This window comes from Dryobates pubescens, chromosome Z (genome assembly GCF_014839835.1).
Source record: "Dryobates pubescens isolate bDryPub1 chromosome Z, bDryPub1.pri, whole genome shotgun sequence".
Taxonomy (NCBI): domain Eukaryota; kingdom Metazoa; phylum Chordata; class Aves; order Piciformes; family Picidae; genus Dryobates; species Dryobates pubescens.
The window spans coordinates 139,029,217-139,316,122 of record NC_071657.1 but is presented as its reverse complement, the minus strand read 5'-3'; the positions used below and the strand labels follow the sequence as shown (position 1 = coordinate 139,316,122).

Sequence of the window (286,906 nt, the reverse complement as noted above, 5' to 3'; positions counted from 1 at the left end):
TCTGTCGCTCCAGGGAAGCTAATCTCAGCACTAATTGAGCCAACCACTCCTGCTGAAAGTGAATGGCAGTGGGATAGGGACAGGGTGAGGCAAAGCAGCCACTCCTAGCCTGAGAAAAACAGTGGAGCCTTTGTTTTGGGGGTAAAGCACAGATCAATGCTGGGTGCAAGGCTCAGGATGGGAGTGATAATGGGAGTCGAGGAAAGAGGGAGGAAGGGTGGAGGGATAGCTGTGGACATAGTTGCTCAGCAGCTGAGCTACAGAAGCAGCCTGCAGGAACAGAGACTTACCACAGGATCATGCGATCAGGGGAGATCCATACTGCTGTTCTCCTTGTTGGGAAGGTGGGAGTTTCACTTTCTTAGGGTGGAACGAAGAGGCACAGTGTTACCCCAGGGTCACTGAATGGATGGAGGCACTCATGCAGTCAGACAGTATGAAAAAGCCAATTTGAAGAGGCATTTCCAAATGAGAGGTGCTGGCTATTAGCTGCCTTATCAAGGAAGCACTACAATACAGTAAGTGAAGGTTTATTTGCCATCCTGCTCTTCTAGAAAACAAGCCAGAGGCAATTTCTCCAGAAAGCATCAATTCCCTACAGCTCTTTAAATCCACTGATGGAGGTTTCATTCCCTGCACATTCCAACAGTTCTCTCCTCTTGCAGCAGAGTGGATGGGATCTAATTTCTAATCCAAGCACCCCAACAACAGTTTAAGTCCAGCATTTTGCATCCAATTCCCCATGAGCAGGAAATGGAGCCCTGAGGACCCATTTTGAAACTAAATGGGTACTTCTGCTCTCCCTTACAGAAACCTTCATCACACTGGAACTAGCTCCCCTCCCAACGAGACTTGTCAAGGTGATGATGGGGAAAGACCAGGTGGGACAGCCCTCACCTAGCTACACTTGAGAAGAGAAAGCACAAGGAGAGTATCATGCAGGTAGCATCTAAATGGTCAGTCACCTCCTGGCCCTTCTTCCTGGGCTTGTTGAAGGCCTCATCTCGGTACCAGAAGACCAGGGACGATTTACCAAGTTCAACAGAAGGTCTCTGCACAGAGCTGTGAGAACATCCTTGCTGTGAGCATTGTGCTTACCACAGGTCACCCAGCAGCAACACAGACCTCCAGCTTCCCTGAGTGATTATGTTTAGACTGCTGATAGTACAACGATGGGAGAACTGCAGCCATCAAAACAGCCCTGGTGGGGACACCGAACCTCAGCAGTAAAACATGCCTCAATACAGAGTTAGCACTTGCTCAGACAAACTTGGTTCAGAGTAAGCTCTGGCTTGGTGGCAGTGATGATGGAGAAGTTGACTTTCTAATGGGGCGGTGAATGAACCATGGAGTGCTGATTCAACCAAGGTTCAAGCTGCCTGGCCCACAGACTCACACCACCACCACCAGTACAACCAGCCAGGGAATGAACCAGGCCAACCAGAGTCCTGTAAAGTGTGCCTCAGCTGTCTCCCTACACGAGAATCAAAAGGCCAGGCACCTGATGTGTGGCTATCCAATGCACACAGCCTGGGAGACAAACCAGAGGAGCAGGAGCTCTGTGTCCAGTCAGAAGGTTCTGCTAGCACAGGAAGAACTGAGACATGGTGGAGCAGCTCACACGGCTGGAAGATCATGGTAGATGCTACAGGCTCTTTTGTAATAGAATCATAGAATAGAATCATAGAATCAGTCAGGGTTGGAAGGGACCACAAGGATCATCTAGTTCCAGCCCCCCTGCCATGGGCAGGGACAGCCCACACTAGATCAGGCTGGCCAGAGCCTCATCCAGCCTGGACTTAAACACCTCTGGTCTACCAACACTGTTGGGTCCTGGGCCATGGGAACGATTCAGGTTGGCACAGACATGGACCTGCTGTCAGTGGAGGAAGAGTTGGTGTGTGGATTATCACTGGAGCTTGATCCTTACAGGTCAATGGGCCCAGATGCCATCCACCTGAGGCTGTTAGGAGAGCAGGCTGGTGTTGCTGCAAGGCTGCTCTCCATAGTCTTTGAGAAGTCATGGGGATCAAGGGACATCCCTGATGACTGGAAGAAGGCTAATGTCACCCCCCTCTATGAGAAAGGTTACAAGGAGGATCCAGGTTGTTACAGACCCATTAGCCTCACTTCAGTCCCTGGGAAAGTTATGAAACAAATCCTCCTGGGGACTGTCACAAGTCTGCTGATGCACTTGATTGGGAAGAGCCAATGTGGATTCAGCAGGGGCAAATTGTGCCTGGCAACCCTGATCTCTCTCTGCACCAAGGTAACTTGCCTGGTTGATGCAGGGCATAAGGCGGACATTGCCTACCTGGACTTCTCCAAGGCTGCTGACACGGTCCCCCCAGGCTTCTCCTACAGAAACTGACACCTTATGGCCTGGACAAGTGGTCTGTGTGGTGGGTGGGGAAGGGGCTGAGAGGCCATAAGCCAGAGGGTGCTAGTAAATAGTTCTTTCTCAGCCTGGCAGGCAGCCACAAGCAGGGTCCTGGCACATCTCATTCAGACTATACTATAACCTAGAGAGGTTAGACAAGGTGAGCCTTGAGCTCCCTCCCACCCTGGCACTCTGTGATTCTCTGCTTCTGTGCACTTCAGCACAAGCAGCCAACGCTTCACAGGACCTTCCAAGGCAAATGCAGAGGTCTTCTGAGCCAATTTAGTCAAATCTGGTTTTATCTTTCTGCTAAAACAAACCCAAACTGAACCCTTCTTGGGAAGGACAGAGGGAAAACAAACAACAAACAGAGAACAAAACAAAAGCAACAACAAACCCAAACCAACCAAGCAAAAAAACCCCCTCCAAACAAACAAACAAAACCCACCCCAAACCCCAAACCCAGAGGAGCAGCATTCCAGCAGCGACACAGAAGCGAGCTGCAGCTGCCTCAGCAATGCGCGGAGGAAGAGGCAGCACCTAATAAATTCCATGGCTAAGTTCTCCAGTCGTATCATTAGAGATAAGACAGAGTTCTTTGCATATCATTAATGGTGGACAAAATTCCAAATCAGAGGCTGGCTTCATCAAAGGCATAGCAGGTAGATAGATTTCCATATAATGAATGTATTTCTAGTCATTAAATTCTGCAAGGAGAGGAATAATGAGCAGGGGAAGTGCTCATTATCAGATACTGATATTTATAGAAACCCACTACACTGGGGGGGAAATACAGCCCAAATTCATATTTATGAAGGACTGTTTTCCTATAAATGGAGAAAAACTTTGGGGTTTTTATCACGAGTTCTTTGTTCAATTATCCACTCCTGCATTTTAATCAACTCAAAGCCACTCTGTTTGTTAACAAGCCGGCAACAGAAGCGCTCCTCTCCTCGCCCCGCCGAGGAGCTGGCTCCCTCGTTGGCTGGCTGCTGCTGCCGGCACAGCACGCACGCAGCCTCTCCTGTGTTTACTCTTTGGTGCTCATGGAAGTGCTTTTTAGCTCATCCAAAGAGAAAGCAGCTGGGACACTAATAAATGTAGCCTAGGGAGAAATTCTTCCAGGCGCCAGAAGGGCTTTGACCAGACCAGGCTGGAATTTTTCACTATCCTTTCTCCTAGGGGAAAAAACCCCCACCAACAAGCATGTGATTGAAAGTGACCTTTAGGTAACTGTTATCATCCAAAGTGAAAACAAGATTATTCAATTAATACTTTATGGAGTACAAAAATGTTGGCCCCCACCATGGGATTTAAAAGCTGGTATTCAACACAGAGAGGTTTAATATTCATGCGAGCAAGTCCTGTGGGTGCCGAGTAAAACACGAGCCCTGGTATTTAATGAGATTCCCTAGCTGGAGAATGTGGCTGTGGCTAAACCCCTTCTCCTTCACAGGAAATCTAATATTTGATTTAGGTTAATGATGCCTCTCCTCAAATTAATCTTGTGCCTTTAATTATTCAAATCTTCAGCGTTACTGAAACCCTCCTAATTATTCCCATTGCTCGGCGGCATTAGCAGAAATGATACTTACATTGGAAAGGGCTTTAATGGGGGCCACATTATCCTGACGTTCATCTGACTGTGTGAAACTTCACCTCTGAGACAAAGAGGGTTGACTGCAGCCAACATCTCCTTCATTAAAATGATCATCTTTGCATTTTCACCGGTGACTTACTCGGGAGCCAGGCAGACCCCTCCTATTAAATGCTGCCCCTGTCCTTCCAAGTGGTGAATCCCACCCCTCCTATTACCTCCTCATTTATGCTTTTAAAAGTTTGATGATGCCAATATTCTTTTATGGCCTGCTCAGTTTATCAGCTGGCAAGGCTTGATGCTCTCTGCCTGGCGAATGGCTGTGAGAAGTGAAGGCTGCTGTTTATTTCAGGTCAATAGAAGAACAGGTGGGGCTGCAGCGCTGAGTGCTGTGTTTGCTCTGTCACTGAAAGAGATCAGAACATCCTGTGCAAACACAACTTGCAAGTACAATAGGAGGAGACACAGAAAGGGAAGAGAGGGAAGTATCCTGGAAGAGCTCCTATTGCTTTGTGCTTCACAGGTACAACTACCTGAAGGGAGGTTGTAGACAGGCAGAGGTTGGTCTCTTCTCCCAGGCAGCCAGCACCAGAACAAGAGGACACAGTCTCAGGCTGCACCAGGGGAGGTTCAGGCTGGATGTTAGGAAGAAGTTCTACACAGAGAGAGTGATTGCACATTGGAATGGGCTGCCTGGGGAGGTGGTGGAGTCACCATCACTGGAGGTGTTCAGGAGGAGACTTGATGGGGTGCTTGGTGCCATGGGTTAGTTGTGTGGATGGGTTGGACTGGTTGATGGGTTGGACGCGATGATCTTGAAGGTCTCTTCCAACCTGGTCTGGTCTATTCTATTCTGTTCTATTCTATTCTATTCTATTCTATTCTATTCTATTCTATTCTATTAGATGGTGTTGGGTGGTAGGCTGGACTGGATGATCTCAAAGGTCTTCTCCAACCTGGTTAATTCTGTCTTCTGTAAGATGGGAACTGTCTATCCTGCTTGCAATTTGGCAGCTCGGAAATCGCTATGTCTGGGGCTTGGCCATTACTCAGCCACAGCTTCCACTCCACCTTCTTTCTTTCCCATTTACCTACTAATTGCCCCTTGGACAACATCCACTCTTCAGCCTCCTACATGCTTAAATCACATTTGAGACAAGCTGGTGAATGCATTTCAGCCCTCCTAAGCAAGTGCCCTGTTAATGTCAAGCTGAACAGAGGCAGCGTGGGGTTTTCTGTTCCCTAGGTTCACTCTCCAGAGGGGAGCCCTAGTGGGAGTATCAGCTGGCATCATTCTGGTGGCATCTTTGATAGCTGCATCATTCCATGCATCTCCTCAGGATCTGGCATTCTGCAGATGAATTAGAAACACCTCAGTAGCTGACAAAAGGAGCAATACCCTCCTCTACATCATAACCTCTTTCTGGAATAGATTAAATCCCTTCTTGAATAGACCCAATCAAGATAACTTTCTTGGGGAGCATTGCCTGGGGTACTCATGTTTCTCATGGTAAGGTACAGGGAGCTAAATACATCAGGGCTGGACCTCTATCTGACATTCACAGATGCTGGTTATGTAGCTGAAATCCACTGGAATCAGGGTAATTCAGCAAGGTTCTGAGCTCCATCAGTCCATTTTCCAGAGCATTCCATTTGTCTGGGGGTAGCTGCAAGGCAGCTCTGGTTTGCATTGTTTGTTTGATTTCAGGACAGAGCAGACCTTGTTGACAAGCAAAAGTTGCCTGTTCCGAATCCATTTATTAATGGCACATTAAACACTGCCTTGGAAAACATTCAGAGCTGATGTGACTGAGCAAAGGGCAGTGCTCAGAACTCCCTTGGGACTGCCAGGCACAAATATCCTCAGTGCAGCTGAAACAGCAGCGCTGCTGCCACGGAGCCAGGCGTGGTGCCTGGCAGCCGGCCCCAGCGAGAGCCCAGGAGATCAGGCGTGAGCCCTTTCCTGGAGCACTCTCACCTTGGAGTTTGCTACAACCCACTTATTGATCCCTGGTCTCTAACAATATGGTGACACCTGACCTGCCACACACTTAAAGCTACCCTTCATGGAGTTCTTAGATGCGGGCTATCGATTGGACAGGCTGCAACAACAGCCCTCCCTGTCCTGTCAATACATATGTATGGGCTCCTAAGAGACTTATTGATCCTTTAAACTCTAATAAATCTTGCATGCTTATGAACTCTTTCAAACATACACTATTGACCCCTTTGTCTCCACCTTGTGTATGTGAATTATTCTTAGGGAAGCTTTAAAGCATTCATTATTGGCACTTAAATGCATGGCTGCAGAACCTCTGGAGATCTTTGGTCAGCACAGCTGCCTTGAATGCACACTGAGAGGCTCTCAGTTGGGCCTCCTGTTAATTTTCCTGCAGGAATCTCAAGTACAGGGCAACTCCTCTCTGCTTCAGGTTTGTGTTACATAGAATATACATAGAATACATAGAATAAACCAGGTTGGAAGAGACCTTCAAGATCATCATGTCCAACCCATCAACCAATCCAACACCACCCAAACAACTAACCCACGGCACCAAGCACCCCATCAAGTCTCCTCCTGAACACCTCCAGTGATGGCGACTCCACCACCTCCCCAGGCAGCCCATTCCAATGGGCAATCACTCTTTCTGTATAGAACTTCTTCCTAACATCCAGCCTGAACCTCCCCAGTGGTTCAGTGCAGTGCCACAGACAGGCGTTCAGTGGAGCCCAGCACGCTCAGAATCACTCAGACATGGTCACTGCCTGTGGCACACTGGGGTGGGTTGAAACTCCCCCAACACAGAATCGCCAGAGCAGCTCAGTTGGAGGCAAATGAAGCTCTACTTCCAAGCAAAGCTGCCATCTCAAATATGGGATGCAATGAATAGGTACAAAATATGCAATATTTACAGGCATGTGCCACTTATGAACAACACCAGGAACACCAGGAAATCAGAGAAGAGGCTGTTAGTGCTTAACCCCAACAAGAGCACAGCCAAGGTCAGCACAGCCAAGGTCAGCACAGCCAGCAGAAGCCCCAGCCAGAGCAAAGGAAGCACAAAGAGGGAAAGTGGCTTTACAAAGCAAACCTTCTGTTGGTTTTCAGGCCAATGGGATTCGCTGCATCTTAGAATTCATTCCCCTTTCACATCCAATTGAAGTTTGTTGGCATTCTACTACTTTCTGTTCAAGACCTGTGGAAGATTGTCTAGGCACAGCCCAAAACTACCATACACACTACCAGCTCTTCCTTCGCAGGCTCATGCCTGGTTGGACTGCTAGATCAGCCAGGGACAGCTGTGTACACACGTGGGCTGGTGGCAAGCACTCAAACCTGCAGGCATCTTCCCTCAGCAAGGAGGCTTAGGTAGGGCTCATCCCTTTAGGGCACCATGTGGACTCTACTCTGTAGACTTGTCCTGGTTTGGAGCAGAGCAGGTCCTCTATTGCCCCAGAAGGATGATGCTCACACAAGTGGATTGGATAGTGATGGGAAGTTTACCTGGAAAAGCAACTGCTATGGGTGACAGGCTGGGCTTGATGATCTCTGGGAAGCATCTCCTGTGGGAGCAGAGAGGGAAGAGAGGAAGAGAATGCCTTTGCAATGAGACTTGTAGGGTGGAGGGTTTATGGGCAGCAATAGGCTGTTTCCTGTGCCCACCTACAGGGCTGGGCACTCTGGACACTGGAGGTGTAACCCTGTGGCTTCAGTTTAGAAGGCACCCAGCCTAAGCTGCCACATGACTGCCTTGGTTTCTTATCCCCACAGCTAGGCCAGGACTTGCAAAGCCACTCAGCCAGAGCATAGCTTTGGGTGCAGAAGGCTAAAGAATGGCACTTCTGTGACAAGGGTGCTTAAGAGAATGGCTGTTATCCAGCAGATGGCAAACATTATGGCTTCACCTTGCGGGGGCTTTCAGCACTACTTTTTTCAGCCCAGATTTGCTCCAAGTGGATATTACTGGAATCAAGCAGCAGCAGCAGCCCACAAGCCAGTTCTTTTCAAATGATTTCCTATGTATCCAAACTCCATGCCAGTTTCCAAAAGGCAATCCCTGAGCATTAGGCTCCATCTGATTTCCCCTCTCACAATGGCTTCTGGATGGGGGAAGAAGAAACACAGAAACCCAACCACAGGACCTTCCCTGAAGTTCACAGGGTTTGCACAGGGTGTCAGCCCTGGCAGCTTTGGTTTGAGGAAGGGGAACCCAACAAAGCAAAACCTTTCAATAATGCCTGTGTGTGTTCAGTGGAATGCTCCATTCTTTGCTTTGGGGAAGTTAAGCTGGTCCTGAGCACCAGAACACTGAAGCCAGAGATGTGCTGCATGATTACTTTCTGAATGAAACAGTTTCAGTATCTCCAAAACTGATTTTTGTCAGGCCCAAAGCATTTCTTTGTTGCAGCCTTATTTCATGGGAAAAGTCACATTGTTGTTCTGGGTTTGGACACTTTCCTCTCTCTAATGGGGTATGGAAGTTAGCTCTCACAAATGGTTTTCCAGTGCATCACAAATCTCCTTCCCAACATGCAGCAGGCTGGTCATGCAGTAGGTGTCTAGCAGAGGGCACAGTGTTCCTTTTTTCCTCTCACCCTCACACTCACAAATGGGTGCAACCACCATGACTATACCCATTCACCTTTTTGCACACATGATCCTCATCACAGGCTCACAGGATGTTAGGGGTTGGAAGGGACCTCTGGAGATCTTCCAGTCCATCCCCTCTGCCAGAGCAGGACCAGAGAATCCAGCACAGGTCACACAGGAACACATCCAAACAGGGCTGGAAAGGCTCCAGAGAAGGAGACTCCACAACCTCTCTGGGCAGCCTGCTCCAGGGCTCTGGCACCCTCACAGTCAAGAAGTTCCTCCTCATGTTGAGGTGGAACCTCCTGTGCTGGAGTTTCCATCCATTGCCCCTTGTCCTATCCCAGGGCACAAGTGAGCAGAGCCTGTCCCTGTCCCTTCCTTCCTGACCCCCAGCCCTCAGCTATTGATAGACATTGATCAGATCCCTCTCAGCCTTCTCCTCTCCAGACTATTCTTAATGAATTAAAGGCTCTCCCACCCAGCTTCACACATTCAAGGAATTAGTCAGCACAGAAGTGGGTTGGTGAAGGTAGCAGCTGAGCAGCATCTTAAGAGCCACCCAACCCTTAACTCTTCCTCTTGCTGTCCATGGAGCACACATCCTTTGTTCAGCCCTACCCGTGGGAAACTCCCTGAACTAACACATGCTGTCCTGAGCTCTCACTTGGGACTGAAGGACAAAGCTCTTCCTTTCAAAGCTGGAACAGTGTGCAAAAGGCAGGGCAGCAGGCAGCCAGGCTCACTTTGCATTAAGCACTTGTCAATACCCTCACTCAGAACATGGCAGCCCCGAGACTGCTTGTTCCCTTTTCTGCCTGAAGCGTTTCAAAACCTCCGAGGAGAACATCTTGCACATCGTGCCAGCACCCTGCAGGCTTGCCAAAGGGAGGACACTCTTCATTTGAAATCTCCCCAGCACTTCTTCCACCTTGCACTGACCTCAGAGCCTCCTTTGGGATGGTTTGTGCCTCTACTTGAACGGATTTATCCACAGGCCGTTTATTGCAAACGCCATGAAATGTCCTTGGGTTAGCTCCCACATGAGACTCCTGCTCCTTAGGGTACGTCAAGAGCTTCACTGTATGGTTCAGGAATCTAAATACCCCCAGCCCCAGCAAAGTGGCCACCTCTAAGCAATCAGAGACATCCAAAGATGCTGATTGCCCACTCCCTGGAGGAGACTGCATCCCCTTGGGAGGAGAAGGACTTCACAGAATCACAGAATCAAACAGTTGGAAAAGACCTCAGAGATCATCAAGTCCAACCTATGACCTAATACCCAACACCTCCTGACAGCTAAACCATGGCTCCAAGGGCCACATCCAAGCCTTTTGTGAACACCTCCAGGGATGGTGACTCCACCACCTCCTGGGCAGCACATCCCAATGGCCAATCTCTCTGTCTGGGAAGAACTTTCTCCTCACCGCCAGCCTAAACCTCCCCTGGCACAGCTTGAGACTGTGTCCTCTTGTTCTGGTGCTGCTTGCCTGGGAGAAGAGACCAACCCCCACCTGGCTACAACCTCCCTTCAGGGAGCTGCAGAGAGCAAGAAGGTCTCCCCTGAGCCTCTTCTGCAGGCTAAGCAACCCCAGCTCCCTCAGCCTCTCCTCACAGGGCTGTGCTCCAGACCCCTCCCCAGCCTTGTTGCCCTTCTCTGGACACCTTCAAGTGTCTCAATGTCCTTCTTAAATTGAGGAGCCCAGAACTGGACACAGGACTCAAGGACTTGCTCCATCTGTCCCAGAACCAATCTGATTCTAGGGAACCCACTTAATAAACCACACTTGTTCTGGATAAAAAGGCCTTGGTTTGAAGGAAGCTGGGAACTGCATTTCATGTAGGAATGAATCCAGAAGGCAAGTCTGGAAAAGAAACACAGAGTCCTCCATGTGATGTGCACAGGAGACCTTGATGTCCTTCCAGATGCAGGTAAATTCTTCCTGTCAAACACTGAGGCATCCAAGTGTTTGCAGGGTAAAGCAACATGCAGGCAGAAGACTTTGGGATGCAGTTTTAGAGGCATCTAAGTCTTCTACATACCTGTTGAAATAGTTCAGTCTGCCTTTGCTCTCTTAGCAAGAGTGTCAGAGACAAGTGGTATCAATTCTGTTGTCCATGCTCACTCCTTCCATTGACACTTGAGGCCACAGCCAAAGCAAAGGAAACCAAACCAAAGCAAATCAAACCAAGCCAAAGCAAAGGAAACCAAACCAAAGCAAAACAAACCAAGCCAAAGCAAAGGAAACCAAACCAAAGCAAATCAAACCAAGCCAAAGCAAATCAAACCAAACCAAAGCAAACCAAACCAAGCCAAAGCAAATACACTAAAGCAAACCAAACCAAACCAAACCAAACCATACCAAACCATCAAGGAAGTCTGGGTGAGAGCAATCAGAAGGGTCTCAAAAGAGAGAGCTGGCAATCTGCATGAAAAAACTCTTCCTTTTCCATCTTGCAGGTGAAAAATCACAGGGCCAAAGCTTTCATGGAGGGAAGTTATTACCCCCACATAGAGAAAACTAATCTGGGAGAGAGATGTCCCAGGACCAGAGACTGCAGTTTGTGCTGGGATGCTGGCAGTGCAGCTCCATCCTCAGCAGCACCAAGAGTTTGTGCCAGTACCAACAATGGGGAACTCGTGGGAAAGTCTAGCCCTGTGCACTGCTGACTCAGAGGGCCCTGGGCAGAGAGGAGCTATGGCTTCTTCAGCCACCCCTGCACCAGTGACATCTGAAAAGCAATGGGAAAGGCAATGGAGCTAAGGGGGGTGTGGGGTGTGTAGAAAACCAAACCCCAAGCGCTTGTAGGAGGCTCTGCAGCACATTCACAGTGCTGGGCAGACAGTTCCATGCCTCTGCACGTGGGATCCCAAGTCACTGCTCCAGCTAACTTGCATGTTCAACTCAAATGCCTCCAAACTATTACCTCCTTCCCTGTTACTTTTCAGCAGACAGCAGTGTACTGCAACCCCCTAATTGTGTACACAAGGAAGAACAATCTATCTGTAGGGCACTTTCTGGGGATTAATGGCCAGCTGGGAAGAATCTGATGGCCTGAGGTGCAGTCAGAGGCTATTAAACAGACTTGCTCATTTAACCACTTGAACGCTGCCTAGCATATGGTGTCCGTGGGGCTTCCCACTGCACCAGACAAATGGCTCAGAGTCAACCAAGAGTTGGGGACAGGGTTTAAAGAAAGGCTGCTGCATCTCCCTCAGCAGCACTGAAGCTGTGATAGAGCAGAGTAAAGAGCCATGAAAACAGCCTGTGCCATGCTCATTATTGCTGTTATAAAATTACAGAGCAGGGTAGGGGAATAAGTAAGTAGAGTAGAGCACCATTACACTGCAGTAAATAGGGAATAATACCATTAAAGACAACACAGTTTCACTATCCTGAGATCAGAATCACCCATTGCTGGATTGCTTGGCTGATATTACATTGCTGTCATTTGTAGGATGTGTGCCCAGCTGCCACAGCCACAGCCCCTGGTGCTCTGGGATCTGTGCACAGAATAAAAGCCCAGCCCTTGCCCCAGAGGTTTTACACTACAGCTTTACCAATGCACTGTTGAACACCTCTAAATAATCAATTCACTGTCATCTACAGCAGCCTTTTCACTATACCTGAATTATCTTATAGCATCCCACCCAGAGCTGATAATCATCATTACCTTTTAGAGTAAAATGCAACCAGCAGTAAGTTTGCTTCATGGAGCTTTGAATAGCTGCAGTGTTAAACAGCTTATTAAAGAACAAATTGCCAGCAGAAAATTGTGTTCCCCACTACTGCTTATCTTAGGGGGGGAGGGGGGGAAAGGAAAACAACCAACCACAAAAAGAACAAAACAGCTGTGAAATAGCAGAAAAGAACAAAACCCCTATGAAACAGCAAAAAAAAAGAACAAAATCCCTCTGAAATAGCAAAGAACAAAATCCCTCTGAAACAGCAAAGCAGAACAAAGTCACTATGAAACAGCAATGCATAAAGAAGGGAAGATTCACTGTCCTAATGCCTGAGTTCAGGGGGGGAGGGGGAATAAAAGACATGTAATTAAACTTCTCATGTGCCTGTTGCAACAGAGCTGAAGTTAGCACAGGAGACAAAAGACTAGATTTTTGATCCCATCATTTCAAATCCTCACTGAACTCAGCCTCATTGCTCTGGGTTTGCACAGGTGGTAGCTTAAGGTACGGTCAAGTCGGAGCTCCGATTGTTCTCTGGGCTCAACACTTACCTGACCCTAACTCAGCCTCAGAGCAAATGTCCATGGGCAGGATGTTGACCTCTGTAAATGACAGGGAAGCTGAGAGAGCACAGTGGTGTTGCCTTTACAAGCTGGAAGCAAAACTGCAGGGTTTCCTGTGGCATGATCCTAATCATTTTCCCTAAGGACCTTATTTAACCCATTGCCTCCACGAGCCCACTGCATTTTAGCACCTCAGTGCCAAAGGCATTCTCACAAACAAAATACAGTATTGCTGGCTTTGCTGTGCTTGAGCCTCAGCAGAACTGGTATCAATTTCAGGCTCAGCTCTGACAGAACAGCTTAATTCTATGGTTATACAGCCAGAAAGCTCCTGGTGTCTCCTATGGGTCTTAGCTCCTTTGATTTCACAGGTCATAATAGCAAGGACCTCAATGTGACTGTATGCTCTGCAGCCATACACAGAGCTCCAACCCAGGCCTGGGATGGTATGAAAAGGTCAAAAGAGAAGAAAAGATGTTCACATTCCTCCTGTTGTAGCAAGGCAGGGACCTGCCAGGCCATTGTCTCTGCACCTGTGCCCTGGGCTGTGATGAAGACAAGCTCTGCTCATCCCCTCACTGCCTGCCTTGAATGAATGATGCTCACTGGCCTGCAGATGTCAAAGGTGGTCTCCTGCAACGAACTTCTTCAAAGCTTTGCCTTTCAGCAAGAGCCTTTGTGGCCAAGCAGGCATTCAGTGTTGTGTCCTCACTACAGGCTATGCCTGACCTGCTACCATAAAGCCTTCCATTTCCTCTGTGTGGGCACCGTGAGCATCCTGAGAGCTGTTCCTTCTTTCAGGCTCTTCAATGCTTTGGGGAGATGTGATAAAAGTGAATTATTAAATTAATCCTATTCCAGGGGGATCTCTTTTATCTCCTCAGAGCTGTATTATGTTTGAGGCAAGCAGCTGCTGCCAGGAGATGGACACTTGGGCTCTCTGACCTGGTGCTTACATACTGAAGGAACTGCTAGAGTTTATACAGCTCCAGGCTCTCCTAGTGATTTTGTCCTGTGGTATTTGAGACAGCTATGGTTTGTGCTGGGATCAGTGCTGGGACCAGGCTTGTTTAACACCTTTGTTGGTGCCATGGACAGTGGCACTGAGTGCACCCTCAGCAGGTTTGCTGATGGCACCAAGCTGGGGTGCAGCAGACAGCTGGAGGGAAGGGATCCATCCAGAGGGACCTGGGCAGGCTGCAGAGCTGAGCCCATGACACCCTCATGAGGTTCAACAAGACCAAGGGCAAGGTCCTGCAGCTGGGGCAGGGCAATCCCAGGCACTGATACAGGCTGGGCAGGGACTGGCTGGAGAGCAGCCCTGAAGAAAGACCTTGGGGGTGCTGGGGGAGGAGAAGCTCAACAGGAGCCAGCAGTGAGCACTGGCAGCCCAGAGAGCCAAGCAGAGCCTGGGCTGCAGCAAGAGAAGTGTGGCCAGCAGGGCCAGGGAGAGGATTCTGCCCCTCTGCTCCACTCTGCTGAGACCACAGCTGGAGCTCTGGGTCCAGATCTGGAGCCTCTGTGCCAGGAAGGATCTGGAGGTGGTGGCAGCCTCCTGACTGGAGGTGTTTGCAGCCAGGCTGGATGTGGCTGTGAGCAACCTGCTGTAGTGTGAGGTGTCCCTGGCCATAGCAGGGGGATTGAAGCTGGCTGATCCTTGAGGCCCCTTCCAACCCTGACAATTCCATGGTTCTATGCTTGTTAAAACTCACAGGACTGGAGTTACTGCAGGGGAATTGAGATACTTAGCAGAGTGGAAAATGGAAAGCAGCTCTCACCCAAGAAAAAGAAAGGAGGAGAAATATTGTGTGGTTTTGTTTTGCCAGTTTGTTTTCTCTTTGTGGGTTGTTGTTGGGTTTTTTCCCTCTCTAATTTTCCTAATGAACCTAGACCAGCTGTCTGAGCACTACAGAGGCTCGAAGAAAATTGCTGTTTCCCTACTCTGTGCTGACTTGATGCTGTGTTTTAAGTCTAGCCAGTGTGGGAAATGGTAATTGAAATCACCATAAATTAATCTCTGTTTTCAGGCAACACAGAGAAAAATTAGTGTGGGGTACAAAAGAGAGTAGAAGAGACTCATGAAAAATGTGCAGGTGTGTGCACTAAGTGACCACTATCCTTCTCTTCTGTCAGGAGGAAGATTCATTAGCAAACAAAATTTACATTCTTAAATGAATTCTCATGGCTTTATTGTGCTTCCTTAGCCATCACAGCCATAGATCCTGATGCCACAGCTACTTACACATATGCTTAATTTTACTCACAGGGATGGTTCTGAGAGGCTTTAATGAGGCCAGTCTCAGATTATGCTTTTCCTGCAGAAGAATATACAACAGTGTGCTGGAGCTTGTGAGACAGAGCCCACAATTATAGCCCAGTTCTTTGATTCACACAGAATCACAGAGCCAAGCAGGCTGGGAAAGACCTTTGAGATCATCCAGTCCAACCTATCCCCCAACACCATCTCTTCAACTAAACCATGGCACCAAGTGCCTCAACAGGTCTGTTTTTAAACACCTACAGGGAGGGTGACTCCACCACCTCCCTGGGCAGCACATTCCAATGGCCAATCTCTCTTGCTGGGAAGAATTTCTTCCTAGCATCCAGCCCAAACCTCCCCTGGCACAGCTTGAGACTGTGTCCTCTCCTTTGGTTCCCTGGGAGAAGAGATCGACCCCCACCTGGCTGCAACCTCCTTCCAGGTAGCTGTAGAGAGCACTCAAGGTAGTTGCAGATTCACTCAAGCAGGGAAGATGCTTTCAGCCAACCTCACCTGACCCAAAAAGCCCAACCACCAAAAAAGAAAGAGGCCTGCTCAGGAAGATGAGAACACAGGGAAAGGAGACAGAGCTTTCATTGCTGCCCTCTGCATGGCACACAGCAAACATGCTGCAGAAAGCACTGATGGAGAATCATTTGTGATGCACACACTGCCATCTCTGCCTGCCATCTGCTGCTGCTTCTCCCTGCCCCATACCCATCTGGCACAATCAAAGAATCATGGAACTGGCAAGGTTGGAAGGGACCTCAAGGATCAGCCAGCTCCAACCCCCTGCCATGGGCAGGGACACCTCACACTACAGCAGGTTGCTCACAGCCACCTCCAGCCTGGCTGCAAACACCTCCAGGGGTGAGGCTTCCACCACCTCCCTGGGCAGCCTGTGCCAGGCTCTCACCACCCCCATGGGGAACAACTTCTTCCTGACATCCAATCTCAATCTCCCCATTGCTCCATGCCCCCCAGTCCTATCCCTCCCTGACACCCTCAGAAGTCCCTCCCCAGCTTTCTTGGAGCCCCCTGCAGATGCTGGAAGGCCACAATGAGGTCTCCTGGGAGCCTTCTCCTCTCCAGGAGGTTGTGGCTGTCCATGGTTTCAGCATCAGAGGCTTTTAGCTTTGCAGATCTGCCCTGTGATTTCCTCTGATGAAATCCAGTGGAAATGTGAGATGAACTCAGGCACAGAAGTAAACTCCATGCATAAATTAACTTGATTCATCATAATAAGGCTGACAGAGAACTGCTAAAATTGGCCTCCTCCAACCAGCAATTAAAGATTTATGCAGTGCACAAACACACTTATTAAAGCATTATGCAAAGTATTCACATGCTGCTGATTATCATGATAGATTGCATTACAAATGTTGGGGCTGGAACACCCACCACAGACACAGAGACTGCTTTGGTTAATCTCATTGCTGGACTTGTATGGATTAGCCTCCTGCCATGCTTTTATTTGCAACTGTTAAGGCTCAATTTCCATATCAAAACTTCAATTTCTCCTGAGCACAGCAATTAGCTGTGAAGCACAGAGGACAGTCACAGCCCTCCCTTTTGCTGTCTCCTTCCTTCACATCTGTATCTGAACAGCACCAGCAAACAATAAGTTAAATCTTTTATCCATGCATGTGGATGGTGTAGCTTTTCATGAGGCACATGCAGTAGCTTAAGGCAAATTCAGACTGGATCAGAACAAGAGGACGCAGTCTCAAGCTGTGCCAGGGGAGGTCTAGGCTGGAGGTGAGGAGAAAGTTCTTCCCAGCAAGAGAGATTGGCCACTGGGATGTGCTGCCCAGGGAGGTGGTGGAGTCCCCATCCCTGGAGGTGTTCAGAAAAGGCTTGGATGTGGCCCTTGGAGCCATGCTTTAGTTGTCAGGAAGTGCTGGGTGACAGCTTGGACTTGATGATCTCTGAGGGCTTTTCCAACCTCATTGATTCTATGATTCTGTGGATCTGAAGTAGGACACTCCAGGTGAAATGGGTATGTTGAATCAATAAATGGTTGAAGACATTTTATCAATGGAGAAGATGAGGGAAAGAATGAAGTCAGAAAGGAAGGAAAAGAGAAACGTTAACAACATCATTGTTGTGGTCCTGCCTTCACCATTATGAAGCAGCCTGGCTGTCTTCTCCTCAGGGTGGGTGGACTCAGTGTTTTGTTGTTGGATTCCATTCCTGGGACACAGAGAGTGCTCCTCCTCATCAGGAGGAGCAACACAGAAGGGACCTGGTGCTTCTTTCAGTCACTCTTGCTCTCACAAACTGTCTCCCATGCTGCACAAGTGTTAGCAGCTTGTCACTGGGCTAAGCACTTGAAGAATATGCCTGGCTTAGGTCACCCTCAGCTGGCTCTTCCCAGCTGTGCTGTTTGGGATGCAGAGGAGTAAGGAGGTGCAGGAGAGCAGCTCTCACTCACTCAGGGCAGCCAAGGAGACACAGTGCCTTGCTGGGGCTCTCTGCATGCAGGCCTCAAACTCCAAACACAGAACAATGTATGATGAACCAAAAAAAGAGCTCATGATCAATGAGCTAATCCCAGTGCAAGAGCAGAGAGGATCTCATTAGGCTGTGCACACACCACAGATTTGCACTCAGCTGGGTAGCATCCATAGGGGGCTGGGACTTGTCAGTGGATGGTGAATGGTTGTTTTTCTTAGCTCGGGGCCATCTCTCTGCTCAGTGTTTTGTGGCACTGCCTCTGAAGTGCTAACAATTAATGCCCACTGGTTCTTTCCTTTCCACTAGCACTTCTCAGTCTGGGAAAGACAGGGACTGGGAGCCAGAAACACTTGCTGTTTGTGGCTTCCATTAGCACTCTGATCATCTGCTAGGATTCAGCACAACTGAAGGTCTCAGGCTGCACTTCTTAGTACAGCAAATTTCACATCATAGTCTGCAAGCACTGCTCTGGTACCAGCCCTGCTTTAAAACAGACCCAGTACAAGTGCCACAAGAAAGCTTTGTGTCTCTGCTCATTTACACACAGAATCACAGAATTAGCCAGGGTGGAAAGACCCTCAAGATCATCCAGTCCAACCCAACCCCATCTCATCAGCTAACCCATGCCTCCGACTGCCTCATCCAGGCTCTTTTTAAGCACCTCCAGGGAGGGGGACTCCACCACCTCCCTGGGCAGCACATCCCAAAGGCCAATCTCTGTCTGGGAAGAACTTTCTCCTCACCTCTAGCCTAAACCTCCCCTGGCACAGCTTGAGACTGTGTCCTCTTGTTCTGGTGCTGGTTGCCTGGGAGAAGAGACCAACCCCCACCTGGCTACAGCCTCCCTTCAGGGAGTTGGAGAGAGCAAGAAGGTCTCCCCTGAGCCTCCTCTTCTGCAGGCTAAGCAACCCCAGCTCCCTCAGCCTCTCCTCACAGGGCTGTGCTCCAGACCCCTCCCCAGCTTTGTTGCCCTTCTCTGGACACCTTCCAGCATCTCAACATCTTTCCTAACCTGAGGAGCCCAGAACTGGACACAGGACTCCAGGTGTGGCCTAACCAGTGCTGAGCACAGGGCACAATGACCTCCCTGCTCCTGCTGGCCACACTGTTCCTGATGCAGGCCAGGATGCCCTTGGCCTTCTTGGCCCCCTGGGCACACTGCTGGCTCATGTTCAGCTGCCCCAGGTCCCTCTCTGCCTGGCTGCTCTCAGCCACTCTGTCCCCTGTAGTGCTGCCTGGGGTAAACTCATTTCTCCTCTGTTACCTATTCTCCTGCATTGCTTTCACAACCTCTGCTTCCAGGAACAATACATTAATTTATTGTTAAACTGGAGGGCTTTTGTTAGCTTGTTTGGTTTCTTTAACCTCTTTCTAGTGGATCACCATTTCTTTCCTGGACTGGGAAAAAAACCAGGTGTGGGAGTTTGCCCTGTGCATCTCACAGATAGAAGTCATCAGTTAGAGCACAGCAGCTTTAAAGCAGAGTAAATTGCGTGAGAGAGGAGCACACAAAAAGGCAGGAGCAGATCCTCCCCACAAAGAGTTGGACCCACTTAGGTAGCAAATAAAGCAGCAGAACTGCAGCAAGGAAAACATTCTGGATGCAAATTTCTTCTGAGGACCACAGCAGGCAAAATTGCCACACAGCTTATTTAGAGCTGGGTTTAGAGTTGGCTTTGTTGCTGTCACTTGTGTTTCATTTCCTGCTAATTGCATCAGCTATTGAATTTATACTGGTAGCACATGGAAGAGTAATAAAAACTAACTGGATTTCATCGAGGAAATACAAGAGAACTTCTAGTCTGCATCATATCACCACTGCCCAGATTTGTTTTGTATAGATCAGGGGAGGTATTGCTGAGGGCCAGGGGCTTGGAACCAGTGCAGTGCTTTGATTTTGTTTTCAGAAAGGCTGATTTGGGATGCAAATGGAAACCACATCAACCTACCACACATCCCTGTGCAAGCTGATTTGTCTTCTGAAAAGTGAGCAGAGTCCTGCACCTGGGGAGGAAGAGTAAACTGCAGCAGGACAGGCTGGGAGGGGATCTGCTGGAGAGCAGCCCCATGGGAAAGGGCCTGGGAGTGCTGGGGGGCAACAAGTTCTGCATGGGACAGCAATGTGCCCTGGGGGCCCAAAAAGCCAACTACTGTGTCCAGTTTTGGGCTCCCCAGCTCAAGAGAGACAGAGACCTGCTGGAGAGAGGCCAAGGGAGAGCCAGGAGGATGCTGAGGGGACTTGAGCATCTCCCCTGGGAAGAGAGACTGAGAGCCCTGGGGCTGTTGAGTCTGGAGAGGAGAAGGCTGAGAGGGATCTGATCAATGCCTATCAACAGCTGAGGGCTGGGGGTCAAGTGGAGGGGGCCAAGCTCTTGTGGGTGGTGCACAGCAATAAGCCAAGGAGCAATGGAGACAAACTTGACCAGAGAAGGTTTCAGCTCAGCATGAGGAGAAACTTCTTTGGTGTGAGGGTGTTGGAGCCCTGGAGCAGGCTGCCCAGAGAGGTTGTGGAGTCTCCTCCTCTGGAGCCTTTCCAACCCCACCTGGATGCATTCCTGTGTGGACTGCCCTGGGTGATGTTGCTCTGGCAGGGGTTGGACTGGATGATCTCTGGAGGTCCCTTCCCACCTCTAACCTTCTGTGATTCAACACAAATACCATTCTTGTCAGTATTTTTTAAAGCCCTCACAGGAAGAGGTGAATTCTCCTAAACTCCCTGGTTTCCCCTTCTCCCTGCATGGGAGAGCTTTCTCAGAGGCTTTCCTTTTGGCAGCCTCTGGCTTTCTGTCATTTTGCACCTTTCCAGAGCTCTTCAGAATGCCTCTTGTTCCTTGCATGATTGTTGCTGTTGGGCTTTGGCACTGCAGTTGCAGCTGGTGCCACCGAAGGTCAGCGCCCTGCCCTCCTCTCCTTGCAGGAAGCAGTGCTCCGCTCCGGAGGCAGCCGAGGCGCTCTCCCCCAGGGGAAGCCAGGCAGCCAAGGCTCTTGTCCATGCTTACAGCTGTCAGGTCTGTGGCAGCACCAAGAGACTCTCTCTTCTCCACCTGCTGATGCTGTACTTTATCAAAGTTCAAGTACTAGTTTGTGTTTGTTATGACCTCCTGGGTCAGCCACAAGGTTTAAAGGAAGAAGGTCAAAGGCAATGGAGTCTCACTGCCCACACGGCTCCATCACCTCCTGCTGTTTCCAAGGGCACGCTGGTTAACACCTTGACCTTTGCCTGATGGTGAAATAACAGGAGGTTATTTCAGAGGACACTAGAAAGGGGCAAGGGAAGAGACCTGGCACTAGAGAAGAGCAAGTTCTGTGAAATGCAGGGGAGGCTGAGGAACTGGGGAGGGGGATCTGTGCCTGCAGGAGGCAGACAGAGTTTCTTCTATCTGTTCTAAGCATTCCTTCATCGTTTACAGTTCATCTGTCTTTTATTCTGCCAGAAGTGTTTGATAGCAGCACCGAGCTCTCAATTAGCTGTGCAAAATGAGAGATTATCTTCTCATCTCATCTCTAATCTCGGGCATCCTGTACATTCCAAAGGCAGCAAGCAGCAGTGCCTGCAGTGAGCTCCTGACGCGGTGGCAGCCCTTAATGGGCCATGCCCACTGCTAGACCCAGCTCTGATTTCTTCCCTGCCATCACGTGCAGCAGCAAAGGGACAGGTAGGTCATTCTTGCTCTGTTAATGAAGCCAAAGCCAGCTCACTAAATTACATGGAGCTGTTCCTGCCAGCTGGGTTTAGGTGTCTTTAAATACCCAGTGGAAAGCAGCTTGCCTTGCTATAGCCAGCACCTGACCTGCTGCCACATCTGGGGAGCAGCTTGCCTTGCTATAGCCAGCACCTAACCTGCTGCCACATCTGGGGAGCAGCTTGCCTTGCTATAGCCAGCACCTGACCTGCTGCCACATCTGGGGAGCAGCTTGCCTTGCTATAGCCAGCACCTAACCTGCTGCCACATCTGGGGAGCAGCTTGCCTTGCTGTAGCCAGCACCTGACCTGCTCCCACATCTGGGGAGCAGCTTGCCTTGCTGTAGCCAGCACCTGACCTGCTGCCACATCTGGGGAGCAGCTTGCCTTGCTATAGCCAGCACCTGACCTGCTGCCACATCTGGGGAGCAGCTTGCCTTGCTATAGCCAGCACCTGACCTGCTCCCACATCTGGGGAGTAGCTTGCCTTGCTATAGCCAGCACCTAACCTGCTGCCACATCTGGGGAGCAGCTTGCCTTGCTGTAGCCAGCACCTGACCTGCTGCCACATCTGGGGAGCAGCTTGCCTTGCTATAGCCAGCACCTGACCTGCTCCCACATCTGGGGAACAGCTTGCCTTGCTATAGCCAGCACCTGACCTGCTCCCACATCTGGGGAACAGCTTGCCTTGCTATAGCCAGCACCTGACCTGCTGCCACATCTGGGGAGCAGCTTGCCTTGCTATAGCCAGCACCTGACCTGCTGTCACATCTGGGAGCATATGCTCTTATAAAGTTATTCTTTTTGCATCTCAGACTGAAAAGTTGTTCTCATTCCCCAAAAGGGGGTGGAAAAACCCCATAATCAAAGCATTCTCATCACTTTGCAGAACAAATCTAACCTCACTAACACCTATTTCATTCCTGGAGAGTAAGAGATGATTTGTGAGACCTTCAATCAGCAGCCTTCCTGGACACACAATTCATTGCTCTACTTTGAAGGGCCTCTGGGCAGAGAGGGAAAGTGGAAGAAGCTGAAGGGTCTCTGTGGTCGAAAACAACTGAAGAGACATCTGCTGAAGACACAACAATGCTAGGAGCTCCTTCCAAGCCTGCAGTAGGAGCACACTCAAGTGAAAAATTTGTCTCAGACAAACAGAACTCCAGTCCTGACTGGCTGAATTGTCAGGTGAACAGGAGCTTCAGGTGAAAGCATGACTCAAGAGCAGGTCCAACAAGGATGAGAGCTGAGCCCTGCAGCTGGGCAGGAAGAATAACCTGCAGCAGGACAGGCTGGGAGGGGATCTGCTGGAGAGCAGCCCCAGGGAGAAGGACCTGGGAGTGCTGGGGGACAACAAGTTCTGCATAGGACAGCAATGTGCCCTGGGGGCCAAGAAGGCCAAGGGGGTCCTGGGGTGCATCCAGAGGAGTGTGTCCAGCAGATCCAGGGAGGTTCTCCTCCCCCTCTGCTCTGCCCTGCTGAGACCTCACCTGGAATATTGCCTCCAGCTCTGGGCTCCCCAGCTCAGGAGGGACAGGGATCTGCTGGAGAGAGTCCAAGGGAGGGCTGCAAGGATGCTGAAGGGACTGCAGCACTGCCTGGGGAGGAGAGGCTGAGAGCCCTGGGGCTGCTGAGTCTGGAGAGGAGAAGGCTGAGAGGGGATCTGATCAATGTCTATCAATAGCTGAGGGCTGGGGATCAGGAAGGAAGGGACAGGGACAGCCTCTGCTCACTGTGCCCTGGGGTAGGACAAGGAGCAATGGATATAAACTGTAACTCAGGAGGTTCCAGCTCAACATGAAGAGGAACTTCTTGACTGTGAGGGTCCCAGAGCCCTGGAGCAGGCTGCCCAGAGAGGTTGTGGAGTCTCCTTCTGTGGAGCCTTCCCAGCCCTGTCTGGATGTGTTCCTGTGTGACCTGTGCTGGGTTCTATGCTCCTGCTCTGGCAGGGGGTTGGACTGGAAGGTCTCCAGAGGTCCCTTCCAACCTCTAACATCCTGGGATCCTGTGAATCAAATGCACACCACCTTAGATCTGGACACCCCAGCTGAGTTACTTCAGGGGTATATCTTTCCATGAATTCACAGATCAGTGCTCTTATCTGATTCATCCTTGTGGAAAACAAGTGATCTTTCTCTATTAATATTACAACAGGAATGTTTCCCATCCAGTTGCCTCACTTCTGCAAGGTAATAATTCATCTTTCATCCTTTTAGTGCCATCATGAAACTCTAGCAGTTGGGCATGTAGTTTCAGGTTTATAATGACATCCCAAAAGGATTTATCTCCAAGATAAGAAGTTATCTTTCTCCAAGAGGAAAAACACTTTCACAGAGGTCAGCACCTAAAATAGTGGGACTGGCACATCAAGCTCCAACACTGCTTTTTAGCTGCATCTATTAGGCCATAGCATAGCAGTGACACCTGGATTCTCCTATGCAGTGCAGTTATCTGTTGGCAGAGGTTTTTTCCCTTCCTTCCATTCTTCCTTCCTCCCTTCAGCTACCTCCCCTCCCTGCTGCTATTTCTTGCCTGTAACATTTGCTGCTCGTGGCAGAATGACAAAACCCTCTCAGGAATCCAGTCTGACCAAGGCTCTGTTTAGCAGCTTGTAGGAACAGAGGAAACAAAAGGAGAAGGGTTAGGATCTGCGTTTGTGCTTCAGAAGCAGGGGAGTTCACCAGTGGAACAAGACCAGTTGCTGTCTCCCTGGAGCTGCACTTCATCCAGGACTAAAATTAAAAAGTATGGTAGGAAGGTTAAACTTCACATATGGGGAAAGGCTGCAGGAAGCCATGACAAGAGAGTTTGTGTTATGAAGACAGATTGCAGGAGCTGAAGTGCTGCCAGTGATGCTGATTTCTTGACAACTAATTTTCTAAGAACTTGAAAATCCACATTATCATTGATGGGCTTGTCAGCAGTGGTGTGGCTTGGGAGGGCTCAGGAGGGTTAATGGGCTGAGCTAGAAAATGCCTTAAGCAGTTCATTTCCAAGGTAGACTCTGGAAAGCTTAACCAATTCCCTACCTCCAACTGCTAATGTGCAGCTCATATCCAATAGATGACTCTGCTCCTTGCCCATTGTCCTTCACCCATTCTGGCCACACCGATCCCGGGGAGCCTCCTGGCCGGGACACAGCCTCAGGCAGTGCTCTACAAACGCCAGAGTCATTTTGCTCATTTGTTGAAGTTGCTGTCTCAAAAGTCCAGAACAAGTGAAGCTGTCAGCATTGAGTAATGGCATGAGGGAGTCCCAGCAGCTTTGGTGGGCTCCACTCTTTCACCTAAGACACTTTCTCTCTGCTAATAAAGTATTTGCCAACATAAGGAAAGACTCCAACGTGAAAACTTCATCTCCCCTGTCAAAACAAGGACACTGCACACTAGCCAGTGAAATGCTGAAGAGCAGTGCTCAGCTCCCTGGCAGCCCTCCAGGGCACACTTCTGATTAACAAACCCCAGAGAGCACAGAGTAACAGTGCAGCTTTGCACCACAACTGAACCTATTCCCAAGGCCGATTGCTTCACTTCAGCCCTTCCAACCACAGCATCCCTGGAGGTGTTCAGGAGGGGATTGGATGTGGCACTTGGTGCCATGGTTTAGTAGTCATGAGGTCTTGGGTGACAGCTTGGACTTGATGATCTTTGAGGCCTTTTTCAATCTTATTGATTCTATGATTCTAAGTGGGCCATGGAGAACTGGGTGACCATGTCCTTATCAAGCAGCAAAGAGCTGTGGGTGACACCCAGCTTGCATATTACTGCTGCAGCCACTTCATATATACTTGTGGTACAAACAGAATTTCTCCTTCTGCTCTGGGCTCCTTTGGGAACTCTTCCATCATTTTCTCTGCCCTACCTTCCCCATAGGTGGATGTCCACAGCTGGAGCTGCTCTATGAGCAGTACTGAGTTGTTACAAACAATTCTGTCATCAGCCAGGGAAATAGAGAGACAGAAAACTGTTTCCAGTGTTGTCCCTTGACTGTATATGGTCACAGGATCACAGAAGCATTCAGGTGGGAAAAGAGTCCCAGGATCACCAAGTCCAACCCAGAACCCTGCTCTGCAAGGTTCAGCCCTAAACCAGAGCCCCAAGCACCACAGCCAAACCACCTTTACACACATGGTGATGCTCAGAGCCTCACAATAGGTCCCTGCAGCCCTGAAGCAGCACTCCAAGCAATGAGAGGTGAACCTTCTCCTCAGCCTTACCTTCGATTCAATACAAGGGCCATGAACTCTCCACTGGTTAGGGCTATGGGGGTGAGGATCCACAGCAGTGAGCTTCCCTTGCCAAGTAGTCAGTGGGCAGGAAACTCAGGTCTCAGCTTTTGTTTGGCAATCTCAGTTATTGAGGAGGTCAGGCAGGGGGTTGGACTTGATAATCTTCAGACCTCCCAATCCCTCCCATTCTGAGACACTGCAGAATGGGGGAGACTCAGGCAATGAAGAGGCACAAGGTCACCCTACACCAGCCACAGCTTCAGCCCCCTCCTTCCTCACAAACACACCAGCTTTGGGCAGCTGCACAGCTCTCCAGTTAAAACAACAATGGGGTAGAGCTTGCTGGAAACTGAGATGTCTCTCAGGCTGCTGCTGGGGAGCCAGCATCATTAGGGCTCCCTAAGAAAGCCTGGGAGCAGGACAACTGTGAGACTCTTAGGAGCACACTGGCCAAGAAGGATTGACCTTGGTTATGCTGTAGTACTCTTTCAGCTAGAGCTGCAGAGGGTTTCTGGGTGCAGTTTCGAGGTGACACTGTTGGTATTGACAAGGATGCTTTGTCAGCTCACACTTTTGAATGGCTGCTGAGGGGTCTGGAACACAAGTCCTACAGGGAGCAGTTGAGGGAGCTGGGGTTGTTCAGCCTGGTGAAGAGGAGGCTGAGGAGGGAGACCTTCTGGCTCTGCACATCTCCCTGAAAGGAGGATGTAACAAGGTGAGGGCCAGGATCTTCTTCCAGGTAGCTAGCAACAGGACAAGAGAAAATGGCCTCAAGTTGCACCAGGGGAGGTTTAAGTTGGATATTAGGAGGATATTTCTTCTCTGAAGGGGATCATCAAGCACTGGAACAGGATGCCCAGGGAAGTGGAGCTCCTATTACAGGAAGGATCTGGAGGGTCTGGAAGGTGTCCAGAGAAGGGCCACGAGTATGAGCAGAGGGCTGGAGCTGCTCTGCTCTGAGGACAGACTGAGGGAGTTGGGGTTGTGCAGGCTGGAGAGGAGAAGGCTCCCAGGAGACCTCATTGTGGCCTTCCAGGATCTGCAGGGGGCTACAGGAAAGCTGGGGAGGAACTTTAGACGGTGTGAGGGAGGGGGGATGGAGCAAAACTAGAAATGGGGAGATTCAGATAGGATGCCAGGAAGAAGTTGTTCCCCATGAGGGTGGTGAGAGCCTGGCACAGGCTGCCCAGGGAGGTGGTGGAAGCCTCATCCTCATCCCTGGAGGTGTTTGCAGCCAGGCTGGAGGTGGCTGTGAGCAACCTGCTGTGGTGTGAGGTGTCCCTGCCCATGGCAGGGGGTTGGGACTGGCTGAGCCTTGAGGTCCCTTCCAACCCTGCCAGCTCTGATTGTATGAAGTGTGGAGCCACCATCCCTGGAACGTTTGGATGAGGAGCTTAGGGACGTGGCCGAACAGATGTGCACAGGGAGGTGTTTGGGTATGGCTGGACTTGATGATCTTTCCAACAGGAGATGATTCTGTGATTCTATTTCATCCCCTACAAATCTCAAGTGTGGAAGACAAACCTTAAAATCTGAAGGAACCAAGACTGTGAGCAGAGAGACATGTGAGAGGTTGGGGGTTCAATAAATCAGGCTGTTTCTACTCTTGTTATTACTGCAACTCATTAGCAGCAAGAATGCTGCCTTTCGACAGTGCTGTTGGCAAAGAACAATGGAAACACCTCTCCACAACAGACAGATGAGTTTTGTGTCTCTGCTGGTACATTGCCTGCACTTGCACTCATAGTTACTGCACATCATCTATATTGACCACTTAAGGAAAAGATTAACTGCATGATGAATTCACCTCCTCACCACAGGACAGCATTCTGCCTGTTCCCAGAGTGCCTGAATTAATTGCACATCCTGGGGGAAATGATATTGTTTTTCACATTTACTGTACCTCTTGCATACAGATCAATAAACATTTCAGTAATGTATCTGATTGCTGGTTGGGACTGCTGGGACTTGAGCCACTGGGATAAATATGAAATATAGGCACCATAACAACAACCAAAATGTAAGGAAAGGCTGGGAGACTTGGAAGAAGGGAAGGGCTGTGAGGCCATTCAGGGAGACCTGGACAGGCTGAGGGCTGGGCACAGAGGAACCTACTGAGGCTCAGCAAGGATGAGAGCAGAGCCCTGCAGCTGGGCAGGAAGAATAACCTGCAGCAGGACAGGCTGGGAGGGGATCTGCTGGAGAGCAGCCCCAGGGAGAAGGAGCTGGCAGTGCTGGGGGGCAACAAGTTCTGCATGGGACAGCAATGTGCCCTGGGGGCCAAGAAGGCCAAGGGGGTCCTGGGCTGCATCCAGAGGAGTGTGTCCAGCAGAGCCAGGGAGGTTCTCCTCCCCCTCTGCTCTGCCCTGCTGAGACCTCACCTGGAATATTGCATCCAGCTCTGGGCTCCCCAGTTCAGGAGGGACAGGGATCTGCTGGAGAGAGTCCAAGGGAGAGCTGTGAGGATGATTAGGGAACTTGAGCACCTTCCGTATGGAGAGAGATTTGAGAGCCCTGGGGCTGTTTAATCTGGAGAGGAGAAGACTGAGAGGGGATCTGATCAATGTCAGGGCTGGAGGTCAAGAAGAAGGGGACAGGCTCTGCTCACTGTGCCCTGGGATAGGACAAGGGGCATTGATGGAAACTGCAGCACAGGAGGTTCCACCTCAACATGAGGAGAAACTTCTTTCCAGTGAGGGTCCCAGAGCCCTGGAGCAGGCTGCCCAGAGAGGTTGTGGAGTCTCCTTCTCTGGAGCCTTTCAGCCCTGTCTGGATGTGTTCCTGTGTGACCTGTGCTGGATTCTATGCTCCTGCTCTGGCAGGGAGCTTGGTTCAACCCCGGACATCCTGGGATCCTGTGAGAGTAAATGCCAGAAGATATCAAAACCAGTGTCATCTAAAAGGGACAAAGCTAAATGGTTTAGCATTGCTGTAATTCCAGTTCAGAAAAGGCTACCAGCAGCTACTGCTGGGGGTAGAAGATGGTTAATTAATCGACGCTAGCTAGCAGTGATCTCAGAGGTTCACCTGCGGGCCAGCCTTGTTCCCACTCAAGCCAGTGACAGCAAGATCAAGCTTTGATGAGGTTCCTAGTATCAGGGTGATGTTTGCTCTGTTCCAAGGAAGCAAATTATCAAGGCCACAGCATAAGCCTGTGCTATTCTCAGAGCTAGCAGGGATTATTTGCATTACTGCACTGTTAATTACTGCCACCTAAAAGACCCTCATCAAAACAATGCTGTTGTTGTAAATGGGGGTTTTGACTAATTGACTAGCCTCAGGTAGCTCTGTTGCCATGGAAATTCATTACTTTAACAAAATAAAACATTCTAAGAGCAGAAAACCTCTCTCAGATATCTGCATGTCCCGGTTTCCCACCAGCCACCGTCCTCACTGGGCACAATGTGGCTGAGCAGCAAGGCAGACTCCAGCTGCAGTGCCTGTGGGCAACAGGGCAGAGCCCAGGCTGAGTGGGTCAGCAGAGGACTGGGCACCTGAGCCACTGCACCATCAGTTTCCAGGAGGCACTGCAGGGACAACGTTTTCCCAGGCCTTGGCTGTTGGCAGTGGTGCTGGGTGGGTGGGGGAAGGAGGAGGTTTTGTTTGTTTGCTTCACACTAGATATTGAATTTTCTAAAGGAGCACATTGATCAGGGAAAATAAATATAATGTTATGATGGCAACTGTAATTTCCTGTTTAGCAGAGCATTTATCTAGCAGGGGTTTGCCTGGCAGGGCTTCTCAGCCACCCATTCCTCTGCTGCAAGACAGTCCACAAGGTCACTGCTCCGAATTCCACAATACTTAGGCTGTTTTCACTTCCAGCTTAACTCTGGAACCATTTGTTCCTGATTTTAAACAGCTTTTCCCCTTCTCTGCTCCTTGCCTTCATCCTGAAGTAGTTACAGAAACATCCCCTGCTGAGCTGTTTAAACATCCAGAACCTTTCAGTCTCCCTAGCAAAGGTTTTTCCACTCCTCTAATCATCCCAATAGCTCTTCCCTGGATCTGTCCCGGTCCGAGTTTATTCCTTGTACAGATTTCCTAGACAAGACAATGCCTAAACTGGCATATGGCAGCAATTGATAGTTGTCTTGGGACCAGCTGCTTCCCTTGGCACCCTATCCTTTGAGCTTTCTCTCCAACTCACACAGCCCCTGCTCAGGCACAAGCTTTCTGACTGCTCCCTTAGTAACACACCTCCTGATCTCTGTCAGGGCTGTGCATCATTCAGTTCCTGCTAAACCATACCTCAGAGTCACGAATTTCCTCATGTGTCACAGCTCCTCTGTATGAAGGATGTCTCTGAACTTCACACCATCAACAAATTTCATCACCAACTGACAGTTCTGGTGGCAAGGGCACTTGTGAGAAAGAAATAGAACTTCATTCCAGAAAGAGCTTTTGAATTGCCCCACTGGAAATTCCCTACCAAGCTGACAGGTTTTCTGCCAGAGCAGGTTGTTCTCATCTCCTCTGAGCCAGGGTCATTTCATGAGTTGCCCTTCTAGTGGTAAACTCCATCGTCACAGAACCACAGAGTCGTCAGGGCTGGAAGGGACCTCAAGGCTCAGCCAGTTCCAACTCCCCTGCCATGGCCAGGGACACCTCACACCAGATCATAGAACCAACCAGGTTGGAAGGGACCTCCAAGATCATCCAGTCCAACCTATCACCCAGCCGTATCCCAACAACTAGACCCTGTCACTCAGTGCCTCATCCAGGCTTTTCTTAAACACCTCCAAGGACAACTCCACCACCTGCCTGGGCAGCACATTCCAATCAGGTTGCTCACAGCCACCTCCAGCCTGGCTGCAAACACCTCCAGGCAGGAGGCTTCCACCACCTCCCTGGGCAACCTGTGCCAGGCTCTCACCACCCTCATGGGGAACAACTTCTTCCTCACAGCCAATCTCAATCTCCCCATTTCTAGTTATGCTCCATCCCCCCCAGTCCTATCCCTCCCTGACACCCTCAAAAGTCCCTCCCCAGCTTTCTTGCAGCCCCCTGCAGATCCTGGAAGGCCACAATTAGGTCTCCATGGAGCTTTCTCTTCTCCAACCTCGTAACTCCTAACTCCCCAAGTGCCACTATATTGTTTCCTGAAGTCCAGAGATGTGCTCTGCTGCATTGCTCTGCCATGTGCTCTGCCTACCCTTACAGGACTGGCTGGGTCTGCCAGCAACTGTTGTGATTTGATGCAATTTTGTTACCATATCATTTACTGACTATTTTTTGGGGGAATGAAGTTAATGTATTCTTCCCCCCACACCTCTTTTCCTGCTGAGTGCTTGGGGGAGACCAAGGTAAATCCGTTAGTACCACTACAGTCAATGTTTTCCCTTCTCCAGTGGCTCAACCTTCATTCATTATTCAGTGTTTCTTAGTGAAAGGAGGATTGGTAAAGGATTGTGCCAGTCTAATTAAATAGAATTGGACCTTATAATCTTGTTCTGCTTTGGAATCTAAGTTTAGAAGTGAGGCTGACATTTGGAAGTACTTTAGGCAGGAAACAAAAAGGACAATAAGAAGTTAAAATCCAGCTCTGTTTCCCGGTTGGAAACATTCCTTGGTTAGTGGCGTGCTCTCAAGCCCTGGAGATCAGATCTCTTCACCTCCTCTCATGGAATGGTGGCACACTGGAACTAGTTGCTCAGGGAGGTGGTTGAGGCTCCTTCCCTGGAGATATTCAAGCTGAGGCTTGATGAGGCCCTGGGCAGCCTGGGCTAGTTGAGGATGTCCCTGCTGACTGCAGGGAGGTTGGACTGGCTGAGCTTTGGAGGTCCCTTCCAGCCTGGACCATTCTGTGATTCTATGAATGTCTGATTTAGGTTAAGACAAACAGACATTGTGGCCAGTGACATAAGACTGGTGTTTGGGTGGTTCTGCTTTAGAAAAGCATTTTCAACCCTGAGGGGTTCAAGATGTCCCAGGGGCCCTGAACTACTTTATCTTCTTTGGCTGCCTCAGTGACTTATCCTCATTTAGTTGTTCTGCTTGTGCTGAGCATCTGAGCTCCCCAAGTCTCACCTTGCTAATTGTCAGAGCAGTACTGATAGAAATGAATTCTGACAACTGTAGTTGCATGGCTGTGAGTCCTTCAGCTGGGAAATACAGATGGAGAGCCTTCTGAAAAGGAGAAATGGAAATCCATGCTGCACTCAGCTCTGCAGTGAAAGAGCTGCAGGGCCTCGGGGTTGAATATATTTTCTGTGCATACTTTTAACCATCTCAAAGATTCTCCTTGTGTAGGTCAGTCTGTACTTCCACAAATGTGAGTGAGGCCTTCTGGTGAGTTGTTTGTGTGGGTTTGTTATCACTCACATGAAGGTTCAGAATTTTGAGTGGGTCACAGAATCAGCCACGTTGGAAGAGACCTCCAAGATCATCAAGTCCAACTGCTGCTCTTATACCACAGAGAAAGATTGCATTTAAATAGAATCTTTATGACAGTCTGACTAAATACACTCCTATGACCACATACACATAAATACACTCTTATACCACATACCACAGAGTGCTAGGGGCTGGGAGGGACCTCCAAAGCTCAGCCAGTCCAACCCCTGCCAGAGCAGGAGCACCCAGAGCAGGTCACACAGGAACACATCCAGGCAGGTCTGGAATAGCTCCAGAGAGGGAGACTCCACAACCCCCCTGGGCAGCCTGCTCCAGGGCTCTGTCACCCTCACAGGCAAAACATTTGCCTCCTGTTCCCATGGCACTTCCTCTGCCTCAGCTTCCACCACTGCCCCTTGTGCTGGCATTGGGCATCCCCCAGCAGAGCCTGGCTCCAGCCTCTGGGCACTCACCCTGCACAGCTTGATCAGCAGCAATGAGGTCACCTCTCAGGCTGCTCCTCTCCAAGCCACAGAGCCCTCAGCTCCCTCAGGCTCTCCTCACGAGGAAGATCTTCCACTCCTTTGATCATCTTTGTATGGACCTAAGTTAAACAGCAACAGAAAGTCATAGCTCTGACTCAGTAGTTCTACTGACAAAACCTTTTTCTTAGGCACCAGATACCCTGCAGAATTTGAGGCCAGTTTCTCAGGAGCGAGGGAGCTCAGTGTTGGATGTGTTACACAACTGTGCCAGGCCTTGGGCACCGCCAGGCGTTAGTCTGAACAGACTCTGCTCCTTAGAGCAGATGGGATTATGGACTACAGACTTGTGCAGCTGTACAAACAAATTAGTTTGTCCTCGAATTTTATTAGCCATAAAATACTTTCAAAGATGAAATATGAAAATATTAGGTATCACAGAATCACAGAACATGAGAGGCTGGAAGGGACCTCCAGAGCTCACCCAGCCCAACCCCCTGCCAGAGCAGCAGCACCCAGGGCAGGCCACACAGGAATGCATCCAGGATGGAAAGGCTCCAGAGAAGGAGACTCCACAACCTCTCTGGGCAGCCTGCTCCAGGGCTCCAACACCCTCATACCAAAGAAGTTTCTCCTCATGCTGAGCTGAAACCTTCTCTGGTCAAGTTTGTCTCCATTGCTCCTTGGCTTATTGCTGTGCACCACCCAAAAGTGCTTGGTCTCCTCCACTTGACCCCCAGCTATTCATAGACATTGATCAGATCCCTCTCAGCCTTCTCTTCTCCAGACTCAACAGCCCCAGGGCTCTCAGTCTCTCTTCCCAGGGGAGATGCTCAAGTCCCCTAAGCATCCTCCTGGCTCTCCACTGGACTCTGTCCAGCAGGTCCCTAGGTAGCCCTCGTAACCAGCAGCACTGTTGACAGGCCACATCCTCAGCCAATCAGTTACACCACAACCTTTTTCTTCTCTACTCCATGCACGCAGCAAAGCCAGCAGGAATGTGATGATCTTGTACACACACCTAGCAAAAAGGCAGTTCCACAGCCACGCATTAATTAGCATTCCTAGAGAGTGCCCCATGGCAGAAATCAAGTGATGAGGTGTATAGAAATGAGGCAGAGATTTGAGCAGTCCATTATTCCTCTTTGCAGAGAGGACTGCCAGGAAGGGTTGTAGTGCTGAATATCAGTGCTGCAGTATATCAGCAGGGATATGAAATATCTAGGTCCTGCAGGTTTGAGCTGGTTTTGAGGGGAAGTATTTTGCATTTCTAAAAGTTAATGAATTCATTCCAGACAGGAAGTTTGGAAGGAGAAGTTTAGGTCTACAATTAATAGCAGAAATTTAGGTAGGGGGGAAAAAGGGGAAGGAAATTTATTTTGCATTTGCTTCCAAGAGGAAGAGGGCAGAACTGTTTCAGAAGCCTTGAGGCCTCACAAGGATTTTAGACAGCCCCATTTTGGTCACACCTGAGCAGGGCAAACAACTATTTAAGCAAAGATATTCCAGGTGGCCTTTGCACAGTGCTGCTGCTGGACCAAGATGGGAAAGAAGCTAACAAAAAATCAACCCCAAACCACATAAATTCCTTACACCAACCGGAACTCAGGGAAGCAGAAACCCTCCCTGGGATGGTCAGAGAGAGATAGGAGTCGCAGAGAACACCCCAAGGATCAATGGCTCTGAGCTGTGCCAGAATGACGTTCAAGAGTACTCATTGAGTACCTGCATTTCCATCCTTTTCACTTGGAGACCACAGGCTGTTAGTTTCACCCTGCTGCCATTCAAGCTGTCAAGTAGGAAATCAAGCCCTTGGTCATTTAGTACTCCCTAAGTCAAAAGCATTGATCAAAAGGAAGTACAGCTCTGAAAACTGAGATTAGCACAGAGTAAGACGAGGTCAAGGATGCTGTCCCCTCAGTGTCACTGAAAAATGGCTGATGTGTATAGACCAAATGGAAACTGAGGGAATATGCAGTGCCCAGGGTCCAATAAGCCAGGGGCGGCACTGATTGCACAATGACTGACTGAGAGTCCTCAGGAATTATCATTCATTCACCTCAAGTCTTGCCTCTCAACACAGAGCCATGCTTGCAGCAGAGGGTCTTATAAAGGGTGGCCCTTAAACAGACAGAGACTACACAAAACATAGAGCACTAAAAATAGATTCATACAGAACCATAAAATGTTAGGGGCTGGAAGGGTCTCTTCCAACCTTAGTTATACTGTGAGACTGTGAGACTGTGAATACTGTAAAAGAAACTTCAGTCCAAGTGCTGCTATTGACTCTGGTTTCCCTGAACACAGAGTCACAGAGTGTCAGGGGCTGGGAGGGACCTCCAAGGCTCAGCCAGTCCAACCCCTGCCAGAGCAGGAGCACCCAGAGCAGGTCACACAGGAACACATCCAGGCAGGGCTGGAATAGCTCCAGAGAGGGAGACTCCACAGCCCCCCTGGGCAGCCTGCTCCAGGGCTCTGCCACCCTCACAGGGAAAACATTTCCCTCCTGTTTCCATGGCACTTCCTCTGCCTCAGCTTCCACCACTGCCCCTTGGGCTGGCATTGGGCATCCCCCAGCAGAGCCTGGCTGGGCACTCACCCTGCACATCCTTATCACCAGCAATGAGGTCACCTCTCAGGCTGCTCCTCTCCAAGCTCCAGAGCCCTCAGCTCCCTCAGGCTCTCCTCATGAGGAAGATCTTCCACAGCCTTCAGCATCTTTGTGGCTCCGTGCTGGACTCTTTCAAGCACTTCCCTGAGGTCCTTCTTGAGCTGAGGGGCCCAGAACTGGACACAATACTCCAGATGTGGCCTCACTGCACCTCGAGCAGTCCAGCCAAATCACTGCTTTCCTGTGCTGCTGGTGGTGATCAATGGACTGCTTCAAATGTAAAAGAAACTATCTACAAAAATCAAAGTAAAAGGAAAGGAGAACAGATGAGGAGTGATGTCTGAGGGAAAATACAGATCCAAAGGGTTGAAGGAGGAGATGGTTTGGCAATTACAGGAGATCACCTGTGCCTGCACACCTCACATTGCCAATTCACTATTTTCTTGCTGCCATAAATCAGCCTGGATTTATTTATTAGGAATTTTAATTATGCATTTAGAGCCCTTTGGTCACAGATGGATTTTATGTTTCTATTGTGTGGCTCTTCCTGATAGATTTTCCATATGAAATAGCCTATTGGTCATGAACCAAGTAGAAAAGATCTATTAAAACAGAGAAATCAATGTCCTCTCGATGTGTGCATTCTGCCTTGTAATTGCTATTTACAAGCTAGTGATTATTCTCTAAAAGTGAGGGGAAAAGCCAGCCCACAAAACACAATCATGAAAACCACGAGGTGCTTCAGAATTGTGTGCACTGCTGCAGTGGAGCACTTAGCAGCCTGCACTGGAAGCCTGGGGCTTCAGAGTGCCTTCCCCTACTGCTGTGGGTTTTTTCCTCACGGTCTTTTGTTCTTCAGCCACAAAAAACTCCACAACCCAACACTTCTAAATGTGTTTCCCCTCCCCCCCCCCCCCCGGTTAAGCAAATATTAACTTGTCAGCTTGCACTTAAATTTCACCAAGCATTTTGCTGCTGCACTTAATTCCAGAGAGCAGCTTTGATGATTAAAAAGTGTGTCTCCTGGAAAAGGAGGATTACAAACGCAGAGCGACGGACTCCGGCGGCGAATAATGAGGAGCTAATAAAAGGTATTAAACAAGAGGGATGCCAAAAATGTGCTTCAGCTGTCAGCAACATAAAAGCCACACTGCCTTCTGTTCCTCTGCTCCACACAGCAGCCTGTAGCCAGCAGCAAAGCTGGGCCATATCATCTTCAGCCACAGGCACGGCGCTCGGTTTCATCTCTTTAAGTCAATAGTGAATCTCTAATGAGTGCTAAAGGTTTGTGTAAAGGGGGCAGAAACAATCAAGTGGAGTTGTGACTGACAAATGCCTTCTGCTGTGATGCCACTGAGAAGGTAAGAGATTCTGATTCTTAAATGAGCATTTCCAGAGCAGGGCCACGAGGATGAGCAGAGGGCTGGAGCTGCTCTGCTCTGAGGACAGACTCAGGGAGTTGGGGTTGTGCAGGCTGGAGAAGAGAAGGTTCCAAGGAGACCTAATTGTGGCCTTCCAGGATCTGAAGGGGGCTACAAGAAGGCTGGGGAGGAACTTTTGAGGGTGTCAGGGAGGGATAGGACTGGGGGGATGGAGCAAAACTAGAAATGGGGAGATTGAGATTGGATGTGAGGAAGAAGTTGCTCCCCATGAGGGTGGTGAGAGCCTGGCACAGGCTGCCCAGGGAGGTGGTGGAAGCCTCATCCCTGGAGGTGTTTGCAGCCAGGCTGGAGGTGGCTGTGAGCAACCTGCTGCAGTGTGAGGTGTCCCTGCCCATGGCAGGGGGTTGGGACTGGCTGAGCCTTGAGGTCCCTTCCAGCCCTGACAGTTCTGATTCTATGATTCTGTGTCCACATGTTCCCATGTTCATAGAATTGTAGAATACTTTCAGTTGGAAAAGACCTTTAAGATCATTGAGTTCAACCCTCAGCCTAACACCACCATGGCCATTAAACCATGTCCCAAAGTGCCATGTCTAAACAATTTTCTAGCACCTCCAGGGACAGCAATTCCACCACAGACTCAGAATCACAGAATACAGCTGGTTGGAAGAGACTTCCAAGCTCATCCAATCCAGCCCTCGAGCCAGCACTGAAGGGTCAACACCTAACCATGCCCCAAGCAGCAGGTCCACAGCTGCCTCTAGGAATGTTTCTAACATGGTATCCACCACACCAACTGGCAACCCAACTATTTATTTTCAGGAGAACAACAGTTTACAGGCTGTGCATTGATGTGTGCTTCACACCACAACCCAGCAGTTAGAGCAGCCATGCAGGGGAATCTGGGGTAAGCTCCCTTCAGTGTAGGATGGGAAATGAATCTGTATCTCCAGGGTGTTTCATAGTCACTGGACTGTCAGCCATTCTGTGTGGTGGGCCATCAGGAGCTGATGCACCTTGCAGAGGCAAGGAAAAGTTGTATTTAGTCAAAGAGGCAGACAAAAAGTGCTTTACAAATGCCCCAAAGCTTCATCCGCTTTACAGTGCTCACAGCTCTTCATGCAAGCAGCACCATCACCCTTTCTGATGGCTCACTGGGGTCATCCCGTGGGGTGCCATTAGGCCTCATTCCCAGCCCTTTTCCAGGCATCCTCCTGGAAGCCACAGTTTGGATCATTTTGTCTCAGCCCAGTCACTGCTCTCCCCTGCCCTCCCTCTCTCTGTCTGGGAAAAGGATGGCTCATGGACACCTGCAGCAGGCAGCACTCCTCTGACCTCCTTCACTAAGCTGCCCCAAATCTGTTCTGCATTAGAACTGACCTGCCTTGGAACTCAGGGCTTTACAAGCTCTGCCTGTAAAGGTCCTGCACACCCTGCTACAATGTCATAGCTCAGACATTCTTTGCCACTGGATATATGTTGGAAGGAAATGTGCTACCAGAAATACTACTAAAGCTACCAGTTCTGTCAGCTTGCCTTGTACTTTACAGCTCTGACCTCCAATGAAATCTTACTCATAATTAATAGGGCAGAGAAAATAGCTGAAGTAATATCAGCACCTATTTATGTTACACAGCTTAGAAGCATCTCAGATATATTTACTTTGAATCACCTCAGATATATTTATTGTTATAACAAAGCCATAGAATTCTTTCAGACTCTGGTAATGGCAGAGAGAGAGCCTTGTGTAAGAGCTTCAGACCCAAGTGATGTTTTTCAGCTCAGCAGAAACCATTCACAGATGTCAGCAGTGAATGGAATGCATCTCAGTGGCTCTCCCAGAATGAGCTGCTGTGACAGAGCATTTGTTTAAGCAGCAGCACAACTTGGTAATATTGCATGGAACAAGGACACGAAATGAAGAGTGATCTCCAGCTCCAGCTTCGGGGAAGAAGATTGATGCAAACCAGTTGTGCAAATTAAAGCTGAGCTAATGGGATCTACACTGCACTGTCCAAGGAGCAGCTTTGGACTAGGATCAAACCCTAGCAGAAATCTAGAGGCAGCAGTCTGGTAGGTGGGTAGAATTTAAAGCCTGTAAAGGACTCAGGGAGAATACAGAGGCAATGGGATCCGTGTGGATCTCAGTGCTGCCAGGGACAGACAGGGAGAAGCACTGCTCTGTTGAATTACACAGCAGTGTCTCTAGAGCAGATCTCTAGAGCAGGGGCCTAAGTATAACTCTGATGTCTATGTGAGAAGCTGAATCAGATCTCTACTGTGATCAGACTTCCGCTTCTGTCAGAATTGCTTTCCCCAGAGGCAGCAGCAAGCAGAGTACAGAATCTCTCTTGGCATTTGCTGCAGCTATTGGCTTGAACAGGACCAACAGGAGGTCGAAGTGAGGCTGTGAATGTTCTCTCTATGAAATATCACACAATCACAGGAACACTCAGGCTGGAAAAGAGCCTCAGGGTCACCAAGGCCAACCCAGAACCCTACTCTGCAAGGCTCACCCCTGAACCACAGCCCCAAGCACCACAGCCAAACCCCCTGCAAACACAGACAGGCTTGGGGACTCCACCACCTCCCTGCCCAGCACATTCCAAGCCCTGACCACTCTTGCCTGAAAAAAAGCTTTCCTCATGTCCAGTCTGAACCTCCTCTTGTTCTGTCACTAATGAGCTGGGAGCAGAGCCCAGCAGCAACCTCTCCACAACCTTCTTGCAGGGAGCTGTAGAGAGCCAGGAGGTCTCCCCTCAGCCTCCTTACAAATGATGGAGAAAATCTACTGTCCTATCAGTAGAAGCTCAGAGCCCAAGACCATCACAATCTCTTCCTGCCTGATGTAGCCTCAGTGCCAGCCCAGCCCCTGAAGGCTGACAGCATCTCCATCTAGTCTGGCACAGCTTCTCCAGGATTTCTTGCACTTATTTCTGGCACTTCTGGAGCTCCTGAAGTATCAAGAAAAGATCATCCTGGCCAATTCTGAATCACCTTTGAAACCTGAGGGAATCGTTTCTCCTTCTGAGCCCTCAGGACTGCCACAGAGCTTCCTCAGGAAGAAAGGTTCACCTTCCTACCTTCCTTCCTTCCTTCCTTCCTTCCTTCCTTCCTTCCTTCCTTCCTTCCTTCCTTCCTTCCTTCCTTCCTTCCTTCCTTCCTTCCTTCCTTCCTTCCTTTTTCTTTCTCCTTCTTTCTTTCTTCCTTTCTTCCTTTCTTCCTTTCTTCCTTTCTCTCTCTCTTTCTCTCTCTCTCTCTCTCTCTCTTTCTCCCTTTCTTTCTGGCAAGATCATACCCCAAGGAAGAAAATAAGGAACTCTTCTGAAGTTTGTCAGTAATTACCATACAAAAAAAGAAACTGCTTAGACTAATAAGCTCCAACAATCACTCATTGATCTGGCAGTGTCAGAGCATGTATGAAAACTTTGATGTTTGCAACTTGAAAGTCTTCAGTGAGGGAATCTCTCAGGAAATATTGATCAGGTGTATGTATAATTTAAGTCACAGCTTCAAAAGCTTCTGGCTCTCCTGAAATCGCTTCAGAACAGGAGTATTTATGAGACAGCTGAATTATTCCTACAGTGCAAATGGACAAAATGAAAACAAGAGGGAAAGGTGAAGCAGAGAGAGAAGGGAACAGGGTGGATAATAGAAGATATTAATTGTAATCTAATGATGATATCATGATCTATTAATCAATACAACAGAGTCATAGAATCACAGAATTGGCAGGATTGGATGGGACCTCAAGGATCAGCCAGTTCCAACCCCCCCAGCCATGGGCAGGGAAACCTCACACTACAGCTCACAGCCACCTCCAGCCTGGCTGCAAAAGCCTCCAGGGATGAGGCTGCCACCACCTCCCTGGTGGTAGTTCCCATCCCTGAATACACTGACTTACATCAGAGTCTTTTACTGTGGCCTTGTTGCCTTCACCTTGCTCCCCAACTCAGCACCACTCTGCATGTCTGCCAGAGCCTGGCGTGATCCTGCTCTTCACACTTGCATTCGTAGGACCTCTAAAGAGCAGCACCAGAAACCACAGCAGTAGAGCTGCTTGACTAGCTAGAGACATCAGACAGAGAACAAAATAAGACATAAGGCAAAACCTGTCCTGCCCTGTCAAAGAGATGATAAAAAGAACACAAATTAGAGGGCTGTTAGTGTCTTGACATACGAAGGGAAGAGGTGCAAAGGAAACCTGTATTCAACCAAATGACCACTGGAATGTAGATGTCTGACGAGCAGCAATTACCTGGAAGCAACTGATGGACTGACTACGTGCTCCAAATATGCAACACATTGCTTCAGTCACGAAAAGGACAGCTTTGGGGGTGTTTTTGTCAAAGCTGAGAGATTTCCCACTCCAAGGAACTAAGTCAAATTTTCTCTCTGTTGCACTCAAAGAAATTTCTTCCCAAAGAAAGGTCTGAGCACCTCTATGATTAATAGCAAATGTTGCTAATGACTACACCACAGCTACAGGCTGGGGTCAGAGTGGCTGGAGAGCAGCCAGGCAGAGAGGGGCCTGGGGGTGCTGGTTGACAGCAGCTGAACATGAGCCAGCAGTGTGCCCAGAGGGCCAAGAAGGCCAATGGCATCCTGGCCTGCATCAGGAACAGTGTGGCCAGCAGGAGCAGGGAGGTCATTCTGCCCCTGTACACTGCACTGGTTAGGCCACACCTCGAGTCCTTTGTCCAGTTCTGGGCCCCTCAGTTTAGGAAGGAGGTTGACTTGCTGGAACAAGTCCAGAGAAGGGCAACAAAGTTGGTGAGGGGTTTGGAACACAGCCCTGTGAGGAGAGGCTGAGGGAGCTGGGGTTGCTTAGCCTGGAGAAGAGGAGACTCAGGGGTGACCTTATTGCTCCCTACAATGACCTTAAGGGAGGTTGTAGCCAGGCAGAGGTTGGGCTCTTCTCCCAGGCAGCCAGCACCAGAACAAGAGGACACAGTCTCAGGCTGCGCCAGGGGAGGTTTAGGCTGGAGGTTAGGAGGAAGTTCTACACAGAGAGAGTGATTGCACATTGGAATGGGCTGCCTGGGGAGGTGGTGGAGTCTCCATCACTGGAGGTGTTCAGGAGGAGACTTGATGGGGTGCTTGGTGCTGTGGGTTAGTTGCTTGGGCGGAGTTGGATTGGTTGATGGGTTGGACGCGGTGATCTTGAAGGTCTCTTCCAACCTGGTTTATTCTGTTCTATTCTAGTCTAGTCTAGTCTATTGTATTCTATTAAATGGTTGCCTCTTGTCCATTCTAATCAACCCACAGCACATGCAGCGCTGTGCAGGGCATCAGGCACTTGCACTGCTCAGTGGCCAAGGAAAACAGCCACTTACCTTGTTTGCTAGAGCTGTGGCTATGCTCCCAGCCTGGGGAACTCTAACAAACATTCAGTTTTTTCTTTTTCAATATATTTTGTTCCTGGTCAAAGCTGACCATGAGCCTGCAAAGGAAGGGGAGGTTAGCACGGGCGTAGTGCCTACGTGTCAGGGAAGCACTGTCTGTGAAGGCTCCTATAAAGAGCTCTAGGGCTGATATTAGGTCTGGAGTGAAAATACCTTGCCCTGACAGATTCAGAGCACACAATCTGTTGAGCCTGTCCAAAGGAAGCAGGAGCTGGGACTTGGTTCTAGCACGGAACGGCTCTGACGGGGAGTGAGTTCCAAACACCTTTACAGTCTGCAGAAGGAATGCACCAGGGACCCATCTTTGGAGACTGCAGCTAACCAAAGGAACATCTGAAAATCCAGCAGGTATTCTGCCTTGTGCCTACCTTTCATGCCTGAGCCTCTTGACAAATTGCCACCATATTTGCTACCGAAGCAGATTTATTATCTCAGGTGTTGTGTCTCAGAAATTGCCAAATCTCTGCAAGCTGCCAGAGAAAGGCTGTGCAGAATCTCCCCTATAGGGAAAGATGCACTCAGCTCCCATTGGACACCCAAGAATCCCGAGTGGAAGAGCTCCTATCCGCAGCCTAACGGTAATGGAAAGCTTCCGTGACAGCTAACATTCCACTAGACGCTGGAGAATCCGAGTTTGAGGTATAAACACTTCAGAGCACCAAGATGCTTCTATTCCTTACAGAGCTAACAGCTCCAAACGAGGGCAATTAAAGTCTGGAGCAAAACAAGAAGGGAGGAAATGCACCACCTTCACTGATCACTGCTTCCAGTAGAGGCACAGCAGGTTGTGCTTCCCTTGCGCAGGAGGTGAAATCTTTTCTCCCAGACCAACTCAGAGGTACACAGAAGAGGAGTGGAACCAAGAGGCATCACAACTGCAGAGTCATTATATCACTCTGAGAAAAGGGCCAGAAAGCAATGGAACAATGGCTCAGTGCTCACCCTAAAGAGCAAGGACACGGGTGGGAAGCCAGGAGTGCACTGTTAGTCATACACAGCTCAGGTACTACTCTCTTGCCAAAGGCATCATGAGCATGTGGAAACAGGCAGGAGCTGAGCAGTGTGTGTGTGGCAGAGTCGCTGTTCTGTTGTGCTCAGGACTTAACCACAAATAAAGCCACAAATGAACAAAAGGCTGCTTTGTATAAGTGTTGGGTTATGCACTCACCACAAGGGCATCTTTCCACATCTCTCTTGCTCCTCATTTAAAGAAAGGATCTGAACCTGACCTGGATTTTTGTATCTCAAACCACGGTCCTAGCCCTTAAGTTTCAAAGACCTATTCCCCTCTTAACTCTCCTCTTGTCTGGCAAAAACTGTATTTAACTGTTTCATGCAACTGCAATCATGTCATCCATGAAAATCACAGAGGAGATCCTGTTCTTGAGAGTGAGAGTGCAGAGGAGGGCAAGGAAGCTGGAGAAGAAATCTGATGAGGAGCAACTGAAGGAGCTGGGGATGGTTAGTGGGAAAGAGAGGAGGCTGAGGGGAGACCTCCTGGCTCTCTACAGCTCCCTGCAAGGAGGTTGTGGAGAGGTTGGTGCTGGGCTCTGCTCCCAGGTCATTAGTGACAGAAGAAGAGGGAATGGCCTCAAGCTGCCTCTGGGGAGGTTCAGACTGGACATTAGGAAACGTTTTTCCAGGGCAAGAGTGGTGAGGGCTTGGAATGTGCTGGGCAGGGAGGTGGTGGAGTCCCCAAGCCTGGCTGTGTTTGCAGGGGGTTTGGCTGTGGTGCTTGGGGCTGTGGTTTAGGGGTGAGCCTTGCAGAGCAGGGTTCTGGGTTGGCCTTGGTGATCCTGAGGTGATCTGTTCCAGGCTGAATGTTTCTGTGGTTCTGTCTCAGCTTCCAAACTTGTCTCATGCTGCTCAGCTGAACACTCCAGCTGCTGGCTTCAATAGGCTGCTGACTCCAGTGCCTCACCTCACCCATGAGAGTCTGACCCAGCTCTGAAGAGTGCCTGCAGATGATGAGACAAGTAATGTCTGATTGCAGGCCTGCACCAGGACGTGCAGGTGTGGGTCTGGCTGTGAGACTGTGTACACAGCACCGCCAGAGCCTGGGCTGCACACGCCAGGTTACCTGAGAGCGAGGACAGCACCCAGGAACACAGTGCTGCTTAAGTCTCATCCCTGGCTAAGAGGCCCATAGAGGCTGTCAGAGCTATGAATCACACAGCTTCTCCTGGCTTCACATATCAGCACTCATCCTCCAGTGCTGCACTGCTTCACCTGACATTTCCTGTCCAATTAATTCTCCCCTGCAATAGCTGCGTTGTTTCTGAGACACGGCTCTCCAAGAGGCAGCCTCCTCATCTCTTCAGGTGCTCTGCATTCACAGCTGTGAGATTTTTTGGCTCAGCACTCTGCTGCACTGAAATACATCCCACGTGAATGAGCCAAATTTACTAGGCAATCCAAGCTGCCCTGGGGAGGCATTTAATCCCCATCGTTATCTGTCTATAAAGTGCCTCATCCATGCATTGTATGAACTCTGATCATAAATATGTTTTAAGATCATTGAAGGTAATACTGAACAGCATCCAGCCTCATCTGAATGCCATCACTAGCTCTTGAAAACCCTTTGGTCCTCCATTCCCTTAAGCAGTTGCTGTTTGAGGTTTGCTAGCTAGTGAATTCTTAATCTGTTTAATCTGTGCTTGAATGACAACCTGAAGCGACCATTGATAACGAGAACATTGGACAGGGCTAAGTTAGAGCCCTTGTGCAGTGCTATTAGGGTTGGGCAATTGCTTTCCTCTATCAGACAAACTGAATTTGTCTCAGAGTGGCCTCAGTGCCATTATATTCCTAGGTTTTATAGAAGTTCCTTTCTCATTGTTATTAGGATCACAGAATCAGAGAATCACAGACTGTCAGAGCTTGGAAGAGCCCTCCAGAGATCATCCAGTCTGACCCCCCTGCCAGAGCAGCATCCCCCAGGGCAGATCACACAGGAATGCATCCAGGTGGGGCTGGAAAGGCTCCAGAGGAGACTCCACAACCTCTCTGGGCAGCCTGCTCCAGGGCTCTGGCACAGAGGTTCTTTTAGGTAAGAACCTAAATGCAACATAAATGTGCTGAGTGGACAATAGTCTTCTTTCCAAACACTCATAGCAGTAGTTTCATACCTGCTGACCTGCAAGAGCAATGCTTTCTTTACAGCCCTCTTAGTTCACCTTTCAACATGGTTCACTTACAGTTTAGCAGGTCACTCACCAACAGTTAGGGGATGTTGCCATTAGAGAACTGCATAATACTGGAATAAAAACCCTGGGCTGCTATGAAGAAAAAAATGGACATTTTTAAGCCTAAAGTGTTTCCTGATTTGTAGTAGAGACTATTCAGCATTAATATCCTTGGTTGTCTTCCTTTGACAACATCAGCAAAACTAGAGATGGGGAGATTCAGATTGGATGTGAGAAAGAAGTTGTTCCCCATGAGGGTGGTGAGAGCCTGGCACATGCTGCCCAGGGAGGTGGTGGAAGCCTCATCCCTGGAGGTGTTTGCAGCCAGGCTGGAGGTGGCTGTGAGCAACCTGCTGTGGTGTGAGGTGTCCCTGCCCATGGCAGGGGGGTTGGGACTGGCTGAGCCTCGAGGTCCCTTGCAGCCCTGACAGTTCTGTGACTCTATGATTCTGTATTTGAATAAGTTTGGCTCACAAACCAGTAGGCTACCAAATACTAGTTCCATGTTTCCCACCCACCTCATGGTGTAAAAAGTGAATAGAATAAACCAGAGAAAGCAAGGAAGAAACAGGAGGGTTACAAGTGTGAACTCTTGCACTTTGCTGGTCCTGTGCCCTCAAGCAAAGTGGTCTCCTCCAACGGGAGAGCTGCCTGAATGCACAATCTGGGGACAGATGCAGCCACTCAGGCTCTAAAGGGCCTTACTGTAATAAAACATGGTGGAGGTTGCCATTTCAAAGGAACTACAGGAGGAAGAAAGCCTGAAAAGTCTTAGGAACTTTGTTTGTGTTTTGGCTTTGCTTCTGTTTCAGAGTCTTCCTCATGCCCAAATGAACCTGCTTGGTTCACCACAAAGAATGTTTCCAAAGCATGATCTGGTGTCCCAATGCCAACACTTTCTCTCCTCTCTCCTAAAGGTGTCCAACAAAAGCTTTTCTAACATTTCCATGGTCACTAATGGCCAGGAGGTTCCTGGTATAGCTTTAAATCTTTGACTGAGAAGAGATCAGCAACCATTGCACAGCACTCAGCAGAGCATGATTGGAAGGATCTGATGAAGGTTAGATGTGATCCAAGTTTCCCCCTTTGGTGTAATCAAAGTCCTATCTCAAGGCTTTGTCTCAGCTCTTATATGAAAGACAGCAACAATCTATTTCCACCCAGGCTGGTAGCAGGATTGCAGCCAGAAGACCAGAACATTTGAGGCTTTCTTCCTCCTCTGATTGGGAGGCAGAAGTCTGCTTCACAGACTACTGATTTCTCTGCAAGAGTGGTTCCATTAATACCTGTCTTTCCTTAAAAGGTTGCACCCACCCCAGACAAGAGCAAAATCAAACACAGAAGGAAATAACACTGAAGCTCCATCTGGGTGAATATTCCTCTCTCGGAGAACGAAAGAGAGCAGCAGAAGCAATAGTTTCTTGCCAGCAGTTTGACACACTACAAACCAAGTGGTTCTGGAAGAAATATAATATTAGCTACCCAAGCATGCACTCAGCCTCGTGTGTGCATTCATCTGCACTGCTTAAAGCACAGTGCAGAAATGCAAGCACAGCTCTTTGGGAACTGCCAGTACCCCTGGGCAAGGATGGGCCCAGGAAAGTATGCTCCAAAGCTCACTCCACATTCTCCTCCTGACCACTGGCTTCACACAGCCTTGTGACCCCCCCAAAGCATTGCACACCAATCCAGAGGAAGCCTTGGGTGCAAAAATGTTCAAAGAAAGGAGAGTCCTACTGCATGCAGTCACCAGACCTTGCAGCTTTCTGAGGCACGAATGTGGCCACAAACACAGCAAGGGAAAAGGACAATGAAATTAAGAGACTGGGGAGGTGCTTTCTGAAGAGAAAGAAATCCTCTAATGTCACCTGCATAACTTTGTATTGATTTGTAAGTTATCTCCAGCAACATACATGAAGTAACATTAAGTGGGCTTCTGTAGAGCCATTGACTCAGTTCCCCCCAGCACCCTTCTCTCTGAATTGGAGCAGGATGGATTTGGTTTGGTGGATAAGGAATTGGTTAGAGGATCACATCCAGAGGCTCAATAGTGGCCCATATCTCAGTGTCCAGATGAAGATTGGTGACAGATGTGTCCCTCAAGGCTCTGTGTCACTGCTGAATGTATTAAACAGCACTGGTTCCAGTCCTTTGTGGCTGCTGCTGTCTCCAGGCTTCCTTCAGAAGCCAGAGCCAAGGTACGTAAGGAAAGGATAGGCCTGGAGTGGCACAAAGCTGCAACTTGTCACACTGTCCATTCCAGTTGTGACCAAAAGCAAAGCTCCTGGAGGCTGTGATCCTCAAGTGGCCTGAAGGTCACTGGAGATCAGGCTGATCAGAAGGAGCTTCACCAGGAAGATCTCTCTTCTTGTGGAGCAACATGAGCAGCGATAGGGAATGCCTGGCACAGGCTGTGTGAGGCTGCCGTGAGCTGTGGGCAGCGTTTCACACCCTCCTCACAAACAATGGCAGCAAGTCGAAGGGGACAAAGAGCCAGGGCTATCACACTCGTGTTGTGCATTTAGGCAAGACTCCTGCTGTGTGGTTCCCACTGTGAGGTTAGATTATTGACAGACTTCTTCCTTTCAGTCTGATGCTCATTGGCACCATTGACCCAAAAGTTAATGGAGTTTTGTTCATAACAAGATGTGTCCTTGTGGCCAAGAGGGACACCAGGGCTAAGGAGATTCTGCTCCCCCCCTGCTCTGCCCTGCTCAGACCACTCCTGCAATCCTGGGTCCAGTTCTGGGCTCCCCAGTTCAAGAGAGACAGAGACCTGCTGGAGAGAGGCCAAGGCAGAGCCAGGAGGATGCTTAGGGGACTTGAGCATCTCCCCTGGGAAGAGAGACTGAGAGCCCTGGGGCTGTTGAGTCTGGAGAAGAGAAGGCTGAGAGGGATCTGATCAATGTCTCTCAAGAGCTGAGGGCTGGGGGTCAAGGGGAGGGGGCCAAGCTCTTGTGGGTGGTGCACAGCAATAAGCCAAGGAGCAATGGAGACAAACTTGAGCAGAGAAGGTTTCAGCTCAGCATGAGGAGAAACTTCTTTGGTGTGAGGGTGTTGGAGCCCTGGAGCAGGCTGCCCAGAGAGGTTGTGGAGTCTCCTTCTGTGGAGCCTTTCCAACCCCACCTGGATGCATTCCTGTGAGGACTGCCCTGGGTGCTGCTGCTCTGGCAGGGGGTTGGGCTGGATGATCTCTGGAGGTCCCTTCCCACCTCTAACCTTCTGTGATTCTGTGATTCAACACAAATACCATTTTTGTCAGTATGTTATTAAAGGCTTCAGGGAAAGAGATGAGTTCTCCTCAGGCTCACTGGTTCTCCTTTCCCCCTTCTCCCTGCCTGTGAAAGCCTTCTCAGAGACTCTCCTTTTAGCAACTTTTCTATTAGGCTATGGAGTCACATTAGAATGCTTTATAGACAAGTCTTGCTTGGTTAGCTCTGTTGCAGCAGCCTGTCTTTGCTCTGGGAATAAAAAATACATATTAAGCCACCTGAGTCCCAGGATGTGTAACTATATTATTCATGGCTCTTGTTTAGCACCTGACCTTCTAAAAAGATAGTTGATTTTGTTGTTCCAAATAAGTATAAATAATTCAGGGAAGTGTTTTTCTAAGCAGGTTATTATCTATAAAGATGGAGCTTTTAAGACAGCCTTTACTATGAAATATGTATAGCTGCCACATTTATTATTAAGAGGCACCCAAAACTGTTAGCCTGGTACCTTAAGACCAGGGGGAAAATGAGAAGAAAAGACAAAACCCCACCAAACCCAAACCAACCACAAATGAGAGTCCTGCTATGGAATGCTGTATCAGGAGAGATGTGTGAAAGCAGACTGGGTTGTGGTGGTTTTTTCCCCCCCTTAAATGTATCTCCCTTCCCTTCGTGGAAATTTAAGCAAACCTCAGTGTAAGAGCTTCAGAATGCTCTGTCTCATTGTGCCAGGCTCAGGGATAGCAGGAGAAAATAATAACTTGTCTCACAGGGAGGGGAAAATGATGTCTCACTGGAAGGGAAAATGAGCATATTTGCCATGGAAAGGACAATCTGCTACTGCAGCCCTTTGATGCAGTGCAGATCCTGATGGCCACGGTGTCAGGACTAATTAGGCCAGAGGGCAGCGTAAATGCCAAAAGAAAAAGTTGCTGTACATCTGTTCTAATTCATCTCATGGATGTTCCTTCAGTCAGTACAGGAAGAATGTGGCTTGGGCCATCTGTGACCCAGTTAGAGAGAGCAGGACAGCTCGATGCCTTGTGGGTGCCAGGACAGGAGCTGTGGCAACAAGGTCAAGGGATGGTCTAAGGATTACTGGAGAGTTTCTGCTCGGTGTTTGCAAACCTCTGACTGCAGAGGGGAGGGAGAGACTCTCAGGTGACCTCACAGAATCACAGAAACATTCAGGGTGGAAAAGAGCCTCAGGATCACCAAGTCCAATCCAGAGCCCTTCTCTACAAGGCTCACCCCTAGACCACAGCCCCAAGCACCACAGCCAAGCCCCCTGCAAACACAGCCAGGCTTGGGGGCTCCACCACCTCCCTGCCCAGCACATTCCAATGCCTGACCACTCTTGCCTGAAAAAAGCTTTCCTGATGTCCAGACCTCAGTGACCCAGAAAGGGAATCTAAAAGCTGGATCTTCTCAGAGAGTCCTCTCCAGAATCATCTTCAGCCTGTTAGCAAAAGAAGGGACATATTGACAACGGCCACTTACTGATGCAGAAACAATGTCAAGAATGTCACTTAGGATCCCAATGGGAAGAGGAAAAAGTGTCCTCTTACATCAGCTTTAAACAGGTCTTAAAACACCCAACAGAAAAGAAGGAAAGATGGCAGAAGGCTCTTTTAAAAACTTCCACAGGAGTCTGATGTTGACCTGTACTCTCAGTGTGAATTTTGGACACATGAGGAAGGGCTGCCTCACAGCAAGGTGCATGAACAAGGAGCAAAAGCCACATGTGTATGAGCAAGTGAAAAGAAGAGAGCAGGCCAGAGGAGCTAGCAGAAACTCCTGTGTGGTTTTCAAACCTTGGGTCATGCAGAACCTGCAGGACAGTGCTTAGGAACACAATAAAACCGCAGATAACCTGGATATAGTCTTCACATGCAGCTGCCTCACCAGGGCCAAAAGTCAGTCAGGTAGAGCCAGCAACGGTTTGTGGTTTTGTCTGCTACTGCCTAATGGCAATACTGACAGTCAGCCACAGCCAAAACAAACAAAGAGGGATTGGAAAACAACGAGTTAAAAAACAAACAAGCAGATAAAAACCCTGCTGAAGAGCTGAGGAAGTGCTGTGTAAACAGCCAACTGGAGAGGAGCTTGTAATAAGCAATAATGACCATCAGCATGGCAGTGCAGATTTCTATTGAATAAGCTAAGGGATCAGGTCCTGGGATTTTGGCTTTCCCCCTCATGCTAGGAAAGAATTGAGAGAGCTGTAATTAACAATCATGCTTCTGCAGGGATTAACTGAAGAGCAAATAAAAAGGTACAGGGATGGAAAGGAATTAGCCAACAGTGCTGCAATGTCAACAGGGAAAAGCAAGGTACTCAGCTTTGGTAAAAAAAGAGAGGAAAAAAGGAGAAAAATAGAGGGAGATGTTTTAATGAGGTATCACAGAGTCACAGAAACATTCAGCCTGGAGCAGACCCAAAGGGATCACCCAGGGCAACCCAGAGCCCTGCTCTGCAAGGCTCACCCCTGAACCACAGCCCCAAGCACCACAGCCAAACCCCCTGCAAGCACAGCCAGGCTTGGGGACTCCACCACCTCCCTGCCCAGCACATTCCAAGCCCTCACCACTCTTGCCTGAAAAAAGCTTTCCTGATGTCCAGTCTGAACCTCCCCAGGGGCAGCTTGAGGCCATTCCCTCTTCTTCTGTCACTAATGACCTGGGAGCAGAGCCCAGCACCAACCTCTCCACAACCTCCTTGCAGGGAGCTGTAGAGAGCCAGGAGGTCTCCCCTCAGCCTCCTCTCTTTCCCACTAACCATCCCCAGCTCCTTCAGTTGCTCCTCATCAGGTTTCTTCTCCAGGCCCTTCCCAGCTTCCTTGCCCTCCTCTGCCCTGGCTCCAGCACCTCCACATCTCTCTTGTCCTGAGGTGCCCCAAACTGGACCCAGCACTGGAGGTGTGTCCTGCCCGGAGCAGAGTACAAGTATCCACTTGAATGAGTGTACATACAAAGGAAAAACCTTAAAAAGCCTAAAAGATATTGATAAGGGCGGGGAAGAGCAGAAGGAAGTTCAAGGATGTGCCACAGGCAGAAGCTCTGAAAGTGAAGAACAGCCTCTCCAGGAGCTGCTGAGCCCTTTGTCTACAAAAGGCTCGAAGGAAAACACTAACAATGCAATCTGATGGCCTTAACAAGCTTTGATTACAGGTAGCTAAGCTAAACGATACACATCTAGAGGTCATTTCCACCACTTATTTTGTGTAGCCCTTCACTTAATTGCATTAATGGCAAGTTTGAACTCTCATTCAAAAGCACATGGAGGCAGATTGAACTCAAATTGTTGCAGGGGGCTTTTGCTTCACTGTTAATTTGCTTTACTAGTGCCACTGAGCAAAACCATTACCAAAAGGTCCTACTGAAAGAAAGAATTTGGAATCATGCCTTTGATCTTTTCACAGGCTCAAAGGTAAGAAATAATCACAGAATTGTCAGGGCTGGAAGGGACCCAGAGGATCAGCCAGTCCCAGCCCCCCTGCCATGGGCAGGGACACCTCACACTGCAGCAGGTTGCTCACAGCCACATCCAGCCTGGCTGCAAACACCTGAGGACACAGTCTCAAGCTGTGCCAGGGGAGGTTTAGACTCGAGGTGAGGAGAAAGTTCTTCACTGAGCGAGTCGTTCGTCATTGGGATGTGCTGCCCAGGGAGGTGGTGGAGTCACCGTCCCTGGGGGTGTTCAAGAGGGGATTGGATGTGGCCCTTGGTGCCATGGTCTGGTCATGAGGTCTGTGGTGACAGGTTGGACTCGATGATCTTTGAGGTCTCTTCCAACCTCGGTGATACTGTGAGGCTTCCACCACCTCCCTGGGCAGCCTGTGCCAGGCTCTCACCACCCTCATGAGGAAGAAATTCTTCCTCACATCCAGTCTCAATCTCCCCATTTCTAGTTTTGCTCCATCCCCCCAGTTCTATCCCTCCCTGACACCCTCAGAAGTCCCTTCCCAGCTTTCTTGTAGCCCCCTTCAGATCCTGGAAGGCCACAATTAGGTCTCCTTGGTGCTTCCCCTCTCCAGCCTGCACAACCCCAACTCCCTCAGTCTGTCCTCAGAGCAGAGCAGCTCCAGCCCTCTGCTCCTTCTCATGGCCCTTAATCCTGACTTTTTTCCCCCCATTCAGGTCCTCCCTTGGCTGAGCCTCAACAGCTCTGAATTCTACCTTATCACTTTCTTCCTGGTCTCTGCTATGCATCAATAGTTATAACGGAGAGAGGCTGAGAGAAAGTTGAGATGTAGCAGCAACTCAGCAATTAAATTGCACAACTGGTCTTTGTTCTGCTCTTCCCTGGTGGATACAATGCTGATCATTAATCTACATGTTGATTATAGCCCCACAACGATATTGATCTGTGTTTCACAGTCCTATGACTGAAGAAACATGCAGTTGCCATGGGCAGCTACAGTACAGCACACACTAGGAGCTGATACTGAAATGTTTCACTCCAGAAAAAGGGGAGGGGAGCAGTGGTTTTTAAACTGATTTGAGCTTCTGTGCTTTTGCCAGGGCAATGTTTTATTATTCCCTTCAGCGGCTATTAACACAAAGACAAATGAAACAAACTGAGAGAAAAAGAAAACAAAGCCACAGCAAACACAAAACAAACCCTGAGGATCTCACCTGGGGAAATCTCACAACCAGTATTCTGGGGTTGTTGGACCAATTTTAGGTCCTTACCAGAGCTTGTTCCTCTTGCTCAGATACATCTGTGTGGGCCAGTCCAAGGAAGGTTATTAATTTCCATTTATTGCCTAAGATGTGTCAGTGAATGCATTTATTTTCCTCTTGCATCCAAGGTCCATATTCTGACTTGTTGCATGCATTTGCTTTAATGTAACACTTGTGTGGGTTCACTTTTGTTCATTTAAAGAATGCTGCACAGAACCACAGAGTGCTAGGGGCTGGGAGGGACCTCCAAAGCTCAGCCAGTCCAACCCCTGCCAGAGCAGCAGCACCCAGAGCAGGTCACACAGGAACACATCCAGGCAGGGCTGGAATAGCTCCAGAGAGGGAGACTCCACAACCCCCCTGGGCAGCCTGCTCCAGGGCTCTGGCACCCTCACAGGAAAACATTTCCCTCCTGTTCCCATGGCACTTCCTCTGCCTCAGCTTCCACCACTGCCCCTTGTGCTGGCATTGGGCATCCCCCAGCAGAGCCTGGCTCCAGCCTCTGGGCACTCCCCCTGCACATCTTTATCAGCAGCAATGAGGTCACCTCTCAGGCTGCTCCTCTCCAAGCTCCAGAGCCCTCAGCTCCCTCAGGCTCTTCTCATGAGGAAGATCTTCCACTGCCTTCGTCACTGCATACATAGATGGAATAGTCCATCTACAGATTCACCCATTCTAGTATCAGGCAATCATCCTGTCAGCTGTTTTCTGCCTGAAACAATACCAAAACATACAGTGCCAGAGGTAAAAGGCTGGATGTTAGGAAGAAGCTCTTCATAGAAAGAGTAATTGGCCATTGGGATGTGCTGCCCAGGGAGGTGGTGGAGTCCCCATCCCTGGAGGTGTTTAGGAAGAGACTGGATGGAGTGCTTGGTGCCATGGTTTAGTTGATGACAAGTGTTGGGTGACAGGTTGGACTTGATGATCTCAAAGGCCTTTTCCAACCTGGTTAATTCTATTCTATTCTATTCTATTCTATTCTATTCTATTCTATTCTATTCTATTCTATTCTATTCTATTCTATTCTATTCTATTCTATTCTATTCTATTCTATTCTATTCTATTCTATTCTATAAGCTCAGAGCTGGAGGAGGCCCTTACATCCCACCCTGAAGAAAACCCAAAGAATGATGTAGGAGGACAACCTATAAAAAGAGCTAGAGAAGGTGTTAGAGAAGATAAGGAGGAGAGGGGAAGATGAATCCTACTGCTAAGGCTGCCTGGAAAGAAACAACAAATGAATCTGTGATGTGAGAATATGTAACAGGGAAAGGAAGTCAGTGTGCACCTCAGGAGCTCCACGGTGTCCCTTTGAGAGATGGGCTACCCTGGCAGCCACTTTCTGCTAGTGAGGCAGAGAAAACACTCCTTGACTACATTTCTCTTGTGATGAAAAGAGAGTCACTGCAAAGAAGAAAGAAAAGTTGCTGAAAGGAGAACAGAAGGAAGAAAAATGACTAGAGAGAAGAAAGGGACTGATGGGGGGTGAGATGGAAAGGGAAGCATGAGATGAATAGAAGCAGCAAAGCACAAAAAACAAAGGAGGGGAAGCAACATTAACCAGAAGGTGGAAAGTTTGTCTGCAATATCCATCTTTAAGAATGAAGAGCCACAAACAGATGCACTACAGAGTCAGTCTGATTACCAGGAGGCTATCTGCAACAGCCTCCTAGCCCAGCCCTGGAACATTAATGTATTTACATCCTCAGCATTTTTCTGCCATTTGAAAGCCTTTTCTCTGCCCTGAATCACAAAGAAGATAAGAAGTCTTCTCAATGCTTTCTTTGCAAACTGTTGCCAGCACTGATACAGTCAATAACCACCAAGTTACAAAGGCAGATGTGAAAACCTCGGGGTTGAGCTCTTGGTTTCAGTGATTTTGTGCAGAGGTTTGTGTAAGGCTATCACACAGGTCCAGGAGTGCCCTGCCAGGGCAGCTTTCATACTATGTGAGCCTTCTGTTAGTCTCTTTCTTGCAAAGATTATTTGTTCTCTTCTGTTGGTATGATTCCAATTCATATGGACCTCAATCACTTCAAATATGCACTGGGTCAGTAACTGTGAGAGAGCTCTGCCCCTCTTGCAATGAAGCTAATAGCTGAGGTGGTTTAAGACCATCTTCATCACTGCTTAACCTGACACTTCACCAGGGATTACCAATCAGGCCTGATTAAAAGTGAACCCATAACTTGGCCTCTGGAGCTCCTGGCTTGACATCTTAATACCAATCACCTCTGGCAGAGAGACAGAGCAGGAAACTGTGAGCAGCAGATTCTCCAACTTCCAGAGCTGGATCTGTTGGAAATTTCCTACCTGAGTTGTTCATTCTCACCCCAGGGGTAACAGACCCCTAAGGAGGGACAATCCCAAGTCACATCAATTTCCATTGCTCACAGTATCACAGTACATCAGAGGTTGGAACCACAGAATGGTAGGGGCTGGAAGGGACCTTGAGAGATCATCCAGTCCAACCCCTGCCAGAGCAGCAGCACCTAGAGCAGATCACACAGGAACACATCCAGGCAGGGCTTGAAGGCAGAGACCTTGAGAGATCATCCAGTCCAACCCCTGCCAGAGCAGCAGCACCTAGAGCAGATCACACAGGAACACATCCAGGCAGGGCTTGAAGGCAGAGACCTTGAGAGATCATCCAGTCCAACCCCTGCCAGAGCAGCAGCACCTAGAGCAGATCACACAGGAACACATCCAGGCAGGGCTTGAAGGCAGAGACCTTGAGAGATCATCCAGTCCAACCCCAATAGGAATAAAATAAATTAAATTAAAATGAAATAGTAATGATAATGATAATGATAATGATAATAATACTACAACCCAAACAAACAAACAGGCACCCAAAACCAAACCAGCAGAGACTCTTAAACCAAAACATGAGGCAAAGCAATGGGAATGCCTGGGTGCAGTTCAGCGGCTCAGTGTCCTGTCTTTTACAAGATCCACTTCTCTTTTTTCAGCCAGCACTTGCTGTGGTCACTGCAAATGTTCCCCAAACGGTCGTGTGTCAAGAGAGCTCCAGATCTCTGCTGTGTTTACAGCCCCGTGAGGCAGTGGGGCTCGCTTTGTGCTTTGCGGCCAGCCCCCAGCGCACGCCGGCCCCTCCGGCACACCGGCAGAGAGCTCCAGGCGAGCCAGAGACCTCTGCCTGACGATGTTTGTGCCAGCAAACGTCTGGCTGTACTTGTTTTTCGTTCACCGACTGCTGGATTCGTTGGAAGCCTCCACCCCAGTGTATGGCCAGCAGCACTACAGCTTCCAGCTCCGTCCGGGTTTCAGGGGGTTTAGCCTGGAGGAGCTGCCTGGGAAGCCCCTCCTGGCCAGTGCCTTTTCTGGTGCGTCGAGAGCTGTAGCTCGGAGCACCACAGTTTGCCCAGACCCCGCAGGGGCTCTCTGGTGCCAGAAACTGCTCAGGCTTCTACCCACCACTCTCACACATCCACTTGGGCTCCCTGCCAGTAACAGGTTGGACTGGATGATCCTCGAGGTCTCTTCCAGCCTTAGTGATACTGTGATTCTGTGATACTGTGTAACTGCCTCTTTCTGGATTTCCTGGGATGGTGATGTCCACACCTGAGCTTTCTGCTTCTCTTTTCCATTTGGCTCAGCCAGATCTTGCCTTCTGTTAATTTTCCTTTGTTTTATGTCACATCTTTGTGATGTTTTGCTCAGAGGCAACTTCTGCCATGGCTGTCTGTATTCAGACACTCGTTTGTCTGCCTGGTATCTTGGTTTAAGAGTCTCCACTTGCTTTGGGTTTTGGTTTGGTTGGTTTGGGGTTTTTTTGGTCGTTGTTTTTCTTTTGTAGTATTGTATTATTTCATGTTAGATAATTACTTTATGTTATTTTATCTTATGTTCTGCTATTTTGATCCTATTACCTCTGTTCTTTTACTGTTACTGCCATCTCCATCACCCTGACCTTACTCTTCAGACTGCCTCTCTCACCCTCTAGATCAACAGTTCCCCCTGGCTTTGATCCTAAATTACCTCTTTCATGTGATGCTCGCTCACATGGCATTCAGAGTTCAGATTTCTTTAGCATAATTTTGCAAGCCTCAGAGAAGCTCTTGAGGGAAGAAAGGCCACCTGGACTTGATTAAAGTCCAAAGGGTTGGACAAGCACACTGCATCTTGTCTGCTCCTGCACAGATCAGCCCTGCGCTGCCGTCCCTGCTCTTCCAGCTTGGCAGAAGTGCCCTGCCAAAGATCTTCCTGCTGCTGGCAAGCCTCTGACTCCTTCTTCCAGCAGCAACCTGCAGGGTAAGGCACCGTGGAGCGTCAGAAGGGTTGGCAGAGTCTGGCTGTCTGCATGCAAACACCTGTGGTGCTTTGCCTTGGCTGCTTCCTTGCTCCGGTCGGATGCAGCTTCCACTTGTCTGTGTTTAATCCTAGCTGTTCTCTGCGCTTTGCATTTGCTCACACAGCCTCTCCGTGGTGCTGCACTTCATCCACCCTTTTCTTTACTGTTTTAAACCCTTTCTGAGAAGCCCAGCCAGCCTTACCCTCGGCAGGTTGGTTCACCATCTGTTCAACGTGGAAAACATCAGGGTAAATAAAATTTGGGTAAGGAGGCTCGAAGGAAGCAGGCCAGCTCTTCCTAAAACGTTGGAGGTGACAATGCATCTTAATCATCCCATTTGCAGTGCACTGAGCACAGCCTTGGCTTTGAAAGCTCTGCCAGTCCTTCATTTTGGACCCTTGCTGTCCTTCCAGTTTAGACTACAGCAGATGCGAGCTGGATTGAAAGCCTTCAGGAGGGAGGGAGGGAGGAAGGAGAGTTAACTCCAAGGCATTTACATAAAAGCTTTACATAAAAGCTGGTATTACATGTTTTTCCACATCAAAACACAAAGAGTGGGCACTGAAATGACCTAAATATCTTCCATACAAATAGGTGCCCTAGGGCTAGCGGATTTTAATCTCAGATGTGAGCTGCACGTGGTTGTCTGGCTCAGAGAATCTGATGCTCTTAATGCTTGCACATCTGAAGGGCTCCTTTTTTGTTGTTTTACTATTGCTATTATTCTTCATTTTCCTGGGGTGCAGAAGCACCTGGGGATTTGAAACTAGACCTCCATTTGCAGGCTAAAGGAAGCAGATCTTGGTTTATCCACAACTGCCTTTCATTTGCTTACATTTTAAAGGGTGTTCTGGTCCTGGGATTCTGAGGATTAAGTTCATCCCTTAATAATTCTGGTGGCCAGGTGTTTATCTGCCAGTCTGTGACACGCTGAAAGTGATGCAGTTTCTGTGGGAATGTTTTAAGAAAGCAATCAATGTGTGCCCATGACAAACACACTGCCTGGCTCCCCTCGCACTGGGGAAGCCACTCAGGGGAAGTTAATTGCCTCGACTCGGCAGTGCAGAGAGCAGCATTAATAAATGGGGTGTACTGGCTTGTAGAAAGGACAGATGTGAGTTTTCTGCCTCACTGTACGATGAATTAATTCTCTCTTTTCCACTTTCTCTCCATTTATATATATCACAGTGGCCACTGAAGAGCTGCATTTGCAGTCACGTCGGCCAGAGCCGCATCCTGCCCACCTCTGGCTCTCCCTGGCCATAGCCTTACTCTCCAGACCTCAAGCCTGACTCAGGTCAGTCTGGCCATATGCTCAGGTCTGAGATGTAGGTGAGGTCTCATCTGGAGGTGGAAATAGCTCAGCAGCTTGAAAGGGAGAGGTTTGCAAGCTAGCCCACTCCCCATTTCACCTGCCGTGATCCACAGGCACTTTCTCTCTCCCCCTCCCTGTTCTCTGTGTTGTTGGGGACCACAATTTCTGAACTCTGTTGCAGTCCATACCAAGAATCCTTCCTGCAGAGGAAAGGCAGGACAGAGGAAGCAGTCAAAATGGGGTTTGGAAAGCTGGGTGGTGCTTCAGCCAAGAGTGGTTTCTTCTGGCAAAGAAACTGCACGACCATCAGCGGTGCAAACATGGAGCGGGCAGGGCTGCTGGCTTCCCACCTGGCTGAGGACAAGCTGGCTCTCAGAGCCCTCTGGCTGCCAGCTTTCTGCCCACCAGAGCTTGTGCTGTCCCTTATGTGGTTGAAAGATTAGGTCAGCTGGGGTAGCCCATGGTGAAGGAGGGAGCTGGCATGCCTGGCAGATTTACCATGTGTGGTGGGTTGAAGTCACCCCCAACATACAATTGCCAGACCAGCTCAGAGGCAAACTGCAATCTAGACACAGGGAATGCAATGGACATGGGCAGCGTGTACAACGTGTGCAAGGAGAGGCTGGGGGAGCTGGGGTTGCTTAGCCTGCAGAAGAGGAGGCTCAGGGGAGACCTTCTTGCTCCCTGAAGGGAGGTTGTAGCCAGGTGGGGGTTGGTCTCTTCTCCCAGGCACCCAGCACCAGAACAAGAGGACACAGTCTCAAGCTGTGCCAGGGGAGGTTTAGGCTGGAGGTGAGGAGAAAGTTCTTCCCAGCAAGAGAGATTGGCCCTTGGGATGTGCTGCCCAGGGAGGTGGTGGAGTCCCCATCCCTGGAGGTGTTCAAGACAGGCTTGGATGTGGCCCTTGGAGCCATGGTTTAGCTGTCAGGAGGTGTTAGGGAATTAGGTGATAGGTTGGACTTGATGATCTCTGAGGTCTTTTCCAGCCTGGCTGATTCTGTGCTTCTGTGGCAACTCGAATGCTCCCCTATCTGAAAGCATGCTCAATCCATGCAAGAGAGCACTGCAGCGAGCACAATGCTTTAACCAAATGCTGGAGCCTGTGTCAAAAATGTACAGACATTTATGTAAGAGCACTGGACTTCTGCTCCAGGCCTGTCTTGTCTAATGCAAGGTGGAATATTTCCTTTAAATCAAGAATACAGCCCTCCTCTCACTGCCTCCTCTCTTCCTCTTTGCCACCACAGCTCCAGCACCACTCCTGCCATGATTCCTGATGCCAGAGGGCTTGAGCTCACACCTCCTGAGGCGATCCAGTCAAAGAGCTGCGGTCATAATTCCTCATTCTACAGGGAAAACGTGATCCTATCTCAAGGAGCATCCCTCTTATCCTCTCATTAACACAAAAAGGATGCACACACTAATAGAATTACAGACACTGCCTGATCTGCATTGCTTCCTTTCCCTCTCACATATCCTTTGGGGAAAGTGCTGTCTTATTCTGTATCTTTGTGTACACAGCAGATCTTTTTGGTTTTCCATTTACAATGAGATCACAGATCCCAGGGTGTTAGGGGTTGGAAGGGACCCAAAGAGATCTTCCAACCCAACCCCCTGCCAGAGCAGGACCATAGAATCCAGCACAGGTCACACAGAACACATCCAGACAGGGCTGGAAAGGCTCCAGAGAAGGAGACTCCACAACCTCTCTGGGCAGCCTGCTCCAGGGCTCTGGGACCCTCACAGTGAAGAAGTTCTTCCTCTTGTTGAGGTGGAACCTCCTGTGCTGCAGCTTACATCCATTGCTCCTTGTCCTACTCCAGGGCACATATGAGCAGAGCCTGTCCCCTCCCTCCTGACCCCAGCCCTCAGCTATTGATAGACATTGATCAGATCCCCTCTAAGTCTTCTCCTCTCCAGACTCAACAGCCCCAGGTCCCTCAGCCTCTCCTCCCCAGGCAGTGCTGCAATCCCCTCATCATCCTGGTAGCCCTCCACTGGAGCCTCTCCAGCAGATCCCTGTCTGGAGCTAATGTTTTGCTTTGACATTTCATTTGGAGTGCTTGCTGTCTTTGCTGTCCATTTTTAACCCCTTGGCTGAGTAGCCCCTGTCCATTCTAGAGCCCCGGCCTGACACGTGCACGTGTACAAGCTTATATACCAGGAGAGAGACTTTATCCTTGCTGTACATTGATACAGAAAGGAGTAAATATTGACATTCCAGCAATCCCCAAAGCCCTCAGTGAGGACTGGCAGGAGGTTGTGGCTCTCACTATACAGACAAGGACATTTAATTGCATCATAGAGGGAAGAAACAAGAGAGTGCTCCTCCCTCCCTAGGCACTGTGTGCACTGGAGCTGGGCAAGGGCAGCAGTGGGGCTTTCCTGCTCAGGGGTGCAATCCTACCCCATATCCTCAGGATGTGAGCAGTTACAGTGCACAGAATCCACAGTGCTGTGTTAAAATGAAGGCAAAGAGGCAAGCAAGCAGCTCTGCCCAAGCCTGCAGCATGCTGGCTGCAGTATGGCACTCTGCAATTGGATGGGGTCTTGAGCAAATATTTCTGCATAAATCACAGGGTCCCAGGATGTGAAGGGTTGAAAGGGACCTCTGGAGATCCCCTAGTCATCCTTGCAGCCCTCCTGTGGACTCTCTCCAGCAGATCCCTCTCCCTCTCATCCAGTCCAGACCTGGATGCAATATTCCAGGTGAGGTCTCAGCAGGGCAGAGCAGAGGGGGAGGAGAACCTCCCTGAACCTGCTGGGCACACTCCTCTGCATGCCCCCCAGGACCCCCTTGGCCTTCTTGGCCCCCAGGGCACATTGCTTCCCGTGCAGAACTTGCTGTCCCTTTCTCTTACTCTGAGGATATCATCTCTCATCACAGTTGTAAGCTTTGGTTTAGTTTCTGAGCCATCCACTGCAATTGTTAGCACAAGTAGCAGCATCTTTGTGCCTCTGTTTTGCCTTTGCAAAAATTCCAGAGCTGTTGTAGGCAGCCTTGACTGTGGATGAGCCTAAGCCATCAGACAGTTTACCTCCACAGCTGCTTCCCAGGCCCTGCTTTCCTGATCTGATGTCCATTAGATGATCCTTCAGCTTCACAGAGTCACAGGAACATTCAGGCTGCAAAAGACTGAGAACCCTGCTCTGCAAGGCTCACCCCTAAACCACAGCCCCCACAGCCAAACCCCCTGCAAGCACAGCCAGGCTTGGGGACTCCACCACCTCCCTGCCCAGCACATTCCAAGCCCTCACCACTCTGCCTGAAAAAAAGCTTTCCTCATGTCCAGTCTGAACCTCCCCAGGGGCAGCTTGAGGCCATTCCCTCTTCTTCTGTCACTAATGACCTGGGAGCAGAGCCCAGCACCAACCTCTCCACAACCTCCTTGCAGGGAGCTGTAGAGAGCCAGGAGGTCTCCCCTCAGCCTCCTCTCTTTCCCACTAACCATCCCCAGCTCCTTCAGTTGCTCCTCATCAGATTTCTTCTCCAGGCCCTTCCCAGCTTCCTTGCCCTCCTCTGCCCTGGCTCCAGCACCTCCACATCTCTCTTGTCCTGAGGTGCCCAAACCTGGACCCAGCACTGGAGGTGTGGCCTGCCCAGAGCTGAGTGCCAGGGGACAATCCCCTCCCTGCTGCTGCTGGACACAGCATTGCTGACCCCAGCCAGGAGGCCTTTGGCTTTCTTGGCCCCCTGGGCACACTGCTGGCTCCTGTTCAGCTGCTTGTCCATCAGCACCCCCAGGTCCCTTTCTGCCAGCAGCTTTCCAGCCACACTGCCCCAAGCCTGGAGCCTTGCTTGGGGTTGTTGTGCCCCAAGTGCAGGACCTGGCACTTGGCCTTGTTGAACCTCAACCTGGTAATGTTGGCCATGGATCCAATCTATCCAAGACAGCTGCCACCCCAAAGGCTGTCAATAATTGCTGGCAGTTTCTGGGCTTGCCTCCACCCATCAGTGGTCATGCATGGTATGAGAAGGCCACTCACAATGGCTGGATCCCATCCTGGTAGGAGCTGCATGAGCATCAGGAGGAGCTGAAGTCCCTAAGCACAACAAAAGCACCATCTGATAAGGAGAGGCAGAGAAATGCCAGGGGGAGAAGCAGAGGCTCAGTGAGATTATTTTATTCAAAAGGAACAGCCAGCCCATTAGTGGGGAAAATGGAGGCAGAGCTGAGTGTCTCACCTTGATCCAGTGTCCTATCCTGTGCCTGATGCAATTTTCAGTGCATTCATAGCTTAAATGAGTAAATATATTCCATTAAGATGAGTAGCTCAAAGATATGCCAGGTGTTAGTGAAGAAAGTAAGGTTGCCATGGCAAATGCACAGACTTTGCTCTGCACTAAACAAATAAAAGGCAGGTAATTTGTTGTGTATATTGCTGTTTCCTGGAGATTCAGGAGCAGAGACCATCTCATGCCTGACTATTCCAAAATAAAGGCAGGCCCTGCTTGTGTTGCTGCTCAGAGTGACCAGCAGTTGACCAAAGGGTCATTAGTGTGTCGTGTGGCTCGTGCTGAGCGCTTAGCTGAGAGGAGATGGGGCTCAGGGGGGCTGATATGGAAACTGGGAATCATTCAATATGTGGAGTTATTAAATTAAGGTCACTTAGGTAAATCCACAACGTTGGAGCAGTCTGACCATAGATGTCAGCTCCCTGTTTTCAGATCTGGGTAACACCATCCAATTCCCAGGGAGTTTCCGTCCACAGCTGTGGCACAGGCACAACAAGCATGCAGTCTGTTGTCTTTGCTGTTATGAGACATCAAGCTGAGATTCAATAATGCCCTGTAAACTTGACAGATCATGTCTGATATTCATCTCCCCTCACCTGCTTCACAGAACCACAGACTCATTGAGGCTGGAACAGCGCTCTGAGCTCGTCCAGCCCAGCCTGTGACCTAACCCCACCACACCAACCAGCCCATGGCACTGAGTGCCACATCCAATCTGGCCTTGAACACCTCCAGGGACAGCAACTCCACCACCTCCCTGGGCAGCCCATCCCAGTCTCTCATTCCCCTTCCCATCAGGAAGTGCTTCCTGACATCCAACCTAACCCTCCTCTGGCACAGCTTCAGGCCATGCTCTCTTGTCCTGGCACAAGAGCCTGACCCCCACCTGACTGCAGCTTCCCTTCAGGGACTTGTAGAGAGTGATAAGGTCCCCCCTGAGCCTCCTCTTCTCCAGGCTGAACACCCCCAGCTCCCTCAGCCTCTCCTCATCACTCTCCCTCCAGTCCCTTCCCCAGGCTGGTTGCTCTGCTCTGGACCTGCTGCAGCACCTCAAGATCTCTCTTGCAGGGAGGGCCCAGAGCTGCACACAGTGCTCCAGGTGAGGCCTCCCCAGTGCACCATGGCACATTCCAGCATGAGTTCTGCTCCTTACAGTATTTCATCACTCTCTCTTAACTCTTGCTTTGCCATCTTAGCTTGCAAGACAATCCTTGTGTGTGGTGCCTGTGAGGAAGTGCTCTCAAAGATTGCTCTTGCAGGCAGGTAGCTTTGCTTTGGGGAACTGGCTCTGTCTGCTAATGCACATCCCTGGGAACGCTTAATAACTGCAGTCACAGCATTTGCCATGGAGCAGCAGCAGTGTTCATTGGTATTGTAATAGGATAGGATAGGATAGGATAGGATAGGATAGAATAGAATAGAATAGAATAGAATAGAATAGAATAGAATAGAATAGAATAGAATAGAATAGAATAGAATAGAATAGAATAGAATAGAATAGAAAGAATACACCAGGTTGCAAGAGACCTTTGAGATCATCCAGTCCAACCTAGTGCCCAGCACCATTTAATCAACTAAACCATGGCACCAAGCACCCCATCCAGGCTCTTCCTAAACACCTCCAGTGATGGGGACTCCACCACCTCCCTGGGCAGCACATTCCAGTGGCCAATCGCTCTTTCTGGGAAGAATTTCTACCTAACATCCAGCCTAAACCTCCCCTGGCACAGCTTGAGACTGTGTCCTCTTGTTCTGGTGCTGCTTGCCTGGGAGAAGAGACCCTCCTGCCTACAACCTCCCTTCAGGGAGTTGTAGAGAGCAATAAGGTCTCCCCTGAGTCTCCTCCTCTCCAGGCTAAGCAACCCCAGCTCCCTCAGCCTCTCCTCACAGGGCTGTGCTCCAAACCCCTCCCCAGCTTTGTTGCCCTTGCATGGAGTCCTCAAGGAGGACTTGAGTCTTTCATAGAGGCTCTGGAACAAGAAATATTCAATTAAGGGCTTCAAAATGACCATAGGATGAAGTTGGACTACATCAGACCAGAAACATGAGCTGAAGATTGTGCCCATCGTGTGAGAACTGCCTGTGAGCAGCATCAGAAGTCTCTTGGTTCAGAGGCAGCAAAAGTATCAGCTTATTCGGGCTACTGTGAAAGCTTAAAGCTATCTATAACAACACTTGCATGGCAACAGTGGCAGCACACTCTTTGATAGGAAGCCAGAAAGAGTTCTTAAATGAAGGAATTATCATAATTTTGGTAGTGCTTTGAAGTGTTTCTCTGATCAGGCAGCGCTGCTCTTCCCCTGAGATCGCTGCCCACTGAAATGATCGCTGCTCTGCAAGGATCCCCTGGCTTGGAGCAGGGCACCACGAGTCTGGAAGAGGTGCTCAGCTCTTGGATTTCTTTGTCCTCATCTTTCTGCAGGGAGGATGTGCAAAGCTTTGGTAGGCCTCTCCCCACGTCACACTGGTCTCTTTCTCAGGCTGCTGTAGAGACCAGCTCCTGGGGTCAGCAGCAACAGAAACGGAGCAACAGAAGTGTCAAAAATACTCTGAAAAAGGTAACTGATATTTTCTGCAGCAGAAATAGACCTCAGTCACCTTTTTCACCAGAGTATTTGGCAAGCTCCATGGTTGTCCTAAGGTTGGGAAGCCAGGGCAGAGGCGGAGCCAGCAGCCAGCCCACCTCCCCGTGGTGCCCTGTGGCAATGAGACATCATCCTGGATGTCTGTGCACCCAGCCAGGGGCTCACCAGCCACCAGCATGGCCCAACAGCAGCAACTTCTGGGAGGAGAGAGGCAGCGGAGGACTCGGGGAAGGCAGCCCAAAGAAGCTGCTGTTTATGTCAGCAGCAGCCACAGCCTGCCCTGTGCCTCTCTGAGGCTGCTGGGCACAAGCTCCCCTGCAACACAGCCCAGCTGCAGGCTAAAGCCTCCTCTTCCAGCCCTGTGCCAGCAGCCACGAATCACAGCAGCAGTGCTTTATCCCTTCCCTGAATGCTTTAACTGTTCCAGAAAGACTGCTCAGGGTCCTCTCCATCTTCTTGTTAAACTCCAAGGAAAATGCCCACGTTGGAAGGCACCCAGGAGGGCTGGGCACCCGAGTTAGTTAAAGAGTGCCGCAGTCAGCACAGCCCCACATCCATCTTGTGTGCTCCTTTTTTGCTAGGGTTGCCTTCTCCAAGGCCACTGCCTCTGCCAGTGAGCAGGCATCCGAATTCATTTCATTTTCTCCAGTGATTTCTGCTGCACATTTTTAGGAACTATATTCCTGGTGGTTCGAGCTCTGGTTTGAGTGTTGTAGATCACAGCTCCTTCACAGCAAACCTTTGGCAACACTGATGCTAAATACTGGATTGTTATAAAAGTAAGGAGGGAGAATGTAATTGCAAACACAAGCAGGATGTTGTTGAATTCGTTCACTCCACGCCTGTCAGGCCAGTAAGAAATCTCCAGGGTAGTAGCTATTCCTCCATCCATCAATTTTCACATCTTCCTTCAGCTCTGGAGGCAGAGCCAGCAGCATTAGCATCACCAGATAAAGGCGTCACGACGGTGATGGATGGAGCTCCAGAAACACATACTGGGGATATGACTGATTCCAGAGATTTACATAAATTAAGTGAAGAGGTCTAGTGGAGACAGTGTCTTGATGTCCCTCACCAAAGGAATCCCACAAAGCTGTGCAGTCATTTATCAGATGATATGGTAATTAAAGCAGTGTCAGCACGGCCTCTTGGCAGCCTCCGCTGAAGAGACAGAGTGTGAATCTTTGCAGAGCTGCTGTTCTGGCAGCCAGGGCTGCCTGTGTGGAGGCTGAACGAGGCTGGGAGGCAGAACAGCTCTCTCTTGTAGTTTTTCCCCTCTAAGATTTCAGGCACAAAAGCCCTACAGGTGAGGTCAGGCTGCCGCTCAACTGTGTTAATCAGTGAGACTGGGACACCCCAGAAGTGTGCGCTGAGGACGGGGAAGCAGCGGCAGCAGCTCAGCCACCTTGGCGCGGAGCAGCCCTGAAACTGACAAGCTGCTTACACGGGGGAGGTGGAAATGCAACTGCTTCAGGCCAGGCTGTGGGCCACGGTACTGCACTGTGTTGGCACCTGTGCATCAGAACTCTTGGCATGCCATGAAACACTCCAGAGACAAGGTCTGTCCCTCTTGCACTGGAGGGGTTTCCTTTGCAGAATGTTCTGCATGAAGAAAGTTCATCCAGAGCAAGGGCAGGGTCCTGCACCTGGGCTGGAACAATCCTCACTGTCAATACAGGCTGGGGGAGGAGGGGATAGAAAGCAGCCCTGAGGAGGAGGACCTGGGGGTGCTGATGGATGAGCAGCTGGACAGGAGCAGGCAGTGTGAGCTTGCAGCATAGAAGGCCAGTGGCATTCTGGGCTGCATCCAAAGATGTGTGGCCAACAGAGCCAGAGAGGTGATTCCGACACTGTGCTCTGCTCTGGAGAATCATCACCTAGGATGGATCCCATCTGGTCCCATGGACTTATGAGGATCCAAGTGTCTCAGCAGGTCCCTTACTGCTTCCTCCTGGATTACAGAGGAACTATACTGGTCCCTGGCTCCATCTGCCAGCTCAGGAGGCCAGTTGTCCTGAAGGGCACCTGTCCCACTGTTGAATATTGAGACAAAGAAGGCATTAAGTACCTCTGCCTTTTCCTCACCTTTCATTACTATATTCCCCCTCTGCACACAGTAAAGAGTGGAGGTCGTCCTTGCCTCTTCTTTTGCCATTCATATGGTAATAGAAACATTTTTTATTCTCCTTTAGAGAGAGACCTCACCTGGAGTGCTGTGTGCAGCCCTGGAGCCCTCAATATAGGAAGGGCATGGCCCTGATGGAGAGGGTCCAGAGGAGGGACACAAAAATGCTCGGGGGGTTGGAGCAGCTCTGCTACAAGGACAGGCTGAGGGAGCTGGGGGTGTTCAGCCTGGAGAAGAGAAGGCTCTGGAGAGACCTAATAGCAGCCTGCCAGTACCTGAAGGGGCTACAAGAAGGCTGCAGAGAGACTGTTTGCAAAGGCCTGCAGGGACAGGACCAAGGACAACGGCTTCCCACTAGAGCAGAGCAGATTGAGCTTGGATGTGAGGAACAACTTCTGCACCTTGAGGGTGGTGGAACACTGGCACAGGTTGCCCAGGGAGGTGGTTGAGGCTCCTTCCCTGGAGATATTCAAGGTGAGACTGGACAGGGCTCTGGGCAGCCTGATCTAGCTGGGGATGTCCCTGCTGAGTGCAGAGGGGGCTGGACTGGATGAGCCTTCTGGCCCAGACCGTTCTATGATTCTGTGAACATAAAGAGGTTGTGGAGGTGCTGAATTTCTGTGCCAGGGTCAGTATTAGTCATGGCTGGGGAACAGCTGCATTAGTGCAGCCCTGCCAACACAGGAGCACATCTGCTCGCAGGGCCCTGCAGAAATAAAGCAATGGCAGTAAGTTACCACCTACTTGCACATTATAGTAGGTAAAAACAACACAGCTTTTCACTCACAGCTTCTACCAAAGGCTCTTTGAAACGTCCCCATCTACCAACACTCAGGCCTAGCAATATCCCTTGAGGGCAAAGGATTACTATGCAAAGACTAAATGGCTTGTGTTCTGCTAAGGATTAATGATTTGCCTAAAGACAGAGAGCAGATCAGTGGCTTTCATTTATAACTGATCTGGCCTGACTGAAAGGGAAGGCTCCTGAAATCTCATGGAGCTCCCACTGCAGTCCCCAGGACCCTCTGGAGACACAGCCAGAGCAGGCTCAGAGCCCAGCAGTCTGAGTCTCAGTTCTCCATCTAGGAGAAAGCAGTCTCCCTTTTTCTTGCCTAAGGTCCCGTGTGTGGGATGAGCTCTGCATTGTGCATTTGACAGGCAAAAGCCAAGCTCAGACTCCAGTAGGAGCACTCTGAAGTGCTGATGTTTGTTTGTGTGCGCTGCTGACTCTGCTCCAAATTGGGTTCCAGCAATCCACTGCTAATATTTTTTACTTTCTATAGAACTCTTTGCTGGCTAATTTTGTAAGTGTGTCTGATCAGGCTCATTTAATTCATCATTTTCATTTGAGTCATTAATCTCTGCCTCTCCTTGGAAAGATAATCTGCATTTAATGGCTCTGTTACGTAACAGGCAGCAGGCGCAGCCCCTCCTGCAGGCGCTCGGGGGGCAGCTCTGTAATGTGACTCGGGATTTAGCCAGGCATCCAAAGCTCATCTTTAACAAGACCGAAGTGCTTTCAGTTACCAACGGGGTGAGGTCCTGAGCATGCTGTAATTTGTTTCTGGGAGTGTCTGAGGATTAGAAATCAGTCACAGAATGTTGGAGGCTGGAAGGGACCTCCAGAGCTCATCCAGTCCAACCCCACTGCCAGAGCAGCAGCACCCAGGGCAGTCCACACAGGAATGCATCCAGGTGGGGCTGGAAAGGCTCCAGAGAAGGAGACTCCACAACGCCATCATCGGAGGTGTTCAGGAGGAGACTTGATGGGGTGCTTGGTGCCGTGGGTTAGTTGTTTGGGTGGTGTTGGATTGGATGATGGGTTGGATGCGATGATCTTGAAGGTCTCTTCCAACCTGGTTTATTCTATGTATTCTATGTATTCTGTTCTCTCTGAGCAGCCTGTTCCCAGGGCTCTGGCACCCTCACTGCAAAGAAGTCTTGTGAGAGTTTTCCAAGGTACAGCTGCAGTCCCCAGGAGAATAGCTCAAGGCAGGAATAAATTAGAATTAAATTCTATGCTTTGTATTTTCTTGCAAATGGTTGCTCACCCTACAGTCTTCCCTTCTGACAGTCACTGTGCTAAGATGGGTGATGGGCAGATGCCAGGCCCTGGCAGGGGTACAGCAAGCCCAAACCTCCCATTTCCTATTCTCCTTGCAAGCTTCCAGTGGGAACAGCAAGGTCTTTGTGAGTGGGATCGGCTGGGAGCCGCAATGCATTGCCAGTGGCACGTATCTAGCTACACACCTTTTAGCTAGGTGTTCTTCAGACCTCTGCTAAAGACAGAAACTGACAGCAGCTGGAGAATTATCAAGACACAGCAGGGCAGTAAATCTGCCCCACTCTTGACTTCAGTCCAGTCTTTGTCATGTTTTCCAGGTTGCACACTCTGTGGAAGCACAGAGAGGGGACCTGCAAGAACTCATCTGGAGCTGGCATTCTTTTTCCTAACTTCAGCTCATATGACTCAGACTGAAGGATTCACCCTGTCCCTTCTAGGGCACTTGTGACAGCTGATCCATGGCACCTCTTCCTTTCCCTCCCTGTTGCCTCTAAAGGCACAGGTTATCATGGCTGGGGTAGGAATCCAAATCTTAAACACATACAGGATCCAAATGATCCAAGGTGACATTGCAGAGAGTCTTCTTACAGACACACTAGGAGTCCTCTTGGCTTCAGCTATAATCCTAGAACCCTCCTCTCCTTTACTGTGTTTATGTTACTCATGGACTGTCTCAGTCAATGCTTTCACTTCAGATTTTCTGAGTTCCCTTACACCTATCCAGTGTGCATTTACATACAGACACTTTCTGTTTTCATCATCTCTTTGCCAAGCACTTTGTTTTATTAACAAGCCCAGACACCTAATTACAACAGCCCAGCACCCCTGAACCCTGGTTTAGCTCCCATCTCGAATCCTTCCTTATTTCTGGCAGTCTTTCTGCACATGAAAACAGCAGCTCCAGCTGCAGCCAAGCCAGCTTGCTAAGCAAAGATTATAGCTCAGTGCCAGTGTGCACTGCAGCCTCATCTCACAGTGGCACTGCCTTGCTTTGCTAAGGGAATCCATTGCAGACCTGCACTCTGCTCTGCTGAATCCTCTGGACTATTTTCAGTGCTGCTGTTGAGGTTTCTCCATTCTGCTGTGCTTGTGAACAATTTTTCTCAGGAGAATTAGCCTTTATTTAGAGGTGGAATCTTATTTCCTGCCCATTATTCCATTCTTAGGCAGGGCCTCATAAATTTTGCCCATCCTTGCTGCTGTTGACAAGTCCCTCACTGTAAATTTCATTAAGAGGCTGTTGTGGGTTTTTTTTCCCCCCTTCCTTCCTGAGAAATTATTTAAGAAGATATTAAAAGCTGAGCAAACCCAGGCCCTGACTGGGTGTCTCACCCAGGCCTTACAGATGGCCACTTCTCATTATCTGCTGTTGACAGTTCTTCAGCTAACTTGAGTCCATGTGAACATGTTTGTGCCCTCAGCAATCTGAGTTAATTTTTGACAGCTCCTGTCAGATGCTCTATTACATCCAAATAAATGATAGCTGCTGCCCTGAATCAATCCAGGGATGGCTCAGTCCTATCAAGAGAGGAATCACTGAGTTAGTCTTGCAAGGCCTGCATTTAGTAGGTTCACACTACCTAATGCTGGTGCTTTCATTATCCTCCAGAAGGCCAGAAATTCCTTTTTTAAACCCAACACTTCTTTAGCCCTCCTAGTGACCAAAGTTAGACTTAATGGGCAATACTCTGCCTGCCTAAGTTGGCACCAGCACTGTCTGCCGCCACCTTCAGTCTCCTGATGCCCAGTAGCAGGCAGTGATCATTTTAACCAATTCCTTCATTTCTGTTCTGTCATTTGCCTACTATGTTTCTAATGAGAGTTTGGAATGTGTGTGGGAGCTCTGAAGCCTGAAGGTGCTTCCTGCTCGGTCAGAGGAAAGAGTTCATCTCTGTCGATAATTTCCAGATGGCTGAAGCTGTGCACTCTGCTGCTACGTTTCCATGCTTCTCTCTCACTCTCTCACCGAGTACTCAGTTGTCTGTCTGGTGCTCTTTCCTTGTCCCAGATTAAAGTGCTGTGTTAATCCAGTGCAGTCCAGTGCCTCAGCTCAACTCCAGTCAGATGCTCAGCCAGCAGCACTTTTTGTTCTACAGATTGCCAGCTGCCTTCATGGAGAAGAAACTCGCTGCACCACCGTATGTTTGCCACTACACTGTGCTTAGATCTGTTTTCATGATGTAAGACATTACAAAGTGAAAAGAGCCAGACAATACAAAGGATTTTTTTACACCAGAGAACATCTCCCCTGCCATGGCATCAAAGAGTCAGGAAAAAATGATATTAGTCATGAATAAAACAAACTGGAGCCTTGCTCAGGGGCTGCTTCTTCCCTCTCTTCCCTTGGAGTAGTGAGGAGCTATGCTGCGTTTAGCCAAAAGCACTACTCCATCTCTGTTCCTGAGTAGTGTCACCAGGGAGCAGTCAAACCCTAAATGCTAATTAAGTGAACAGAAGCTAATATCCCACATGTGGTGTGGGGGAAAAACATGGGAATGTCTGGGTTTACATCAGAATGCAAGAAAGAATCAATTCATCAGCTTTGCAGCAATTACCTGCTATTAGAGGATTGTCACCTGTCAGAACAGACAGTGCCTACCCACAAACATGTTTTGATTAGGAGCTATTGTTTCCCATCTAACACAAGTGACAGAGGGAAAAGGGAAATACAAGGGAAAAGAAAAATAGGAAAAGGGAAAGACAGGAAAAAGAGGAAAAAGGAAAAAGAGGAAAAGGAAAAAGAGAATAAAGAAAAGAGAATAAAGAAAAAAATGAGTAAAGAAAGAAAGGAAAAGAGAAAATACAGAAGAAGGGGGGAAGGAAAAAGGGGGGAAAAAAGGAAAAAGGGGGGGAAAAAAGGAAAAAGGGGGGAAAAAAAGGAAAAAGGAGGAAAAAAAGGGGGAGGGTGGGGGAAGGGGTTAGAAAAATCCCTGCTGAGACTCTTTTGTTCTGCTGGTAACCACTTTTTTTGTTTACATTCAAGCTCTGCCCAGCTCCCTAAGCTGGGCTTCAATTACTGCTTTAACTTTACAGCCAGTGGAGTCAGTTTTTCCCAAGCAGTTCATCATTCACTTCAGTTTGTGCCTTGCAATCTCCTGTGCACAGAGAATATCTCACCCTACTGCTGAAGTTCATTCTATTCCCTTCTTCTATCCACCTTACTGCATTAGTTGAATATTTTATGATGTGATTTATTGTGGGTTTTTTTTTCCCCCTCCATATTCACTGAGGGATCCTTGACAAGCAGCCCAGATGCAGACATCTATCTAGTAGACAACTAAACTTAGCAAGCCTGACACCCACTGTGGGACTCAGGCTCTTTGGAAGCAGTGCACTGCACCACTCTGTCTCACCTGTTCCGATCTCTCCAGCTTTGCTGAAGCAGGACTGGATAATGCATTGCTGCCAGGACACAGGGAAGTCCCAGCCCTGCTGTGCTTCCAGACTGTTGGCTCCCATTCTCCTGTCACCAGCTCTGACACAAACTGGAAGCTGCTAGCACGGTGCAGAGACAGTTGAGTGCTTGCTTGCGAGGAAGAGAGACTTGTCTTGCCCTGCCAAAAGTGAGCCAGCTCTGTTTACTGGCGTTCACCCACCCAGCTGTACTTACCTTGCTGGAGTTTGTGGAGTCAGTCCTCCTTCTTCACTCAGCTTTTCAAAGGTAGCACAGTTGGCACTTTGAGCCTTTGTGCTCTCTCAGGTCTGTATCTGGCTGGCAGAGGCTGCAAGGTCAGCGTACGGAGGAAGGAAGCAGTAGACTTAGAACCACAGAATTGCCAGGGGGGGAAGGGACCTCAAGGCTCAGCCAGTTCCAACCCCACTGCCATGGCCAGGGACACCTCACACTACAGCAGGTTGCTCACAGCCACCTCCAGCCTGGCTGCAAACACCTCCAGGGATGAGGCTTCCACCACCTCCCTGGGCAGCCTGTGCCAGGCTCTCACCACCCTTTTCCTATCATCCAGCCTGAGTCCACCACTTCCTAGTTCTCACAGCCACATCCAGCCTGGCTGCAAACACCTCCAGGCAGGAGGCTTCCACCACCTCCCTGGGCAGCCTGTGCCAGGCTCTCACCACCCTCATGGGGAGCAACTTCTTCCTCACAGCCAATCTCAATCTCCCCATTTCTAGTTTTGCTCCATCCCCCCCAGTCCTATCCCTCCCTGACACCCTCAAAAGTCCCTCCCCAGCTTTCTTGGAGCCCCCTTAAGATACTGGAAGGCCACAATTAGGTCTCCTGTGTCTTTCCATCTCCTGAGCGAATCACTTAGGCACTTCAAATGTGCAGCACTGCTTTCTACCCTCTCACAAGTGCCATTGTTGACCACAAGCTTTCGAAAGCCCCATTGCACCTGCACCCCTCATTGTAAACCTCTGACCTTCACTTCCCCATGTATTATATGTGCAATTTGAAGTGCTTAGCCTCCACAGAAATTCCATGCAGCAGCATCCATTCAATATTTGCCCATTTTAGTTCAGCATCACTGTGCACACAAACCCAGGAAAATGCCCTTGGAATTCTGGTACTGGGCAAGGTCCCAGAAGAGTGAATTGTGTGAAGGGAGATGCAGAGCCAGCTCTTGTGAGCCATGGTCCTGATATTTTGTCCTTAGTTTTTTAGCCATCTGACTATTTTTCTTCCCAGGCTGAACTATGAGTTACTGGAAAGTACTCTCAGTGACAAGGAGATTTAACCAGGACAAAAACACTCCTAAGAAGTCAACCATTTATCTACTGCTGAATTCCCTGAACTGATCTCTGTTCAAGCCAGAGCTTCTCCCAGCAGTGTCTGAATTTCAGTGTGGTACAAGCACTCTGCATACATGGCCTGGCCTATGGCTTGCACTCTGGAAGCTGAAGGGCAAAGCCTGCAGCTTCACAGCACACCTGGAGAAATCCTGAGCCACAGGCTCCTGCCCTGCTGGCCCAGAGCACTCATCACAAGTCACTGTGGAAGGCTTCCCCTTTTACTGCTTCTCAAACCCACCACAGTTAGTGGTGACCAACGTCATTAGAAATGACTTGTCTTAGAGAGGTAACCACCTTAGTTAGACCTAGCTTGTCTTACAGTGGTAACCACCTTAGTTAGACCTAGCTTGTCTTAGAGAGGTAACCACCTTAGTTAGACCTAGCTTGTCTTACAGTGGTAACCACCTTAGTTAGACCTAGCTTGTCTTACAGTGGTAACCACCTTAGTTAGACCTAGCTTGTCTTGCAGTGGTAACCATCTTAATCAGGCCTAGCTTGTCTTACAGTGGTAACCACCTTAATTAGACCCAACTTTTCTTACAGTGGTAACCATCTTAATCAGACATAGAATACATAGAATACATAGAATAAACCAGGTTGGAAGAGACCTTCAAGATCATCGCATCCAACCCCTCAACCAATCCAACACCACCTAAACAGCTAACCCACGGCACCAAGCACCCCATCAAGTCTCCTCCTGAACACCTCCAGTGATGGTGACTCCACCACCTCCCCAGGCAGCCCATTCCAAGGGGCAATCACTCTTTCTGTATAGAACTTCTTCCTAACATCTAGCTTGTCTTACAGCGGTAACCACCTTAATCAGACCTAGCTTGTCTTACAGTGGTAACCATCTTAATCAGACCTAGCTTGTCTTACAGTGGTAACCACCTTAATCAGACCTAGCTTGTCTTACAGCGGTAACCATCTTAATCAGACCTAGCTTGTCTTACAGCGGTAACCATCTTAATCAGACCTAGCTTGTCTTACAGCGGTAACCATCTTAATCAGACCTAGCTTGTCTTACAGCGGTAACCACCTTGATTAGACCTAGCTTGTCTTACAGCGGTAACCATCTTAATCAGACCTAGCTTGTCTTACAGCGGTAACCACCTTAATCAGACCTAGCTTGTCTTACAGCGGTAACCATCTTAATCAGACCTAGCTTGTCTTACAGCGGTAACCATCTTAATCAGACCTAGCTTGTCTTACAGCGGTAACCACCTTAATCAGACCTAGCTTGTCTTACAGCGGTAACCACCTTGATTAGACCTAGCTTGTCTTACAGCGGTAACCACCTTGATTAGACCTAGCTTGTCTTACAGTGGTAACCACCTTAATCAGACCTAGCTTGTCTTACAGCGGTAACCATCTTAATCAGACCTAGCTTGTCTTACAGCGGTAACCATCTTAATCAGACCTAGCTTGTCTTACAGTGGTAACCACCTTAATCAGACCTAGCTTGTCTTACAGCGGTAACCATCTTAATCAGACCTAGCTTGTCTTACAGTGGTAACCACCTTAGTTAGACCTAGCTTGTCTTACAGTGGTAACCACCTTGATTAGACCTAGTTTGTCTTACAGTGGTAACCACCTTAGTTAGACCTAGCTTGTCTTACAGTGGTAACCACCTTAATCAGACCTAGCTTGTCTTACAGCGGTAACCATCTTAATCAGACCTAGCTTGTCTTACAGCGGTAACCACCTTAATCAGACCTAGCTTGTCTTACAGCGGTAACCATCTTAATCAGACCTAGCTTGTCTTACAGCGGTAACCATCTTAATCAGACCTAGCTTGTCTTACAGTGGTAACCACCTTAATCAGACCTAGCTTGTCTTACAGTGGTAACCACCTTAATCAGACCTAGCTTGTCTTACAGTGGTAACCACCTTAATCAGACCTAGCTTGTCTTACAGCGGTAACCACCTTAATCAGACCTAGCTTGTCTTACAGCGGTAACCATCTTAATCAGACCTAGCTTGTCTTACAGCGGTAACCATCTTAATCAGACCTAGTTTGTCTTACAGTGGTAACCACCTTAGTTAGACCTAGCTTGTCTTACAGTGGTAACCACCTTGATTAGACCTAGCTTGTCTTACAGCGGTAACCACCTTGATTAGACCTAGCTTGTCTTACAGCGGTAACCACCTTGATTAGACCTAGCTTGTCTTACAGCGGTAACCACCTTGATTAGACCTAGCTTGTCTTACAGTGGTAACCACCTTAATCAGACCTAGCTTGTCTTACAGCGGTAACCATCTTAATCAGACCTAGCTTGTCTTACAGCGGTAACCATCTTAATCAGACCTAGCTTGTCTTACAGTGGTAACCACCTTAATCAGACCTAGCTTGTCTTACAGCGGTAACCATCTTAATCAGACCTAGCTTGTCTTACAGTGGTAACCACCTTAGTTAGACCTAGCTTGTCTTACAGTGGTAACCACCTTGATTAGACCTAGTTTGTCTTACAGTGGTAACCACCTTAGTTAGACCTAGCTTGTCTTACAGTGGTAACCACCTTAATCAGACCTAGCTTGTCTTACAGCGGTAACCATCTTAATCAGACCTAGCTTGTCTTACAGCGGTAACCACCTTAATCAGACCTAGCTTGTCTTACAGCGGTAACCATCTTAATCAGACCTAGCTTGTCTTACAGCGGTAACCATCTTAATCAGACCTAGCTTGTCTTACAGTGGTAACCACCTTAATCAGACCTAGCTTGTCTTACAGTGGTAACCACCTTAATCAGACCTAGCTTGTCTTACAGTGGTAACCACCTTAATCAGACCTAGCTTGTCTTACAGCGGTAACCACCTTAATCAGACCTAGCTTGTCTTACAGCGGTAACCATCTTAATCAGACCTAGCTTGTCTTACAGCGGTAACCATCTTAATCAGACCTAGTTTGTCTTACAGTGGTAACCACCTTAGTTAGACCTAGCTTGTCTTACAGTGGTAACCACCTTGATTAGACCTAGTTTGTCTTACAGTGGTAACCACCTTAGTTAGACCTAGCTTGTCTTACAGTGGTAACCACCTTAATCAGACCTAGCTTGTCTTACAGCGGTAACCATCTTAATCAGACCTAGCTTGTCTTACAGCGGTAACCACCTTAATCAGACCTAGCTTGTCTTACAGTGGTAACCACCTTAGTTAGACCTAGCTTGTCTTACAGTGGTAACCACCTTGATTAGACCTAGTTTATCTTACAGTGGTAACCACCTTAGTTAGACCTAGCTTGTCTTACAGTGGTAACCACCTTGATTAGACCTAGTTTATCTTACAGTGGTAACCACCTTAGTTAGACCTAGCTTGTCTTACAGCGGTAACCACCTTAATCAGACCTAGCTTGTCTTACAGCGGTAACCATCTTAATCAGACCTAGCTTGTCTTACAGTGGTAACCACCTTGATTAGACCTAGCTTGTCTTACAGCGGTAACCACCTTAATCAGACCTAGCTTGTCTTACAGCGGTAACCATCTTAATCAGACCTAGCTTGTCTTACAGCGGTAACCATCTTAATCAGACCTAGCTTGTCTTACAGTGGTAACCACCTTGATTAGACCTAGCTTGTCTTACAGTGGTAACCACCTTAGTTAGACCTAGCTTGTCTTACAGTGGTAACCACCTTGATTAGACCTAGTTTGTCTTACAGTGGTAACCACCTTAGTTAGACCTAGCTTGTCTTACAGTGGTAACCACCTTGATTAGACCTAGCTTGTCTTACAGCGGTAACCATCTTAATCAGACCTAGCTTGTCTTACAGCGGTAACCACCTTAATCAGACCTAGCTTGTCTTACAGTGGTAACCACCTTGATTAGACCTAGCTTGTCTTACAGCGGTAACCACCTTGATTAGACCTAGCTTGTCTTGCAGTGGTAACCATCTTAATCAGGCCTAGCTCCTGCTGCAGTAGATGGCAGCTACAGGAGGGGTGGTTTTCAATGCATGTCTTTCATTCATCTTTCAGTGCTGGACAGTGAATGCTTTTTACCACAAGCCCCTGACCTCTCTCCTCTCACACTGTTTCCACTGGAGGTGACTGTAATTGCTTGGCCTTAAACTGAAGCTGTCAGTGCGAAATAATCCTCTGTGCATTTTGAGTGTCTTTTAATTCCGCTTTTTTAGCCCAAAGTGCCTTCTCTGTAACTACAGCCCCAGTTCTGGCCTGTGCCCTGGCTCACCTGCTCCCCCTTCTTTGGTTGGGGTTTCCTCTGCTTGTCCTTTATCATTGCACAGACCTTCAGAACACAATCAAGGACACCCTTCCCTCTCCTGAAAGTGCCTCTGCCTTCCAAGTTGTTTTCCTTTGGAGTAATTTATCTGCCCCTGGGCTACTTGCCTCCTTGAGGTAGCCTGCTTTGGATGCTAGCAAGCACTTTGAAAGGGAGAGCCCTGCTCTGATTTCCACTTGCACCAATGGAGTCACACACTGGCTTTGTGCTAAGCAGCATCATTACTCTAACTTCCAAGGCACTGTATTTGAAATGTGTCAGTCAGGTAAATAACTGTGTGGGATGGGGGAAGAAAAAGGAGTTACATCTCTGAGCAGAAACAACAGCCACTTTTGGTATTAACAATGAAATGTTAATGGATCTAAAAGTGCACCTCTGAAAAATATTACCATCTATTCAAATCATCTTTCTGAGCTATTTCACCTTTGTTTTAAGGGGCAGGCTCACGTTTGTGCTTGTGCTTATTGCAACCTCTTGACAGTTTTATTGCTGAGAAGTTCAAGGAACATCTCATAATTGTGCCAGGAACATGCATCTATCACCGGCAGCGGTGCCGTGGCAAATGAATTGCTGTAATAGACGTGCCATGTAATAGCAGCTGATTATCCTCCCTCTCTTCCTCCTCCTCCTTTTGCTTCACTTTCTGCCATCAGCAGGTCAGAGCTGATGGTAAGCAGAACAGACAAAAGCAGCTCCTGAGTAAGCTCAAGAAGCAAACAGCTGTTTGCTAGGAGTGATGCTACAGCAGTGCAAGGAGTAATTAACATCATGTTCAATAGACTGCAAACCCAAAGGGCTCTACCAGGGCTCGAGCCCTGGGGCTGCTGCTCTGCCCTGAGCAGTTTAGCAGACAGTGAGGTTGCTTTGCTGGGCCAGGGGCAAGCAGATCAAGGCCACTTAATTCCTTCTCCCTTGGTTTAGTGGCCCTCTAATTACTGCTGAGAGACATGGGGATACGAAGGCAAAACCATACCAAATACACCCAGCCTCTGCCTGCTGCTCTTACAGCTGCTGTGGCCTGAAAAGAACAGCAGCACCGTGACAGAAGGGGGGAGAAGTGTACCTGAGGATCAACACTGACCACAGCCCTGCTGGTGCAATTCTCATTCACTTGCTTACCGTGAGTTCAGGTTTATCCTGGGGTACATCAAGAAGTGTGACCAGCAGGGCTGGGGAGGTTCTTCTTCCCCTCTGCTCTGCCCTGCTCAGACCACTCCTGCAATCCTGGGTCCAGTTCTGGGCTCCCCAGTTCAAGAGAGGCAGAGACCTGCTGGAGAGAGGCCAAGGGAGAGCCAGGAGGATGCTTAGGGGACTTGAGCATCTCCCCTGGGAAGAGAGACTGAGAGCCCTGGGGCTGTTGAGTCTGGAGAGGAGAAGGCTGAGAGGGATCTGATCAATGTCTCTCAATAGCTGAGGGCTGGGGGTCAAGGGGAGGGGGCCAAGCTCTTGCGGGTGGTGCACAGCAATAAGCCAAGGAGCAATGGAGACAAACTTGACCAGAGAAGGTTTCAGCTCAGCATGAGGAGAAACTTCTTTGGTGTGAGGGTGTTGGAGCCCTGGAGCAGGCTGCCCAGAGAGGTTGTGGAGTCTCCTTCTCTGGAGCCTTTCCAACCCCAGCTGGATGCATTCCTGTGTGGACTGCCCTGGGTGCTGCTGCTCTGGCAGGGGCTTGGACTGGATGATCTCTGGAGGTTCCTTCCCACCTCTAATGTACTGCACTGTACTGTGGCTCAGGACAAATTGGCACAGACAGACAGGACAGCAGGGGCTAGATTCAGCGCAGAGGAACTTCTGCAGTTTGACATCAGCCTCAAGATGCAAACAACCACTAGCAGGGGGCCACCTTTTAGCCATTCAGCAGTTCTGTTTACTTTAATCAGACACTGGGCACAGTAGATGTGACTGCTAACTCAGAGACTAAGTTTCAACATAATGAGGCTTTAATTTCCCAAGCACATCCTCGTTATTTCACATCGTTTCAGCCTTACCTTCATTGCACTTCCCTGACAGCTATCTCTGTGCTCATTTGCACATCCCTTCCACAACGCAGCCCTGGTCATCTAAACAGCTGCTCTCAAAACTGTCTGTCTAGCATGGGGTTTATGTGCTTGATTCTCAGACAAGGCAGGAGGATCACTTGCTCACTGGATCTTTGCTTTCCATTCCTGAGGCCCTTGCAGTATGCAGGAGTCAGGGTGCCTCTGACAGCAGTGGAGCCCTGCGTGGTGGCTTCTATGCTGAAGCAGCTTAAAGGAAGCTAGATAATTTTGTTCTAGGAAGAGGGGGAAGCAGGGAGTTAGTCAGCAAAAGCAGATTTTCTGTTATTAAGATAGCAAATATCCCTCTGATAATTTACAAAGCAAAGGCTCTAACTCCCTCCCTCCTACTCCCTCCAGCTCAGCTGCAGAGCTTTCAAAGCAAATGGCTGCCTTTAAAGTTCTGCTCTTACAGGAGACACTGAGCTGAGAGCAAATAAACAGCTCTCTGTTTGGTCTTGTATGAAAATGTTCAACTTGAAAGCAGCTCAGCCTCCGACTGAAGTGCTGCTGATGGCAGTGGCCGCTCCGGGGAAGAAACAAGCATGTTCCTTTTGATGTCTGATTAGGAGATGCACTGCCACTGGGATTTCAGAGGGAAGGGCCATTGTTCCCTCCTCACGTCCTGCCTCTCGGAGGGATGCATCCGAGGTGGCCATGCATTCAGTCTCAGCTATTTCACTGCTCCTGAAGAGGTGCATGTGGCTGGAAAAGGGACACACATGACCCCTTTTAGGGGAGGTACATCCTAGCCTTTCACAGTTCATCCTACATACCAATATTCCCTCTTACTATGAAAGCTTCCCACTGGGCTCCCAAGCTACCTTCTCAGGCTTCCTGAACACCTGCTCCAGAGCTGACCTCAGGAAAAGGAGCTGTGCTGGGTATGCTGAATACACCTCGTGGATGGTCAGAACACCAGTCCCAGCATCACAGAGTGAGGTGCTTCACGTGGGATGCTATAAACACGCTCACTGCGGCCCCAGCTCTGCCTCCCTGTGCTCAAAGCACCAATGCTGCCTGCTGTGCTGTGCAAAATCAGGCCTGCAAACATGCCCTTCAGTTTTCCAAGCAGATTAAGATGTGCACTACAGAACAAAACATCTTTATTGTTACAGAAGAAAAACTTAGTAAGAGGAAGAAAAGAAGAAGCAGAAGAAAAAAGCCATTCTGGCACTGAAAGGTATGCTTTGAAAAACACAGGCTTGGCTTTTACACCCAGGGATGTCAATGTCAAAGCTCCAACTGACTTCAGTGGGAACATGATTGTATCCAATGGGTAAATAATTGCACGTATTTCACATCTCATTGTTACTGAAAACTGCTTCTCAAAAAAGGCAAAATAATAGCCTGAATTCAAGGACTCTATTAAGAAGTCATCTGAACTGCATTCCAGTTGAAATCACTGGTACCAATGAAAGGATCCTTTTGCCTACTCAAAAAACCCCACATGGGTACAAAAGCACAAAAGACAGACAGACTTTGCTCCCTGTCCCAGCCCCAGTCCTGCTGGCCTTGAGGAGGTCTTGCAGAGTATTGCCAAGCCCAGATGTTGCATTTTCTGTGGCTCTCTTCCCTTCTGCTCGCCCCAGCGCTTTTTAATCTGCTTTGAAAAATTCCTCATGTCAGAAGCTGACTTTCTCCTGCCTGATTTGCCCTGTAAAAGCTGGGTGTATCTGGCTGGCACTATTAAACTCTTATCTCAGCTGAAATGGGAACATAATCAAAAGCCTGGGTGTTATTCATCTTAGCCATGTCTCCACATCAGAAAATTAAGACAGTGATGAATTGCACATTGCTATACAAAATTTTATTATCAGAGACAAAATCCAAATTTGTTCTGCTGAAAATACAGAAGATAAAAGCTGCTCAGGAAAGGGAAGGGGGAAAGAGAAAAGAAAGGAAAAGAAAGGAAAAGAAAAGAAAAGAAAAGAAAAGAAAAGAAAAGAAAAGAAAAGAAAAGAAAAGAAAAGAAAAGAAAAGAAAAGAAAAGAAAAGAAAAGAAAAGAAAAGAAAAGAAAAGAAAAGAAAAGAGAAACAAAGAGAAAACAAAGGGAAGGTTTGGGAAGGGAAGGTTTGGGAAGGGAAGGTTTGGGAAGAGAAGAAGAGAAGAGAAGAGAGAAGAGAGGAGAAGAGAGGAGAAGAGAAGAGAGGAGAAGAGAGGAGAAGAGAGGAAGAGAAGAGAAGAGAAGAGAAGAGAAGAGAAGAGAAGAGAAGAGAAGAGAAGAGAAGAGAAGAGAAGAGAAGAGAAGAGAAGAGAAGAGAAGAGAAGAGAAGAGAAAAGAGAAGAGAAAAGAGAAGAGAAGAGAAGAGAAGAGAAGAGAAGAGAAGAGAAGAGAAGAGAAGAGAAGAGAAGAGAAGAGAAGAGAAGAGAAGAGAAGAGAAGAGAAGAGAAGAGAAGAGAAGAGAAATCCATTCAGTCAGTCAGTCCTTGGCTAGACAGAGTGGCATCAAAATGTGATGTTGAACACAGAGTTCCCACTATTTCTGGAGCAATTTTTAGAGGCCTATCATAGACAACCCAGCCCACCCCCACTTTTCTGGTAAGCTGCAACCGAAACTCCTCTAGCTCTTTCTTGTTTGGGCTACTGGTTTGATTTGCTGATTAGCTCCAGATTCATTGATTCACAGTCTAAGAACAACTCTGCTTTTATTCTCAGGTCCTCAGCTGCTTGCAAGACTTAAAGGAAAACCTGAGGAGATTTGGCATTTGTAGGGATACTGAGAATCAGTTAGCAGCTCCTCCCTGTGTGCAAAACGCAGGCTTGGCTACAAGAGGGGGACGAGAACCAGGCCCCCGAGAGAGCACGCTGGGGTTTGCAATGCAGCAATCACACAGCGCCACAGCCTGCACCTGAAACATGGCTAGAAACAGGTTTCAGCCTAAGTGGCTTTCCATAACCCCAGTTTCAGCCAGGTTTGACCCAGAATTTGAAGCAGTCCATTAATCCCATGGGAATTAGTGGGGATGCTTCCACGCCTCTGTATGTGGCTGAGTGGTGGCCAAGCCAGCCTCACATCTGCCATCTCCCACTGCTTTGCTGACTTCATACTTTTCACAGAGTCACAGAGTTGTCAGGCTTGGAAGGGACCCCAAGGCTCAGCCAGTCCCAACCCCCTGCCATGGGCAGGGACACCTCACACTGCAGCAGGTTGCTCACAGCCACATCCAGCCTGGCTGCAAACACCTCCAGGGATGAGGCTTCCACCACCTCCCTGGGCAACCTGTGCCAGGCTCTCACCACCCTCATGGGGAACAACTTCTTCCTCACATCCAATCTGAATCTCCCCATTTCTAGTTTTGCTCCATCCCCCCCAGTCCTGTCCCTCCCTGACACCCTCAAAAGTCCCTCCCCAGCTTTCTTGGAGCCCCCTTCAGATCCTGGAAGGCCACAATGAGGTCTCCTCAGAGCCTTCTCCTCTCCAGCCTGCACAACCCCAACTCCCTCAGTCTGTGCTCACAGCAGAGCAGCTCCAGCCCTCTGCTCCTCCTCGTGGCCCTTCCCTGGACTTTTGAGTAAGATCTGCAAGAATGAAAGCTTTGTCAGAGTGGTCCCTGCACATCTGTGTGGCACAGTGACAGGATGCAATGGTCTGCAGGGGTCTGCATTACCCTGACATGAAAACAGCTCTGATCTTGCACTCATTTGGGAGTCACATCTGAAGTGAGCAGGCTCCACCTCTTATTTGACAGAGAGCTGAATCCCAGAGAGTGCAGATGTGAGAAGTGATGGGAAAACACATTTCCTTCTAATTCCAGCATTCAGAATTAACCCAAGGTCGAGACAGGAGTAGTAGAGGGTCTCATCCATTGCACCCAGCAGTAACAGCTGCAGGACTCCTCAGGGTGTCAGAAGGTCTCACGTGTGGAATCCCTTGGGGAAAACAATGCCATTTCTTGTCAAGCCTTTATTTTCAGCAGTCTAATCCACTTGTGTCCCTGATGTGTCTGCAGTGGCACAGCTCATTAGTTTTCATGGAACTGGTTTGTGTTCATCTGCTGCAAAACCAGAGCAACTGGACACCTCTCAGAAAAGCATCAGACAGGGAGCTACAGTCTCTGTTTTTATAAGGCTATAGAGGGCTCAGCCACACCAAAGCTCAGTGTCCCTCGAACATACAAACCACACAGCAGTGACATGTACACAGATAACAAAGCTGTCTTTGTACAGGGTTCTTATACAGTAATTACAACCATGTTCCCCACAGGAACTGACACAAGCTGTGACACAGTGTGTGACGCCCGGGCAGGTCTCTCTCTGCTGAAACCTACTGTTGGCAGGCAAGAGAAACAAAAGGGGAGAGCAGTACCAATGCTCTTCACAGCAGAGTCTTCTGCAGCTCTCCAAGCAGGTTATAAAGCTTGATGACATCGGAGCTCATTGCAAGATACTGTTCTAGGGAAAAACCCCAAAAGCCCCCAAACCCAAAGTCATTTATCAGCCAGTATGTGCTAGTGAAACACAACCACAGAGATCAGCCTGCACAGCGCCTCAGAGGGCTGCTGCTGAAGCACAGGGTCAGATCCTCGGCTGCAGTTCGCACGGCTCACGTCAAGGGATCTACCTCACCGCGCAGCAGCAGCTCCGCAGCCGCGCACCTGGCACCAGCTTGGCCACAGCCTGTCTCCAGATCACACAAACGAACATCTCAGGGGGACTGAAATGTATCCCAGGGAACTGAGCCTGCATCCTGGCTCTCAGCCTTGCCCACCGACTGGAGGCTACCCTGATCAGGCAGATCCAAGCAATCCTGCCCAGCTGAGGCACTGGCTGAAGCCTCCCAGCTGTCTGCTGCAGCACAATCCCCTCTGCTGATCACCTCTGTGCTCTCTGCCAACACTGCTTTGACATCCTTAGCAAGGGGTGCAGATGAAAAGGTAAAGCCTTCAGAAACACTCTTTGGCAGTGTTGCACTGCAGCAGTTACACACCAGCCAAACTCAAAAGCATAAACATGAAGCCTCCTGAGAAAGGACATTGGGTCTGACCCACAGCACCGCTCATGACCTTGATTCTCCCTAAACCCAGCCCCAGGACGCCAGCTCCACACAGCTGGCCTGAAACCTGACCTCAAGAGGGTTACCATTTAGGGGTATTCTGACATCAGCATCAGTGTGGACACAAGATACCACAGTATCACAGTACCACAGTGCATTAGGGGTTGGAAGGGACCTCCAGACATCATCAGGTCCAACCTCCCTGCCAGAGCAGGAAGACGGAGCTCGGTTTAACCACCCCCTTAAACAGACTTTATGTTACAGGTTTGCTCCCACCAGGGCACTGGGCCTTACCTGGGTGAAAAATCCTTACCCAGGGCAGTGCCTTTCTCCCCTTCCCTCTCAAGGATGACTAAACGACTCCCACCAGCACAGGCTGCTCGCTCAAGCCACAGTGATCTCGCTGGGGTTTGGTATTGGTTCTAAACCAGGCAGCAGCTTTTGCAGCCCTGTGGGAAACCAAGTGGCTGCTTTGTTACTGTGCTGCATGCCAAAAGGTAGCTGCACAGCACTAGTGCCATAGGAGCCACCTGAAATGCTATCAGGTACAGTGACAACCACTGCTGCTTTTAATCCTTCCAAAGCCTTTGCTACAACAAGGCCTGAGAAACTCCTGGCACATTTTCAGTGTTAGCAAAAATGCCCTAAGGGAAAAGGTTGTGTTCCTGTGCACTGGGAAGCGCAGGGTGGGTGGGTGGTTGTTTGGGGCCATTTGAAATGACTTCTGAAGAACTTGCATGTTAACATACTAGATCTTCACAAAGGCTCCAGTCCACAGCTGGGGTGAGCACAGCTCACATCCTCAGGTTTTGCTGTGCAGTGCTGGCTCCCCTATGCTGCCTGCTCTCACAAGGGAGTAACTCCAACCTCTGAACATCACCCACAAACCACAGCAGCCAAAGGAGCCCTCTGTCCCTCCCCTGTAGCTGAGGGGAATCCCAGTGAAGCACCTCTGCACTTCAGTAGATCCCAGCTGCCCGTCTCACCCTGGTAGGTTGGCAGCAGAGTTCTCCAGCTGCTCCATCCCAAACTGGGCAAGCAGCTGCTATTCAGAGGAGGCTGCTCAGAAGCAGGATGGGCCCTTTACACCTTCATGCTCACACTGACACTCTGGCTATAAACCCTGCTTAGGACAGGCAGCCTGATATGGTGAGTGCTCCTGAGAGGCGTGCTGGCAGGTTGATTATAGACACAGCTTTCAAAGCCACATCCCTTCTACCCAGAGAGGCAGATGCACATCCAACCCACAATCTGCCTTCAGTCACCCCAGTCTTGACTATGATCATGTGGAAAACCAGGACCTGATTATGCAGGTATCTGACCACAGGCAGCCTCAGCCACAAACACTGGCTTGACCTGCATCCATCCAAACCAGCAGGCTTGGTGGCAGTCCATGGCAGAACTGGTCACATGAATAGCTAGCTATCTGTATCTCTACATATCTGTGCATGGGTATAGAAGCACACAGGTGTACACACAGATGTATCTCTGCACACATACAGACACAGGTATGGAGATACACATTTCTACTCTAATTCTGCTAGGGCTCTAATGAGTGTTGTTGGCTACCTCTGCCATGAAAGCTGCCTCCTCCATCAGTGGAGATATTTCCTTGGGCACTACAAAGCTCAGTGGAAGATCCACAAAAGCCCTCCTCAGTTTCCAACACAGCATCACAACTCTTGCTATAGCATCACAGAATCAATAAGGTTGGGAAAGACCTCAAAGACCATCAGGTGCTATGGACACTGAAGAGATAATGAAAACTCATAAATGTGGAGGTACTTGAGGACAGATGAAGTTTTTTCCTTCCAAGTCAATGTCCAAGCACACCCAGCAAGAGCAGAGGTGACATTTCATTTCAGAAGTGTGTCCACACTGCTCTGCCCCAGTCACAACCAGCAGCCACTGTGGTTGGGACAAATATTAGCAGAGGATACATGAAGAGCTCTGCCAGCTGCAAAGCAGCAGGATGAGATTGTTGCCCTGGACAAGGTTGTACACATGCAACAGGTATGTCCACGCTGGATCCACATTGCCATAGGATCACAGAATCAACCAGGTTGGAGAAGACCTCAGAGATCAGCAAGTCCAACCTATGACCTAATACCTAACACCTCCTGACAACCAAACCATGGCTCCAAGAGCCACATCCAAGCCTTTTCTGAACACCTCCCGGGATGGGGACTCCACCACCTCCCTGGGCAGCACATCCCAAGGGCCAATCTCTCTGTCATGGGAAGAATTTCTTCCTAACCTCCAGCCTAAACCTCCCCTGGCACAGCTTGAGACTGTGTCCTCTTGTTCTGGTGCTGCTTGCTAGAGAGAAGAGACCAACCCCCACCTGGCTACAACCTCCCTTCAGGTAGTTGCAGAGAGCAAGAAGGTCTCCCCTGAGCCTCCTCTTCTGCAGGCTAAGCAACCCCAGCTCCCTCAGCCTCTCCTCACAGGGCTGTGCTCCAGACCCCTCCCCAGCTTTGTTGCCCTTCTCTGGACACCTTCCAGCAGCTCAACAGCTTTCCTAACCTGAGGGGCCCAGAACTGGACAGAGGACTCAAGGTGTAGCCTAACCAGTGCTGAGTCCAGGGCACAATGACTTCCCTGCTCCTGCTGGCCACACTGCTCCTGATGCAGGCCAGGATGCCCATGGCCTTCTTGGCTGCCTGGGCACACTGCTGGCTCATGTTCATCATGTTTGCAGCATCTCCTCTCATGAGAAAGGACCACATTAAATCCTGGATTCAAAAACAACGACAAGTCTGGATTCCAGGCCTCCTAATCACAATCTGGACCACAAAAACCAGGCCTAACTTTGCATAAGGACACAGGAAGAAGAGGACTGGTCAATGAGAAAGGAAATGAGCAAGATAAAGAGGTCTTCCTGAAGAGCCTGTATTCAAGTTTTCCATGAGGTATCAACTGCTCTTTGACACACAGCAGTGTGGAAGGTATTAAAGAAAAGCTTCTCAAGACATATAATTAAATCCAAGGGGTGTGGGGTGTGAAACACTGCAGCAAAAGAAGTTATGGGTTTGTTGCATTTAATGCTTTTCAGTTTAGTGCTGATTGGCTGAGAACCAGCAAAACACAAAATACAAACCCAGAAGAATGGGGAATTGTGATGGCAAGGTCACAGAATCACACAGAGGACCAACCAGGGTGGAAGAGACCTCCGAGACCATCAAGCCCAACCCACCACCCAGCTCAGCCTGAGCCACGGCAGCAATACCAACAGCACTGGGACACAACAGTGCCAAGTGATACAGCAATAGGTCTGTGCAAGAGGTACACTTAGGGCTTGATCACTGTTGTAGACCATTTGTCAAGGCCACTAAAACATTAACTTACATCCAACAGCAGCTGGATGTGCCCAGAACTTCCAATGAGCAGCACAGGAACCTCCTGTGCACTGAGTGGAACACAGGGGTCGAAACAAACTTTTGACCTTGGAACAGATTGTTAGCCTGCCCTTTAGCAAGTGGGGAGACCAGAAACTTCTGTGTGTGTGCTGCAGATATGTGCCTGAACCTATGGTGCTGAAAAAGGAAAGCCATCAAAGCCAGCCCTGAGTGAAACTGCAAAGGGACAGCCCATTGCTCACGCTTCTTCCCCCTGAAACCCTCCAAGCAAGTCACGGCTCGGAGCTTGGCTTTCTGCACACTCTTTGGATGTCTTAATTTTGGCCTTCATTACAGGGTGGTGATTCCATTAGCTAAGCCTGGGCTTGCTTCTCTGTAGTAACAGATCCACACGTGGCTTTGCTCAGGAGAAATTACAAACGTGAGGCTGCAGCCCGGCACTGAGGTTGAGTTTGGTCAACCACACAAAGTAAGACTTTGCACTCTGAAATGCCTTTCATCAGAGGATATTCAAGTGCTTTGCTAACATTAGTCAAGCCTCACAACACCCCTGTGAGGTAGGTAAAAGACATAGGAGGAGGATTTCACTCTGCTTTGGACAGGGTAATGTCTCTGGGCGTTAGGTGCAGTAGCACTGCAGTGTAGCAGAAGAGTTTAGGATTTACTGTAAGGCAAAGTTAACAGCACAGGAGCACAGGGTTCCCTCTTCTTTAGTTCACATGTGGTCAAGCTAACATGTGGTGCTACACAGCCCCAAACAGCGGAGCAGATTCCCACACAAGGTGTACCCAGCCCCCAGGCAGCACCCTCGGCACAGTGAAAGACACAAAAGGACTGGGTCTAGATGGGTACCACAGCTTAGTTATGGGAGAAGCAGGCTTCCAAGGGGTTGAGAGCCCAGAGAAAGAAGTGTCTCCACACAGCCCTGGTAACACCTGAAGATGCTCAGTGTGTCTTTCTTTTTGCACCAATCTTTCAGTTCACAGCTGCTGGGGACGAGCAACTGCAGCTGTAAAGCCTGTTGGTGACTGCCACCCCTTGTGCAGGAGACACCGAGACCAAGTGGCTGCTCTCTGCTTTGGCTGGCCACATACAGAGGGCCGTAACGTGGTCAGCTGGCTGTCACAGGCACAGACATACATCTCCAGTCCCCCTCTGCAGCTGCTGCAACCTGTCTCCTGAGAACCTCTGCAGTTTGGTGGAGGCTTTTTCTGCAGAGTGTAGACATGGGAGAGCATTTGCCCCCCACCACTTCCATCCTCAAGACTGAGCACCGGTGGTGCACACTCACTGTGCAGGCAGCAGCTGCACTGGGTCACTGATGCTTCAGATGAAGGATTGAGGAAAAAAAAAGAAGCAAAACATATGGTGGAGAAAAGCATCACTCTTCTACAGCAGCAGATGGGAAATACAAGGGAACAGAAAGAAAAGAGTGTTCTTGCTATCAGCCAGCACTCATCACCACTCACATCCTCCCCTTACCCCTGGTTCACGTTCCTGAGCTGACATCATTGCTCCATCCCACGTCTGCACGAGCACATCCCATATTTGCAAGGCATTGTCCACACAGAGAGCGTGACCTGCCTAACAGACTCAGTTGCTCCAGGGGCTGGTCTGCCCTCAGCCCTCTGAGGTCACTGCAAGCAAGGTACTGTCCCTTTTTGCTAGTTTCCATCTGAATTGTCTGTTTATTCATAGTATTTGTGCATCATCAGCTGCATCATTTAGTGCTGTACAGGTTAGGTGACCCGTGGTGAGCATCACTGGCCTGTCAAGCAGCCAGGGAGAGGTGCTTCATGGATTCCCTGCAACCAATGCATTGTTCCCCTCCAGCACTGCCTATGTTCACAGTTAGAGCTACTCTGCTCCACAGATCAGAGCTGAATAAATACCTGTGATAACAATGCACGGATGATATCCTCCTTGGTTTCTCCTCCTCCACCCCCTTCCTCACCCCTTTGTCTTTCCCCTCTCCCTCTGTGCTGTGGGAATATGGAGACCGCAGACAAAACCAGCAACTCAAAACAGGAGCTGGCATCTCTGCAAGCAGTAAGAGACAGTCTGAGTGCCAGCCCAATGGGAAGCTAGCAGGAGAGAGCAGCTGACTTCACAACTCATCCTGCCCCAAGCTGGAAGCCCTCTGCAGTCCTTCCTCCTGGCTGCCACGCTGTTCACGGCAACGCTGATTGTCGTAGGTAGTCTTTGTGCTTTGTATAATGCCCATATTGGATGCAGCTGGAACTCACATACAAAATGTGGCTGTTATGCACAAGCATGCTAGAATACAGGCAGGGACGGCACGAGCATGCACAGAACCGTCTGTGAAGGTTGGTTTCTGTTTGTCAGTTTGTTTCTCTTCAACATTTACATGCACCACTTAATAGCATGGTTGGTTGTGTACACTGAGGACTGGGTCTCACAAGCATTCATGACCTTCTCTTCTGAGAAGCTTCTTGACAGCTCTGCAAGAGTGCAGTGTAAAAAAAAGCCCCAAATCAAAAGGAAAACCCCCCTCATCCATCCCTGCAATCCGAGCTGCTCTCCAGGATTCTCCTCTGCAACACTTCTGAAAAGGCCTCCTCCTCCCCTTGCAGAGCATCCTGGGCAATGGTTGGCTGGACAGACAGACTAATGTGTCAAGGATTTCCTCAGCCACTGGAAGAGTTCTTCCTTGTAAAGCCTCTGCCACCGCACGTTGGCTTCCACTGTCTCCACGGCACGGGAGAAAGAGGCAGCAGCTCCCCCTTCGTAACTCTTCATGAAGTTCTTCAGCTGCAAGTGCAAGGCAACAGGTCAAACGTGCAGGGACTGAGGAAGCCCAGCATTCTTAGGTGAGAGATGGAATGGAATGGAATGGAATGGAATGGAATGGAATAGAATAAACCAGGTTGGAAGAGACCTTTGAGATCATTGTGTCCAACCTGTCACCCACCACCATCTCATCAACTAAACCATGGCACCAAGCACCCCATCCAGTCTCTTCCTAAACACCTCCAGGGATGGTGACTCCCCCACCTCCCTGGGCAGCACATCCCAATGGCCAGTCTCTCTTGCCGGGAAGAACTTCTTCCTAACATCCAGCCTAATTTCCAGGGCACACAAACAAGGCAGGCATTTAGGGCCAGCTTTCACAGCCACTGGAGAAGTAAATGCAGTATGGTGTAGGATGATTTAATAGGAACTAGAAGACAAGAGTAGAATGCCAATTAAATGTGATGCAACTGCTCCAGAGTGCACTGGAAGATATGGACATGGCAGTGCCAGATCACACCAGTACCATTAACTCCTTCTCTCCCACAGCCCAGCTGCTGTGCTGCGTAAGCAGCTCTGCCGCTCTCAACCCTTACTTATTTCAACCTAAGAAGCCAAACTGGGAGCACTGGAAGCGCTTCTGTCTCAGGTTGAAATGCAAACACCAACAGAAGGCAGCCCTGATGACATTTGGTTTTATCAAGCTTCACAAAACCCCTATTTTGTTCTATTTGCAGAACCCTTCTGGAGCTGTTTAGGAAAGGAAGGGAAACAGTATGAAAAGCAGAGCAAAATAAGAGGTGGGCACTCACTTGATGGCCTGTGAATGGGTGAGATTCCTTCCCCTATGAGCAAACTTTGATCCCCATTCAGCAGACTGAAAGGGTCCCTGCTCTGTTCTTTTGTACACTCAAATCACAGCGCTGTCACCTGGGTGATTACAGCTGATCCACTGGTGTGCTGCGAATTACTGCTCTCCTCAAGCCACAATTGCAGGGCTGAGCTGCACAGCAGGCTGCAGGTTATGTTGGCTGGTATAAAATTAGCTGCTTTCAGCAGCACTTATCCATAACTAGTTAATTTCTGTTTCCTGGTGGCACCAAACTCACCACTGAAATCTAACCTCTAGCAACACCTCTCTGTGCATGGGCTGGAGCAGGAAAAGGCTGATCCTGCAAACCCCTCATTCCCATCACAGCTGTAAGCATGGCAAGGACCTGGGAAGCATCAAACCCAGACTCAACCTGACCCTTTTTATGCTAACGTGTTCACAAGGCCTGCTTCTTCGGGGGGAACTATAAACAGGCATCCTGCCAATACTGTCATGGAGGTGGACACCAAGACTACAGAAGGCTTTCTTGTTGCATGGCAGATACTCAGATTTGCCAGCATCTTCCTTCCCACTTGGGCAGCTTTGAGGAAACCAGCTGTAGCTCTTCCCTGAGTTCCTGTGGCCACTGAGCTTGAGTGTAGACAAATGGCTGGGGACAAAGCATGACAGCACAATCAGAGTTCACTTAATGGTGACCATGCTGCAGGATCCATCTGGGGTAATGACCAGCCAGGCAGTGTGTAACACAGCCACACAACTCCCTCAGCCAGGGTAGAAGCTGCATTAAAAGGAGAAGTCTTTGCAACCTACCGAGGAAGCACTCAGCATTTAGGCTAAAATGCACTGTCCTGTCCATTTGGCCACAGCTTTTCTAACACAGAAATACTGCAGGCAAAGGAGAGACAGAGGAGGCACTGGCAGCTTCTGCTTTCAACCCTGGGCTCATCTAGGGCTGTGGATAGCAAGATCCCATCTTCAGTCAAGATAAAAAGAACAAACCCACACACCCAGCCAGGCACAGAGAAGTGCCTGCACTACCCTCCTCCTGACACCACCTCTACTCATCCAGCTGCAGCCCTGGCCTGTGACTCCAGCTCAACAGCCAGGGTGCCCAGACAGCTACTGACACCCCAGAGCTCCTGCCCCGCTCCCTGCTCATGGGCACCTCCCAGGTGCCAAAATCCATTCAGGACTTACCTCTCTTAGCTCTTCTCCAGTATTGAGGAATTCTGTGACTCCACTGATAAGCTTTGAATTCATAAATAATGCTTCTCCATACCTGCAAGGGCAACAGGAAAATGTATGGAGAGTTAGTGCAAGTAGCAGGCCAGCTGAAAAGTAGAAAGTAGGCTTCTGTAAGCAAGGCAGAAGACAAAGGACATCCAAGGTTCTGGGTGTGCAAGGCAAAAGCACTGGAACAACCAGTCACTGAGTTCCATGCTAAACACCTGGACTGAGACCTTCTAGGCTGAGCCATTTGTAACTGCATTTGGCTGCTACTTAGCAGAAAGTGCTTCACTGCAGCCACAGGGGAGAGCTCTAGAGGAGGAGAGGACCAGACCACAACCCCACCTCATGCTTAACAAAACAGTTTTCCTGTAGTGACACCAGTCAGCAAAAAATAGAGGCACCAAAGAAGGAGCAGAGGACTAAGCATGGAACAGGTTGCCCAGAGAGGTGGCTGGGGCTCCAGCCATGGAAATATTCAAAGTGAGGTTGGACAGGGCTCTGGGCAACCTGATCCAGTTGAGGGTGTCCCTGCTGACTGCAGAGGGGGTTGGGCTGGATGAGCTTTGGAGGTCCAATCCAGCCCAGGCCATGCTATGACTGTGAGGAACCCTCCAGCTGTAGCATCAAACCAGAGTCTCTTTTTCCAGGCTGCAGCCCTCCTGGCGCTTTGTGTTTGGCCACCTCATCTCCATTACAAATAGCCTCTCCACAAGTGAACTGAATCAAATCTTCTTGTTCCAGCACCTGGTAATTACAATAAATAATACTGATGGAGAATAATGCTGCTAAAGACTCCCCTGGGCCATGATGCAGCATCTTCAAAGAACCCAACCTGGAATGATAATTTGAAAGCTGAGGCAAGGAATATTTCAAGGGTAGGCTCCTCAGCAGTCAGCAGCAATGACCTTCCCCAGGTAGCTGCTCTGGAACTGGCCATTCCAGTCCTGCTGCTCTGCTGGCTTTTCCACAGGGTTTTCTGATAGGGTCCAGCTGAAGCATCTCTATCACTTATCAGATCAACCAGATTGCTTCTGAAGTTGTGCATTTCATGTTGGAACAGTTTGGGCTTGGTCTGGATTGGGGTTTTTTCAGAGTCTCTAGCATGAAGATCATCATTCCACTGGAAAATGAGAGCAAGACTCTTGCTGAGGTCAGATGGCTTTCAGCACAGTGACAGGCACTTGACAAATGCTTGTCCTTATCTTTATCTGTACCTACACCCTAAGCTGTATCTCACTAATCTGAACATGGCTGGTTTAAGATAGGGAACACAGCTCTCCTGTCAGATGAGTAACACCAACAGACTTCACTGCAATTCATTTTGTCTGAGGAAACAATTCCCTTTGTAGCCCACTTCTACAAATGGACTTAGAGAAGGAACTCAAAAATCAAAGTGAAATGAACTAACTCACTCACAGCTTTTAGTTCTGCCTCCACTAATCCTAAATTAGTTACCCACAGATGTCCAGGTACTGGAAGCCACAGCCCTTTCATCCAGTCCCAACCCCCTCCCCTGGGCAGGGACACCTCACACTGCAGCAGGTTGCTCACAGCCACATCCACCCTGGCTGCAAACACCTCCAGGCAGGAGGCTTCCACCACCTCCCTGGGCAGCCTGTGCCAGGCTCTCACCACCCTCATGGGGAACAACTTCTTCCTCACAGCCAATCTCAATCTCCCCATTTCTAGTTTTGCTCCATCCCCCCCAGTCCTATCCCTCCCTGACACCCTCAGAAGTCCCTCCCCAGCTTTCTTGAGCCTGTGTGAGGGGAAACATGCTTAGAGGTATCAAAAATCTTACTCCCTGACCACCAGTAACTGAATTTCTCATGGGCACTTCAGCAAGTACAGCTCTCTTGTCCCCAGACTTCAGGCACATTGACACCTGCAGAGATTTCTGCCTCCTGCAGGCAGTGTGGATGTCATGCTCCTTGAAGCATGTTTAGGCTTTCTAACAAAGCTCTTCAATATTACAGTCTGAGCTTAGCCTGATAATTGACTGCTTGGGAAACTGGAAGCTGCTTTGAAGGGGTCTTTTGACAAGGTCACCAACCCACTTCACAGAAGAGACCTCATTAAAAAAACCCAAAAAGCAGAGATTTTCCTTTTCTTGCAGCCTGCACTGCAGCTACAGTGCAGACAAGAAGTGGCAGAGTCCCTCTGCCTGCAAATGTATGAACAGCTCAAGAATGACCTTCATGAATATCCATGCTGGTTCCTGACCACTCTGCACACTTAACCTGCCACTGACAGCAGCTTCTGAATGGGCTCTGCTGGCAGCAGCTCTAGCAAAGACAGCTTGCAAAGCCCCCAGCAGAAGAGAAACACAACAATACACAGAAAAGGGGTTTGGTCTTGCAAGTATCCTTCTGTAGACCCTTACCAGGAAAGACAACAGCACTGCAGAAGCAGGACCTCCCTGGAAACATGCTGGAGGCACAGGGTCTCCACCTGCTCCTTTACTTCTGGGGCTGTGAAGCACCACCACCTCACATTTGTGCAGGCTTTGTACTGGTGTGAACTCCCCTGGAGAGGCAGCACAGCTCCTGTGCCAAGGGCTGCTCATGTACTGACCACTTCCCAAATGCTGATGAAAGAGTCAGCACTGAGAAGGAGAGAAGGATGAAAGGCAGCTCTTGGATGAAGTGTCCAGGCACAGACAGGTGCACACACATTGGAAATGGTTTAGGAGCCAAGGAAGTGCATGCTCAGCTCACAGCAATGCAGGAACACTGCTGCCAGTCCTACTCTGCAGGGCTTCAGCAGCCTTAGCCCCACAGAGCTCCTACAAAAGCCTTGTCAGGCGCTGCATGGACCTTCAAGGCCTGGTCGATGTGCTGGTGTTGGGACACAGGTTGGACTTGATGATCTCAGAGGTCTACTCCAGCCTCAATAAATCTGTGCTTCTGTGGCTCAGTCTCTGAGACACCTTTGCAAATGGGTTGTAAGTGATTTTGAAGCCTTCACACACTACCAGTATCTCCTGGACAGTACAAATCCAAGCACACTGTAAAAATACAAAGGGATGACACAGCTTTGCTGCTCTAGCTCTGGGACTTGCTGTCTTTGGAAGGTAGAGGAAACAGCATTACAGCAGCATTTAAAAACCTCAGCTACTTTGGGTCACTGTCTCAAATGTCCCCTGGCACTCAGCTCTGGGCAGGCCACTCCTCCAGTGCTGGGTCCAGTTTGGGCACCTCAGGACAAGAGAGATGTGGAGGTGCTGGAGCCAGGGCAGAGGAGGGCAAGGAAGCTGGGAAGAGCCTGGAGAAGAAATCTGATGGAGAGCTACTGAAGGAGCTGGGGATGGTTAGTGGGAAAGAGAGGAGGCTGAGGGGAGACCTCCTGGCTCTCTACAGCTCCCTGCAAGGAGGTTGTGGAGAGGTTGGTGCTGGGCTCTGCTCCCAGGTCATTAGTGACAGAAGAAGAGGGAATGGCCTCAAGCTGCCCCTGGGGAGGTTCAGACTGGACATCAGGAAAGCTTTTTTTCAGGCAAGAGTGGTCAGGGCTTGGAATGTGCTGGGCAGGGAGGTGGTGGAGTCCCCAAGCCTGGCTGTGTTTGCAGGGGGTTTGGCTGTGGTGCTTGGGGCTGTGGTTTAGGGGTGAGCCTTGCAGAGCAGGGCTCTGGGTTGGCCTTGGTGACCCTGAGGCTCTTTTCCACCCTGAATGTTTCTGTGGTTCTCTGATACTGCCTTCTCACCACAGTCCCCAAGCCTGGCTGTGCTTGCAGGGGGTTTGGATGTGCTGCTTGGTCTTTTCCAAGCTGAATGTTTCTGTGACTCTGTAAGTTCTATAATAAATGCAAAGAAAACCACCCTTGAGATATCTCCTTGCTATTGTTTCACACCAAGGATTTGGATTTTTAAACAAAATAAACCAAACTCAAATCATTCTAATTGTGGAAAGAAAAGCTGCCCTGTTCCAGAGAGTACTTCAGCTACCACTCCACAACAGAGCTTGTATTTAAAAATGTACCAGCAAACTTCAATCAGAACCCTAATTTTGCATGTCACTGCTTCACTGAACATTGAGGGGTAAGTATTAAACTAATTCCACCTCTCCAAGTCTCTCCTAAAAGGTTTTAACATCTAATTAGCAAACAAAGTTCTTTTCAATGTGTATCACCTAGGCACAGCTTGCATGAGCTCTGCCATCCCACTGCACTGCACGCTTTGGTGACTGATGGGAACCCAGCTGCAGATCCCTTTCACAACAGTGCAACTGCTACAGCCCCTTTGGTGGCTCTGGATTATGTTTGGAGATCAAATTCAGTGCAGATGACAAAGTCAGTGCTGGGCAAGAAGACAGACTGTTATTTTCTCATTTACCAGAAGGGCAGTAACAGGTTTTTAATGAGACCTTGCTCCATGCCAGGAGCTTAGGTGCCACAGAGATGCACTCTGAGGAAGTGAGGGAAATCACATTCAGATTTCACAGAGTCACAGAAACATTCAGGGTGGAAAAGAGCCTCAGGATCACCAAGGCCAACCCAGAGCCCTGCTCTGCAAGGCTCACCCCTAAACCACAGCCCCAAGCACCACAGCCAACCCCCCTGCAAGCACAGCCAGGCTTGGGGACTCCACCACCTCCCTGCCCAGCACATTCCAAGCCCTCACCACTCTTGCCTGAAAAAAAGCTTTCCTGATGTCCAGTCTGAAGCTCCCCAGGGGCAGCTTGAGGCCATTGCCTCTTGTTCTGTCACTACTGACCTGGGAGAAGCTCATCTGTTTAAATGAAAGCACACAAGCCTTTGGCACAAGGCATGGTTTGCTGAGTCTTGCCCATGAGTCTGCACCACCCAAGCCTGCTGCTGTCCAGACTCTCTGGTGGTAGCTGTGTTGCCAGATGAATGTCCTTGCTAGAGCAGGACACAACTTCTTGATGTGCCTTGGTAGCAGTACAGCTTTTGACACATTTACACCTCCCCTCTCCATAAATCCCTGGAGGAACCTCAACATTTATTTGCTCTCCAGAGCATAACTAACTGCACTGGGGTGCATAATAGCAATAGAAGTGGCTCTGCTGTAGCCTTGCTGTGTGCAAGTCCAGCTCCTGCAGTAATCCTATCAGAAGCAGAGGGTTCTTAATTTTAATACTCTTCAAGCACTCTTAAAGCTTGCTGGAAATTGATTTCCAAAAGTGTGCTCCTGCCATATAAACTTCCCAAACCAATTCCAGCTCAAACCTATTTTCCCAGCTGAGTTCCTTCTACAGTCCCAGTGTGCTGTGAAATATTACCCACAAGCACATGAATCACTTTTTGAAGCTTTAGGGTAGAGGCACAGCCTCTGAGCTTCCCTGACTCTTGATGCTGTGAAGCCTACAGTAACTCTGTGCCTGTACTGATGAGGCACTGGGATGCAGTTGCTTCAGTACAGCATCCTCAGTGTTTCAGATGATGTGTGGGGCAGTGGCTGACTCCTCACGAGACCAAAGTGGAACAGACCTCCAATACATTTCCTGCCAACACCATGGGGATGGCCTGGTGGGGAGTGTCTGAAGCTCATGGACACCTGCCTTTGAGAACTTGAGCCTCATCCAAGCTATGGTTCCCTGAGTGTCAGAGGAGCTGCTCTGAAATCTTCCAGAGCCTCAGAGGCTGTCCCTAAAGAGCTAAAGGCATTTTTCATGCATTCAATTAACATCAAAAGGATTTTACACTGTTGGCTGGGCTGGAGTTGGAGCAGGTGGCAGGAGACAGAGAAGGAGGCAGCCCTCTTTTCTCCAGACTGACCAGCCCTCATGGGGAAGAACTCCTTCCTGACATCCAGCCTGAACCTCCCCATTTCATACCAGCATCCTTTTGGAAGGGAAATGCTTGGTGGCTTGTCCCACAGTTGCAACAATGCTGTTGAAAAGAATCTTTTCCTATCAGACCTAAACCCCATTGAAATTCCTTTGGGGACCGCTGCTTTTTTATCTGTGTAGATGGAGAACTGCAGCACTTGACATACAGAGAGGATTCATTATCATAGCCACAGACACAATGCACTAATAGATTCACAGATGATGGCTAAGAGGGAAATGTTTCTACGCATGTGTGTCCCAGTCCATGAATCAATGCATTGATGAATCATATCTATGGGCTTCACACTTGCAGACGTCTCTCTATGGCTGAAAAGAGGATGGGCTATATTCAGGAGCCTGCATGAACAACTACACACACAGTACTGGCACAAATAACAACACTGTCAAAACAAAATAACTGAGGACAAATTCAGGCTTCTCATCCTTACCTAGAATTTAGTATTTTCCATTTCTCTCTGAAAAACTTCCAGGCAAGGTCCCTGCCGTGTGGGTTCCGAGCCACGTGGATGATCACATCAATGGCATCCTGATCCAGGACAACCTCAGAGTTGAGAGACAGGTTCAGGAGCCTGGGGGGACAAACAAGGGGGAAATTGCTGTTTAGTGTCACCAGCACAGAGTCATGCTGTGGGTTTAAGGCTGGATGTCTCAACCAGAGAGTACAGCCCTAGACTGGGGATGCTGGGAAGTGTAATCTTTGGTTATTCCTCTCTCTTCCACCCCATCCTGCCTGCATCTCCCCTCCACAGACAGCACAGGCTCTCCCTCTCTTCCCTCTCTCTTCCATCCCATCCTGCCTGCATCTCCCCTCCACAGACAGAGCACAGGCTCTCCCTCTCTTCCCTCTCTCTTCCATCCCATCCTGCCTGCATCTCCCCTCCACAGACAGAGCACAGGCTCTCCCTCTCTTCCCTCTCTCTTCCACCCCATCCTGCCTGCATCTCCCCTCCACAAACAGAGCACAGGCTCTCCCTCTCTTCCCTCTCTCTTCCATCCCATCCTGCCTGCATCTCCCCTCCACAAACAGAGCACAGGCTCTCCCTCTCTTCCCTCTCTCTTCCATCCCATCCTGCCTGCATCCCCTCCACAGACAGCACAGGCTCTCCCTCTCTTCCACCCTATCCTGCCTGCATCCCCTCCACAGACAGCACAGGCTCTCCCTCTCTTCCACCCTATCCTGCCTGCATCCCCTCCACAGACAGCACAGGCTCTCCCTCTCTTCCCTCTCTCTTCCACCCTATCCTGCCTGCATCTCCCCTCCACAGACAGCACAGGCTCTCCCTCTCTTCCCTCTCTCTTCCATCCCATCCTGCCTGCATCTCCCCTCCACAAACAGAGCACAGGCTCTCCCTCTCTTCCCTCTCTCTTCCACCCTATCCTGCCTGCATCCCCTCCACAGACAGCACAGGCTCTCCCTCTCTTCCCTCTCTCTTCCATCCCATCCTGCCTGCATCTCCCCTCCACAGACAGACAGCACAGGCTCTCCCTCTCTTCCCTCTCTCTTCCACCCCATCCTGCCTGCATCCCCTCCACAGACAGAGCACAGGCTCTCCCTCTCTTCCCTCTCACTGCCCCATGGTGTAAGTTCCAAGTGGCTTCAGTGGCTTCTTGCTATGATTGCAAAGACACCTCTGTGAATCACAACAAACCTTGGTATGCAACTCCTGCAGGGAAAGCTGAGTGAAACTTCACCTGTGCATTGTAAGGAAATCACTAAGACCTGATTGGTCAATACAGGTAAATACAGAACACAGAATCAGCCAGGTTGGAAAAGACCTCAGAGGTCATCCAACCTATCACCCAGCACCATCTCATCAACCAAACCATGGCACCAATGCCTCATCCAGGCTCTTCCTAAACACCTCCAGTGATGGTGACTCCACCACCTCCCTGGGCAGCACATCCCAAAGGCCAATCTCTCTGTCTGGGAAGAATTTCTTCCTAACCTCCAGCCTAAACCTCCCCTGGCACAGCTTGAGACTGTGTCCTCTTGTTCTGGTGCTGCTTGCTAGAGAGAAGAGACCAACCCCCACCTGGCTACAGCCTCCCTTCAGGGAGTTGCAGAGAGCAAGAAGGTCTCCCCTGAGCCTCCTCTTCTCCAGGCTAAGCAACCCCAGCTCCCTCAGCCTCTCCTCACAGGGCTGTGCTCCAAACCCCTCCCCAGCTTTGTTGCCCTTCTCTGGACACCTTCCAGCAGCTCAACATCTTTCCTAACCTGAGGGGCCCAGAACTGGACACAGGACTCCAGGTGTGGCCTAAGCAGTGCTGAGCAGAGGGAGGACAGAGCTAACACAAAGCAATGGCAATTACTCCAGGATTTCAAACATTTCCAGTGACCACAGGAAACTGAGAGAGAGGGAATGTGTGTGACTGCACACAGCAGTGCAGCAGCACAAGGCTGTTGTTTAAACAGACAGCAGGGCTGTGCTTGAAGAGCAAAGTTCTTCCATTTAGACCAAAGCTCAAGTGGTGATTCACAGAGAGAGGAGGGTGGATTTGCAACAGCCACATCTCGAGAGGTGAACCTTTCTGTACCTGTTGAGCAAGTTTCTGTCATCACTGCAAGTTAAGGCTTCCAACAATATTTTCTTCTCAGACACAGCGGTGGTAGAATGGAACTTCATCCAAATGAACTCCCAGACATCCTCATCCATCAGTGAGACCCCTGTGCAGTAGACAATGTCTCTCACATTGAGTGGGATCCTACAAGAGAAACCAGAACAGTCCTGTGGTGAATGATCATCCTCCTGACCCTGGAAAGCAAAGGAGGATTTGTGAGGCTCCAAAACTGCAGTGCAGCACTCATCTTCTCTTTTTCATTAATACACGTTTTCACCTCTTTGCAGGCACTAAAATACCCCAGGCCATCCCACTGCATTTCCTAGTGGACAACACATGCTTGCCATCCTTCTCACAATGCTGCCACACCGTCAGGAGACTACAAATGATGGTCATGAGTTCATCAGCAGGTCACACGCCACACCGCCTGCAGGACGGGCAACAGAAGCTCTCCCCATTAGCACAGGGACTCATCTCTGTGTTGCTGGGCTCTAAGCCAAATCTCTTCTTCTCCTTAGTAAAGAGGGGTTAGGGCAGGACTTGATCAGCCAGAAACTCCTCCCAGCTTCTGCTCTGTAGTGCTCCATCTTCATAGAGTAACATACAAAGAGTGATAGGACTGGGGGGATGGAGCAAAACCAGGAGTGGGGAGATTCAGACTGGATGTGAGGAAGAAGTTGTTCCCCAGGAGGGTGGTCAGAGCCTGGCACAGGCTGCCCAGGGAGGTGGTGGAAGCCTCCTGCCTGGAGGTGTTTGCAGCCAGGCTGGATGTGGCTGTGAGCAACCTGCTGTGGTGTGAGGTGTCCCTGGCCATGGCAGGGGGTTGGGACTGGCTGAGCCTTGGGGTCCCTTCCAGCCCTGACAGCTCTGTGACTCTGTCTTCCCAACCCCTAGAAGTTCTAATTATTGAGAAATTTTGGGCATAGTTGTTGCTGCATTTTGCAGTGTTACTGAGGCTGTGCCAGCTGATGCCAACCACTGCTTCTGAAGGGATTTCACTAAGTAAAGGCTTGTTACAAGAGTTGAGTAGAATCTTGCACACAAGTCAGGCTGATCCTTGAGGCCCCTTCCACCCCTGACAGTTCTGTGGCTCTGTGATGTGCTGAGTCAATGCTGCTTACAAATGGTGTCTTCAGGAGCAAAGAAAATAGAAAGACCTGCTCATTTTCCCCCAGCATATTCATCCCATTACAAACCTGCTATACCCCAGGACAGTTCTGAATGTGACTACTGCCCAAGGAACAGGAACTCAGGCTACAGTTAGATGGAAGTTTCCTGAAGGCAAACTCAGGCCTTGTGTAGGCTGTGCACATGAACAGTGGTCTTCTGCAGTGACCCCACGCCACCGAGGCTCCCCGTGCAAGCAGAGAAGCCGAAACAATTGTGAGCTGCAGGGCACCCCTGCAGCTAAAGCCAGACCCTTCTCAGGGGAATGCATTCCTGGTCTGCAGGACCATGGCTTCTTTAGCAAAACTACACCAAAATGCAGGTCTCTAGTTACTAATAGTTGGGTCAAAACACCTCTGGAGCTTCCTATCCTCTTTGGAGCATCTAGAACCACAGACAGCCGCTGCCAGCATTGAGCAGTAACTCAGTGGCACAAAGAAAGGGATTACCTCTGCACATTTTGATATCAAATCCTACACACCACAGAGAGAAAAGATTGCATCAGTACTTGAAGGCTCTCACCAACGTCTCACACCATAGAATGGGCTATCCCAGTGTGCTGGTTTAGCACAGCCTCTTCCCATCTACACAGGAGTGAGGGGAAAGTTAACACACACACACACACACACACAACCCCTCCAGGTTGAAGTAAAGAGTTGAGTGTTGGCTGAATAAATGAGATGATAATAGAAATCATCATCATCATCACAATTGCCTCAGCCTAGTAGCAGAAAAAGCACAGAAGAGAGCAGCAGCAAGCAGAAGCAAGCAAGCTAAAAACCCAAGGCAGGGAGCTACCTCCCCATCCCTCCCTGTCCTGCTCTCACCTCAGTGGAAGAGCCAACACCCCAAACTCTGGAACTCCAAACCAGCAACTGGACCAGGAAGCCTCTCATGTTAGAATCTGAACTTCAGGCCCCATCATACTCTGCTCACAGAATCACCAAGGTTGGAATAGACCTCAAAGATCATCAAGTCCAACCTGCCACCACAGACCTCATGACTAAACCATGGCTCCAAGAGCCACATCCAAGCCTTTTTTGAACACCTCCAGGGATGGTGACTCCACCACCTCCCTGGGCAGCACATCCCAATGGCCAACTCTCTTTCTGTGAAGAACTTTCTCCTCACCTCCAGCCTAAACTTCCCCTGCCACAGCTTGAGACTGTGTCCTCTTGTTCTGGTGCTGGCTGCCTGGGAGAAGAGACCAACCCCCTCCTGGCTACAACCTCCCTTCAGGTAGTGTTGCTCCAGGCAGCACTTCATTTGGAGGCTGGCCTGAGGCAGGAGGGTTTTGAGTAACAGCAGCAAATGTTCCACTTAAGCCACGATGCCCAGCCAGGAATGAGGAAGTTCTTTTACTGCCATGTATTTGTTCACCAGGAAAAATCCAACCAACCAACCCAAACACTCAACCAAACAAACGAATTCCCACCCCAAACCTTTCTTCCACTAAAGAATGCTATGAATGCTTTTGCCAAGACACTTCAGCTGATCTCTTTGATGTGTCTGTGGCACTGGAAGATGAACCCAGAGCGGCTTTTCAGCATTACAAAGGTTTGCCTCCTTCTCAGGACTTCAGAAGGAGGGAGGCAGGGTAAGAAACCATGGATTGATGACTGGGAAGGGTTACAAAGCCCTGCTCCCTCTGGGGGGTTAGCAGGTGGCAGCAGCCTGATGGTTTCTTGAGAAAAAGAATAAAAGAATCCTTAGCTAGATTAAGGGAAAAAATAGGGGGGGAAAGTGCAGTCCTCCTGCTGCTGGCTGAGGAACTTGAGGGACTGAATGGCTGCTGCCTTCTGTGATGCTTTTCCTGAATGATGGAGAAGTGCTGAGGTTGAGAGTTTATTCCTGTCCTCTGGAGAGTGCAGGCATCAGCTCAGGAGGAGCAGCTGCAGGTTTGGACTCACACAGGCACAGGAACTTTGCTTCTGCTGCGCTGATGTGGCTCAGGACAGTGCTGCTGCTCGGAGAGGTTTCAGCAGAGTCCCACGATGCAGAGGCACAAAGGGCTGGGCTGCCTTGCCTGCTGCTGAGCCACGCTGCACTTCATGTAGACAAACCCACACTCATTCAGAGGGAAACTCGACAGAGCAAAACTGCAAGGGCAGGCAAGAGAAATGGAGTCCATTGTAAAGATCTAGGAAGATGTTTCCTCCAACTGTGTCCAGCACCTGCCTCCTAACACCAACTCAGAGGTGCAATGTCTCAGCTCTGCCATCAGCTGCTTCCATCTCCTCAGAGCAGAGTGGTGCTACAATGCATGGTTCAACCTGGCAAGGTTCAGGAGCTTTCTCTTTCTTCTCTTCCCAGTACCAAATCTGTGTGAGCAGATGCCTGCACTGAGCCGTGCCAGCCAGGCAGCATTGCTATACTATCATAGAGTCATAGAATGGTCAGGGTTGGAAGGACCTCAAGGATCAGCCAGTCCCAACCCCCCTGCCATGGCCAGGGACACCTCACACCACAGCAGGTTGCTCACAGCCACATCCAGCCTGGCTGCAAACACCTCCAGGCAGGAGGCTTCCACCACCTCCCTGGGCAGCCTGTGCCAGGCTCTGACCACCCTCCTGGGGAACAACTTCTTCCTAACATCCAATCTCAATCTACTCCCTTCTGGTTTTGCTCCATCCCCCCCAGTCCTATCCCTCCCTGACACCCTACAGCTTTGACCACACAGCTCAAGCAATGACACAGATGAGGCATCCAAAGGAGTACCTGTTCTACACTTTCTCCCCCCTTGATGCTTCCTGTCACCTTCTTAGACTCCTTCTCTCAGTGTTCAGATGCCCTGACAAGCTGGGCACTGAAAAAAGCTCAGATTTACCCAGAACCAGTAGGTTTTGACTTAGGTATGGCTTTTGCAGTCCCTGTGGAACTACCATGCCAAAACCAAGGACACCAGAAAACTCTCACACTGGCCAGAGCCATTAAAAGCAGTGAGGTTTAAGGTTTAAACCTGCACAGCAGCAAACAAAACTGCCCCTTTCAGCTTCCCATCCTGTGGAGTTTGGATTCTCAAAGACTGAGTTCATGTTACACAAATGTGAGTTTGGTTGACATTTACAGAGCTACCCATGTGTGCTGGCTGCTGAATTTCCATTCCACTGTAATGGAATTTCTACTTCTGACTTGAAAGTCTGTCATTAAGCCCTTGTTGCCATATTTCAAACATTAATGAATGTCAAGGGTTTATTTCTTTTCCCCCATGTAACCTTTCCTTCAAAGAGTGCTTGCAACGAGAACTGCATCCAGCCCCTGTCAGAAAAATGAAACACAGGGAATCAAGACACACTGAAAACAAGGGAGCAGGTGCTGAGGTGCTGCCTCTGCGCTGGCTTCTGTTGACTCAGGATGAGGATTGAAGCTTTCTGAAGAGCTGCAACTCTCTGAAAGGTTCAGCTCAGCAATTGCAGCGACACAAACAAGCAGCCATGTGCACACACACTGCACAGAAGGGGAAAGCGATGTCAGCTCTCGTTGTGTCTTCATTTTTGATCCCCCTGGCTCTCTGTCCTTAAAGCACAACTTCCTTCCCAGCTCATGTCTATTTGTTTTGCCTCAGTTTGGGATTCACACACTGACACAAGCCTCAAGAACATCTACTAAACCAAAAGGGCCAGGGGATGCTACCCTGACCATAGAACCAAGCCACCTGCTGCTCCAAATCCGGAATATGACCAATAAAGTACAGCACCACAGACAGGTAGGGGTTAGAAGGGACCTCTGAAGATCATCCAGTCCAACTCCCCCAGCCCCAGCTACAGCAGGATCACCTACAGTAAATCACACAGCAACATGTCCAGGTGGTCAGCCTGCTCCAGGGCTCTGCCACCCTCACAGGGAAAACATTTGCCTCCTGTTTCCATGGCACTTCCTCTGCCTCAGCTTCCCCCACTGCCCCTTGTGCTGGCATTGGGCATCCCCCAGCAGAGCCTGGCTCCAGCCTCTGGGCACTCACCCTGCACATCTTTAGCAACAGCAATGAGGTCACCTCTCAGGCTGCTCCTCTCCAAGCTCCAGAGCCCTCAGCTCCCTCAGGCTCTCCTCATGAGGAAGATCTTCCACTCCCTTGATTATTTTCATGGCTCTGTGCTGAACTCTCTCAAGCACTTCCCTGAGGTCCTTCTTGAGCTGGGAACTGGACACACTATTCCAGATGTGGCCTCAGCAGGGCAGAGCAGAGGGGGAAGAGAACCTCTCTCAACCTACTAACCCCAGCCCTTCTAATCCACTCCAGAATGGCCTTGGCTTTCTTCACCACAAAGAGCACATCACATGCTAAGTGCCAACACTCCTGATTTTAGTAGCAGTGCAGCCAGGGCCTCCAGGGTGCTCTGGGAAGGAAGGAGGCCTTGTCCTGGCATGCCTGTAGCCTGCATCTCACCTGCTGCCACCCAGTCAGTACCAGTACGCTGGCAGTGCCGCAGCAGATCTACTCAATACGGTCCAAGCAGCTGCTCCAGGGGAGGGTTCAGCTCTCTATCTACAAGTTAGGTCATTAAGAGAACATGGAGGAAAAAGCCAGCCCCTGCAAAGCAAGACATGAAAACAGATCCTGCTGTTAAAAGGCTTAGCTCCAGAAAGTACAGAGCTCTGAAAAGCAGCACAGGACAACTGTTCAGCAGAATGGGAACAGCCCCAAAGGTAGTTTCTCTCTAACTACTGCTGCAACAGAGAGCCCTCTAATTGAATTTTCCCCATTGGTGGGGATTTTTGCTTTCTCTCTCTCCTGCAGCTATTGTGGGTCTGCACTGCACCATTATCTAACCAGGCAAAGCCTCCCAGCCTGCAGACATTTCAATTTTATAGCTTCATGGCAAAATATGGCCCCAAAATGGCAGTTCCCAGGCACTAGATCAGCCTGTGGAATGTTGGTCCCTAACCCTAACCACAGAATCAGCCAGGTTGGAAGATCATCAAGTCCAACCTATCACCCAACCCTAACTAATCAGCCAGACCACGGCACTGAGTGCCTCACCCAGGCTTTGCTTAAACAATTTCAGCTACAAAATGCTACACTTGAGATGCTAAATCCACTTGTGGAGACCCCTGACAACAGTCCTGTAGCCATCAGGTGCCTTCAGGCACTAGCATGGTGTGCTTCTGAGACTAGACCAGGTTGTAAACTGATACTAACTGAGTCAGGTGGCCAAAACTGCTGTTGCTTCAGCACCACGTAGGAAGTAACCCTGCAGAACACATCCCCTCGGCACACTGAGCCTCCTCTGGGCCTTCAGGGCTGCTCTCCTTTCTCAAGAGCTCATGGAATCACAGAATCACAGAACTGGCAGGGCTGGAAGGGACCTCAAGGCTCAGCCAGTTCCAACCCCCCTGCCATGGCCAGGGACACCTCACACTGCAGCAGGTTGCTCACAGCCACATCCAGCCTGGCTGCAAACACCTCCAGGGATGAGGCTTCCACCACCTCCCTGGGCAGCCTGTGCCAGGCTCTCACCACCCTCATGGGGAACAACTTCTTCCTAACAGCCAATCTGAGTCTACCCATTTCTAGTTTTGCTCCATCCCCCCCAGTCCTATCCCTCCCTGACAGCCTCAAAAGTCCCTCCCCAGCTTTCTTGGAGCCCCCTTCACATACTGGAAGGCCACAATGAGGTCTCCTTAGAGCCTTCTCTTCTCCAGCCTACACAATCCCAACTCCCTCAGTCTGTCCTCACAGCAGAGCAGCTCCAGCCCTCTGCTCCTCCTCGTGGCCCTTCTCTGGACACCTTCCAGCACCTCCAGATCCTTCCTGGCACAGAGGCTCCAGAACTGGACCTAGAGCTCCAGCAGAGCGGAGCAGAGGAGCAGAATCCCCTCCCTGGCCCTGCTGGCTGTGGTTCTCCTGCTGCAGCCCAGGCTGTGACTGCTCAGATGATTGATGGACACTTCAGAAGAATCAAGATAAAGATTAACTTTTTGAAAGCATCACTTTTAAATGGCTTTTATTTGAATACTGATCCAATTTATTGAACTTTATTTTCCTTGCTTAAAAGATGGGATGGTGAGAGTGAAATATGGAGCTGGCAGAGCTCATGTTTAAAAAATGAAACACTTGGGGGGGGCAAAAAATGTTAAAAATTAAAGAGTCAGGAAAAAAAATTAATTAAAATCGTGCTGTGCCTTGGCAGGGCTTTAATGCTTCTCTTTTGTCACCAGAGTGAATAATAAAGCTCCACAATGAGCTAAGAATAATCTCCCAAGTTATAATTAATTGCTGCACACTTGCTCCTATTTAAAGTGTGTCCTAACAATTGGAGATCCACTCATAGGATTGGACCCTAATTATTTATCTTCTGGGCAAACTGTGTTCTAATTTTTGTTCTAATGTAATTGCACACAGTTTAGACAGCCCTGTGATGAAGTGACAAACCTCAGTGCAGCTTAGGGTACTGTGTGACAAAGGAAATTCATCACAAACAGACTTCAGTTTTGCAACTATTTCACAGTGGATGGCAGCCTGTTTGTCTGGGTGGCTGGATTCATGGCCTGCTTTAACAGGTTAGGAGGCTCAGATAAGAAGCAACAAGGGAGGACTGGTGCTCTGTTGGCAGAACTCTACCACAGAGTCTGTTATAGAATGGTCAGGGTTGGAAGGGACCTCAAGGATCATCCAGTTCCAACCCCCCTGCCATGGGCAAAAGAAAGCTGGGGAGGGACTTTTGAGGGTGTCAGGGAGGGATAGGACTGGGGGGGATGGAGCAAAACTAGAAATGGGGAGATTGAGATTGGATGTGAGGAAGAAGTTGTTCCCCATGAGGGTGGTGAGAGCCTGGCACAGGCTGCCCAGGGAGGTGGTGGAAGCCTCCTGCCTGGAGGTGGATGTGGCTGTGAGCAACCTGCTGTGGTGTGAGGTGTCCCTGCCCATGGCAGGGGAGTTGGGACTGGCTGAGCCTTGAGGTCCCTTCCAGCCCTGACAGTTCTGTGATTCTGTGACTCTAAACCTTCTCCCTTCTCAGAAATTTCCCTGAGCCTGTCTTCCAGAGCACTAACTTCTTGATTAACTCAGGCACTCAGCAGTGGGTTTCCCCTCCTTAAACAGTTTTACTGACTTGAGTGCAAGATTCTACTCAACTCTTGTAACAAGCCTTTACTTAGTGAAGTCCCTTCAGAAGCATTGGTTGGCATCAGCTGGCACAGCCTCAGTAACACTGCAAAATGCAGCAACAACTATGCCCAAAATTTTTCAGTAATTAGAACTTCTAGGGGTTGGGAAGACAGAGTCACAGAGCTGTCAGGGCTGGAAGGGACCCCAAGGCTCAGCCAGTCCCAACCCCCCTGCCATGGCCAGGGACACCTCACACTACAGCAGGTTGCTCACAGCCACATCCAGCCTGGCTGCAAACACCTCCAGGCAGGAGGCTTCCACCACCTCCCTGGGCAGCCTGTGCCAGGCTCTCACCACCCTCATGGGCAACAACTTCTTCTCTTACTGCTTTACCTTTATCAGACATTCATGTGTGGAAACCCAAAGCCAAACCAAACCACACTCTAATTTTCCCATGTTTGCTGCTAATGGTTTCCATCAGCAGCTGATGTGCATCTAGGTTGTGACCAAAGCTACTGCCACTTCCAACCCAGGAGCACAAATAATTAACCTGCTGGCCACATTCCCCACAGAATTCATCCAGGTGGTGAAAGTTCAGTGGATTCATAGATGGTTGCAAGAGTATAGCCCCAGTGTGTGCCTGTGTGAAACCAAACAGCACCAGGATGTGCCTCAAGAATTGGAGACAGAAATAAGGGAGGAGGAAAAGAGAGAAAGGAAAAAAAATGCTTTCTTTGGACAAAGGTTTGATTTTCTATCACCTAAACCAGGCTGCATTGATATTATCTCAGTCAATGACTGGTAAGTTGTTATTTACTGCTCCCTCAGATCATTTATAGACCTGTTACAGTATGCTGTACAGTCTGAGAGTGTGATTTGTTCTTCTGGTGGCATTTCAATTGAATAGCTGAAGGCACATCCATGTAAGCACAATGCCACTTGAAGCAGGAGGATGGACATGAACCCAGGGCTGCTTGCAGAGGAAACAGATTCTGCATAACCAAGGATCACAGAGTCACAGAATTGTCAGGGCTGGAAGGGGCCTCAAGGCTCAGCCAGCTCCAGCCCCCAGGGTGGCCAGGGACACCTCACACTACAGCAGGTTGCTCACAGCCACATCCACCTCCAGGCAGGAGGCTTCCACCACCTCCCTGGGCAGCCTGTGCCAGGCTCTCACCACCCTCATGGGGAACAACTTCTTCCTGACATCCAATCTCAATCTACCCATTTCTAGTTTTGCTCCATCCCCCCCAGTCCTATCCCTCCCTGACAGCCTCAAAAGTCCCTCCCCAGCTTTCTTGGAGCCCCCTGCAGATCCTGGAAGGCCACAATGAGCTCTCCTCAGAGCCTTCTCCTCTCCAGCCTGCACAACCCCAACTCCCTCAGTCTGTCCTCACAGCAGAGCAGCTCCAGCCCTCTGCTCATCCTCGTGGCCCTTCTCTGGACACCTTCCAGCACCTCCAGATCCTTCCTGGCACAGAGGCTCCAGAACTGGACCCAGAGCTCCAGGTGGAGAATTTGCTCTCCTTAAAGCAGGAAAAGAACCAAAAGAGAGAACCCACACCCTTCTAATTCCTGTGCTCACAGAGGGAGGCTGAATGGACACTCAGAATTGTGAACAAGAAAAGAGAAACAAACCTCCAACCCCCACCCCCCAGTAAATACATAGAGAAGATTAGGAAGAAGCTAAGTGTTGAACATGAGCTCTAGAGATCAAATTGCACTGTGAGCTTAACTCTGCTGATCACAGATTAGCAGATGGTTATCAACACAACATTGAGCATGACAGGTCCAAGGACAAGAGGCACCAAATCCACACACATCAGAATGAAATCCTCACTTTACACAGCTGTAAGGTAGCAGCATATTGGATTTTCCCTCTTTCCCCCCCCAGCTGGTACCTGCCAGGCAGTATTCAAAGTAAACAAAGCTGAGCAGAGTGCTTGTGGCAGAAGAGCAACAGTGAAAGCAGTCAAAACTGCATTAAAGCTGAATCCAACCCCAGAGTGATGCTCACAAAGCCCAGATAAATCAAACACACTCACTGTCAATTTTCTAGGGGTACTGAGGTAATTAATCAAGGCACTTAGTTTGCATTTAGGAGACAACAAACAATAAATAGCCATGGTTTCATGTCTAAGGAAGGAAAGAGCAACCTGAAGTGGCTATGAGTAGCTAGGGGCCTGCCAGGCAGTCCTGCAACATCTTAAAGAAGCATCACTGCTTAATTGTGTGATGCAGCACTGCCAGCTTGCACTGCTCCCTGCTGCATACTAGCCAAAGAGCAGCATCACCTCAGCTCTAGTAACACAAACACAGCACAAGGATCCCAGGATGCTAGGGGTTGGAAGGGACCGCTGGAGATCTTCCACTCCAACCCCCTGCCAGAGCAGGACCATGGAATCCAGCACAGGTCACAAAGGAACACATCCAGACAGGGATGGGAAGGCTCCAGACAAGGAGACTCCACAACCTCTCTGGGCAGCCTGCTCCAGGGCTCTGGGACCCTCACAGTCAAGAAGTTCCTCCTCATGTTGAGGTGGAACCTCCTGTGCTGGCGTATCCATCCATTGCCCCTTGTCCTATCCCAGGGCACAGTGAGCAGAGGCTGTCCCTGTCCCTTCCTTCCTGACCCCCAGCCCTCAGCTATTGATAGACATTGATCAGATCCCTCTCAGTCTTCTCCTCTCCAGACTCAACAGCCCCAGGGCTCTCAGCCTCTCCTCCCCAGGCAGTGCTGCAGTCCCTTCAGCATCCTTGGAGCCCACTGTTGGACTCTCTCCAGCAGATCCCTGTCCCTCCTGAGCTGGGGAGCCCAGAGCTGGAGGCAATATTCCATGGGGGGCCTCACCAGGGCAGAGCAGAGGGGGAGCACTCATTTTTCCACAGAGGGCACAATCAGCTCTCTCAATTCAAAGTACCTCTCTGCCACGTTCACTCTATCCTGTTTCAGCTTTGCCTGAAGCAAAAACATCTTCATGGCAACCTGTAGCTCATGGGTGGCAGCAGGAGCTGGAAGCAAACCACACTTGCACCCACCGAGAGGCTGCGAGATCACGCCTACGCCTGTGGAGCAGCTCTGCTCTCAGCCATCAGTCACACCTTACCTGCTGCTACAGCATCTCCTGGCAGGGGGGCACAGCCTGCAGCTCTGCACACCCCCCTCCTGCAGCTCAGGAAATCCTCTGTTCACTCGGTGCACCCAAGGCAGGCAGCCTGCCCACGGTGACCCTCTGGGAAAGCCCCTTCCCTTCCCTCAGCGCGGAGAGGCAGCGCAGGGCAAAGGGGTTAATGAGGCTGACTCTGGAGCCCAGGCAGGCATTGTATGGTAATTCTGTTAATTTTTTAGGCTGAACCACACTACTGTTATAGCTAAGGACTGTGAATAATGTATTTCTTCACACATGAAAGGGCTTCACAGGGATGAGCTCAGTTAAATGAAGGCAGAAGAAAACATCTTAATTTCCAGCCAACAGCAGCTTCTCTCCTCTGCTGTTCACTGAATCCCAGTAACCCTTGCCCCCCTCAGACTGGGAGGGAAATGTTTCTACTTCACATTAGCACTGGAAGTGTCTGGGGTCTCCACTGCTCCAGAACAGAGCAGCACATATCCCAGCTAAACAGAGGGAACGTGTTTGGATCAGCTGTCCAGCCAGATGTCCATGCAGACTTTCAAGCAACACATGCAGGAGCCATCAGACCTCTACACAAGAGCAAAGTGGCTTAAAAGCACTGATGAGGCAGACTGTGAGACAGGCCTTGCAGTCCAGGCTCAGAACAACTATTTGTCTTTTAACAAATGCAAGGATGCAAACATTGCATTGATTCCTTGACCACTGCAGCTGGATGCCTCCTTACAGCCTCCTCTGCAGGGTTTGCTTGGCTCCTTGTAGAGACAGACTTCTGGCTTTAGGCTTCTGCTCCTTCCTTTAGTGTTGTGTTTTGCCTTGCAAAAGTGGCAACAGCACTGCAAGCCCTTTGCATGCTGACTAATTCTGGCAGGGCTGGCCCTCAGGCCTCCCTCTCACCTTTAGGCTGCAGAACTATATTGCTGCTTCTGCTAATGGAGCAAATCCCAGGGGCTGAGCTTCACCCAGAGGATGAAGCCCTGCCTGGATGTCACAGAGTCACAGAATCAATCAGGTTGGAAAAGACCTCAGAGATCATCAAGTCCAACCTATTCCCTAATACCTAACACCTCCTGACAACTAAATCATGGCTCCAAGTGCCACATCCAAGCCTTTTTTGAACACCTCCAGGGATGGTGACTCCACCACCTCCTGGGCAGCACATCCCAGTGGCCAATTCCTCTTTCTGGGAAGAACTTTCTCCTCACCTTGTGTTCCTGTGTGACCTGCTGTAGGTGCTCCTGCTCTGGCAGGGGGCTGGGACTGGATGAGCTCTCCAGGTCCCTCCCAGCCCCTAACACTCTGTGATTCTGTGACTCTGCTCTGCGACCCAGGCAGCTGAAACTGCAGCACTGCAACAGCCAAGGCACTGCAGCAATTCCAGCCTGCAAGTCTCCTCGCTGCCTTCCCCTGCGGTGCCTGGAGGCAAGTGCTGCAGGTGCATGCGTTGGGGATTGGACTAATTCCCTAAGGAAACCTGCAGTGCTACAGTCTGAAGGCTTCTTTCACACAGTGCTGGCAACACCAAGAGAATCCCCAGCTTTGTGCTGTGAATGACCATTATTTTACTTGGTGGCAAATTGCTTGCAGAGTAAAGAACATGTAATTACAAACAGTAACTGATTATTATGATTATTTCTATCCCCTACAGAGCAGAGTAGATGGTAATTAATTTCTGGACCTACCAGACAAAATACACTCACTAAGATCCAAAGCAACTGCAGGCTTCTGCTTGATAAAACAGAGTTAGATGGCACTGCATTTGTTTACCACCCAACATTTCATCCATAATTAAATGCCACAAGTTAAACAGGAGAAAAAAACCACTTCAGAACAACTTCTGCAAAGCCACAGATCACCAGCACAGCTACAGAGCCCAGGAGTTCAGCTTTCACACAGCATCATTCACTTCCCATGCCCTGCTCTGCTGTATTTAAACTTCAACTGCAGTTAGCTGCCAGGGAACCCAAAGCCTCCTTTACACCATTTACAACCTTTGGATTTATGTGTTACTTAATACCACCAATTAATTTAATCCTACCCTAATTTTGTGTTGATTGCAATCTTGGGAAGCAGACCTAATTCCAGAGCCTCATTTGGAGTCTGCTGCTTTGAGGAAGTTATGCTGCTTCCAGCATGCTCTGCTCCACTCTGCTGAGACCCCACCTGGAGCTCTGGGTCCAGTTCTGGAGCCTCTGTGCCAGGAAGGATCTGGAGGTGCTGGAAGGTGTCCAGAGAAGGGCCACAAGGATGGGCAGAGGGCTGGAGCTGCTCTGCTGTGAGGACAGACTGAGGGAGCTGGGGTTGTGCAGTCTGGAGAAGAGAAGGCTCCCAGGAGACCTTCTTGTGGCCTTCCAGTATCTGAGGTGGGCTACAAGAAAGCTGGGGAGGGACTTTTGAGGGTGTCAGGGAGGGATAGGACTGGGGGGGATGGAGCAGAACTAGAAATGGGGAGATTGAGATTGGATGTGAGGAAGAAGTTTTTCCCCATGAGGGTGGTGAGAGCCTGGCACAGGCTGCCCAGGGAGGTGGTGGAAGCCTCCTGCCTGGAGGTGTTTGCAGCCAGGCTGGATGTGGCTGTGAGCAACCTGCTGTGGTGTGAGGTGTCCCTGGCCATGGCAGGGGGTTGGGACTGGCTGAGCCTTGAGGTCCCTTCCAGCCCTGACAATTCTGTGACTCTCTGAATGAGCTCATTGCATGCAACATCTGATCTTCAGGGTAAGGTTTTGAGGAGTGGGTAGGTGGAAAGGTTGCAAATTAGCTTTTATTTTTACTCTCACAGTCAAACTCAAACTATGCCTGTGTAGAAAAAGCTCTCTCAGCCCTCTGGAACTCTGTGCTCCAGATATGCAGCCCCTCCGAGATCAGGCACTCTGCAAGGCATCAATGTCTCTGTTCTGTTTGAGACGAGGGAAGGACATCTGCAAGAACCTGTACAGCAGTTTTTCAGAAGAGGGAACTTTCCCCCTTGCTCACAAGGAGTGGAAGAGGCAAGAACACAGATGGGTTTGGTACCTGCCAGCAGCTTGCCTTAGGGCTGCCAGGGAAGCCTGCAGGAAGACGAGCAGCATGAGCTTAGAATCACTGAATTGTCAGGGCTGGAAGGGACCTCAAGGATCAGCCAGTTCCAACCCCTTTCTTGGTGAGGGGAGAGGGTCTGAGGGATGCCTACAGATCCTGAGGTGGATGTATGCAGCAAACTCACAAAGTGCTGCTCAGGACATCAGGCTGAGCAGACCACCTGACTGATGAGACAGGACACAGACAGGCACCTGCTGCATGTGCTCTCTGCACGTATCTTGCACTTACCAGCTTGCCCTTTGCATTTGAGCTACCTATTGTCTCTGCAGTGCTGAAAGAGGCAGAAGCATGACTCAAACACCATGGTAATGAGATTCTGAATGCAGAATTACCATCATTTCCTTGCTGGAAAACCAGGGAAAACAGCCCCTGGCTTATTTTCAGGTTTCAGACTGCATTGGTTTCAAGTGAGCAAAGGTGGCAGAGGTGCCTGTGCCACTGCAGGGATCTGAGTGTTCCTGAGGACTGCTGGTACTGTGGAACACAACCTGGTTTTATGTCCACCAAGCTGCTACTGCTAGTAGCCTTTGCAATGCCATTTCAGTGAAAGGAGACAGCAAATGAGTCTGCTCACGGGGTAGCTGCCTTCAGCACCTGAGACTGCTCTGAGAATAGCAGCTGGTACCTTCTGGGGTGAGGGACTGAGCAAATCCTATCATCTTAAAATCACACAGAATCACAGAGGTATTGAGGCTGGAACAGACCTCTGAGATCCCCAAGCCCAGCCTATGGCCTATCACCACCACGTCAGCTAAACCATGGCACCGAGTGCCACATCCAATCTGGCCTTAAAGACCTCCAGGGACAGCAACTCCACCACCTCCCAGTGCCTGATCAGCCTTTCTGTGAGGAAATGCTGCCTAACATCCAACCTAACCCTCCCCTGGCACAGCTTCAGGCCATGCCCTCTCGTCCTGTCACAAGCTGCCTGGGAGCAGAGCCTGGCCCCCACCTGACTGCAGCTTCCTCTTCTGAACCAAATCAAACCATGTTTGTCTTTTGCAGCCCTTCCCAGCTGACTCTCAGGCTGCACTCTGCAGTGCCACAATTTGTTGCAGCTCTTTTTCAGCAGGGTGCAGCTCTTTTGGAGCAAGGCACTGCTCTCACCTCGTAGCTGCTCTCTTCCTCTGACCTGCTGGGATGCTTTTGCCATCACACTTGTCCTAGGCTGGCAACTGCAACCCTGTGCCCCCAGGAATGGCCCAAGAGGAAGGCCAAGATGAGCCTTCAGATGGCTCCTGAAGTGTGTTCTTTTCTCCTCTTGCTATTGGTCCCCAAACATCCAGCTTTTGTCATTTTTCAGCTTCTTCCCTGCTGTTGGGAGGGCTGGTGACAGAGGGTAAGAGAAAGCTTGGCAGGCTGACACTTTGGTACCACTGCTGTGCGCCTCAATGGATGGCACTAGGTTTGATTAACTAATTCTGCAAATGAATATCTAAGCAAATGACTTCTGCAGATTATTTCCAATGATGCTTCCTCTCTAATCTCCTCTCTGAACAGCTTCATCCTGACTGTTGCTGCTGCTGCTAAGAATCCCTATAAAAACCCCAGGGTAGGTATTTCAGAGTAAGTATCATCTTGCACAAGGAAACCCTCCCCCTCACACACATCTGATTTAAAGGCACAAAGTCACAGTTCCAAGGCACTGTTTGGTTTTTGGAGAGGTTTTTAAGTCATATAGAAATGCAGTGTCCATTCATGCTCCTCTCACAGCTGGCTTTAAAAGACACTTGGGTGCTTGTGTAGCTGGGGATGCCTGTAGAGATGACACAGACAGACAGATTCTGGTGGTAAGCAAACACCTGGCTGGCCCAAGATGTCTCTGAAAAATGCTCCATGCAGTATGTCCACAGAGGTCCTCCTGCAGAGCTGGTACAAGGCTGGCACTTAAAACACAGCATTTATTTTCCCTCTTCTCTTTTCCTGTGTTACTTGAAAGCAAAACCTTTCCCCTTAAATCAACCTCTCAGCTGGTGCACTGAGGCAAAGCCTTCCACACCACACTCCACAGTTAGTTAGGAAACCCAACCTTCCCTCTCAAGAAGCTGTGGTCTTAACCCACGCTCTGTACTTATCTCCTTGGCCACAGATCACCACACACTTCAATACCTGCATCTCTTCAGGAATTTAACATTCCTTAGGTGCCTGCCTTTGAAAGACAAATTCCATACCAGAGCCATCCAGAGCCTGTGTTCCCTTCCCTCAGCTGAATAAACCTGTCTGGTCAGCCCAGCTCACACACCTCCTGCCAAACCATGACCTGCTAACACTCAACAGCTCAGCTATCATATCCCCTCTGTGAAACCCTACAGGAGCTTTGCCATGGATTCCTGAATCATATTCACAGGATCCCAGGATGTTAAAGGTAGGAAGGGACCTCTGGAGAACTTCCAGTCCAACCCCCCTGCCAGAGCAGGACCACAGAATCCAGCACAGGGCACACAGGAACACATCCAGACAGGGCTGGAAAGGCTGCAGAGAAGGAGACTCCACAACCTCTCTGGGCAGCCTGCTCCAGGGCTCTGGGACCCTCACAGTGCACAAGTTCCTCCTCATGTTGAGCTGGAACCTCCTGTTCCTGGAGTTTATATTCACTGCCCCTTGTCCTATCACAAAGTGTAACTGAGCAGAGCCTGTCCCCTCCCCTTGACCCCCAGCCCTCAGCTATTGATCAAATTGATCAAATCCTCTCTCAGTCTTCTCCTCTCCAGACTGAACAGCCCCAGGGCTCTCAGCCTCTCCTCCCCAGGCAGTGCTGCAGTCCCTTCAGCATCCTTGCAGCCCTCCCTTGGACTCTCTCCAGCAGATCCCTGTCCCTCTTAACTTCCAAGTCTTCACCCATAATACTTCCTAACATTTCTCTCACATACAATTGTTCAGTCTCCTTTCTCCCCTCTCAGTTCTTCTCTTCCTAACTTCTCTCACTTCTTTAGCCACTGAACACATTCTGCTCACAAGCCCCAACATAGGCTCCATGCTTGCCTGCCACAGTGGTGTTCACTCATCTTTACTCCTTTCAAGCCCTTCTTAAAACACATCTTGCCACCTTCTAGCATAAAATGATGTGAGAGCAATTTATCAGCAGTGGGCAGAACCTACATGGGAGTGCCCTCCACCCACTCCCACATGCAGTCAAGCAGCTCACGTCGAAGCCCTGCAGATGTTTGTAGCTAACAGACACCCCGTGCCTCCTGCAGGCTGGGGCACTGCAGACAGGGATGGGCAGGAGAAGCAGAGCATGCCAGCTGTATGGCTCCTGAGCAGGAGGAAGGGGAGACAGACACACTTCAGCCTCACTCACCGGTTCCTGTTGCTGGAAATCCAGTCTGAGATCAAGGTTGCAGCCTGCTGGTGACAGTGCTTGTTCCCAAAGCTGCAGGCCAGCATGATGACCTCCCGGCGCAGCTCCCTGTCCGCAGCGAGGGAGGCAAGAGAGCTGCATTAATTGGGGTGGTGACAAAGTGCTGCTTAGTGCCACCCTGACAGCAGCTGGGGCTTGGGAGGCATGGCAGAGAGGATCCAGCTGCACAGAGCTCAGTGACTTTAATGCCCACAGCTGCTGCAACGAATAAAGAGAGGTTGTGGACCAGACCCAGCCCCCAGTTACACTGATGGACTCTGCCTGACCCCTGTGGCCATGCAAGTGCTTAAGTGCCCAGTGCATGCACATGCTAGACTAAGGCTTAGGGAACCATGCTTTCCCAACTCTGAGGCTGAGGAATTAACCTCTCAGCATCCTGCTGCTCTCCCCCTAACCCAAAATCTAGGCAAGAAGGACTTGCTGAAGATGGCAGCACACTTGAAGAGAGGGTCTCACTATACCAACACCCCCTGAACAGACAAAGAGAAAAGAGATGGAGCAGTACTCATGCTGGTAGGAAGCTTGCACCAGTGATTTGTTTGAGTTATTGGTTGGCCATCCAAGCTTGAGATACATCGATGCAACTTGTCTTAAAATATACTCCTGAGAGGAAAGGGAAAGAGATATTTCATGTTAACATTGATTATTCTGTTTTAAATGGAACTACTGCTGACTGCTGAGCCTATGCCTCCCTGCTGGCCCTCAGATGATGCCTGCCTCCCCAAAGGCTGGGATTTGCATTTTGTAAAGCAACTCTACAGCAGCAGCAGATTGCTTCCACTGCTGTAGTGAGAAGTGCTCTGCAGCCCAGCTATGTGGTTAGATGCCTAGTGTAAGACAACTCAGCCTATACACCCATGGATCCTAAAGGTTCCTCACACGCTCTTTTCACAATACACAGGTCAGAAGTTGCACAAGTGACAACAGTTTTGTTCCTACTCTATGGCAAGTCTTGACCACATCTTCATAGAATCACAGAATTGGCAGGGCTCAGTGTGATGTCTCTGACCTCAGCATGGACAGGAAGGCTAATCATAGAACCACAGAACTGTCAGGGCTGGAAGGGAGCTCAAGGCTCAGCCAGTCCCAACCCCCTGCCATGGGCAGGGACACCTCACACTACAGCAGGTTGCTCACAGCCACATCCAGCCTGGCTGCAAACACCTCCAGGCAGGAGGCTTCCACCACCTCCTTGGGCAACCTGTGCCAGGCTCTCACCACCCTCATGGGGAACAACTTCTTCCTCACATTCAATCTGAATCTCCCCATTTCTAGTTTTGCTCCATCCCCCCCAGGCCTGTCACTCCCTGACACCCTCACAAGTCCCTCCCCAGCTTTCCTGTAGCCCATGGCAGATACTGGAAGGCCACAATTAGGTCTCCTGGGAGCCTTCTCTTCTTGAGCCTGCACAACCCCAGCTCCCTCAGTCTGTCCTCATGGCAGAGCAGCTCCAGCCCTCTGCTCCTCCTCTTGTGTGTCACTTTGTACAGAATATTGTTTTATTATCCATAGTGATGGCAAAAAAACAACCCCCAAATTAAAACAATTCCTTAACTATATCGAGCTGAATTCAGAATAACCTGGCTGCAAATAAGCTTTGTGCATTGACTGACCTATGCTTGAAGTTCAGCCTCTTGGTGTGCCCTAAAGAACAGAGCAAGTCCAAGGCACATTTGCTTGTGCTTTTCTTGGCAGGAGACACATTCCCACGTTCTGACCAGCTGTTCAGCAAACCACTGCTGTTGTGGTCAGCCTCATCCTTTGCCAGTGGAATTCACTCACTTGAAAGAGAACTGAGATATAAAGGACTGCACAGGAGAGCATCTGCCTTGGTACTGGGGATGCATAGGCATGGATGCAAGATGGCAACACAAAATGAGGTTCATGGGGCAACTTTCTCTATCAGATTCTGACTCTGGGACTGAGAAGAGTTTATTATTTCCTCTGCTGTCACCTCTGCTTTCAAAGCTTTCACCAGCAGTGATAAAACACAACCCAGCCATGTATTTTACTGGGTTTACTTATCAAAGTTGTGTTTAAAAGTGAAAGAGCTATGTCAGATTTGTCATCTTTCTGGCCAGTTAGTAGCAGACTAAACCTGCAAATTAATCACACAGGATCACAGAACTATTGAGGCTGGGACACAGCTCTGAGCTCATGTCAGCTGGTAGTTCTGTGTTTGTGTCTACCTATGTATGTGATTCTCCCCCTCTGCTCTGCCCTGCTCAGACCACTTCTGGGCTCCCCAGTTCAAGAGAGACAGAGACCTGCTGGGGAGAGGCCAAGGGAGAGCCAGGAGGATGCTGAGGGAACTTGAGCATCTCCTCTGTGAAGAGACTGAGAGCCCTGGGGCTGTTGAGTCTGGAGAGGAGAAGGCTGAGAGGGATCTGATCAATGTCTCTCAAGAGCTGAGGGCTGGGGGTCAAGGGGAGGGGGCCAAGCTCTTGTGGGTGGTGCACAGCAATAAGCCAAGGAGCAATGGAGACAAACTTGAGCAGAGAAGGTTTCAGCTCAGCATGAGGAGAAACTTCTTTGGTGTGAGGGTGTTGGAGCCCTGGAGCAGGCTGCCCAGAGAGGTTGTGGAGTCTCCTGCTCTGGAGCCTTTCCAACCCCAGCTGGATGCATTCCTGTGTGGACTGCCCTGGGTGCTGCTGCTCTGGCAGGGGGCTGGACTGGATGATCTCTGGAGGTCCCTTCCCACCTCTAATGTACTGTGAGGCTCTGTGATGTATGCCCAGCTACAGCCATGCTCTCAGCACGTGTGTCTGTGGACACACACAAGAGCAAACGTGTTCAGGAAGCCAAAGGCACCTGTGAGCCTCTCAGGCTTTGCTGAGTTCCTCCACCTGCAGGCTGTACAGCCAGCTGGCCACTGAGACCATGCAGACTGCACAACATTCAGAGTGAATCAAAAGCACCCCAAGAGTTCACCATTGCCCCTGCCTGCGATCAGATCTTGTGTGCTTCAGGGACCAAGGTTCAGCACAGCTCTGATGGTGGGGTTTTAATTTCAGGTAGAATCCTCAGCTGCTCCTCATGCCTATCTTCATTATCTCCTGCGAGCTGCTCCTGCTGTCCCTTCGGACCCAATTATGAATGGGCTTTTGATTCAATGATGATCTAATCCTTGTTAATTAATGTAACTGCACTGAATCCTGCCACGCTGCTGTGCATGAAGTAATGACAACAGATCTTGCCTTGGGTTGCAGGCCTCCTGCTCAGCTCTGCCTGCAGCTGGGGTCCTCGCTGAGCTTGGGCATCCAGCTAAGCACTGCCATGAGGCTCCTCAAAAGGCAAGGTCTGGAAGTGCATTCATCTGGCTCTTCTGAAGTGAAATTCCTCATTTGTAGTAATAATATTTTAAAGGAGGGATAATTGCCTTCCCTTTTGCTAATCACATATGCCTCAAACAACAGCTATCACCCTTCAAATGCAAATTAGCCAAAGCTTGACAACTGCTATGTTTAAATAGAGAATAATTAGGAAGGGAGTTAATGTCCCCAGGTCACTTACACTACCTGACTGGGGAACAGCTCAGTCGTTGGCAAGCAAAGGAAAGAGAGGGAGAGGAAGAAAGGGAGGGAGGAAATGAGGGAGAACACAAGGGAGGGAGGCAGGGAGGGAGGAAATGAAGGAGGGAATAAATGAAGGAGGAAATGAAGGGGGGAGGGAAGGAAGACATGAGGAAGAGAGGGAGGAAATGAAGGAGGGAGAGAGGGAGGCAATGAAGGAGGAAGGGAAGGAGGGAAGAAGCAAGCAAGGAGGGCTGTGGGAGGTGTTTGGTGGGGGGTGAGCAGGACAGGAAGAAGGAGAGGAAGACTTTCTCTCTCACATTGAAGATGTTGTAGCTTTCTGTGCGGTCCAGCAATTTATCTAGTGGGTAAAGCGCTCGGCTGGCAGCGTGCCAGGGCAGAAAATCCTTCTCCTCTGAGAGGTATCTGATAATCTCCAAAGGAATACTCTGAGGTAAATAACCAGCTCTGCAAAATAAAAGAAGTTAGCATTAAATTAGTTTTGCAGGAGACAGGGGATGAGGCAGAAGTGACTTCTGTGTTTCCAAAGGAGAGTAAGCAGCAGAAGCCCCAAGCCAAGCTCACACTGTACAGTCTGCCTGACCAAACCCAGCAGCTGAGAGTCTCTCCTAACACAAATGCAGGCACACTTGCTGGGGGAAGGCAGGCATGAACACATGTGGAAGGACACTAGGCAAGCCATCCTTACTTTATGAAGTGGCTATAAAAGAGATGAGCAACCAAGTGACGAACTTTAAGCAAAACACCAAGCCAATGGGAAGCTGTTTTGCTGATCTGTGGGACAGAGAGCTGTCTGCATAAGATAAGCTATCTTGTTTTACCTGCTAAGACAGCAATCTTCACTGGCTTGATGACTGCACTCAAGGAGTGATGGTTACTGGCTCCATGGAGACCAGTGACAAGTGGTGCTCCCCAGGGGTCTGTGCTGGGACCAGTGCTGCTCAGCATCGCTGCTGGCAGCATGCTGGAGGGGAGGGATGCTACCCAGGGGCACCTTGAGGCACCTGAGTCAGAGGTGGGCCAATGCCAAGCTCATGAACGTCAACAAAGTCAAGTACCAGATCCTATACCTGGTCCAAGGCAACCCCAAGCACAAGTACAGGTGGGGCAGAGAGTGGATAGAGAGCAGTCCAGAGGAGAAGGGGGTGCTGGCTGATGAGAAGCTCCATGTGAGCTGGCAATGTGCACCTGCAGCCCAGGAAGCCAACCACATCCTGGGATACATCAGAGGTGTGACCAGCAGGATGAGGGAGGTGATTCTCCCCCTCTTCTCTGCTCTCATGAGGCCCCACCAGGAGTATTTTGCCTAGCTCTGGAGTCCCCAAAACAATGAGGCCCTGGGACTGTCAGAGCAGGGGCAGAGGCAGGCAATGAAGACGGTCAGAGGGCTGGAGCACCCCTCCTATGAAGACAGGCTGAAAGACTTAGGGTTGTCCAGCCTGGAGAAGAGAAACCTCTGGGCAGATTCATAGCAGCCTTCCAGTATTTGAAGGTGGCCTACAGGATAGCTGGAGAGGGACTTTTTCCAAAGGCATGTAGTGATAGGAAGAGAGGTAGTGGCTTCAAGCTGGTGGAAGCCAGGTTTAGATTAGATGTTAGGAAGAAATTCTTCCCCACAGGGGTGGTGAGGCCTGAGGCACTGGAACAGGCTGCCCAGAGAAGGTCTGGAGGCTCCAACCCTGAGAGTGTTCAAAGTCAGGGTAGATCTAGTAGGAGGTGTCCCTGCCCATGGCAGGAGGGTTGGTATTTGAGGTTCCTTCCACCCCAAATCATTCCATGGTTCTGTAAAATCAACAACCCAAGGCACTTCCCTTCAGAGAAGGTTTCTCCTGGCCCTGGGCACTTGGGAACAACAAGGGATGAAGTATTTTTAGTTTCAATTATCCTCCCCACTCTTTCCCCCCTCTCCTCTAAAGCTGCTTTGCTTTCTATCCACCTTAAGCCACTTCAGAACAGCACATTTGATTAGCCTGAAGTGGCAGCCAGCGACATCACTTTGGTTAAGGATGTTCTAACACTTCCCCCATCAGCTCTGGGGGGTTTCAGGTGTTTATAAACAACCAGCTCCAATTTTGTTCCATTCTTTCACACTCACAAAGGAGCTCTCCCTGCAGGGGAAGGGCTTTCAGGGGGAGCTCAGGAAGGCTGTTAGAAGGGACGGCTCTCCAGGCCAAGTGCAATACAGATGCAAGCATCTGAAAGCTGCCTTTTCAGGCTGAGTGCAGGGAACATCAAGCTTCAGAGCTGGCTCTCATTGTCTCTCTTTTTTCTCCAGAACAGCACTTGCTCCTAACCATCCAGGCTGCAGAAACAAAGCCTAGCCCTGTGGGTGTGAACCTTCCAGAAACACACGGCTCTATTCTTCTCCCGATGCATGTTTAAAACCCAGAGGAGTTCTCTACCTGCCTAGAGAGCAGATAATTATTCTGTTTTCATTAAACACTTGAAGTCAGCAGGTTAGATTCCACCAGCTTCCATTTAGCACAGGCTACATTACGACACGTCTTCACACACTATTTTTCCTCCTTGCTGGTTGCAAATATTTCCCTTAATTTCCATCACTGTCTGGGGGAGAGATGCATGCACACAGCAAACAAAGAGAATCACACACTCCCTATGGAAATGAACCAAAACACAGACTGGCATAAGCAGTTTTGTCACTTGTAACATGCATAGGAAAGGACTTTGCTGCAAGGTGGGAAAGCAGCTCTGGCACAGCCCGAAGCCCTGGGGTCCTTGCAGGGTGCACCACACACAGGCAGGACACTCTGGTGGAAGAGTTACAGCCTGGGCTCTGCTCCCAGCTCATTAGAGGGAATGGCCTCAAGCTGCCCCTGGGGAGCTTCAGACTGGACATGAGGAAAGCTTTTTTGAGGGCAAGAGTGGTCAGGGCTTGAAATGTGCTGCCCAGGGAGGTGATGGAGTCCCCAAGCCTGGCTGTGTTTGCAGGGGGTTTGGCTGTGGTGCTTGGAGCTGTGGTTTAGGAGTGAGCCTTGCAGAGCAGGGCTCTGGGCTGGACTTGGTGATCCCTTTGGATCTTTTCCAAGCTGAATGTTTCTGTGATTGTGTTCTCTTCATGTTCTCAGGAAAGAAATGAGTTGGTGTAACAGCTTTCAAAAGCATCTGTCTCATGTGCTCATGATGATCAGCTTTCCAGGATGCTTCATGTCATCCTTGTCCACACTTTGTCAGCAAGGCTCTGCTCTGGTACAGGTGATCCTCCTTTGTCAGGGGGGTTGGACTAGATGATCTCTCGAGGCCCCTTCCAGCCCCTAACATTCAGTGATTCAGTGATTCTCAGCTGCAGTCACAGCATATACTCAAGCATGAAAAAACAAAAGGACAAAAAATCCCTTGGGGACCTCCCTGTTTTGCTCAGGACCTGAGCAGACAGAAAAATGAGAGCAGTGCAGTGGTAGTAGATGGTGTTCAATGCATCTGAAGAGAGAGGAAGTTCACAGAATCACAGAATCAACCAGGTTGGAAAAGACCTCAGAGATCATCAAGTCCAACCTATGACCTAATTCCTAACACCTCCTGACAACTAAACCATGGCTCCAGTGCCACATCCAAGCCTTTTCTGAACACCTCCCGGGATGGGGACTCCACCACCTCCCTGGGCAGCACATTCCAATGGCCAATCTCTCTTGCTGGGAAGAACTTTCTCCAGCCTAAACCTCCCCTGGCACAGCTTGAGACTGTGTCCTCTTGTTCTGGTGCTGGTTGCCTGGGAGAAGAGACCAACCCCCACCTGGCTACAACCTCCCTTCAGGGAGTTGCAGGAGCAAGAAGGTCTCCCCTGAGCCTCCTCTTCTGCAGGCTAAGCAACCCCAGCTCCCTCAGCCTCTCCTCCCAGGGCTGTGCTCCAGACCCCTCCCCAGCCTTGTTGCCCTTCTCTGGACACCTTCAAGTCTCTCAGTGTCCTTCTTGAATTGAGGAGCCCAGAACTGGACACAGGACTCAAGGTGTGGCCTGACCAGTGCTGAGCACAGAGCAGAATGACCTCCCTGCTCCTGCTGGCCACACACCACTTTCTGTGTCAGTCTTATTTCTGAAGCAGTAGAATATCATTAAGATGAGTTCCAGGTCTTAACACTTTGCCAAGAAGTGCAACCATCATTAACAGATTCAGCAGCAAGCTGCAGTGACTGCAGCTAAGCATCTCAGAGATAACGCTGGGAAAGAGGTGGAACGAACTTGAATTGCATACGTGTAATTAGTTCCTAATGGGATTTGTGATTGTTGTTACTGACAACTTGATTGACATGAGGAAGCATGGAGTGAGGATCAAGAGCAGCAGCTCTGGGAAGCATGCTGCTTCAGGAATAAACAGACTGATGTTTACTCCAGCTGCACTAACAGGCGCCCAGGATCGTGCTTGGGAAGTCCAATCTCTCTGCTGAGCGCAAAAGGCAAATCAGCACTGCAGAACCAACAGATTAGCTCCTTGTAAGCCTAACTTCCCCACAAAGACACATGAGAAAGGAGCTCAGGGAAATCTACCTCACACCCCTTAGCTCTGAGCCTTCCTAATCAGTTTCAGCATCATGGCTCTTGGCTGATGATACTGATGCTGGTAACCACAGAAACTGTGGCTCTCACCACTCTCCGCTTCTCACTTCCAGACTGATCAGCCCATTCACTCCTGCCCGCCTCTCCTCCATTCCCTCACTTTACCTACTCTTTCCCTCAGGGTGTATTCCTTCTCCACTTTCCCTGCTGCTTCCCTGAGGCTATAGATCTTCTCCACTTTCCCTCAGGATACGTTCCTTCTCCATTTCCCTATCGCTTCCCTCAGGGCATGCTCCTTCTCCACTTTCCTGGTGTTTCCCTCAGGGTATATTCCTGCTCACAAAACCACACTCTGGCAACAGCTGAGGGGTTTTTTCCTGTTTACCCTTGACCTTCCTTCTCTCTTTGAGTATGGTTCTTGAAGAACTTACAGGCAGTATCATCCAGCTCCAGCCCCCACATCAACAGAATCAGTCCCAAAAGGAGGAGTGGGGTTGAGGGGAGGCCTGGTGGGTGGCATCATTACATAAATGACAACAAATTCATCACCTCAGATGATGCTTTTGAGAGCCACTGCTTATGGCTGCTAGGATCACTGCTAGAATCTCTGTCAGCACACATTGGGCTGATGTGCTTCCAGCACAGCTGCAGGCTGGACCTCTGGGGAACTTGAGCAGAGACATAACTAAAATCTCTTAGAGTGGCAGTTAAGATAGAAGCAATTCCTGGGAGAAAGAGCCAGGAGGATGCTTAGGGGACTTGAGCATCTCCCCTGGGAAGAGAGACTGAGAGCCCTGGGGCTGTTGAGTCTGGAGAAGAGAAGGCTGAGAGGGATCTGATCAATGTCTCTCAAGAGCTGAGGGCTGGGGGTCAAGTGGAGGGGGCCAAGCTCTTGTGGGTGGTGCACAGCAATAAGCCAAGGAGCAATGGAGACAAACTTGACCAGAGAAGGTTTCAGCTCAGCATGAGGAGAAACTTCTTTGGTGTGAGGGTGTTGGAGCCCTGGAGCAGGCTGCCCAGAGAGGTTGTGGAGTCTCCTTCTGTGGAGCCTTTCCAACCCCAGCTGGATGCCTTCCTGTGTGGACTGCCCTGGGTGCTGCTGCTCTGGCAGGGGCTTGGACTGGGTGAGCTGATGTTCTGTTATTCTGTGAATGCAGAAGTGCCTCAGGAGCTCTGCCTTGGCAGAATGAGCTTTATATTCTACACTACTTCATTGCAGGGATGCCTACAGAAAACCAGGATATGCTTCCCCCCTCAGCCCCTAAGCTGAATTTACTGTGAGCCTCTTATAAATTCACTGCACTCCCAGACTGCTGGCCATTAAACAGGTACTTTCAAGAGGCAGTGCTGAGACCATTTAGAATACATAGAATAAACCAGGTTGGAAGAGACCTTACCATCTTGTTTAGAATTCTGGTATATAGCAGGTATGATATAACACAGCAAATGGAGTCACCATCACTGGAGGTGTTCAGGAGGAGACTTGACAGGGTGCTTGATTGCATGGTTTAGTTGGTTGGGTGGTGTGGGATGATAGGTTGGACTCTATGATCTTGAAGGTCTCTTCCAACCTGGTCTATTCTATTCTGTCCTATCTTATCCTATCCTATCCTATCCTATCCTATCCTATCCTATCCTATCCTATCCTATCCTATCCTAAATGCACACTGCAGCTTAGAAAGCTTGAGGAACATTTTCATTCACAAAAAACCCCCAACAAAACAAGAAGGAAAGAGGTTGGGAAGGGCAATGCCACATACTGAGGCTGATAGTTTTTGGCATTCATAGTTAGGAAGACAAGATATAAGGAAAAGCTCTCTCCCTAAATCATGAAATAGATAAACAGTGAGCCATAAAATGGATAAAAAGTCCTAAAATCCAGATCACAGACCTGGGAGAATTTTCCTGAGCCAATCAGGTCAGAAACGAACCAGAGCAGAGTGAGTGAGCGGTGAGCTATGCTCTGGCACCTGCACAGAGCACAGAAGCTGGTCTCCTGAGCTTCCTGTTTCACTGCACTAATGTCCTTTCAGGCTACACTAAAGCCTTGTCCAGCACTTGGTGTGATTTCAGCACTTGGGGAAATTCTTCCTAGGCCGGGGGCAATGTGGCTGGAAAGCTGCAGGCAGAAAGGGACCTGGGGGTGCTGGTGGACAAGCAGCTGAACAGGAGCCAGCAGTGTGCCCAGGGGGCCAGGAAAGCCAAAGGCCTCCTGGCTGGGGTCAGCAATGCTGTGTCCAGCAGCAGCAGGGAGGGGATTGTCCCCTGGCACTCAGCTCTGGGCAGGCCACACCTCCAGTGCTGGGTCCAGTTTGGGGCACCTCAGGACAAGAGAGATGTGGAGGTGCTGGAGCCAGGGCAGAGGAGGGCAAGGAAGCTGGGAAGGGCCTGGAGAAGAAACCTGATGAGGAGCAACTGAAGGAGCTGGGGATGGTTAGTGGGAAAGAGAGGAGGCTGAGGGGAAACCTCCTGGCTCTCTACAGCTCCCTGCAAGGAGGTTGTGGAGAGGCTGCTGCTGGGTTCTGCTCCCAGGTCAGTAGTGACAGAAGAAGAGGGAATGGCCTCAAGCTGCCCCTGGGGAGGTTCAGACTGGACATGAGGAAAGCTTTTTTTCAGGCAAGAGTGGTGAGGGCTTGGAATGTGCTGGGCAGGGAGGTGGTGGAGTCCCCAAGCCTGGCTGTGTTTGCAGGGGGGTTGGCTGTGGTGCTTGGGGCTGTGGTTTAGGGCTGAGCCTTGCAGAGCAGGGCTCTGGGTTGGCCTTGGTGATCCCTTTGGGTCTTCTCCAGCCTGAGTGTTTCTGTGATTCTGAGGCTTCTCTTTCCCAGGGGATACTGCACCCAGCAAGGTGCATTGGCTCACTTGCCAGTGGCAAACACCAGCCAAGGTGTGCTGGCAGGTCTCTAGGATTCTCCTTCACTAATCTGGGAGCAGGAGGCTCAAAAATGGTTACACAGGATCTGGTCAGCAAACCAAGATGTTTACATCCACCCAAGCAGCAAGGAACGGTCAAAAACCCCTGAGTGCCACAGGACTTGTGGCAAACTCACACCTCCAGCTGGCTGCCAGCTGCTCATTGAGATCACTTGGGCCATTTCTGGAGCAGGACAGTCAGGAGGGTGAGGGGAGCAGGCAGAATGCAGAGGGAAACTGCTCTGATGGTCTCTGGAAAGTGAGAGAAAGGTCTCACAATTGTCATGATTGTAACAGTAAGCCAAGCAGCAGCTGCAATGCTCCCATCAAAGGGGAGAGTGGGAAACAACTTCTGTGTCATAGAATTGTCTGGAAATATTTATTCAGAGGCACTGCAGAGTGGAACATAAGTTAAGTACATCCTCTCCACGAGCAGCCTGATTGATCACCCTCTCCCCCAGCAATGTCACAGGAAGGTCAGGAGCAGAAGTACCTATTTTCCTTGTGTCTTTTCAGCCATCAATTATGCTGCCAGCCCCAAAGTCCAGCAAATTGCTAGCAGATAATGCCTGCCAAAGCCCAAACGCTGGAGAGCCAGCCCTGGAAGACAAGATTCCTTTCCAGCTTAGCCCTCTCACAGGAGAACTAAGTACTGTCTTTTGCTCAGGGAATAATTGATTGTGTGCACACAGAAACCAGGCAACAAACAGAAACAGCACAGAAATGCCCAATCTGCTGTCTGGCCTGAGGCAGTCACACTGTTTCTTCAGGTAGCTCTCCAGCAGCCACCTGAGCGAGCATCTATCTACAGCCACAAGGAATCTGAAGAGGAACCTGGGATGCTCTTGGCAAGCATCTTAACAGAGAAGAGGCAAATCAGACAGTGCTGATGGGAGGGTTTTAATAATAATAATAATAAACCAGGTTGGAAGAGACCTTCAAGATCACCGCGTCCAACCCATCAACCAATCCAACACCACCCAAACAACTAACCCATGGCACCAAGCACCCCATCAAGTCTCCTCCTGAACACCTCCAGTGATGGAGACTCCACCACCTCCCCAGGCAGCCCATTCCAATGGGCAATCACTCTCTCTGTATAGAACTTCTTCCTAACATCCAACCTGAACCTCCCCTGGTGCAGCCTGAGACTGTGTCCTCTTGTTCTGGTGCTGGGTGCCTGGGAGAAGAGACCAACCCCCACCTGTCTACAACCTCCCTTCAGGTAGTTGGAGAGAGCAAGAAGGTCTCCCCTGAATCTCCTCTTCTCCAGGCTAAGCAACCCCAGCTCCCTCAGCCTCTCCTCATAGAGCTGTGTTCCAAACCCCTCACCAATGCCAGGCTGGAGGTGGCTGTGAGCAACCTGCTGTAGTGTGAGGTGTCCCTGCCCATGGCAGGGGACTTGGAACTGGCTGAGCCTTGAGGTCCCTTCCAAGCCTGACAATTCTATGGTTCCATAAGCACACAGAGATTGAGGTAAAGCACTTCTCAAGTGCTGCTTAAAAACTTCACCTGTACTGGAGTCTGGAACGCAAAGGCTGGCAGCCTCCTGCACAACTCATCCAGTCTCTCCCCTACCCGAAGCAGATTCACAGCACTGCCATTGCTGGCAGAAATCTGCCTGGGCTTGCTTCTATAGGCCTCCAGTGATAGATATCCTAGGAGCAATAGAATTTCAGTACCCCTGCGAGGTATGGTAATCAGAATACTGCCACTCTGGTCTTCTGCCCTGTAAACATTCACTAAAGAGCACCAACAGAGCCATTTCATGTCCTGGAATGAACTGCTGTTTATGCAGCTTCAGGACAAACTACAAAAAGCAGGAGTCTCTCTTTGTGCACTCCAGATCAGAGGGGGTTGATTGGCATCACTGCTCACACAGACAGGAGCCCAGACTTGAAAGAAGCCTTCACAAGGCATCTCTAAGCCAGCCTTCTCCACACTGAGTCATTTCAAACACAAGACTACAAAAGCAGAACTTAACCCCAAGCCCCACATGTGAGATGCTTCATTGTTTTATCACTTTGTATATAACTGTCCTTAGGCACCAGGTGATCAGATGTCAGCCACTGCAGCCACTGCCATGCATGGCAAACTCAGCACATGTTAGAAGCACAGCACCACATGAGCTTTGTGTTGTCCTCTCTGCTCCTGATTTCACAGCTGCCTGCTGAACTGGAGACCAGAGGAACAGAAACACAGAGCAGCAAAGATGATAATTTTAGTTATTAGACAACTCTAGACAACCACTCTGCTCCAACAGGCTTCTCATGCCTAAAGAAGCTGCTGATGGGCTGTGGTGAAAAGGCAGTATCAGAGAACCACAGAAGCATTCAGCTTGGAAAGGACCCAAAGGGATCACCAAGTCCAACCCAGAACATTCCAAGCCCTCACCACTCTTGCCCTGAATAAAAGCTTTCCTCATGTCCAGTCTGAACCTCCCCAGGGGCAGCTTGAGGCCATTCCCTCTTCTTCTGTCACTACTGACCTGGGAGCAGAGCCCAGCACCAACCTCTCCACAACCTCCTTGCAGGGAGCTGTAGAGAGCCAGGAGGTCTCCCCTCAGCCTCCTCTCTTTCCCACTAACCATCCCCAGCTCCTTCAGCTGCTCTCCATCAGATTTCTTCTCCAGGCCCTTCCCAGCTTCCTTGCCCTCCTCTGCCCTGGCTCCAGCACCTCCACATCTCTCTTGTCCTGAGGTGCCCCAAACTGGGCACAGCACTGGAGGTGTGGCCTGCCCAGAGCTGAGTGCCAGGGGACAATCCCCTCCCTGCTGCTGCTGGACACAGCATTGCTGAGCCCAGCCAGGATGCAAAATACTCCATTTTTGCAAGGGTGAAGGTGGAAAAAGACCTTTGAAATGTTTGGGTTTTTTATAGATAGCTAGATAGAGATACAGATATAGATAGATAGAGATATAGAGATAGATATAGAGATAGGATGATAGGTTGGATGATAGGTTGGACATGATGATCTCAAAGGTCTCTTCCAACCTGGTTTATTCTATTCTATTCTATTCTATAGATATAGACATAGATATAGAGATAGAGACAGAGATTGATGTAGTAGCTTATGACACTGCATAACACTACAAGCATCCCCCCTTAGCCAGGTACTATTCTGCTTGTGCTGAAGAAAGGTCCTGTGGTGGTGGCTGCTGCAGAGCGAAGAGGCGATCGACGAGCAGCAGCAGACAGGTCTCAAACTGGTAAGGAAATATCCCTTGCAGAATTCACACTCAAATTCTCAGAGTGATCCAAAATAATCTTTGCATTAAATGAGCTTTTAATGAGTCAGACCCAGGCAGCAGCTCCAGATCATGTTATGAAACAGCCGTGTGTGCCGAGCTGCGCTCTGACCTTGATTTGTTCTTTACATCGAGCTGCTGAACTTATGGCCAGATCCCAGAGCGTTCGCTCTCCCCTTAGGGACTGAGCACCAAATGGCAGTGTAATTGCCAAGGGAGAATGATGGCTGTGTTCTGAATGACTTCTCTCATAAATCCAGCACCAGTCACACAGACCCTGTCACCAGCAGGGCAGGGCTGCTGCCGAGCGATCAGAGCCCCACGTGCGGGTGCGCCGTGAATCCCCCCGGCCCACCGCCCCCCACAGCCACCTCAAGCCACGGCTTTCAATCAGAATGAGCAAAGCCAAGCTGGCAGCACGCTGCCCTGTGCTGTGGAGACAATGGCAATGAGGTGATTTACTTGCTGCTGGCTTGAAGCTCAGCCTGCCTCGTCTGCTCCTTAGGAAATATGGAAAACACAATTAGCTTTTCAGCTGGCACATGGTGAAGGGGGCGGGAGGAGAGAAGCGTAGCTCTTCGGAGCACTGCAGCCCAGGGTAACTTCTCCTCTCTTTCTGTGCGTGTGCAAGATGTCAATGGCTGCACTACACTCATCACCACACACAGGGAGAGGAATGGGGGAATGGAGCAGAAAGAGAAATGAGACTGGACGTGAGGAAGTTCTTCACCATGAGGGTGACAAACAACAAAGAAAATTTGGAAGTACTAACTCTCCATGCTACAAATTCGAAAGCACTAAAGCTTTCAGGCTGTCAGGGAGGGACAGGACTGGGGGGATGGAACAAAACTGGAAGTGGGGAGATTCAGGTTGGATGTGAGGAAGAAGTTGTTCCCCATGAGGGTGGTGAGAGCCTGGCACAGGCTGTCCAGGGAGGTGGTGGAAGCCTCCTGTCTGGAGATGTTTGCAGCCAGGCTGGAGGTGGCTGTGAGCAACCTGCTGCAGTGTGAGGTGTCCCTGGCCATGGCAGGGGGTTGGGACTGGCTGAGCCTTGAGGTCCCTTCCAGCCCTGACAGTTCTGTGACTCTATGAACATGTTAGGACTCTTACTCACTGGTTCACTCATTTACCTCCAAAGTGTAGGTTAGAATATTTCAGAGAAACCTGCTGCCCATTGCCATTCACATTTTCACTTTAGTTGTGTTTTTTTCTGTTAATATCTTGGGCCTACCATTCATTGGACCTACCAAGGTCTACACATGGACTCAGGGTAGCCTTTCCCACAGTGCTCTAAAGGTAGCTTTTTGGTAGCTCTGTACAGACAGGTATGCTGGACCCTGTCAGGTAAAAAAATCTTTGAGCAAGGCAACCCACATGAGATGAAAACAACCTCTTCTGATCACAGGTTCCACCTCCAGGCTGATGCCTGCCACTGCTGTTCAACAATGCAGGCTGGAAAAAAGAACATTTTCTCATAGGAAAATAAAGGGCAACCTTCCAAATAGGCTCTGAGATCTTTAGTATCAAAGTATACATTGCCCTGGGGGCCAAGAAGGCCAAGGGGTCCTGGGGTGCATGCAGAGGAGTGTGTCCAGCAGAGCCAGGGAGGTTCTCCTCCCCCTTTGCTCTGCCCTGCTGAGACCTCACCTGGAATATTGCCTCCAGCTCTGGGCTCCCCAGCTCAGGAGGGACAGGGATCTGCTGGAGAGAGTCCAAGGAAGGCTACAGGGATGCTGAAGGGACTGCAGCACTGCCTGGGGAGGACAGGCTGAGAGCCCTGGGGCTGCTTAGTCTGGAAAGGAGAAGGCTGAGAGGGATCTGATCAATGCCTATCAATAGCTGAGGGCTGGGGGTCAGGAAGGAAGGGACAGGGACAGCCTCTGCTCACTGTGCCCTGGGATAGGACAAGGGTCAATGGACGGAAACTGCAGCACAGGAGGTTCCACCTCAACATGAGGAAGAACTTGACTGTGAGGGTCCCAGAGTCCTGGAGCAGGCTGCCCAGAGAGGTTGTAGAGTCTCCTCTGGAGCCTTCCCATCCCTGTCTGGATGTGTTCTGTGTGACCTGTGCTGGATTCTATGCTCCTGCTCTGGCAGGGGGTTGGACTGGAAGCATTCCAGAGATCCCTTTCAAACCCTTACCACCCTGTCATCCCCTGATCCTGTGAACCCTGTGGATGATATATTCTCCTCATTGCCCCAATTCTTCTCCTACTGACATCACTGCTCTGGCAGGGAGGTTGGAGTGGAAGATCTTTGGAGGTCCCTTCCAGCCCCTGACTTCCTGGGATCCTGTATCTACCTCATGCTCCACTCCCAGGGTCAGACTGACTGGACCACGTAAGGACTCTGCTCTTCCAAGGAATCAGGAGTGACTTCTTGGAGGCACTGTAATGGCCTTGGACTTCCACCTGAACATGACAGGGATGCACACCTGCTGTTGGATAAATACTCCAGCAACATTTGGCTTAAATGCTCATTTTGAGCACTAAACTTAATCAGCATTCAACCCCTCCTGTAGCAAAGGATTCATTGAGGCTGACAGTTTGCAGTGAAGCCTGCTTACTATTATTATGTTTTCTTACACACAAAATATTTGAGGACTCTTCAAGTGACATTCAACTCCACACAAGAGCAATTGAAGCATCTTACAAAGGATAGTTCAAATTCAGTGCAATTATCAGAGCATCATCTGGCTGAAATTATCTTGCACAGGTTTAAAGCTACCACATAGAATCACAGCATCACAGAGCTGTTAGGGCTGGAAGGGACCTCAAGGATCATCCAGTTCCAACCCTCCTGGAAGTGGGCTCCCCAGCTCAAGAGAGACAGAGACCTGCTGGAGAGAGGCCAAGGCAGAGCCAGGAGGATGCTTAGGGGACTTGAGCATCTCCCCTGTGAAGAGAGACTGAGAGCCCTGGGGCTGCTGAGTCTGGAGAAGAGAAGGCTGAGAGGGATCTGATCAATGCCTCTCAATAGCTGAGGGCTGGGGGTCAAGGGGAGGGGGCCAAGCTCTTGTGGGTGGTGCACAGCAATAAGCCAAGGAGCAATGGAGACAAACTTGAGCAGAGAAGGTTTCAGCTCAGCATGAGGAGAAACTTCTTTGGTGTGAGGGTGTTGGAGCCCTGGAGCAGGCTGCCCAGAGAGGTTGTGGAGTCTCCTTCTGTGGAGCCTTTCCAACCCCAGCTGGATGCCTTCCTGTGTGGACTGCCCTGGGTGCTGCTGCTCTGGCAGGGGCTTGGACTGGGTGATCTCTGGAGGTCCCTTCCAACCTCTAATGCTGTATGATTCTGTGTTCTAGGATCATGCTTTTTGTCACAATGAAACCCAGAGTTCTGGGAATTCTGCCACTGAGACACTGCAAGAAGTCTGACTGCATCTCAGGAGCTAACAGATGTCCATTGCAGATGACACAGTTACTCAGAGTGTTAGAGTAGAATACATAGAATAAACCAGGTTGGAAGAGACCTTCAAGATCACCGCGTCCAACCCATCAACCAATCAAACACCACCCAAACAACTAACCCACGGCACCAAGCACCCCATCAAGCCTTCTCCTGAACACCTCCAGGGATGGTGACTCCACCACCTCCCCAGGCAGCCCATTCCAATGTGCAATCACTCTCTCTGTGTAGAACTTTTTCCTAACATCCAGCCTGAACCTCCCCTGGCGCAGCCTGAGACTGTGTCCTCTGTGTTGGTGGGTTTCTTCTTGCTGATGCTGTTGGGCAGGGTAGAATGAAACAGCTCTTCCATTCCTGAAGTTGTTAGCAGGCACTAGCGTCTCTGAGAGCATCTTTGAGCAAACCCAAAGTGGAGCTGATTTAGTTTCCTGCAGAACACTTTCCATCTCTCTCTTTCTCCCTCTGCTAATGCTTATAATTTGCATTGAAGTCACTCAAGTGAAATGTGTTTAAAAGCCTGAAACTTCACATGGAAGGCACAGAAGCCTGCTCTTGGAAACACACAGGAGCTGTGCTTGGTTTGCCAGAGGAGCTACAGAGTTTGAGCTGATTCCTGTAAAACAAGTCCCTGTCAACAGATCCAGCACAGGAGGCTCTGAAATGCTCAGAAACTCTCACCTGCTCCCTTGTCTCCCCTCGACAGAGAGAGAAAACCCTTTGCAAGTGATTTCACTTACATCACCCAGGAAGTCTGGAGCAGAAGCAGCAGCTCAGCTTTCTCTGGTGCCTCACGGCACCAGGGCAGAGCCTTGCTTCCACCTTGGTCCTTCCTCTCATGTCTTGCTTCATTTCCAGGCAGAGGAAGGCACACTTCTGGATAAACAGGAAGGAGCTAAGTAACACAGCCTTGATTCCTAAGACCTCTCTTAAACTCTGGCCAGCAAAAGGACCTCAGTCCACAGCTTAAAAAACCCCAACTTTGTAAAATCACCAAATGAAGTGCAAAAAAGAACCCCTAAACCCCCCCCCCCCCAACAACAAAACCCCCCACACCTTGACAGTGCAATCTGCACTTTGAAATCCAACTCTCCCCCTGGCAGGGTGTTCTGCCAAGTGCATAAAGCACAGACTGACAAAGCCCAGGCTGCCTCTGGACAGCAGACCTGGCCCACAGCAACTGGATAACCCCCAGGAATGAGGATGATCTCTGAGCAGCAATGGCATGCTCAGGTCAACTCAACAGGCAAATCACTCAGCAGCCTAAGAGGTTTTGATCATGCTGAGGAGGCATCAAGCATGGTCCTTTCTAGCTACAAAACTTGGCTCTTGCCTTTTAGCCACATCTTGATGCTGGAAAGGAGGAGGCAAGGAGAGCAGCACCTCCAGCCTCTCAGGGTGGCTTGTGGCTCTCACCTCAAGCAAGGTAGCAGCAGGGCCTTTTGCTCTCTGTACTGATCTTGCCAGGCCCTCAGAAAGGGCTCTGGGACAAGAGTAAGGAGGAACAGGAGCTGCTTATTGCAAGAGGACAGGTGAGAAAGGTGGGGAGAAGGGCTGACCAGGCAGCTGAGGGGAAGTAAAAGGTGTTTGTAGGTGAGAGGAAGGCCCAGGAAATGTGCATGCAAGGTAGGAGAGGAGAGGTCCCCCCAGAATGGCACAGGTTGTGAGGCAGACAAAGGCTGCCTCCTGCCCCACCAGCACATGGACTCCTGAAGCCAGATCCACACTCTCAGCTCCATTTCCAGCGCTCAAAGCTAGTCAGAAGCCTTCAGCAAGCTCCACTTATGCCATTCTCCTGCTCCTGTTAGCCTCAGACTCCAAGGGAATTGCTTTCTTGAAGTGCAATTCAGACTTGATTCTGCTAATCTCCCCAGATGTCTCAGCCTGCTCCCCTCCCTTGTCAGCACCCAGCAGCCTCTGGCAAGCTGCACTGCAACACCTGTACGTCCACACCAAGCTGACTTTGGAGGCCAGCTTGGACTGTTACAGAGCCAGACCAGGGGCTGAAAAGAGAAGGAGATAAGAATAATTACATAACTAGAATGCTTTCAGTCCCTTGAAGTCACTCCTGCTTTCCTGACAGTTTGTTCTGGCTAAGAAGAGAGTTAATGCAGAAGTACCACGGGCAAGTCTCCTGGGCACCTGGATTAACAGCATCACTCAGTCACACAGCAGAGATGTAAGCTAGACAAAGACCTACCCCCTGCACTAAACTTGGATCTGCAGTGTCCCTTTTGTACCTGCTGAAGAGTGTTCTCCAGCCTCTGCCCTTGCAGGTTGTTCTGGCCTTTCAGGGTGTCAGGGAGTGAGAGGACTTGGGGTGGGGATGGAGCAAAGCTAGAAATGGGGAGATTGAGATTGGATGTTAGGAAGAAGTTGTTCCCCAGGAGGGTGGTGAGAGCCTGGCACAGGCTGCCCAGGGAGGTGGTGGAAGCCTCATCCCTGGAGGCTGGATGGGACTCCAGACAACCTGATCCAGTGGAAGCTGTCCCTGCCCATGGCAGGGGGCTTGGAACTGGATGATCCTTGAGGCCCCTTCCAACCCTGACAATTCTGTGACTCTGTGCCCTACCCCCTGCACTCAACTCAGATCTACAGGGTCCCTTTTGTACCTACTGAAGAGTGCTCTCCAGCCTCTTCCCTGAGCCTTCCCAGGTTGTTGTGTCCTCCAGGATGCTCTTGCAGCGCTGCCTGGGCCCTGGGACGTGCTGTACAACTTGGTTTACTGCTCTCAGCTAGGCACCAGGCTCAGCTGCATGCATGACACACACCACACAAGCAGGACTGATTATTTCAGTGTGCTTACTCTCAAGCATCACTTGGGCCCTCCTTGCAGGAACATATGCAAATGTTAGCTGCAATGTGCATCTCCACATAAAGCAGACAGCAAGGCTGTGGCATCTCACAGAGCATATGGACTGACACACAGCATATGGAATGAATGACAGCTACCTTAAAATATCTGCAGCTTTCCACTTGATCTAAAAAAGAACAAAAGGCACAGCTGCTCTGGGCCACCCAGAGAGTATTTATGTCAAAGGAAAGCTTTTGCAACGAGCTACAGCTCAATCAATTGCTGGAGAGCCATCACCAAAACCTGCCTGACAGCGAGGGAGAGCTCCTGTGGCACCTGCTGGAACAGCTCAGAAGAGATCTCATTTATTAAAATAGCAAATCCATGCCACTATTAATCCTGCCTGAGACAGACTATTAATCTCATGTTCACTGCCTCAAGCCCCTCCTCAAAGGCACTAATTAACACCCCCACCGGCTGCCTCTGCCTTCAACCATCAGCAAATACAATCAGGACTAATGATGAAGGATGGAGTTAAACTGCAGTTCATTCATTTAAGTGGACCCTCTGTGATTGTTTATGAAGACCCAAGCCAAACAAGGTCAATCACCCTGCCCGTGGCTGTTGAAGTTTGGAAACATTTTGAAGTACATTAATTGGGCTAGATGAGAACTGCTGCCTTTGCTAACTGGGCTGGAGGAGAGCTTCTGCCTTTGTTAACTGGGCTGGAGGAGAGCTTCTGCCTTTGTTAACTGGGCTGGAGGAGAGCTTCTGCCTTTGCTAACTGGGCTGGAGGAGAGCTTCTGCCTTTGCTAACTGGGCTGGAGGAGAGCTTCTGCCTTTGTTAACTGGGCTGGAGGAGAGCTTCTGCCTTTGTTAACTGGGCTGGAGGAGAGCTTCTGCCTTTGTTAACTGGGCTGGAGGAGAGCTTCTGCCTTTGCTAACTGGGCTGGAGGAGAGCTTCTGCCTTTGTTAACTGGGCTGGAGGAGAGCTTCTGCCTTTGTTAACTGGGCTGGAGGAGAGCTTCTGCCTTTGCTAACTGGGCTGGAGGAGAGCTTCTGCCTTTGTTAACTGGGCTGGAGGAGAGCTTCTGCCTTTGTTAACTGGGCTGGAGGAGAGCTTCTGCCTTTGTTAACTGGGCTGGAGGAGAGCTTCTGCCTTTGCTAACTGGGCTGGAGGAGAACTGCTGCCTTTGTTAACTGGGCTGGAGGAGAGCTTCTGCCTTTGCTAACTGGGCTGGAGGAGAGCTTCTGCCTTTGCTAACTGGGCTGGAGGAGAGCTTCTGCCTTTGTTAACTGGGCTGGAGGAGAGCTTCTGCCTTTGTTAACTGGGCTGGAGGAGAGCTTCTGCCTTTGTTAACTGGGCTGGAGGAGAGCTTCTGCCTTTGCTAACTGGGCTGGAGGAGAGCTTCTGCCTTTGTTAACTGGGCTGGAGGAGAGCTTCTGCCTTTGCTAACTGGGCTGGAGGAGAGCTTCTGCCTTTGCTAACTGGGCTGGAGGAGAGCTTCTGCCTTTGTTAACTGGGCTGGAGGAGAGCTTCTGCCTTTGCTAACTGGGCTGGAGGAGAGCTTCTGCCTTTGCTAACTGGGCTGGAGGAGAGCTTCTGCCTTTGCTAACTGGGCTGGAGGAGAGCTTCTGCCTTTGCTAACTGGGCTGGAGGAGAGCTTCTGCCTTTGCTAACTGGGCTGGAGGAGAGCTTCTGCCTTTGCTAACTGGGCTGGAGGAGAGCTTCTGCCTTTGTTAACTGGGCTGGAGGAGAGCTTCTGCCTTTGTTAACTGGGCTGGAGGAGAGCTTCTGCCTTTGTTAACTGGGCTGGAGGAGAGCTTCTGCCTTTGTTAACTGGGCTGGAGGAGAGCTTCTGCCTTTGTCACCTGCTTATTATCCAGCCCCAACATTTTCAGTGGGCCCTCAAACATCCTGACTTCTCCTGACTTTACCCTGAACAGGGCTGGAAGTAACACAGCCAGGCACAACGTGGAGCCAATTAGCCCAGCTATATTGCAATTCTTGACATGCCATAATCAATGAAATTTTAACCTCTGGAGAAGGGAAAGCACAATGAAGATCACTTCAGCTCAACACATCAGTTTTGTTATGCACATATTGGCTGAGGGGAGACCTCCTGGCTCTCTACAGCTCCCTGCAAGGAGGTTGTGGAGAGGTTGGTGCTGGGCTCTGCTCCCAGGTCAGTAGTGACAGAAGAAGAGGGAATGGCCTCAAGCTGCCCCTGGGGAGGTTCAGACTGGACATGAGGAAAGCTTTTTTCAGGGCAAGAGTGGTGAGGGCTTGGAATGTGCTGGGCAGGGAGGTGGTGGAGTCCCCAAGCCTGGCTGTGTTTGCAGGGGGTTTGGCTGTGGTGCTTGGGGCTGTGGTTTAGGGGTGAGCCTTGCAGAGCAGGGCTCTGGGCTGGCCTGGGTGATCCTGAGGCTCTTTCCCAACCTGAATGTTTCTGTGACTCTGTGATATTTTGACTGGAAACATTCTTCCAGTTTAGTAGTAATAATGCTGGGTTTGATATGACAGAGTATAAAGCAGGGGCTGAGTTACAAGGTAACTCTCCAGCAATAGGATCAATTAATCATTCTCAAAGGGTAGTGCTGCCACAGGGAAGTGAATGGAGGAGTTCTGCCTGAGTGGCAATACTCCAGGAATTCCCTCAGTGGGCAAGGGCAGTCTTGGCTTTGGTTAGCTGGCTCTGGGTGTCCCAAGGCCAAGATTTTCCAGACCCTCAAGGATGTACTTGGTTAACTGACACACACTGAAAATAAACTTCTCTTCAACCTGCTGAGAAGGTGACCTGGGTTAAGAATTAGCTTCATTGGCTCTTTTACCTCTGGAATCAACCTTGGAGTGAAATGCTCCAGCTGCTAGAGATGGATTTGTGCTGGGAGAGAATCTGGATTTATACCTTGAGAGACAGCTCAGTGCTGCCCTTTCCCTACCCTCAGAGTTGGGTTTTCTAGAGTCAGCAGACTCACAGCTTGCTAAAAAGCAAGCCAAGAATGGATAACCAGCATGAAAATATCACTCTGCCTGCACCAGGGCCCTGGTTTGGGGCTGGTGAATGACATTGTGAAAGAGAAGCACTGTCAGCACGGCCACCTGCAGCAGGAAGTCATTAGTTCACAGATGATGATGATGATGATGAAGGTTGCTGTGGGTTTTGTTGTTATTTCTGCCACACCTGCCTGTATTTGTGAAGTCCACAGGGGCAAGCTTGCCTGGCCAAAAAAACCTCCTCATTCCTCACCTAATTATAGAACTGTATAGAACTTCCTCCTAACATCCAACCTAAACCTCCCCTGGCGCAGCCTGAGACTGTGTCCTCTTGTTCTGGTGCTGGCTGCCTGAGAGAAGAGACCAACCTCTGCCTGCCTACAGCCTCCCTTCAGGGAGTTGGAGAGAGCAATGAGGTCTCCCCTGAGCCTCCTCTTCTGCAGGCTAAGCAACCCCAGCTCCCTCAGCCTCTCCTCACAGGGCTGTGCTCCAGACCCCTCCCCAGCCTCCTTGCCCTTCTCTGGACACCTTCAAGTCTCTCAGTGTCCTGCTTAAACTGAAGAAATCCCATATAAAACACCTCCAGAAGAGAAAGGATCTTCAAGGGGAAGGCAAGAGGGATTGCCAGGGTGCTGCTCTTGCTCAGGAATTTGGGGCAGGTATTTCTGCCAAGGTCCTCAGGGTGTGTGCCTGCACACAGCTGAGAGCAGCAGTACACTGAACCCCCTGCAAAACAACCCAGCTTGTGAGGATTCAAACGCAGCAGGCGAGCTGCAGCCTTCTTCTGTTGTTATAATCCAATTCAAAGCTGCTTGACTAATTTTATGGAACCAAAATGCAGCAAGAAGAAAGCAGAGGGAATACACTCCCATTAATAACAGGGGCAGAACTTTATGAAATTAAAGTTAAGAGACCTTAAAAATAGTCCTTGGATGCATCAGCTCCTTGATGCTGTTTATTTTTGAGGCATCATTATGCTGGACAATAAAAGGGCAAGAAATATTTTGGAGGAATGAAATGAAACACACCATTGGAAATGTTTAATACTAAAATTACCTTGCCACTTAAAGCTAAAATTACATTTAAAAACAAAATAAAAGGGAGTGCTCCAAAATCATCTACAGGAACTTTTCACTGCTTTTTTTTCCCCCCTCTTTTTTCTCCCAATCTAATTAGTAAATTATACAAAAGACAAGACCTGCACTTGCTCCACAAACCAAATCAATTGGCAGGAAAACTACCCAGAAATATCTCCTTAGGATATATCAGGTTAGGAGAATGGAAAACCTGAGCCACAGAACCACAGAAACAGTCAGGGTGGAAAAGAGCCTCAGGGTCACCAAGGCCAACCCAGAGCCCTGCTCTGCAAGGCTCAGCCCTAAACCACAGCCCCAAGCACCACAGCCAAACCCCCTGCAAGCACAGCCAGGCTTGGGGACTCCACCACCTCCCTGCCCAGCACATTCCAAGCCCTCACCACTCTTGCCTGAAAAAAAGCTTTCCTCATGTCCAGTCTGAACCTCCCCAGGGGCAGCCTGAGGCCATTCCCTCTTCTTCTGTCACTACTGACCTGGGAGCAGAGCCCAGCACCAACCTCTGCACAACCTCCTTGCAGGGAGCTGCAGAGAGCCAGGAGGTCTCCCCTCAGCCTCCTCTCTTTCCCACTAACCATCCCCAGCTCCTTCAGTTGCTCTTCATCAGATTTCTTCTCCAGGCCCTTCCCAGCTTCCTTGCCCTCCTCTGCCCTGGCTCCAGCACCTCCACATCTCTCTTGTCCTGAGGTGCCCAACACTGGGCACAGCACTGGAGGTGTGGCCTGCCCAGAGCTGAGTGCCAGGGGACAATCCCCTCCCTGCTGCTGCTGGACACAGCATTGCTGAGCCCAGCCAGGAGGCCTTTGGCTTTCTTGGCCCCCTGGGCACACTGCTGGCTCCTGTTCAGCTGCTTGTCCATCAGCACCCCCAGCTCCCTTTCTGGCAGCAGCTCTCCAGCCACACTGCCCCAAGCCTGGAACCTTGCTTGGGGTTGTTGTGCCCCGAGTGCAGGACCTGGCACTTGGACTTGCTGAAGCTCCTCCTGGTAATGCTGGCCATGGATCCAATCTATCCAAGTCCCTCTGCAGAGCCTCCCTACCCTGGGGTGCAGATCAACTCTCCACCTCACTTGGTGTCATCTGAGAACTTACTGCTGTCACACTGTGTCTTCATCAGTGTCATCAATCAAGATGTGAAACAGAAGTGTTCCCAACTCTGAGCCCTGAGGAACACCACTTGTGACCAGCTGCCAGCTGCCTTTAACTCCACTGAGCAGCACTCTTTGGGCCTGTTTGCCCAGCCAGTGCTTTACCCAGCAGAGCACTGCTCAGCGAAGCCACCAGCACCCAGTCTGTCCCAGAGAATCCTGTGGGCAGCAGTGGCAAAGGCTTTCCCAATGTCCAGGCAGACAAGATCCTCTCCCTCATCCAAGAGTCAAACCCTTCTGGTGTGGAAGGGACACTGGCATGTGCAGCCCAGCAGGCAGTACCTGGTGAGGCTGTCAGCAGGATGGGGTGTTTTGCAGAAGCAGAGCCAGGACAAGGAGCTGTCAGTGGAGGAATTGCTTTGAAAAGGACCAGCATGAATTCAAGAAATTACACTTTCATTTTTCTACTAATTTATCACTGAAAGGGATAGCAAGGGATTAAACCAACAGTCTGCAGTACACAGCTCTCTCTCTCAAAATGTGACTGTTGATGGCTGGAGGTAATAAAATAACACATCAGTGCAACTGGAGACCAGCACTGGGGACTGAATTGCCCATAAAGACATCCAGCCTTCTCAGAAGCCAGGACTAGACTATCAATTACAACCTCTGTGCCCGGTCAGTGAGGTGATTCCCCTTCTCTCCTGTCACTCTGAGACAATCCTAAGTGTTTAATCCTCCCATCAAGTAACATTACAGGGGCAGGAAGGCCACACCTTGGGTCCTGTGTCCAGTTCTGGGCCCCTCAGTTTAGGAAAGATGTTGAGATGCTCAAACATGTCCAGAGAAGGGCAACAAGGCTGGGGAGGGGTCTGGAGCACAGCCCTGTGAGGAGAGGCTGAGGGAGCTGGGGTTGCTTAGCCTGCAGAAGAGGAGGCTCAGGGGAGACCTTCTTGCTCTCTACAGCTCCCTGAAGGGAGATTGTAGCCAGGTGGGGGTTGGTCTCTTCTCCCAGGCAAGCAGCACCAGAACAAGAGGACACAGTCTCAAGCTGTGCCAGGAGAGGTTTAGGCTGGAGGTGAGGAAGAAATTCTTCCCAGCAATAGAGACTGGCCATTGGGATGTGCTGCCCAGGGAGGTGGTGGAGTCCCCAAGCCTGGCTGTGTTTGCAGGGGGTTTGGCTGTGGTGCATGGGGCTCTGGTTCAGGGGTGAGCCTTGCAGAGCAGGGTTCTGGGTTGGACTTGGTGATCCTGAGGCTCTTTTCCAACCTGAATGTCTCTGTGATTCTGTAAGGGCTTATGATTAATTTATGCCTTGTGGTCAGCATAGGGCTGGCAGCAGGAGCAAAGTGCCAGGGCACCCTACTGTGTTTTGCTGCAGAGATGCTGGAACAGCACTGAGCCATGATTTCTGTGTGACAATGTGCCTGAGTCTCAAACACCTCCAGTGACTGTCTCCAGTGAATTGCACCTCAGCACTGATGGCTCTTGCAGGGCCCTGCTCAGGTATGGCCAGAAGTGGCCAAGCAAACACAAAAGCCATCAGTATCAGAAATTCTCTCCACGCTGCCTTTGACACCGCAGTGTTGGACCGGTGCCACGTTCCCAGGGGACTCAAGAATGAAAAACTCTTCCACCACTTTCCTCTCACTTTACACTTTCATTACCAGCACTGGGCTCCCAGTTGGGAACAGTTCCACGGGCTCAATCAGGAAAGAAAGCGTTGCCTGAGCACCGCTGCATGCCAGACACACTAACGCTGGTCAGAGCAAAGCAAACCACCACATGTTGCATGAACTCCAGGAATGCTCAACAGGCCTTAGCTTCTTCCATGCTACACGAGAAGTGTCGTGCAGAGAAAGGGTCTGCTTGAGCAGACTGCATGAAAAACAAATGCACACTGGAAAAAATGATGGAACAGCACAAGCCAGGGGGAGGGAAAATGACTGAGGCTTGGAGGTGCCTCCCGTCACAAATTACATGCAGTACAAGGGTCAGGTACAGAGGAAACAGAGGAGGTTGGGCATTAGGGAGAAAGAGCTGAAAAAACCCTCATTCATTAGAGAAAGAGGGGTGGGGGGGAAGAGATTATTTATCTCCAAAGTGTTATATTGAACTTCATGCAACATTGATCAGACCTCTCCAGGCTGGGAAATACCCTGCGGCAGTTATCGATCGAGAGCAGCGAACGCGCTGCAGGCCCACGGCCATGTGCCACATGGAAAGGGGAAAGAAAAGGGAAGCAAAAAGAACTAGAGTGTATTTAAAATACATTTAACTTCCAAACACTCCAGTGCTGCCTTCAAGATGGGATGAGTTACTGCAGCAGTGGGTATGAGCAGGGATTATCTCCAGGAAAACATACCTGGCCAGGTTGAAGGCATCATCGATCAGGCCTGCTCGATTGCTGACTGAGATAACCTGCGGGGGAGCAAGCGCACAAACGAAAGCATTTAGGGGGATGAAACGGCCAAGCTTCACCAACCAAGGCAGATCTCAGGGACAAGGAGCTTACCTCGTGGTTCCTTGTTAGCTGATTAATTAGCAGCCTCCAATTCCTCACGTCGTAATTGACTCTAAAGTAGCCGGTCTGGTTGATGTTCCCCAGCAGCCAATCCGCCTCTTCCAAAGCAGGAATTCTGTGCTGCTCTGGAAACAAACAACAAGACGGGAAGGGGACTTGGTTTTCCATTTTAAAATGCTGAAGACATAGCTGCTAAACTCTATCCTTCTCTAAACATCCATCAAGGCAATAAAATCAACTCCAAGACTAACAAACCCCTTGTGGTTGATTAATAGTCGCTCCCTTCCTCTGGTCTAATGCAGGCAGACACCAGCTGACATTCCTGTGGGGTACCTTTCAGCCACACACAGCTCCAGGGGTGGCTCTTTGCTGGCAAATAGCATTTCCTGTTTCAAGTACAAGGTACCTATTTTAAGTGTAAGTACCTCTTTTAAGTCTGGTACCTTGATATTCTAGCCGTGCCAAAAGGGTTTCCTACAGCCATAACTCAAATAATCCAGTCGGGGAGGGAGGAGAAAGGGCAGTGGCCAGACAGGTTTAGCTGGCTTGCTAATGCCTCTTCCAGGACGAGTATTATTAAGTATAAGGTTCCTATTTTAAGTAGAAAGTACCTATTTTAAGTAGAAAGTACCTATTTTAAGTCTGGTACCTTGATTCTAGCCATGCTAAAAAGGGTTTTCTATAACCATAACTCAAATAATGCATTTAGGGAGGGAGGAGAAAGGGCAGTGGCCAGACAGGTTTAGCTGGCTTGCTAATGCCTCTTCCAGGACAAGTGTTATTAAGTATAAGGTTCCTATTTGAAGTGTAAGTACCTATTCTAAGTAGCTATTTTAAGGTACCTATTTTAAGTCTGGTACTTGATTCCAGCCATGCTAAAAGGCTTTCTACAGCCACAACTCAAATAATCCAATGGAGGTCCTACAGAGAGAGAAACTGAACCAAGAGTTATAAAAGAGGAAAGATTCTTGAGGGTTTCTACATGTGGTTGATGAAGCTTCTTACACTGGATTTCAGATTCAACTACTTCCAGCTGCTAACCAGCAAGAGGCTCCCCTTTGGAGCTAGAAACATGAAGCTGGTGTCAACAAAGCAGCTCTTCCTCTTTCCTCTCTTTTTAAGCAATCACTTTGTGCTGACAGTCTAAATCCATTCTGGTATCTGTGCAGTCAGGCAACAACAAACAAAAGCCTCCCTGAACTCAGAACAGGTACTTGGAATCACAGAACTGCTTCAGATAGAAAAGACCTCTAAGACCATGGAATCCAACTGTCAGCCTACCACCAGCATGGCCATCACAGAATCAAGCAGGCTGGAAGAGACCTCCAATCACCCAACCCTATCTGATCAACAAAACCAGTCCTGAAGTGCCATGGCCACAGGGTTCTTGAACCCCTGCAGGGATGGTGACTCCACCACCTCCCAGGGCAGCCTGTGCCACTGCCTGACCATTCTTTCTGTAAAGAATTTTTTCTAATGTCCAATCCAAACCTCCCCTGGCCCAGTTTCAGGCCATTTCTTCTCATCCTATGACCTAATACTAGGGGGGGGGATATTGATGGGGACCTGATACTAATGATAGGGGGAAGAGACTGACCCCCACCTCACTACAACCTCCTTTCAGGTAGTTGTAGAGAGCAATGAGGTCTCCTCTCAGCTTCCTCTTCTCCAGACCAAACCACCCCAGTGTCTTTGGCTATTCCTCAGGACAGACTTGGTCTCTAGACCCTTCCCCAGCTTTGTTGCCCTTCTCTGGACACACTCCAGCACCTCAACATCTATCTTGTAGTAAGGAGCCTGTCACTGAGCACAGTATTCAAGGTGCAGCCTCACCAGGCTTCCCCCCTCCTGCTGGCTGCACTGCTCCTGATGCCAGCCAGGATGCTCTTGACCTTCTTGGCCACCTTAGCACACCGCTGGCTCCTGTTCAGGCGGCTGTCAACCAGCACCCCCAGGTCCTTCTCTGCCAGACAACTTTCCAGCCACTCTGTCCCAGGCCTGTAGCACTGCATAGGGTCTGTGGACTCCCAGTGTAGAAAGAATCTCATCATGGGATGAAGCCTCAGACACCAACGTGCCTTGAAGGAGCCTTCAATCTAGTAAACTATTCTGACAAAACTTATTGTGAGCCACAGCTGAGTGAAAATTCAGCCTCTTTTTTCCCCTCCTGTAACAGAATTATTTGCAGCCTGTTGGCAAAAGGAGCAGGCTGCTCAGGCAGGTTTTAAAACGACAAAGGAATATATAAAATTGGGTTTAAAAGTAATTCCATCAGGGAATTGCTTGGTGTGCTTGAAGTCCCTGAAGGTAATGAAAGGGGGGGGGGAAAGAGTTAACAACATGGTCTCAACAATTCACAGAGACTAGCTAGCAGCCAGACTTACTGAGGAAATGCCTTTTAGCCTCACTTGTGGGGGGAAAAACCCAGAAGTGATTTCTGAGGAAAGAGTAGGTGACTAAGACTAGAGATAAAAGTTATGCTCCTCCAGTGGCAAATCTCTCCAGCAAGCCTCCCAGTCACTGTCATCTGAAGGAGCACAAAGATCAGCAAGGCTCTAATCCTGAAACCACCTCATTATGTGCTTAACTTGGAATGCAGGGAGTTGCAATAGACACACAAATGCAGCTAATAAGCTGCAGGAGTGAAAAGGAGAAGTCCTCCTCTGCCTAGGTGCTTCTGGCTACACTAACAATCTCCTTCCACATACACTTTAGAAATGCCATGCCCAGAATGCCTCAGTTGTTGCCTATTTGATGGTTACTGCTCTTTAAGGGCTTGCCTGAGCTACACCAGTTCAGTGCAATCAGATAGAAACAGTGGAGGAAAATAAACAGAGAGCCCAGGGTTTAGTTCAAATATTGATTGCAGCCACTTAGTTCTCTCTGATGAATCATCAAGCAGACATCCTCTGTGGCAGCCAACACAGCCTTCAGAAATGGGAATCAGTGAGCAAACCAGCACTGAGCCCCAGAACTCTGGGGGCTCTCCAGGCATCCACACTGTCAGAGCTCCTAAGCTGCCTTTGCCACGCAGTCTGATTCAGGACAAAGGTCTAACACCGAGTCCTCCTCTCCACAGTGGGCTGCCTGCTCAACAGGGGGCTGCACAGCTCAGTCATAAGCGAGGTCTTTTCCAACCTCACTGATTCCATGATTCCAAACTCTCTTAGGCTGCCCTGCTGAAGATGGTCCTCTGCTTAAATCCTGTTTTCCCTGGCCCTGAAGTCAGCACCTCTCTGTTTCTCCAGCCTGCTTACAGAAGACATTGACAAACCCAGGTGCAGTATAAATCACCAAACCTTACAGCAAGAAGAGCATCGCTGCAGAAACACAGCCACAGGTTGCACCAACTGGCAGCACCACAATAAAGGCACTTTCTTGGGGCAGGTTGGGATGAAATCCCTGCTGTGAAACATGGAGGGAAGGAATTTGGAGCTGGATCTACTCCATCTTACTTAGTTTATCCAGAGTGCTGCTGTGAATGAACACAGCCTCTCACCCCTAATTCTCACATAGGTTCCTTAGCAACCTGAAGAGCAGCTGCAAAAAGCCTCACTTCTGTACCTAGGAGAGGCTGCTGAGGGAAATGAGGACTTTCAGAGTCTCTCTGGGCCTTCAGGGCTGTACTGCCACGTGGAGTCAGGAGCAGGCTGCTCAAGCCTGGCACAAAATCCTGCCACCCTCATGCAGTACTGCCTTCCACCCAGGCTTTTCTTTTGCATGCTAACCTTTAAATGCCACCAACACTGAAAGTAATTACTTGCAGCTGCCTAATGCCTGCACCCCTGCCATACCCAAGTGTGCCCAACAGGCTGTGAGCACACAATGATCAATAGCTGGGTAGATAAATACATTAAGTGCCAATTTTCAACATCAGGTGTCATAAACAAAACCAAGTCCTTTTTGTGTCTTCTTGGATTATTTGTATTACATTTTGATCTCTGGATCAGAGAAATCACCTGTGCTTTAATCCAGTACTGAATGACACTTGCCACTCATCAGCTTGAGGCTCATTTAGCTTGGAGAGGAGCAGCCTGAGAGGTGACCTCATTGCTGCTGATCAAGATGTGCAGGGGGAGTGCCCAGAGGCTGGAGCCAGGCTCTGCTGGGGGATGCCCAATGCCAGCACAAGGGGCAGTGGTGGAAGCTGAGGCAGAGGAAGTGCCATGGGAACAGGAGGGAAATGTTTTCCCTGTGAGGGTGGCAGAGCCCTGGAGCAGGCTGCCCAGGGGGGCTGTGGAGTCTCCCTCTCTGGAGCTATTCCAGCCCTGCCTGGATGTGTTCCTGTGTGACCTGCTCTGGGTGCTCCTGCTCTGGCAGGGGTTGGACTGGCTGAGCTTTGGAGGTCCCTCCCAGCCCCTAACATTCATCCTGTGCTTCTGTGACACGTGACAAGCTGAACAGAATGTCTCTCACAAGCAAGAGCTGTGCAACACCTCCAACTCACACTGCTTGGGTGGAGGGCAGCCCCTCTTCAAAACTCAGTGGTATTATTTGGGTCAGTTTAAATCCAGCCATAACCCCTTGCTATTAGATTCTGATCAAACCACTCATGTGTTTGCCTTCTCCTGAAGTGCAGGACAGGAATCTTTCATGCCTTGCCAGCTCAAATGAGCAGGTGGTTATTTTAAGGGCCTGCCTGATGCATGTGCTTCTCATCCTCCTATATAATTTACTGGAATTTGATGTTTGAGTCTGTCAGCTCTCCTGTCCTCCTAGAAAAGAAATTCTCCCTCTTGGTGATTACAGCACTGAACATTCCCATACACCAGGGCAATTGCCACAGACCAATTTATTAGTTTCCTGTTAAAAGTGAGAGGGGAAAGGCAGTCCTCCAGTGTTAAACCCTGCATTAAACCATTTCAGACTTTCTAAACAACAACAACAACAAAGGTTTTGCCTGGGGAGAAGCCTATCCTTGATGGTTTCAGTTCACAACTGGAAATTAAATCCCAACCACATGCACTTGTATTTCATATTAAAGGGAGGAGGTTTTAATCTTCTTCCACCAGAAAGTGGTTACCTATGGTCCACCTGCTGCAGCGTGAGGTGTCCCTGCCCGTGGCAGGGGGGTTGGAACTGGATGAGCCTTGGGGTCCCTTCCAACCCTGACAATTTCTGCTTTGCCTGATTGCCTCAGAGAGTTTCAGTTGTGTCCCATACAATGCAGGAGCCACTGGGGAGAACAGGGTTAAATGTGATGCTGTTTGTTTTGAAGTGAGAGCAGCACTTGGGGTCTGATTCTCACTTCATCTGCTCTTGGAGTGCGAGACGGTTCTCCAGCTGGTGCTAACTGCTCATGGCTCGAAGTTCTGAGCTCTCCCAGCTTCTGAGCAGCCTGGGCTCCAGGGAGGGCAGCAGGGATGCTGGAAGCCTGCTCCTCCTGCCGGCACCACCAGCAGCTGGTGAGGGAGGTCTGAGCGCGGGGCAAACCTCTGCGGTGCGCCGCTCCGGCGCTGACAGCAGCGTGGGCTACACACAGCTCTCCTATTTCCAGTGCTCAGACTCACAGTTGTTATTTTAACTCCTCCTTTTATCAAACCCTCAGCCTACTAGGAAATTGGTTGATGCTGGTAGAATTCCTGCTGGGAGAGCAGACTCCATTCCCCTGCAAAAATCACTGCGCCAGTGCAGCACAATTCCCTGCCAGCAAGTGACAGCTCTGTGACAAGGGAAATGCTCCACCAGGAGTTTCATCACAACCCTTTCCAAAAGAGATGTGAGCTGCAACGAAATTCTCCTCACCCTCTTGCAAGAGCTTTTAATATGGGGAGAAGGGATACCAGAAAAAAAGGAAAGCCAGGTTGTGGCTGCATCAAAAGATGGGATCGGCCTTGCAGCACAGAAGGGCCTGGGCTGCATCCAGAGCAGCACTGCCAGCAGAGCCAGAGAGGTGATTCTGACACTGTGCTCTGCTGAGACCTCACCTGAGGGCTGCAAGCAGCTCTGGAGCCCTCAACACAGGAAGGACATTCACTGATGGAGCAGGTCCCGAGGAGGCCATGAAAATGCTCAGGGGGTTGGAGCAGCTCTGCCAGGAGGACAGGCTGAGGGAGCTGGGGGTGTTCAGCCTGGAGAAGAGGAGGCTCCAGGGAGACCTAAGAGCAGCCTGCCAGGACCTGAAGGGAGCTACAGGAAGGATGGAGAGAGACTGTTTGCAAAGGTCTGCAGGGACAGGACCAGGGACAGCGGCTCCAAGCTAGGGCAGAGCAGGTTGAGATTGGATGTGAGGAACAAGTTCTGCACCATGAGGGTGGTGGAACACTGCAACAGGTTGCCCAGGGAGGTGGTTGGGGCCACATCCCTGAAGATATTCAAGGTGAGGCTGGACAGGGCTCTGGGCAGCCTGATCTAGCTGGGGATGTCCCTGCTGACTGCAGTGGAGTTGGACTGGCTGAGCTTTGGAGGTCCCTTCTGGCCTGGACCTTTCTGTGATTCTATGATTCTTTAACTCTCTCTTGCCCATGTTGCCAAAGGTTCATGCTGAACAAATTGTTTAGGTAAAGTGAAGAGCACAACAAATGGAACCCAGCAGTAAATATGATCCTGTTCTGTCTCAGACTCCTCCTCCCTCCACTCCCTTTCCTGCACGATGAAGCTGCTAACCTCTACGGTGACACAAAATGTAGGCAGCAGCCTCCTTGGAGGATGTTTGCTCAGCTGCTGGCACAAGGGAGGCGATTTTGCCTCTGTCAAAATCATGCCAGGAGTGCAGGCCTTGTATCTCTGGTCCTCACTATGGTTGGCTACAGCTGCCAAGCAGGACCTATGAATTTATTTTTGCAGTGCTTCCCTTCCTCCCACATTTGAAAGACAGAGGAATGGAATCTGGCAGTGAGAGAGGTCAAGCTTGGCAGCTGAGTGTCATGAAGGAGAAGGAAAGGTGTTTTCCTAATGCTCCACTAATGCTCTGTTCCTCAGTGGGCAGCCAGCAAACTCCAGCTCAAAAGCAGCTGTCTTCCACAAAACACTTCATGAAGAAGAATCAGACTGTCAGGGGCCTTACAGTCAAAGTAGAGATTATCTTATCTAGTGGGAGACAGCAGAGTGCAGTGAGTTGGGACTTGCTGTTTGGAAGGCAACTGCTCTGTTGAACTTTATTCCCCAATTTCATGGCAGCCTTGTGGAGACACTAAGTGGAGTCAGAGTTCCTTTAGCAGAGGCAGGGAAGTCAGCCAGAGGAGTATTTCCCAGGGACATAATAAATCAGTCAAGCCTTGCTCACCTGTTTGAAATGGGTGCTCAACTAAACCTCCTTACTGGAGGCTGGGGTCACTTCTGGCCCTGCAGAAACACAGCAGGTGAGTCTGTGCTTGATGCTGAGCATGCCTCAAGCAGCCATCCTCAGCACCTCCCCTGCAGCCCTGCTAAGCTGTTGTATTCTGGGGATGGGCTGAGTTCAAAGAAGCTGGACATCCCATCACAGAAGCATTCAGGTTGGAAAAGACCCAAAGGGATCACCAAGGCCACCCCAGAGCCCTGCTCTGCAAGGCTCACCCCTAAACCACAGCCCCAAGCACCACAGCCAAACCCCCTGCAAACACAGCCAGGCTTGGGGACTCCACCACCTCCCTGCCCAGCACATTCCAAGCCCTCACCACTCTTGCCTGAAAAAAAGCTTTCCTCATGTCCAGTCTGAACCTCCCCAGGGGCAGCCTGAGGCCATTCCCTCTTCTTCTGTCACTACTGACCTGGGAGCAGAGCCCAGCACCAACCTCTCCACAACCTCCTTGCAGGGAGCTGTAGAGAGCCAGGAGGTCTCCCCTCAGCCTCCTCTCTTTCCCACTAACCATCCCCAGCTCCTTCAGTTGCTCTCCATCAGATTTCTTCTCCAGGCCCTTCCCAGCTTCCTTGCCCTCCTCTGCCCTGGCTCCAGCACCTCCACATCTCTCCTGCATTGAGGTGTCCAAAACTGGTGCCTCATGTTTCACACATCACTGGCTTTGGGCTGACCCCAAAACATTGTGGACATTATGTTCATAAATGATTACAGCAGCCACAGAAGAGGCAACTTAGATCTAAGAGAAACAAGCCCTGGATCTACCACAGAGCAGGAGCTTGTAACACCAATGACTTCCACAGCACAGGTGAAATCTATCAGTCAGCAGGGCTGCAAGAGTGGCATGAAGAGCACTGCAGACATCTCAGTGTGATGTCTCTGACCTCAGCATGGACAGGAAGGCTAATCACAGAACCACAGAACTGTCAGGGTTGGAAGGGACCTCAAGGCTCAGCCAGTTCCAACCCCCTGCCACGGCCAGGGACACCTCACACTGCAGCAGGCTGCTCACAGCCACCTCCAGCCTGGCTGCAAACACCTCCAGGCAGGAGGCTTCCACCACCTCCCTGGGCAGCCTGTGCCAGGCTCTCACCACCCCCATGGGGAACAACTTCTTCCTCACATCCAATCTCAATCTATCCACTTGTAGTTTTGCTCCATCCCCCCAAGTCCCATCACTCCCTGACACCCATCTCCCTTGTGTTGAGTTGATTTTCCAGAGGTTGAATGGCTGTTGGTTGCCTGAAGCAGAACAGCCTCAACTGCTATGGCTATGAGGAGTGAACAGGGTGAGGGGGGAAAGTGCTGGTGATCTATCTGTGCAGCACTCTGAGGGCTCCAGTTCACATGCCCCAGCTGAGCCAGTAGAAGGGTGGCTGGTAGAGGAACTGATGAGTAGAAAATTGGCTCCAGAAAGACTGTCACTCACTGGGTAAGGAGAGGCTGGCAGAAGCACTTGCAAAGGGAAAGTCTTCAGAAACTCTGACTGCATGCCTCCCACAAACAGGCAATATTAACCACCTTGGAGATTTTGCTCTCTGCCAGACAAGTTGCCAAGCCCTGGCACCCTTCTCTGCAGCCTTTCTTGCACAGGACAATGAATTCCATCTCAAAATGATGCTGCATGGTTCTAATTTCTGGTGTCCCCTCACCTTGGTGTGAGGAAGAACGGACAGGATGAGCTCTGCTGCCAGCAGCTGGGATGATCTGCAATTATCTGAACTAATCCTGCTCAGCATATTGAACAGCCAGGGCTCTGAATGCCTCACTGTGCCTGGCACGGGACCACTCGTGGCCAGGGTGATACAGAACAGCAACCCAAGCACCCTACATTAAGTGGCTCTCACAAGAGTGGAGCAGCATCCCTTGGCTCATGAAAATGCCAGTTTGCAGCCTGCAAGGCTTTGGTGAGGTCACAGGCACCAGAGCAAAAAGGGTGCAAAAATCAGTATTCAGTAATCCCCTCTGGTCCTTCTGGCTGCTCTTCCATCAGCAAAATCATCATCCCTGGTGACCTCCAGTGCAAGGCAGGGGGTGTACTCCCCTGGGGAATGGTTACTTAAGCTACCATCACGAGAACAAAAAGGACTCTCTCTTGCTCGCCATATGAGGACCTGCTACAAACCTGCCCTGGTTTCATTCCTCTGCCAGACAACACACAGGCAAGGTTAATTCTGTGTGCCTTTGAAGTGATGTGCCAGGACACCACCATGACACTCATCAACTCTGACCCTCTTCATTGCCGGCCTGTGATCAGTCTTCCAGGACAGACCATAAGCAGCTGTCCAGCAGCCTCTATGTACACTGGAAAAGCTTCTGGAAGCTTCCTTAGCACACCAAGAAGGGAACGCTCATTCTTTCCTACAGAGGGCATGGGAACCATTGCCACAAACAGTGTTCCCTCCAAACTCGAGTATCCACGTTCAATTACCCTCACTTAGAAAACAATGTGCCCACTTCCATCCTCCAAGCATCCTCTGGAACAGTTTGCTTCACCTCCAGCTTGCACAGTTGCTCCCAGACTCAAGGGACAACTCCAAAACCATCTCCCCTGCACAACAGGAAAGCCCTGGGGACCCTTCCCACCCACAGGAATCAACCCTAGAAACCATCCTGTCAAGCCCCAGAGTTCCTCCCCTACCCCCATGAAACAAAGACATCAGCTGCTGCAGAAAATCTGCAGGAGTGGCACTGAAACATTCCTACCAGCACAACAGCCAGCAGGATGCACAATGAATGGTGCACTGAGTACATCCAGGGGGGCTCCTACTGACTTCTTTATGGGTTATGGAACCCTCCAGCTGAGCCAGGCAAGAATGGAAGGACAAGGACATCCTTCCTGTAGTCAGAAGGTTCCAGTCTCGTTTCCACTGAGGTACAGCAAATGAGTGAGTGCCAAGGCAATGAGGAAGGACAAGGATAACGACAGGAGATCACAGCGGAATTGATTGGCTACACAGGAAGCTGATGGCTCTGAAAAGCTCCTCTGTAATTCCTGTACAGCAGCCACCCCAAAAGCATTGCTCACAGGCACCATCATTAATTTGCTGCTTTTCTGAAGGCATTCCAATAGGAGCAGTAGATCTTAAAAGGCTGAGCAGTTGTTTTATGGACTTGTTCCTCCACAATGCTCTGCAAGGAAAAGGCAATGAGGAAGCAACCGTGCAGACAACAGTGACACACTGAACTCTCAAGGCAAGGGTGAAGGGAAGGAGGCATGCATGTACAACCTAATGACATGGTGAGGTGATGATCAACCCCCTGAAGTCAGGGGGAATCTTTCTATTAACTTCAATGAGACTTCAACCAAGCCCCAAGGAACAGAAGCAGAGCAGGTTGTTAAGGCAGACCGTGACAGTGGAAAGAGGTTTTGAACCATCCTGGGAGGGTTAGTAGTCAAAAGCATGGCCAAAGCCAGCTGCTTCTGGGAGGTGAGGCAGAGCCTGGATGCTCTCACCAGAGGAGGCTTCCCAGGCAGGAAAGGTGCCTTGGCCACAGGTACATTTCTAGATCATTACCTGTACCTTGTAGAGAGTTAGGACCCTCAGATTTCCACTGACCATGCACCATTCACTGTCAGGCCTGCTGGCTGCTAAGCTCTGCCTGACTTCTTAGCTTTCAGTGACTTATGAAAGAGAAAAAAAGGGGGAGGGGGAAATGCAAGCTCCCACAGGTTTGACTCTTTCCTCTCTCCAGTTAAATTCCTATCAGAACAAACCCTCTGTACCCCTCTAACGTTACCAGACGGGGTCAGTGCTCCTTCTGTGGTCCACATGTCAGGGGGCTGCATGGATCCTTCTTTCCCTTCTCTATAATCACCTTATTCATGCCTCTACACTGCTTCACTCCTTCTCTTCAGTTGCAGCTCCAAAGTGTCAGCCAACGTAGCATGAACCACTGAGCAAGCAGAGAAATATTTAATGGGGTTTTTATGGAGGGATTCCTTGATGAGGTGATAAAAAACCACTGGTACCCAGCCCAAACTGTCCTCAGGACAATAACTATCATCATCATCATGTAGGAAACTCAGGAGGGTTAGGAAACAAGCAGCAAGAAGAATAATGCTCTTCTGAGGTCCAGCACCTGGTGAGCTAATAAGAAAAAGAGTAATAAAGTGCTTTGGTACATCAATAAGGAAACCTTTGAATGTCAGATGTGGTGGTTGGAGCCTATGCCTTCTACATGTTGCTACAGGTTTCAAGCAGAAAGGTAGAAAAATGCAAATAAATCACTGCTGGGTGTGCAAAAGGAAACCCAAAGATCATTCTGAACAGTCTCAGTGGAGAGACATCCTCCATAAGACTGCTTGTACCAAAACAGCCTTCCCTCTTCTGGTCTCTGCTCTGCTCACTTCATGCTCTGAAGGGAGGCTGCTCTGCTTCTGCCTGGCCTTGGCTGCAGTGTTTTGGTCAAGTTCTAACCACTGCTCTCTCTCTCTGCTCCTTTCTCCCTCTGGGACAGGGGCTGGGGGGCAGAGGGACAGCTCTCCTGCTCTTCTTGACCAGGGGGTTTCTCGTGGCGTTTGTTCAGTGTCTGTACAGCATTGTAACTCCTGGCTATTTTGTACCTCTTCCTTGCATCCCACCGTAGGTTGTAGCTTTGCCTGCAAACACAGCTGCCATTTGCTTCCAGCTGAGCTGGTCTGGCAAGGTTAATGCTGGGGGGTGGCAATCTCAACCCACCACAGCAGTCAACATCTCCCAGCCCTAGTTCAGACTGCGGATCAGAGCTGACAAATGCCAGGCTGCTCCACACTTTGCACTGGCTGAGCCATGCTCATCAGACGCCGTGCTACAGAAACATGAGCACAGTTACCATCCCCCCAGTCAATACAGTGAGTTGCATTGCCGGTGCTGCGGTCAGCGCGTTGCTCTGTGCCGCTGAAGGCAAACCCCTCAGCCCTCGGGAACACGTGCCCGCGCCGAAGATCCGCAGCGCGCTCTGGCTTCTTCGACAATCGCCAGTCCTGCTGGCTGCTCAGCCTTCCATTCCTCCTCCCTCCCTTCCCAGCTCTCCTGCTTTGTTGTTGTTGTAATTCATGCCACATATCTAAATGTGGGAGGAGAGCAACCAACCAATTATCGAGGATCAATTCCACAGAAACAGGTGAGGAAAACACAAGAATGCTTCACGAGATTCCGCTGGGAGGAAAGTTTATTTTTACCTGATTTGTTAGACACCCATATAATTGCCTCTGATGAGATGTGGCTCGTATTTCCTACTGCAATTGTTAATGGAATCTGCCACAAGTAGCTGCAAGACAAAGGAGGGGGAATCTAAGAACAAAAATACCGAACTGATTCTTCTCACAGCAATCAGGGAGCAATGTCAAAGAAATCAAAACACAGTTTCAGCAGAAGCTTAGAGACCTGGATTCCAGCACGTTACTTTGATTCTTGCAATGCATTTGCTGTCAGCAATAAACCAACCCAAAGGGCATTCGTCTTAAGGGAAAAAAGAGTCACCCTAGAGGAGAGCCAGCATTGTGCACGGGCCAGCGTCGTCACACCAGGACTCGGCTTGGGGGGGTGGGGGGTGGGGTTTTGCAAGGTTTTCCTAATTGGACAAAATGAGTCAGGAAAGGGAATGAGCATTTCCCACAGCAAGAAGAACCCTTCTGTTCCGCTCAGGCCGAGAAAGAGAAGCTGCAGGGAAAACGTGCTTTGATTTATAGGGACTCCAAAGGTTAAAAACGATCCACTTGTCTAGCAGCTCCTTTAAAAGCTGTCTTGGGCTTTAGAGCTGCTGCTGCTGCTTCAGAAAAACACAACAAATGGGATGGATCTCCACTGCCTTCAACCATTTGCCAGCACTCACATGTGTGCAAAGTGGACAGACCGTGCTACAGGTGGATGTGGAGGTAAGCCGCTGCAGTCGGACCCCAACTGCCTCACCTTCCTCTCACCTGGAACAGATGCTCCAATGTACCTAAGGCTTCAGCACAAACTGACTCCATGAACTCAGTCTTTGGGGGGAGGCATGGAAAGGATGAATTCCTGCCTGTCTTCATCATCACTAGACAAGGGGCAACGGATGGAAACTGCAGCACAGGAGGTTCCACCTCAACATGAGGAGGAACTTCTTGACTGTGAGGGTGCCAGAGCCCTGGAGCAGGCTGCCCGGAGAGGTTGTGGAGTCTCCTTCTCTGGAGCCTTTCCAGCCCTGTCTGGATGTGTTCCTGTGTGACCTGTGCTGGATTCTATGCTCCTGCTCTGGCAGGAGGGTTGGACTCCAGAGGTCCCTTCCAAGCCCTAACATCCTGTGAGCCTGTGATCATCACCTCTACTCATGCACTCTTAAAAGTACCCTTTCAGCAGCCAGAAGAGACTTCCCTCCCAACCTGCCATGCTGTTTTGTACATCTGTCAAGGGGAAGCACTCAGTGCTGGCACAGGTGGTACCTTTGCCTGCAGAGCACAAGTGCAGTTAAGCAAGGCAGCATGGCAAGAGAATGGCCTCACCTCAGGTATCACCTCACACTACCACTGTGAGATCAAATATGTACATCAGTTTTAAATGATTGCATTAAAATGGGCCAGGATGACTGTGGGTGATGTCTGCATCAGCTGCTCCCCCACTAGTACACAGCACTGCAAAACTGAGCCTGTGGTGCTAAAGCATTCAGGTTTGCTCCTTTCACTTACCCAGAAGCCTGCTCCACTGAACTGCAGACACTGCCCCAACCTGCCACAGCTGCAGTCAGTGCAGTCTGGGCTGCAAAGCCTGCCTTGGTGACCTGACCTGGAGGCTGAGGGAGGGACACAGCCCTGCCCTGCCAGCTCCCAGCTCCCCATCCACGTGCAGTGCTCAGAGCAGAACTGCATGTGCCAGGAAACACTTGTCCATAGAGCAGTGATTCAGTGGAGAGGGGGAGGTTATCTGGGAAGCTGTACAGCTGAAAGAGCTCTGAGTGGCACTGGCAAGCAAACATGGCATTTATTGCCATATGGCAGAGCAAAAAGGCCCCATGTGATTCTGGATCCTCTGAATGCTGCTGTCATGGCATACAGGGAAAATTGTTAGCTCTACTCATGCACTGAGGACACACTCCACATGAGCACAGGCTCTAGCAGACACTTTGGATAATCAAGCTGTGGCATTCGGAGATGCCACTGCCTTTATCAGCCTGCCCACTCCTCCTGCTGACACTACCACTCTCCACTGCACAGCTAGCAGGAAAGGAAGCCCAGTGGTGCATCAGCTTCTCAGCTCTCAGTCTGGCCCCTTTACACAAAGAGATCTTCATTGTTGGTTTAACTAACACTCTGGACTATGAACGGGATTAATGAGATGAAAACACGGCTTGTGTCCTGCTGCTTCTGCTACGGCAGCAGTTAGCTTCTGGGTTCAACAGGTAAGGGCAGGCAGGAGATGCTGTGGAGTGAGGCTTTGGAGAATATTCACACTCCTTCAAACACCTCACAGCTCTCTAGCCACCCACGAGCGTTTGAGAGCCTGGCCAAAAAGGCTTCTAGGAAATGCACCATCCTCCCAAGCACAGCCAGCTCTAAACTCCTGCCTCTCCAGGGTGAAACAGATGCTGGCAAACCAGGCTGCAGAAACACAAGGCAGCTCTCTGCGAGAAGCTCAGACACTGATTGAAAGGACAGGAACTTTGGGATATGAGAAATAAAGAGAGCACTGCATTTGCATGGTAAGTGTATAACTCCTGAGTCCAGCTCCCAAGGGCAAAGTCAGTGCAGCCTAGGAGACAGTGAGAGCTGCCTCTGTACCTGATCCAAGCACACATACACAGGTGGACAGCTGTCAGAAGGAGCTTCACAGGAGGACCTTGTGTGCATTGCAGTATCTACACAGACAATAGTTTTGTATTCCCTATTATGTTATGTTCCCTGCAATTACTGAAATAGGGACAGACTCTTCTCTGAAAGGTGATGGAGCTATGGAAGAGGAGTCACACAAGCCACCCTTCCTCAGGAAACAGGGATGGAGTTAGTTGGGAAGACTGCTACTGGTAGATGTAACTTTCATCTCCTCAGGATGAGAGACATCCTGATGCTCTGGGCACACTCCAGAACCTTCAAATGTCATCCTCTTGGTTGTTGGTTTAGCTGGTGAACCACAGACCTCCTTTTAACAGGCACCTGCAGAAACCATTTTCCCTACTTGACTGCTGCTGTTCTCTCTCTGTTGATCTGCTCTGCCCTTCCAGGCCTTCTCATTCTCAGTGAAACTGCTGCTGCTGCTGCAAACACCTGTGGCTAACTTTGCTAGATGTGTGTGAGGGAGATGTATCACCTGCCAAGAATTTTGCTTAGGATGGCCTCTCCTGCACGTCGTGTCTGAGTCACCTGTATGGACTGTGTTCTCCAGCTGTGATTAGGAAGAATCACAGAAACACTCAGGCTGGAAAAGAGCCTCAGGATCACCAAGGCCAGCCCAGAGCCCTTCTCTGCAAGGCTCACCCCTAAACCACAGCCCCAAGCACCACAGCCAAACCCCCTGCAAACACAGCCAGGCTTGGGGACTCCACCACCTCCCTGCCCAGCACATTCCAAGCCCTCACCACTCTTGCCCTGAAAAAAAGCTTTCCTCATGTCCAGTCTGAACCTCCCCAGGGGCAGCTTGAGGCCATTCCCTCTTCTTCTGTCACTAATGACCTGGGAGCAGAGCCCAGCAGCAGCCTCTCCACAACCTCCTTGCAGGGAGCTGTAGAGAGCCAGGAGGTCTCCCCTCAGCCTCCTCTCTTTCCCACTAACCATCCCCAGCTCCTTCAGTTGCTCTTCAGCACACTTCTGCAGGCCTTTCCCAGCTCCCTTGCCCTCCTCTGCCCTGGCTCCAGAAGCAGCAAACCATTTTTGGGACATTCTCCTAGGTCACACAGAAAAGAGGCAAGAAAGGAGCCCATTTGTCTGCTTGCCGTCTGCTCTGTCTGGGTAGTGCAGATCTCTCATTTGCTGGTTCTGTGTTGGGACCACCAGCAGTGTGCTCCTTGAATGTGTTTGGCCAGGGGAAAACATCCTGTTCCTCCTGGCCATGTGTGCTGTGACAAGTCACTTAGAGTGAAGAGTCTAGCCCTGAGGGCCCACTGACCCAGGCAGCAGGACTGGAAGCAGCCCCTTTGGTTCTCCTCCCCTCAAGAACGTTTGCAGGCAGCACATTCAGCCCCTGGGTGAAAGGGAGCTAACGAGCTGCGTGTCCAATCTGCCTGAGATGCCACTGAGCCTCAGAGCCATTCAGACACAACTGTCCCTCTGGGTACAGCTCTGAGCACCTCAGCAGGGAGCGAGAGGTAGACCACTTAACTGTGCCAAAACTGGGGGCGACTGCAGCAATGTAGGGAACCAGCTCCAAGGAGGAGGAGGAGAGACATCTGAAATTGGAACAGGCAGGTACTGAGCACAGCACTGGTCAGTCATGAAGCCGTGTAGGAAAGGGGGATCCCGTTGAAAGGTAGCATAAATAAAGTGACAGCTAATAGAATTATGTGGGGTGCATTAAAAAGAGTGTGGCCAGCTGGCTGAGGGAGGTTCTCCTCCCTTTCTATCCTGGTGAGGCTGGACCTGGAGTATTGTCTACAGTGCTGGGCACAACTTCCCTGTAACCAGAACGTGCCAAGCTTCCACCCACTACCAGCAGCAAATGCCATGCTCTGCCAGTGACAGCTGTCCCCTGAATTCAGAACTCAACACAGAAGTTCAGCCATCCCCAGCCATCACTCACTGCACAATTGAGACTCCTGCTCCACATCCAGGAGCTCATCATCTCTGGCTGCACTATGAAGAGCACACAGCTGATGTGAGTGCCTCAGGTATAGAGCTTCTGCACCTCAAAGCACACAACACAGCTCAGCTTCCCTGCTTCTTGGATGGGAGAGGAAGTGCACAATCACATGGAAGTAAGGTAGGATATGTCCATTGTTAGAATGGAATAGAATAGGGTAGAATAGAATAGAATAGAATAGAATAGAATAGAATAGAATAGAATAGAATAGAATAGAATAGAATAGAATAGCATTAACCAGGTTGGAAAAGACTTTTGAGCTCATCAAGGCCCCATCTCTCTCTATATCCTTCTGCTTTACAGACCTCTGGATTCAAGATTTCTATCTATCTGTTCTTTATACAGAAACCATGCAGAATCCTTCCTACAGACCACTTCCATATTTCCTCTGCCTGTTATGCTTTTTTTCCAGGGTGAAAAGCCAGGCCTGCCCTCAGTGCTCTAAAGGTCTGCCTGGGATGGTTGAGGGTGGCATCATTCTCTTCTCTCCTACATGCTTGATGCTGTTTTTAATGCTCCTTTCCTGCTAATCCCTACCCTACTTGCTTGGCTGTGTCTGCACACTCCAGCTGATGTTTCCTGATGTTGTGGTTTGGCTTTCCTGCTAGCCCCAAAGCCCCCAGTGGAACAGCTTTAGGTTGCCTCCCCCATCTCCTTTCCTTCCCTGTCAGGGAAAAGCAAATGGGGCAGGAGGAGGAAAGAGAGGTACAATGACAAAAGCAAGGTCTTGACTCGATTTGGAAGTGAAAAGGTGAAGTTTAACAAAATGTAAAAGGCATTTGAGTAAAGGAAGGTTACAAAGGTATAATGAAAAAGGGTAAATAAAAATATACACAGAACCAGACACAGCTGGCAAAGGATTCTGGGGATGCCAAAAGGCTTCTCTTTAGATGCAGTGCCTTAGGAGTCTGGACCAGAGCGGCACAGGCCCCAGCCACAAGGCTAGCACAGCAGCAGGGTGTCAGATAGGTGAGGGCAGGACAAGAGAGAGGCAGGAAATGGCTTTCCCTTAAACAGGGTCGAGGGCAGGCAGTGGGAGTCAATAGACTTTGGCCTGGGGCCCCTTCCCCCTGGGCGGGGGCCAAGCCTCTCTGCCCACTTGGCTCAGGTTTCCTTGTCCACCCTGGGGCTAGGTTCTTCTCAGCCCAAGTCCTCTAACACAACTGAAATTACCTGCACACCTCCAAGAGCTCTCTCCTCAGGGAGAGCAGCTTCTGCAGCACCTCAGCCAGGACTCTTTTCCCCCTCACATCAACATTAGGCTTTGTTGGTCATTGTATCTCCACGCCAGCCAGCACTGAGGGACACTTCTGTAACCCTGGAAATTGACTCTTGGTTTTGCCACCCTTGCAAACTTCCTATTCCCAGAAAGCTCCCACCCCACCCTTTCATGCCCTTTATTATATGACTGATAAGAAAAACCCCAGGAGTGTCAGGGATGATCTCCCTCCAGTGAGAAAGTCAACCATTTCACCTCTCACTCTTGGGTTTTACTGTTTTTAACTGAGTTCTTCCCCCTTCTTCAAGTACTGATTATTTTCTTCTGCAATCTTTAAGGAGGAAGCTGCCAAAAGAATTAGAAAGTAGTGAAAATGACAAGAGGATAAATGCAGCTAGGTAGAGAAGAGAGCAATTAATAGCCTTTGATTGTACACTGAGCTGGCAAATGAAAGGAGAACCGTGACAAGGTGGAGGAGCAGAGCCGTGCACAGCCTGCAGACAAACAAACAAGCCTAGCCCAGCACACCCAGCATCAGGATAACAGGTGACAAAACCAAATTAAGTAGACTGCCTCTTAGCAGGGTCTAACAAGCATCACTATTTTCAAGTGCAGTGGCAATTACAGAATGATGCAGGTGGGAAGGGGCCTTAGGGGACACAGCTCAGATGCGCTAAGAGCGCAGGAACATAGTTTCATTGTAGGTAGCAAATGAAACCAGAGGAGGGCACAAAGGCTGTACACTGAGGGGCATCACACAGCCAGCCAAGCCACATCTGATGAATGATTTGTCAGCTGCTTTTTGTCCTCAATGATTTGCCACCTGCTCTTCTGCCTAGTCTCTCCAACTGCAAGCATCTATGGAACTTAGTACCACAGTATCAGTCAGGGTTGGAAGGGACCACAAGGATCATCCAGTCCCAACCCCCCTGCCATGGGCAGGGACACCCCACACTCGATCAGGCTGGCCAGAGCCTCGTCCAGCCTGGGCTTAAACACCTCCAGGGACAGGGCCCCAACCACCTCCCTGGACAACCCATTCCAGGGCTCCACCACTCTCATGGGGAAGAACTTCCTCCTCACCTCCAGCCTGAATCTCCCCACCTCCAGCTTCATTCCATTCCCCCTACTCCTATCACTACCTGAGATCCTGAGAAGTCCCTCCCCAGCCTTCTTGTAGCCCCCTTCAGATACTGGAAGGCCACAATAAGGTCACATTGAAGCCTTCTCTTCTCCAGCCTGCACAACCCCAACTCCCTCAGTCTGTCCTCACAGCAGAGCAGCTCCAGCCCTCTGCTCATCCTCTTGGCCCTTCTCTGGACACCTTCCAGCACCTCCACTTCTTTCAGAGGAGCTGAACACCAAAAGCTGTCTGTACCTTCAAAGATATTATTAGGCTGGGAAATGAGATTCTGAGTTGTCTAAATTATCCCAGGCTGGAGAGACAGTGTTATGCACTGGCAGCACTGAGAGCTCAGTCTTTGCTCTTCTGTGACTCAGCTTCTCTGGGCTGAATTCACTTGAGCAAGGTGGTGTCAAATCAGCCCCTGTAGGGTACTCACAGTCACAGAATCAACCAGCTTGGAAAAGACCTCAGAGACCACCAAGTCCAACCTACTACCTAATACCCAGCACCTCCTGACAACTAAACCATGGCTCCAAGTGCCTCATCCAAGCCTTTCTTGAACACCTCCAGGGACAGGGACTCCACCACCTCCCTGGGCAGCACATCCCAATACTTGAGGCCAATAGATGTGGCAGAGCACTTATGGATGCTCCTGCCCATGTAGTGCAGCACCAGGTCAAGTAAGGGACCTGAGGGCACCTGCAATGGCACCAGTCACCTGTGCAAGCAAAATGGGCTTCCCCCTTCACGCAGTGGTGACAGTGATACCTCCCACAACTCACCATGACTCTCCCAAGCAAAGTTTGCATTGCCCCATGCCAAAAGCCAGGTTTGAAAAGCCAAGCTGCTTGCAAGGGAAGAGAAGGCTCCAGCACAGAGATTGAAACCCAGCACTCAAACCCAGAACTGCTGAAACACTTTATAACTGCTTTTGGAAAAACTTGCAGTTTGCTGATTCAAAAATGAACTTCAGCTGGAAACAGAAGTTAATTGAAGGGGGAAGTGAACAGGAGTGAAACTGAAATGTAAAGCACTGACATTACAGAATTGAGATGGAATTTCTAAGCCATTTTTTTGCTTCAAATTTTGTCCTGATTCAGTAGAGGGAAATGTTTTGATATGTGGAAAATTTCTGTGGGATGGGAATCCGTTCCTTGCTCATCTGCTAACACTTACTAATCTCTGCAAAGTATTTTGAGAGCCTAACAATCTCACAGGATCTCACTGAAGGCTATGATTAAAGCTATTTACCACGGAGGTAATGGGAGGCACAAAACCGATGCAAAAGTAAAAAGGATACAAAGGAGAGCCCCGAGTCAAGCTCCGTGGCTGGAACACCTGCCTCCCCTCTTTAACCACCAGAACTGCATGCCCAAAACACCAACTCTCTCTCTTCAGTCCAAGGTGAAAGTCTGGCTGCAGATGAGAACCAGGGACACTGCCACTAGTTTCCCATTCTCAGCTCTCCAGGTGGTGAATGCTGAAGCTTCCTGTGCACAGAGACGTACCCTCGGGGCAGCAGCACTGAGTGTGAAGGGGAGACAGCTTCCTGGTGTGGCCCTCGCCCACAGTGCTGATTCCCTGATGAAGTCAGGATGCTGCCAGGGGCATTTCTTAATGAGGGGATACCTGGCCATGAGCCACCCACACGAACTCACATTGTTGGGACCTCACAGACCCAAGAACACAACATTCAATGAGAAGATGTGACCTGCTTGAACAAGAGGACACAGTCTCAGGCTGCGCCAGGGCAGGTTTAGGCTGGATGTTAGGAAGAAGTTCTATACAGAGAGAGTGATTGCACATTGGAATGTGCTGCCCAGGGAGGTGGTGGAGTCACCATCCCTGGAGGTGTTCAGGAGGAGACTTGATGGGGTGCTTGGTGCCGTGGGTTAGTTGTTCAGGTGGTTGGATTGGTTGATGGGTTGGACACAATGATCTCGAAGGTCTCTTCCAACCTGGCTTATTCTATTTTATCCTTTCCAGAACAGAATGAAACCTAAGAATGAGGGATTTGTATTCTCACTTCAGTTGTACACTTGGCTGACATGCAGAGAAGTGCAAAGAGTGGCCAAGCATTTAGCTGTGTGGCTGCAAAAGTTTTCTGGCTAATAACGTTGGAGCTTATCATAAAGGGCAGAGAAAGTTGCTAACATGACCTAACTCAAGGGTAGTGTCAAGCCTGGACATTAAATCAGTATAGCTGCCTCATTTCTTCTCCTTGACAAGCAAAATGCAAAAAGAAGGCAAGAGAAGGTCTTTGCTTTCAGTGAATTTTGAATATTAAGACAGTGGAGGGTTCAAAGGTAAATTGTTACTGGAAAACCTGAAGGTATAATCAGCCAACCTACAAAAGTGTGAGTCTTGTTGCCATGACACCTGGAAGGATTTCTTTCCAGGCTGAGAGCACAAGTAGACATAAGGTAGCTAGTGGGAAAGCAGTGCAAGTTGTTGGAACAGCACAGGAGCTTCCTGCTACAGCCATGAAGAACACAGCAGCAGCAGGGTAGCATTCTGCAAACCATGCTTGCCAGGAGTTGTATTTGGAGACAGAATCTCAAAGCATCCTAGCCACCTCCCCAGGTTATTATGCAGTACAGTATCTCACTCAGCAAAGAGCATTCTGGGTTCCAGGAGAAGCCCACATGCATATGACAGGAGATCAGACACTTTGGTGAAGTGATGCTACAGGGTGTGAGTTCTGTTTAATGGCTAAGCAGAGGACAGTGCATTAGTGCTGTGAATCTCATTCTCACAAGGCTGCAGGGCAGAGAGGTTTCATTAGATTTAGTACATGCCAGTGAAGGGATGGGAGGCAGTGCCCACAGGCACACACCACAGAAAATGTTCTTCCTACTCTCACAAGTACTCTTCCCAGCAAGAGAGATTGGCCTTTGGGATGTGCTGCCCAGGGAGGTGGTGGAGTCACCATCCCTGGAGGTGTTTAGGAAGAGCCTGGATGAGGCACTTGGTGCCATGGTTTAGTTGATGAGATGGGGCTGGATGATGGGTTGCACTCAATCTCAAAGGTGTTTTCCAACCTGGTCTGGTCTGGTCTGGTCTATTCTATTCCATCCTATCCTATCCTATCCTATCCTATCCTATCCTATCCTATCCTATCCTATCCTATCCTATCCTATCCTATCCTATCCTATCCTATCCCATTCCATTCCATTCCACCTCCCACAGTGAGCCAGGGTGTCAGGGGACTACTTGTACCTTACTCAGCACAGAAGATGGCAGGCCGGAAGAGAAGGTTTAACTAACTTTGTAGCAAAGGCAAATGTGAGATGGAAAATGAATAAGGGGGAACAACCTGAAGGAACTGAGATCTACTGAGCACCTAAACCATTCTGTGAATCTGTGATCTGTTTGGCCTCAACATGAGGAGAAACTTCTTTCCAGTGAGGGTGACAAAGCCCTGGAGCAGGCTGCCCAGAGAGGTTGTGGAGTCTCCTTCTGTGGAGACCTTCCAAACCCCACCTGGATGCATTGTGTGGACTACCCTGGGTGATGCTGCGTTTGGCACAGGGCTGGTCTCTGGAGGTCACTTCCAACCTCTAACCTTCTGTGGTTCTGTGAGCACAGCTTGGAGCTCTCCACTGCTCATCTGCATATGCCAAGCACGATTTGAATCCCTGTGTTCAGAGTGAGAGTAAGTTCAGTGCAACAATGAGAAGAAGGTGAAGGACACTGGTAAAGGTAACTGATTCAGCCGCAGTCCCCTGCAAGTGGCATGAAAGAGGGAGAGCAGCAGACTCTCCTATTAAATGAGAAGCTGCAGTTTGCCAATTGCAACCAGAAAGAAGAGCACATAGGTTTTATCAGCTGGAGAAGGCCTGCTGGGGTCAGAACCGGACAGGGCAGGGTCGTCACAAGCCCAGCAGACAATTTCTGGCCGTGGCATCGCACGCAGCGAGGACGTGAAGAGAGCAGGACACAGTAAGTGTGCTGCACCACATTCCTTGTGGGGATGCTGGACTTGAGCAAAATGAGGAAAGGAAATGCTGCTAAGGTTGGGATCCTGGGTCCCAGGGGCTCTTCCCTCACCCACGACTATCAAAATGGCCAAGAAGAAAAAGGTAAGATAAGGTAAAGAGAGCAGCAGAGAAATGAGTGCCAGTGACTACCTGACCTACTGGAAAGAGACTGCAAGGCTGTGGTGCTGTTCACTCCAAGATCATTCAGGACCATGCTGAGCAGAAATGTTTCTAGCCCCTTTGTACCAGCAAGGGGTGAATTTGGGGTTTGGTGGACTCTCTAAATTAAAGACAGTGTGCCAGCATAGACTTCAGAGAGCTTTGACTGTCACACAGAGTGCATTTTTCATCCATCAGTCTAGACAGAATGGAGTTAAGAGCCAGGTAATCATGAAATCACAGAGTGTTAGGGGCTTGAAGGGACCTCCAAAGCTCAGCCAGCCCAACCCCCTGCCAGAGCAGGTCACACAGGAACACATCCAGGTGGCTTCTGAGTGTCTCCAGAGAGGGAGGCTCCACACCCACCCTGGACAGCCTGCCCCAGTGCTCTGCTTTTATTCCAAGCTTGTTCTGACTCAACAATCTCATTTGAAAGAGAAAAAAAGAGTGACACTGAGCTATTTTACACACCCCCAGCACAGGTGACTTAGGGAAGAAATAGTTGTCTATTCTGATCAAATAATAAAGGCAACTCACTGCAAACCATTTGCTGCTGCCAAGGTGAGCCACTGATGGATGAGCCTGTCTTTAGTTATCAAACAAATCATCACCACTCTTGCAGGATTGTCTAAGAAGATCACAAAGCTCCTCAGAAATTAATGCTTTGCACATTCCCATTCTTACCCAACAGGGTCAAAACCTCCCTGAGCTTTCTTCTCCTCCAATGCCTCACCTGTGGAGGAATTCAGTTCTTGAATGAGAGCAACCTACCAACTGAAACAAGCCAACGGGGTCAGCTCTTGAGAGATGCTGCCAGGGAGGGGATGGCTTCAGCCCTTAGTCCATCTGGATGGGCTCTGCACCAGGGGGGTTAGCTTGCTGAAGAGCATTGCAAGGTTTTAATAGAAGTCAACTCAACAGATGCCTCATAGATGAGCAGAAAGCAATTTGCAGAGCAGTTGTGCCTTTTAGCTACTACAATTCCTCTGCTTTGCCTGATGTTTTCCAAGGCTCTGACTGGATGAGCAGCTGGACCCACCTAATCTATATTTCAGAGGGAAGCAAAACCTGGAGATGTGGAAGGTGAGCCTATTGGAGTTTTCAACACAAATTACACTGCCAGGAGCTGAGTAACATTTAAAGTTTGGAGAAACATTTGGAATGGTGTGAGAGGGTGACTAGGAAGCTTGTATTTTAGTCTTGAAAGATGCTAAGACTCTGGAGATTACTCGTCCCTGATGGCAAGCCTCTTTATTTGCAGTGCTCATTTCATCTAATTGTCTCTTATTTATGCTTTCACTTTCAAATGATGCTAAAAAAGGCAATTGGATTGGCAGAGTCTAAAATAGCAGTTGATAGTTGCTTCTGGGGGGAACTGTTACATGGAGCTGGTGGAGAATGCCCAGAGGAGGGACACAAAAATGATCAGGGGGTTGGAGCACCTCTCCTACGAGGACAGGCTGAGGGGAAGAAGATAAGGCTTCAGGCAGACCTAAGAGCAGCCTGCCAGTACCTGAAGGGGGCTACAAGAAGGATGGAGAGAGACTGTTGGCAAAGGCCTGCAGGGACAGGACCAGGGGCAATGGCTTCAAACTAGAGAAGGGCAGATTCAGATTGGATATCAGGGAGAAATTCTTCACCATGAGGGTGGTGGAACACTGGCACAGGTTGCCCAGGGAGGTGGTTGAGGCTCCATCCCTGGAGGTTTTCAGGGTCAGGCTCAGTGGGGCTCTGAGCAATCTGATCTAGTAGAAGTCCAAATGCCCACCAAATCTTCTCTATCACTCCCCTTTAGATGGACAGGGGAGAGGAGAAGATATAACAAAAGCCATCTCTAAGATAAAAGCAACTTAGTAATAATGATAAGCAAAAGCCACAGACAGCATGGAAGTGAAAGCAGAGAGACAGAGAGATGCTAGTCTCTGCTGCACACCAGCAGGATGGGGTTGGTCCTGGGCAGCAGGGCTCTCTAAGCTTGGTGATTCCTCTAAATCCCCAGACTTCCTCCTTTCACTTCATCCTTACACCTGAGCTGACCTCACGTGCCACGGAGTACCCCTTGGGCCAGTCTGGGTCAGCTGGCCCAGCCGTGTCCCCTCCCTGCATCTTGCCCACCCCTCACTACACTCTTGGGGCAGGGAAGTGTTGGAAGAACAGAGCCTGGATACTTGCTCTGCAGTAGCCAAAACACTGCTGTGTTATCAACCACTGCTGCAAAACACAGCACTTGAAGGATGCTTTGAGGAGAATTAACTCCAGCTCAGCCAAACCAAACAGAGCCTAGGGAGAAGCACTTCTCACAACCAGAAGCTGTGGAATGGTTTTGGAACTAAAGTGTTAAATTGCAACTGGTGTTTCTGAGGTCTTTGTTAGCAGCCAAACCTTGCTGAGCAGACAGCAGCACTAATATGCACAGACACAAACTTTGAGAGCACTTCCTATTACGATTTAATGATAATGCAACAACCAAAGAAGCCTCTAAAGAATAAAAAAGGCAAAACAAAAGATTTTCACAGAAATCTCAGAACCACAGAAACATCCAGGTTGGGAAAGAGCCTCAGGATCACCAAGGCCAACCCAGAGCCCTGCTCTGCAAGGCTCACCCCTAAACCACAGCCCCAAGCACCACAGCCAAACCCCCTGCAAACACAGCCAGGCTTGGGGACTCCACCACCTCCCTGCCCAGCACATTCCAAGCCCTCACCACTCTTGCCTGAAAAAAAGCTTTCCTGATGTCCAGCCTGAACCTCCCCAGGGGCAGCTTGAGGCCATTCCCTCTTCTTCTGTCACTAATGACCTGGGAGCAGAGCCCAGCACCAACCTCTGCACAACCTCCTTGCAGGGAGCTGTCGAGAGCCAGGAGGTCTCCCCTCAGCCTCCTCTGCTTCACACTAACCATCCCCAGCTCCTTCAGTTGCTCCTCATCAGATTTCTTCTCCAGGCCCTTCCCAGCTTCCTTGCCCTCCTCTGCCCTGGCTCCAGCACCTCCACATCTCTCTTGTCCTGAGGTGCCCAACACTGGACCCAGCACTGGAGGTGTGGCCTGCCCAGAGCTGAGTGCCAGGGGACAATCCCCTCCCTGCTGCTGCTGGACACAGCATTGCTGACCCCAGCCAGGAGGCCTTTGGCTTTCTTGGCCCCCTGGGCACACTGCTGGCTCCTCTTCAGCTGCTTGCCCATTAGCTGAGTGCCAGGGCACAGTGCCCTCCCTGCTCCTGCTGGACACTGGTGGCTTCTACAGGAAGAATAAAAGTGCAGTTGCAGCAGGCAATGTGTGGCACAAGCATTGGGCTGGCAAACAGCAGCACCCCACAGCAGACCCTCCTCCTGCCCACAGCCCAGGCAGGCTGCCTCCAGGTCCCTCACAGCAGCAGCTCCTCTGATTGCTTGTTTGGAGGACCTGCACAGCGCTGCCCTTTCCTCTCCCAGGCTGCTTAAGGGCTGTCCTTGTGCACACCGAAGGCAAAGCCCCACTGATGTCAGAGAGCTGTCCTCTACTAATCAGCAGTGCACAGGCACGGAGATGAAGCCTGCCAGCCTTTCTCACCCTTCTGCAGGAAGGAGAGTTTCCAAGTCCCTGCCTGCCCAGCCAGACAACTGCTCTGATGGACGCCTGGCTGTGCTCACGCAGTTCTGTGCTCCACAAAGGATTCCTTTCATCTCATTCCTGAGGATTCCATCTCTTCTGTGCCTAATGCCAGCACCTTTCTCTCCTGGAGCCTGTTCCCTTCAGCATTATTACAGCTGAGACAGAGAGACTCAGGACAGTCCAGATGAACCAAAGCACCACAGCCACTTCCTAGGCAGCCACACAAAGCTGTTTCTAGTAGAAACACTGATGGAAGCACAGCCTTTCAGGGACAGGGAAGATGAAAGCATAAGCAGAACACATTCAAAGGACATAAGCAAATGGAAGATGAGAGGATAGGCCCCAGAGACAGGGAGGCAAATCAATACTTCTTTTCCTCTTCACTTTTGTTAGGCTCTTTTCCTCAGCTCACAGAACAGTATTTGTCCATATTATGGTCCCTGTTAGTGCATAATTAACACCCCATATGCTACAGTCGCTCCAAGGAGAACTCAGAGATACTGAGCAGCACTCCCCTTCTGCCCTTAACGTTGTGCTCTGTGTTTAACCAGCCCCTCGGCTGAACTGGGGACAGAATAAGCTCCTCCTCACTGCTAAGGTGATGTTGTCACACAAGTCAGTCAGAATATGCCTGGCAAGAGCCAAGCATAGCTATGCCTTTATTATTCAAACCATTATCAGTCAAGGGAGAAGCTCAGCCCCTTTTGTGTGTGTTAAACCTGGATAGATGAGCTTTGTGCAGGAAATTCAGAAGAGACTTGAAAGGAAATGAATCCCTCAGTCAGTTGTTCACCCTGGTCACCCTAGGCTGGGGGGGTGCTGAGCAGCCATGCTGCCCACCATGAAGCCTTTCAGCTGCTGCAATTGCCTCCTGGTGTGGGGCCCATGAGCCTGTACACCTTCAGTTCTGATGGTCGTGCTCCTGGCTGGCACTGCTCAGCTTTCCCTCACCCAACCACACTAAGGGTTACCACACTACAGCACATACAAATAGAATCATAGAATCAGCCAGGTTGCAAAGACCTCAGAGATAGAACAGAGCAGAATTAACCAGGTTGGAAAAGATCATCAAGTCCAAACTATTACCTAATACCTGACACCTAACACCTCCTGACAACTAAACCATGGCTCCAAGGGCCTCATCCAGGCTCTTTTTAAACACCTCCAGGGATGGTGACTCCACCACCTCCCTGGGCAGCACATCCCAAGGGCCAATCTCTCTTGCTGGGAAGAACTTTCTCCTCACCTCCAGCCTAAACCTCCCCTGGCACAGCTTGAGACTGTGTCCTCTTGTTCTGGTGCTGCTTGCCTGGGAGAAGAGACCAACCCCCACCTGGCTACAACCTCCCTTCAGGGAGCTGGAGAGAGCAAGAAGGTCTCCCCTCAGCCTCCTCTTCTGCAGGCTGAGCAACCCCAGCTCCCTCAGCCTCTCCTCACAGGGCTTATACTGTGCCTGTATCCCCATTTGTACCTCTTCCTTCTCCTCTTCCCTCCCAGCTGGCTGTGTTCAACACCTAGCAAGAGATTTCCCTTCAGGATATTATCAGGAGCAAGCAAAGATTAGCTGCAGGAGCTGCATGCATGCTAAGGACACTATCCAAGTGAGTGTTACCTCAGCAGCATCAACTTCACTACTGTGCTAACACGGGGAAGGTTATTGTTCCAAGTTTCAAAGTGGCAAGCTCTGTACACTTTGAAAAGGCAAAACTTCTCAGCAGGAAGCTTTGGGCTGCTCTTCAGTACACTTTATGAAAGGTTTATGGATTTCATCACAGCTGATTAGTTTATTGTCTAGACCACAGATTATTTTTCATCAAATTCCTTGTCATATCTGTGAGCAATTCCTGTAGTGATGGATGAGGCTGGTGCCTTAAAGTCATCACTTTCTCTGTCAGCAGGGAAAGCCACTGAACCCTGTCGAATGGAGTATCACCTCTTCCCCTGCAGCCGGGCGGTGGAAGGGCACAGGCTGTTCTCACAAGGGTGTGCAGCAGGCTGGGGCTCAGCCTGCACACAACCAAAGGATTGTGATCTGGGGGAAGAGTCTGAATTGTCCAGCTGTTACAGGAGTTGGAGACTTTTGCTTGGCTAAGCTGCAATTGCTCCTGAAAGCTTGCAGGGAGCAGAGGCTTGGCCATTGAGACCCAAGCTGGCGCGCTGGGCCCTGGGGAGGAGCGGCGCTCCCAGGGACCCAGTTTGTCATTGTTAGTTTTATTCTCTCATAAAATGAGAACTATAAATCATGGCAAGGCACAGGTGTCAAGGAAAAGCCATGTTCACTCTGCAAAGCAGTGAAAATGTATGCCTCCTGTAATTCCAGGCCAAACCTGAGGGCCCAGCATGCCACACAGTCAAAGCTACACACACAAATACCTCAGTTCCTAGACAAATGTCCCTCAAAACTCATCACACACACTCACAGCATCACTGTCTTAGGGGCTGGGAGGGACCTCCAAAGTTCAGCCAGCCACAGCCCCCTGCCAGAGCAGGAGCACCTAGAGCAGGTCACACAGGAACACAGCCAGGCAGGGCTGGAATAGCTCCAGAGAGGGAGACTCCACAGCCCCCCTGGGCAGCCTGCTCCAGGGCTCTGCCACCCTCACAGGGAAAACATTTCCCTCCTGTTCCCATGGCACTTCCTCTGCCTCAGCTTCCACCACTGCCCCTTGTGCTGGCATTGGGCATCCCCCAGCAGAGCCTGGCTCCAGCCTCTGGGCACTCACCCTGCACAGCTTTAGCACCAGCAATGAGGTCACCTCTCAGTCTCCTTCTCTCCAAGCCACAGAGCCCTCAGCTCCCTCAGGCTCTCCTCATGAGGAAGATCTTCCACTCTTCTGATCATCTCTGTCACTCTACACTGGACTGTCCCTCCTGAACTGAGACACAATACTCCAGATGTGGCCTCAGCAGGGCAGAGCAGAGGAGCAGGAGAACCTCTCTGGACCTACTGCCCACAGCCCTTCTAACCCACCCCAGGATGCCCTTGGCCTTCTTGGCCACCAGAGCACATTGCTGGCTCATGCTCAACCTCCCATCCACCAGGACCCCCAGGTCCCTTCCCCCTTTACTGCTCTCCAACAGCTCACTCCCCAACCTCTCCTGCTCCATGGGGTTGTTGTTTCCCAGGTGCAAGGCTCTGCCCTTGCTCTGTTTCATTTCATCTCTCCCTGCCCAGCTCTCAACCTCTCTCATTCTGGCTGCATGCAGCACAACCTCCTGTGGCAGCCGCTCCACACAGTTTGGTGTCAGCAGCAAACTTGCTGACAGTGCTCTCTGTGCCCTCATCCAGGTCATTGATGAAGATATTGACCAGCTCTGGTCCCAGTACTGACCCCAGAGGGACTCCACCAGACACAGGCCTCCAACCAGACTCTGTCCCATTGACCACAACCCTCTGACTTCTCTCCTTCAACCAGTTCCCATCCACCTCACTCCCTGGTCATCCAGCCCACACTGCCTTAGCTCAGCTGCAAGGTTGCTGTGGCAGACAGTGCCAAATGCTTCACAGAAGTCAAGATAAACCACATCCTCTGCTCCACCATTGCTCTGCAGTTATAGAGGCAATGAGTCCAACCATGCAGGAGATGGGAAAATCAGCTCACTCCCTTCTGCAGTCAAACTAAAGACCCTTACAGTAATGGACTAGGCAGAACCAGAAGCCAACCACTGCCAAAAGCATCAACAAACTTCAGTGTTGCTGTTTATCCCTTAGAAGGATCTGCCTGCTGCTTCTCTATTCCTCTATATGATTTCAGAGGGGGAAAAAATAACTCTCCTACTCCACAGTTCATTTTTAAGAGCTAATTGCTGCATAAAGAAAAGCACAGGCATGTTATGAAACTAGAATGGTACTGAAATATTCCACTGCCTTCTTCTTTACATTCCCTGTGCAGCAGAGACAGCTGAGAGACCTCTTCTGAAGTAACTCTTTCCCAAGGAAGGCAAAGTTAAATCTGCCTAGAGAGGGTCTGAACCAGAAGCTTAAACTCATCATTTTGAAGGCAATAGACCTGGCACTTAATGTTGTGCCATGCCAAGCTACAGCCCCACCTCTGGATAAATACAGACTCTGTGGCAGATGGATGCTTTCAGAGCCCTCCCTGGAGCCTTCCAGTGCATATTGTGTTGTCTCTTTCGATGATGAACTCCTGGAAAGGCCTGGGCCCGTCCATTTTGCTGTGTTTTGTGCACCTCTGCTCTTTACAGGGTTTCAAATGATCCTCCCCATTAATCCACTGATGAAGTACCCTATGAAAGCCAAATGCTGCCTGCCCTGCCAGAGCATGGCCTCAAACGTGGCATAAATACCATTTGCTCCCTGTTATTTGCAGTGCCTAGGATGGTGCCCCAGGGAGCCAGGCATCCAATGCCTAATTCATGGCTCACACAGGAGAGATGAGCACCAACTTTATTGGACTGTGAATGAGGCTGCTGGTAAGTGACATCCCCACAGCCTGCAGGACCTCCACACCCCTGTGCCTCCCACCACATCTGACTGTGCTACCCCTGCTGCAGCTCAGTAACCCCCTGCCAGCTTCCTGACCAGAGCCACCTGCAGAATCAGAGCAGTGCAGCCTGCAACAGTGCTGAACTGTCAGCCTGGTGCTTCCAGCCCAGTGAGCACCCCTCTTTGTGCCCTGCTGCAAACACTGGCCCCTTGGTACCACCTCACAGCAACTGCAGCTCTGCCAATGGCACAAACAGACAAACAGACTCAAGGTAATGTACCATGGATTAGTCAATGACCTCACATCAGTGTGACCTCCCCTGAGTACTGCCTTCACAGTAACTGAAGCAGCAGGGCTGTGCCAATGGGGAAAAGCAAAACCCACACCAAACCAAACTAAACCTCCCCAAAAAAGCCCCCCCAAATCAACCAACCAAATAAACAAAACAATCAAACAAAACCCCCACAAACCAAACAAAAAAACCCCAAACAACCAAACAAAAAGCTCCACAAACCACACACAAAAACCCCAAATAACCAAACAAAAAGCTCCACAAACCACACACAAAGAAACCAAACAAAAAAGTCAAACAAAAACCCCACAAACCAAACCAAAAACCCCAAACAACCAAACAACAAGCTCCACAAACCAAACCAAAAACCCCAAACAACCAAACAAAAAGCTCCACAAACCACACACAAAAACCCCAAACAACAAGCTCCACAAACCACACACAAAGAAACCAAACAAAAAAGTCAAACAAAAACCCCACAAACCACACACAAAAACCCCAAATAACCAAACAAAAAGCTCCACAAACCACACACAAAGAAACCAAACAAAACATCAAACAAAACCTCCACCAACCTACCAACCAACCCCCCAAGCAAACGCCCTCACAAACCAGCCAACCAAATAAACAAGCAAAAGCAAACCAAAGCAATAAAGCAATTAAACCCAGCCACCCCACACCACCCAACCAACCAGAAGAAACCCAAACAGACACACAAAGATCCCCCAAAGGCTGAAGGCTACCTAGCTGCTTGTTGGCAGAAAGATGAAGTTCATTTCCAGTATGTCAGTGCTGGTTCTTTCTCCCTCAGCCGATGGCAGGACAGAGCATTCAATGCCACAGAGCCCCAGGTGCCTGTGGGCAGTGCACCACCAAGCTGCATGGTCATGGCTACAAACAGCCTGGACACTAAGTTCCAGCTAAGGCAAAGGACTTGAACAGAAACTGATGGCTGGGAAGGCAATGGCAGAGGGATGTTCTGCTGAAAAGCTATGGCTCCTGTTCTCTCTTATTTTTACTTACATAATGCTGCTTTCAACTACCCTCAAAGCATCAAACTAGTAGCTCCATCACCTAACTGGTTGGAATAAAGACCCCAGCTGCAAGGCCTTCCCTGGGCAAGGGGATTGCCTTCCACTTGTGGTTAAGAGGCCATGGAAGCAGCAAGCACCACCAACTTGCCAAAGGAGATAGGTACAACATGGATTGTGCTGCCTCTCAGGGCAGGAAACTCCTGTCAGGGCTCCCACTGGCGTCTTCCTCTGGGCTCTCCACAGCACCAAATCTTATGGCTAATGTTCAGAAATTATATCTGTGATAAGCTGGGGGTTAACAGTGGAGCAGATACCCATCTGCAGCCTGCAGAGGTCCCAGTGCCAGAGCAGGCAGGTGCCCCAAAGAAGCCACTGCACTTTTGGGAGGCTGTGCTGTGGCAGGCTCCTGGCAGAGCCTGTGCACCCACAGAGGAGCTCGTGCTGGAGCACGCCTGCTGGCAGGACTTGTGGCCTTGCAAGGGACCCACACTGGAAGGACTCATGTTGGAGAAGCTCATGGAGAACTGCCTCCCATGGGAGAGACCACACACTGGAGTGGGGGAAGAGCGTGGGAGGTCCTTCCCCTGAGGAGGAAAGAGAGGCAGAGACACAGACTGCAACCTCCATTCCCTGAACATCTTCACTGCTCAGGGGGAGGAGGCAGAGAAATTAGGAGTGAAGTTGAGCCCAGGAAAAAGGGAGGAGGGGGGTGAGGTTTCATTTGCCATTATCCTTCTCTGATGTTAATTGGTAATATAAATTAATTTTCCCAGGTCAAGTCTGCTCTTCCCATGACAGTAACTGGTGGTGAACTGTCACTGCCCTCCTCTCCACCCACAAGCCTGCCATTGTATCTGCTGTCCCCTGGCCAGCTGAGGAGTGGGACTGACAGAGTGGCTTTGGTGAGCAACTGGCACGCAGGCAGGGTCAATCCACCACATCAGCCCTGATCCTACAAACCATTTATGCACCTGCTTGTCTTCACTCATGAATTACAGCAGAGTTATTACAAGCAGTACTGAGGAGCTAGCAAATCTACTTAAGAAAGCCTGTATGATGCTTAACAGGCTTATCATGTCTGTTTCAATCAATCAGAAACCTAACCATCTCTGCTCTTCTGAGTAGTAAAATCCACTCACATTACCTCACACACACATACACTTGCACAAAAGACATTTTCAAGTGAATAGGGGAGAATCCATCTCCTATTGCACTCAGCTGTGAGGCATGAACGCTTCCAACAGTCTGCATCCTCCTGCTATATCTCTTTCTCACAAAAGGAACTCATTTCAGCTCAGAAATTAAACAGATGCTTAACACCCTGGCTCCCACAGAGCCAGCAGAGCAGCTCTGCACTGTGTGTCATGTTTGAGCACCCCAACATTCATGCTCTGAAAAAGGATAACCAACTTCCACAGGTTTCCCAGTGAAGGTAACTGTATTTTTAGGCCTTTCTCTAGGGAGATATTCTATAAGCTCCAGATGTCTCAAGCAAATTTTGGTATTAAATTTCACCTTTTAATCATTTAAATCCACTAAGCCAGCAGAGGGTACTGGGGGTGGGCAGGGTGCCCTCCTCCCTGCTGAGCATGAATAGGTGAACACAGAAGCTTTTCTCTGGTCATTCTCAGCACTGGCTCTACATCCTTGGCCTTAAAATAGGATCCCACAGCTGCTTTAAACAGTAAGATGAGGGTGCCCTAGAATCCACCAGGAATGTCAGCTTGCCTCTGGATGTATGGAGTACGTGTGAGTGTATGGAGTCAGCTGGGAGCAGGAAGGAAACAACCTGAGAAGTGGCAAAAGGGTAGGGGCAGAGATTCGCAAGCGCCTCCTGACTTCAGCCAGTGCAACAGTTCCTACAAGGCCAGTTTGGCTGGCTGGAAAAATGGCCAAGTTGGAAGCCCCTGCCTTGTCCAGATGTACAGCTCAGCTTTTGACTGCTTCCCAGACTAAGTGAGGTCCTTATCTGGCACAGAGTTACCTCTGCCTGCTCGGCGTGTGAGCGGGGAGCCCTCGCTCCAAGGAATCACTTTGTAAGTATCAGACTTCCAAGCACATTCCAAAGCACTGCATGGAGTGTGTCAAAAATCAAAAGGAGGGGAGAGGCACCAGAGGTAGGGTGTGAGAGACAGTCACAGGGTGCAAATGGGCACACTGCAGGCCTTTATCTTTCTGTTCTGGTCCTCTCCTGACTTTTTCCAGTTCTTTGAACTAGCTCATCCTTACTGCAGTTGGGATGAAAGGATCACCACGTGCCACTGACGCCAAGCAAAGCTCAGAGATTCCTGCATCTCCTCACAAAAGCACACAGGCAGAACACTTAATAAACAAGTACAGCCCCTTGCAAGACAGCCATTGGGAAAGAGAAGTACCTGCTGTCTCCAAGGGCGGGATCCTTGGGCCTAGCATCGTAGACAAAGCGCTCTTGGGAGATCACTACGACGTTGTCTGTAGTTTCATTTCCCAAGACAGTGATCACAGGGTAACCCATCTGCAGTGTCCACTGGTCCATCACTTCTTGGATATTTACAGATTTTCCAACCCTTTTTAAAGCCTTCAAGGAAAAAAGAGAATGACAGTTTCAGTATGCTGAGCAATGCCATCCTTGAACACAGAAAACTTTCTGCTTTGTGGTCCCAGAGCCCACAGTTAGGTATGCAGCTTTGAATAACCACCACCCCTGCAAGCACACACATTTGCACCCAGCACACACACACTGCATAATTCAACCCCGAGTCTCTCTGTCACAATGCACAGATTAATGTATCCCTATTTGCCAGAGCGTGTCAATAAAATGGTGTAGTACAAGGGGATTTCCATCAGAAACAAAGGGAGATCCTCTGGCACTTAGTGTCACAGGAGATGAGGCTGGGTGTGGGAAGGATGGCAGGCAGTGTTCCTTCTTCAGCAACAGAAATGTGCCCAGCTGCCAAATGCTCCCAGCTCACAGCCAGGCAGAACCCAGCAACAAGCCCTCAGAGCTGAGGCTGCAATTGCAATGCATTAGGACCGAAAGAGCTGGCAACAAACGTGCTTACAGATGAGGCCAATGGAATGATTAGCCTTAACAACAGACCTGAGCACACAGCAGAGCTCTAAGAGTTATGGCCACAACACAGCCTCTTTCCTGTGCTGTTTCATTAGCTGTGGGTCCTGCTGTTCCTTCACTCCTCCTCCTGACCCCCCATTGCCCAGAGCTGTCCCAAAGGCTTCAGCACAGGAGCAAACCAGGTGTGACTCAAGAAAGGCTTTGGCAATGGCATTCAGCTGCAGATTAAGCCTTAGATTTCAGTGCCTTACTGTATGACACACATCACAACCCTCACTGACAGTCAGCAGAAACACAGAACTTGGTTGAGTTGCACACACACAGGTGGCTCATGACTTCAGTCCTTGACCTGCCAAGAAGAATACAGATTTCCCCACAGAGACTGTGTCAAATCAGCTGGAGCCACCCAAATGCCTTGGACACCCTCCTGCACCTAATCTGCTGCCAGCTGCCCATATGTGATCAACTACCTGGAGTGCCCAGTCAAGAGACAGTGGTTTGTGTTCATTAACAATCAGCTGCTAGCAACTAAACTGCTCTCTGTGCTCTGCTGATTGTGCTGACTGCCTCCCTGGGACTCCACTTGCTCCTAGTCACTAAGTGTCAGAAGAGATGTCCTGAAGTGTTCCACATATCCCTGCAGCACTGGTGGAGCCAGAGCAGACATCATCCTTCTCTCAGCTGGAGATTCTGGCAGCTAGAAGCCAGGTAGGATGAATTGAGGTAAGCATTGTTAGATGTCCATAAACAGGCAACTGAAAGGAGATTGTGGCCAGGTGGGGGCTGATCTCTTCTCCCAGGCAACCAGCACCAGAACAAGAGGACACAGTCTCAAGCTGTGCCAGGAGAGGTTTAGGCTGGAGGTGAGGAGAAAGTTCTTCCCAGCAAGACAGATTGGCCATTGGGATGTGCTGCCCAGGGAGGTGGTGGAGTCCCCATCCCTGGAGGTGTTCAAGAGGGGACTGGATGTGGCACTTGAAGACATAGTTTAGTAGTCATGAGGTGTTGGACTTGATGATCTTTGAGGTCTTTTCCAACCTTATGGATTCTATGATTCTATGGTTGTAACTGAATCCAGCCCTCCCTGCCAGTGCCTGGAGCTTGGACACCTAGCTCAAAAGCACACACCTGCTGCTCTGGAGACATGCCAATGTCTTGACCTCCAGCTGAATGTTAGCTCTGGCATCAATCCTTACAACATCTTGAGCTGGGATTTGTGCCCCAGCTCCCTGACTGTACTCTACACTGCCCTGCACACTGCCTTTATTCTGGAGTGCCCAGGCTGGCTCCACAGGCATGCACCTCAGGCATGCTTGGTTGAGCTGATGAAAATTAAACTCTTACCTTACAGATCTCTGGACTGAGATCTAGAAACTCAAGCCAAGCTTGGGCATAACAACCACAGGGTAGACGGGCACAGCAGCTCTAAGTCTCTACAAGGTGCCAAATGTTGTAGCAAACACTTACCTGCTCACAGCAAACTTTCAGGCTCTCATAGCTTTGCCCTGCACCCAAATCCTAGCTCCACACAACATCACAGACACACCTAATGCACACACCAAAGCTGGGCACGTCCGTGTGCTCTCCAGCTCGTGTGCCTCAGCACGCTGCTGCTAAAGTCAAAGCCAGGCTGACTGCAGGGAGGGGTGGACTGGATGACCTCAAAGGTCCTTTCCAACCACAGCATCACAGGTTAGGGGCTGGAAGGGATCTACAAAGCTCAGCCAGTCCAACCTCCCTGCCAGAGCAGGAGCACCTACAGCAGCTCACACAGCAACACGTCCAGGCAGGGCTGGAATAGCTCCAGAGAGGGAGACTCCACAACCCCCCTGGGCAGCCTGCTCCAGGGCTCTGCCACCCTCACAGGCAAAACATTTCCCTCCTGTTTCCATGGCACTTCCTCTGCCTCAGCTTCCACCACTGCCCCTTGTGCTGGCATTGGGCATCCCCCAGCAGAGCCTGGCTCCAGCCTCTGGGCACTCACCCTGCACAGCTTCATCACCAGCAATGAGGTCACCTCTCTGGCTCCTCCTCTCCAAGCCACAGAGCCCTCAGCTCCCTCAGGCTCTCCTCATGAGGAAGCTGTGCCACTCCTTTCAACATTTTTGTGTCTCTGTGCTGAACTCTTTCAAGCACTTCCCTGAGGTCCTTCCTGAACTGAGGGGCCCAGAACTGGACACAAGATTCCAGATGTGGCCTCAGCAGGGCAGAGCAGAGGGGCAGGAGAACCTCTCTGGACCTACTGCCCACAGCCCTTCTAACCCACCCCAGGATGCCCTTGGCCAGCAGAGCACATTACATAGAATACATAGAATACATAGAATAAACCAGGTTGGAAGAGACCTTCAAGATCATCACCTCCAACCCATCAACCAATCCAACACCACCCAAACAACTAACCCACGGCACCAAGCACCCCAGCAAGTCTCCTCCTGAACACCTCCAGTGATGGTGACTCCACCACCTCCCCAGGCAGCCCATTCCATTGCTGGCTCATGCTCAACCTCCCACCCACCAGGACCCCCAGGTCCTTTTCCCCTTGCCAACCCAGGCCATTCTGTGACTCTGTGATAGCAGATTCCATGCAATAGCTTTCCCTGCACATCAGTGACAGAGCACAAGCCAGGAAGCATATTGTAACGTAACAAGGAACAGAAATGCTGCAGAAAAAGCATCTTTAGTGTTGCTGTTAGGGTAACTCAAATGGGGATTTCTTTGCATCAGGTTTTTGTGCTTGCTGTGGGGTCTGAAGCTCTCAGTGTGCACTACTCAGTGCAACGGGGTGGGGGGGAAGCCAGAGTCGATTCCTGCTCCCCCCTCAGTGCTACACATTGAAGCATTTTACCTTTGAGAGCGTGTTCCAAAGATCATTCCTGGCTGCATTGCCATACTTGTGAATGGTTAAATAGTCCTGTGGAAATAAAACACAAACACAAATCAGCATTACCACACAGAAGCCCAAACAAGCAGGGCTGTGAATCACTGCTATTAGAAGCTAAATCACCTCTCTGTTTGCACTTGTCAGGGAGCTGGAAGCACACAGTGTGTTCATCCTGAGGGAGTAAATAAACAGTGCCTTAAGGTAGATTACAATGCAAAAATTGCTGCTGAAGATTTCATTTACAGCATTCAGTGCTCTTCCCTTTCACTGCCTAAGCCACGCCACAAGCTAAATATTTTGAATGCACTTGTCTGATCTCAGGAGGGGTTCCAAGGTAATCCTCAGCAATGCATGGAATTGCTGCTGGGGAGATGCAGTTTCCAGTTGCTGGGTTTGCAGGTCATTGTGTGTCCAGCATCAGCCATCAGCTCATCTGCAGGATGGGAAGATCTGTGGCACAAGATTTACCTGAGCAAGAGTCTAGGAGGATGATTAGGGGACTGCAGCACTGCCTGGGGAGGAGAGGCTGAGGGACCTGGGGGCGTTCAGTCTGGAGAGGAGAAGACTGAGAGGGGATCTGATCAATGCCTATCAATAGCTGAGGGCTGGGGGTCAGGAGGGAGGGGACAGGCTCTGCTCACTTGCTCCCTAAGACAAGGAGCAATGGATGTAAGCTGCAGCACAGGAGGTTCCACCTCAGCACAAGGAGGAACTTCTTCACTGTGAGGGTGACAGCCCTGGAGCAGCTGCCCAGAGAGCTTGTGGAGTCTCCTTCTCTGAAGCCCTTCCAGCCCTGTCTGGATGTGTTCCTGTGTGACCTGTGCTGGATTCTCTGCTCCTGCTCTTGCAGGGGGCTTGGACTCAATGATCTCTTTGGGTCCCTTCTGACCCCTGACATCCTGGGACCCTGTGATTGTTACAGGTTTAGTGCCCAGCCCCCCTTTCCTCTCCCCTCTTAGCCACAGATAAGACAGGGAGGGAAAACCAAACCAACCAACCAAAAAGGCAGGGAGAGTTTTCTAGTTGACTTACACAGAGTGTTTCACCCCTCCACTAAAAAGTGTCAGATCCCATCAGTATGGATATGAAACAGAAAGAAAGGGAAAGGGAAAGTACTGCCCAGACCCTGAAAACAAGTGAGAAACCACAGCAGAGGCTCAGGACCTGGGGAGTGAGAGGGAGACCCAGAGGTGCAGGATGGTGGTGGTGGCAGTCACAGCATGTCCTCATCTCATGGCTTCCCAGGGTGGGCAGCATGAGCTGGGTCTTATTCAAACCACTCCACTGATCTACAAAATCCAATCTAGGGAGATCCTGGCACTGCAGTGTCAAAATACATCCCACTGGCAGCTGGGGCTGGGGCAGCCCATCACAAAGGCTCTCTGCAACAGGGGAGGGCAGCAGAGGAGCGATGGGAAGCCAAACCTGTGCTGGTGCACCGGGAGCTGCGTGTGTGCTAATGACAGACGAGCCTCACAGCCTGGGGAGGTGCTCAGCTCAGTGCTTGCACTTAGCAGCACAGAATCACACAGATCCAAGAGCACCAAGTCCAACCAATCACCCAACCCTAACTAAGCAACCAGACCATGGCACCAAGTGCCTCAGCCAGGCTCTTCTTAAACACCTCCAGGGATGGGGACTCCATTGCCTCCCTGGGCAGCACATCCCAAGGGCCAATAGAACAGAACAGAACAGAACAGAACAGACCAGGCTGGAAGAGACCTTCAAGATCATCGCATCCAACCTATCAACTAATCCAACACCACCTAACCAACAATCTTTCTGGGAAGAACTTTCTCCTCACCTCCAGCCTAAACCTCCCCTGGCACAGCTTGAGACTGTGTCCTCTTGTTCTGGTGCTGCATGCCTGGGAGAAGAGACCAACCCCCACCTGGCTACAACCTCCCTTCAGGTAGTTGTAGAGAGCAAGGTCTCCCCTGAGCCTCCTCTTCTGCAGGCTAAGCAACCCCAGCTCCCTCAGCCTCTCCTCCCAGGGCTGTGCTCCAGAGCCCTCCCCAGCCTCATTGCCCTTCTCTGGACACCTTCCAGCAACTCAACATCTTTCTCTCAAAGGCTGAGTGTCCATTCTTTTCCCACAGCGACTCCAAAGATCGTTCCTGATAAGCAAACACGTTAAAAGCCCAAATGGATTAGTTTATCCATCTGCCCAAGTTAGGTGTGAGCCTTCCAGGCACAAAACATGTCTGGTTTTCAACAGCACCCAGAGAGACAGCACTGCTTGAGTGGCTGGCCACTGGAATGTGCTGCCCAGGGAGGTGGTGGAGTCACCAACCCTGGAGGTGTTCAAGAAGAGCCTGGATGAGGCACTTGGTACCATGGTTTAGTTGATGAGATGGGGTTGGGTTGGACTGGATGATCTGAGATGTCTTTTCCAGCCTGGTGAATTCTGTATGCTTCTATCATCCCACATCCCTGGATAATAGATCCCTCAAGTCCAGAAGGGAATTGAGCAATGATTATTTGAAGAAGCACTTGGGCTGGACCAGCTAAGTGAAAAAGACACATCAGAGGCTGCACATCAGTGGGTGCTGCTGCATTTGAATTTCTACCATCTTCCTTTCACACAATGGTAGGAGACAAACCCTAATTTACAGCACAATGCTGCAGTGGCTAAATGTGCTGACTCTGCTAGCTGTGCTTTGTCTGAAGGACAGGCTCTGGGAATAATTAGTGTTTGGAAAGCAAATTTCCTGATACACAAATTGTAGCACCTGTGACAGATTCAGCTTTTGTCAAGCAGCTCCCAGCACAGCGAGCAGCAGCTCCCAGCACAGCGAGCAGCAGCTCCCATGTAATCACAGGCTAGGAGGGCTGAACAGCAACACTGGCTCTGGAAAGGCAGTGCCAAGGCTTAACAACGTCATGAGACAGGCTTGGGGGGCAGGGAAGAAAAGGCACCCTGGTAGAGGCTGCACCTAGAGCATGCTGTGCTGCCATTTGGGCTCATTTGGGGCACAGAGCCACACTCAATAGCTCCCACAGCTATGGCAGCTGCATTGCAAATTAAACAGAGAAGCTAAAATAGAAATCAACAGCAGTGGGCTGAGGCAAATACAGGCATAAATGAGCAACAGCAAACAACTGTGGAGCCTCCTTCTCTGGAGCCTTTCCAGCCCTGTCTGGATGTGCTCCTCTGGGACCTGGGCTAGACTGTACAGTCCTGCTCTGGCAGGAAGGACACTGAGACACTTGAATGAGTCCAGAGAAGGGCAACAAAGCTGGGGAGGGGTCTGGAGCACAGCCCTGTGAGGAGAGGCTGAGGGAGCTGGGGTTGCTTAGCCTGCAGAAGAGGAGGCTCAGGGGAGACCTTCTTGCTCTCTACAACTCCCTGAAGGGAGGTTGGAGCCAGGTGGGGGTTGGTCTCTTCTCCCAGGCACCCAGCACCAGAACAAGAGGACACAGTCTCAAGCTGTGCCAGGGGAGGTTTAGGCTGGAGGAGAAAGTTCTTCACTGAGAGAGTTGTTGGCCATTGGAATGTGCTGCCCAGGGAGGTGGTGGAGTCCCCATCCCTGGAGGTGTTCAAGAGGGGACTGGATGTGGCACTTGGTGCCATGCTTTAGTCATGAGGTCTGTGGTGACAGGTTGGACTGGATGAGCTCTGAGGTCTCTTCCAACCTTGGTGATTCTGTGACTTGAGGATCTCTTTGGGCCCCTTCCAACCCCTGACACGATCCTGTGACCCACTGTGCATGCTGAGTGGTGACACCACTGCATGTGGTGTGGGTCCTTCTGAGAGCTGCCTGCAGAATCTTTACACAGCACAATAAAATGGATGCAACACTTGAGGATCTACTCAGCCCAGGGAACAATCTCAGCTCCCAACCTACTTCTGGAATCTAAACTTGACTTTTACATTTTGCACTCAGGGGACAAAAATGCCAACAGGCAAAGAACAATGGATGCAAGCTGCAGCACAGGAGGTTCCACCTCAACATGAGGAGGAACTTCTTCACTGTGAGGGTGCCAGAGGCCTGGAGCAGGCTGCCCAGAGAGCTTGTGGAGTCTCCTTCTCTGGAGCCTTTCCAGCCCCCTGATGGGGGTTGGACTCCATGACTCTATTCTAGTCTAGTCTAGTCTAGTCTAGTCTACTCTACTCTCTTTAGGCCCCTTCCAACCCATCCTGCAACCGTTTAACCTGTGAAATGTTTGTTTCTCCTCCAACCCACAGATGTGCAGGGATTTAGATCTGGCTCATCACTCACTTAAAAATTGATTAGCCTCCCATCTAACACGTTCAGCACACAAAGGAAGGCAAAAGGACTCCTAACACTCACAATGCAAACAGAAACCACAACAAAAGGCAATCCAGTGGTACAGGTTTAGGGACTAATAGCTAATTGCAAGTAAATGTTTTCCAGGGAACTCAGGAGAGTCCAGAGGGGGGGACGTCTCCAAGGGGCTGACCAGAATGTAAGAGATATCTTGATCCCACCCCACTCTCTATAATGTGCAGCACAGCTTGTTCCTCCCTCTGCTTGCTTCTTTTCCCCAGTTCTCTCCTTCTGGCCCTGTTTGCTCACTTCTCTTTGGGTTAGGGCAAGAACCATGGTGGGGGTGGGAGAGAGACAACTTGTTAGCTGGCAACAGCCTCGTGGGCTTTGTCCAGGGGGCTGCCCAGGGGGCCTGGGCTTGTTTGTGTGTATATGTGTGTATATAAATGTTTATTAACTTTTGTGTTTGGTTTCCTTTTGTATTTAACCTATTTTGTCACTATTACTTCCACTGCACTTCAAGCCCTGAGCACGTGTGGTTATTTACCCTCTGGGGGCAAGTCCTGCCCCCTGTCTGGTGTCAAGCCAGCACACACAAGGATAAATACAACATACAAACGAAGTCCTGCTACCACACATCTGATCAGCAGCACTGCATGGAAGCTGCATGGAGAGCATGCCCACAGCCCCACAGCAGGAGTGCTGGGGAACGCGTGCGACAGAGAGCAGCCCCTGCGTGGCGGTGTGCATCAAAGCATGCTCCCAGCAGCAAATCTGCACTGAAATCCAGCAAGCTGAGTGCTCTCTCTCCAGACACAGGAGCAAAAGGTACTGAGCCAGGTCCCATCAAGTGTCCTTACCCATCAGGATCCTTCTTTCAGCAACAGCCAGGAGCAGACACCTAGGAAGGCTGTGAAAGAGGACAGGCACGCAGCGATGCTTGCTCAGCATGCTCTCCCATCATCCAGTGCTCAGTGGCAGAAGGGATCCTGACTAGATTAACACCTTTGCATCTTCTGTGTCCCTGGCCAGGGCCTTTCTGAATCCCTATAAACACTGAGCATTCATAACACCTTACAAAAAGCATTTCCCATCTCAGTTGTCTGTTGTGTGAAGATCTCTACCTGCCTGTCTGCTGGTTTCCCCTGCTGCTCCCCGCCTCTGGCACCACAGGACACACACAGAGGCCACCTCCCTGCCCTGCCACACTCCCCACAAGCCAGTCAAGCTTTCACAGACCTGCACCACCTCGAAGCAGAGCTTGGTGTTGCAGTGAGAGCACCACCAGAACCAACCCCTCCCAGCAGTGCTGCAAAGCTGCATTGTGTTACCACCATCCAAACTGCTGGCTTCAGAGCTAGTTAGGGTTACCATCAGGCAGCCTGAACTTCCATTACCAAGCTGCCAGCCTCTCTTAAGTACCTTTCAGAGACTCAACTGACAAAAGGGAAGGGAAAAAAAGGCTAAGGTATACCCACATCAGATACATCCCAGGAGCTAGTAGAATGGCAGCCAAAGATCTGCCCAGTGAGGCTGCCCAGAGAGGTTGGGGAATCTCCTCTGGAGCCTTTCCAACCCCACCTGGATGCATTCCTGTGAGGACTCCCCTGGGTGATGCTGCTCTGGCAGGGGGCTGACAGGATGATCTCTGGAGGTCCCTTCCAACCTCTGCTGTTGTGTGATTCTGTGATCTATACATCCCATGCTTGTCTGCTTAGAGCTGCTAATAAAAACAGTTAGTTCAGCTGGAAATCAGGTTCTAGGGCTCTATCCAATTCACCATCACTGCTTTCCCAGGAATCTGTATATTTAACCTTAAGCCACCAGATAACATCTGACAGATGCTGGCACACTGACTAAAGCACACTTCCCCCCATTCCCTTCACACTGCTAACATTGAAGCTACCACCACATATTATCTGGGCAGTGCCTAACAGTCACACAAAAGAGAGGAGGCTCCAGGGAGACCTAATGGCAGCCTGCCAGTACCTGAAGGGGCTACAGGAAGGATGGAGAGAGACTGCAAAGGCCTGCAGGGACAGCACCAGGGGCAATGGCTTCAGACTAGAGCAGAGCAGATTGAGATTGGATGTCAGGAACAAGTTCTGCACCATGAGGGTGGTAGAATCACAGAATTGTCAGGGCTGGAAGGGACCTCAAGGCTCAGCCAGTCCCAACCCCCTGCCATGGGCAGGGACACCTCACACTACAGCAGGTTGCTCACAGCCACCTCCAGCCTGGCTGCAAACACCTCCAGGCATGAGGCTTCCACCACCTCCCTGGGCAACCTGTGCCAGGCTCTCACCACGCTCATGGGCAACAACTTCTTCCTCACAGCCAATCTCAATCTCCCCATTTCTAGTTTTGCTCCATCCCCCCCAGTCCTATCCCTCCCTGACAGCCTCAAAAGTCCCTCCCCAGCTTTCTTGGAGCCCCCTGCAGGTCCTGAAAGGCCACAATGAGGTCTCCTCAGAGCCTTCTCCTCTCCAGCCTGCACAACCCCAACTCCCTCAGTCTGTCCTCACAGCAGAGCAGCTCCAGCCCTCTGCTCATCCTCATGGCCCTTCTCTGGACACCTTCCAGCCCCTCCAGAGCCTTTCTGTAATAGGGGCTCCAGAACACTGGAGCAGGTTGCCCAGGGAGGTGGTTGAGCCCCATCCCCAGAGATATTCAAGGTGAGCCTGGACAGGGCTCTGGGCAACCTGACCTAGTTAGGGATGTCCCTTCTGACTGCAGAGGGGCTGGGACTGGATGAGCTTTGGAGGTCCCTTCCAACCCAGACCACCCTATGATTCTGTGACTAAGGAGGAGTGAGAACCAGTGGTAAGGCCCTACCAAAGCTCCAAAGAAGTGGAGATTCCTGTAAGCAAGGAAGACTGCTTAATGGAAAAGCTACCATAAACAAGTAAGTTTGCAGAGGTTTTCAGCTGTTCAACAGACCACCACTTGAGAGAGAGCCTTAGGGAGGAGAAGTGATCACCCCTCTGGCTGGGCATTCAGACAAGCAGCAGAGTACAAAGCAAGAAGCAGGCAAATTGATCTTACTTGCCCTGGTAGGCACCGGCAGCGTGGGGAACATCAGGTAAATGAGATGGACATGCACTCCATTTGTGTCACAATTCATTTGTAGCACGGACTCGAGCTGCAGAGCCACAGCCAGAGGGAAGTAACACCTGTGATTAGAGCACTTTGCAAAGCAAACTGCAGAGCCAGCCAAGAACAACCTTGGAAATGGATTTGTCTTTTGGGTTCAGGTAAGCCCAGCAACTGCTTCACCTTCTGCACTAGGGGTGCCCAAAGGTGCTTCCAGAAGTCTTGTCAGCAGCTGCCACCCCAGAGAATGCACTCAGGTCATGGAACATACTGAATTCTACCAGGGGATAAAAGACAGTTGATATCCTTCCTAGACTTCAATTTACTGTTTCATGAAAATGAGTTCCTAAAGCAAAACCAAAACCAATGCTTCCTGCCTGGTCAGTAAGCCAAGGATCAGACTGCCAAACCAAACCCATCAGTAAAATGAGAGTGCCACAGCAAGCACTGGAGTGTGCTGGGCAGGCCATGCCTACAGCGTTGCTAGGCCCTGCCTAGCACCAAAGCCAGCACACTTGCTTTGGGTGCAGACACACAGTCAAAGGCATTCCTCAATCTCCCTTAAGCTACGGTTTCATGGCACTTTGGTGGCACAGCCAGACTAGGCACCTTCCACAGTCTCTGCTCCTCACTGTCCTCATCCCCCTCCTTCTGAGGCCACCTTGCAGACTGTGTAGGAAGGAAATGCAGCATTCTGCATGGGAGACATGACAGCTTGCAGCACACGAGGCCAGTGGCAGCCTGGGCTGCATCCCAAGCAGCTCACAGCAGATGGAGAGAGGTGATTCTGCCACTTCACTCTGCTTCACCTGGAGTAATCCACCCAGGTCTGGAGCCCTCAATACAGGAAGGACAAGGACCTGATGGAGCAGGTCCAGAGGAGGGCCACAAAAATGACCAAAGAGCTGGAGCAGCTCTGCTACAAGGCCAGGCTGAGGGAGCTGGGGGTGCTCAGCCTGGGGAAGAGGAGGCTCTGGGCAGACCTAATAGCAACCTTCCAGTACCTGAAAGGGGCTACAAGAAGGATGGAGAGAGACTGTTTGCAAAGGCCTGCAGGGACAGGAGCAGGGACAGAGGTCTGGAATTAGAGAAGAGTAGATTTAGGTTGGATGTTAGGAGCAAGTTCCACCCTGGATCTTTACCATTACCTGCACCAAGCAATTAAAGTTCCTAAGAGCAAGCAACACTTCCAGTGCTCCAAACAGTTCTACTGTGGAAAGCACTGCTTAAAATGTTCACTGTCAGGAGCTTCTGAATAGAACAGAATAGAGCAGAGCAGAGCAGAGCAGAGCAGAGCAGAGCAGAGCAGAGCAGAGCAGAGCAGAGCAGAATAGAATAGAATAGAATAGAATAGAATAGAATAGAATAGAATAGAATAGAATAGAATAGAATAGAATAGGAGTAGAGCAGAGTAGACTTGAGCAGAGTAGACTAGAATAGAGTAGGATAGGATAGGATAGGATAGGATAGGATAGGATAGGATAGGATAGGATAGGATAGGATAGGATAGGATAGGATAGGATAGGATAGGATAGGATAGGATAGGATAGGTTAGGCTAGGCTAGGCTAGGCTAGGCTAGACCAGGTTGGAAGAGCCCTGTCCAACCCATCATCCAATGCCATCTAATCAGCTGAACCATGGCACCAAGCAGCCCATCCAGTCTCCTCCTAAACACCTCCTTAGTCACATTCCAGTTTCTATTTCACAAATAGGCAGAAAGAGGGTTGAAAACCAGACTGAGAGGTGTGCAGCACACTTCAGAGGCAGCAACAAGTATCCACTTGACTGTGTTTTGCCTTCTCGTTGGGCTCATATCCCAATCAATACATAAAATCCTAAGGAAGTGGGCTCAGTGGAATCCCAAGCATGTGTGCCAGCTGAAACTCCAGCCCTTTGCTTTCCAAAGGTATATTTAGATTAGGGTTTTTTTTCCACAAGGCTGGCAATCAGCAGCCACTGGAAAATCCCCACCGACAGCGTGCCACAGCTGCAATTAAATCATTATAGCCAAATAGCAAGCCATAACTGCTCATTAGGAAGAGTGATACTGGGACCATATGTGGAAATAAATCTTCATTTTCTCTAGAGCAAATAATGCTGAATGCACCACATAATTATAGTGTTTTACTTTGTCCTTGTTCCTTTGCAATTCATAATACCCCTGGAACGCTCTGCCAATAATCAGATCAGCAGGACTGACAGGTCTGGGGTCAGAGGAGTCAATGGAACTTTCAGCAGTGATGTCAGTAGGAGAGAAACTGGGGCCATGAGGAGAATATGTCATCCACAGTGTTCACAGGACCAGGGGATCACAGGGTGGTAGGGTTTTGAAAGAGATCTCTGGAGAGCTTCCAGTCCAATCCCCTGCCAGAGCAGGAGCACAGAACCCAGCACAGGGCAGACAGGATCACATCCAGACAGGGATGGGAAGGCTCCAGAGAAGGAGACTCCACAACCTCTCTGGGCAGCCTGCTCCAGGGCTCTGCCACCCTCACAGTCAAGAAGTTCCTCCTCCTGTTGAGGTGGAACCTCCTGTGCTGGAGTTTCCATCCACTGCCCCTTGTCCTATCCCAGGGCACAGTGAGCAGAGGCTGTCCCTGTCCCTTCCTTCCTGAACCCCAGCCCTCAGCTATTGATAGACATTGATCAGATCCCTCTCAGCCTTCTCCTCTCCAGATTCAACAGCCCCAGGGCTCTCAGCCTCTCCTCCCCAGGCAGTGCTGCAGTCCCTTCAGCATCCTTGCAGCCCTCCCTTGGACTCTCTCCAGCAGATCCCTGTCCCTCCTGAGCTGGGGAGCCCAGAGCTGGTTGCAATATTCCAGGTGAGGTCTCAGCAGGGCAGAAGAGAGGGGGAGGAGAACCTCCCTGGCTCTGCTGGCCACACTCCTCTGAATGCAGCCCAGAAGTGCTGGAAGTGTAGCATTCATTAGAGGAAGCAGACAGGAGCTGTGTCCTGCCCCCAACAGCAGAGCCTCCAGGCTGAGACACAAGAAACACCACAAAAGACAGGAGGAGGTAAGAGCCATCAGTAAGTCCATGCGACTGCTTGCTTTGCTCTCCCTGCTTCTTGCTGATAAGAGACCAGTGCTGTAAATCAGAAGTAACCCAAATGAAATCAGTATGGCTCTGCAATTTTCATTCCAACATAAGGGGGAAAAAGCCCAACCCAACCCAACCCAACCCACCCCAACAAACCTCAGAGCACTGTAAGAAACTCAGTTCTGTAATGACATTGCAAGCCAGTGAATCCAGGGTGAATGAGACCTCTACAACAGATGAAACTCTGCCATGTTCCCAGCCACTTCAACATATTCCACTGCTTTGATGGCAGTCCTCAATGAAAGCTTGGTTTATATCCACGTCAGCTTCACCTGACACCTTCATGTCAGCTCTGCAGAGGGACCTTGCCAGGCTGGGCAGAAGGGCAGAGCCCAAGGGCATGAGATTGAACACATCCTAGTGCCAGGTTCTACATCTTGGCCACAACAACCCCAGGCAGAGCTACAGGCAGTGCTTGGCTGGGGCCTAGAAGGCCAATGGCATCCTGGCCTGCATCAGGAACAGTGTGGCCAGCAGGAGCAGGGAGGTCATTCTGCCCCTGTTAGGCTGCACCTTGAGTCCTGTGTCCAGTTCTGGGCTCCTCAGGTTAGGAAAGATGTTGAGCTGCTGGAAGGTGTCCAGAGAAGGGCAATGAGGCTGGGGAGGGGTCTGGAGCACAGCCCTGGGAGGAGAGGCTGAGGGAGCTGGGGTTGCTTAGCCTGCAGAAGAGGAGGCTCAGGGGAGACCTTCTTGCTCTCTCCAGCTCCCTGAAGGGAGGTTGGAGCCAGGTGGGGGTTGGGCTCTTCTCCCAGGCACCCAGCAGCAGAACAAGAGGACACAGTCTCAAGCTGCACCAGGGGAGGTTTAGGCTAGAGGTGAGGAAGAAATTCTTCCCAGCAAGAGAGATTGGCCACTGGGATATGCTGCCCAGGGAGGTGGTGGAGTCACCATCACTGGAAGTGTTTGGGAAGAGCCTGGATGAGGCACTTGGTGCCATGGTTTAGTTGACCAGATGGTGTTGGGTGATAGGTCGGAGTGGATGATCTCAAAGGTCTCTTCCAACCTGGTTAATTCTATTCTATTCTATTCTATTCTATTCTATTCTATTCTATTCGCTTCTTAATGGAAGAGGAAGGAGGTTCCATTCTGAACCACAGCAACAGCCACCACAGCCTGGTGGCAAAGCATTTTGCATGAGAAGTCTAAAGGGAGCAGTTGTGAGGCTTGCAGAGTTATTGCCTAGCAGGCTCTGCTGGTATGTGCTGTGCAGGGAGACACCTGCTAGTATATTAAGCTTGGCTTTAAAGAGAAATGTATTTGATGTATTATTTGGTAGTGGTGCTAAACTATTGAGCTAAGAAGAAATCTCACAGAAATAAAGCACTCTTTGAGATTGAACTGCATGCATTTGACTGAATTTGTACATCCATTTTAGCTCTGCCTTGTTTGCTTGGGCAATATATCCCAGCCCAAAAAAAGCTAGCTGGTGCTCAATAAATATGTTCTTAATGCACACAGAAGATGATGGAATGTTTTCCAGAGACACTTGGGCAGCACCTGCTAATTGTGACAGGCTGGCTGCTCATTCCTCTGCATTAACTTGAACTACACCCAGGGACTCCTAACCAGGCAGAAAAGATCTCAGCTCTGCCTCCCATCTAATACAGAAGCCCAGAACTGGAAGGAAATTAATGCTACTTACTGTGAAAAGGTCACCATGAACCACTGGAAAGAAACACACTCCAGGTATGGTTTGCATGTCACTGTGTCTGGACCAGGATGGCCTGCAAGTGTTGTACAGCCATGGACAGGGAAGCAGCAGCAGGCATTTGCTGTTTGCCAGCTGAGCAAATGTCTGTCGTGGTGCAAGAGATCATCACCCGATGCAGACCCCAGAGCTGCAGGTAGCTGCAACGTGAGGACACTCAGGAGCAGCACTGCAGCTGGCTCCGGCTACGGGGCCTGCCCAGCCGCAGCAGCTGCACCTCACACCGGCAGGGAAAGGGAAAGGAAGGGAAGGGGGAAAGGAGGAGCAGGACCTCACATGTGCAGGGAAAGGGAAAGGAAGGGAAGGGGGAAAGGAGGAGCAGGACCTCACATGTGCAGGGAAAGGGAAAGGAGGAGAAGGGGGAAAGGAGGAGAAGGGGGAAAGGAGGAGAAGGGGGAAAGGAGGAGAAGGGGGAAAGGAGGAGCTGGACCTCACATGTGCAGGGAAAGGGAAAGGAAGGGAAGGGGGAAAGGAGGAGCAGGACCTCACATGTGCAGGGAAAGGGAAAGGAAGGGAAGGGGGAAAGGAGGAGCAGGACCTCACATGTGCAGGGAAAGGGAAAGGAAGAGAAGGGGGAAAGGAGGAGCTGGACCTCACACGGGCAGGGAAAGGGAAAGGAAGGGAAGGGGGAAAGGAGGAGCTGGACCTCACATGTGCAGGGAAAGGGAAAGGAGGAGAAGGGGGAAAGGAGGAGCTGGACCTCACATGTGCAGGGAAAGGGAAAGGAGGAGAAGGGGGAAAGGAGAAGGGGGAAAGGAGAAGGGGAAAGGGGGGAAAAGGAGAAAGGGGGAAAGGGGAAAAAGGGGGAAAAGGGGAAAGGGGGAAAGAGGAAAAAGGGGGAAAAGGGGAAAGGGGGAAAGAGGAAGGGATTCAAAAGCAAAAGGGGAAAATATAAAACCAGAGCACCTCAAGAGGAAAAAAGTGACTTGGGAAGAAGGGAGAAGAAACAGAGACAAATGTAGGCCTTAGTGTGGAGGGAAGATAAATGGGGAGAAGAAAAGGGAGGAAAGGGGAAGGGAGGGAGAGCAAAAGGAAGAGAGGAGAAGGGGAGAAGGAGAGAAGGAGGAGGAGAGAAGAAGGAGGAGAGAAGAAGGAGAGAAGGAGAAGGAGAGAGGAAGGAGAGAAGGAGAAGGAGAGAAGGAGAAGGAGAGAAGGAGAAGGAGAGAAGGAGAAGGAGAGAAGGAGAAGGAGAGAAGGAGAAGGAGAGAAGGAGAAGGAGAGAAGGAGAAGGAGAGAAGGAGAAGGAGAGAAGGAGAAGGAGAGAAGGAGAAGGAGAGAAGGAGAAGGAGAGAAGGAGAAGGAGAGAAGAAGGAGAGAAGGAGAAGGAGAGAAGGAGAAGGAGAGAAGGAGAAGGAGAGAAGGAGAAGGAGAGAAGGAGAAGGAGAGAAGGAGAAGGAGAGAAGGAGAAGGAGAGAAGGAGAAGGAGAGAAGGAGAAGGAGAGAAGGAGAAGGAGAGAAGGAGAAGGAGAGAAGGAGAAGGAGAGAAGGAGAAGGAGAGAAGGAGAAGGAGAGAAGGAGAAGGAGAGAAGGAGAAGGAGAGAAGGAGAAGGAGAGAAGGAGAAGGAGAGAAGGAGAAGGAGAGAAGGAGAAGGAGAGAAGGAGAAGGAGAGAAGGAGAAGGAGAGAAGGAGAAGGAGAGAAGGAGAAGGAGAGAAGGAGAAGGAGAGAAGGAGAAGGAGAGAAGGAGAAGGAGAGAAGGAGAAGGAGAGAAGGAGAAGGAGAGAAGGAGAAGGAGAGAAGGAGAGAAGGAGAAGGAGAGAGGAAGGAGAGATGAAGGAGAGAAGGAGAAGGAGAGAGGAAGGAGAGATGAAGGAGAGAAGGAGGAGAGAAGGAGAAGGAGAGAAGGAGAAGGAGAGTAAGGTTTTGACAATAGGCTGACCAGAAGCAGATTTATTTCCTTTCCACCATCTATGCAGTGTTAACCACCAGTTCACTCCTGCAGTCCTCCTGCTGGAAATACCCTGACCAGCTTCTAAAGAGCCAATGGAAACGCTGACTGCATGAGGAGCTCCCAGCAGGAACTGAGCAATCTGATTCCCAAAGGAAACATCTCCTTAAGGAGGTGCTCAGCCACTGAGGTTACTGGGGCATTTACACCTATCATTCTTCCTCCTCATAATTCCTATCATAAAAATGAAGGGGAAATAGTCATCACTGAATTTCACACGCAGGAAGGGAAGAGAAACTCGCTGGAAGCACAGCCAGTGAACACACAGGGTGTCTGGAGCACAGCTGACAGGAACATTGTCCTGAAGGGCAATCCTGCTCTGAGGAAGCAAACTCCAGGAAATCACAGAACCACAGAAACACTCAGCCTGGAAAAGAGCCTCAGGGTCACCAAAGCCAACCCAGAGCCCTGCTCTGCAAGGCTCAGCCCTAAACCACAGCCCCAAGCACCACAGCCAAACCCCCTGCAAACACAGCCAGGCTTGGGGACTCCACCACCTCCCTGCCCAGCACATTCCAAGCCCTCACCACTCTTGCCTGAAAAAAAGCTTTCCTCATGTCCAGTCTGAACCTCCCCAGGGGCAGCTTGAGGCCATTCCCTCTTCTTCTGTCACTAATGACCTGGGAGCAGAGCCCAGCACCAACCTCTCCACAACCTCCTTGCAGGGAGCTGTAGAGAGCCAGGAGGTCTCCCCTCAGCCTCCTCTCTTTCCCACTAACCATCCCCAGCTCCTTCAGTTGCTCTCCATCAGATTTCTTCTCCAGGCCCTTCCGAGCTTCCTTGCCCTCCTCTGCCCTGGCTCCAGCACCTCCACATCTCTCTTGTCCTGAGGTGCCCAAACTGGGCACAGCACTGGAGGTGTGGCCTGCCCAGAGCTGAGTGCCAGGGCACAATCCCCTCCCTGCTGCTGCTGGACACAGCATTGCTGACCCCAGCCAGGATGCCATTTCTGTGGCCCTAGATCTCCTTTTCTAAACTAAGGCTAGCAGTATCCATTGCCTGCCTGGGAGATTTGTGCCTTCTGCTCCCCAGCTGTCAGTGATGCACTCATACCAGAGCAGACAGCATGTAAGACAATTGCATGTAGCAGCCAGGAGCTGGGGCTAAAATGCACATTCAAAGTGTACCAAGCTCCTGACCAGGCCAATCCAGGTGGCAGGGTCCCCTTTGTGAGCTCAGACACTGTGCTGTGTACAACAGCCTGGGCAACTGCAGAACTCAAATCCTGGTTAAACTACACATGAGAAACAAAAGGGAAAGAAGGCAAAGATAAAATTAGCTTTAGCATTTACCAGTAGCTGCACACTGAAATTATGCATCTTCAACCACTTTAGTTATCCTCAAACAGAAGCATTTGGCTGCCCACAGAGTCTATTCAAGTCCTCTGGGTGCTAGAGGAAGGACTTCCATTCTGGGCAGGGATATCACTTTACTACGCACTGCATCTTCCACACCCTCACAGGGAGAAAACACTGTGACCCTGCAACTCAGGGAAGTTTCTTGTGCATATTTTTACTGACCAACTGGCACACAAAGAGACAAGCTACAGAGAAGTCCATAACCCTGAAGTTCTTTGACAAAGGCAAACCTGAAACCAGAGCGATGGAAGTTCGAAGCTGGGGAACCGCTGAGCGGGCAGAAAAGACACAAGATTTTATCAGTCCTGGGAGACTTGCAGGGCACAAAACAGTGAGGTCAGCTCCTGGGAGACTTCCTGTGTCTCCTTGTGTCCTGCTTTTAGCATGTTCAAGTTATCTTGTTGACAGCTGTCAGTAGAAGTGAGACAGTTCAATACATACAGGAATCAGTAGCAACCAACTTAAGGCCAGGCCGCAGCCGGTATGTCCATGGCTATGCTTTGAAGCTCACCCAGGTCAAACACACTGTGCCCTTCTAAACCAGAGGAGAAGGGTGCAACACTAGCTGGAAAATACTTTACTCACCCTCTACTAATTGCACCAGCTGCAACACCAGAGATACTCCAGCTGTGAAGAGGCTCCTGCCCAGCAGCAAGTTATACCCCCACACTTAGCACTGCTGGTCAGGGGACAGCACAGAAGCATCAATGGTCCAGGCCAGAAGGGACCTCCAAAGCTCAGCCACTCCAACCCGCCTGCAGTCAGCAGGGACATCCCCAGCTAGATCAGGCTGCCCAGAGCCCTCTCCAGCCTCACCTTGAATACCTCCAGGGATGGAGCCTCAACCACCTCCCTGGGCAACCTGTGCCAGTGTTCCACCACCCTCATGGTGCAGAACTTGTTCCTCACATCCAATCTCAATCTGCTCTGCTCTAGTTTGAAGCCATTGTCCCTGGTCCTGTCCCTGCAGGCCTTTGCAGACAGTCTCTCTCCATCCTTCCTGTAGCCCCCTTCAGGTACTGGAGCACTGCAGCTCACTGCTTGATGGAGCCTGATCCTAAGGTGCCTGATCCTTTGTTTGTTTGGGTTTCACAGACTGGGTTTTGGTTGTTTTGTTTTTCCTTCATTATTTTACAGCAAACTCTATTATGAAGCCTTTCAGGATGTCTCATTTCAAACATCATACACCCAACTGGGGTGAATTGGGAATAAAGATACAGCACAGCAGTATGATAGAATGGGAACATTGCTTAATATACCATGTAAAAACCAGAGTATGAAAGAATGCTGAGGAAAGAGCTGGATACATTTGTGGTATGAGTAGATTCTTGCACACAAGTGGCAAACAAGGTGTAAAACAGTACCTAGACACTTTCTGATAGAGTTTCATAGAATCACAGAATTGGCAGGGCTGGAAGGGAGCTCAAGGCTCAGCCAGTCCCAACCCCCCTGCCATGGGCAGGGACACCTCACACTGCAGCAGGTTGCTCACAGCCACTTCCAGCCTGGCTGCAAACACCTCCAGGCAGGAGGCTTCTACCACCTCCCTGGGCAGCCTGTGCCAGGCTCTCACCACCCTCATGGGGAACAACTTCTTCCTCACATCCAATCTCAATCTACCCATTTCTAGTTTTGCTCCATCCCCCCCAGTCCTATCCCTCCCTGACACCCTCAAAAGTCCCTCCCCAGCTTTCTTGGAACCCCCTTCAGATCCTGCAAGGCCACAATTAGGTCTCCTCGGAGCCTTCTCCTCTCCAGACTGCACAACCCCAACTCCCTCAGTCTGTCCTCACAGCAGAGCAGCTCCAGCCCTCTGCTCCTCCTCATGGCTCTTCTCTGGACACCTTCCAGCACCTCCAGATCCTTCCTGGCACAGAGGCTCCAGAACTGGCCCCAGAGCTCCAGCTGTGGTCTCAGCAGAGTGGAGCAGAGGGGCAGAATCCCCTCCCTGGCCCTGCTGGCCACACTTCTCTTGCTGCAGCCCAGGCTCTGCTTGGCTCTCTGGGCTGCCAGTGCTCACTGCTGGCTCCTGTTGAGATTCTCCTCTCCCAGCACCCCCAAGGCCTTTTCTTCAGGGCTGCTCTCCAGCCAGTCCCTGCCCAGCCTGTATCAGTGCCTGGGATTGCCCTGCCCCAGCTGCAGGACCTTGCCCTTGGTCTTCTTGAACCTCCTGAGGTTGTCATGGGCTCAGCTCTGCAGCCTGCCCAGGTCCCTCTGGACCACAGGCAGTTTCACATTGACTGCCACATTTCAAACAGACCTCAGGCATGCAGAGGTGTCTAAAAAGCAGGAAATCCTAAGGAGTGTGGCTGCAGGAAAGCCTAAGCAGCCAGCTTGATGATGGTACCCAGTGATGGGGACGTGAGCCTTGCTGTATTGAACAGCCTGCACGTCACATTTCCCCTGACAGCTCCTCTGAAAGGTTGACCAATTTGTTTCAATACAGTGGCCACTCAACAGCTCCAAGAAAAGACAGAGCACATCCAAAGCACTTCATGGAAATTCTTCTTGCAGATGTACAACATGAAGCCTAAAGCACAAAAGCAGTTAATTTATCACGGGAGCCGAGATTCCTGCAGTAACTAATTCAAAGTGCTGATGATGCACTAAATCAGAGTGAGTGATGAGCACACAGAGAGCAGCAAGAGAAGTTCAAAAGGATACAGAGCTGGGTGATCAATGAGCTGCCACTTGGCAAATGAAATGCAGTGTTGACAAAGGCTCAGCAATGGAGAGGAGGCTCCAAAATAAGCAACACTGAATATGAGGGAAATTGCAATGAACCACTGCAAAAATGCCTTGCAGTGCTGCAGGTGCCTCTCAGAGCTTCACATCACCAGGCTTGCTCTCTGTGTTTAACAGGAAAGAAAACAGATCCCCACTGGCAACCTGAAGGAGAGCTTTGCCATAGGGGAGCAAAACCTCCTAGGAAAGGGACCAGAGTGACACAGGCATGCAAGCAACCACCTGGCTCAGGCACACAGGTTAGGAACAGCAGAACACAGCTGAAAACCTCAGACAAATCTAACATGACACATTCCTGCCCTCAGAGGAAACTGCATGGTAAGGCCAACTCAACAACAACTTCTTGTACCAGTCCATGCAGTTAAGAAACAGAATAAGAGCAAGTGGTGCTGTCCAAGCCTCTTCATACTCCAACTGCTGTCCTAGCTGGTCAATGGCTTTGTGACTGAGAAGCAGCAACCCCTGGATAGAGGAGTGCTGGGATTTGGTGCAATGCACCTCTTGAACTTCCCTGGAGAATAACAGACTGCACACCAGGCAAGGTGTCAGGGCTTATAGAAAGAAAGAAACTGTCTCCTCTGAGGACACACTAGAACTTTTCACAGAGTCACAGCACATTAGAGGTGGGAAGGGACCTCCAGAGCTCATCCAGTCCAAGCCCCTGCCAGAGCAGCAGCACCCAGGGCAGGCCACACAGGAATGCATCCAGCTGGGGTTGGAAAGGCTCCAGAGAAGGAGACTCCACAACCTCTCTGGGCAGCCTGCTCCAGGGCTCCAACACCCTCACACCAAAGAAGTTTCTCCTCATGCTGAGCTGAAACCTTCTCTGGTCAAGTTTGTCTCCATTGCTCCTTGGCTCATTGCTGTGCACCACCCACAAGAGCTTGGCCCCCTCCCCTTGACCCCCAGCCCTCAGCTCTTGACAGACATTGATCAGATCCCTCTCAGCCTTCTCTTCTCCAGACTCAACAGCCCCAGGGCTCTCAGTCTCTCTTCCCAGGGGAGATGCTCAAGTCCCCTAAGCATCCTCCTGGCTCTCCCTTGGCCTCTCCCCAGCAGGTCTCTGTCTCTCTTGAGCTGGGGAGCCCAGAACTGGACCCAGGATTGCAGGAGTGGTCTGAGCAGGGCAGAGCAGAGGGGGAGCAGAACCTCCCCAGCCCTGCTGGCCACACTTTCTTTGATGTACCCCAGGATCCCGTTTGCCTTCTTGGCCACAGGGGCACATTGCTGTCCCCTGCAGAACTTGCTGCCCCCAGCAGTCCAAGGTCTTTCCCCATGGAGCTGCTCTCCAGCAGGGAGTGTCAGTGTGTCAGCCAGTTTGGTATCATCAGGAACTTGCTGAGAGTACTCTCAATGCCCTCAGCCAGGTCACTGGAAGAGACATTGAACAAAACTGGACTCAGTACTGACTGGCCACAGGCCTCCAGGCTGACTCTGTGCCACTGATGACAGCCCTCTGAGCTCTGTTGTGGAGCCAGTTTGCAATCTACCTCTCTGACTAACCCTCTGTGCCACAGCTCCTGAGCTGTTCTATGAGGCTGTTATGGGATACAGCATCAAAAGCTTCAGTGAAGGCAAGATCCATGACATCCACTGCTCTTCCCTCATCTATCCATATGGTCATCAGTTCAGAGAAGGCTCTCAGGCTCCTGCTACAATTTCACATCCTTGCAGACTCCTGCCCAGAGATGTTTGCTGCTCTGCTAGGGACCATGTGCTCCTCTGTGCATTTGCCTCCACTCACATTCATTGATGAGGACATCCAACAAAGAGCACTACTCTCATTCAGCCATCTTTGCTTCTTTTTAACCCCTTCTTCTTTGACACCTAAGAGATTTCTCCTCCCCAAGTATCTTGATCTGCTCTTCCAAAAGTCTACCTGCTAGGTGACAGCATGCATTAGACTAAAAGGTGGCAATGGACTTCAAAGAAGGTAGCTATGCCACTTGCTTTGTGCTCTAAACCTTATTCTTCCCTTTCCTCACCCCAAAGTTCAGCACATTTGTGGCACCCTCTCTTACAGAGAAGTTGTAGCTCTGTACTTCTTAATTAGACAATGAATCATACTTTGATTTTGATAAAATCACAAGCAACACAAACACAAATAAAGGGCTACTCATTTTGGCTCGTGCTGGTGTAATAAGGCTACAGGAACACTCTTTTTATCATCTGTGACATATCCAATATACTATAAAGAACTAAAACAATGCTGGCAACACTGCAGTGCTGCATGGATTGAAGGCTAATGGGAAACAAAGCAAATAAGATAAAGCAAAGGTCCTGCAGGACTCAGTTCCTCAGCAAGCCACTAAAAAAGCCCAGGAGGAAGGAAGCACCAAGTGCACTTCCACAGCATTCGTTGTTGGAAGAGATTGCTAAGTGGCAGCAATACTTGGGTTTGCAGCTCTCACTGAGAAACTCCAGTGAGCTGGACATCAGGATTCCATCATCAAACTGGATTCAAGGCAGTGCTGAGTCCCAAGCAAAGGGCTAAAGAGCTAAAACCTCCAAATCAATGCTTGACAAAAAGGGTAAATCACTCCTCCAGTTCCCCTGCTCATTAGCAGCTCTAGCCTCCCAAGGCTACAGTGCAGGAATGGTAGTTGGTTAGATCCACAAAACACAGAGTGGCCACAGGAGAGAAGTGGAGGTGCTGGAGCCAGGGCAGAGCAGGGCAAGGAAGCTGGGAAGGGCCTGGAGAAGAAATCTGATGGAGAGCAACTGAAGGAGCTGGGGATGGTTAGTGGGAAAGAGAGGAGGCTGAGGGGAGACCTCCTGGCTCTCTACAGCTCCCTGCAAGGAGGTTGTGGAGAGGTTGGTGCTGGGCTCTGCTCCCAGGTCAGTAGTGACAGAAGAAGAGGGAATGGCCTCAAGCTGCCCCTGGGGAGGTTCAGACTGGACATGAGGAAAGCTTTTTTTCAGGCAAGAGTGGTCAGGGCTTGGAATGTGCTGGGCAGGGAGGTGGTGGAGTCCCCAAGCCTGGCTGTGTTTGCAGGGGGTTTGGCTGTGGTGCTTGGGGCTGTGGTTTAGGGGTGAGCCTTGCAGAGTAGGGCTCTGGGTTGGCCTTGGAGATCCTGAGGCTCTTTTCCACCCTGAATGTCTCTGTGAGTCTGTGTCACACAGCTCCTGTTCTACCATGAATAGCTTATGAATGAGCTTATGGACTTCATGTTTTATTTGTTTAACCAGGAGACATCAGCAGGGGAAGTCTCTGTCTAGATTTCAAACAGCTTTTACACAAGAAGTTAGAGCAGCATCTCCCTGCTGAACTGCTGCCAAGGCTTTCAGCAGGTAGATTTGCAGAGGCTTTTCATAGCCTCTCATCAGCAAACAGAAGAGCTCCTGTGCAGAGCAGAACTGGGGATAAGCACAAAGAATGGGCAGCCCCTCGTGTCAGAAAACAAAGCTTCATTACAGCTGGATGGCAATGATGGTTACTTAATCACTGCCTAGCCCTCTTCTTTGATCTGAACTCTTTCCTAGCCATTTACTTCAGCACAGCTAGCACACTACTCTTTCTCTGGAAGATGTGTGAAAATTGTTTACAACAGGGTATCAGAAACCTTCCCTTCTTACAACTCTGAGTGAAATTCCTTTTCTGGGGAGAAAGAAGTGCTGCTAATTCACACCTAAATTGATCTGTGCAGCAAAAGCCTCTGCTGGAGCTATTCCAGCCCTGCCTGGATGTGTTCCTGCGTGACCTGCTGTAGGTGCTCCTGCTCCGGCAGGGGTTGGACTGGCTGAGCTTTGGAGGTCCCTTCCAGCCCCTGACATTCTGTGACTCTGTGAACAGGGAGCTTGCTGAAGTGACAGAGGTCTTACCAGCCTGAACAAGACAAGGGTTTAGCCCTTGGCATATGCAAGAGTGAAGGAAAGTTTTGTTTTCAAGATAGCTGGACATGAAGACAGACTGTGTGCCTGCCCTGAAGACTGTGTGCCTGCCATGAGGACTGTGTACCAGCCCTGCCCTTACCCCTCACAAACAACCCCATCGTGCCCCCTGAGCGAGCCACACTGCAAACCCTCCATGTCCTGCAAGCTCTCCCAGCAGCTGTTTGCCCAGCAGGCTTCCTTGCCTTGCCTGCTGCATGCCACACGCCTCTCTGGCAGCAGCAACCTGCCCATGCAACATTTTCCATCATCTGTATAAAAGAATAGATAAATAATGTATAGTGCTATCATTTATTTGTATATCAATTAAAATCTTAATGGATAATTCATTGATACAGAGATATGGTGTGGAGGTATTTATATAGAGAATAAGCATTTAGATAGTCATATATATAATAAGCCTTTAAATAGTTCTATATAAAAGATATACTTATAGATAAAAGTTACATATTATAGATTATTTATTGAGATAAATATAATTTGTTAAAGCACTATAATTATATATGCACTTGATACTTGTAAATTAATACCTAAGTTATAGCTGCAATGTCTTTGTGCATAAAGCAGTATTTGCATGTATATAATTTATTTACATAAAAGTTTTGTGCAATATATTTTGCTACATAGATTACATCTCATATTTAGAATTTGGGTTTATATGTAATTTATTAAATTGATGGAATTATCTATTCATTTTGGAGATAAATGAAGATAGGAATAATACTATAGAGAATAGAAGAGAAGAGAAGAGAGTAGAAGAGAATAATTAACTCATATAAATAATATAAATCATATAAAATAATATAATGAAATGATAATATAACAATGAAATTATGAAATTATGGAATTATAATAGATCATATCAATAATATAATATGATTAAATGGTAATATGATTAAATACTAATATAATGTATAATAATATAAAGTTTAATAATATAATTAAATCATATAAATAATATAAATCACATAAAATAATATAACAAAATTATAATATAAATATGATTAAATGATAACATGATTAAATACTAATATAATGTATAATAATATAAAGTATAATAATATAATATCATTAAATCATATAAATAATATAACTAATATAAAATATTATAATGAAATTATAATATAAATAATATAATATAAATTAATGATTGAATGATAATATGATTAAATACTAATATAATGTATAATAATATAAAGTATAATAATATAATATCATTAAATCATATAAATATTATAAATCATATAAAATAATATAATGAAATTATAATATATTAATAATATGATTAAATGATATGATTAAATACTAATATAATGTATAATAATATAAAGTATAATATAATATAATTAAATCGTATAAATAATATAAATCATATAAATAATATAATGAAATTATAATATAAGTAATATGATTAAATGATAACATGATTAAATACTAATATAATGTATAATAATATAAAGTATAATAATATAATATAATTAAATCATATAAATAATATAAATCGTATAAAATATTATAATGAAATTATAATATAAATAATATAATATAAATTAATGATTGAATGATAATATGATTAACTACTAATATAATGTATAATAATATAAAGTATAATAATATAATATCATTAAATCATATAAATAATATAAATCATATAAAATATTATAATGAAATTATAATATAAATAATATAATATAAATTAATGATTGAATGATAATATGATTAACTACTAATATAATGTATAATAATATAAAGTATAATAATATAATATCATTAAATCATATAAATAATATAACTAATATAAAATAATATAATGGAATTATAATATAAATAATATAATATAAATTAATGATTGAATGATAATATGATTAAATACTAATCTAATGTATAATAATATAAAGTACAATAATATAATATCATTAAATCATATAAATAATATAATCAAATCCTATAACTCATATACAATACTACAATAAGATCCTATAAATCCTCTAGTGTACAAACAGCATCAATAAGTCTCTATGACTAATACAGCATCTATAAAATCCAAACACCTACCTACCTAAGTCTGTAAATCCCTCTGCAAATACCAGAGCAAGCACACCACATATAAACCCATTAATAAATAAAGTTATAGCTAAAAAGAATAGCCTGGATAAATAATCCATAAATAACCTGTTTCTATACTTTACCTCCCAATTAATGTGGCTGGAAATGACCTGCTCCCAGCTGCAGGGTATTCACTTTCAACATGAAAAACTCCCTGGGAGCAGGGGAGATTGATTGCTCTTCCCAGCCTGGCATAATTGTGTTCCAGGTGAGCATCAGTTTGCTCCAAAGGACACTCCTAAGTAGCAGGCTGCGGCACACAGAATGCATCCATCACAGCTGCCCCTCGCAGGGTTTACTCAAGCAGATTGCAATGGGGTAGGGGGAGCTGCGCTGGGGGGGGTCTGCTGTGGCTTGTTTGGGTTGAAGCCGTTTACAAAACACTCATTTGCACTGATTGATTGCTGGGAAGAGCTCCCCCGTGGCAATCAGCACGGTGGGTTTCCCTCTCTTTGCAGGGAAGCCTGACCTCTTGGAATCGCTTTGAAGAGGAGGAGTGACTTTTCAAAACGTTGTTAAGGCAGAAAGCCCTCGGAGGTACAACTAAAGCTCAAGGATTTTGCGGTGGGGGAAGGGAAGGCAAAACTGTTCCTCTGCAAAGCAGTTTCAGGGCTCTGTGTTTTCCAGCTGGCTTGGCATCGTTTGCCGCTAGCTGATTTATCAGCAGGCAAAGGCAGTTGAGGAGAAGTAGCTCTGTCCTCAGCTCAGCCCTTCCCACAGCTGTGACAGGGCCAAAATGGCTTTCACATGGCAGCTGACATCAAATGTGCACCAAACTGTGTGCAACCACTTGGCACATCAAGACCTATAGGCAAAACCTGGAGCACCAGCAGGTGTGAAACACTGCTCAGCATTTGCCATGAGCTCAGCATCACAGAACCAACCAGGTTGGAAGGGACCTCCAGGATCATCAAGTCCCACCAATAACACCTGAAGGAAGATTTCCTTTTCCTGGTTAAAACTGCACCATATTCACTTGTGCTGTTTTAGGACATGCTGGTACCTCAGATGGTCCTGAAGCAAAGCAGCATTCCCACAAATGGATGCAAATACAGAATCAAAAGGGGGAAAGCGAAGGAAGAGAGGAAGGGGAACTGCTGGCAAGATAAACCTGCAGAAAGACAGAAATGCTTTTACTTACTTGTAAGCCCATTTGAAACACTGAGTGACCCATGAAGTTAGCCAGCATTCGAATGAGAGCTGCACCCTGGGGGGAAGAAAAACAAAAGCCAAGAAAATCAGAAGGTATCACTTTTGTACAGCAGTGTTACACAGCAGGGAACTGCAGGAGGTGCTGCCAGCCAGCACTGGGACCTGGGGAACTGGTGGCCAATAGACCCTTAATGTGTGTTGGAATACAATGAGAGAAAGGAGATCATCACAGCTCACAGGATGTGAGGGGTTGGAAAGGACCTCTGGAAAGCTTCCAGTCCAACCCCCTGCCAGAGCAGGACCACAGAATCCAGCACAGGTCACACAGGAACACATCCAGACAGGGATGGAAAGGCTCCAGAGAAGGAGACTCCACAACCTCTCTGGGCAGCCTGCTCCAGGCCTCTGGCACCCTCACAGTCAAGAAGTTCCTCCTTGTGTTGAGGTGGAACCTCCTGTGCTGCAGTTTCCATCCATTGCCCCTTGTCCTGTCCCAGGATGCGAATGAGCAGAGCCTGTCCCTGTCCCTTCCTTCCTGACCCCCAGCCCTCAGCTATTGATAGACATTGATCAGATCCCTCTCAGCCTTCTCCTCTCCAGACTAAGCAGCCCCAGGGCTCTCAGCCTCTCCTCCCCAGGCAGTGCTGCAGTCCCTTCAGCATCCTTGGAGCCCTCCCTTGGACTCTCTCCAGCAGATCCCTGTCCCTCCTGAGCTGGGCAGCCCAGAGCTGGATGCAATATTCCAGGTGAGGCCTCAGCAGGGCAGAGCAGAGGGGGAGGAGAACCTCCCTGGATCATGCAAAGGCTTACAAGGAACAGTGAGGAAGCAGACTGGTGTTCCTAATATCCTGCCCCATAGGCAGGTCATAAAAGACTCTCCCTCCACTGCGGGAGGATGGATGTGTCAGCTCCACAACTGGTTGTCCCCAGCCCTTCTGTTCACTCCAGAGTACTGCACGGTTGTAAATGAGAGCAAAAAACAATGTCCACGCTAAATTCTACCTCAAGGATTAGTCATAGCAATTTCACCTCCATCATACTACTGCAAATCAGAATCTAGTGACACTGCACTCCTTCGTGAGAGCCTTCGAGATCTAATGATCTGCAAGCGGATCATTTCCATAAGATATGGACATACATCTTTGAGTAGCAGCCAGCCAGCTTACTCCCCAGACTGTCCTGCAAAGGGGTAAGTGTGAGTCTAACGCTCTCCTTACACCAGTTCTTGTGCTTTTGGCCCCTCCAGGCAAAGCAGGGATCTAAAAAACGCCTTTTGTTCCACAGAGGATTCTACCCCTCGGAGCTTACGCCAAGGAGCAGCTACCTGCCCGAGCAGCCCTCGTCAGGGCACTCCTTTGGCACGAGTGCTCCACTTCACATAGCAGTTCCTTTGCAGATCTGGCTTGAAGATTGAGCTGTAACATCCCACTTTGTAACACAGGCTCCAGCCTCCCAGTCCCAGCAGGCACATTCTGCCCAGCACTGATCTCCACAGCAGAGGGGAGAGGCTGAACACAGCGACAGCGAACCAAAGGGTGGAAGGAAAGGTGATGCTGGAACTCAACCACCTCAGCTACAGCTGGAGGCTCAGAAATTAGGCTTAGAAGACAAAAAGGAAACTTCTCACAAAGATTCAGAGGTTGTAAAGCCAAAAGGACTATTACAGCAAAGCCATCTGACTTCCTGCACCACGAGGGGTCAAACAGTAATTGAAGAGAAAAGCCTCTCGCTTCTCTTTCCACAACAGCATCCATCTCAGGAAGACTCAAGAGCAGGAAAGTGGCTCACAGTACCACAGGGCTTGCCACAAACAGTAGGTTGTTCTCACAGTAAAAATGTGCACTCTACTGGGAGAGCAGTCCCAGCTGCAACACACAGCAGCACCCAAAATGACCACCACGGAAAGAGAAGATTGCTTGAGCTGGCAGGAGCAGAGGTCAGGAAGCACCACTACCCCTGCTGCACCAGAGGAGCAGAGTGAGCAAACTCAGAGATTTTAAGCAGATGACTTTGTCTATACAGATAAAGAGAAGAATAAAAGGATACCATAAATAGAAGAACAAAACAATATAATGGATGGAAGAATAAAATAACAGCAGAAGAATAATAGAATAAATATCACAGTATCACTAAGGCTGGAAGAGACCTCGATATGGTAACTGAAGAGAACAAAGCCTGTTTGTCCTGTAAGCAGCTTGGGCAGGGCAACCCCAAACATCTGTGGCAGGAACAAAAACACACACAGCCTGAAACAGAGCAGACCAAATCCTTACAAGTTCTTCCCCATGAGGGTGGTGAGAGCCTGGCACAGGTTGCCCAGGGAGGTGGTGGAAGCCTCCTGCCTGGAGGTATCACAGTATCACAGTATAACCAAGGCTGGAAGAGACCCCAAGGATCATCAAGTCCAACCTGTCCCAACAGACCTCACAACTAGACCATGGCACCAAGCACCACGTCCAATCTCCCCTTGAACACCCCCAGGGACGGTGACTCCACCACCTCCCTGGGCAGCACATCCCAATGACGAACGACTCGCTCAGTGAAGAACTTTTTCCTCACCTCGAGTCTAAACCTCCCCTGGCACAGCTTGAGACTGTGTCCCCTTGTTCTGGTGCTGGTTGCCTGGGAGAAGAGACCAACCCCTTCCTGTCTACAACCACCTTTCAGGTAGTTGTAGAGGGCAATGAGGTCACCCCTGATCCTTCTCTTCTCCAGGCTAAACAATCCCAGCTCCCTCAGCCTCTCAGGTGTTTGCAGCCAGGCTGGATGTGGCTGTGAGCAACCTGCTGCAGTGTGAGGTGTCCCTGCCCATGGCAGGGGGGGTGGAACTGGGTGGTCCTTGAGGTCCTTTCCAAGCCTGACAGTTCTGTGATTATGAAAAGGAAAAGAAGTCTCTATCTGACATGACACCAGCCTGGCTTGGTGAGCACACCTATGAAGCAAAGACAGTTTTCTGCTCACTCCCTTGCTCTGTTTCTTTCTCACCGTTTACATCTCACACAGTAGCAATGGACATCTATTTCCATTTCTATTTAGTTTCTATTTCTCTTTCCATTTCTATTTCTTCCTCCTTTGCCCCAGTAACATCAGCTGTCCACTGGATATCCTGAGCTGGAAGATAGGGATGGGGAGCAGAATGAAGCCCCCCGCACTGCAAGAGGAGATGGTTACTGACCTATCCCACCACAGAAGATGCACACACAAGTCTGTGGGGTCAGATGGCATCTACCCAAGGGTACAGAGGGAGCTGGTGGAAGTGCTCACCGAGCCACTTTCCATCATTGATCAGCACCCCTGCCTGACTGGGGAGCTCCCTGTTGATGGGAGATTGGCAAATGTGCCTCCATCTACACAAAGGGCCAGAAGGAGGATTCAGGGAACTAGAGACCTGCCAGTCTCACCTTGGTGCCATGAAGGGTCAGAGAGCAGATCATCTTGAGCATCCAGAGCCAAGAAGGCCAACAGCACCTTGGCCTGTATTGGGAATGGTGTGGCCAGCAGGGGCAGGGAAGTGATGGTGCCTCTGTACTTGGCATTGGTGAGGCTGCACCTCAAGTACTATGCTCAGTTTTGAGACCCTCACTACAGAGAGACAATGAGCTGCTGGAGCACCTCCAGAGAAGGGCAGCAAAGCTGCTGCAGGTATCACAGTATCACAGTATTGACAAGGTTGGAAGAGACCTCAAGGATCATCGAGTCCAACCTGACACCACAGACCTCATGACTAGACCATGGCACCAAGTGCCACATCCAATCCCCTCTTGAAGACCTCCAGGGACAGTGACTCCACCACCTCCCTGGGCAGCACATCCCAATGACAAATGACTCTCTTGGTGAAGAACTTTCTCCTCACCTCCAGCCTAAACTTCCTCTGGCACAGCTTGAGACTGTGTCCTCTTGTTCTGGTGCTGGTTGACTGGGAAAAGAGACCAACCCCTTCCTGGCTACAGCCTCCCTTCAGGTAGTTGTAGAGGGCAATGAGGTCAGCCCTGAGCCTCCTCTTCTCCAGGCTGAACAATCCCTGCTCCCTCAGCCTCTCCTCATAGGGCTGTGCTCAAGGCCTCTCACCAGGTCTGGAGAACAGGGCTGGTGAGGAGCAGCTGAGGGAACTGGGAATGTTTAACCTGGAGGAGACTGAAGGGAGACCTCATTGCTCTCTACACCTACCTGAAAGGAGGCCTTTTCCTACCCAAACAATTCTGTGATTCTGTGCCTCTGTGTAGGCACTGCAACTCTGCTGGTTTCTGTGAGAAGCAAGCAAGCAAATACCTTCCTAGGATCGTCCCCACAGAGCCTTGTTCTAAGCAGAGAACAAGAGCTGGCAGTTACACACCAAGAGAACTACAGAATTCCTACCACAGAATTCCTCTCCAAGGTAACATTTAGCCTGAGGTTGGACGGAGCTATGGCTGGCCTTTAGACAGCAAACCAAGTAAGTCAGGAAGCAAAGACTGAAGAGGAGATCCAAGGCACACAGGCAACACTCTCAGCTACTTTAGAAGGACCTTCTACCAATTAACTACCTGCAAAAAACCCACAAGTCCTACATGCTAGACCTCCAGAAGAATGTGCCTGATCCAGTTCTGCCATCCTCCCCACACAGGGAAAGGGGGACAGAGGGAATGGGAAAGGAGGAAAGAAAAAGGGGGAAAAGGGAGAAAGGGGGGAAAGGGAGAAAGGGGGAGAAAGGGGGAAAGGGAGAAAGGGGGAAAGGGAGAGGAAAGGGGGGAAAGGGAGAAAGGGGGGAAAGGGAGAAAGGGGGAAAAGGGAGAAAGGGGGAAAAGGGAGAAAGGGGGAAAAGGGAGAAAGGGGGAAAAGGGAGAAAGGGGGGAAGGGAGAAAGGGGAGAAGGGGAAAGGGATTATAAAGAAAAAGGGGGAAATAGAAAAACCAGAGAACCTCAAGAGGAAAAAACTGACTTGGGGAGAAGGGAGGAGAAACAGGAAGAAATGCAACCCTTAGGGTGGAAGGAAGGTAAATGGAAGCAAAGGGAGGAAACCATTCCTGCCACCTTTCCTGCACGTTGAGAGCAAGCAGAACAGAGAGCAGTGATACATTCATGAGAGCAGAAGCACTCCACACAGCACAGGCCCTAGGAAGGAGAGGGCAAGGCAGCAAACAGTATCACTCTCACTGCAGATGAAGAGAGGGAGGTCTGCAGGCAGAAGCATCAAAAGGAAGGGGTATGCAGAGTAACTGGCATGAGGAAGAGGCCCTTACTAAAAAGGAGCCTGGGAGATGACTCTCCCCAGAGGGGCTTGGGAGGTAAGGAAGGTAAGAGCAGTAAGTTCAGTGGCAGGAGCACAGGAATGCAGCCTTAGGCTGGTCTGAATGGCCCAGCCTGCTGGTATTGCCACAGCCTATACACCTAGCCAGACTGAACTACACAGACTCCAGAGGGTTTCCCACACCTTCTGAAAGCTTCTCTGATCTATACCTGAACCTACATAAAAGTCCTAAATCACAGCAGATCTCCCCAGCTGCAGAGGATGCCCTTTGGAACCTGTCAGCATCACTCTCTGAACTCCCTGGCAGGTAACTACTCTGCTCCCCACTCCCCACTCTCAGGGCAACTTCTGCTTTGCCAGCATTTGTCCAGCTGAGGATTGACATGGGGAGTCTTGAGGAGTGAACCTGGCTCCCCTAAAGCATAGACTGGCTAGTTATTGATGACTTGAGTGCTTTCCCCCAGGCAGTGGATGGCTCAGTACCTTGTCAGGAGTGAAACAGATTGCTTCAACAAGTCCAGTGAAAAGCAATTCCTTCCTGTTCAAAAAACATAGCCATGTTCTTGCCAGTGTGAAATCTAACTCACCTTAAGCCACTGGATCTCACCTTAATAAAAGCCTACTCAGGCAACTACAGCAGATGTTCAGTCAGTGATTAATGGCACTACAGAGGGCTGGTGAAGCACTGCTCATTAGCAGAGCTCATGGATTGCAAGACTCTCATATCAACACCCTGCAAATGAAAGGCAAATTGAGGCAGATCACAGTGAAAGCATTTGCCAAAGATCAGCCTGCATGGCAAAGACCATCCATAACCAAAATTAGGAGCAAAATTCATTTCATTGAGCTGAACTTGGCTTTGAAATCCACAAAATACAGAGTTAAGGCATTTGGTCTCATTTTCTCCATGCCAAGACAAAGCAACCTGGGCTGCAGCCTTGATCTCAGCTTAAATGAAACCTCCTTTCAGAGCCCCACTCCTGCATTTCTGATCCTGTGGCATCAATACAGGTCACAACTCCTGTAAATTAATTGAATTCTCTGACTTGCTGAACCATCCAGCTTCATTACACCTGATCACAAACCGTTTTGGTTTCATCATACCTGAGTAACAAACAATTGTTTCGTTTGCAACTTGTGTCCTGCAATCATTTCTTACACAAAAGAAAGCCCCAGAAGGAATTTCCTTTTTGGTGTGGGATGACTGCCCAGCTCACTGGGGGACAGGAAGGCAAGCTGGTTTGGTATGCTTTGGGACCAAGGCCATCTGCAGCCAGCAGGTGCTGTGTGAAATGAGGATCTGGGAAGCTGGCCTGCAGGTGTCCAAAAGGAGGGAGCCTTGTGAAGGGAAGATCACAGAATCACAGAACTGTCAGGGCTGGAAGGGACCTCAAGGCTCAGCCAGCCCCAACCCCCCTGCCATGGCCAGGGACACCTCACACTGCAGCAGGTTGCTCACAGCCACCTCCAGCCTGGCTGCAAACACCTCCAGGGATGAGGCTTCCACCACCTCCCTGGGCAGCCTGTGCCAGGCTCTCACCACCCTCATGGGGAACAACTTCTTCCTGATATGCAACACAAAACCCCAACTTCAACCCACATTTTGAGGGCCAGGGTGCCCAGGACAAAACCTTTGCCTCACTAGCTGCTATGTTAATACTAAAGTTCACACCCCATGGTGTGTTACTGAACCAAACTAGGCAGATGCCAGACATGGTCTACTCAGTGTGGTGGTGTTAGGTCATAGGCTGGACTTGATGATCTCAGAGGTCTGTTCCAGCCTCAACAATTCTGTGATTCTGAGACACTGGACTGTGTGACTCAGCTCTCCTCCCAAATCATGCTAAACATCACCTAGAAGACAAGGAGCATCAGGGCTAGAGTGTCAAGCCCACAAGAGGAACATCTCTCAAGGCAGAAGGTTAGGCCACACCTTGAGTGCTGTGTCCAGTTCCAGGGCCCTAAGTTTAACAAAGATGTTGAGCTGCTGGAAGGTGTCCAGAGAAGGGCAACAAGGCTGGGGAGGGGTCTGGAGCACAGCCCTGGGAGGAGAGGCTGAGGGAGCTGGGGTTGCTTAGCCTGCAGAAGAGGAGGCTCAGGGGAGACCTTCTTGCTCTCTCCAACTCCCTGAAGGGAGGTTGTAGCCAGGTGGGGGTTGGTCTCTTCTCCCAGGCACACAGCACCAGAACAAGAGGACACAGTCTCAAGCTGTGCCAGGGGAGGTTTAGGCTGGAGGTGAGGAAGAAATTCTTCCCAGACAGAGAGATTGGCCACTGGGATGTGCTGCCCAGGGAGGTGGTGGAGTCCCCATCCCTGGAGGTGTTTAAAAACAGAACTGGATGAGGCACTTGGTGCCATGGTTTAGTTGCTGAGATGGTGCTGGGTGGTAGGCTGGACTGGATGATCTCAAAGGTCTTTTCCAACCTGGTTAATTCTGTATTCTGTGAGGGTAGCAGCTACAAGAGGGGTATGCAGGGGCACCAGCAGAAGCAAGTAGCAGCAGGTGATGAAAGGAACAACCAGAGATGAGGACAGTCAAGGGGCTCTGCTCCTTCTCCTCCCCAGACACAGGGATACCTTTCTCGGTGAGAGTTGCACCTGCAGTACAGTTTCACTTTTCCTGCCATTTCTGTTATAGATTAGAGCTCTTGCAAAGCTTTGCATCTCCACTGTGTGGGATGTCAGCCAGGATTTATTAATCCTGAGATCATCCTGCAGTCAGTGCATTTATCACTGGCAGTCCTGAATCTGCTGTCTGTGTCACGTTAATAAATTAAGCAATTTGATTAACTTTCTGAACCTGTGTCAAGGCAGGAGACAGCAAATGTTCATTGTGTCAGATAGTTCTGTTAAGAGCCACAGAGTGTTAGGGGCTGGAAGGGACCTCCAAAGCTCATCCAGGCCAACCCCCCTGCCAGAGCAGGAGCACCTAGAGCAGGTCACACAGGAACACATCCAGGCCAACTGTGTGCTGGGCTGCATCAAGAGAAGGGTGACCAGCAGCACAAGGAAGGTGATTCTGCACCTGTACTCTGCTCTCATTAGATCCCAGGTTGCCCAGGGAGGTGGTGGAAGCCTCATCCCTGGAGGTTTAAGGCCAGGCTGGATGTGGCTGTGAGCAACCTGCTGTGGTGTGAGGTGTCCCTGCCCATGGCAGGGGGGCTGGGACTGGATGAGCTTTGAGGTCCCTTCCAACCCTAACAATTCTATGATTCTATGCTCAAGAGAGATCCCTGAAGAAGGGCAGAGTGCTTGCTAGCTGAAGGTAGATGATCTGTGCAGAGCTGAGAGCAAAGCAAAGCACTTGAAATAATGACCTGATGAAGCCATTGCAGTGAAGGGAGCAATAGAGAACTCAGCAAAGCAGCACACAGCAGTATGCAGCAGCTAGGAGGCAAGGGCAAGGGGCCCTGTGTGGAGAGCTACAAATGAGCTTATATAAACTCATTCAGCATTCGCCTTTTAAGGACCAAAAATTGCCTCAGCATTCCAAAAAGTACTCATGAGAGAAAAATGTCAGCAGCACAACACAGAGAGCGTGAAGTGCCGCTGACTCTTGTGAGGGTGAAACAATCTGTTGTTGTGTAAATGAGCTGGGAGTGGGAGAGTGAAAAGAGGACAACGGGCTGACCCAGAAAGGGCACTGCTCTTGCATCCCTCTCCCCACCAGCCCTTGTCATGCTTCCCTAGAAGATGCATTTCTTGTTTCCTTGTTAGTTTAGCTTTTATGTCTTTTGTTGGTTCTGGTTTAACCACAGGACTGAGATTCACCTGAATGCAGAAGCCTACACTGTAGCTATCTGATGCTTACTCACTTGTACACAGCTGAGCAACTGCCCAGGCTTCCTTTGAAGGCAATGGAGAGGAAAGCGAGCACTGGGGCTGTCCTGATTCATCTCCTCCAGAGATGTGCACCCAAAATAGGATCACAGCATCACAGGATGCTAGGGGTTGGAAGGGACCACTGGAGGTCTTCCAGTCCAACCCCCTGCCAGAGCAGGAGCATAGAATCCAGCACAGGTCACACAGGAACACATCCAGACAGGGCTGGAAAGGCTCCAGAGAAGGAGACTCCACAACCTCTCTGGGCAGCCTGCTCCAGGGCTCTGGCACCCTCACAGTCAAGAAGTTCCTCCTCATGTTGAGGTGGAACCTCCTGTGCTGCAGTTTATATCCATTGCCCCTTGTCCTGTCACAGGGCACAGTGAGCAGAGGCTGTCCCTGTCCCTCCCTTCCTGACCCCCAGCCCTCAGCTATTGATAGACATTGATCAAATCCTTTCTCAGTCTTCTCCTCTCCAGACTCAACAGCCCCAGGGCTCTCAGCCTCTCCTCCCCAGGCAGTGCTGCAGTCCCTTCAGCATCCTTGGAGCCCTCCCTGGGACTCTCTCCAGCAGATCCCTGTCCCTCCTGACCTGGGGAGCCCAAAGCTGGAGGCAATATTCCAGGTGAGGTCTCAGCAGGGCAGAGCAGAGGGGGAGGAGAACCTCCCTGGATCTGCTGGACACAGAGGGAGATGAGGGCTACTCAGCTGCAGGAGTCTACACAGCAAACATCCCAAGTGAGAGGCCACAAATCCCAGTGAAAATATTTTATCCTGCAGCTTCCAGAACAGCCTCAGAAAACGTGAAATGTAACCAGTGAGAGTAAATGTGGACAGAGACAACTCCCTGAGGCTGCCAAGGCTGAAACAGCTTCGTGCAGGCTCATCTGTCCCCTTCCCTCATGGAACACCGAGCAGCAGCAATAACAATCACACAAACATCAACGGATCTCTTCTTCACTGCGTGTCTGCTGTTACCGGCTGCTCCAACCCCCGCTCCCGCATCTCCATCAGCCGAGGTTTGAATGGGGAAAGAGAAAGGCACGACATTGCCTTCCCCTGCCCTGGGGACAGGTAACGGGTGCCCATCCCTCCCGCCGGGCGCAGGTCCCTCGCAGCTGTGTACTGGTGGGGGAGGTCGGCTGGGTTTGGGAGCTGCGATTAGCAGGGTGCTTGGCACCCACCGTACACCGGCCTGGGACACATCGGCTGGGAACGCCGCGAACAGAGCGCCCCGAGCGCGGCCGGCGCTCTCGCTCCCCTGTGCCGCTCTCAGCTTGGACTCGCTCTGCATTCGCGGCGGAACTGGAGACCCAGCGCTGGGACCCGGTTTCCCCCGGGACCTGCCTGCGCCGGGGTCCTGCTCCCTGCCTGCGCCGGGGTCCTGCTCCCTCGCCCTGCTCAGACTCTGCCGCCGCAGGAGTTTCCCCTCGTCGCAGCCGTGTCTGTGGACACTTTGATTCTGGCGGGTCCCTCTCCTGCGGATTTGTGCCACCTTATCCACGAGCTGGATTATAAACCCTGCGGGTCTGGAGCCTGCCACCGAGGATGGACCCAGGGACCGTCGCCAAATCCCTGCTCCATCCATCCTCATCAGCACAACCCGGCGTTCCCATCGGCTTTCCCTAAGGGTCCTGCCTTGCCTCCGAGTTTGTAAGTGGGGTGAAGCTGTTTTGTGGCTTAGCCTTTTCCATTGTCTGAATTCCCTAAATGGTACTAAAGTTGCCCACAAGCATCCTGCTAGAATTCGCCCCCGAACCGAACCTGTCGGTAACCTAATCGGTTTCACACCTCATTCTGGGGCGGGGCTCTCGGGGAAGAGGAAGATCACTCTGTTCCTTGATTCCTGCCTCCTTAGTTCAACCCCCATCGAATCATCTGCCTTGCCATTTTCTGTTCGGGAGTGCAAGCTGTTCGTTCTGATTCGGTTCAGAGCAACCCCTCTGTGGTGACATCGCAGCTCCACTCAGGAAGTATCCCGGCGGGAGGAGCAGCAGGGAGGGAGGCGCCGAGAAGGGAACCCTTGGCTGACCAAGAAAACACTACACAGGTGAACTCCGAAGAAAAACATTTAGTTTGCTAATGCTCCCTAAAGCCTCCAGCCATCCGGCTTGGCTGCTTCCTCTGCCTCTTAGGAAAGGTAAAACAGAAAGAAAGAAAACCAAACCACCACCACCAAGCACAACAAACCCAAGGGGAGCCAGGTGAATCATGAACCCCAAGAAAGTTCCAAACCAGCCTGGATTAGCATGCAATAGCACTGCTTATTTTTCAGACACAATGGGACACAGTCAGGGGGGCAAGAGCTATTTTTGTGTGTGCTGGCACCTCTGCAATTCAGGATCAGGATTACTTTCTCTCCAGCTAAGGAAAGTGTGAGTTACTCCGTCCTTCACCGTAATTACATTAGCTTTGATTCATATTATTCACATAACTCCAGCTGGCTAGTGAAAAAGAATCTCCCTTTGCAGCAGTTATGTCCAGGGAACACCAGCATCGTTATCCACACACTCAGGTATCTTACAGAGTCACAGAATTACTGAGGCTGGGAAAGACCTCTGAGATCACCAAGCCCAGCCTGTGACCTAACACATCAGCTAAACCATGGCACTGAGTGCCACATCCAATCTGGCCTTAACCACCTCCAGTGACTCCACCACCTCCCTGGGCAGCCCATCCCAGTCTCTCATTCCCCTTCCCATCAGGAAGTGCTTCCTAACATCCAACCTAACCCTCCCCTGGCACAGCTTCAGGCCATGCCCTCTCCTCCTGTCACAAGTTGCCTGGGAGCAGAGCCTGACCCCCACCTGACTGCAGCTTCCCTTCAGGGACTTGTAGAGAGTGATAAGGTCCCCCCTGAGCCTCCTCTTCTCCAGGCTGAACCCCCCCAGCTCCCTCAGCCTCTCCTCATCACTTTCCCTCCAGTCCCTTCCCCAGGCTGGTTGCTCTGCTCTGGAGCTGCTGCAGCACCTCAAGATCTCTCTTGCAGGGAGGGCCCAGAGCTGCACACAGTGCTCCAGCTGAGGCCTCCCCAGTGCCCAGCACAGGGCAGAACTCCATCCCTGCTCCTGCTGGCCACACTGCTCCTGATCCAAGCCAAGATGCCACTGGCCTTCCCTGCCCCCTGGGCACACTGCTGGCTCACGTTCAACCAGATGAAATCTCAAGTAAATTAGTGTAAGTTCAGTTCAAACTTGCTGAATCGACCCAGTATGCTTTGTTTCTCAAACCCTTAGCTCTTTCTCTGATTCTCAGCTCAAGCATGAGGAGAGCAGGCTACCAAGCCCTCCCACAAACAGCACAACGTTGCCCATTACTTGTTGTAACGTGAGCAGTAGCCACCAAGTAATACCCAAGTCACGTTCCCCACAACAATCAATCTGTGTTGGTACTAAGCAACCACAGCTGGATGCTCCATGAAATTTAGCTTATTGGGGGAAAAACACAGCGTGAATGAAAATGAAAGAACAATGTGCATCAAACATGGAGCAGCAATGTGACATTTAACAAAGGGGGGGGGAGGGGATAAAGAACTCTTGCATAAAATTAAAAACCAAAATGAAATCTGTCAAACCCTGGAGGAATTTAACAAAACACACACACCCCCACCCCCCACCAAAAGTGTTTTGACTAAGTCACATCTGCAGAATTGCCTCAGATGCAGATAGAGAACAGCACAAATGGCTGTGAATTAATTGCTTTAAAACCCAGCCAGCTGAGCTGCTGTGTTCCACTACCTGCAGTGCGCTGAATTAAGGGAACTGTTACCCTCAGCACCTTAAAGAGGACCAAGAGATGGCAGAAGTCTGCTGGTGATGTCTGCTGAGAGATTGCCCAGGTGGCCAAGAGGGCCAATGGCATCCTGGCCTGCATCAGGAAGAATGTGGCCAGCAGGAGCAGGGAGGTCATTCTGCCCTGTGCTCAGCACTGCTGAGGCCATACCTGGAGTCCTGTGTCCAGTTCTGGGCTCCTCAGTTTGGGAAAGATGTTGAGATGCTGGAAGGTGCCCAGAGAAGGGCAAGGAGGCTGGGGAGGGGTCTGGAGCACAGCCCTGGGAGGAGAGGCTGAGGGAGCTGGGGTTGCTCAGCCTGCAGAAGAGGAGGCTCAGGGGAGACCTTCTTGCTCTCTCCAATGCCCTGAAGGGAGGTTGTAGCCAGGTGGGGGTTGGTCTCTTCTCCTAGGCAAGCAGCAGCAGAACAAGAGGTCACAGTCTCAAGCTGTGCCAGGGGAGGTTTAGGCTGGAGGTGAGAAGAAAGTTCTTCCTGGTAAGAGTAATTTGCCATTGGAATGTGCTGCCCAGAGAGGTGGTGGAGTCACCATCCCTGGAGGTGGTTAAAAAGAGCCTGGATGAGGCACTTGCTGCCATGGTTGGGTTGATGAGATGGTGTTGGGGGATAGGTTGGACTGGATGATCTCAGAGGTCTTTTCCAACCTGGTTCATTCTGTGATATTGTGATAAAATCCATTTCAGCATGACATTCTGAGTGGCAGGTGAGGAGTGGCTGGACTTCTCCTCTTGGGAAGAAGGAAGCAGACAAGTGTGTATGGGGAATATGTCTGCCTAAGGAAGCAGAGTGTGAATGCCATGCCTGAGTTTGACAGTGGTTGCCCAGTTCTCAGCTGTTCTTACAGGAGAACTAAGGGAGACCCACTGGTTTGCCTAAGGACACACCAGTCACAGAATCAGTCAGGTTGGATGAGACCTCAGAGATAATCAATTATAATCTACCACCCAACACCATCTGATCAACTCAACCATGGCACTGAGTGTCTCATCCAGGCTCTTTTTAAACACCTCCAGGGATGCTGACCCCACCACCTCCCTGGGCAGCACATCCCAGTGGCCAATCTCTCTGTCTGGGAAGAACTTTCTCCTCACCTCCAGCCTAAACTTCCCCTGGCACAGCTTGAGACTGTGTCCTCTTGTTCTGGTGTTGGGTGCCTGGGAGAAGAGACCAACCCCCACCTGGCTACAACCTCCCTGCAGGGAGTTGCAGAGAGCAATAAGGTCACCCCTGAGCCTCCTCTTCTGCAGGCTGAGCAACCCCAGCTCCCTCAGCCTCTCCTCCCAGGGCTGTGCTCCAGACCCCTCCCCAGCTTTGTTGCCCTTCTCTGGACACCTTCCAGCAGCTCAACATCTTTCTTGAAATGAGGAGCCCAGAACTGGACACAGGACTCCAGGTGTGGCCTCAGCAGTGCTGAGCACAGGACAGAAGGACTTCCTGCCTTTCTCAACCAAACAGTATGCAGCCTTAGCCTCCCAGTCATGGGACAGGAGTGCTCTGTTCACACAGTTACAGCAGAGCACAGCAGCAGGGTCCTGACACATCTCTATCCTTCTACCAAGCTGTGAGAGCAGAGATAATGCAAAGCCCTCTCCAGCACTGCTCAGCTGCCTGTGTCCAAAATATCTCATCTCTGTGAATTGCTGAAGAAATTCTTTCCAGGGAATTAATTAGGCTGTATCATGAATCACCAGCACTAAATCTCTTCCATTTTCAGAAGCTGAGCACTGAAACACACCAGCTTGGCTGTTCCCTAGATCCTCTGAGTACAACAGCAAAAATGAAGCTTGGATTTGATGGGTGTGGATGCTCCCTTAATGTACTAGCTAAACTGACACGTTTCTTTAAGGGAGTAATCATGACCATTTCCTCCCTGTGGCAGGAACATAACAGGTTCAAATCAATTCCTAGAGGCTTTCCCTCTGGAAACCCCAAGTCAAAGAATAGAATAGAATAGAATAGAATAGAATAGAATAGAATAGAATAGAATAGAATAGAATAGAATAGAATAGGAATAGACTAGAATAGGAATAGACTAGAATAGGAATAGAATAGAATAGGAATAGAATAGGAATAGACCAGACCAGGTTGGAAGAGACCTTCAAGATCATGGCATCCAACCTATCATCCAACACCACCTGATCAACTAAACCATGGCACCAAGCACCCCATCAAGTCTCCTCCTGAACACCTCCAGTGATGGTGACTCCACCACCTCCCTGGGCAGCACATCCCAATGGGCAATCACTCTCTCTGTATAGAACTTCTTCCTAACATCCAGCCTAAACCTCCCCTGGTGCAGCCTGAGACTGTGTCCTCTTGTTCTGGTGCTGGCTGCCTGGGAGAAGAGACCAACCCCCACCTGCTACAACCTCCCTTCAGGTAGTTGGAGAGAGCAAGAAGGTCTCCCCTGAGCCTCCTCTTCTCCAGGCTAAGCAACCCCAGCTCCCTCAGCCTCTCCTCCCAGGGCTTGTGTAAGGAAGGAGAGAGATGCACACACTGAGATGCACACAGCCGGCAGTACACCCATACAAGATGTGACAGTGTGAGCCTGATCCTGAAGGCCTTAGTCCAGGCCACCATTTAGTGACACACTGAAGCATTTTTAAGCACATAAGCAACTCAACTCAACTTCCACAGCTTACACACAGAAAATTAAGGAAGTGATTATGCACTTAGCTGAATTTAAGCCTGGCTGGTCTCTCTGCACTGGTTAATAAACTCACAGAACCACAGGAACACTCAGCTTGGGAAAGAGCCTCAGGGTCACCAAGGCCAAGCCAGAGCCCTGCTCTGCAAGGCTCAGCCCTGAACCACAGCCCCAAGCACCACAGCCAAACCCCCTGCAAGCACAGCCAGGCTTGGGGACTCCACCACCTCCCTGCCCAGCACATTCCAAGCCCTCACCACTCTTGCCTGACAAAAATTCAGGGGCAAGTGACCAGAGCTATAGCCAGGCCTTCAGATGGATATTGGCACATCATTTCCCTTGAATTATAATAATTATTAATAAGAATAACCCTAGTGATAACAATAACAACAGTGCTAATAATCATTAATCATTACTAAATAATAGTATTAAACAACTTATCAGCTGCTTGACAAAATGCTATCAGGACTCCACTTAAGAGCTTTTATTAAGCCTCAGCACCAAAACCTCTCTGCCCTGCTGTGACACCAGGGACCAGGACAAAAGCAGATTGAACTGCTCCATTCACTGCAGTATGAGGATGTCCTCAAGGATGGCCAAACACAGAGAGGTTGATGACTTCCTGCAGACAGCTGGGCCACCATCAGAGTTGGAGTAAGCAGTGAATAAACTAATGCATCTTAAACCCCACTCTAGTAAGAAGCTCTTGTAACAAGACAGGCAGCTCCACCAACCCACATTTCCCTTTAGGAGCAACAGAGACTTTCCCTTCTGCACCTGACCCCTCCAGCAGTGTCCACAGGGTCACAGCAACCTCATGTGAAGGAGGAAATCCATCCCCACTGTACAGACTGGCCCCACAGAGAAACCAAAGCACATTAAGGGAAATGAAACCCAGAGTTTGAGATGCTTCTCCCCTGATGACTCCCTTGGGGATCAGCAGGGTCTGACAGCTCCCTGTTAATCCAGGCAGAGTGCTGCAGTGACAGGAAGCAGCGCTGCTGGGGGGGTTAACTGGGGCATCATGCCCTAGTGAAGCAAAGGCTTTAAAAGTCTGTGGCTCAACATGATTTCTCTTTATCAACCACAACTTTAATCTCACCCCCCCAAACCACTGAACTCAGGTCTGTTTCCCCAGAGCTGTAACCAGAAGCACAACCACTCATTTTTGCTATTTTCTTTGGTTCACTGAACACCACCTAAGAACCTCAACCCCCCTGCCTCAGACTGCCCTGCAGCTGACTCTCATTAAACTTGTTCTTGGACCTTCTCTCTTTTAGCACCTCCTTAAAGCTTTAGAAATTATCTAGTATCTAAATAGGTCTTAAAAAAGCCCAACAACAGCAACAAAATAGTGTGGCAGAGCTTGTTCCATAGAGTTCCTGTCCAAACAGAGGCCCTTCTGAATCACAGGATCCCAGGATGTTAGGGGTTGGAAGGGACCTCTGGAGAGCTTCCAGACTACCCCCACTGCCAGAGCAGGAGCAGAGAATCCAGCACAGGTCACACAGAACACATGCAGACAGGGCTGGAAGGGCTCCAGAGAAGGAGACTCCACAACCTCTCTGGGCAGCCTGCTCCAGGCCTCTGGCACCCTCACAGTCAAGAAGTTCCTCCTCCTGTTGAGGTGGAACCTCCTGTGCTGCAGTTTCCATCCATTGCCCCTTGTCCTATCCCAGGGCACAGTGAGCAGAGCCTGTCCCTGTCCCTTCCTGCCTGACCCCCAGCCCTGGGAGGGAAACCCCAGGAATATTCTTCCCTATTCCAGTCATCCTTTCCTTGTTTTGACTGCTGTTTGTCACCTTCTGTGGGGGTGCTTTCCTAGCTGCACTCCATCACACTGGGCCTGCCTGCTCTGATTGCTGCCAGAATCTTCAGGCAGCACTCTCCAAAGCCTGCAGTGGGCTGACAGAAATGACTTCAGATCTTATCTGTCTCTCTCCAGTGTCCTTGGTGCCCTTTCATCCTTCTCCTTATCTGGCCGTGTCTGTTCATCCAGGGCTATGACTCCTTCAGCTGTGCCTGGGCTGGCTCTCCCTCATGCTGCTCTGGGGCTGGCTGCTCTCTTTGAGCTGCAGCTGTCTTCCTTCTCCATTTCACTCCTGTCAGCCGCTGCTGGCTGATCGTTGCTCCTCCTGCTCCTCCGGCTGCACTCCCTGCTCCTCTGTTGATGCAGCTCCCCAGAGCCACGATTCCTGCTGTCAGTTGTTTCTGCTGGGGAAGGCCTGTCAGACTTGGTTCCTTTTTTGTTGCTTTGGTTTCACAATTCTCAGAGCCACTCCTGTGTTCAACAGGCTCCAGTGCCTGCTGCACCCGGCGTGAAGGCACTTTGCCCATCCCCCTGGGAGGACACCACCGCGCTTCCAGCTGCTCTGGGGGCACATTCCCCACCCTCTGATGGGACTTCAGGGCCTTGAACCAGCTCCCAGCACTGTTTATTAACGAGCTAGCACCGCTTCTGTGTATTTTCTACCTCTTTGGGGCCCTAGTGAGGGGTGAAAGAGACTAAATCTTGTTTCTTTTGATGGGAATCACCTTTGCTCCTCGCCCAGACCGCAGCTGCCAAGGGGGTGGTGAGCAGAGGCCAACAGATAAGGACTCTCTGGAATGGGCACAGACAAGATCATCTCTGCCCATCAGCTACCCCAGGAAGGGAGGATGGTGCAAAGGATCCAATGGATTCACCACATGCACACATACCTAAAAACCTGTGTAAAACACCTGAGCAATGCCTGCTTGGGAGAAGAAAAACAGAGAAGCAAATGCAAGGAGAGAGAAGGACAGACACGGGAGAAAAGACATCACCATGGAGCCTGGAGGCAGCAGGCCAGGAGGAAGCCTCTCTCCATGTCCTAAGCTCCACCTGCTGCAACTCATGGAGCTGAAGAGGCTGCTCAGAGAAGGACTTGGACTTGGACTTTGGGGTTTCTCCCTCCCCTCCTCCAGCAGAGCACAGCACAGCCAACAAGGAATAGAATAGAATAAATAGAATAGAATAGAATAAACCAAACCAGGTTGGAAGAGACCTTCAAGATCATCGCATCCAACCCATCAACCAATCCAACACCACCTGAACAACTAACCCATGGCACCAAGCACCCCATCAAGTCTCCTCCTGAACACCTCCAGTGATGGTGACTCCACCACCTCCCTGGGCAGCACATCCCAATCACAGTATCACAGTCTCACAGTATAACCAAGGTTGGAAGAGACCCCAAGGATCATCAAGTCCAACCTGTCCCAACAGACCTCACAACTAGACCATGGCACCAAGTGCCACGTCCAATCTCCCCTTGAACACCTCCAGGGACGGTGACTCCACCACCTCCCTGGGCAGCACATCCCAATGACGAATGACTCACTCGGTAAAGAACTTTCTCCTCACCTCGAGTCTAAACCTCCCCTGGCACAGCTTGAGACTGTGTCCTCTTGTTCTGGTGCTGGTTGCCTGGGAGAAAAGACCAACCCCCTCCTGTCTACAACCACCTTTCAGGTAGTTGTAGAGGGCAATGAGGTCACCTCTGATCCTCCTCTTCTCCAGGCTAAACAATCCCAGCTCCCTCAGCCTCTCCTCACAGGGCTGTACTCAAGGCCTCTCCCCAGCCTTGCTGCCCAATGGGCAGTCACTCTCTCTGGATGCCCTCTCCTCCACGCCAAAGCGCCAGCAGCCTTCCTCCACAGACCCAAACCATCCTGGGGAGTGTGCCAATACAATTCCTTTCCTCTTCTCTCTCCCTCTCTCTCTGTCTTTTAGCTCTATCTCCCTCCTCTGCCCCATCCACTTTACTGTGCTAACAAATAGCCCCAAGGGCTGCTGCTATTTTGGCCTCATTTGTGCCTCTGATTTCACAGCACAGAATATTGACAAGAACTGAGTCTCCTTCCCTCTCCGGTCTGAGACAGAGGGTGAATGCTCCTGTCTGAGAATGATCAGAATGAGGACTCTGAAGAAGGTAAACAGCTTAAGTGTGTGCTGCTGGGCTGTAGCATCTCTTTCACTCAGCCCATGGAATCACAGAGCTGGCAGGGCTGGAAGGGACCTCAAGGCTCAGCCAGTCCCAACCCCCTGCCATGGGCAGGGACACCTCACACTGCAGCAGGTTGCTCACAGCCACCTCCAGCCTGGCTGCAAACACCTCCAGGCAGGAGGCTGCCACCACCTCCCTGGGCAGCCTGTGCCAGGCTCTCACCACCCTCATGGGGAACAACTTCTTCCTCACATCCAATCTCAATCTCCCCATTTCTAGTTTTGCTCCATCCCCCCCAGTCCTATCCCTCCCTGACACCCTCAAAAGTCCCTCCCCAGCTTTCTTGTAGCCCCCTGCAGATACTGCAAGGCCACAATGAGGTCTCCTCAGAGCCTTCTCCTCTCCAGACTGAAGAGCCCCAACTCCCTCAGTCTCTCCTCACAGCAGAGGTGTTGCAGCCTATGAGGATATCCCTGAATATTATTATCATTATTCAGGGGGTTCTGCCATCAGATTCCTTAAAGTGTGCAACCACTGAGGACAGGAAAGTGGAAAGGAAAATACATTCATCTCCAAGGCATTTAAATAGTACAGTCTCAATGGTCATCTCTGAAGGGGAGAGACAGAGGCAGCTCTTCAAAATGACAGCTGACTGTCTGGCAGAGATGGGCACTTCGATCAGCTGTAATTGATCTATGCCATATTGATGCCAGCAAAGACAATGAAATGACAATGACATTCCATGGCTGCCATTTCACTGAACAAAAATCAGAGGGCAGAAAAGGACCTGGGGGTGCTGGGGGAGGAGAAGCTCAACAGGAGCCAGCAGGGAGCACTTGCAGCCCAGAGAGCCAAGCAGAGCCTGGGCTGCAGCAAGAGAAGTGTGGCCAGCAGGGCCAGGGAGGGGATTCTGCCCCTCTGCTCCACTCTGCTGAGACCACAGCTGCAGCTCTGGGGCCAGTTCTGGAGCCTCTGTGCCAGGAAGGATCTGGAGGTGCTGGAAGGTGTCCAGAGAAGGGCCAGGAGGATGAGCAGAGGGCTGGAGCTGCTCTGCTGTGAGCACAGACTGAGGGAGTTGGGGCTGTGCAGGCTGGAGAGGAGAAGGCTCTGAGGAGACCTAATTGTGGCCTTGCAGGATCTGCAGGGGGCTCCAAGAAAGCTGGGGAGGGACTTTTGAGGGTGTCAGGGAGGGATAGGACTGGGGGGGATGGAGCAAAACTAGAAATGGGGAGATTGAGATTGGATGTGAGGAAGAAGTTGTTCCCCATGAGGGTGGTGAGAGCCTGGCACAGGTTGCCCAGGGAGGTGGTGGAAGCCTCCTGCCTGCAGGTGTTTGCAGCCAGGCTGGAGGTGGCTGTGAGCAACCTGCTGTAGTGTGAGGTGTCCCTGCCCATGGCAGGGGATGGGCAGGGGTCTTGGAATTGGCTGATCCTTGAGGTCCCTTCCAGCCCTGACAATTCTGTGGCTCTATGATTCTGTTCTATGATTTCATTATCATGCAGAAAACCAGGAAGAGGCAGAAGAGGTCCCATGGACAACCCAAAGACCCTGGGAGCACAAGGTGGATGTTGCTAAAAAGCATGAGAGCAATCCTCTAATCAAACTGTCAGGAGAAGATGGAGCACCCAGTGCTAGGCTCTTTTAGAAGAGCTTGAGACAGTAGAGAAGTCCTTACTGACAGCCATGACCTGCAGTTCACTAAAACCAGCAATTAAAAAACTAAGCCAGCAAGCAACCAAAAGGCCATCCCTGAAGCAGCAGCAACAAGCTGCCTCCAGCAGGGCTGACTGTGGAAGGAGGGCTTTGAGGCAGCTGGAAAGACCTGAGCACACACCTGAGCAGTCAGTTACAAGCCTTGAGTTCCATTTCACAGGCTGGGTTTTACTGACATCCCATTCACCACAGTATTGACAGCAGCAGGCACCAGAGAGCCAACAGGATGTTCCAGCTGATCACAGGACCAGAGGATGGAAGTGTTTGAAAAGGACCTCTTGTGACCTCTTGTTCTGGTGTGGGGTGCCTGGGAGAAGAGACCAACCCCCACCTGGCTACAACCTCCCTTCAGGGAGCTGGAGAGAGCAAGAAGGTCTCCCCTGAGCCTCCTCTTCTGCAGGCTAAGCAACCCCAGCTCCCTCAGCCTCTCCTCACAGGGCTGTGCTCCAGACCCCTCCCCAGCTCTGTTGCCCTTCTCTGGACACCTTCCAGCATCTCAACATCTTTCCTAACCTGAGGAGCCCAGAACTGGACACAGGACTCCAGGTGTGGCCTGAGCAGTGCTGAGCACAGGGCAGAATGACCTCCCTGCTCCTGCTGGCCACACTGTTCCTGATACATCCTTCAGAGCAGAAGGCTGTGGGCAGCAGCCTCTGCATCACTCCTCTTTGGTCATGAAACTAAAGCACAGTGCTACAGATCAAGCCATGGAGCAGGGAAGCATCACTCAGCCTCACAGAAACCACCAGCTGTGGGGCCATGTGCTGACACCAAGCCCAGCTGCATGATGAAGAAGGAGGAAGCCTGCAGCCCTCTCACCCCTGCAGGAAAGCTGTTGAGTCCCAAAGCTGGCCAAAAGGCTTTGTAGTCATTGAGATGCACTCTGGAATTGCCTCCATTAAACACACCTCTCTGGGCAGGGCCTCCACTCTGGCTCTTCTGCAATGAATCCAGAGTTTGCAGCACTTGACAGAAAGATCCTCATGCATAGAAAAGCAGGGGGGAAACAGCAACACATTTTGCTTTAGCACTTGACAAGTTCTCTCAAGAGTTTTAACAGGACAATGACTACACAGCCTTCTGCCTTCTGAAGCATCCAACACAGCTGAGACACTGCTAACACACAGCCAGTAATGAAATCTCCAATCTTCCTGCTGCATTCTGACAGCATCCAGAGGTTATTTATACCATTTAATAGCCTTGGTGTGTGCAGTGTAATTGAATCATAGAACCACAGAATCAATAAGGTTGGAAAAGACCTCAGAGATCATCAAGTCCAACCTATTATGTACTACCTAACACCTCCTGGCTAACTAAACCATGGCTCCAAGTGCCACATCCAATCCCCTCTTGAACACCTCCAGGGATGGGGACTCCACCACCTCCCTGGGCAGCACATTCCAAGGGCCAATCTCTCTGTCTGGGAAGAACTTTCTCCTCACCTCCAGCCTAAACCTCCCCGGCACAGCTGGAGACTGTGTCCTCTTGTTCTGGTGCTGGTTGCCTGGGGGAAGAGACCAAGCCCCAGCTGGCTGCAGTCACGGCAGCATATTGCAGCTGCATTCCACAGAGGCAGCAGCCCCTGGGTGGCTGCATTTGCACAGTGTGTGTTTGTTCTCCAGGGGGAACCCTGAGCTGCTCACAGCCCTGATGTGTCCAGGCACAGACAGAGAGGCTGCATCAGTCTCACCTTCTTATAGGCGATCCAGTCGAAGACCCTGTCGATGTCAGTGGCTTGCTGCACCTCCTGGGACACTGGGTGTGAGCTGGCCAAGCCATCCAGCAGCATCACTTCATGCAGGACATCAGTCAGAAATCTCTGCTTTTCCTGCAATACAGCATCACAAACAGACACTTACAAAAGCACAGCCATGGCTCAGAGCTCCCAGGGGCAGTCTCTGGGTGAGAGTTATTAGCATCAGACCTTCTGGCTTGAATGGAAGCCACCAGGACCCCCTACAATAATGAAAGGGGAAAAAGTACATAGAACAGAGAGGAACAAAGTCTAGCACCAGGGAACCCTCTGACTTGAGGCCTCTTGCTGCAGTGGGAGTTGACTGCAATTACAGTAAAGACTGGGATGTGAATCCAAATGTCCCTGACAGTGCACACTGCCACTCTGACTGCAGCTACTCACCCACAGCCACCAGGAGGGGGGAGAGTGGAGAAGAGGCATCGTCCTCAACCACTAACAAATGCAGAAGCTACAAATCCTGCAGGCCACTGCACATGCAAGCATAAAAACTTTGGACAGGGCTGTCCTACTGCTTTCTCTAGAGGTTTAGTCATTTGGCCCTTAGTGCCCAGTCCCCAGGGCAAGCTGATGTGGGACAGGACAATAAACCTGGTAAGGTTTAACTAGTCTGGTGAACTGTAACTCCTGCTCCTATGGACTGCTGCCTATTTGCTCTGAGAACAAGATCCATTAGTGTCCATGTCTGATCCATCAGCCCTGCTGCACTCACTGTCATGCTGCATAGATAGGACCTTTCCAGGTGAGAACTGACACTACAGCATCACAGGATGCCAGGGGCTGGAAGGGACCTCCAAAGCTCAGCCAGTCCAACCCCTGCCAGAGCAGGAGCACCTACAGCACATCACACAGAACACATCCAGGCAGGGCTGGAATAGCTCCAGAGAGGGAGACTCCACAGCCCCCCTGGGCAGCCTGCTCCAGGGCTCTGCCACCCTCACAGGGAAAACATTTCCCTCCTGTTTCCATGGCACTTCCTCTGCCTCAGCTTCCACCACTGCCCCTTGTGCTGGCATTGGGCATCCCCCAGCAGAGCCTGGCTCCAGCCTCTGGGCACAAAGCACATCCCTTAGGCACTCCTCACACAGCACTGATATGTGTGTCTCTGACCCAGAAGAGTGGGGCAGGAAAGAAGAGCTTTACTTGCAGACTTTTTTCCAAGTCACAAAGAAACCCAAAGAAGGAACTAAAAATTCCAGGAGGTTTAATTCAAGAGGCTTTTTTCCCCCACCCTGAAATGACATATCTCAAACTTGATCTAAATTACAGCAGCTCCTGAATTAATGCCAGCCTGCTACCAGAACAGAGGAAAACTCCAGGGAGTGCTGCAGCTTTATTTCATTATTTTTTTAAGCCACCTTGATGCCCACAGATAAAATAACCACACAACTCCATCCTGAATCCCATGTTTCATCTCTTGGCTGGCCAAGCTTTTCCTACCAATGTGTTCTCTTAAATTGTATTTCTGAGACAGCTGAAAAGCTTTTCCAGTGCTGATCCACCTGGAAAGAAAGCTTGATGTTAAAATTCATTACAGCACAAGAAATGTCCCTCCAGCTGATTGTATTCTCAGGCAATTAAAATCACAGGTTATGGGAAAGTCAATTACCCAGCACCTCTCAGTGTCCTCAGCTGGCTGCATCAGGTAAGGTTTGTGAAGGGAAAAGTTAATGTCTTGTTCAGAAAGGGAGCTGGGGGTGCTGGTGGACAAGCAGCTGAACAGGAGCCAGCAGTGTGCCCAGGGGGCCAAGAAAGCCAAAGGCCTCCTGGCTGGGGTCAGCAATGCTGTGTCCAGCAGCAGCAGGGAGGGGATTGTCCCCTGGCACTCAGCTCTGGGCAGGCCACACCTCCAGTGCTGGGTCCAGTGCTGGGCACCTCAGGACAAGAGAGATGTGGAGGTGCTGGAGCCAGGGCAGAGGAGGGCAAGGAAGCTGGGAAGGGCCTGGAGAAGAAATCTGATGGAGAGCAACTGAAGGAGCTGGGGATGGTTAGTGGGAAAGAGAGGAGGCTGAGGGGAGACCTCCTGGCTCTCTACAGCTCCCTGCAAGGAGGTTGTGGAGAAGTTGGTGCTGGGCTCTGCTCCCAGGTCAGTAGTGACAGAACAAGAGGGAATGGCCTCAAGCTGCCCCTGGGGAGGTTCAGACTGGACATCAGGAAAGCTTTTTTCCAGGCAAGAGTGGTGAGGGCTTGGAATGTGCTGGGCAGGGAGGTGGTGGAGTCCCCAAGCCTGGCTGTGTTTGCAGGGGGTTTGGCTGTGGTGCTTGGGGCTGTGGTTTAGGGGTGAGCCTTGCAGAGCAGGGCTCTGGGTTGGCCTTGGTGATCCCAAAGGTCTTTTCCAGGCTGAATGTTTCTGTGATTCCTTGTCTCTAAATTGGAGAGACCTGGATCTGATGGGTGGACCACTAAGTGGATAAGGAACTGGCTAGATGGTATCACTCAGAGTGATGCAGTCAACATCTCAATGTCCAGGCACAGACATTCAGGGGCTGGTACTGGGCCCAAGGCTGTTCAACATCTTTGTGAGCCATACGGGCAGTGGGGCTGAGTGCACCCTCAGTAAGTCTGCTGACAATCCCAAGGTGTGCTGGAGTGACAGGATGAGATCCAGAGGGACCTTGACAGGCTTGAGAGCTGGGCCTGTGTCAGTCTCATGTCCTGCACACAGGTGAGAGGAACCCTAACGCCAATGCAGGCTGGGAAATGAGTGGATTGAGAGCAGCCCTGGGAAGGAGGACTTGGGGTTTGTCTGACAAGCTGCTCACCATGAGCCAGCAATGTGCAGTGGCAGACTGGAAAGCATCAAAAGAAGACCATGAGAGAGGTGTTGGAACCAGATCATTAAGGTCCCTTCCAGCCCAACCATTCTGTGACTCCATGATTCTGAGAATCCAGAGAATGAAGAAGGCTTTTGACCTACAAAACTGCAATCATTGAACTAAAAGGATCTCCAAAATATTCCCACATTGCCCACTTGGTGTCAAGCCTCTCGATGCAGACTTCAAAAGGAGACTCAAATATAATCCCAGGGAGACAGAGCAAGAGAGATGAGTGTGCTGATTGAGAGGCTGCCTGCAGCCTGAAGGGGCACCAGGAAAGAGGAATGCAGAAGGAAACCAAAACTGCCTCACTTCAGTGTTGAAGTCCTACCAGCACATTCAGTGGAGCAGTCCATATGACCCAGCTGCTTATGCTGGTGCAAGAGGCCTCTCTGTTCCCTGTTTGAGCCTGCAGAAGCAGTGAAACTGATCCATTCCAGCATGACACCTGCACAACTGAAAAACACCCAGCAAAGCAATGGTGAAGGGAATCAGTCCTGGGATGTGTCGCATGAGGCGGGTGCCAGGTTTGCAGCTAGACATGAAACCAACGGCAGCAGGTTGTGCCAGGTGACCCTCCTCCAGGGGAGCTCAACTGCAAGAGAAAAGCCAGAGACCTTGAGCCCCTGGAAGGAAAAGAGGGCTTCAGGTGAGTCCAGAGGCTCTGCCTGGAGTGTATCAGTACCTGCAGGTGAGTGCAGTGCTCTGGAGTGCTAGCACAGGGCCAGGGCTCTCAGCAGCAGCTGCTGTGACACTGGCAGAAGCCTCACAGAATTACTGAGGCTGGGACAGAGCTCTGAGCTCATCCAGCCCAGCCTGCGACCAACCAGCCCATGGCACCGAGTGCCACATCCAATCTGCTCTTAAACACCTCCAGGGACAGCGACTCCACCACCTCCCTGGGCAGCCCATCCCAGTCTCTCATTCCCCTTTCCATCAGGAAGTGCTTCCTGACATCCAACCCAACCCTCCCCTGGCACAGCTCCAGGCCATGCCCTCTCACCTTGTCACAAGTCCTCATGTGAAATAAGGACAGAGATGCTCCCTCTCACATTTGTGCCTTTCTTTAAAGGCAAGAAGGACCAGGGGGACTTCCTACCTTCCTGCTGCCCACTCTGAGTCCAGACTCTTCAGCTGCTTTCCTCAGAGCTTTTCTGGAAGCGTGGGCAGCCGAGTCTGGGAGGCCAGACCTGTGTTGCAAAGACAAGACCTGCCAGTCCTTGCTGGCTGCTTCCCTTCTCCCTGCTGAGAGCACTTGCAGGGGCAGAAGCTGGCCTGCTGCTGTCAGAGGAGCATGCCTGTCAAAGGCTTGCAGCTTCAGCTTTCCCAGAGGCCTGTGCTCTCTGGATTCCAGTATCTGTTTGCTCATAGGAAGGACTTCTTGTAATCCTCCTCAGCAGGACCCTCTCTGCTTGGCACAAGGTGACCCTGACTCACCCTCGCTCCGTGCTCTCCTCAGCTCACATTTGATAGTTGTGGAAACTCAGATCTCACTGCTGGTGATTTTATGATGCTGTGTTCAGGCAAAGCATAAGGGCAGAAGTTAGCATTAGAATAATGCCAGACTCCAAGTTATGGAGATAAAATAACTTCTAAAGCTCAATAGGAAACAGCACAGAAAAATAATTGAAGTGAAGAAGAAAAAAATAAGGCAACAAAATAAAACAAAGCAAAAAACCCCAAGCTGGCAAAGGTCCAAGAGTGGAACAAAAGGAACAGCACAATGGAAGCCAACAGTGATAATTAGGAGGCAGAAGAGATCAAAGGCCTCGATATTAAAGGCATTGCCTCTGCTCTGGAACAGACAGCCAAGAGTTCGCAGGCTTAGGAACTCCAGATGAGTAAAGCTCAGTATTGATGTGCACACTTTCAAGCTATTTACCTGACAAAGCTGCTGGAACTCTCTTCTCCAAACCCCAGAGCTTTGCCAGCCCCCAGGAAGCCAGAGGAGAGAACTCAGCTCTTATGCCTGACCAAGCAAAGGTTTGCAAGGCACAACGCTTGGGTTCAGAGGGAAAGAGCCCTCTGGAGAAGAAGCAGTAGGGGGAAAGTTTGAAAGCAACCAAAGGGCAGCAGCACACACAGCACCAGAAGTTTGGTGGAGCTCAACAAACTACAGAGGGGTACCAGCTAGGAGGAAAACTAAGCCTCAATAACATATCTTAAGGCCAGAAAAGATCCACAGGACACTGCTGCTGATCTCTGCTCCCAGGTCATTAGTGACAGAAGAAGAGGGAATGGCCTCAAGCTGCCCCTGGGGAGGTTCAGACTGGACATGAGGAAAGCTTTTTTTCAGGCAAGAGTGGTGAGGGCTTGGAATGTGCTGGGCAGGGAGGTGGTGGAGTCCCCAAGCCTGGCTGTGTTTGCAGGGGGTTTGGCTGTGGTGCTTGGGGCTGTGGTTCAGGGCTGAGCCTTGCAGAGCAGGGCTCTGGGTTGGCCTTGGTGATCCTGAGGCTCTTTTCCAAGCTGAATGTTCCTGTGTCTCTGAAAAACAAGTTCTCTATGTCTGCACCCTTGTAAATCCTAGGTTGTCACAGCACAGGAAGTCTCCTGAGTAGAACCATGGAACCACAGAGCTGTAGAATTACAGAATCATAGAATCAACCAAGCTGGGAAAGACCTCAGAGATCATCAAGTCCAACCTATTCCCTAACACCTCCTGACTGCCCAAACCATGGCCCCAGGAGCCACCTCCAATCCCCTCCTGAACACCTGCAAAGAGAAGTGCCATTTCTCTTTCTCTCTTCACAACAGCAGCTTTTGCAATTAGGTTGCACAGCTCACAGATTGCTGTTGGTTTTCACCTGATGTCTCTGCAGCTGCATTTCCACAGCTTGCTGAACCTGCTCTGCCACACATTCTGCCCCCAGCAGCTGTGAAGCAGCCACGGCCCAGGCACAACCACCTTTGGTGCTGAATTCCTGCCCCTGTGCTCAGGAATTTTCACACTGACAATTTTTGCTGTTACAAAGCAACACAAAAGTTCTGGGAGTCTGTAGTTAAGGCAGGCAAACAGCTTTGAGTATCAAGAAAGAGGTGGGGGAGGTATTTTCTTTTCACTTAAGTGTCAAACCAGATGTTCATGACCACCTACTCAAGTTGCCAAGCAGATGGGTAGCTGATCTGGAGGTTGTAAGCAATTTCACCAACTACTTCTCAAAGTTTGTTGCCTCATACCACTCTGTGTTTCAGGTACAGCTTTGATTTGGCTGCACACCAGATCCACTGTGTCAAATGTAGTCCTGCAGAATGGGAGGATGCAGCAGGGAGAAAAGGAGAGATAGGAAAGGAAACAACACATACTGACCACCAGTACTGGATAACCAAACAGGCCAGGTCTGCTCTGCCAGAGAGAGCTCAACAGCACTTCCAGCCCAGAAACCCAACTGTGTCCTGGGCTGCAGCGAGAGAGGAGTGGTCAGCAGGGCCAGGGAGGGGATTCTGCCCCTCTGCTCCACTCTGCTGAGACCACAGCTGGAGCTATGGGGCCAGCTCTGGAGCCTCTGTACCAGGAAGGATCTGGAGGTGCTGGAAGGTGTCCAGAGAAGGGCCATGAGGAGGAGCAGAGGGCTGGAGCTGCTCTGCTATGAGGACAGCCTGAGGGAGTTGGGGTTGTGCAGGCTGGAGAGGAGAAAGCTCTGAGGAGACCTAATTGTGGCCTTGCAGGATCTGAAGGGGGCTCCAAGAAAGCTGGGGAGGGACTTTTGAGGGTGTCAGGGAGGGATAGGACTTGGGGGAAGGGAACAAAACTAGAAATGGGGAGATTGAGATTGGCTGTGAGGAAGTTGTTCCCCATGAGGGTGGTGAGAGCCTGGCACAGGCTGCCCAGGGTGGAAGCCTCATCCCCAGAGGTGTTTGCAGCCAGGCTGGAGGTGGCTGTGAGCAACCTGCTGTGGTGTGAGGTGTCCCTGCCCATGGCAGGGGGTTGGGGCTGGCTGATCCTTGGGGTCCCTTCCAAGCCTGACAACTCTGTGGTTCTGCCCACAACTGCCCACAACTTAAACCAATCAGTGGCAGCACACTCAGGCAACTGAGAGCTTGAGCAGCAGAGTCATTTCATAAGGATGCCCTCAACCACACAGCCAAGGTTTGGCCACTAAACTTCACCTATCAACTACACTTCCTGGGCAGGTGTTCCAGTAGGTCTGTCCTGCAGCGAGTCCTTACCTTAAAGCCAAAGGCAGCATGGAATTTCTTTCCCATTTTTACTGAAGACAAAGTGGTTACCAAGCCAAAATTGTGTGAAATTCAGCCAGTTGCTTGAAGTTTCTTCCTGAACCCAAAGCTTCATCTAAACCCTGAACCCAGGAGATTTGGGCTCATCAGAATGTCATTTCCCCTGCTCTCTCAAGATGAGCAGATAATGACAGGAGGAGAGAAGAGGCACTGACATTCTCTAAAGCTGCTCTTCATCTCCTGAGCAAATGTTTCATCTAAGTGTTGGTACCCATTTCTGTCTGATACCTAAATGTTAAACTACTGAGAGTGAAGAATTCCATCTATTAATCTACCTTGCCAGAGTGTGGGAAAGGAGATGGCATTAAGGAAGAGCATGTGGAGATGGAGCCTTGCTTTGTTTTACTTGCATGTGAAATGAAGTATTTGGGTTTCTAAGCTGGTGTCCTTAGAAAGGACTCTTAATTAGCAGCCTGAAGATCCTGCACCTTACCTTTCCACCTCTCTTTTCTCCCCCTGCCAAAGTCAATAATAGATGAGATTGCAGCTCATGTTACATTGAAGGCTTTGCCCACAGTTGAAACAGAAACTCATACAAGGACTGACTCCCTGAGCAGTGACTGGGGGGAGAATCACTCCATGTGGTATTAATTAAAGCCTTACTCTGTACCAGCATGTGGAGCCTTTCACCAAAAGGAGAGGAGAGATGAAAGCAGTGTTAAAAAGCAAGAGGCTGAGGCTCTCGCAAAGCTGAGCTGGCATGATATTTATGTTGGGTGAGAAGGATCAAGCAGGCTGCAGCTCGGGTCTGAAGTGCCAAAATAAGAATGAAATAAATCCAAGAGGCCTTTGTCTTAAGTCTGCTTCAAAACTCAGAATGATCTTCTGGGGCTTCTGAGTCAAACAAGGCCTGAAAAGCTTTGCAGCTGGAAACAAACACTGTAGGAGGCAATCTGGGTCAGAGCACACAACAGACATGAACGTGTCCAGTGCCCAGAGGCACTGTGAGTGTTTCACTCCAGTCACTGAGAAACAGAGACAACATCACTCACCAAGAATCTGGCAGCAAGCTGCATGATGTTCAAAGTACTTAATCTAATGAAGTTAAGGGGTTTTATCCTGGGCTGCACTCAGAGGAGTGTCTCCAGGAGAACCAGGGAGCATCTCCTGCCCCTCTACTCTGCTCTAGTCAGGCCCCACCTGGAATACTGCATCCAGCTCTGGGATCCCCAGGTCAGGAGGGACAGGGATCTGCTGGAGAGAGTCCAAGGGAGGGCTGCAAGGATGCTGAAGGGACTGCAGCACTGCCTGGGGAGGAGAGGCTGAGAGCCCTGGGGCTGGTTAGTCTGGAGAGGAGAAGACTGAGAGGGATCTGATCAATGTCTATCAATAGCTGAGGGCTGGGGGTCAGGAAGGAAGGGACAGGGACAGCCTCTGCTCACTGTGCCCTGGGATAATACAAGGGGCAATGGATGGAAACTATGGCACAGGAAGTTCTACCTCAAAGTGAGAAAGAACTTCTTCACTGGAGGTTTTAGGGTGTCAGGGAGTGATAGGACTGGGGGGGATGGAGCAAAACCAGAAATGGGGAGATTGAGATTGGATGTTAGGAAGAAGTTGTTCCCCATGGGGGTGGTGAGAGCCTGGCACAGGCTGCCCAGGGAGGTGGTGGAAGCCTCATCCCTGGAGGTGTTTGCAGCCAGGCTGGATGTGGCTGTGAGCAACCTGCTGTAGTGTGAGGTGTCCCTGCCCATGGCAGGGGGTTGGGACTGGATGCTCCTTGAGGTCCCTTCCAAGCCTGACAGCTCTGTGACTCTATGACTCAAAGCTATCAGTGACATGCTGCACCTCAGCTCAGCCAATAATGCTGTCAGCAAAGCTGAGTTCCACAGAGTAAGGCAAAGGGCCAAGGCAGCTGGGTTCTGTGAAATGCTTCCTCAGCACCAGGCTGGGTACTGACTGCTAAAGGATTTGAGGCTCATTTGATGGATGAAAGGGAAAATTACATGCCAGTAATTCCTGCTGTCACAGGCCTCAAAATTTACCCCAACAGCAGAGACATTCAAGGACAAACAGGATGGTTCCTTCTACCAGAAAATAAGGAGGCAAAAGATCAGTCAATAAATTCCTGGATCTGTAAGCCTCAGGTGAATTCCTTCTTTTACAAAGTGACATACAACAAACTTCAGGGTCAGGAAAGGGACCAGCAGAAAAGCCCATGGAACAGAGTTGCAAATGGGCTCCAGGAAGGAGGAAGGTGAGCAGGGCAGCCTCAGGGATGCAGCCCTTGGTGTGCAGAGTGTGTCCAGAACACAGAATGCAGAACTAACCAGCTTGGAAAAGACCTTTGAGATCACCCAGTCCAACCTATCCCCCAACACCATCCAAGCAACCAGACCATGGCACCAAGGCTCTTCCTAAACACCTCCTGTGATGGCGACTCCACCACCTCCCTGGGCAGCACATCCCAATGGCCAACAACTCTCTGGGAAGAACTTTCTCCTCACATCCAGCCTAAACCTCTCCTGGCACAGCTTGAGACTGTGTCCTCTTGTTCTGGTGCTGGTTGCCTGGGAGAAGAGACCAACCCCCACCTGGCTACAACCTCCCTTCAGGGAGTTGGAGAGAGCAAGAAGGTCTCCCCTGAGCCTCCTCTTCTGCAGGCTAAGCAACCCCAGCTCCCTCAGCCTCTCCTCCCAGGGCTGTGCTCCAGACCCCTCCCCAGCTTTGTTGCCCTTCTCTGGACACCTTCCAGCAGCTCAACATCTTTCCTAAACTGAGGAGCCCAGAACTGGACACAGGACTCCAGGTGTGGCCTAAGCAGCGCTGAGCACAGGGCAGAATGAGCTCCCTGCTCCTGCTGGCCACACTATTGCTGATCCAGGCCAGGCTTATGCAAGCCTGTTGAAGCATGCAAGCATCCTCTGATCAAGACAAGAAATTCCAGGCCTGCTGAGAGGCTCAATAAAGTCATACTGCCCCATGGCAGTTCAGTCAATACTGTTATTCATCCATTTCTCCTGTAGTAAAAGAAGAGCTAATAAAACTATTGAAGAAAAAAAAACCTGATAAAATCAAGAACTTCAGAGAAGGAAGAAATGTTTAAGCAGGCTAAAGAACCTTGAGAAGAAGGAAAAACCCAGTGGAGGGGGGGTGGGAAATTCAGATCAAACCTATGGCACTCAGCTTGGTACAGAAGGCAGTGCTGTTGGTTTAATAGTTATAACGGTGGGACCCAGCCTAATGGGCAGCTCTCCTCACAGGGCTCAGGTGCAGCCAGAGCAAGTCTGTGTCAGTGAAGGTGGCCATGAGGAAGCTGCTCAGCTCTGCTCCAAGCAAAGCTCTTTTCAGATCTGTTGTAAAGCTTCAGGGGCTTCCAAAGTTTTAATGAAGAAAGCTTCTGAGCCTGTAGCCTGTAAGCACCCAGCAAGCTAGGCAGGATGCTGTGGATAGATCCATTTGAGGTAGGTGTATCCATACTGCCCAAGCTGCACTCCCTTTTTCTTCTTGGAGCTGACTATGAATCTTCTGCTTCTTAAACTTACACAAACCACAATGTGACAAAGAACCTTTAATAAGCTGAAGAGAAGCTGAGTTTGGCATTTCAGCCCCTGGCTTCTTGAGCAACCTCTCAAAGGTCACACTTCAGTAGTGGCAGAGGCAGAACTCAACTAACTAACATCCCCAATTCTTTAGCAAGGAAGCAAACTTTGGCTGCTGCAAAGAGCTGTGGCACCAGAGCCCACAACACCTTGTGTTTATTCCCTCAGAGGTGTGAATCACTGCTGACAAAACCTCACCCAGAATGCTGGGACCTGGCTCCTGCTAACCATCACCACAGAAACAAGGGCTGTGGTTCTTGACTCAGGAAGCTTCCACTGTGTCCCTCATGGAGGAAACAAAGACAGAGGAAGGAAGGGAGGAAAAAGAGGGGAAGGGAGGAGAGGGAGGGAAGAGAGGAGAGGGAGGGAAGGGAGGAGAGGGAGGGAAGAGAGGAGAGGGAGGGAAGGGAGGAGAGGGAGGGAAGGGAGGAGAGGGAGGGAAGGGAGGAGAGGGAGGGAAGGGAGGAGAGGGAGGGAAGGGAGGAGAGGGAGGGAAGAGAGGAGAGGGAGGGAAGAGAGGAGAGGGAGGGAAGAGAGGAGAGGGAGGGAAGAGAGGAGAGGGAGGGAAGAGAGGAGAGGGAGGGAAGGGAGGAGAGGGAGGGAAGGGAGGAGAGGGAGGGAAGGGAGGAGAGGGAGGGAAGGGAGGAGAGGGAGGGAAGGGAGGAGAGGGAGGGAAGAGAGGGAAGAGAGGGAAGAGAGGGAAGAGAGGGAAGAGAGGGAAGAGAGGGAAGAGAGGGAAGAGAGGGAAGAGAGGGAAGAGAGGGAAGAGAGGGAAGAGAGGGAAGAGAGGGAAGAGAGGGAAGAGAGGGAAGAGAGGGAAGAGAGGGAAGAGAGGGAAGAGAGGGAAGAGAGGGAAGAGAGGGAAGAGAGGGAAGAGAGGGAAGAGAGGGAAGAGAGGGAAGAGAGGGAAGAGAGGGAAGAGAGGGAGGGAAGGGAAGAGAGGGAGGGAAGGGAAGAGAGGGAGGGAAGGGAAGAGAGGGAGGAGGGAAGTTTGTGACTGTTTTTCCCTTTTACAAATTCTCCAGGGATTTTTAAGTTCACACTGTGTGAGTGTGGCCTAACAGCAAATGCACTTCATACCAGCACCAGCAACAGCCAGGAAGCTAAATTCAGAGTCCCTGCAGACTTTGCTCCCTCTTGCTCCAATCTCTGCAGCCAGGGAGAAGCACCACAGTATTGATTTCAATTTCCAGTGGTTAATTTAATGAGCTAAACTTTGCAGCACGCTGCCTGACTGCAGTGCCTCACTCATTAAGAGCTCCATCTTCCCACCAATTTGCTAATTATTTAGCTATGACAGTATTTCATAGCAAAGGCAATTGATATCCAAAAGCCTTGTAGGAAGTTCATCTCTAGCTTCTTTGTAATCTAAGGAAACCTTGGCAGGCAGCAGAGAAATATGACAGCAGATAATTCCCATTCCTGCAGCACAGGCCTGATCCCCAGTTAAATGCCAGACCTTAAGCAACCCACCTGTACTGCCTGTGTCCTGCCCAGATGCCAGGGGCTCACCTGATAGGCATCTCACAGCATCACAGGGTGTTAGGGGGTGGAAGGGACCTCTGGAGAGCTCCCAGTCCAAGCCCCTGCCAGAGCAGGAGCAGAGAATCCAGCACAGGTCACACAGGAACACATCCAGACAGGGATGGAAAGGCTCCAGAGAAGGAGACTCCACAACCTCTCTGGGCAGCCTGCTCCAGGGCTCTGGGACCTTCACAGTCAAGAAGTTCCTCCTCATGTTGAGGTGGAACCTCCTGTGCTGGAGTTTCCATCCACTGCCCCTTGTCCTATCCCAGGGCACAGTGAGCAGAGGCTGTCCCTGTCCCTTCCTTCCTGACCCCCAGCCCTCAGCTATTGATAGGCATTGATCAGATCCCTCTCAGCCTTCTCCTCTCCAGACTCAACAGCCCCAGGGCTCTCAGCCTCTCCTCCCCAGGCAGTGCTGCAGTCCCTTCAGCATCCTTGCAGCCCTCCCTTGGACTCTCTCCAGCAGATCCCTGTCCCTCCTGAGCTGGGGAGCCCAGAGCTGGATGCAATATAGAATAGACTAATAGAACAAACCAGGTTGGAAGAGACCTTCAAGATCATTGTGTCCAACCCCTCAACCAATCCAACACCACCTAAACAACTAACCCATGGCACCAAGCACCCCAGCAAGTCTCCTCCTGAACACCTCCCATGATGGTGACTCCATCACAATATTCCAGGTGAGGTCTCAGCAGGGCAGAGCAGAGGGGGAGGAGAACCTCCCTGGCTCTGCTGGACACACTCCTCTGGATGCACCCCAGGACCCCCTTGGCCTTCTTGGCCCCCAGGGCACATTGCTGTCCCATGCAGAACTTGTTGCCCCCCAGCACTCCCAGCTCCTTCTCCCTGGGGCTGCTCTCCAGCAGCTCCCCTCCCAGCCTGTCCTGCTGCAGGTTATTTTCATTTGCATAACCCTGAACCTTACATTCATCCCACAGACATCTCAGTCAAATACTCTACATATTCCAAATTGCTTCTAAAGCCAACTTATTCTGGATTTGTTAAAGTGATTATGTGAAGAACAAATGACTGATGATCTGAAGATAAAATCAGTGCATAAATTTGTCAGCTCTGACATTTCACTCCAGTAAAATCAGAGAGGCCTGCCAGATTTCATTGCATTCATAATTAGAAGGATTACAATGTAATTTAGGAGGTGTTTTTCATAAAGAGCAAAGAGTAAGCTTTTACAGCCAAAGCCTGGCTGATGTCATTCCAGATACTTGCTTTCCATTTCATAATCACAGACTTGTCAGGGCTGGAAGGGACCTCAAGGCTCAGCCAGTCCCAACCCCCTGCCATGGGCAGGGACACCTCACACTGCAGCAGGTTGCTCACAGCCACATCCAGCCTGGCTGCAAACACCTCCAGGCAGGAGGCTTCCACCACCTCCCTGGGCAGCCTGTGCCAGGCTCTCGCCACCCTCATGGGGAACAACTTCTTCCTCACATCCAACCTCAATCTTTCTAGTTTTGCTCCATCCCCCCCAGTCCTATCACTCCCTGACACCCTCAAAAGTCCCTCCCCAGCTTTCCTGGAGCCCTTTGCACCTTTCTCCAACCAAAATTGACACCTGAAGGAAAAACAAATAGAATCACTAGGAAGCACTTCAGCTTCACAGAAAGCAGAGCTCAGCAGCAGCACCTGGCACTTGCTTCATAGAATAGAATACATAGAATATATAGAACAGGCCAGGTTGGAAGAGACCTTCAAGATCACCACGTCCAACCCCTTAACCAATCCAACACCACCCAAACAACTAACCCACGGCACCAAGCACCCCAGCAAGTCTCCTCCTGAACACCTCCAATGATGGTGACTCCACCACCTCCCCAGGCAGCCCATTCCAATGTGCAATCACTCTCTCTGTATAGAACTTCTTCCTCACATCCAACCTGAACCTCCCCTGGTGCAGCCTGAGACTGTGTCCTCTTGTTCTTGTTCTGTCTTCCTTTCTCATGAGCTTAAACACCTCATTATAAGATCTTCTCTTTGGGGCACACAAAAGTTAATGGGATAAGAACACTCAACAAATCATTCAGAAACAAAACAAAGCATTTCAGAGGGCAGTGTGGAAGAGCTGAAGCACAGCATTGAAGCTCCAACAGATCTCTACCAGGCAGCCTGTATTTACCCCTAGTGCCTTGCCACCATCATCAGTGTAAGCACAAAAGGACAGCAAACAAAAGCATTTCTCCAAAGGACAGCCACATCCAGCTAGCAACCTTCAAGCTGGTCTCCTGCACCATAACTTCCACTGAGGTCTCTCTAGCTTTCATTTTTCTTATAATCAATATAGCATCCAGCTCTGGGCTCCCCAGGTCAGGAGGGACAGGGATCTGCTGGAGAGAGTCCAGGGGAGGGCTCCAAGGATGCTGAAGGGACTGCAGCACTGCCTGGGGAGGAGAGGCTGAGAGCCCTGGGGCTGTTCAGTCTGGAGAGGAGAAGGCTGAGAGGGATCTGATCAATGTCTATCAATAGCTGAGGGCTGGGGGTCAGGAAGGAAGGGACAGGGACAGGCTCTGCTCACTGTGCCCTGGGATAGGACAAGGGGCAGTGGATGGAAACTGCAGCACAGGAGGTTCCACCTCAGCATGAGGAGGAACTTCTTGACTGTGAGGGTGCCAGAGCCCTGGAGCAGGCTGCTCAGAGAGGTTGTGGAGTCTCCTTGTCTGGAGCCTTTCCAGCCCTGTCTGGATGTGTTCCTGTGTGACCTGTGCTGGACTCTCTGCTCCTGCTCTGGCAGGGGGTCAGACTGGAAGCTCTCCAGAGGTCCCTTCCAGCCTCTAACATCCTGGGATCTCATGGCCATGGTTGTTTCTACACTGCAGTGGGACCTGACTATGGATGTGTAACAGAAGCACTCCGTAAGACTGTCCCAGCATGGCCTTCCCAGCTTGCCCTCAGAGAGCTCCAGTCCTTGCAGAGCAGCTGACAAAGCATGGCCAACATGGCCAGCTGGAAACCACACAGAGCTGCAATTCATTTGCCCCATGCTAACTTAGCATGAGCTGCTAGGTGGCAGGGAAGAGGATGAAAAGTAACTCTTAGGGAGTGAGCTTAGGGAGAACAGAAAACTGAGAGAAAAACTAAGCTCAGTTTTACAGCCTGGTTTAGCCAAAGATTTCTTTCCCATTTCTCTCCTGTCTGTGGCCTTGTGAGTGCTTTCAGAACAGCCCATGCTCACTGCTGACTGTTGTGATGTAGCCACTTGTGAGCAGAGGGCCAGCAGCTGCTTCAGTGCTGGCTTATGGCAGACACAACCTTCTCTCCTTTGCAATACATTGCAGGCTACCCTTTTGAAGGCTGTCAAACCATTTCACACCTGGTGATATTGCTTCCTTGGACATCTGATACTTGCATGCACCATTTGGTACTGTTCAGCAGTCCCTGCCTGTAGCACAAGCAGGAGTGCAGCAGCAGAGCAGCTCCTCTGAGGAGTCTCCAAATGGACACAGTAAAACAGACTTACCATGTTCCAGCCTGGGTAGAGGTAGTCAGTCCCCACAAACTCAAAGTAGTGAGCAAAACCTTCTTTCAGCCACACATCCTCCCACCAAACTGGAGTCACCAGGTCACCAAACCACTGCAAAGACAGTTCAGAGAGACAACCTTCAGTAAACCACATCTGCACACAGCTCACTCACACACAACACACCGAGGCAAGGTCAATGCTGAAGCCAGGACTCACAACAAAGCAAACAGAGGAGCTCCTGAAGGCAGGCTGCAGACACTGAGAGACCACAAAGTGCTCAGTAAATAAGATTTGATCCCAGGATGTCAGGGGTTGGAAGGGACCTCTGGAGAGCTTCCAGTCCAACCCCCTGCCAGAGCAGGAGCACAGAATCCAGCACAGGTCACACAGGAACACATCCAGACAGGGCTGGAAAGGCTCCAGAGAAGGAGACTCCACAACCTCTCTGGGCAGCCTGCTCCAGGGCTCTGGCACCCTCTGGAACCTCCTGTGCTGGAGCTTATATCCATTGCCTCTTGTCCTATCCCACCTGTCCCTTCCTTCCTGACCCCCAGCCCTCAGCTATTGATAGACATTGATCAGATCCCTCTCAGCCTTCTCCTCTCCAGACTGAATAGCCCCAGGGCTCTCAGCCTCTCCTCCCCAGGCAGTGCTGCAGTCCCTTCAGCATCCTTGGAGCCCTCCCTTGGACTCTCTCCAGCAGATCCCTGTCCCTCCTGAGCTGGGGAGCCCAGAGGTGGAGGCAATATTCCAGGTGAGGTCTCAGCAGGGCAGAGCAGAGGGGGAGGAGAACCTCCCTGGCTCTGCTGGACACACTCCTCTGAATGCAGCCCAGGACCCCCTTGGCCTTCTTGGCCCCCAGGGCACATTGCTGTCCCATGCAGAACTTGTTGCCCCCCAGCACTCCCAGGTCCTTCTCCCTGGGGCTGCTCTCCAGCAGCTCCCCTCCCAGCCTGTCCTGCTGCAGGTTATTCTTCCTGCCCAGCTGCAGGGCTCTGCTCTCATCCTTGTTGAACCTCATCAGGTTTCTCTGTGCCCAGCTCTCAGCCTGTCCAAGTCTTGCACAGCCCTCAGGTGTCTCAGCCAAGCCTCCCAGCTTGGTGTCATCAGCAAACCTGCTGAGCAGACTCTGTTCCCTCATCAATTTGAGCCAAAAAAGTGAAGTGAAGCATAGCAATGCATGCCACTGAGAAGCAACTCAGGAAGTCAGGGACAAAACAATGAGGCTGAAAAAGTCCTGTTCACACCTAAAGGGAAGGTAAACTTAATGGCCCCTCAGTGATCATCAGCTGGTTGAAGGCTACTGATAAAGTAACTCTCTACAGCACCAACAGAGACAGGTTCTGGTCTTAGCATTCAGCTGCAAAGACAAAGCAGCACTGGAAACCATTCATACAGACAATGCTCTGCTCACAGTCTGCAATGGCACAGTGGCACAGCACCAGCAGAGGATTAAAGTGACATCTGTACTGGGGTAGGCTCATTAAATGATTTCTAATGACAAACAAACTAAACCCAATGGCACAGAGCTTCTTTCCTGAGGACAGGCAGATCTCTGAACAAACACGAAAGCAGCACCAGCCAGGAGATGCAATGACTGCTCAGAGAGAGGGGGGGGGAAATAAAGGTGCTGAAGTTCACAACACATCCTCCTGCAGCTCCAGAAGATCGGTGACACTGATTCATGGTGTCACAAGAGAGTTCACAGGATCACAGGGTGTTAGGGGTTGGAAGGGAGATCCAGAGATCTTCCACCCCCTGCCAGAGCAGCAGCACCCAGGGCAGGCCACACAGGAATGCATCCAGGTGGGGCTGGAAAGGCTCCAGAGAAGGAGACTCCACAACCTCTCTGGGCAGCCTGCTCCAGGGCTCCAACACCCTCACACCAAAGAAGTTTCTCCTCATGCTGAGCTGAAACCTTCTCTGCTCAAGTTTGTCTCCATTGCTCCTTGGCTTATTGCTGTGCACCACCCAAGAGAGCTTGGCCCCCTCCACTTGACCCCCAGCCCTCAGCTATTGAGAGACATTGATCAGATCCCTCTCAGCCTTCTCTTCTCCAGACTCAACAGCCCCAGGGCTCTCAGTCTCTCTTCACAGGGGAGATGCTCAAGTCCCCTAAGCATCCTCCTGGCTCTGCCTTGGCCTCTCCCCAGCAGGTTTCTGTCTCTCTGGAACTGGGGAGCCCAGAACTGGACACAGGATTGCAGCTGTGGTCTCAGCAGGGCAGAGCAGAGGGGGAGCAGAACCTCCCCAGCCCTGCTGGCCACACTTTGCTTGCTGCACCCCAGGCTCCCCTTGGCTCCCTTGGCCCCAAGGGCACATTGCTGTCCCATGCAGAGCTTGCTGCCCACCAGCACTCCAAGGCCTTTCTCCATGGAGCTGCTTTCCAGGAGCAGTCCCTAACCTGCCCTGGTGCCTGCTGTTATTCCTCCCCAGATACAGGACCCTGCACTTGTCCTTATTGACCTTCCCGAGGTTTGCCTGCAGCCAGCTCTCAGCCTGTCCAGCTCTGGCTGGATCAGCACAGCCTGAGGGGTGTCAGCCACCCCTCAGGTTGGTATCATCAGGAACTTGCTGAGGGTGCTCTCAATGCCCTCAGCCAGGTCACTGCTACAGATGTTGAACAGAAGTGGACCCAGCACTGATCCCTGGGGGCAGCACTGGCCACAGGCCTCCAGGCTGCCTCTTTCTCTCCTCCCCCAAGCCGCACGCTCAGCCCGGCAGGCAGAAGGCGCCGATTTTGGGACCCAGTGCCAGGACCCTCTGCTCTCTCTGCTTCCTTTAGAGATGATTTTTAAAACATTGATTTAGAAATTAATTTTGCTTCTCCTTTCATGCCTCCTTAACTCAATCTGTCACAGCAAGCTTTGTGCTCAGCTGGGAAAACTATCAGAAAGCCTCCCGGTGCACAGAGGCAGCTGAGCCTTTCTGCACAGGCTCCAGGTGGAACCGAGGGGTGATAAGCAAATAAAACTGATTACTGCCTTAATGGAATTATTTTGCTACATTATGGTAATTATTTTGAGCTCTCAGCCTAAGCTGCCAGAGATCTGTGTGTTTTGACCAATATCTCATTTGTGTTTGGGGGGCCTGGGGGAAGCTTTGTCAAAGCACTCCTCATTCCAATCAGGAACTCCCTTTAATGGCACAGGTGAAACGTTCTGAAAGAACACTCAAGCTGAAATATCAACCACCAGCAGCTTACAGAGTGACTAAACTAAAGGCAGCTGTCTCCTCTGAATTTGGCCCCTCTCAAACACTTACCTGAAACAAGTAGCTGCTCAGGAATTACAGAGGCAGTGCTGAAGAAATTGGGCAGAAAATGCTTTTGTGTGTGTCCCTCTCTCACCCCTGCTTTGGCAGCCTCTGAATCTCTTTGGCCTTCTGAAATGGTCTGCCTCGTTTTCTGTCTCACCTGAAAGCTCTGCTCAAGCACTAATACCTGTCAGGATTGGAACCATGGAGTGCCTCAGGTTGGAAGGGACCTTAGAGGCCATCTGCTCCAACCTCCCCACCTTGGGCAGGGACACCTCCCCACTAGACTCAGCTGCTCAAGGCCTCATCCAGCACCCCCAGGAAGGAGCTAACCACAACCTCCCTGGGCAACCAATTCCAGAGTCCCACCATCCTCACACTGAAGAGCTTCTTTCTCAGCTCCAGGCTAAAGAAGAGCTTCTTCCTCCGCTCCAGGCTGAAGAAGAGCTTCTTCCTCAGCTCCAGGCTGAAGAAGAGCTTCTTCCTCAGCTCCAGGCTAACCCTGCCCTGCCTCAGCTTCAACCCATTCCCCTTGTCCTGTCTCTCGACAGCCTCATGGAAAGTCCCTCTGCAGCCTTCCCCCAGGATCCCTTCAGGTACTGGTACAAGAACAAACCCTGAACAAACTTGGCAAGGCACTGATGTGATCATTCCCCACATCTGAAGTATAAATTGCTTTGGAAGTAAAGGAAATTACTGAAGTGCTGCCAAACAAAATAGCTGGGAGTTAGGGAACAGCCTCAGGAGAAGAGGGGGAAATTCCTGACCATCAGATGAATCAGCAGGCTTAAGGGGAGTGACACAAGACTGTAGCAGGAGCACTATAAAATGCACAGATGGAAGAATCCAGCAGTAAGAGGAGGGAGGATTTGATGACCTAATGTGTGTTTTCCACTAAGGCAGTGTCATTTTCCTGGCTGAGCAGCGTGCCTCTGCCTTGCACTGCACAGCAAAGCCCAAGCCACACAGCCACAGGATCCTGCTGAGCACAGCCCAGCAGCAGCTCCCAAGCAACACTTCCTGCTGGAGCTGAGGGCTTCCTAGTCACCCCAGAGCTCATGTGCAACATGAATATGAAGCAAAGGCAATCACTCCCAAGGTTCATCCAGCAGAACTCCCTGCCAAGGGCTGCCTTTTCCAGGGCACGTTTGGCTGCAGAAAGTGGTAAGAATTCGCACCGCCTTTTACAGAACACTGTGCAAAGCCACAGCTGTAAGCCATGCTGATTACACAGGAGGGTTTCACTCATTTTAACCTGAAGGCTATGATTATGCCTCTTGTGAGTGCAAGAAAGGCTTTCCTGCCCCTGTAGCAAATCTCTTCAATAACATCTGCATGAAACTCAGCATTACTAAACACTTGTAATGTGGTGAGATGGAGATAAGAAGATGGGAAGTAGAATGAGCTGTAATACCTGGCACTGGAAACTTCCCTTACTGACACCAAACTTTCTGTGCCTATCAAGAGGCAATTATCCACCTTGAGTGAACAGAGGGTTAACAGCAAATTGGAAAGAAAGGAAGGGGGGAGGGGAGAAAGGGAGAGAAGGGGAAAAGGGAGAAAGGGAGAGAAGGGAGAAAGGGAGAGAAGGGAGAAAGGGAGAGAAGGGAGAAAGGGAGAGAAGGGAGAAAGGGAGAGAAGGGAGAAAGGGAGAGAAGGGAGAAAGGGAGAGAAGGGAGAAAGGGAGAGAAGGGAGAAAGGGAGAGAAGGGAGAAAGGGAGAGAAGGGAGAAAGGGAGAGAAGGGAGAAAGGGAGAGAAGGGAGAAAGGGAGAGAAGGGAGAAAGGGAGAGAAGGGAGAAAGGGAGAGAAGGGAGAAAGGGAGAGAAGGGAGAAAGGGAGAGAAGGGAGAAAGGGAGAGAAGAAGGGAAGGGAGAAAGGGAGAGAAGAAGGGAAGGGAGAAAGGGAGAGAAGAAGGGAAGGGAGAAAGGGAGAGAAGGGGAGAAAGGGAGAGAAGGGGAGAAAGGGAGAGAAGGGGAGAAAGGGAGAGAAGGGGAGAAAGGGAGAGAAGAAGGGAAGGGAGAAAGGGAGAGAAGGGAGAAAGGGAGAGAAGGGAGAAAGGGAGAGAAGGGGAGAAAGGGAGAGAAGGGAGAAAGGGAGAGAAGAAGGGAAGGGAGAAAGGGAGAGAAGGGGAGAAAGGGAGAGAAGGGGAGAAAGGGAGAGAAGGGGAGAAAGGGAGAGAAGAAGGGAAGGGAGAAAGGGAGAGAAGAAGGGAAGGGAGAAAGGGAGAGAAGGGGAGAAAGGGAGAGAAGGGGAGAAAGGGAGAGAAGAAGGGAAGGGAGAAAGGGAGAGAAGAAGGGAAGGGAGAAAGGGAGAGAAGAAGGGAAGGGAGAAAGGGAGAGAAGAAGGGAAGGGAGAAAGGGAGAGAAGGGAGAAAGGGAGAGAAGAAAAGGGAGAAATAAGGCAAAGACACCAGAAGTATGTGTGTAAGTGAGAGAAGATGACAAGCAAACTGATTGTGGGCACAGCATTTCTGAGCTGAAATGAGACTCAGCAGGACTCTGCTGTGGTTGTGCCATGAAACCTTCAGTGCTGCTCTCAGCGTGCTCAGCGCAGCCCCCAGCAGCACGCTCACACCCAGGCAGCACATAAGCACAGGGAAGCCAGGGCAGCTGCTCAATGCTAATCCTTATCTCTTCTCCCCCCATTTTAAACCTGCCTGGCTGTACTGCACTGATGTCTCTTACAGATCTCAGTACTACTCTGCCTCCAGCTCCAGTCCAAGCTGCAGCTGTGTGAAGAGCACCACTCCATTTTCAGGCTGGGAAAGGGCTGCCTGATTTCTGACAGCGATATCGAATACCTGAGCATCTTTCATACCTGATGACACAGCTCATGGACAATGACCATGGTGACATCCAGGAGGTATGATATAGAAGAAATGCTTGGGTCTAGCAGTATCCTCTGCTCCACAAAAACACTCAGTCCCCAGTTCTCCATAGCAGCATAGGGATGCTTAGGCACAGCTAACAGATCTAGAAACAGAAAAAGATAGTTGTTAACTCCATGGGGGAGAAGCTGTGCTGGAAACTCATTTCAAGCAAGGCCAGAAATGACCATTAGAAACATTCTTACCAATGTGTCTGCGGGGGGAACAGAAACAGTGCATTTCATTTCAGCTCTGCAGCAATGCTCTCTAGGAAACAACCCAATCCTGTTGTCTCAGACGAGCCTAGCTGCTCACACCTGCTCTAGCACACTACCTACTGTTTCCAACTGAAGTTTTCTAAACACAGACCAGAGTATTTACACCACCTTGCTGTGGGTTTCCTGCTGTTTCCCATGCTTACTGCACTGTGTCTGTAACAGTTCAGAATCACAGAAGGGTCCAGGCAGGAAGGGACCTCCAAAGCTCAGCCAGTCCAACCCCTCTGCACTCAGCAGGGACATCCCCAGCTAGATCAGGCTGCCCAGAGCCCTGTCCAGCCTCACCTTGAGCATCTCCAGGGATGGAGCCTCAACCACCTCCCTGGGCAACCTGTGCCAGTGTTCCACCACCCTCATGGTGCAGAACTTGTTCCTCACATCCAATCTCAATCTGCTCTGCTCTAGTTTGAAGCCATTGTCCCTGGTCCTGTCCCTGCAGGCCTTTGCAGTCTCTCTCCATCCTTCTTGTAGCCCCCTTCAGGTCCTGGCAGGCTGCTCTTAGGTCTCCCTGGAGCCTTCTCTTCTCCAGGCTGAACACCCCCAGCTCCCTCAGCCTGTCCTTGTAGCAGAGCTGCTCCAACCCCCTGATCATTTTCATGGCCCTCCTCTGGACCTGCTCCATCAGCTCCATGTCCTTCCTATACTGAGGGCTCCAGGCCTGGATGCAGCACTCCAGGTGACAAACCCAAACCACAACAATGCAATCACACAGACATTTGACACACATTCATTTTATTCTTTACCTTTTCACTGAACTTGCCTCCTGTACTAACACCTTACACATTGAACTGGATGCAAGGTCTGGCACTAAGGGGTGCACTGAAGAAATACTACTATGGACCAGCCACAAACCTGGCAGAGTGTCCAGAGCCAGCAGCTCCTAGGGAAGAGAAGGCAGCTCTCAGTGTGCACTACTGTGAGCAGGCAGCCTCTGAGAGAGGGCTGCTGGCAGCCACCTCTCAGCCCTGCAGGCTGCAGCAGGGTGCCATGCTGAGTTAATGCTGGGGGAAGCTGCAACCCACCACAGCAGCTCCAGGTTTGCAATCAGTAAGTGACAAAAGATTAGAAAGAAGGGAAGAAGGTCCTTCATTAGGTGAGAAAATAAAGCCAAACAAGCAGTGGGGAATTTCTCTCAGGGAATTGTGGCAGCACATCCAAAACCTCTCCTCACACTGGGGGAAACAGAGAACTTGGGATGAAGGCAGCCAGGGGAGATGCCTCCCCCTCCCAGGCCTGTGGACTGGAGAATTCACATGGGTCCTTTCCCCACAGGTTTGATGGCAGTGATGCATCTCCTCTGGCTTGAGGCCATTCCCTCTTCTTCTGTCACTACTGACCTGGGAGCAGAGCCCAGCACCAACCTCTCCACAACCTCCTTGCAGGGAGCTGTAGAGAGCCAGGAGGTCTCCCCTCAGCCTCCTCTCTTTCCCACTAACCATCCCCAGCTCCTTCAGCTGCTCTTCACACAGAACACACAGGCAGGAAAAATACTTCTCTCTGAAGCATCCTGGCACATATTTCCCTCAGTAAAACCAGAGAGGGAAACTGTTCCCTCCATGAACACCATGGGCTTCCCTCACTGTCTTAGGTTAAACCTCATCTCACCTCTCTGCTCCTCACCAAGTCATTCTAATTCATCTCTGCAGACCAGTTAACTTTTTGACAGCTTCAGTGAACCAAAGAGAAGGCATGGCCTGATCCTAGCTTCTCTTCATCCTGGCAAATGAAACCTTGGAGCATGCCTTTGCCCACTCCCAGTGCTGCCTGATGCTTTATTGAATCTCTCTAAAGGTCTTGTGCAACTTCCTAAACAGCTGTTCTTGTCCACACACACCCCCCCCAAGGGGAACTGTTTACTAGGAAAGTTTCTATTTCTGGCACTCAGAATATTTCAAACCATTTCCTTCACTAAAAATAAGTACAAGATGCTTCTCTGCAAGAGAGTAACAGCTAATGATTTATTTCTATAGGGCTTCAAGGAACAAGAGAGCCACAGAAAGTGGCAGCTCTGGTTAAAACACCAGGAAGTCAAACAGTAGTCACTGCAAGGAGCAGCCAGGATTACCACTGATAAGGAACTACTGATAACATTACTCAAGAGTATCACAGTACCACAGCACCAGAGAGGCTGGAAGGGACCTCCAGAGGGAGGTCATCCAGTCCAACCCATGGCCATGAGATCCCAGGATGTTAGAGGCTAGAAGGGACCTCTGGAGAGCTTCCAGTCTGACCCCCTGCCAGAGCAGGAGCAGAGAATCCAGCACAGGGCACCCAGGAACACATCCAGACAGGGATGGAAAGGCTCCACAGAAGGAGACTCCACAACCTCTCTGGGCAGCCTGCTCCAGGGCTCCAACACCCTCACACCAAAGAAGTTTCTCCTCATGCTGAGCTGAAACCTTCTCTGCTCAAGTTTGTCTCCATTGCTCCTTGGCTTATTGCTGTGCACCACCCACAAGAGCTTGGCCACCTCCACTTGACCCCCAGCCCTCAGCTATTGATAGACATTGATCAGATCCCTCTCAGCCTTCTCTTCTCCAGACTCAACAGCCCCAGGGCTCTCAGTCTCTCTTCACAGGGGAGATGCTCAAGTCCCCTCAGCATCCTCCTGGCTCTCCCTTGGCCTCTCCCTAGCAGGTCTCTGTCTCTCTTGAGCTGGGGAGCCCAGCACTGGACACAGGATTGCAGGAGTGGTCTGAGCAGGGCAGAGCAGAGGGGGAGCAGAACCTCCCCAGCCCTGCTGGCCACACTTTGCTTGCTGCACCCCAGGCTCCCCTTGGCTCCCTTGGCCCCAAGGACACATTGCTGTCCCATGCAGAGCTTCCTGCCCACCAGCACTCCAAGGCCTTTCTCCATGGAGCTGCTTTTCAGCAGGGCAGTCCCTAACCTGCCCTGGTGCCTGCTGTTATTCCTCCCCTGATGCAGGACCCTGCACTTGTCCTTATTGACCTTCCTGAGGTTTGCCTGCAGCCAGCTCTCAGCCTGTTCCAGACTGTTCTCAGAGGCACACTAGGGTAAGGAGCTGCACAGAACAAACTGAGGCACAAACTGAAGTCAGCTGGGCTTTCTGTTAGTGCAGCTGAGAGGGCCAGGACTGTATGTGCATCCCTCACAGTACAGACACAACAGATGAGAAGAAGCCCAAAGCAGCAGGGAGAGACGTGGAGAGAGGGAGAGCAGACTCTTGCTGCCTCCACAGATACTGTTTGTAAGGCCAATCCTCAGCACAGAGCCAGGATGGAAAATTGCCAAGAGCCATTTTCCTAGCAGCACAGTTAATAGAGCATGAGGACTGTGTGCTGCACACAACATGCCAGTGATGACAGAGCTCTCCCAGCACGGACACTCAACACAATGATCCAGTGCCACTGCCACTCCCTCCCCCCTGCAGGGCAGCGAACGTTCCAGAGGTCCAGGCTGCCCAAGAGTCACAGCCAGGCCACACAAAGCCTTGCACCTGGCATGCACAAAGCTGATCTGCACCACAGCCATAAGGACATGAATGCTTCCATGAGTGCAGCACTCTCCACACACAGATCCACCTCTGCCATGCTTGCTCTTGCAGCCCAGACAGCGCTCACAGGGCAGAGTGTACAGTGGGAGCAGGAGGAGGGCTGCTGGCAGGGCAGGCAAGTGGTCTGCAGCACCACCAGCTCTCAGATGTGCCTCACACTGCTCCACCTAGGATCAAACTCAGAGCAGAGCTGGTGATGTGCACTGCCTCTGAAGGCAGGGGGTGTGTGGAACGGAGCTGTTTCTCTTCTCCAGAATAAGCTGAGGAAACACAAACAGCTCCCCGGACAGCTCCCCAGACACTGCTCCTAGTCTGGCTCTTTATCTTAAGCCCTAAGAATGGGTTTATTACATTCTTATGCAAATTACTCAGGTACTATTAGATCAGGATACATTTTTACTACCTTGAGAGGAAAACCATTAACCTACTCCTCAGTTTGTCCAGCACACCAAGGGCCCATACCTTCCTGTGCCACATTCCAAACAAGTATCCCCCTGAACTGTGGACAAACACAAATCACAGAGACCTCCTCCTCTGCTCACACAGGCTCACTCTCCCTCCTTCACACCCAAGACCAAGGAAGTAACCACTCAAACTACGTCTTGCCACAGAATCCACATAATGATACAATCACAGAATGTTAGAGGTGGGAAGGGACCTCCAGAGCTCACCCAGTCTAACCCCTGCCAGAGCAGCAGCACCCAGGGCAGTCCACACAGGAATGCATCCAGGTGGGGTTGGAAAGGCTCCAGAGGAGGAGACTCCACAACCTCTCTGGGCAGCCTGCTCCAGGGCTCCAACACCCTCACACCAAAGAAGATTCTCCTCATGCTGAGCTGAAACCTTCTCTGCTCAAGTTTGTCTCCATTGCTCCTTGGCTTATTGCTGTGCACCACCCACAAGAGCTTGGCCCCCTCCACCTGACCCCCAGCCCTCAGCTATTGAGAGACATTGATCAGATCCCTCTCAGCCTTCTCTTCTCCAGACTCAACAGCCAGTTGAGGACAAATCAGCCAGGGGGAATGTTATCTATAAGTGGTTCTGGTTCCCAGACAAAAGTCCTACAGGCAGAGCTGGGTCTGAGCCTCTGTTCTGGTCAGTAGAGTAAGGTCAGAATCACAGAACTGTCAGGGCTGGAAGGGACCTCAAGGCTCAGCCAGTCCCAACCCCCCTGCCATGGCCAGGGACACCTCACACTACAGCAGGTTGCTCACAGCCACCTCCAGCCTGGCTGCAAACACCTCCAGGCAGGAGGCTGCCACCACCTCCCTGGGCAACCTGTGCCAGGCTCTCACCACCCCCATGGGGAACAACTTCTTCCTCACAGCCAATCTCAATCTCCCCATTTCTAGTTTTGCTCCATCCCCCCCAGTCCTATCCCTCCCTGACACCCTCAAAAGTCCCTCCCCAGCTTTCTTGGAGCCCCCTGCAGATCCTGGAAGGCCACAATGAGGTCTCCTCAGAGCCTTCTCCTCTCCAGCCTGCACAACCCCAACTCCCTCAGTCTGCCCTCACAGCAGAGCAGCTCCAGCCCTCTGCTCCTCCTCATGGCCCTTCTCTGGACACCTTCCAGCACCTCCAGAGCCTTCCTGGCACAGAGGCTCCAGAGCTGGCCCCAGAGCTGCAGCTGTGGTCTCAGCAGAGTGGAGCAGAGGGCAGAATCCCCTCCCTGGCCCTGCTGCTCTGCTCTTGCCTGTGCCCCATGTTACACACTGAGTATCAGGAAGTCCTGGAGATCAATGTCTGCTCTCAGCCTGCTGAATGCATAAACTTTTCCAATTACACAGAAAGCAGAATGGTTTCCCTGAGTAGAATTTCATTCTCTGCATCATAGATTTAAACATTAAAGTTATATTAAAGTTATATTAAAGAAGGATAACAAAGTTAGGTTCACAAACCTCATCCAAACTCCATCACCTCTGAATAATTTACATGAAAATAATACAGTTTTCATTTGAAAGCATTGCTTTTAGCACTTCTCTCTTTCAGAATCATAATTTTTTCCATACCATCTTTCTTCATTATTATTTACAGGGGAAAGACAAAAAAAAGAGAGAAAAGAGCAAAAAACCCAACAATTTGTGATCATTTCACTTAAAAGAAAGAAAGAATCCAATTAAGCATTTTGCTGCCTCAGTAATATTTGATGAAGGCCATGGAAAAAGCAGAGAGGCTTTGCTGCTCAGGAAATGCAGGAACAACCTGCACTGAGGAAGTATTGCAAAGTCCATTAGAAGAATGGGAACGAGCTACCAGCTAGATCTTCACACAGTCACTGAACATCCAGGTTGGAAAGGAGCCTCAGGGTCACCAAGGCCAAGCCAGAGCCCTGCTCTGCAAGGCTCACCCCTAAACCACAGCCCCAAGCACCACAGCCAAACCCCCTGCAAACACAGCCAGGCTTGGGGGCTCCACCACCTCCCTGGGCAGCCTTCAGTATCATGAAAGGCACAGAAGGAAAACTGCTGTGGGCTCAGGACCTAACAGCCCCTCAGTCTATACAGTCTTGCTGTTTGGGCTCCTATCCACACCGCTCAGAGGGCACTGGTAACTCCATGGGCACCAAGGAAGGGTTCTTAAAGACCTTAATGACAATAATGTAGAAGACCATCACAGCCCTGAGTGAACTTACTGAGCCAGCACCCTGAGCTGGATCCCAGGATGTTAGGGGTTGGAAGGGACCTCTGGAGAGCTTCCAGTCCAAGCCCCTACCAGAGCAGGAGCATAGAATCCAGCACAGGTCACACAGGAACACATCCAGACAGGGCTGGAAAGGCTCCAGAGAAGGAGACTCCACAACCTCTCTGGGCAGCCTGCTCCAGGGCTCTGGGACCCTCACAGTCAAGAAGTTCCTCCTCATGTTGAGCTGCAACCTCCTGTGCTGGAGTTGACATCCATTGCCCCTTGTCCTATCCCAGGGCACAGTGAGCAGAGGCTGTCCCTGTCCCTTCCTTCCTGACCCCCAGCCCTCAGCTATCGATAGACATTGATCAGATCCCTCTCAGCCTTCTCCTCTCCATACTCAGCAGCCCCAGGGCTCTCAGCCTCTCCTCCCCAGGCAGTGCTGCAGTCCCTTCAGCATCCTTGCAGCCCTCCCTTGGACTCTCTCCAGCAGATCCCTGTCCCTTCTGAGCTGGGGAGCCCAGAGCTGGAGGCAATATTCCAGGTGAGGTCTCAGCAGGGCAGAGCAGAGGGGCAGGAGAACCTCCCTGGCTCTGCTGGCCACACTCCTGTGTGCCAAATCATCTGCAGAGAACGCTGGCAAGATGCACACTGAAGTCTGTGAAGCAAGTTCTCCCTCACATGACACTATGCCCTCCTTCTAAAAGGCAGGCTGTGAAATACCACCAGGGAAAGAGAGTGTCTCCAGGTGGATCCTGCTGCTTTTTGGGTGCTGGAACAATGCAGAGCAGTGTGGGTTCAAATGGAAATCAGATTCAAAAGGGCTTAGGCTTTCCTCAAAGCAAGTGATTAAGTCTGTGAAAGATCAAAGCCCTGCACTTCCCTGACATGCCAGCATGCAAATCAGATGTGCAGAGGAGGATGAAGGCGAACTGGGGGCTTCCTCCTTGGTGCAGGCAGCTCAGATCTGCTGGTGTAACTGCGAGGGTGACAGCTGTACCAGTGGAGGAAGCCTCTCCTTATCCCATGGCTTTGCTTGGTGAAAGGAACATTACAGTACTCTGAGGGAGGGGTTTGCTGGGGGGGGGTTCATGCTATTATTTCCATCCTCCTCCAGAAGGTATTTTCCTCCTAAAGTCAATTTCCTTCTCCCATTTAGCAAACATTGATCTCCCCTCCCCCTTCTGTCTGCATTTAAACCAGAGCTGGGTTTTGTTTAATACCTTCAAAGGTGCTGAGCATCCTCTGGCTCTCTGGAATGAACCCCCACGGGTGTCATTAGCTCTGTATGGAGACTCCAGCCCCCATTTCTTTTGCTCCCAAGCTTCAGTAGCTTTGTGCAAAAGCAGTGCAATGCATTTTCCTTCCAAGGTGAGAGGAAAGGCACTGCACTTTGCACCACCAGAGCTCACAGGATGACTGAACACCTCTGGCTGGAAGAGACCTCCAAGACCATCCAGCCCAACCCTCACCCCAGCACTGAAGGGTCAACCCTAAACCATGTCCCTTAGTGCCAGGTCCAGAAGCTGCTTGACCACCTCCAGGGGTGGATCTCAGAACAGTCTTTGCTGTCTGCTCTGCCTGGGAGTTCATCCTGATGTCAGCTGGCAGGTCATCACAGTGATGACCACAGACAGCCATCCACAGACACTGATCACTAGGGGCTTCAAGAACAGCAGTTCCCTTGCCAGCCAGAAAGAATCCACCAGGAGTTCATCAAAAGGCTCTTCTGCCTGCTGTCACAGCCAGATGCTACACAAGGCACTGCCAGTCCATTTGCAAGTGAATATTCAGTGCTGCAGGGACATGACAAACCTCAGTGAATGGAGCAGCAACCTGGACAGAGAGCTGAAGGGCAAGATCACAAACTGTCCTTTCCAGCTCCAGCACTTGAAATAACCAATGGAGAACTTTGGGGTTTGGCATCAGGCAAAGGATGAATGACCCCAAGCATCACTGTCCAACCCAGAAGTGCAAATTCATCCACTTCAGAGTCACAGAATCAACCAGGTTGGAACAGACCTCAGAGATCATTCAGTCCAACCTATCACCCAGCACCTCCTGACAACCAAACCATGGCACCAAGGGCCTCATCCAGGCTCTTCCTAAACACCTCCAGGGATGGGGACTCCACCACCTCCCTGGGCAGCACATCCCAATGGCCAATTACTGTTGCTGGGAAGAACTTTCTCCTCACCTCCAGCCTAAACCTCCCCTGGCACAGCTTGAGACTGTGTCCTCTTGTTCATGTCCTGGATACTCATCTTCTCCCCCATTCTCCCATGATTTCACACTCATCATTTTGTGTATTCCAAGTCTGGGTTGCCTTCATTGGCAAACTTCAGTTGCCTTCATTTTCCAAACACAACCAATTAACTGAATGCAATCCACAAAACACAGAGCTGCACAGACCACACAAACACTTTCAGCAGCTAATGAGGAGAGCCAAGCAACCTTCATGATAACAAGAATTGTGCTACCTGGTCTGCAGAGGAGAATCACACAATGTGTGAGGTTGGGAGGGACCTCCAGAGATCACCCAGCCCAAGCCCCTGCCAGGGCAGCATCACCCAGGGCAGGCCACACAGGAATGCATCCAGCTGGGGTTGGAAAGGCTCCAGAGAAGGAGACTCCACAACCTCTCTGGGCAGCCTGCTCCAGGGCTCCAACACCCTCACACCAAAGAAGTTTCTCCTCATGCTGAGCTGAAACCTTCTCTGGTCAAGTTTGTCTCCATTGCTCCTTGGCTTATTGCTGTGCACCACCCACAAGAGCTTGGCCCCCTCCCCTTGACCCCCAGCCCTCAGCTATTGATAGGCATTGATCAGATCCCTCTCAGCCTTCTCTTCTCCAGACTCAACAGCCCCAGGGCTCTCAGTCTCTCTTCCCAGGGGAGATGCTCAAGTCCCCTAAGCATCCTCCTGGCTCTCCCTTGGCCTCTCCCCAGCAGGTCTCTGTCTCTCTGGAGCTGGGGAGCCCAGAACTGGACACAGGATTGCAGGAGTGGTCTGAGCAGGGCAGAGCAGAGGGGGAGCAGAACCTCCCCAGCCCTGCTGGCCACACTTTGCTTGCTGCACCCCAGGATCCCCTTGGCTCTCTTGGCCCCAAGGGCACTTTGCTGTCCCATGCAGAACTTGCTGCCCACAGCACTCCAAGGCCTTTCTCCCTGGAGCTGCTTTGCAGGAGCAGTCCCACTGCTGGTGCCAAAGGCTGCCATTCCAGGACATTCCACTTCTTTCCAGTGTGTTTGTCAGTCAGAGACATGCCTGACTTGTATCCAGCTGCAATCTGGCCAGAGGAGTACTACTGAAATCACAGCTAAGGGAGCACACCTCCAGGCACTTGAATCCTTGTAATGATCTCTTCACTTGCATGCAGAAAACTCAAACTCTTGCAGACATTTTGGCCTCCCCATAACTCCCATTGCCAACCCCAGCACATCTCCTCCAGCTGATGTTAACTCCTTTCCTCTTCCAGCACTTTCATGATGCTCCCCTGTTGATCAAAACCTTGGTAAGCTTGGTGCCTGTATCAGACCAGTGCCCTTCAGACCCTTAGGTGCATTTACAGCTTACTCTGTTTGGATTCTGGGAGGGACTGAAGAGAACACTGAAGAGAGAACTGAAGCATGTGTGACTCCACAGGAAACAGCAGCAGCGGTGTCACCAGCCCCTGAAACTCCTTTGGGTGTATGCAAGCAGAGCCAAAGCAGTCCCCCAGGAGCAGCTTTCTGCAGGTCTTGGCTGCTGTGTTACTGCACCACAGACACCCCAGGAACTCTCCCCTAGGCCACCCCTGCACAGCTCAATAGTATTCTTTCTGGTCCAGTCCATTCATTCAGCTGGAATCAGCTCAGATGGGAAATCAAGTCCCAGGTACAGTGAAGATTATTCAGACCTCTTAGGTCTCCCCTCCCTTCTCAGCAACTTTTGAGGCTTTACCAAAGGCTTTCAGTGTGCTACAAGCAGCTGGAAGTATGTTGAGGCTTCTTCTGCACCACCGGACTGTTTAAGTGGTCACCTGCCATTCAGATGACCAGATTTGGCTCTGCAGCTGCCTGCCTTGCAGGTCTGCTATTTTCCTGTCCTCCCCTCCTCCTCCAGCACAGGGTATCAGAACAGCACAGATCCATCTGTGATGAGATCTGAAGTGGAAGGTTACACCCTGGTGTTCTCATAAACCAGTAATCACTGCCACCTCCTAGACTCCATCCCCTGCTGAGGTCAGCTTTCCTGTTGTTGTTCCAGTGGCTACTGAATTTGCAGGAGTCTCTGTGCAATTTTGCTTGAAGTAGGACCACTCATCTCTTTGCTTCCTTGCAATGTAAAGCCAGGAAGGGAGGTCCTGTTGCAACGTGCTTTCTCAGCTCTGAGTCAAGGCTCTGTGCAGGGACACAACCAAAGCCAGCACTGATCAGGGAAGCAGAGAGTGCTCTGGGTTGAAAGGCTCCTCCAAAGGTCATCCAGTCCAATCCCCTCTGCAGTCACCAGGGACATCCCCAACAAGGCTGGGGAGGGGTCTGGAGCACAGCCCTGTGAGGAGAGGCTGAGGGAGCTGGGGTTGCTTAGCCTGGAGAAGAGGAGGCTCAGGGGAGACCTTCTTGCTCTCTCCAACTCCCTGAAGGGAGGTTGTAGCCAGGTGGGGGTTGGTCTCTTCTCCCAGGCAAGCAGCACCAGAACAAGAGGACACAGTGTCAAGATGTGCCAGGGGAGGTTTAGGCTGGATGTTAGGAAGAAGTTCTTCCCAGCAAGAGTGATTGGCCATTGGGATGTGCTGCCCAGGGAGGTGGTGGGGTCAGCATCCTTGGAGGGTGCTTAGGAAAGGACTGGATGAGGCACTTTGTGCCATGGTTTAGTTGATTAGTCAGGGTTGGGTGATCAGTTGGACTTGATGGTCTTGAAGGTCTCTTCCAACATGGTTGATTCTTGATTCTAGATCAGGTTGCCCAGAGCCCTGTCAAGCCTCACTCTGAGTATCCCCAGGGCTGGGGCCCCAACCACCTCCCTGGGCAACCTGTTCCAGTGTTCCACCACCCTCATGATGCAGAACTTGTTCCTCACCACCAATCTCAATCTGCTCTGCTCTGGTTGGAAGCCACTGCCCTGGTCCTGTCCCTGCAGGCCTTTGTAAACTGATGAAGTAGGAGAGTGCTCAGGACAAACACCAACCTAGCACACACGTGGAGCAGCACTCACCTGCACGGCTCCAGGCCACATCTATCTTCCCTTGGCAGTGGAGTGAGGTGATGCAGAGCTGTGCCTGTCAGCCCCCACTGGAAATCTGTTGGGGGTGATTGAAGGGCTCACCTGGACGTGCTGAACTGGCAGGCACTGCTCCCTCATGGTAATTTAGCATCGATAAATCAACAGTTACAGGGCAAATAATCCGAGGTGACTCGCAGTGCCTGCCATTAATTATGGTCTCTCTTTGCTTAGGAGCCACCACCACAGTCTCCAATAAAACCAATCCTAATTAGGGGTTGACAAGTTTCCCAAATCATGCTGATGATTTATTTCAGCATGACAGCTTTGGAAACTCCAAGAGCTGCTCCTTCCCTTTGTTTTCACTGCACAGACCTATCAGGCAGAGCCACAGCCAGAGATAAACACATTCAAAGTGCCATTTGAACCGCCAGGAACTGGCAAAGCCAGGGCCAGAAGCTGCTCAGGTACCACAAGAAGATGCAAGGAGAGGCTGAGGGAGCTGGGGTTGCTTAGCCTGGAGAGGAGGAGGCTCAGGGGAGACCTTCTTGCTCTCTACAACTACCTGAAGGGAGGCTGTAGCCAGCTGGGGGTTGGTCTCTTCTGCCAGGCAAGCAGCACCAGAACAAGAGTACACAGTCTCAAGCTGTGCCAGGGGAAGTTTAGGCTGGAGGTGAGGAGAAAGCTCTTCAATGAGAGTCATTTGTCACTGGAATGTGCTGCCCAGGGAGGTGGTGGAGTCGCCGTCCCTGGAGGTGTTCAAGAGGGGATTGGATGTGGCACTTGGTGCCATGGTCTAGTCATGAGGGCTGTGGTGACAGGTTGGACTGGATGAGCTCTGAGGTCTCTTCCAACCTTGTTGAGACTGAAAATCCTGTGTGCAGTAAGTGCAGTATCAGCTTCACAAACTGCTTCCTTCCTCTCTCTTACTGACTGAGCAGCTCAGTCACGAATTCTCTGCTGGGCTTCACCAGCAGCTCTGCAAAAATCTATCTTCTTATACCTGCTTTAAGCCAATCTCCTCCCACTTTCAACCCCCCTGCCATGGCCAGGGACACCTCACACCACAGCAGGCTGCTCACAGCCACCTCCAGCCTGGCTGCAAACACCTCCAGGCAGGAGGCTTCCACCACCTCCCTGGGCAACCTGTGCCAGGCTCTCACCACCCTCATGGGGAACAACTTCTTCCTAACATCCAATCTCAATCTCCCCACTCCTAGTTCTGCTCCATCCCCCCCAGTCCTATCCCTCCCTGACACCCTCCCAAGTCCCTCCCCAGCTTTCTTGCAGCCCCCTGCAGATCCTGGAAGGCCACAATGAGGTGTGCTTGGAGCCTTCTCTTCTCCAGACTGAAGAGCCCCGGTTTCATCCTGCTGCCGGCTCCTCACTCCCAGCCCGGGGGCAGCTCAGGAGTGCTTTGTCACCGATGCTAATCTGTGAGCAAAGTCAAAAGCTGCCATTCACACTTCTAAGCAAACAAACAGCTGCTCTCTCTGCACAACTGGCCTGGCACCTCAAACCCGTGCAGTCTGGTCCCTAGGGCCTGAAGGAGTTTAAGGAGAGTTCCATCACTGCAGACCTCTCTGCCTTGCCCTGCCCCTCTCCCGTGGGTGCTCATCTGTGTTGTATTTCACTTACCCTTGGCGTGTGTCCCGCAGGAATCACCATGACCCTGCCTGCTCCAGCCTGCAGACATCCCCTTCACATTCACACTACCAACCACACAGTCCCTGGTTATCACTGGTCACTGGGGACACTTCTCTCTCATCAGTGAATCCAAACAACTACTGAATGTCAGGCAAGGGGAGAAGCAGCTTTCTCACTGCCCTTGACTTCAGGACATAGGTACTTGATTGATACAGTACCCCAGCACACCCCACTGCAGGCAACAGGGAGTACATGGACCCTAGCTGGGCAGTTTTAGATCAGCCTTCAATCCCTGACACCCTCAAGAGCCCCTCCCCAGCTCCCTGGTAGGAAAAGCACAGCCAAATGCACAAAGCAGCAGCAGAAGCCAGCAAGCTGAGCCCAAGCTCCCCAGAGCTGCACCACTCCAGTGGGAAAACCAAGCCCCACAGACAGACCCTGCAGGCAGCCACTGCAACAGCAAGCCTCTCACCCTGCAGTGTGCCCTTCAAGCCCCACCACACTCTGCTCCGCTCCAGCCAGCACTTTCCTGCCGAAGCTGGCAGGAGGGCTGTGAGTAACAGCAGGAGATCCAGCCAAGCCAGGGCAGCTGCCTGGACCTGCGATGAGTGAAGCCTCAAGAGGCACAAGGCTCCTTGCAGCACAGCAGGAACCACTCCACACTCACAGCCTGGCACTGACTGACGTACACCAATGGCTCTCCTCTGAGAGGGGCACAGGGGGGATGTGTGTGACCCACACACAAGGCAGTGCTGTTTACTGCCCCCAGCTACAGTGGCATCAAGTCTCCTTGCCATGGCAATGAGGTTGGGGTGAAATGATCTTAATCCTGCCTGGAAGGGTACCTTGATCCCCTAATTAATGTCTGAAGCTGACTTTGCTCTTCTCAGCAGTGGGAAACAGCATCCCTCAGCCCCTCCAGTGACCACAGAACTCTTGCATTTTGCTTCACACCTATGACTCAGTGAGCAGCACCCCTGGGAAGGAGCAGCTGTGACAATCCTGCAGCACAAGGGTCTCCCTCTTCCCATTTGTTAGCCTCTCTCTCCCTTCTGCCCTTCCATCCCTGTCAATCAGCAGCTGCATTATGTGCTGAGGCAAAAGGCTTTGCATCTCTCACAGAGCCTCAAATAATCTACTGCAAATTGTATTCATCCAACTTCCTTCCTCTGCACAAGGCCCACAAGGTTCTGGCCTTGATGAGAATTGGAAGCATTAGGTTTAATGAATGAATCCCAGTCACAGCATGGATTTTGTAAGACCCAGCTCTGGGGGAAAGCAGAGCTGGCCATGGCCTCTATCAACACATGCAGAAGAAAAACTAAGTGGATTTGGGAAAGATATGGAGCTGACACAGCCTGAAAGGGAGAAATAATGCAGCACCAGCAGAATACACAAGGAAATCAGTGCTGCTGTATCCCACAAACCAGAAACAACATGATTGATACAGCCTGAGCCTGAGACATCCCAGTGCCAAAAGCAGGACAGCTAGACTTGGTCTTTAATGTTTTTTAAGCAGCTAGTGGTCCTAAGAGGAAAAGCTTACCCTGTCATGCCTAAACTGTCAGACTCTCCTTTCATTGCCAAGAGCCCTCCAAAGGTCACCCAGTCCAACCCCTGCCAGAGCAGGAGCACCCAGAGCAGGTCACACAGGAACACAGCCAGGCAGGGCTGGAATAGCTCCAGAGAGGGAGACTCCACAGCCCCCCTGGGCAGCCTGCTCCAGGGCTCTGCCACCCTCACAGGGAAAAAGTTCTTAATTAAGTTTAAGTGGAACCTTCTCTGCTCCAGCTTGCACCAGTTGTGCCTTGTGCTGGCACTGGGCATCCCCCAGCAGAGCCTGGCTCCAGCCTCTGGGCACTCACCCTGCTCATCTTCATCACCAGCAATGAGGTCACCTCTCAGGCTGCTCCTCTCCAAGCCACAGAGCCCTCAGCTCCCTCAGGCTCTCCTCATGAGGAAGATCTTCCACTCCCTTGATTATTTTCATGGCTCTGTGCTGGACTCTCTCAAGCAGTTCCCTGAGGTCCTTCTTGAGCTGAGGGGCCCAGAACTGGACACAATATTCCAGATGTGGCCTCAGCAGGGCAGAGTAGAGAGGGAGGAGAACCTCTCTGGACCTACTGCCCACAGCCCTTCTAACCCACCCCAGGATGCCCTTGGCCTTCTTGGCCACCAGAGCACATTGCTGGCTCATGCTCAACCTCCCATCCACCAGGACCCCCAGATCCCTTCCCCCTTCACTGCTCTGCAGCAGCTCAGTCCCCAACCTCTCCTGCTCCATGGGTGCAAGGCTCTGCCCTTGTTGAATTTCATGATATAGAGACAGCTTACCTCCAGGGCTTGTGTAAAATCTCCCTGCAACAAAGAGCATTTTCAGCCACAGAAGAAAGCAGCAGTGGTCAGACCAGCCTTTGGTCCTGAGTCCAGCACTCAGAGATGGCTTAGATGTTGAGAAGAAATTCAGATTTGATAGAATTGCTGGCTGGAAGCAGAGTGCAGCTTTCCCTGCACAGAACTTGGCATGCTGCTGCTGCTGCCAGCCCAAAGCTTTGAATCATTGTCTGTGGAAACCAGTTCAGGTTTTCCCCATTGACTCCACTGGGCACAGAATTGCACTTCAAAGAGCCTGGATAGCTAAAGCTCTTAATTATCTATCTGTACCTGGAGATTATTCCTTGGGCTTTTCTCTGCCATTATTCCCTCCAGATGCTTTTATTCTATCTTAGAAACCATTTAACAAAGCAGTGCACAGCTGCTGCAACACCACAGAAGGGCCAAGGTGCTTCCTCAGCCAGTGGCAAGGCACTGGCAAATGCTTCTCCTGCTCTTCACCCAAGTCACTTGGCACATACCAGCTTCTGCTGGCACTGCACCAGGGACCAGACCAGTTCTTCAAAGGACTGCAGCCATGTCCTTCTCATCAACCTCTTTCACTGCTTTCATGGCAACATGAGCTGGAAGACAGCTCTCACAGAAAGAAACAACACTTGCCAGGCTGGGCAGATGGGCAGAGCCAAGGGCATGAGTTCATCACATCTGAGTGCTGGGCCCTACACCTTGGCCACAGCAATCCCAGGCAGGGCTGCAGGCTGGGGTCAGAGTGGCTGAGAGCAGCCAGGCAGAGAGGGACCTGGGGGTACTGGTTGATGGTAGGCTGAACATGAGCCTGCAGTGTGCCCAGGGGGCCAAGAAGGCCAATGGCCTCCTGGCCTGCATCAGGAACAGTGTGGCCAGCAGGAGCAGGGAGGTCATTCTGCCCTGTGCTCTGCACTGCTTAGGCCACACCTTGAGTCCTGTGTCCAGTTCTGGGCTCCTCATTTCAAGAAAGATGTTGAGCTGCTGGAAGGTGTCCAGAGAAGGGCAACAAAGCTGGGGAGGGGTCTGGAGCACAGCCCTGTGAGGAGAGGCTGAGGGAGCTGGGGTTGCTTAGCCTGGAGAAGAGGAGGCTCAGGGGAGACCTTCTTGCTCTCTCCAACTCCCTGAAGGGAGGCTGTAGCCAGGTGGGGGTTGGTCTCTTCTCCCAGGCAACCAGCAGCAGAACAAGAGGACACAGTCTCAAGCTGTGCCAGGGGAGGTTTAGGCTGGAGGAGAGCAGAAAGTTCTTCCCAGCAAGAGAGATTGGCCATTGGGATGTGCTGCCCAGGGAGGTGGTGGAGTCACCATCCCTGGAAGTGTTTAAGAAGAGCCTGGATGAGGCACTTGGTGCCATGGTCTGGCTGATTGGCTAGGGCTGGGTGATTGGTTGGACTTGGTGCTCTTGGAGGACTCTTCCAACCTGTTTGATTCTGTGTAACATTACTCAGCTGATTACCAACTTGGTAGCATGAGGACCAACCCAGCCCTTCAGTTCCTCAGCTGCCTTAGCATCCTCCCAGACACACTGGAAAGCTGTGATTCATTTCAGGGCTCATTTGAAAGGCAAACAATGCTCAGCCTCCTCTGCTCCTGTACAGAGCAGCAAACGTCTGAAAACAAATGAAACATCACTTTGTTGGCAGGGGGAGGGAAACATGACTCTTAAAGAAGGAGCTGGCAAAGGAGAGCACAATGTTTGTAAATCTGCTTCAGGGAAATGCTGACTTCAGCCCAGGGCTTTTTTGTGTGTTTTAAGGGGCTCTGGACACCCCTGCATGAGCTTCTGCCTCGTGCTGCACTCTGGGGGCAGGCACTGGGGAGGTTCATTATGTGCTGGGCAGTGTGGGGCTTTTTACTCCATGCATCTTTTAAAGAGTCAGTGTTTATCCTTGAAAAAGCCCCAAAGTGCACAGGACTCTCTCCTGGCAGCTTGTTTCACCCTGTGTCATTCCACCAAGCTGATTCACAGCAGTATCCAAGGAGCAGCTGCAGTGGCCCCATTGGCGTGGGAAGCAGGAACAGGCACTGGTGGGCGAAGGAGCTTCAGAGGCCAGCTTTCCCCTGCAGCCAAGGATGCCATGACCACTCCTCAAAATGCAGCCTGACAGCACCCAGCAGGGTCCAGGCTCCAGCCTCACAGAGAGCACAGATTCAAAAGCTGAGCTGAAGAGTTCCTCTCACTCTGATTATTTCTTTCACCTGAGTCTACAGCTGAGTAACTAAGACTTGGTCCTCAGGTGAGCAATGCCAAGGAAATCCAAGTGGTGATGAGGAGACTAGAGTTCAGACTCAACTACTCTGTTTCTCCTGCTGCTGATATTTGTGTTTACAGGTTGGGAAGCTCCTGAGGGGAAGAGTGCTGTACAGAGCTATGCCAAGCTGAAGTGATGTCCCAAAGCCCCAGAGGTTCCTCAGGTGCTACTTGGAAAGAGTAGAGAATACAGAATTAACCAGGTTGGAAAAGACCTCTGAGATCATCCAGTCCAACCTATCACCCAACACCATCTCATCAACCCAACCATGGCACCAAGTGCCTCAGCCAGGCTCTTTTTAAACCCAGGTGACCTCAACTAGGTGTACCACATACCAACAAGATTGCTGCCCATGGACCTCTAACACATCCATTAGCACATCAGGTTCCTACCAACTGCACATGGCACAGCTAACAGCTTGTGTGGAACTTATTCAACACCACAAACCAGGAGCCAGTTAACAACACAAGGGGAAAGGAGGACTTGGAGCTGAAAATCACAGAAATCACAGAGCTGTCAGGGCTGGAAGGGAGCTCAAGGCTCAGCCAGTTCCAACCCCCTGCCATGGGCAGGGACACCTCACACTGCAGCAGGTTGCTCACAGCCACCTCCAGCCTGGCTGCAAACACCTCCAGGCAGGAGGCTTCCACCACCTCCCTGGGCAACCTGTGCCAGGCTCTCACCACCCTCATGGGGAACAACTTCTTCCTCACAGCCAATCTCAATCTCCCCTCCTCCAGCCTGGATTCATCCCTTAGTCCCAGCACTACCCAACACCCTCAAAAGTCCCTCCCCAGCTCTCTTGGAGCCCCCTGCAGATCCTGCAAGGCCACAATTAGGTCTCCTCAGAGCCTTCTCCTCTCCAGCCTGCACAACCCCAACTCCCTCAGTCTGTGCTCACAGCAGAGCAGCTCCAGCCCTCTGCTCCTCCTCGTGGCCCTTCTCTGGTATCAGGCAAACTCTGCTTACAAATTTGCCATAAGCACTGCTCCTCTTGCCACAGTGAAAGCTCAGTGTGGCCAATTGGAAACAATTACTTAATGGTCTCTGTTTCCTTCTGTTCTTATGAATTATGAATCTCAGCAGAGCCAAAGCCAAGACAAAACACAAGCACAGTCATGTGGTCAAAACCTGAAGCCTGTTGCAAGAAAATCAATGTGCTGCATCTCTGTCAGCTTCTTCGTTTACATTTTACTACACCAGTTTTAAATGTAAGGACACTGAAATGGACATCTGTGAGCTACCAAACACTCTGCAGTCTGATAGCACTGCAGAGGGAAACCAACTGTTGGCATCTCCCACCTACATATTTAAGAGTCCAGGGTAAAAGGGTACTGAAATATCAGAGAATCACAGAGTGCCAGGGGCTGGGAGGGACCTCCAAAGCTCACCCAGTCCAACCCCTGCCAGAGCAGGAGCACCCAGAGCAGGTCACACAGGAACACATCCAGGCAGGGCTGGAATAGCTCCAGAGAGGGAGACTCCACAGCCCCCCTGGGCAGCCTGCTCCAGGGCTCTGCCACCCTCACAGGGAAAACATTTCCCTCCTGTTCCCATGGCACTTCCTCTGCCTCAGCTTCCCCCACTGCCCCTTGTGCTGGCATTGGGCATCCCCCAGCAGAGCCTGGCTCCAGCCTCTGGGCACTCACCCTGCACAGCTTTAGCAACAGCAATGAGGTCACCTCTCAGGCTGCTCCTCTCCAAGCTCCAGAGCCCTCAGCTCCCTCAGGCTCTCCTCATGAGGAAGACCTTCCACTGCCTTGATTATTTTCATGGCTCTGTGCTGGACTCTTTCAAGCAGTTCCCTGAGTTCCTTCTGGAGCTGAGGGGCCCAGAACTGGACACAATATTCCAGATGTGGCCTCAGCAGGGCAGAGCAGAGGGGCAGGAGAACCTCTCTTGACCTATTGACCACAGCCCTTCTGATCCACCCCAGGATGCCCTTGGCCTTCTTGGCCACCAGAGCAGCAAGATGTTAGTTTTGAGTCAGCAAATACAATTATGGAGTGAAATTCAAGCAGATGATTGTTGACAGAGCTCCTGCACTGAACTCTCTGCTGGCAAAGTACTCATTTGCATGTGCAGGGCTGCAGAGCTCTTCCTCTCCTATTATGTTCTTACAGGTTAAATCCAAACCAGCTATTCTCTAGGTCCACTGAGGGTGTGCAGACAATAGGCCTCGGGAAAGGCACTGGATCCATTTTACATTTGCCTTTTGTCAACTGCTGCTTACAAATCAATAAATAAATAGTATTATTTTTAACCATAACCCACAGGAACACTTCCCCAGTTGCTATTCAGCAGGAATGCTTTGAACCTCTTCAGCTACCCCTCCACACTCTCCTGCTGCCCAGACCAGAGCAGTCACTTGAGCAGCACTCACTGCTAATCTTCCCATAAATCAGATCTGCAAGCTGTAACAACTTGAAAACCCCACAGCCTCACACCCAGCATTCCCTCAGCATGTCAGATGTCTCTGGTCACAAACACACCTCCAGCCTTGCCCACTGACACAGGAAAGTACATATGGGAGGTAATGCACTCTGACATCTTCAGTGCAGTGTAAGACTTCCACTTCATATTCTGTACTCTCCATATGTTCCAGAGACAATACACAGAATAAATTCACTACCACACCAGTGAAGAAAGAAACTAAGAGCAGAAAGGTTCTGCTGTGGAAAGTATCACAGAAACAGTCAGGTTGGGAAAAGAGCCTCAGGACCACCAAGGCCAAGCCAGAGCCCTGCTCTGCAAGGCTCACCCCTAAACCACAGCCCCAAGCACCACAGCCAAACCCCCTGCAAACACAGCCAGGCTTGGGGACTCCACCACCTCCCTGCCCAGCACATTCCAAGCCCTCACCACTCTTGCCTGAAAAAAACCTTTCCTCATGTCCAGTCTGAACCTCCCCAGGGGCAGCTTGAGGCCATTCCCTCTTCTTCTGTCACTAATGACCTGGGAGCAGAGCCCAGCACCAACCTCTGCACAACCTCCTTGCAGGGAGCTGTAGAGAGCCAGGAGGTCTCCCCTCAGCCTCCTCTCTTTCCCACTAACCATCCCCAGCTCCTTCAGTTGCTCCCCATCAGATTTCTTCTCCAGGCCCTTCCCAGCTCCCTTGCCCTCCTCTGCCCTGGCTCCAGCACCTCCACATCTCTCTTGTCCTGAGGTGCCCCAAACTGGACCCAGCACTGGAGGTGTGGCCTGCCCAGAGCTGAGTGCCAGGGGACAAGTCAGGTTGGGTACCTGAGTGATGCCAGCTTTGACAGCACTTGAATGCTGACTGAATCCTTTCACTTACTATTTTGAAGCTCTTTGGGATTAGTGGAGATGCTGAAGATTCATTTCAACACAAACACTGCTTGCACTGTGCTGGAATTTCACCAAACATTAGCATCCACATTCATGCCTCCTAAAACTGTTCCAAGGCATTATGTGGCAAAGGATTGTTAAATGATGGGGGGTTTTGGGGGGAGGGGGGCTCAAGCTGTGCCAGGGGAGGTTGGACTGGATGTGAGGAAGAAATTCTTGCCAGAAAGAGAGATGTTGGCCATTGGAATGTGCTGCCCAGGGGGTGGTGGAGTCACCACCACTGAAAGTGTTTAAGAGGGAACTGGCTGAGGCACTTGGTGCCATGGGTTAGTTGCTGAGATGCTGTTGGGGGATAGGCTGGACTGGATGGTCTCTGAGGTCTTTCCAACCTGGTTAATTCTGTATTCTGTGTCCTGTTGCAAAAGAAGAATTGAGTTGGTTGGAGGCAGAGCATCACCAGCTGAATTAAAAGAACATTTTAGCAAGAGAGCCTCCATGCACATCCTGATCATGCCTTGGCTGATTGATGACAGCTGATGGGACTGCAGCCTGGCTGAGGTAACCCACAATGCACAAATGTGCTGTTAGTAGCCATGGTACATTAATCAGTTATGAGGGGTGTAAAAGAACTCTAGGATACTCTGAGGCTGTTATGGCTTTGCTCAGTTTTAGTGCACAAGATGGGACATTTTTTACCCAACACACATGTGCTGATCTTTGTCTGCACCAATGCAGGACATGAAAAGAAGGGAAGAAATCTGCTGCTGTTAATTACACCAAGATTTAAAAGAAACATAAAGGAAGCTGATAAAGTGAGATCCAGTTCACATACTCACAGTACATTAGAGGTGGGAAGGGACCTCCAGAGATCACCCAGTCCAAGCCCCTGCCAGAGCAGCAGCACCCAGGGCAGTCCACACAGGAATGCATCCAGCTGGGGTTGGAAAGGCTCCAGAGAAGGAGACTCCACAACCTCTCTGGGCAGCCTGCTCCAGGGCTCCAACACCCTCACACCAAAGAAGTTTCTCCTCATGCTGAGCTGAAACCTTCTCTGGTCAAGTTTGTCTCCATTGCTCCTTGGCTTATTGCTGTGCACCACCCACAAGAGCTTGGCCCCCTCCCCTTGACCCCCAGCCCTCAGCTCTTGAGAGACATTGATCAGATCCCTCTCAGCCTTCTCCTCTCCAGACTCAACAGCCCCAGGGCTCTCAGTCTCTCTTCCCAGGGGAGATGCTCAAGTCCCCTAAGCATCCTCCTGGCTCTCCCTTGGCCTCTCCCCAGCAGGTCTCTGTCTCTCTTGAGCTGGGGAGCCCAGAGCTGGACCCAGGATTGCAGGAGTGGTCTGAGCAGGGCAGAGCAGAGGGGGAGCAGAACCTCCCCAGCCCTGCTGGCCACACTTTGCTTGCTGCACCCCAGGACACCATTGGCTCACAGAGTCACAGAAACATTCAGGTTGGAAAAGAGCCTCAGGGTCACCAAGGCCATCCCAGACCCCTGCTCTACAAGGCTCACCCCTAAACCATAGCCCCAAGCACCACAGCCAAACCACCTTTAAATACACCCAGGGTTGGGTCTATTGGCCACCAGGGCACATTGCTGCCCCATGCAGAACTTGCTGCCCACCAGCCCTCCAAGGTCTTTCTCCATGGAGCTGCCTGAATTGCACCTGAACCAAACCTCTGCTGCAAACTCTTCACATCACACTTATGGTGTGGGCTTAGGTGGGGCATCACCAAGAGACAGCCCATCACCTCCACGTCAGACACCATCCTTTCACAGTGCATGCTGTGGTGCAGACCCACTTCAGACATAAATCAAGGATGCATCCTAAGGCCTAAAGAGAAGCAGCTGGCAGTCTGCAAATAAAGTCAAGCAGTTGCTATTGATTCTCAGATCTGCAGCTCATCCCAGCTGCTGGCAGCTCTCCAGCTGCCTGCTGGGTTTCCAGTCTAGCAGCACTTTGGGATTCCCCAGATCACTGCTCATCACCGTGCATCACACCACCAAGGGGCAATGGCAAGCAAAGGTTGCTGCGGGGGGGAGAGCTCCACGCTCAGGTGTGAAGCTGGGAGCGCTGGGTTCAGTGCCAGCACAGCTCCAGTGGCCATGAAAGCAACACTGAGAGCAGAGAAACAAAAGGTCACTTCCAGGCTGTTGGGCTTTACAACTATCACACTGCCTTCAGAAGCCTGTTGGCAGGGGTGCACAACTTAAAACAGTCAGCACTAGCCAGAGAGACAACTGCTCAGTCAGGCTGGCAAGCCAAGCCTGCCAGATAAAACCCAGGGAAGTCCATGATGCCAGGGGGCATGAGGTGAGACTGCAGTGACACAAAGGGAGAGAGACAAAAACATCAAGCTTCCTTTCCCCCCTCTCTATTTTAACTGTTAAAGAACAGTTAAAATGCTCTGCCCTGGCCACAGCTGGAACACTGCATCCAGTTCTGGGCTCCCCAGTCCAGCAGAGGCAGGGATCTGCTGCAGAGAGTCCAACAGAGGGCTAGAAGGATGACTGAGGAACTGGGGCACTGCCTGGGGAGGAGAGGCTGAGAGCCCTGGGGCTGTTGAGTCTGGAGACTGAGAGGGATCTGATCAATGTCTATCAATAGCTGAGGGTTGGAGGTCGAGAGGGAGGGGACAGGGACAGGCTCTGCTCAATTGCACCTTGGCATAGGACAAGGGGCAATGGATGGAAACTGCAGCACAGGAGGTTCCACCTCAACATGAGGAGGAACTTCTTGACTGTGAGGGTCCCAGAGCCCTGGAGCAGGCTGCCCAGAGAGGTTGTGGAGTCTCCTTCTCTGGAGCCTTTCCAGCCCTGTCTGGATGTGTTCCTGTGTGACCTGTGCTGGGTTCTGTGCTCCTGCTCTGGCAGGGGGCTTGGACTCAGTGATCTCCAGAGGTCCCTTCCAGCCCCTGACATCCTGGGATCCTGTGAACTCCAAATCTCAGGCTGCTGCTGAAGCCCAGCAAAGCTGCCTTACAGTTTGAGTACATACAAATTTTACACCTGAAGTAATCTCAGGAGATAGCTTTAAACAATCAGATACAGGATCCAGCCTCAGCTTCCTGTTACCTGAGCCTGCAAGGTATAAAGCAGCATGGAAAAGGCTCATGTACAAAGCAGAAAACAGCTTGACTCAGAGAGGGCTACCAGCCTGCAATGGCACAGCAGCAGCAAAGCATGACAGAGGCAATTATCCCTGTAAGGACAACGCTTCACAACCAGTCTTTACAGTCAATCCTCCCCAGGAAAGCAGAGAGGGGAAAACACAAAGATTAAACTTCGAAGTGAAGCACAATGATTAGTTTAAAGAAAACTATAACCTGAGGTGCTGACATTTCACAGAGTCACAGAGTGTTAGGGGCTGGAAGAGAGCATCCAGGCCAACCCCTGCCAGAGCAGGAGCACCTACAGCAGCTCACACAGGAACACAACCAGGTGGGGTTTGAGTATCTCCAGAGAGGGAGACTCCACAGCCCCCCTGGGCAGCCTGCTCCAGGGCTCTGCCACCCTCCTAGGGAAAACATTTCCCTCCTGTTCCCATGGCACTTCCTCTGCCTCAGCTTCCACCACTGCCCCTTGTGCTGTCCTTGGGCATCCCCCAGCAGAGCCTGGCTCCAGCCTCTGGGCACTCACCCTGCACAGCTTTAGCACCAGCAATGAGGTCACCTCTCAGGCTGCTCCTCTCCAAGCCACAGAGCCCTCAGCTCCCTCAGGCTCTCCTCATGAGGAAGACCTTCCACTGCCTTGATTATTTTCATGGCTCTGTGCTGGACTCTTTCAAGCAGTTCCCTGAGGTCCTTCTTGAGCTGAGGGGCCCAGAACTGGACACAATATTCCAGGTGTGGCCTCAGCAGGGCAGAGCAGAGGAGCAGGAGACCCTCCCTTATCATAAACCCCAATACATTCATCTGTCATTTGGTTTTCAATAGCTCTGCTAAGCAAAGGGGGAAAACCAAATCCTTTACAGGTGCAACTCTGCAATAGAGGTGATGCCAAAATTACAGCCCATTCCTGCCAGAGATGATACTCCCCTGAGAACAGCTCCCCTGTGACAGGTCTGTGAGAGGGGGGAGACAATGTCTTTCCTTTCCTGGGGTGCTCCACACACACCTCTAGAAAAGTGTGAGCCACCAGACAAGAAGGACATGCCACCAAGGTGACTGCACAATGTAACAGCCCTGCCATGGCAGGAGGCATGGAGAAGGATCTTCATCCTGAGGGTGGTGGGACACTGGCACAGGTTGCCCAGGGAGGTGGCTGGGGCCCCAGCCCTGGAGATATTCAAGGTGAGGCTCAACAGGGCTCTGGGCAGCCTGACCTGGTTGGGGATGCCCCTGCTGAGTGCTGATGACCTTCAGAAGTCCCTTCCAACCCAGACCATTCTCTGATTCTGTGTTTCTACTGCCAAGGAAGTTAGAAACATGCATGTGGAGGAGCACTACCAGCAAACCAAGCCTGACTCCCTTTCTGTGGCACCAACACTTCAGCAGCAGGCTCAGGTGCCGGAGGAACGTGGTGCTGGAGCATTAAGCCAGACAGAGGATGCCTTCCTGAAGAGGCCCACTCACATGGGGGTGTTTGCCTAAATCTAGTTTCATAAAGGTCTGCAGCAGAGAGAGAGTTTTAGCAACTTGAAGACAGGAAAAGCATTATCCTCTGTAAGTGATGATAGATGGCTAAAGACACCCAGAACAGCTTTTAAAGACACCCACAGAGCAGCTCGAATCCCAGGAACCTGCACCGACAGCCTCGGGAGGGTTCTGCCTTCACACAGACAGAAAGCAACACTGCACCTCCTGGGCTTGCTGATAATCCCCAGGCCAAAATGCCTTGATCTGGGCTGTGCAGTGAAGGCAGAGTCCTAGCTAGGGCTCTTAAAAGGAGTTTCAGTGAGGCTCACCAGTTTCACAGCTCACAGAACACGCTGTCAGAAGACTGCTCCTGTATGCCATTACCTTCCAAAACATAAAATAGCTTGCTTGTCAAGTCAAAAGTTTGCCTATGAAGACAGACATTTATATTATCTCCACTTCTATTACCTCTCTGCAGGAGCCCTCTCCCTAAATAAGATTAGTGAAGTGAAACAACTTTACAGCTTCAATGTCTGTCAGCTTTTACTTAGAGGCTACTTGAATAATGGAAACCAGTTGCTGGTGGTAGAGCAGGAGACAGTTCTTCCCCTCCAAGCGTGTTCTCTGTCACCTTTATCTGGCTAAGAGGCAGCCATCAGGGGCATCCTGGTGGCCAGCTCCCTGACTTTGGTAACACAGAATCTCTACCTAAGGATCTTGAAGAGTTACTTAGGAATTGCGGTTCATGGAATCACAGAACTGTCAGGGCTGGAAGGGGCCTCAAGGCTCAGCCAGTCCCAACCCCCTGCCATGGGCAGGGACACCTCACACTACAGCAGGTTGCTCACAGCCACCTCCAGCCTGGCTGCAAACACCTCCAGGGATGAGGCTTCCACCACCTCCCTGGGCAGCCTGTGCCAGGCTCTCACCACCCTCATGGGGAACAACTTCTTCCTCACATCCAATTTAACTTCACCTGGCTGTACCATCTGTGAGTATAATCTTCCTGGGGTCACAGTTTCATGAATCCTGGCAGCAGAGCTGTCTTAGTTCCGGGTTTCACCCCCAGTCCAGCCCCCAGTCCCCATCTCCACATCAGCACTCCCTGCTGCTCAGCAGCACAGCTGAACTGTGGGGCCAGCCTGGAAAGCAGATCTCTGGGAAGAGGTGGTTAAAATAACCTCCCCAAAATCAAAGGCAAGATGACTTCACACCTCTAATGTCTTATGACACTGCACATAAGATGGAGCCTGCCTGGAGCCTGCTTGCCTCCTCTTTTTGGGTCTGAGCAGAGAGTCCTGCAGTGACGGTCTGCAGGTGGAGGGGGCAGCCAGGAAAAAGTCAGGAGACTTCTGAAACAAGGAGCAAGCTTACAACCAGTGAGCAGAACTCATCCTGCCCATGGACTCCTCAAATAAGTGCCTGACAGCAAGCAGCTGCTCCAGCTCTCTAATGAGTCACTCATGCAAACTCAGCTCATGCTTGGAAACGAGACTCCCTGCTCCCAGCCCCTCTTATCCTGCAGTGCAAACACTTCTTGAGTCCATGATCAGGCCTGACCCCATCATGTGGGACAGCGGGAAGGTGGAAACTACACCTGGGAGAGCCTCCATCAAAGTGTGTGGCACCTGCTGGCTGGAGCTTTATCTACAGCTAGGTGTTTCCATAACCTTAATTCCTAGGATGACAGTCACCTGCCCATGAAATGCAGCCAGGATCATCTGTGTGTGTTTGCAGGCACCTCTGTGTATGCTCCTGTGGCTGGAAAGATGAAGGAACAGTGAAGGGGCACTCACAGACAAACGCATGCAAAGCTTTGAGAGGCCAGAACCACTTCACAGCATCACAGGATCAACCAGGTTGGAAGAGACCTCCAAGATCAGCAAGTCCAACCCATAATACTTGGAAGAGGATTTGCTTTTCCTGCTTCAAACTGCCCCATATCACTTGTGCTGTTTTATTTCTTCACTTCAGTACTGCAGCATTAAACTACCCTTCAGCTGAGCACTTGGATTTGACCACTGCATACCCCACAGCCACAAACAGCACCCTGCAAAGAGCAGGGCTTCTGGTTCTTCTTTGTGTGTGTGTCTGAAGAAACAGCCTGGCAAAGGTGAAACCCAGGGGAGCCTTGTGGGGCTGGCCTTTCAGCCAGCTGTCCCCAGCTGCAAGAGCAGCATTACAGAGAGCTGTCTGATCACTGCTACTCTGAATGGCTTCCAGACATTCCTGGGCGTCCTTCGGTGTCGTCTGACTCCATTCTTACCTTTGGCAGCTTTTGTGAAGAGCTGCCTTGTACCATTCTGTTATCAATCACAGCTTGTACATTGCAGACCCTTTTAATCACTGACACACCATGGTAGAGCTTCTACAGCAATACCTGGAGAGCTGGCATGCAGCATGAAAATGCATTCCTCAGGCAGCTCTTCCTCACTGAGCAACTGCTGCTTCACCAAAGCCAAATGCTGTGATCACCCCAAGACAGAGCCACAACTGAAAACAGTTCAAGAACATGGGGCAAGGATGCCTAGGACACAGACTGCAAGTTTCTATCTCCCTAGGTTACAGATGGCAGTCTGGCCAAGCTCTTTACATATCAGCACCTCAGAGTTAGCACCCCAGCAATAAAAGCCTCAGGCCAATTTTAAAGTAGGGAGTACTGGAGGCACCTGCATGACCACCAAATGACAACACATCACTAATGCTCAGCTAGGAAAGGATGCAAGTTCCAACCACCTTCTGCTGCAGCACACACTCAAAACTCAGCTGACAAGTAAATAGTTTATGCAGGTCTGATCAGCAAAACATCTGCCTGCCTTCACCCACCAGCACTCACTGGCTCCATGGGGAAAGACCTTGGACTGCTGCTGGGCAGCAAGTTCTGCAGGGGACAGCAATGTGCCCCTGTGGCCAAGAAGGCAAATGGGATCCTGGGGTGCAGCAAGCAAAGTGTGGCCAGCAGGGCTGGGGAGGTTCTGCTCCCCCTCTGCGCTGCCCTGCTGAGACCACTCCTGCAATCCTGGGTCCAGTTCTGGGCTCCTCAGCTCAAGAGAGACAGAGACCTGCTGGGGAGAGGCCAAGGGAGAGCCAGGAGGATGCTGAGGGGACTTGAGCATCTCCCCTGTGAAGAGAGACTGAGAGCCCTGGGGCTGTTGAGTCTGGAGAAGAGAAGGCTGAGAGGGGATCTGATCAATGTCTCTCAATAGCTGAGGGCTGGGGGTCAAGGGGAGGGGGCCAAGCTCTTGTGGGTGGTGCACAGCAATAAGCCAAGGAGCAATGGAGACAAACTTGAGCAGAGAAGGTTTCAGCTCAGCATGAGGAGAAACTTCTTTGGTGTGAGGGTGTTGGAGCCCTGGAGCAGGCTGCCCAGAGAGGTTGTGGAATCTCCCTCTCTGGAGCCTTTCCAACCCCTCCTGGCTGCATTCCTGTGTGGACTGCCCTGGGTGCTGCTGCTCTGGCAGGGGGTTGGAGTGGGTTGGACTCTGGAGGTCCCTTCCAGCCTCTTACGTTCTATGATTCAGCTGTGTCTCTAAACAGGACAACAGAACCATGGTTCCTGTACATTAACAAAGCACATTATGAGTAAACAGCCAGCAGTGGCTACCAAATGTGGCAGGGGGTTGGAACTGGCTGATCCTTGAGGTCCCTTCCAACCCTGACAATTCTGTGATTCTATGATCCCTGGAAGTGGTTAAGGCCAGGCTGGATGAGGCCTGAACAACCTGGGCTAGTGTGAGGTGTCCCTGCCCGTGGCAGGGGGGTTGGAACTGGCTGATCTTCAAGGTCCCTTCCAACTGAAGGCACTCTCCAAGTCTGTGGCTCTCTAGACTTCCCCATTGCCTGAGCTTAGTTTGAGAGGAGTCACGTGTGACAGGGAACATATTTCTGAGCTGAGCAGTGGGAGTTGGTTTAGGTTAATACAGTTTCTGAAGTGTGCTATCACTGTGACAAATATACATCTTCATGAGGACAGGAGTGTTACTGGTAAGAATCAGAGAGAGTAGAGGGAAACACAGCCTTCCCAGAGCTGCTCCTGGCTCTGGCAATGTTGCACTTCCACTGCACAAGCAGATGGCATTCAAACAAATTAGAAGCACCCAAAAAAAGGAGGAAGGAGAATTTCGAGGTGGGAAGGGAGGAAAAGCAAGCTGAGCAGGATCTGCCAGAGAGCTTCACAGCGCTTCTGGTAAGTGATTCTTTTCCTGTCCATACACCATGGCAGGAAGTTTGGCAGCTTGCAGGGGGGGATGAACAGAGGCAGTTCACTGCTGCTCAGGCAGCTCAGCCTTGCCCTCTTTGCACCGAGAAGCACTGCCTCCCTTCATGCAAACCCGGAGCTGCCTCAGGCACGGCGCTGCCAACGTAGCATAATTCATTCTGTTAGGAGAGCTTTTCAGTCACACCATCCTTAGCAAAAGCAGCACAAAGCAAGCACACACATCCCTTTGAATTCCAGTAGCTTACAGAAGCTAGCTGGTACAGGTGGAAGGTTTAGAACTAAGCCAGCAGGATCCAGGCAGCGGCAATAGGTTTATTGAGCTGCGCCGT

General features: G+C 50.4%; 1 protein-coding gene across 1 annotated transcript; it reads right to left on the bottom strand.

Moving 5' to 3' along the window:
* Positions 1-90,750: 90,750 nt before the first annotated feature.
* On the bottom strand, positions 90,751-212,015 carry TRHDE (thyrotropin releasing hormone degrading enzyme). The gene is made up of 13 exons (XM_009901300.2): positions 211,954-212,015; positions 186,597-186,662; positions 183,075-183,256; positions 160,274-160,362; positions 147,822-147,955; positions 147,672-147,727; positions 123,563-123,710; positions 120,236-120,333; positions 119,671-119,778; positions 101,922-102,089; positions 99,815-99,955; positions 93,546-93,627; positions 90,751-91,537 (listed from the first exon to the last, which is right to left on the bottom strand). Exons 1-13 carry the CDS (start codon positions 211,999-212,001, stop codon positions 91,394-91,396), a joined length of 1,464 nt encoding a protein of 487 aa, XP_009899602.2. The 5' UTR covers positions 212,002-212,015; the 3' UTR covers positions 90,751-91,393.
* Between the last annotated feature and the right edge of the window lie 74,891 nt (positions 212,016-286,906).

Excerpts from the sequence above, each read along its gene's own strand:
- TRHDE (XM_009901300.2), bottom strand. The coding sequence starts at position 212,001 with ATGCTGGCTAACTTCATGGGTCACTCAGTGTTTCAAATGGGCTTACAA. Across the intron at positions 123,711-147,671 it reads GATGCCTTCAACCTGGCCAG|AGCTGGTTATTTACCTCAGA; the intron begins GTATGTTTTCCT and ends TTTATTTTGCAG. Across the intron at positions 91,538-93,545 it reads CTGGAGAAGAGCTAAGAGAG|CTGAAGAACTTCATGAAGAG; the intron begins GTAAGTCCTGAA and ends TTGCACTTGCAG.